The sequence below is a fragment of the Ixodes scapularis genome, unplaced genomic scaffold (genome assembly GCF_016920785.2).
Source record: "Ixodes scapularis isolate PalLabHiFi unplaced genomic scaffold, ASM1692078v2 PGA_scaffold0__279_contigs__length_252992795, whole genome shotgun sequence".
NCBI classification, from domain to species: Eukaryota; Metazoa; Arthropoda; class Arachnida; order Ixodida; family Ixodidae; genus Ixodes; species Ixodes scapularis.
The window spans coordinates 57,410,870-57,699,227 of NW_024609835.1; the positions used below are offsets into that span (position 1 = coordinate 57,410,870).

General features: G+C 44.6%; 3 protein-coding genes and 1 non-coding gene across 5 annotated transcripts; 3 read left to right on the plus strand and 1 right to left on the minus strand.

Moving 5' to 3' along the window:
• Window positions 1-19,849: 19,849 nt before the first annotated feature.
• Window positions 19,850-39,319, plus strand: LOC8051895 (guanine nucleotide-binding protein G(s) subunit alpha). 2 transcript variants are annotated; one of them, XM_042288540.1, is made up of 12 exons: window positions 19,850-20,006; window positions 24,479-24,597; window positions 28,182-28,254; window positions 28,701-28,755; window positions 28,849-28,968; window positions 30,258-30,355; window positions 30,974-31,028; window positions 31,107-31,204; window positions 35,484-35,663; window positions 37,772-37,896; window positions 38,845-38,903; window positions 38,991-39,319. In XM_042288540.1, the coding sequence occupies exons 2-12, from the start codon at window positions 24,486-24,488 to the stop codon at window positions 39,183-39,185; spliced, it is 1,170 nt and encodes a 389-aa protein (XP_042144474.1). In that variant the 5' UTR covers window positions 19,850-20,006; window positions 24,479-24,485; the 3' UTR covers window positions 39,186-39,319. The 2 variants fall into 2 exon arrangements, with proteins under 2 accessions (XP_042144474.1, XP_042144478.1); XM_042288544.1 differs by having other exon boundaries at window positions 19,860-20,036.
• On the plus strand, window positions 25,412-27,427 carry LOC8051894. The gene has a single exon (XM_029983801.4). The coding sequence runs from the start codon at window positions 25,658-25,660 to the stop codon at window positions 26,345-26,347; it is 690 nt and encodes a 229-aa protein (XP_029839661.3). The 5' UTR covers window positions 25,412-25,657; the 3' UTR covers window positions 26,348-27,427.
• A 1,479-nt stretch (window positions 39,320-40,798) lies between the features above and the next one.
• LOC121047591 (atrial natriuretic peptide receptor 1) lies at window positions 40,799-139,691 on the minus strand. Its single transcript, XM_042292002.1, has 22 exons — window positions 139,651-139,691; window positions 139,155-139,603; window positions 128,125-128,291; window positions 127,350-127,484; window positions 122,087-122,225; window positions 111,055-111,146; window positions 107,128-107,272; window positions 106,410-106,494; window positions 104,557-104,689; window positions 99,486-99,563; window positions 98,792-98,896; window positions 97,307-97,378; window positions 91,452-91,605; window positions 65,467-65,643; window positions 60,929-61,097; window positions 53,829-53,978; window positions 52,122-52,245; window positions 50,765-50,833; window positions 49,334-49,508; window positions 44,803-44,901; window positions 42,408-42,499; window positions 40,799-41,455 (listed from the first exon to the last, which is right to left on the minus strand). The coding sequence occupies exons 1-22, from the start codon at window positions 139,689-139,691 to the stop codon at window positions 41,381-41,383; spliced, it is 2,925 nt and encodes a 974-aa protein (XP_042147936.1). The 3' UTR covers window positions 40,799-41,380.
• Window positions 139,692-248,805: 109,114 nt separating this feature from the next.
• On the plus strand, window positions 248,806-248,878 carry Trnas-gga. Its single transcript has one exon. It is a non-coding gene; the product is annotated as a tRNA-Ser (tRNA).
• Window positions 248,879-288,358: the final 39,480 nt, after the last annotated feature.

Genomic DNA, 288,358 nt, shown 5'->3' on the forward strand with positions numbered 1-288,358 from the left:
TGCCGAGAAAAAAACAAGTGAAAGAGAGGCGACTACTGACTAAATCGCCTCTCGCGCCGTCAATATTGCTCTAACAAATTTTTTTTCCAGCGTAAAACTTATTTTTTGACACGCATGTCCGTTCAAAAAAAAAACATTTTTTTTAGTTTAATTTTGTCAGAAGAAAAATTATACATTGTGCATGATGATTGAAAACCTGAGACTGGGGTTTGAAAAACAGAAAATCGTGAAGTAGAAAGAAAAAGGAACAGATAACGTCTCAAAACAGAAAATCATGAAGTAGAAAGAAAAAGGGACAGACAACGTCTCAAAAGTTTGAGACGTTGTCTGTCCCTTTTTCTTTCTACTTTACGATTTTCTGTTTTTCAAACCACAGTCTCAGGTTTTCAATCATCATGTATACCTTACACCAGCTCGCCTGCCTTTTAACCGTTTTTTCATTGATTATATTGGGGCCTTTATTTCAGTGAAACAAACTTGTGAGCAAGTAAAAGAACATCAAATTTCTTGCAAGGAAGTTGGTTTTGCAGGAATGAATGCAATAGGCGCCCACACTAGCTGTTACTCTTTGTCATGACGAAATTAGGCTTAGGTTGAAGTCGGATCAAAAAGAAATTTCGTCTTTCCCTTTTCCTTTTGTCCAGGTAACGTTTTGTTTTCAAACTTTCGCATTATTCCTCGCCAAGTTGAACGCACCAAAAGCAGCCAGAACGGTAATATGTTTGTGCCATTTATATTATCATACTTGTCCACTAGTATTTGTAAATTATTGCGTCGACATGGACCGAGCAATGGAATTGACCAATTGTACAAAAAAAAATGCATTAAAATATTTTCTTTCCTATGTGCACAATTTCCATAAAGTACAAACAATCGACAAAATTCAACGATAAAGAAAGCAATACCTCTTTGTCCGGGTTTGCGCCTGAAACTATTTTTCTGTCCGGAATCATTTTGACAAAAACCGTTTTGTCCAAATACCGTGGCCACCAAATCATGGTCGACTTCTGAAGACTGCTGTATACGATGAACTATGACGTGCGCCATTGTTTCACGCGCGAACTACAGCGAACACAAACAATGGTTAGCTGAGCGTCTACATGATGCAGTCGTCTTTTGTCGGTGTTCTTGAAGTAGCTGACAGCTGTGCCTTGTGCCACAGTCGTCTGTCGACTAGCTACTGAGATGTAATTTAGTTTGATTTCGATGGGGAGGCGTACTTGAAAGTAACCTGTAAAGGCGTCTGGATCTCGGAGTTTTATGATGCAGTGTCCGGATACCCCGCTGTCTGTCAAGTCTCTCAAGGCCCTCATTAAGTAACGGAAATTCCGGATTCTTTTCGGTAAACAAGGTAAGATGATCTCTCGTCTTGCAGGCTCCCGAGATACATTTACTCTAGAGCTGCGTCGTATCGCTTGTCGCGATCTTGTGGGGGTGGACGTTTGAGGGTTTTTGTTTCGTTCGGACCAGTTCCCTTGTAAAACTGTAGGCAGTGTAAACGGATATGCCGTCATTACTGTCATTTTATCGTGACGGTGGTTGTTAGTGTAATGACATGACAACAAAGACTGGTTTAATATCTGGCATGCAATCGACGTTACAGGTTTCCTGACTTCTTGCTAATGTGGATGCAACACTTGCAAGCTGTCGTTGTTAGAAGTCGGCATGTTCTTGTACAATCAGAACACTATTATTATTTTAGCAAATGAGTGTTGATGGCATCAGTGCCTATTCGGAGGATTTCATCCTTAAAATATATTCCATATCTAGTTCTAGAAATGCGTGTTATATAAAGCGAAACCTCGCTTTTATGAACACGTATGAAAGTAATCACAAAACGAAATTGGGAGCATTTGGAACTTGAATTAGTCTTTCTCGACCGGCTAATGTCGCAGGGAAGCCAATGTCGGTGGCGTGACAAGAAGATCCTGATTGGTCGATGGGGTTATGACATCACAGTCACATGACCTAGCGCGGCAATTTCAAACATACCACAAAGCTCACGTGAAACGTGACGTCCCACGTAGAATGAAAGAGAATAAAAAACATGATATGTAATGCGAATTAAAGGTCGCCGCATGTCTTAAATGATTTCACTTTATATAGTAATTAATTTGTTTTAAAGAAACATTTGAAGAATTTTAGGCGGGATTCGAACCCACCCTTTGGCTAACGAGACAGACACGCTACTTACTATGCCATGTTCGTTGTACTTCCTGCGCAGGGGCAGGAAGAACATGTGAAGCGAATAAGAAGGCGATGCGAACAGGACCCGATAACGCTATCGCGTCCCACTCTAACCGCTCATTGACATTGAGGAGTTTTAGTAGATCGTTCTTATGACACCCGATAACGATACCCGATACTCCGCCACCGCCTCCCTTGAGCATGCATAGTATCGTTATCGGGGCTATCGGAGGTATCGGAACGATCTACTAAAACTCTCTATTAAAAACGGATCCGCGTTTGCAAAGCGGTTGCGAACGCGGTTGTATAAAGATCCAGTACAATTGCACGCACACTTGATGTCATTGGGTGCGCGTGCAGTTACTGTATCTTTATACAACCGCGTTCGCAAACGCTTTGCGAACGCGGATCCGCTTCCAGTGTGAATGAGCGGTAAAAGGCGAAACTTAAGCGCGCCCCAAGTGTTTCACAAAATATATTGGATTAGTGCAGTGATTTGTATTTTTTTATTTTATCTACTTAGGTACAATTACTTGTTGCCTTAAACGCAGCTTCTGTTTAGTTACCCGGAAACATCGAGCGTTGGAGACGGGACACGAGTCAAGCATGGAAAGGTGTGTAGTACTTTTCCGACCTACTCTATAGTAGCCTTTTCTTCCTAGAATGCGCAGAACTTATTCGGAAAAAACGAATTGCCCCACCTGCGCATGCAGCTCGGGCGCTCGGAATTTACTCGGGCAACGGGCTGTTCGCCGCCGATCTAGACGATCCAGATTTTCTTCTCTCGGCGTTCGCCGCGGCCGGCCGGGGAAAACGGCCGGGGCGGGGCACGAGTCAGTAAAAAAACGTCATGCTTTGATATCCGACTACCTCCGAATTTGCTACGTTCGAATTATTCAAACGTATTTTGTGAACACCCTATTTGCTAATGGGGTTGAACCTGAAATGAGTAGCGTCAGATCACGAACGAGTAAAGGTCGTAGGTAGGAAGGGGCTTCTGACCGTTGTGCCTCTCTTGGCACTTGAACGTACGGCGCGTGCTTTGCTCGATTTCGAAATCGACAAGCGTGTACGTGCTCAGTACTGATTTCTCCTAGCGGGCTTGAAGGCGCATGTGGCAAACAAATATAACGCCTCCGAAAAAAAGAATAAAAAAAGCCTGCTTTTTGCGCAGTAAGTAACTGAGCATGCAGACCAGAAAAATCTGATGTGAACATTTGATATGAAAATTTTGAGATTGTAGTTGATCAAGTGTGCATACGTATCACGTTCAAATAATAAAGTTAAAGCAAGGACGCAGGCGAACTTGTTTAGTATAGAGATTATTTTAACACTGGAAAGTGGGGACGAGGAGGACACCATAACACAAATCTCCACTTGTGCTTGATTGTGCTGCCCTCCTTGTCCTCACTCTCCTGGGGTAAAATAACGTCAACGTCCAAAGGCCCTATTCTTGGGATTTAATTCAAAGTGGCATTGTTAAAATCAACTATACACAAGATAGCATGAACGAAAATATCTAATGAATGCACACGGAAGCCCAGGAGACACCAGACTTCCGGGACAAGCATCGAAATTCTGGTGGCTTCACTTGCGTCAGGCTCGGAAGTGGGGCTGAGCAGAGCCGTGTATGTAGAGAGTTTGGCCATTCGTTGGGAAGTATAGGAGACAAATGAGGGGGCGCATTGGCCGAAAGCGGGCTGGGCGTGTTCCAGGGCGTCTTCAGAAATTCGAATGTGACCAACCAGAAGCCGGAAATAATACCCTGGCGGTGGTCGCGAGAAACAAACCTGATAACTGCATTAGAGTAACTCCCGATGACTGAAAATAGGGTACACGTGATGTTTCAATCACGCTCATTCAAAATGATGTTGGAAGAGTGCGACTAGCGGAACGATCGACATAATCCGTACGCCAAGCGCCGAGGGCCGGGAATCTGCCGTCCGAGTGGTCACACTCTGTCCGAGCAAAACGGCGCATTCGTTTCTTACATCTTTCTGCATGATCATGATCAAATCAACACGTGAACCCTATTTTCAACCACAAAGAGTTACTACACTTCACTCTTACGCGCTTATTAAAACCATTTACGAACATAGACCTTTGATCAGAACTGTTTCTCGATACCACCGCTAGGGGATTCTTTTGGACTTCTGGTTGGTCAAGAGAGCATGCCAAGCCCTCTTTCCGAGGCTGGTGCACGCCCTGGCTCTGCCGGCGCCTCCCATTGACCAAACTCTCTACATATACGGCTCTGGGGCTGAGCTGTGCTCAGTGTGTATTTTTCACAGCCCAGCATTTTGCAAACTAAAGGCCCGCTCACACACTTGCGGTTGTCTGCGACCGACTGAGACAAGACCGGGTTTCAAGCCTCTTTTGACTGCTTACGACCGGCTGCGTAACAATGCAGCTGGTCGTAAGCCGTCGCAAGAGGCTTAAAAATTGGTCTTGTCTTATTCGGTTGTAGTCAAACACAAATGTGTGAACGGGCCTTAGAAGCTTCTGGCTAGTGCGATCTTCAGCGTTTTTGCGTGTGGTGGGTACTTTGCTCGCGTTTCTAACTGACGAAGAAGCGTGTGTCTCTAAAGATAGCATGCTGGACTGGGATTTTGTAAATAAAAAATTGCTGTATAAGGACGTCTGTCAGCATCTGCTCACCGGCGCTAATAAAGCGTAAAAAAAAAAGACGTAACACAATTTTTAGCGTTTATCAAAACGCTAAAGGTCGTTTATCAAAACGCTAGCAATGCTTTCGTCTCGATTTTTTCGTAATTCTTGTTTTCTTAGACACTAAAGGCCCATTAAAACAAGGATGTTTGCTTATGTTTTCTTACATTACGCTATGAGTCACCGGGACATCTGTGCTGCATGTGTTGCGGGCAAAGCAACTCCTTGAATTTTCCGTGCATCATAAAGTACAGGGAGTTTCCAAGAAACGAGAACCCTGTTTTCCGGTCCAGGTAAATAACCATGCATCACAGAAAGCTCAAACTGCCTAAGAATGTGATGCTAGTGGTTGGGATGTAATGCGAAAGTTTGACAAAATGATTTTATTTTGATCAAAATATAATTGAGAAAAACAAAATATCTCTATGAGTCGACGTATACCTAAGCTAAATATTGTTAAAAAAAAACTGACCCCGTGGGAGCATGTAGTAGCTATTTTATTAAAAGAAGCACTTCTCAGCAAGAAAGACGATATTGTTTTCTTTCTTGCTGACAATATTTCTTTTATTTATTTTTACTGAAGAAGATATTACATTTGACGACACTAGGCTCATAGAGAAATTTCGTTTTTCTTAATTATCTTTTGATCCCAGGTGACATATCATATTCTCAAACATTCGTGTTCTATCCCAACCGCTAGCGTCACATTCTAACAAAGTGTTAGCTTTCCTAAAAACGGTTCTCGTTTCTCGGAAATTCCCTGTACATACGAGGTGCACGCGTGCATCGTATGAAGACGCGCTTCATACAAAGCACGGATGTCCTGGAGCATAGCCTCCTATATACTGACAAAGCCTGGCAGATCGCCACGAGAAGCGGCCGCTGAAATGGAAAAGGTGGAGCGGTAGACAACGGATGAGTTACGGGTGGGAGGAGAACTACGTGACTGGTGCCCCGCTGCGGCGAGACGCCGAAACACACTTCTCCCGAGCGAACAATTGTGTTTCGGGTCCTCGCCGCTGCAAAAGCTGTGCGCTGGCGTCCAGGTTTTTCGAGAAATGGCTCTTTGATGCTCTGTGCTACCAGATCCTCGCGCTCCAAATCTGCGACATGGCACTTTATGGCCGTGTCGTTGAAATGCCAGGTTTTGTGAGTATAGAGGAGGATATGCCTGGTGACAGTCGACGTAAGCAGATGTGAGCTCTCGTAAGGTAATTCAACGTAGGCAAACGGTACTGTATGCAACGTGTGCAACGTGAGAAAGCGTACGGGATAGGTGTTCGAGTGTGTTAGCGCACCGCAGTCCGCTGTGGGGCAGAGCGCGGCCATCCGACAGCTCACGGAGGCCTGGTGGTCGCAGCAGATATTCGACGTGACAATTGTCGTATTCGTTGTTTGTCTCCGTTTGGCGTTTGCTCGGTTGTGAGGAAGAATAAGTTCCATTCTATCTTACACCCCTGTGAAAAAGCGTGGCTTACGCGAGCGGCAAAAGCTTAGATTCAAAGCAGAAATGCCATTTCGGAGCGGTCAGTTACCTGCGTAGCATCGCTTCTATGCTTCTTTGAATTTTATTATCGTTTTGCTGCTACAGAAGAATAATTGTCTATCTCACCTTACATACCAGCATTAAGAAAACGAAGTTTGAGTATAATAATATATGCAATGTATTCCTCCCCACTTCGGTGTCAAAACTCTTTTAATTATTTTTTTCTTCAGCTGTACAGTTTTGAGGCCATAATTAATTAAATAACGAATTAATTATTCATTCTTGAGTTGAAGATGTCTACGAACAGCTAAACGGCCCTAAGCCGGAGTCACACTACTCATACATTATGCAAAAGACTGTCTGCAAACGCGAGTTACCGCAATATTCATGGTTCGAATACCGCGTGCCAAGTTTTCTCCTTGAACACGTTGCCATGCGGCATTCGAAGCAGGGGTCTCGCGGTGACACGCGTTGGAATCCGTATGCAGACTGTCTTTTGCATGATAGACCAGCAGTGTGACCACGGCTTTACGGGTGGTGCGGCATAATACATTCAAATCGAAACAAGCGATCCGAACATAGCAATAATGAAAGTACATACAATGACAACATTGAAATGGGCAGGTGCTCTATGTCATTTCCGCTACCACTACGTTTTTTTTTTTTTTAATAGTTAAAACTCATAAAGACATATTTTGCAGGTGACGTATGATTGTTGTACAAGTCCACCACTATCGTGAAAGGCGAGAAATTTGAATGTCTGGGAACATAAAAAAAAGTTCATTATATCTCAAGAAGCGAGATGACACGAATGGGTTTGTCTGTTAGCAATTCTGGGCAAGCTGCTCCACCATTGAATGGTTTGTGCAAAAATAGCAAATTCCTAATATTTTTTTTTGTGCAAATGTGATCATTTTTAATTTACCAAAGAGCCAGTTATAACTATAATAGTATTTATTACCGAGGTATCGGTCAAACAAACAACACGTCTCTGCACGCCTTCAATTCTTACTAATCTAGACAAAGTCAATCAATTCCACGCAGTTGCTCCTAATTCTAATCTCGAGTAGACGAAACAGTGATACAGTAGTTACATATTTTGGGTTTTTAAAGATTGGTGTAATTCTGGACACCATGCTAAGCATCCTCAATGATGAAGCCACACGAGCATTCGACTGTGCTTCCGTTCGAAAAGTGGAATCCCATATAATACACCGAGATATCGAATTTCAGACTTTCGTCTATTTCGCCCATGTTGAGCATATACTGTGTTTTTTGTTTTTGGTGAATAAATGTAATAAGTTTTTTTTTTTTTTAAATTTCACATAAGACAATTATTTGAACACCACATACTGACCGGTTAATTATCTTTTTGCAATTTTTAGCAATCTCGAGGGGTTTCAATTTTGGGGAATATTTTTACGTCGTCTGCGTACTACAACATCTGTGAAAATTTTATTTTACACATTATATGACCGAAAAAAAATATGTATGAAGGGGACCAAGATTTGATCCCTGAGACACCCCAGAAGAGCGACGTATGAGACAGACATATGACTCCTTGAATGCGTACAAAGTTCTCGCGCCCCGACAAATAATTTCTGAACAACCTTGTGTACCTCTCGGTTACTCTTTATTCAGACAGCTTAACTAAAAGCAATTGATGATTGACCCTATCGAAAGCTTTCGTCATATCTAAATAAATTACATCAACTTGTCCTTTGTAATCATTTGGAACGCAAATCTGCATAAACTCACAAAGATTTGTTTCTGCCAATTTACCCTTCATAATAGCATGCTGAGCAGGGTTAATTCTTTGTTAAAAAAACGATACAATCGTGTACAACCATATGAAAAACTTTCGGAACATTAGACAGCAATGAAACCGGCCCATAGCCTTTAAATACTTAGTTTTTGTTCTGGTGTCAATATATCGTTTTTTGTCTACCATTAATTAATAAAGGCAAGCTTCTCTTGACTTTTGCATTCTCAGCCAAAGCTTATAGACCAGGAAATGTTTGCATAGGCTACTTCCGTAAATCTGTCACAGCGCGCTTTGCATTCTGGGAAACTGTGGGCTAGGAGTGGAGCGCGTATGGGTTTTGCATCCCACTGATTCCCAGGACGCGTAACGTTGCATTACGCCGCGATAAGGCGGTTCGAGGTTTGGAAATAGTCTATTGATTTTATCTAGTGAGCATGCATCATATGAAAATAAACCCCAAGACTAGCAAGATAAATGGAGCAACTTTAACTACTGTCTTTATTGGAGCAATCCCATATGGAGAAATTTGGTTTCTCTGACATGTCACACAGGTCACACATTCTTCATATACTTTTTTTTTTTTTTGGTTCGACATCATTTTTTTATCTTAGAATTAAACGATCTTATTCTGCGATTAGAGAGGCGTCGCTCGGCGTTCTAAACATGGAGTATTTCTTTTTGCATGTAGTGTAAAAATACGTTGCACCTCGACACGAAACACTACCGCTCCGCTTTCATTTTTTTTTTCCGCCGTATTTTAGGTCGTTGCGAGTCCCTTGTATCTCCGCATTAGCTAGCCTCCCCCCCCCCCCCCCCCCCCCCCGGCCACAGAATAACGTATCGCTTCACACAGAATGCAAAACGGGAACAAATAGTTCTATTAACACGCACCAAGCTAGCCTCACTAAACGCTGCCTGACCGGCCTCATGGCCCCGCTGTGGCTGACAGCACCACCTCAGGCCCCTCTGGCGGAATTCGGGCACACGACAAGCAGCTCCTATGGAGAGGCCGACGCGGTCGGCACACCTCCCAGTTCGAGCGCACCCTACCCAATGATCCTGCACTTTAAGACAAAAAAAAAAAAAAAAAAGGAGGAGAAAGGTAGCAACAGCACGTTTTCCTCTCTTCTACTGTCGCGACCCCAAGCAGACACGAGATGAAGGGAGGAACAAGAGGTTGTTCTCCTTCTCCGGAAAGGCGGGAGAAAGTTCCATGAACTTCCATCCACCCACCTCACCTTCTTTCAGTCTCGTTTTTCGTGCACGTCGAGTGCGTTGTTTAATAAATGTTGTTGTTGATTGAGCTTCAGCGACAGCCCGAAGGCTGACTGTAATTCCCACTCCCAGTGAAAACGTGCAGAACATCTTGGTTGCATTGACGTTTTTGCCACAAAAGTTGTCAAACGAGCAAACGAAGCCGTTAGAACCAGCGAAGTTCCGGATCAGTGCCAGCAGCGCTACGTGCACTGTGCTAAGATGGCCGCCTCAGGATTGCCGAACGACGTGTCCACAGTTTATAATACACAGTTTGCCTACTCTAGAATAAGCCTGTGGTGATTGAAACACCTGGTGGTAACGTTGCCTGGTGGTGAGGCTATTGTCTAAATTTTATTTAATACAATTTTGAGGATATAAAATGGTTTGAAGGATACTAATTATAAACCTTTTTAAATAAGAAAAGGAAAGCATGGTTTTCTAGATTATATATTTTATCAGGTTATGGCGTCCTGCCATTTAGGACGTTGGAACTAATCACTTTTTGTCTTTATGTTTTTTCTTAAAAAAAAAACAGTCTTTATGGATTTTTTTTTTTGCGTTCGCTCATATACTGCGTCTTCGCCGTAATTTGAAAGCACAAACAGGACTTTTATCACATAGTGAACTCTTTCTTGTTACTCTGCGTTGATCTATTTACAAGGGGAGGCCCTCACTTGATCAAATAACGTTTTAGCGAACGCTGACGTTTTACCGAATGACACTTTCGCGAATAGTTGGCAGCCGCGAAGCGGCGTTTCCAGTTGGGCCAAGTGGGTTCACATTTTTGTAATAAGTCGCCGCAGACTGTCGCCGGCGAAGCGACTAAGCGCAGCGTGGGGGAAAGGGGGGGGGGGGGGGGGCTAACACGCGCCCTCGTTATTCGCTAAAACGTCGATTCGCTCAAATGTCGCTGTTCGCTAAAACGTCATTCGCTCATGTGATATAGATCCATTTACGAGAAGGGATACAGACACAGCGCACAAAGTGACACGTAAGTGGATACGAATTCGACTACCTAAAGTTCTATCCCGAATGGCACTTAGAGATGCAGTGTGCGAAGTGACACGTAAGTGGACAGAAAGATCGACTACCTAAAGTTTTATCGCGAAAGGGACATCGAAAAACGCGAAAATTTGACACGAGTAATAAATCGACGTTCAAGCAGTCCTGCTCGGTCGCGTAGTATATAATGGCAAGAGTCGGACGAAGTATACGTAGACATACTGTTGACGTAGTTACACAAATTACGAACTATTCACAATGACATCGCGAACTCTCAAAACACAATTGTAGTGCTTGCAGTGTCCTCCACTCCTAATGCAGAAAGCAAGATACCAGAGGTTTTGGGCAGCATCATGGAAAAACGTAGACGTTAATACAACTACATAGGCTATGCAACACTAGGTCTAAGCTATTGTGGCCATTTGCAAAGGATAAAAATAAAGCTAACTAAATGGTGGTTTTTTACATATAGAAGCACAAAGGAGAGTGGTAATATCACATGAAGCACATGTCAAAAATCAACGAAGGTAAGGTACCGTTAAAAGCTTGCGCAACTTTGGCAACGGAGTATCATAAAACTTGACGTAACCTTGTAAAGACAGGTTGGGTTCTTGACATTCCTTAACATGACAATGTTGAAGCTTGGGGGCCGACCTGCCCATCAAACGATTGTTACCTAACTGATTGTACACGTAAGGTTTCTCGTCCATTTGTATGTTAGACCGAAACCGACTAATAACCACACTGGGCTTGGCTACCGCCACCTGTATACATGCCTCGCACGCGACGTCATATGGCACCGTACTAGCCGCCATTGCTTCTTACCATGCAAGCATGCCAAACTGGGCATGCTGGGGCAATAACCCAGCTTGAGGCTGGGACCAGCTAAAGCTTGTTCTTTCAATAGGGATGTAACTGAACATCCAAGAAAAACACCATATCCAGCGGCGTTTTGGCTTCGCCAACTTCCTCAATGGTGCTTTCGGTCTTTGACAAATGACATCTCAACATCATCGAGGCAAGAGCACTGCGAAATGTCTGGGCGCGCGTTCTCGTATACGGCAGTTCATGGGCTGAACCGTATGGCTGTACGTTACTCATTTGCATCTTGCTGCTATATTTAAGTTACCTCGAAGAAATTCACGCCACTGCACTAAACCCTTTTACTAAGCTACGAGCATACTCCGCTCTATAAATGCCTGCGCAATCAGTTTCCCTCAGAGCATGTGGACTCTTTTAGGGGTAAGCGGTCGGCAGAAAAGGAAGCACTTGGGAAAAATGAAACGTCAGTCTGTACAGCTCGCCAGAGCCTGATAGTGATAAGCTTAGTGTTATTTTTGTGTGTGTTTCGTTTTTATTTTTGCGTGGTGTTTATTGTTTTTTAACCGGATGTCGGCTAGCCAACTCTCGGTCAATCCATATCGGAGTGCACGTATCGAACGTCCTCCGTCGTCCGGGGCCACGAGAAACAAACGGTCCGCACACCGAGACATTCGTTTGATAGCAGTACGGTGCCCAGAACGCGTCTCCGACTGGCGTGTTGGCCGCGTCGTCAAATGTAGCCCCTCGATATCCGCCTGAAAACGTCACAGAAGCGTCGGGCTTTCGCCCCGCCGCGATTGTTTGTGGTGGACACATAGAGTTGACACAGCAGCATAAGTGGGCGCGGCAGACGCTTCTTCCGCTGCACGTCGCTCTCCCAGCTTAAAGAGTCCTCGGAAGCTTCCACAGCCAGGAGCTGGGAAGCCGGGGATGCCACGACGACAGTGACACACGCGTTCACTCGTACTTCTTGCCGGAACTTCTGCTGCCAACCGTCAGGATCGCGACATCCGTCAAGATGACAAGCCGGCTCCCGCGATGTCAATAGCTGCCTTTCGTGACCACTTTTATGCATAGGACGCTAAGTATCCCAGTTGAAAACGCGGTCCAGGAAGCTAAGGGCAGATCCCTGACCCGTTCGCAATGAGTGCTATCCGCATTCCAGCTTAGCAGGACGGGCTGCGATAGCTCGCGCTGAACCTAAATAAGGATGTACAGTCGCGGATGATATGAAAACCCCCATAAGATAGGTTGTTTTAATATCATAAGTTCCAGTGCTTCTGTGTTCCATGTTGGCTTCCGGAGCGCAAAAACGAGGATTGGAAACCTGTGTGGTAACGTTTGTGGAGCCTTTAGGGCCATTACTTCAATTAGCGAGCGCGTGGCATTGAAGACCTCCAGGCTATCGAACGAAAGAAAACTGAGTTATCAATTTATCATCTAGGCTATTGTGTGCACGTGCGGCGTTTAGTGGCTGTTCAACTTTTGTGATTACTCCCTACGTGGTCGATAAAACGAATGCTGAGTCAACACGTATAGCAGTATAATGCTCGGTGAAATAAAATAAAAGTCATTGATCCCCCAAACGTCCGAAAACTGATCGCTCCACCTGCCGACTCGGTGAATTCAGCTACGCTTGATTTTGATTTTGGTCGAAGAACGCCTCTATAATCGGCGAAATGAGCATTAACTCAGCGACAGCGGGGCAAAAGTGAAGTGAGGACAAGAAGTGAATAGCTCCTGAAACCTCGACAAGGTTGAATTTTGTTCTGATAGATAACGCTGCAAGCCTTGTAAGCCACGCGCTTACCTGGTCTTTTACATGTGGTTTGCGACTGTACACAATGTGGTACTAAGCATGACATTTTACGTCCTCTCTCCTCTCAAAGCTGACTTTATTTTAGGTCGTAAAGTTTCTTATTCGTTCTACAGGCTTTCTCTAATAATTACTGAGATTGTCTATCTGACTGCTGTGCGGAAAAGTAGACGCACGGGAACTTTTTAAGGCTCTAATGATGATAGACTCATTGTTCACTCATTCGCGATTAGGGACATTCCAGTTCTTTTTCCGTCGTTAAGCAAACTTGCCGAGTTTAAAGCTGTCGCGTATTTGTCGGCGCCGGTCTCCACCATGCTCCCTTGTAATAAATTGGGCGAACACGTTCGTCTAAAGTTGTCTCGCCACACTTTTCGTTCAAGATAAAATGAGGAATCTCTCCTTCAGATCGTAATCCCAACACGCCACCAATTAGTGCTCGCTCGTAATTACCCTCCCCTTCGGCCTTTTCGCTCACACCCCGTGTATTTTGGGGCAGATGTGCGCAAGCCCGTTCCACGCGCGCGACTTGCAGGCTTAGCATATGGCTTGAACTCCGAAGCTGTTTGGAATTTGGCAATGCCTTTTTTCTTTTAATTCTGAACGTGTTTAAAGCCGCGGTCACGCTGCTTATACATCATACAAAAAAAAACGGTCTGCATACAGATTCGAATACGAGTCACCGTAAGATCCGGTCTTCGAATGCAGCATGGCAATGAGTTCAGTGAGAAAACTTGGCACGCGGCATTCGAACCACGGATATTGAGGTGACTCGTGTCTGCAGACCATCTTTTGCGTGATGTATGAGCAGTGTGACCCCGGCTTAATGGATAGGATTTTTGTGGAATCTGTGACGGAACGACACGGAAACCGCTACGAAATGTGTAACACGTACTACTCAGAACAATCTATAAATAGTAGCCGCCCCGGTGACTCCGAGGCAAAGCGCCGGCCTACGGATCTCCAGGTGGCGGGTTCGAATCCCAGCCAAGGTGCCCGCAATCCGACGGCGGCTGTAACCGAGATTTCGTCTGCACGTAAAAAGATGCCCAGGTGATAGACATGAATCCTCAGCCCACCGCTAGGGCGTGCCACATGCCCTTCGTTGGTTTGGCACGTAAAACACCCAAAATTTGACTGATTCATTGTTCAAACGAGTGGTAAGTTAACAAGAACGAAGTTCTAAACGCGCCCAAACAGGAACCAAATCAACAACCCTATGATTGTGGTCTCAACATTTAACCAGAGTGGCAATTAGTGAGTAAACGCGAAACTATCTAGCTTTGTCTCTACCACGGCGGTATGTACTGGAAGGCGAAGACCGAATGCGGGTTGCAACGTTCGGCGTTCGCTTTTGAACAGTTAATGGAAAGAAACACGAAATCCAAGACATGTCCACCAGCACACAAAAAAGGACAGAGCTTCAAATAAAATAACATGCTATAACCGAAAAAAGAAAACTGTATTGTTTATTATAAATTCCAATAATACCGCGGAAATAAATTTTGTGTATACCGGCTTAATGAGTAAGATAAAAAATATTTCTTCCTTTTTTTATTTTTTGAAGAAGAAAGTTTTACATTACTTCATAACTTTGTAATGTGTTCAGAATAGCCAATTACAACTGAAATAAAAGTCAAATTTCAGACAGAACAGACATTCTTGGCTAGCTTCCTAATTCCCCTGTCCTATCGGAGCAGGAATTAAAGTATACTGTAATCTGATAGCCCCACTAACAGACGTCTTCTAAGAGAAATAGCGCGCGTCTTTTTTAATCTGTATGGGACCGTCGCTCGATTTTCCATCTGCCGCTTGACGATATGTTGCTTCTCGATTCGTTGTTTGCGTTATCCTATAGCTGTTCTCCATATTCGCCGATACTACCTTTGGTAATGCAAGGAATCTGTGGATTGTACAGCTTTAGCTCGGAAATGTACTATGAGCATCCCCTCTACGGATAATGCCTTTTAGGCGCTACAACGTAACCTGGATAAGTACATAAATGGGAAAGTTCACGTAGGAATATGTTATCGTTGGAACAGATGAGAGTTCACCAGGCAGTGCCCTTTTAATAAGCGAGAACGCCGCTTGTCTGCGAATGCTAACAAGGCAACACATGGAGCTGAGATTTTTGTTAAAACCAAGACAGTGAAGCGAGAGTGGATTTCGAACTAATCATCTTGAAATTGAGAATAACCCCAACCGAGGGGTTCTCACTGCCATGGCTGGAGCTTCTGACAGTTTTCAAAGCAGCTAGCCTCATAGTCATGTGACGAATGAACTACCTTCAAGCGGAGGGGCAATATGGATTTGGTACGGCTCAACACTGGCATTTTATTGATTGGGATCGGCGGGAAGCAAGTGAAAGCAGTTTCTCGCAAATAGGGCCCTAAGGGTTCAATGCATTTTTTTTTTCTGGACGCTGGCATTTCTTTTTAGATTAATAAAATCCAGTAGGCATGTTTACTCAATGCATAGCAAAGCAAAACATTGCCCAGAATTAACTCGGGTGTCATGAATCGGCACAGACAAGGCTAGGTGAATCTTCATGGCCTCAATACGTAACAAACTAAACGGAGGAGCATCACGCAGAAGAGAGAAAAAACAAAATTTTTTTTCACACCGTATAAAGCATAACGTTTGACTTATTTGGCTGGGCATGTTCAATTGTCTCGGCCGTCTCCAGAAGGTTCTTACGATAAACAGATAGAAACTTCGATTCTGCTTCAACTCGAGAAAGCCATGCCAAGGAACAAGGGATTCGTTGTCAAACAACAGAACCACAAGCTACCGAAAGCCTTTGGATTATCAAGGAATAACAGGAAGCTTTCAAAGCTCAGTTTATGAAACATTCCACATAATGGACCTTTGCCCAGTTCAAACATGAGCACCAGGTTATCAGGCTAGACGGATGGGTGCAAAACAGCGACTTGGGAATGGACGAGCGCCAGCCAATGAAGGGCTGTCCAAATAGGACACTTCAAACACGCGTGAAGGGCTGTCCAAACAGGACACTTCAAGCACGCGTGAAGCGACACTTCTTCGCCATATGAAGTGCGGCGATCCGCTCTTGTCCGCCTTTTTTGCAGGGGAGAACGCTTCCCTCAGCTACGTCAGCTTGTGCCCTTCACGGAGGCCTAGAGCATGCTCACCCCGTGAGTCCCGACATCCACTCGCATGTCCTGTTAGTTCTTTTTAGTGAATCGCTCAAGTCCTCCGCTGCTGTTCAAGTCCCGCAAACGGGAAACAGAAGGATACGAGGGCGCGGCAGAACAGACGGACAGGCAACAAGCACAGCATTTGCAGGTGGCGGTGGCGTCAAGTCTGGCGAGCACCGAGGTGACAGAAAAGCAGAGGAGGCGAGGAGGCAAGCAGCGATAATTGCCTGTGCATGTCCAAACAGAAGACGGACTGCTGAAGCACGGAAGAATGCGAATCAATAGAGTGAGAGAGAGACAGAGAGGGAGTCTTTAACAATGTTGCGAGACATGTCGTGTATCGATCGAGCTTTCCCAGGAGTCGAGGAGCTAATAAATTGATAAACGATTTGCAAGTGTTTCTCTCAGAAAGCGGAGAGGGAACTTTTGACTCCTCTACTTAAAAATCAAAGTTTACGACGAGACACTTTTTTTTTTTATCATCAGCATTGTTTTTGCTGGTCCTTTGTTCCATCGCTTTCTTGAGAAAACAGCGAAAACGCAAATAACGATATCTACTTGCGCAGAGACTAGTGTAGTTTATTCAGTTTTGCTGGCAGTTTTACAACGACGGATGTTTCGACAGCGTTCCGGTGAGCTACGGCTCGAAGAGGTTTCTGCCAAACCATAAACCTAAATAGCGGACGCACGTCTAAGCGTGCTTCAAAATCTGAAGTAAAACTTCGAAGCAGACCTGCCAGCAAGGGTAACTTTTGAAAAAAAACGGAAAACGTTTTTTTTTTTTTTTTCTTTTTTTTTTTTTTAAAGAGGACTTTCCGAAGTACCGCGAACTGCTGATCGTACTCACTGATGTGGAAGCGGTAGTCAACTTAAGACCACTAACGGAAGGGACCTCCTCCATCGATGAACAGGTCTTCTGAACTTTTTTATTTACAAAAGGCTCTGTGCCGCCAGCAACGATTGAGCGTGAATGATCTATACGCCAGAAATGATCAAGAATCAAAGTGGCAATGCAGGCGAGTTGGTTCATCGTTACAAAATGGAATCAGCGCGCAAACAACGAAGACACAAGGAAGAGAAATTGACAGGACAAGCGCTGGACTTCAACTGAACGTTTATTGAAAAAGAAACTAACGAGGAAAAACAAACAAACCACCAAATCATCACCCCGTCAAAACGTGCTCAAAAAAGCTACCTCTCTCTTAAGTAAAAAAATCGATGTTTGGCTGACGCATTGGTCACCTTCCTTTCCTATCTCAAATGCTTCGAGCAGCTCGCGTGCTGTCTTATCGGCCCCTCTTCCCAAAATCGAGATGCGATCAAATATCGGCTCGCACGAGCAAGTGCTGCAGTGTAAAGGCAAGTGACCGCCCGAGGTTGATCGCAGCGAAAGCGCGTGTTCACGTGCACGGCCATTAACACATCGGCCAGTCTGGCCGATGTATACTCGACCACAGCTTAACGGGATCCTATAAACTACCCCCATCGCGCACTCGACGTACTTGTTTCTGTGCTTTACGGAACATCTATTCCTTCCCGTTCCCCTGTCCGCCACTCTGGGGCATAGCTGCAGCATCTTGCAGGGCGCCGAAAAGACAACCGGTACATCATAGCGCCCCGCAATCTTTTTTAGATTGTGGGATACCTTGTGTAAATATGGGATTACTTGCGGTCTCCTATTTGGCCGGTCTCTTGGTTGTTGGGGTCCCGTCTTTACCTTTCTTAGTAGCTTTTCTGCTACCGCCAACAGAACTGTCGTTTTTTTCAATAAACGTTCAGTTGAAGTCCAGCGCTTGTCCTGTCAATTTCTCTTCCTTGTGTCTTCGTTGTTTGCGCGCTGATTCCATTTTGTAAAATGATCAAGACTGTGGCAAATATTTAATGCTGCTGCACAAATTCTTACCAGGTGGGCGATCGAGTATCGAAACTCTACTAAACTCTTCCTGGATCTGACATCTATCAACGGGGATTTTGCCGATAAAAACAACATTTGCGTGTGTTCTATGAAGCATAACTAAGTCTGCCTCCCAGCTGTCGATGAGAAATTTATATCCACAGCAGAACAACCGCTAGCCTGAGGTCTTTAACGTGCATCATGGAGTAGTGATACATGACTGCACGCTGGTACGATGCTCACCAAGATCGAAACGAGCAAATGTGGGGTAGAACCCAGGATTCCTGGGTTCTGCAGCGCGAGCTTTCGCTTCATGTGGTCCGAGCTGTTGTGCGCTAGCCCACTGGGCCACGGTTCACCCTAGGCTTTTGCCGGTAGAGATAGTAGAGTATGCACTGCACTATTCGATTTACTATTCGACTTGAAATGGAAGTGAGGGAAGATGAGGGTGCCTGCGTCAACACAGGTCTGACTTTGTTGGGTAGGGTATTGGAAAACGGCTAAACGAGAAGACAACTTTTCACATCTCCAATCACGCACTTCTGGGTATTCACTCGACAGCTTCTACCAGACGACTGAAGAGTTTGATATATCACGTCAGATTATCGCGAGGCCCTCACTAGGCAGATTTAAATTTTGAATGCTTGACGCCGTTTGCTTGGTTGGAGGGGCGAATAGAGCAACAAAAAGACCACTCGGAGAAAACCTCCCGCTCTCAAGGTTTTAATGCTTGCTTACCACTTTTCATGTTAAGAAGAAAAAAAAAAGGAAGTATTGTTCTGCTAGTTTATGCACAGCACGAGCTAGCTCTGATAAGACTTGTTTGTCAGCAAAATAAATAATAGTTTTTTGTTTTGCTTTTGAAACGTGTACGTGTTAATGAAGTTACCAATACCAGGCTTTAAATGTGCGTACAAGTGTATTAATTCACCAAACTCGTCCCCCCCCCCCCCCCCAAAAAAAAAAAAAAAAAAAAAAAAAAAGTTGTTATGTTTTTATAGGAGCTGAAATTGCTTTTTCGCTGCGGTCACAAGAGCCGAGCAAGTCGCCGCCCGGCCCAGTCCGCCCGGCCACTCTGCAGGGGAGGCACCACGCCGGCCCTAGAAGGAACCAAACGTTCTGGATCTTATTAGGCTTTTATAAAGTTTATTCTTCCTTTCTCTCTCTCTTCAGATTATGATATGAGGAGAAAAGTAGACTCCTCTCAAAAGTCTACCTCTCTTGGATATTCTAGGAATTCTGCCCAGGGGTGGACAGAAAGGACACCGTCATGATGGTAACCCAAGAAACGCTACACATACCGCTCTACCGTCGTCTCACATATTTTTAAACTCGCATGTTCCGCGGTATCGGTCCTTCGGCCATTGTGCAGCGTGTTCAAACATCCTAACACTCGGCGCGTTATTTTTGAAGGGGGAAATCCATGATCTCTTCCCCAAAGCAAATGAATGTAACTAGCCCCAGAGAAGATTACCTAGCCTTTTTGCACGCTTTTTTCCAACTCACTCGGCGTGATATCAGCGCCACTGCCTGTTTGTGTACTCAACAAGGATGGTTTGTTCGAGCCATTAGCATTTTTCTTCTTCTTTATAGCTAGTTTTTCTTCTTGGCGCACGCAAATAACAAAACAACATAAATGAAAAAAAAAAGAAAAAGCTTTCGCTGCATTTTGATTGTGTGTTCGGAGGGAAAGAAATGAACGCAGCACCTGCTGTCCCCCCACAAAGTTGACATCGCTGATTGTTGCTCACGGAACGATATGGAATCTTTCTGTGGTCGTCTGTCTTCCCGGATGAAAGCCCGGTGTTTCTCCAGACGCGATGCGGCCTTCTATCAGCTCACAGGAAACGGACGCGCGCTTTCTTCTTGTGCGTCACTCTGCTCCGTGTCATACTTGAGGGGCCGCCCTTCCCGCATTGTCCAGAAACGAGCTGCCTCGGCTTCTTACGAAGGTGAGCCAACGGATTTGCCAACTTTGCTACGTAAGCTTGTTTCTTATGTAAGCTAAATGTAATTATTTATGTATTTGATCCATTCACCCAGATATAAAAAGAAATGAAATTGTATTACAAACACTGTCGAAGCTGGTGTAGAGTAAGTAGCTTGTGAATGTGCCATTCCTGAGAATGAATTCATGGACTCACGTATTTATTCTCCTGAATAGCGTTGTAGTAAGTTTTCATTGAGAAAGTCATCCATGCGTAGGTACTGGGCACACTCATCTTTAATAATTAACTTAGATGAACGCAATTTTGAAGCTAAACAGAAACAACTATCTGAAGCGGGGTGACACTCTTAGATATACACTTTTATGTATGAGTACTTGAAGTAAAGTTAATACAGAAGTACGAAAATAATATGCATTTTTATACGCATGGATAAAGCAATTTGTTTTTCGACTTTCGAAGCTTTGGAATGTGGACGTCTCATGCGTTTTTGTACGTTTTGAATGTTGATCATTAAATTTTTTAACGCCATTACGACGAGAAAATGCCCCGTGACTACGCAAATGAACTTAATTTGATTTTCATATATAGAAAGGTAGAAGTAAGTGTCCTGGTTTGACTTGATCTGTCAGGTAAACCCTACGTATTTGTTAGTGTTAGATGCAGTGTTCGACACGGCTAGCGCGAACACGACATCTGCGCTCTCTCAAATTTTGTTTTGGCAGTGTATGGACAATCATCGATTTCTGCAGCCTGGGTTAGTGACCCGAATGAGCACTTTCCGCTACACCAGTAGTTGTAATGATAGCCTTTCAATATAAGAAAAAAAAAGTGGCGGTTTAGGTATTTTCTTTTACTTTGATACCTTAAAACCCCCATCAGAGAGTATTACATAAGGGGTGGGGCTACAGAAGAACCGAACACGTTTTAGAAGTCTACTGGTAATAACTGTGACGCGTTCTGTACGTGACAAAATCCTAAGTAAAATTCAAAGTACCACGTAGATATTGTCGTTCACGTCAACTTAAAGAACATTTGTCGCAAAACGTATGCTTCAAGCAAACCACACCAGCCACATAATCTTAAAAGCAAAGGCGAAGTACTTCTTGAATGCAACGTTTTACTGATCTCGTCAAACATTTTTAATGACATAAACATCAGTGCAACTAAGCGTGACTGCATGAAAATAAATCACTACAACAAAGATTAGGATTCAGGTTGTGAGGAAAAGGTTCATGCTCATCTGAGCGATTTCGACAATATCTTCAAAGGGATATGTGAACAGTACATTCGAGTCAACTCGTGTACATTTTATTTTTTTAAATACCAGCAAAATGTATTTTAAGTAACGTACAAGTACAATGAGCCCCAAACGAGATGCTGCCACAGGACAACAGCGATGCGGAGCGATTGCCGGCTACTTGGCTATCCGTCTTGCCGCAGAGACAGACCAGTGGCGTCCAAGCATCTGCAAAGTGGGCGATCGTGTGAGAGCGTAACGTTTTGAGGACATTGTACCGGGTGTCAGGGCGAAATAAGAACCGTGCTTTTTGCATTGCAAAAATAAACTATGCGTCACCGAACGCTCAATCTCTACTCGAGTCTAGTGTACATATAAGTTAGGACAAAATGCCCAAGTTTCTAAACCTACCGTCATTTGAATCAAAAAGCTAAAATGCAATTTTCGTATATGTTTAATGAAAAAATGGCGATCAATGAAGCCTGGGAAAGCATGCAGATCAATAGCATTTGCCCCGAACGGGTTCTATTTCCACAGCTATAGCTGTTTTGGGCTCTTCTCACCTCTGGAAATAGCGTCCGTTGTTGGGGCTGTAGTTGACGATGCAGGGTGTCAGTGTTACAAAATCCTCAAAAATATCGCCCGCCGCACGCGGGAATAGAACGTGGGTTGCTATTAACCCGCTCTAACCTTAGGTAGGGTGCCTCAAGGTCCTTTTGTTTAGGGTGATGCCACCCTTTGTAGTACCCAATGCCGACAGCACGCGCTCACGGGGAAAATACAAAGAAATCGACGAAAACAAAATGTCGCCATAGCTCAGTCAACGCCACAAACGCGTGCAGGGCCACGCTCTCTCACGCGCTTCTGAACAAAAAATAAAAATAAACGTGTGGGACAAAATGGCGAGATGCCACCACCCTACGCAAAGCGCACATGAAGGCACCCTAACCTTAGGATGTTTGTAGTACCCAAGGCCCACTGCTCGCGCTCTTTGGAAAAAATAAAGAAGAAAATAATAGCCTATAACAAAATGCCATCGCAGCACTGTCCATGCCCAGACCTCGTTCTGAAAAAAAACAAAAAAAAAACAAAAAAAAACACGCTTTTACGCGCTTTGAGGAAAAAGAAAAGAAACAAAAGCGCTTGTTCCGAACGCTATTGTTCACGCACCCCCACAGTGTGCGAACGCGACGCCGACGCCCAACGACTTCGCCGCGACGTGGCACAGCTATCGCTGTCACTGTATTCTGGATTAAAAACAAGACTGCTCAATTTTTCATTTAAAATGACAAAAACAAAATCACTTCTAACTTTTTAATTATATATTGCTAAGTTCTAAAACTTTCGGAATGTGGTCCCAACCGCTAGTGCTGCAGGCCAGGAAAGGGTAACACACATGCACGTAAACTCTTGGAGAATTCGCTTGTTTGTGTGCTGCTTTTTCTTTGCCTCCAGTTTCGAGATGTTGGTTACTATGTTCATTTGTCTTTCTGTTCGCCGATTACTGTGTCATGTATAGCTTAAATTGACGACTTTGCGATCTCACTTTTTCAGTCAAATATTAACTGCTTTCTTGAGTATTGTAACGTGTAGTGGTAGCGTGTAGTAAAACCAAAACCAGATAAGAAGTATTAAAATATATTCGTAACTTACTACAAAGCCTTGTAGTAAGCTCGATAAAGAGGCATATGTATATTCAACCCCGGTCTTGACTCGCGCATCTCAGAATTCGAAGCTATTCAGAATCTTGCTTTATACTTCCGAATTATCAACGCGAGGCCAGTGTAACAGCAGTGAAAACCAGCTCATCATTACAAAACATTTCCCACCGAAGAAAAGCGTTCCGCTCGTGCTTGTTCACACAATATACATATAGTTAACATTAATATTTCGGGAAAAGAATACTAACATTACCCCAGTACTTCTCAGCACACATTGATCATGGCCAGAAAGTTGGTGTTTCATCCTGTAATATTAATGAAGATTAAAATTATTTACCCCTTTGAACTGGAATCACCTTCTAGCACCTGCGCGTAAAATTGTTGACAATAGCATTTTTTAAAAAAGTCGCGGTTAACCTTTGCTATGCGCCCGTATTATTGTTCTAGGTTTATTGTTGCGAGGCATATATTTATGTAACCCACTCCAGTATATAACGCCCCTGACCCAAGGGTAAATAAATGAATAAACGAGTACTATTTTTAGCAGCCAGCCCTGTAAGGGCTGGTATTTTGACGACGAGGTTCTTCGCCGCGGCTTATAATCGATTTTGTCCCAGCTTGAGCACGTTGCTTCTAACAATGTTCCGATTTTCCTCGATCTCTGCTTTTGGGAACGTCTACCCTTTGCGCTCCTTTTGTGTGATTCGCGCTTCTTGTTGAGTGACTCGCTCGCAACATTACGATTTGTTGTCATTGGACAGTGTCTTAGTTGGGCAGTCTTGATCACAGTTATGCCCATGGATATACACTGATCATTTCCAAATATTTCGGCTTTTTGCTACCTGTTCTTAGGCTACCATATATAAACGCACCGCAGTAGTTGCCGTTAACCCCCGACTTTCGCCACTCAGGATCAGTTCCGATGTTCTGACGTATCTTAGCATTCTCAACGACTGTAGATTGGACACCGTTGTGTGGTTACACTCCGTTTCACTTGAAGTCCGACATCAGCCGAAGGCACGACCCGGTGGAGCCAATCAAACAGATCTAAAAGTGCTTCGTCACGGAGCTCGTTGTGTTTCTGCACTTAAAGTGAAACTGAGTACACTGAAGCACCGTGCAACCTGCACTCGCAGAAACAAAGGGTGTATTCTTCACACCCTCTGTCCCATATAACACACCCCAAAACTTCAGTTCGACGAAGAGCGCACTGACGCCAATCTGACGGTACTAACGATCACAAGAGGCTTGATAGCCGTGTGGTAGAACTTATTGATATAGCTAATGTACGTGTTACTCACTATAAAAAAAAAAAATAATCGGGGTTTTCTTGGCCCTACCGCAAAACCTCAGGGTTCTCCTTCTGTGGTCTTTGATACGTACTTTAGCTATTTAAGAAGTTATATCGCAGCGTTATCAAGCCCCTCGTAAAATTTGGGGCCGTCTGTTCGACTAGTGCCGTCGAACTGAAGTTTTGGGGTGCATTATACGGGACAAAAGGGTGCAAGGTGGCACCCTTTTTTCTTAGAGTGTATCATCATCAGTTATCCTGATCTCATTGTTCTTGCTTTCATTAGTTTTAGGATGGGGTGCTTCAAGACCAAAAGCCCGGAGCAGAAGGTCAACGATAAACTGAACGGAGTCATTCAACAGTGGAAGAAAAGAGAAGGAGGCCTCATCAAAATTCTTCTTCTCGGTAATGTGGGCACGTGTGCGCCTTAGAACTCATCTCGTTATTTTTTCTGTTTGTTTTTGTTTGAAGAACGCTCGAAGGAGCTGCTTGTTTTCTTTAGTGTACACGTATAGACCAACTCAACTCACTGACGTCACGACACTGCGGTGGCGCTGCTGTCGGTACTGCGCTTGCACGGGCGCTTCACTCCTCCCGAGTTTCGTTTCTGCGCACGCGTGGTGCCCAGAAGTGGTGTGGGCAAAGTGGACTTGTTTTGTAAACAATTTGTGGGTGCATTGTCACCCACACATTGTATTCGCAACTTTCATGACCTATAGCGGTTCGCCCTAGTTCCTATCGAAATGGCTGCCATCCGGAGGATCGTCATAGTGCAGCGGTACAAGGTTCGGTCCGCGACGTGTAAGTAATTCTAATTTCGTAAGCAAGAACCCTTTGTTCTGATGCCGACCATCCAGGAGTTAGAGAGTGCGATTCTCACACCGCGGTACCACCGTCGCTGAAAGTTGCGAATAGAATGAAACGTTTGCCCGCTTGCCCTTAATCGCTCGTAAATATACCAATGAATGTTTTGGAATTAGGCATAGTTGCTTCCGTAATGTTATTTTTTCTCGATGTGATTAATACATTTGCGTCGGGTTATAAACTTGCTTAGCAGCAAGACCACAACAATGGCCGCTGGTGTGACGTCAGTGCAAACCGTATATTGGATGCCTCGGTTTGTCTTCAAATATCTAGTCGTCACACCAAAGTATCATGGTGGTCATCTTTCAAAGTCGGGATTTCGTTTGCCTGTAGTGTTAACGTTCTTCCCAATGCTTGAACAGGCGGACAATGCAATCGCTGCACGGTCCCGACACGCGCACACTCAACGCAGTCTGTTCAAACAGGTTGCTCGGCTGAACTCCTGAAACCACTCTCTCTGCATCCGGTTCGCAGAAAACCATTTCCGCAGTCGGGAGATTCTCGCCAGGCCATATACAACACCCGCCGCTTATCTCTGCACGAGAGCGGTATCGCGATCTTAGCGGTCTCGGAGATAGCCGCGGAGTTTTCGTGCGATTGCATGTCGTGTGCTCCCTGCAGTCGTCCCGTTCACCACCACCGATTAGGACCGAGTGTCGTCCAGTGGCGGGAGGAGTTTTGTTTACGCTCTCGCCCGATGGGTGCTCTTGCGATTTCGAGCCAGCGTTCTCCACCCAACGTTTCTCCCACCGACCACTCCAAGACAGGCGTCCCGTCGAAGCAACCGATTCCCAAGGCGCTGAGGGACTCGGTCCAGAGGTCCATCGCAGCCTCCAGTTCCGTTTTGGGCGACTGGGACATGCTGTCAGAATTCGCGGGTGATCCCAAGGAATACCAGCGACTTCGATGGAGTCGTAACAGCCTTCTGACCAGGGCGAAGCTGGCGTCGGCGGTCGGAAAGGCTCAGTTGCACTGCACGCGCTGCGAACATCAGTGGCACGACAGCTCCGTCGAGGTATTTTTTGACCTGGGCAGACTTGGAGCTCCTCGGGTGGTGCGAAAACAGTGCTTCAACTGCGGTCACCTCGTGGTGCCGTCCTTCTCGTGCATCGAGTGGGATCGACTCGCCAGCGAGGCCCTCGGCAAGTGGTCCAAGAAGGCACTCGAGGCGCATCGTCGGCAGCGCGACGGTCTGCCGGGGTCTCAGCACACGTCGGTTACTGTGTCTGACCCGATAACGAAAAACACGGTGCTTTATAGCGTGGACGTCGTGAACAACAACGCTCTTTGACGTGGCTCCTTACGCAGTCCCGACGGTCTTCAAATCTGCTGTTTTCTTAATGTGTTTTTTGGCTACTTAGTTTTCTTAGACCTACGGACCTCTTGTAGACACGAATTCAACCGGAATGAACGTCGTATTTAAACTGCCTGTTCCTGTATAGCGTCTCGTTTTTTTGTGTTTTTTTTTATATAAACAAATAATGCAGTGCAACAACTTTTTTTTTTTTTGCTTTTTTGAAATCTACGTTTCTCTAAAATTTTGGAATAACCGGCGTCTACCACTAACTTTTTTTGAAAGTATTGCCTGGACTAGCTTCGGCTGTTATTGTGTAACTTACTACATATTTATATTACTCGCGCACTAGTTTAATTTGAGTTTATTTTCATAAAGGTAATCGATTGCTTCTATAATTTTCTAGCTCTGTACATTCCGCTACTGTAACGTATGCGTACGGGATAACTCCGTTCGTTTGTTGTAGACGCCCCTCAGCAACTTTCAATGGCTCTTAGACTTGATTCGTGACATACTCACTTCTATATAAATAATTATCAGGCAATTCACTCATTCATTAATTCATCATGTTATTTTCTGATGAAGAGCCGAAGCCTTAGTAATGATGCACAGCAGATGGATAAATTAGTGGTAAAGAACGACTTAAACACAGAAAAAAATGGGTCAGAAATATGAAACCCTGCTAGACCAATGTAATTATACAACTGTTCAATGCGAGACATGGGGTTAGTTAAGTACATGTGGTACTTTAGCTTGAATATCCCATAGGTACCAGGTATTTGTTTTTCATTATGTAGATGTACCATGTGTGAATACGATAAATTAAACTCAACTCAGCGTCCAATGTTCGAGTACTTGACACATAAAAGATATACTGTTTTATGTTTTGTTTCTGGAATTGATACATTTTATGTATCTTCACTTTTGCTACTTTAAACCCTATCAAATCCTGTAAAGAAACCGATAATCAAAATACACTGTGCCATGGTTTCCATTTCGTTCTCACTGTACCTATTTAGAAAGTGATAACTTATTTGGATGTCACCAAAGTGTAAATAAATGTGTTTTCTTTTTTTATCACGCGCATCAACGAACAGTAGACTCCTTTTTCGCAGTTCTAACCGCGCTGGTATCGCATTGCCTGTTTTAACGAAGATATTTTATCAGAGTTGCCTTTGTTCTTTACTTTGCAAGCGTTGGCGTTATCTCGCGCTTAGAACGTGACCTTCTGGAAGCCATCAGCGCGGACAGTCGTAGAAACAATATTCATAAGTGTTTGTTTTTTCTTGGCGAAATACGAACCTTCTTGATTAATCACGTTGGTTTTTATTTTTTTGGTGATCAGAGCAGCTTACACAAATACCTTCTCTTATTTTTTTTCTTCAGAAATATGCGTGTAAAGGTGGATGACAGTTTTTATTTTTGCCAAATATTTTCAGGCTGAATTATAGTAGTGTCGAAAACTTAAGCCGTTTGAATTGCACGAAGAAGTTTACGAAGGGGATTTCAACCTTCACTTACGTGTTATCGCGAGCAGCGGGAACGTAAAGAACCCGCCATGTTTACTTGACTCATCTGTCACTTTTTGAAGACGCCTTGGTTCAATCTAAGTTTGGAACTCGAAGTTCAGGTTCCGGTTTTTTACTTTTTTCTCAAATCGAGAGATAAAAAGGATTGTAAAGACCGCAGTAAGAGCTAAAAGACAGATCGAGTGTTGCAGCTTACATAATGTGTGTATACTATTTCATTTATATCTTGAGTTTTAGAATTCTGCACCAAGAGTTACATTTTTCGTTGTCCAGACGTTTTTCTTTAAACGCTCAATTTACAGGAGCCGGAGAGTCTGGCAAAACCACCATTTTGAAACAAATGACTATTCTCCACAGAAACGGCTTCACCTCGGAGTAAGTGCCAATGTTTCTTTTCTTCACTGGTGTCGAATGCATGTCCTATTTCTATAGACTTCTTAGTTTAAACACCACATTATATTTTTGTTGTCTTTGGTTTGGGGCGCGAAGATAAATTTAGAATTTATAATTGAGTGAACTCAGCCTTCTTAATTTTCCGGCCAATTATTTCCGTGTTGAGCTAGCAGTGCATGTGTACCCACCTTCCACTTCTTATATATGATGATACAAAAATATTTACTTTATAAACTCTGCAATAAAAACTATTTCTACTGGCTTTGACGATTTTCTTTTTTTTTTAATCCGAGTCGGAGTGACAGAGTTTTAATTGAACAGCCATTTTAAATATATATATAAAAGGGCGTAAAAGGGTCAAGTCTTAAACGTACTGTCGAGGTTTTGACTCCAGTTTCTACGATAATAATATTTATTTATTTATTTAGAGAACGGACCGAAAAAGCGCACGAAATTCGCTGGAACCTCCTGGAAGCGATGAAGGTAACAGGGTGGCCTGTGTTTTCCTCTAACGCGTCAGCGGCACAGCGAGCGACGATAAATCACTCAGGAGTCTGTTTTTCTGTTGGATTCCAGGAACTCACCATGCACATGGCAACTCTCAATCCTCCCGTCGAGTTGGAAGATTCAGCGAATGAGGAAAGCTTCAAGTTCGTGCAAAGCCTGTACCTCTTAGCTGATTATGAGTTCCCTCAAGTGAGTGCATTAAGTCTATTATTAATACGAAAGCATTAACTGTCTCATGGAGCGAGCCGACGTCCTCAGCTTTGAAACCATGCGAAATGGCACCTTAATGAAATTACGCGCAAAGCTAGACAACGACACCTTTTACACTTCGTTCCCATTGTCTGGCGCGCGTCGACGAGGCTCCCATTGGCCGCTGCGCATCAGTTTGTGCGGTGCCATCCTGACTGTGTTATCACACTGTTTTGTTATCACTGATCACCGCGTTCGCTCGCCTCTTATCGGTTGTACGGCGCGTAGCAATATATACGGCGCATGAAATGAACCAAGGGATTCGTTCTGCTGGGAACTACGTTGCTGTCTGTTCCTTCCTCGCGCCGCAAGGCTCACGGCAGTTTGAACGATCGCTCACCCGATGGCGCTGCGTGTCCGCGAGGCAGCGGCTGCACCGTTCCACGCTCAAGGTCAGCGCGTTGTACAGCGCAGGTTAAAGAAGGGAGCGAAGAGCGGCGTGCGTGCATTTACAACTCATAACAAGCGCTTAGGTGAACCTCGAGCCTTTTAAATCTATCGGATTGCAATCGCACTGCCGTATTTGTACAGTTTCTAATTCTAGCGTACCCGTATATGTTTCTACAGCTCTGACGTGCGGCGTGGTGCTGACGCTAATAATAAAAGCACATTATCGTGGAAGTGGCCGTGAGGTCCTTCCGGTTACACGACTGGGAGACTTGTCCTGCGATTCGCCTTTTAAAACAATACAAACTTGTAAATAAAGAAAGCATGGTTACATTTGTGAAAATGTGACGTCTACACGAGTGGTAAAAAGCTTGCTAAATAAGATGGGAATGTGATTTAGTAACAATGTTTCTTATACACCGAGCTACTTGTACTGGTTTAGGAACACATTGTTGTGCGAACCTCCAGTGTGAGCGTGAAGTTTGAAAATACTCGATCGTACTTAAATCTGAGGCGTACGAGCGAAGCAGTCGTTTCCAATCGTTCTTGAATGCAGAACGCATGCATTAAATGTGAAATTGGCAAGTACACATAAAAACATAAACACAGACTTAACGTGTTGCTTTTGGCTCGCCAGCAGCGATATTGTATCAGCGGCTGTGAAGGTGTCATGATTCCACTAAGTAACACGAAAAAAAGTTTGGCTCTTTAGATTTCTTCAGCAATTTCAGTCAAGTCTACTGTTGACAACCTACTGCGAAATTGGCGCGTTAAGTGTTTTAGTAATTTAACTAACTTAAACATTTACTACAAACTGGTTTGTGTATTCTCTCGCATTTCAGTGTTTCTATTTTCACATCAAGAGGTTGTGGAGTGATGCCGGTGTTCAGGAGTGCTACAGGAGATCAAATGAGTTCTTTCTAATCGAATCCTCGAAGTAGTGAGTTTTTTTTTTGTTTTTTCTACCAATATGCTGTATAGAGTTAATTGAAGTGGATACTTAGCTTGACTATAGTTTTTTTATTAATATTTCAAAGCTAAAATAGGCTCGCTCAGTCCAGTTTCTTCTTAATTCTTTATTTTGACATGGTAGTCATACATGGCGCCTCTAAAATGTGTCGCACTGGCTATCAGGTACGAATTTAAAAACCACATTTCAATCGATTTCTACATCACACTTGCATCTAAGCGCTAATTACTACCATCTAGATCGTGATGTCTTTAACACACAAACAGATGAACTTTTACCTTAAAAAAAGAAGAAAAACAAACACAAATACTGAAACCTTGATTATCCTACTAAACCACGACATTGGCTATTAAGTGATTACGTTACACTGGAACGAGACTGTTTTCTCTTACTTTATTTGTTCTTTTTGGGGTAACTGTGGATTCGAAATTCGAATTACAAAAAGTATTTATGCTAACTTGTGAGACGCAACTTGAATCAATTACAGTGGTCGAAATAATGTCATTCGAGGAGATAACGATGCGTACTCTGGTTTAACGTAATCACGAAAATTTGCGTCGCTGATTTGAATCCTTATTTGTGTCTCAGCTTCCTCGACCAGATCGACGTAATCTCGGATGAAAGCTACATCCCAACAGAGCAGGTTCGGAAACTAATGAAGCCTTTCTAACTTTCATTGGAGAACCATGCCGGACGCTGTTTCAAGTTCTTACTCTTGCAGGACATTCTTCGCTGTCGAAGGCGCACGACGAACGTGAAGAAAGTGGAATTCGAAGCAACCATTCCTAAGAAATACGGGCATGGGATACAAGAATTCTGGTTAGTAAGGAAAAAAAAAATCGAAAAGACAACACATACAATTTTAATGCGTTAGCGTTAGAACGCTCGCTTTAAGGAAAACCCGGCGGCGTCTTTCGTTTGTCAGCGCCGGGAAGAGAGGGAAGGGAGGGGAGAAGGTGACGCGTGTGACGCTCCCATTGGTCCGGAGCGCTGACGTCAGCATGTGTCAACATCTCCCTCTCTCCCGGATGCTGACAAACTTACAGACACCGTCGGGTTTTCGTCAAAACGAGCTCTTTAGTTTTCGTCAAAGTAAGGCTCACCGCTGGCGCGGAGCCAGAGAGGAGGACGCGCCGCGGCGCGTTGGAATGCGGGTGGGCTGAATTGCCGCTCTGGCGTCGCCGGTTGTTCTTCGCTCTGGGTTTCCGTAGTAGCAGTCCGTGGGCTGTGATGTGTGTGTAGCTGAAACGATGAATGAGGTTTCCTCCACGAGTGATATGGAAGCGGCTCCTTCCACGAGTTGCATGGATGTGGTTTTTCCACGAGTGATATGGATCATTATATCTATGGGCGGCGACGCACTCTTGCAGGCAGAGTACAGAAAAGGGGTGAAAAAATTACAGGAAGATCCGTTGGTGGATTCGGAGGGAATGCGTTAGCATGACCCTTGGGAAACGCCACACACGTCACCCTTTGGAAAACGCTAACTCATACGTAACGAGGCCAAAAATAAGCATAAAAAACAGAAAAAGCAAAAGAGAAAGCCAAAACAAAAAAGTAAAGGTGTCAGCGTTAGCAATTCCCAAAGTGGGACGTGTGTGGAGCTTCCCAGGGGTCATGTTAACGTATTCTCTGAAGATCCACCAAAGGACCTTCCTCTTTATTTTTTCTGTATTTTACTTTGGACCTCCTAGTATATGATTAATTTTTCTTTAGCCGTATTCACCAGCTTCGATTATACAAGCGCAGTTTTGAAGTTAGTAACGCACCTAAGTTTCTTAAGTTGTTGGTGACACCCACTGATCTCTATGTATATTTGCTGGATCGCGTTTGACCACCTTCGCCTATGGACGGGAATGCGCCCACGGTCGGCCATCTTTTTGGTAGAGTTTTTTTTATCTCTAGCTGTCATAGTAATATGGTGGGCAGCGCTATGGCGGCAGGCTGCCATTAAAATAGCAGTGGGTCTAGTACACTGTACCGTGGGTGATATTTCGTGCTTGATTGAAGTTGTTCGACGAAGCAGATTCTTGAAACCCGGCGTGAACGGTAGCCCGATCTTTGAGGACCCGGCGAGAGCTCTACGAAAGTGCAGCACCGGGAGAAAGCAGCGCAGCTCACATCGAAAGCAGACTCTACACCGGCGTCTGCTTTCGATGTTTTTTTCGATGCGACTTTCGATGCGTGCTCTGCTGCTTTTCCGCGGTGCTGCGGTTTCGTAGAACTTTCACCGGGTCCTCCAAGATCGGGCTACCGTTCACGCTGGGTTACAAAAATGTTTCGTCGAACAATTTCAATCAAGCACGAAATATCACCCACGCTATTTTGATGGCAGCCTGCCACCACAAATCCCACAACGATGTCTGCCATGAATGGATGATAGTGGCTGCAGCAGCTGTACATTGACTAGAGGCAAGGATGGGCAAAATACATGCAAATATGTATCGAAATACAAATACAAACTACTTCGTCAAAAATATATTTAATTACAAATCTAATTACATTTCCAAAAACGCATTTAAGTACAAGATACAAATACAAGCAAATGTATTTGGTCTCCTCAAAATACTTTTCCAAATACATTCCTCAAAATTTGCGTCAGCGGCTTCAGGGCACCTGCAACGGGTTTCTGGGTGTCTCATTTTAATTTTGCATCGAACACTCGGGAGTTAGTGTGCGAGGCTTTAGTAACGTAATAGAAATATAATCACAAAAAATGTAATCCGCTTGGACGTAATAGGTGAAAAAATTAGAGAGCTTCAAGCAGCGTTTTTTGTCGATTGCATTTTGGTATAGACCAACAAAGGACCGAGACAGACAAGACGCGCAGCAGTAGCTAGATAATTTTCTAGTGTTGAAACTCGCACCAGTTATGAAAATCTGGACGACCCGCGCGTTTAGAATGTTCCAGGCAAAAATATGGACGGAAATCAGGCTGGAAAGCATCACAAGTTGTCACAGGCACTTGTTTAGCCAGTCTGCCTGTGAACGTCGATTTCGTCACTATTCTTGCCCTGGACTAGCACCGTAATCACAGTCACTAAACGCTTGTGCTTGATTGAGAGACACTGCATTCGGTGCAGAACGTAGTTTTGTTCCTGCTCTGGACAGTGACAATAAATTTGAGGGATGTATTTTTGCCCACAAAATTGTATTTAATTACAATTGTATTTGAAATACCAACGTTTCAGTATTTAAATACACACGTCAACTACATTACCCAATTTGTAATTCAATACAAATGCAAAATACACGAAGTATTTGAAATACGGATTTTAAATACTTGAATTTGAAATACTGTCCATCCCTGACTAGAGGTAATATAACTCTACCAAAAAGATGGCCGCCAGTTGCCGCATTCGCGGAGCGGGCAAACGCGATCCACCGATTGTCATCGAGATCAGTGGTGACACCTAAATGCGGCCGGTAAATTCACCTGTTACGTGATCACTTAAGTGAAGTACTTGATGCGTCAGCGGTTAAGCATGCACTAGACATGCCTTGTGACTACTGGTGATTATCTCTTGCAAAATGAACGGGACGGAACCGAAATCCCATTGTTTTTCTCATGGAAGGACGGATCGTTATCGGGACGCTTTTGTGCAAGATTTCAGCTTTTTTTCCCCTGGAAGCAGCACTTTTAACGTCGATAAGCTTTCTGCGCACAGACTTCTGATAGAAAAAAATCGTCCGACAGGCAGTACGGCGCGGGACTGGTTTATAGTCAGCTTGTTAGGAATCACAAAAATCTTGTTGGAAATCAGACGAAATCTCAAACGCAGCTGCGTTTAAGATGTTGTGTCGTCTTGTTCGTTATTTTATTTCTCCGTGCCTCACGGTTTAGATTGTAATGTTTCCAAACCCGCTCGCCTGCATGCTTTCGCTTGAAGAAAAACATATCGCGCTCGGAACAAATAATTATGTATTTACCTGCGATTAAATACTGATTATTATTGAAATCAAGACTTATTTGCATTTATAAACTTGGAAGGCATCGTAGAAAACGCCAAGTGAATTGCTATCGCAAAACTTAAAGCATAGGGACTTTGTTTGCTGCTTCCTGAAACAAGCTGAATTCGGAAAGTGGCTTCAAGGGGCTGTAGATACTGTATTCGTTTTGTTTCTTGTTTTTACGGGTTGCCGCATTACTTGAAACAGGTCTTGAGCCGTAACTTGACAAGCAGAAAAGAATAACACTGAGGCCCTAAACTCGTCAGACACAAAGTTGGTGCAGAAAGTTCACGGAGGGCGCCGATTGGACGTCGGCGATAAAAGCGCGAAGTTAACGTCGAGATAGGCCAATCGGTCCGCTCCTCCAACTTCGGCCGCAACTTTGTGTTTGATGAGTTTAAAAGTCCTGAAAGTCTACATCGCGGAGGTACCTCTGCACACCAGTGACAAGCGTGCCAAAGAGCGCCCATAGTAACTTCTCTTTCATCTTCATAAAGGAATGAATGAATGGCTCCTATTTATCTGTTTCCTTGCCTTTCTCTATGCATGTTCAGCTGATTTTATCCACCCACATGAATAAATGATGTATACCTTTGACCGCTAGTCACTGCGGGGGAGTATGGTCAAAGGCGAACCCCCGTGTGAAGCGGTTGCATATCTTCCATCTGATTAGTTCTGTCTGGTTACTCTTTGTAAAGCCCGATTCGCATGCTGCGATTTTGCTTGCGAATTCGCAGCTGCGACGTCGGTCACCGCAGCTTCCCCGAGGCTTTTTTTTTTTTTCCGCACCAATGACGTCGCAACTCCGCAATCGCAAGTCAAATCACACCATGTGAATCAGGTTTCAAGGGGCTGTTGGTAAACTGCTGGTTCTGTAAGGTCTACGAGCGTAGCCTAGTAGGCAATTTGACGAAGCACCCTCCCATCCCCGGCGATTTCCCTTTCAGCGAAAACGAAGCAAGAAACATAAACATTACAAGCCACGCCATGCGTTTCGGTAACTGACCGTGACAAAGGATGTCAGGATATACGAACACGAAAAATTGCCACACACGTGAAAACTGTTTTTTGTTGTCGTTCTTAGAGCGTGTTTTGGGGTGAGTGAAATTCTTCAAGTGTCTCTTTTTCTTTTAATATTGTTCGCCAGGATGTTTGACGTGGGCGGTCAGCGGGGTGAGCGTCGCAAGTGGTTCTCGGTGTTCGCTGGCATCGACGCGGTGCTTTTCTTGGCCGCCACCAACGGATTCGACGCTGTGCTCAGGGAGGACAGTACCGTCAACAGGCTGCAGGAAGCGCTCGATCTGTTTCGTGACGTCTGGAACAGCAAGTACGTATCCGAAAGCGTGCCTGACCTATATGACTTATATACATCGTTTCACTTTAAGTCCGATCGCAGCCAACGCCATGATCCAATGGAACCGATTGGGCAGCTCCAAAAGTGCACCGTCACGGCTCTACTTGTTTTTGTGCGTTTGCTATAACCGGCTAGAGCTGCTAGACCAATCGCGCGCAGCAAGCGCACGAAGACGACGAAAGCCATGCCGTGCCCTTTTGACGGTGCTTGATTAACTCCATCATTTTGACTGCATAGGGACGGACTTAATGTTGACTCCTGTTACGTCATTGCTATGCACGTTTGCAAGAGAAGCTTTGTGCGAGGCCCATTTGAGTGGCGCTGGCGCCTCCTAGCGTTTCCGCCATGTTCGGCTGCGTACTAGAGGCTGGTCATTGGGGTGCGCGAACGTAAACCAACCAGGAAATGCCACGACGAGTTCTGTGACGTGTGGGCGTGTGAAAGACAAGGACGTTGGCGCGGCCAAGGGCGCACGAGAGCTGGGCCCGGAAATGGTTGTTGGGCTTGCTCGAATAAACGTGCGTTATTTCTGCGTGCAGCCTGGCTTCTACTTGTTTCGGGTAATCGGTATGCACTGATCCCCAAAAAAGGCCAGCTTAACGTACACCTTGGCAGCGGATTATTTGCCCTTTTCGAACAACACTGGCTGGCGGCAAGGGGTGTGTGGAAGGAGCTCTGGCGCATTTTGATATGCAATATGAGATTTGAGATGTCTTCAAAATTTTTAGGTTTGTTACGGGCTCGGGTATTTTATTTAGTTGTTCGTGCTCTTTCTCGGTCAAATACAACACATGTATGTTTTATAAATAGCTTTTAAGAATCTCTTGACGCTCAGTGGTGTCTACTTCAGTAAGAGACGCCTGGCAATACTGTACGACAAGCAGCGAGCGTCCTGGTTGAGAGTAGGTCTCCCTCACCTCGGGGCGCGTTTCATGGTTAAGCCGGGATCTCACATGCAAAGATGTCAGGGCGTCTCTTTCCGAATGCCCGTCCTCCAGCACGCGTTCGTTGCCTGCCGCCGTGCTTTGACTGCGCGTACACGCTCGAGGCTCACGAGACGATGAAGCATTATCGAAGGGGGGGGGGGGGGGGGGGGGGAGGAGGAGGCTCGTGCTGGAGGCGGAACAGCCGAAAGACCTCCCTCCCTATGAAGCATCATTCTTGGAGGGGGGGGGGGGGGGGAGGAGGCTCGTCCTGAAAGCGGAACAGCCGAAAGATCTTGCCCGTGACCATGCGGGCAGAAACTAAACGAGAGGAGGAGACGAGAGCGCGAGGGGACATCAGAAGAACGAACTCTAACCGGAATTATTAATGGGTACACACGAAGCAATAGCTGCCTTTGTCTCCGCTGCACTCGTCTAACACGTTCGAATGCGAAATCCAAGCGCCGAACGTCGGCGTTCCGCGTTCGACGAGCTATAAAAACACTACAGTGCTTGGCTCTCACAAGAACCAATGTTTCATAGCCTTCGCTGCCGCTATCGACAACAGAGCTGGAACTCCTTGCGCCAGAGTTATCATCGAAAGAATATCCTAAATTTTCTTCTTCCTTTTCAGGAAGCTAAATTCAGCTATATTTATTTTTATATTTATCTAGTATTTTTGTCTTCCCTCAATTTCTTTGTGACCAAAGTGGTTTTCGCAGTGCGATGGGCATCATATAAATGTCGTTGCTCGTTGAAAGAACTCTGTCTGTCCCTCATCTATTTCAGTGTATCTAATTTCTATCGTGTTCTTTATTCAGCAATACTCATCTGCAAATGGTAACCCACTGAACCATCGATTTTTGTTATATGTGCGGATTAATCTTTGCGGTCTTGCATTTTGCTTCCAGCATTATCATGAACCGGACAGAGAAAATTTGTTGTATTTCTCCATAGAAAAATTCAAAAAACGCCCAGACCAAAGTGATTTTTTTTTGTCCGCGTCAAGCAGACGTTTTGAATTAGGGTTGTCCTTAAATAAAGTTCGTCAGTTTTTGAGTTCTCTATAGTATCGAAACCTCGCAATAGCTCGACAATGAACCTATTCCTTTTGAAACGCAATTCATTAAACCGACAGTTTTTTCCTTTTATTTTAAGATATCTGAGGGGGTCTGGAATGATCCTGTTCTTGAACAAGCAAGATCTACTAAAGGAGAAGGTGGAACGAGGCTCCAAGATTGAAGATCATTTTCCGGCCTACAAGTGCTTCAAAACACACAAAGGTAGGGATTTATATAAAAATAGCCACACATGCTTAAAGGGATGGTGAACCAAAATCTAGATTACACAAAACACGGCGGCGAAAGCGTGCAACGGGATGTTACAAACACCAAAACATCACTCATACAGCGATGTCTCGAACGGATGACCGTATTTTCTCAAAAAAGGGAAGCGCATTTGACAGGTTTGTTCACGTCTTGTTTCTCAGAGAAGGAGAGGGAACGGCTTCGCGTCATCTCCGCCTCACCGCCTTGAGGGCGCGAAGCGAAGAGAGGAGGAAACGAGATATCTTCACGTCACGCGCCTCGCGGCCTGGTTTGATCTCGACTTTTTTTTTTTTTTTCCAATATTCGGCCGTCGATTCAAGATATCGCCTTACGTGTAGTGTTGTGGAGATTGTAGCGTCCCGCCTACGTCTCCTGCATTTTTTTTTTAAATCCAAATTTCGGTTCATTATCCCTTTAAAGAATGGTCCAGATGACATATAAATAATTATGTGACGTTGCAAGTACATTTGGGTAGTAGCACATATTTTTATTCGGTTAGAACTTTTTCGAGCTGGATGAATGCCTTTTAAGGAGTGAGTCGGTACAATATAATTCTGAATATTAAAACATTTACAGCCCATATTGCTCGTATTGAATAAAAATAATATGAGATTAAAATCTTTTTAACCGATGCTGTTGTATTTTATATTTACTTTTTAACTGTGCAATAAGATAAAACGGTCGTGAAATAATTTTTTTAAGTTATGCATTTCTCTTGTCCTAAAATATTTCGTAGTGCCCATATTGCTCGTATTGATTAAAAACAATATAAAATAAAAATCTTCTTCACAGATATGCAGTTGTTTTTTATATTAAAATTTTTTTAACGGCGTAATGAGATAAAAAGGTAGTGAGATTGATTGCTATATTGTGCGTTTCTCCGGTCCCACAATATTTTGATAGCTGAAGAGAACAGCTCCGAGTACACGAGGGTCCGGACCTTCATACGGGAGCTTTTCTTGGTAAGTGAATTCTTGCAACTTCCAGGATCCGACATAAGTTGAAAAATCGGCATTTTGAAAATTTTATGACCGTTTTCTTTTTCTCAGAACATCACCCGTGCCGAAGTACCAAGGTCATGCAGCGACTGCGCTCACTCGGGTCTTCTGTCCAGCGAATCCATGGTGAGGGAGTGCTTCTGGCATTACACGACAGCCACAGACACGGACAACGTCCAGAATGTCTTCAACGACGTCCACAGCATGATCATTCTCTCTAATCTCTCCAAAATGGGACCAAGCTGAAGCTCGGCTGGCAACCCGCTAAACCTCGGCAACTCTAGACGTGCTCGCACGGCGTTCGCTCGCACGGCGTCCGTTAGCATCTGTACTGAATAAATTTTTTCTGTTAAATAGCAGACAGAAAAACAAATATGTGATTAAGTCGCCTTTTTCGAAGGATACCCTCTTATGCTGCCCCCCCCTCCCTCCCTCCCTCCTCCCTCCCTCCTCCCTCCCCCCCACCGTCTAAGTGTGAAGGCTGGTTCACACATTTGCGACTTCTTACGACCGCAAAGGCTAAAATCCAGTTTTAAGCCTTTGTGACTGCATACGAACGGATGCGCTGCTGAGCAGACAATCTTAAGTAGTCCCAAGGGACTTAAACGTCGATTTATAACTTCTCCAGTTGTAAGCAGTTGCGTGTGTGTGAACCAGCCTTAAGCGTATACGTGCGTTACACTTTCATCAGTGACATGATACCTGCCAAGTTGGCAGGCATATATTGTCAGCCAAATTTAGTGGGCTTTGTTGACTCTACATACAGCATTCTTTATGTATTCTACGGACAAAGATTTTGTCAGGCACGACCTCAACACGCTTGAATTTTTATATTTCTATTCTATAAAAACCAGGGCCATATCTTAATTATAAGTTCTATGCATTTTTGAAATTTTTAAAGAAAAGTATGCGACTGAAAAGAAATATTTGTGCTCGCGCTTCTTCCGGATCCTTTTTCTTCATACTTTGTTGGTAAAGATAATTCGCGCACAATCCAGGGGGAATTATACATTCGCTAAAACGTGCCTGACAGTGTGTGTGTGTATGTGTGTGGGTGAGTGTGTGAGTGTGAGTGTGAAAGAGAGTGTGAGTGTCTGTGTGTGTGTGGGAGTGTGAGTATGTGTGTGGTGCGAGTGTGTGTGTGAGAGAGCGTGTGTGCATGGCAGTCTGTATGTCCGTGTGTGCGTGTCCGTGCGTCTGTGTGCGCGCGCATGTGGGCGTAAGTACGTTCGTGCGTGTGCGTGTCCGTGTGTGCGCGCGCGGGTTTGTGTGCGCGCGTGAATTTTCGTGTGTGTAGAATGAAAAGCTAAGGTCTGGAAAAATGCCGACAAGAAAAGAAATGGTTCGGTGGGCCCGAACACTACGTCAGGGGGCTGTCGTATGTTTAATACAAATGAGGAAATTGGATTTTTGTTGAAACGAGAAACACCTTTATTTACTTTCTACACACAAAATGAAATTAATCAGCAAGTTTTTTCAGTGCGCATGTTTACAAAGTGCTGTGATAAAAAATAGCTACTTGGCCGCTTTTGACAATGTTTACTGCTAAAGTACTAGAGATAATTTTGTTCTCAATGTACCTTTTGCCAAATTACACAAACATCGGAAAGAATGCTGGGAACGTAGGTACACGCACTGCACGCGTTTGATTAATTTTTGTAAAATATTAGGAATAAATAAAAAAAAGGCTTTGATAAACGCGCGTGCAAAGTCCGATTTGCGTTTAGAATTTTGCTTTAGAGTTGCCGCTTCAGTCGCCATGACGCGTAACAGGTGTAACTACATTCCCGCACGCTCCTTAGTGCTTGGATATAGCAAAAGATCAGTTGCCTTTTCTTTACGATATTCTGAGCACCCACTCTGCGTCAGACCTTCCCCACAATGTACGCAAGCCAAATATTATAACTTTTATCGACGCGAAATTGCTAGCTTTACTAACATAAAAAAAAAAAAAATTCATTCTGACTGTAACAACCGAGATTTTATTAATTTTTTTTCTTAGAAAACCAACAGCGTGCTTTCTGAGCCTATTTGCGAATGGAATATATAGGAACGACTATCGTTTGAAACATTCGGTAAATTGTACTTCTATTGGCGTTCTCATCACCATATTTTTTTTTCGTTAAGATATACTTCTACGCGACAGAGTTTTTTTTTTTTTTTTTTTTTCTCTTTTCTTAGTACACTGCTTTACAACAGCGACTACAACAATAACTAGAGTGTCGTGGAATCTGACTAACGCGATATCACTGAGTGCGCCGTTTCGAAATGTACGACGACGTTCTGAAGCCAGTCACGTCACTTAGCCCTTTTCTTTTGTTCCCGTGCAGGGATGTATACAGGTGTTGATCGTAAGACATTTCGATGAGACGGCGTTTCTTTCAACATGACGCATGGAAACCGCGCAGTTACGAAGCCACTGTACAGGTGCAGCATCTGAATTAAGAACTTGCGTTCTTTAGTTGGTGTGGAGGGTTCTCCGACTCCAGCCAATATGTTGTCATTACCCCTTTGCCCTGAAAAGAAACGAATGAAATCACATGTCAGCTCCCTGTAGGTGAGAACGGCAACCACCTACGCCAAGAAAGAGGAGGAGGGGGGGGGGGATTATAGGGCTTACAGCATTGCACGGCCTACTTTCGGCCCGGGCCCGCTGACTCTCAGTCTTAACCGACCCGGACCCAGCCCGATGGGATGTATCTGACCAGGCCCGGCCCGGACCCGGCCGATGCGATACCTACACATGATCAGTCCCTGCCCCCCCCCCCCCCCCCCCCCCCCCCCCTCCCCAGCCCGGTGAGAGGCCAAAGCGTACCTCGTCTCTTAAATTCAAAGCTTCCCTTTGAAGGAGTGAGTGCATTTGATTCGTTTACTAATTTGCATGAAAGACGCTTTCATATCGCAGTCACGTGGTGAACATTCGAAAGGTTACGCAAATATAAGAGGCATAGCTTTTCCTTGGCAGCCAGAGGACTTTTATTCTTTTTCAAGAGTTCGAAAGACAGTCGTACTGTACCCTGTGCCCGGACTGCCCCCGTTTTCTTGCTTGCTGGCAGCTGTCCCACTATGCTGATGGAATCCCCAGGATTCTCCTTAACTTTTTGTGGGCTTTCTTAGTCCAAAACAGCTTTCTTTATTTTTAAGATTATTTTATTGGCGTCGTAGTGAGTTCACACTTCGGCTTTTTTTTGTGTGTGTCTGTCAAATGTAGACGATCAATGCGTTAGTAATTTCTTCTCAACGTTTTAGAAAGTTGCGCGAGCCCGGTTCGGGTCCGGAAACAATCCATGCTACCCAGTTTAAGCCCCGTAATAAGGCTCCACGACTCCCCCCCCCCCCCCCCCCCCCCCCCCCCCCCCCATTTTCTTTCTCTTCCTCCGAGTCATAAAGGTCCCAGCCATTCCAGCTCCCTCCCCGCCCCCTCCTCCGAAGGGAGTTCCTGGCACGCCACTGCGCTCCACTCCTTACCTTTACTTGAACTTCACCCCTTAGAGTCAGCACAAATGTTCCGAAGGTGTCGAGAAGTTCCTTCGCTTTTGGACTCACGTGTATCTTGAGAGCTGCGAGTACATGTTTGTCTTGTAAAAAACTAGGTACGAGCGCGCAGCTTACGTTTGCGCTTAGCTGCACCAGAGCTTTTACATTTTAAAGTACTGATCAAATCATTGCGTGCTTATTGTATGAATTTCACAACAACGTAGAATACTTTACGCAGAAAAAGAAGGACATCCGGCAAAACAAAATATTTTGTTACTATATTGCGGTTATTTTCGACATGTCGGCAGCCCCCCAAGTCAGCAGGGAGCAAGCTTCTGCATTTCTTATTTAGCGCTGCTTCTTACTCATTTAACGTAGCAAGAACATCTCACCATCATTGGAAGCGCCATTTACTCTAGATTTAGCCCGTAGAAGCTTTCCAAGTTTAAAAGTATCGATGACCAGAAGAACCCTATACATCCAAACAGAAAAAATCCTGAAAATTTGGTATGAGCAATCTGATTGGTTCGGACCCAAAACAGGGTTTATGATTGGTTCTGCCCGGTGACGTGATATTTTGCCATCTTCAGTAACGCCCTTTCACAGTACCTTCCGCTTCAAATCATATTCCTGCTTTGCTGCTCTTCCTTAGTATGATTTGCCTCTTAGCTCTTGCCAGTTTATCTGTCAAGAAATGCCGGCTACAGGAGTTAACTTGCCTACAAACGACAGAAACTGGTAGCTATTGCCAGAGGAACAACACAGTCTCAAACAGAAAGGTGCTGACAATGCTCCAGGTGACTTTTCCCCACGTCGGACTCATAGAAAAGAAATAAGCCTAAAGTTGAAACTTCGAATCCATTTTTCTTAGTTTCACTTTTTGGCAGGAAATGTGGTATGAGGAAATGTATCATTTGACATTTCGGAAGTGTAAATATTTCATTCACTGCCGTCCTGGACTTAAATTTCCTGAGGAACAAGTAAACATACTCGTAATCTGAAAAAGCTAAATTCTTCACGACACAAACTGAATATTTCAAAACACTAAAAATGTGTTAAAATCTTTTGCTCTTCTTGGATGTTATCGTTTTTCTCCAGAATTGCACTTTTACAATTAATTTTATGTTAACTTGCATTATGGGTGTTCTACTTCACATTACATCAAACATTTTGTGGATTGCAATTATTTTTTAAAGTACATTTCCTAATAAAGTGACTTTTTTCTGGAGATTGTTGAACATAGTATGTTGTAAAATTGACCTTCAAGACTGAAATATTAGACCTCATTAACCCTAATGGAGTTCAATTCAGCCTAAAAGTTTGAATCAATTTGAGGGAATGGTTCAAAAGTTGACCCTCCCAAGCCATATCCCCACTTAAGCAAAACCCATTTCTACCAACATATGTACTGTCCGCATCGAACTCTGAACAGTGACATTTCTTTGATGAGCTTAGCATGGGATGAGGACGATGGCCAGAAAGTCTCAGTGGCAAAAAAAAAAGAAAAAGCGCTTACTCTTTTGCCAGTGATATTGCATGACCATAGCATTGCGGTGTCGCTCGTCCTCATCACTGGCCACGCTGTATAAAGGTCTAGCGGCCCGGGCTAGCGTGACTGAAAAATAACTTTTTTAAATTTTTTATTTACGTTTACTTTTCTCTTGGAGCGCGAGCACCCCGCCACGTGCTCACACTCTGGCGTGCGCGTGAAATAGGGAGTTATTGTAGGCCGCGTTTCCCCCTCCGCTCAGCCCTCCTAAACGAAGAGGCCGCTACTGCGCCTGCGCGCCCATGTCCTTGAATGTAGAGTTCCAAGTATCGTAGCGGGTTGCGGAGAGCGTTGCGGGACGGCGAAAACAATCTACGAAGAGGAGTTCGCTTCCCGATGCCATAGTGGTCTGACGTCCCTACAAAAAGCTTCTGGTTGGCTCTCTGGAAACCTTGCAGAGCAGCTTAAGTGCAGAAATTTCTGAGGGCGTATGCTTGAAAGGATAAATACAAGAATATAATTTGGATATTCACAGGAGAGCTAGCGTAGTTTCATGGTGCCGAGTGCCTCAATACGTATAGACGCTTTGCAGCAGGTGCGCATGGGCACCGCCATAACATACCTTCAGTTCTTGTTTCCTCCCCCCTTATTCCGTTCACTTCATCATTATCACAGCAGGGCAGGTCATTGCCATTTTAGATTCTACTCTGTCCTTCTGCCCAGCGTGGGTCTTTGTGGAGACTCGTCAACGCCCATTTCAGAGGCTCGGCATCTCGGTAAGACAAGAGAAGGTCAGCAATGGCGGGTGTGACCTGGCGCGTGTGTAAAGCGTATATACGTATAATTTCACGTAATGGATACCGAGACACAATCGAACAGAAATTCGGCGGCTCTTACGTTCTCCTGTCGTCTCCATGCGTGAGGCTGTATTGACAGTGTCCCCAAAAAGACAGTATTTGGGCATCTTCAGTCCCACGACGCCAGCGACACAGGGGCCTGCGTATACACACACAATAAAAAAAAAAAAAAAAAGATACGGTGCAACATTTGCGGCTCTGGGCTGGCTTTTGGTTAGTCGTAGTCAAACTTTCGTTTGTTCACTTCGTGGTTGCGTGCAGCCCTTTGCATTATGCAGATCGTCTCCCAGCAAAATATGAACCACGCACGACGGTTCTTACGATCAAATTTCTTTCTTTATATCGTATTACAGGAAAGCTTAAACACTTCTTGGAAGAAAAAACAAAAAACAAAAAACACGAGTTAGAGGTGAATTCTAGCGTATTTTTATCCCGGGAATCTGAATATCACGTTCGACTTCCCTGAAGATGTAACTAAACGCGAGAAAACGCGAAAAACCTTCGGCCAGTAGTAACGTCGTACTAGGATCTTTGGGCGCCAAGCGCATGTCACTCATGTGAGCAGCGCGTGCAATTGCAAGCTTGCCAGGTATATTTCTCCGCACTGACACCAGTCGTGACGTCTCTTTCTGACCTTTCTTTTGAAATTAGCAAGAGTGCGTGTGCAAAGCTTTGACAGGCGCTGAAGATGCGCGAGAGCAGAAATTCCGAAAACTCCTAGTATGACGTTAAGACTTTGATGGCGCAGGCGAGCTGGTGTAGATTTACCATTTCCTTGAACCACCTAAGAACCATCTCACTCCCTTTTTAAAAGAGAGAAGGCGGTGCCAGAAAGCCCATCGGGAAAAATCGGTGTCGTGGGAAAACGGAGTAGTGTACGAGATAACGTTGGCGTGTGGATTCAAATACGTTGGGCAAACATCGAGATGTGTGAATGCTCGAATAACAGAGAATAAGAGAAACGTAAAGATCAAAGAGGCCAGTTCACGTACAGCAAAATATGTAGAAGATTGTAACAACTGCACGGCAGAGTGGTCGGGAACAGATGTCGCGTGCAGGGAGGTGAACGGTGTCAAAAGGGCAGTTAGAGACGGAAAGGGTTGATTCTAAGGCAACTGCATAAGTCAGGCATCGCTGGTTCTGGGTCTCACTTCCAAGTCCTTTTTGCGTATGTAATGTGGCTGGTTGATCTGTTTTTTTTTTTCGATTTTGAAAGTAATTTGTCTAAATAAGTTTTTTTGGTGCTTAGTAGATCTGTGTGGGTTTTTTTCCTTTTTTAAAATAAAATGTATATAGTTTTTGCAAGTAAGGGTGTTTCTCGGTCGTCTGTTCAGCACGTTCGGCCGGGGTTCAAAAAGTGGTGGGAAATTCTTTGCGTATGTCGAAGCTTGGATTGCCTGCAAATCAAGCAAGCGTGTTTGAGTGTACTTGGACGATGAAAAATCCAGGAAACAGGTCATGTCTTTCGTTAAACTTTTGACTGTGTGCGTTCTTTTTTTTATACGGTGATTGGTTGGCGACGTTTGATGTTTTGGTATATATGGACATGTTACTAAATAAACTTTCAGCTGAGTTTGAGACGACGCCTTCTGTCCGTCTGTTCCTCTCTTTTCCACTTTTGGTTCTTCTAAATTCTCCACCCAGTCTCAGGTGGTTCAAGAAAAGAGTATGACCTCATGCCCCGGGAAGGAGGGGCTTCGGCGGTACTTTTTATTTTCTGCAGCCTCCGTGCACCTAGTCGAAACACAATCTCGATATTCATGATTCTGGAGGCCGAATGAAGGCCATTGAAATGTTTTTTCTTAAATACAAAACCGCTTCCGTTTCTTTAGAGCTAGATCATGTACTCAGTATTCAATGATAGTGGTTGTTCTCTTGAGAAAGCCTCATGGCACGAGGGGGAAACATCCCTTCGCTGATTAATCCAAACTAAACCTTCCGGTTAACCGCTGTTGAATACTTCATAGGCAAATCTTGAAAAATAAAAGCTGCTTGTCATCAGAAAATATATGATATCATAGCCTTTTGAAGTTCTTCCCTAGACTTTCTTTTCATTTTAAGTGGAGACGCAGCCGACGCTACGAGCTGATGGGACCAATAAGACAGCTTTAAAGGCGCATCATCATAATTCTGTACTTGTTCAATCATCGCTGAACCAATCATAAACAGGAAAGGCCCAGTGATTGGCACTTTTGACGCTGCTTGATTGGTCCCAGTAGCTCGTAGCGTCGGCTGAGTCTGAACTTAAGCTGAAACGAGCCATAGCTGCAGCATGGTGAATCTGGTGGTTACCTGATGCGGCACTTGAGCTCAGGGACTGCCGAACACCTCCCGCGCATTTGCATGTAGCCGGCGCAACGTAGAGTCAATACACTTCCGGGCTGTTGTCAGGCAGTGTTGGCGGTAACTCGTTATAAGTAACGGCGTTATCGGTAACGCGTTGCTTTTTTTAATAACGTAAAACGTACTCGTTACTTCTTCATAACAGGACGGATAATGTACCTACGTTACTTACTTTGAGTAACTGGTAACGGAGTTACGTCACTCGTTACTTTTTCTTCCCAAACATGAACAACTTACTCTTGAATTTTTTTTTGTGTTGTTAAGCAGTTTGTTAGTAAAATTTGTTAGTTTTTCGGATTTGTTTTTAATATTTATGTGAAACCGAGAAAAAGATAAAGAAAGTATGCTCAGTTTCCGCACGAACATCATGCTTCTTGAAGTATGGGCCTTGTGCAAACCCGTAACGTCGAAACAGTGAAATGTGTTAATTTATAATAAAAAAGAACTAACGCAAAAGTAACATGCGTTACTGTTAATCGGTAGTGGTAACGCGTTTCTTTTATTTTGAAGTTACATAGGCCGGTAACGCGTTTCTTTTATTTGCAAGTAACGAGTGTCGTATCTCATTGCATTTTTCGGTAACGCCTACAACACTTCCGTCAGGCTAACGCTCCACAGAAAAAGTGCGCTGTCACGCACCTCCAGCCAAATGCCCACCGCCTCCCCCTAAGCCTGGCCCCTGTTCACGTACGATTAGAACATTCCACAAGTCAGCTAATGGTTCCAGCTTGACGTCCCGACCAGCAAGCCCTGGTTTGCCGATTCTCGATAGACCGATCTCATCAGCTACAGAGCCGTATATGTAGAGAGGTTGGTCAATGTGAGGCGCGGGCAGAACCAGGGCGTGCACCAGATTCGGAAAGAGGGCTTGGCATGCTCTCTTGACCAACCAGAAGCCGAAAAGAATCCCCTAGCGATGGTAGCGAGAAACAGTTCTGATCAAAGGTCTATGTTCGTAACTGGTTTTAATAAGCCCGTAAGAGTGAAGTGTAGTAACTCTTCGTAGTTGAAAATAGGGTGCACGTGTTGTTTGGATCATGATCATGTAGAAATATGTAAGAAACGAATGCGCCGCTCTACTCTGTTTTGCTCGGACAGAGTGTGACTGCTCGGACGGCAGATTCCCGGCCCTCGGCGCTTGGCGTACAGATTATGTCGATCGTTCCGCTAGTCGCACTCTTCCACCATCATTTTGGATGAGCGTGATTGAAACATCACGTGTACCATATTTTCAGTCATCGAGAGTTACTCTAATGCAGTTATCAGGTTTGTTTCTCGCGACCACCGCCAGGGTATTATTTCCGGCTTCTGGTTGGTCACATTCGAATTTCTGAAGACGCCCTGGTACACCCCAGCCCGATTTTGGCAAATGACGCCTCCTAATTTGTCTCCTATACTTCCCAACAAATGGCCAAACTCTCTACATATACGGCTCTGATCAGCTAGTTTGAGTACGCCAGCGCTGTCGCCATGCATCGTGGGAACTGTAGTCTTTCTGCACGCGCGACAATTACGCTGGAGGTCTGTGCGTGCAGAGCACGAGCCGGCACGAGAGGTAGGCGCCCGTGCACGAGACAGCTCGTGCCGGCTCGTGCACGGGCGCCTACCTCTTGTGAACTACAGTTATGGCGGCGTCCCGCATGCGTGGAATACCTAGTAAGATCGGTCTATTGAAACTTAACTGAATGCCATTTGGAGTCCTTTTGGCGCGAGGAAGAAGCTCCAATGCTGTTACGAGAGTGCAATTTGTGAACATGTTTACTTTTTGCTTGCACCCATATATGCGCAGACTACGGGATGTGTACCAAAACAGGCGTAGTGAGAAGACAAACGAAATTGTTTTATACAGTTTTATAGCCCGAACAAAAAAGGCGAAGTAACCAGTAATGCAAAGTGACAGATCTAGAAACATGCAGTTTTAGCGATGTCCCTATTCATTTAGCCTCAAAAGACATTTTTTTCTTATTGAATTCCAAAGAAACGAGGTATGTAGGGAGACACGCAGGGCTCCTGTCTGGGAAAAGCCGCCCTACTCAGAATACGTTTTTGTTCGTGATATTGAACAAGCAATCCGAGTCGTCGTTTCAGATTGAATTCCGCCAGACAATTGGTAAACATTCTCCAAATTCACCATGATGCACGAACATATTTATACTAAATATAAAAAAGTAAAGTGATTAGGTTCCCCGCGTCTGGGATTCGGATTTTGGAAGTTTCGAACGACTCACCAGAGTGGATGCCGATGCGCAGCTGCAGCTTGCGTTGGGGTAAGTGTCTTATCTTGAAGGACTGCAGTTGTTCGCGCAGACAGAGGGCCATGCGGGCGATCTCTCGCACGTGGTCGTTTCCGTTCCGAATGGGCAGACCCGAAGCAACCAAGTAGGCGTCGCCAATGGTCTCAACCTGGAGAACGAGTGGACATCGTTATTACTTACTACACAGGCAGCACTCGTTTGTAGTTGATCCAGAATACGAAGCTTATCATTACTATCTCCATTATTACAGACGTTTTATTGCGGAACATTTACGCGATGATATTGCATGCGTATCTGATGTAGTACACACCAGAAGCGGTATATCTCCGGTTGTGGTTTCAAAACATAAAATCTTGTATAGAGACACTTAAAAAGAAAAAAAATATATATATATATATATGAGTGATGCCCACACAGGCATTCTCTTCATAGGCGTTGAGGAAGGGGGACAATAATAAAGAAGAGGGAAAATGAACGATGTTTTAGAGAGTTCGGGAGGAGGTGACGATGATGACAATTTTGCGGCGTAGCACAAACATTCTCTAGGAATCGCGCCATGTACTCGAACCTAATGTGACAAAAAATGGCGTATACATTGTTTAAAAAAAAAAGAGAAGAAATTAACATTCTTTTGTAAATGTCACTCATTAGCTCTTCCGCGGGTTCGGTTGTCCGAGTTTTTAAAGCCACCTGGGCTCTCAGAAAGACTTTTAAGAGGACGTGAAAGCCTTCGTTGACCACAAAGCGAAAGTACCTCAGAAGAAAGTTTCTTCGGTAAAATTTCACATAGAGCGGTGTTTTTGGCATTCTAATCGCGATTAGATTTTGGAACGCGAGAAAACCAATGACTGAGTTGCAAAACAACGAAACCTCACGCTTATTGACAATCTTCTTCGCTATGAATTGACCTTATACATCATAAACAATAATATGATTTTATTTTCTTCGAAATCAATGTAATAATTAGACCATCCTTTGTAAGACCCCGCAAAAATTGTTTGGGGTGTCCCACTTATGTGTCGTTTAACAAACACATTGGAAGAATCAAATGTTCTTCAGAAGCCCTACTAAAGCTGCCGCTTCTTTTTTTTTTTTTTTTGGCAAGAAGAGTTAAATAATTGATGACCTAGTAGACTATCTGCACAATTCCTTTTCACGTAGTTAGCTTGGCCTGTATGAATAGTTGTAATTTACGGCCTACGTTGAATCAAAAATGATATAGATAAATAGTTAATGTTGTTTTATTGTTCCTGGCCAATTTAAACGGCATGAAAGCCATTGTCTCACCAGTCTTATACTGCGAGTCTTATACTACAAGAAATTCTAGCTTCGATGACGGAGATATAAGTCGCGAATCTATAACAGAACCGCCGGTCTGTAAATCGTAACCAGAACTACGCTTACCTTGTACACATCATGTTGATCGATAATGGCATCAAAGCAGGTGTAGAGGTCGTTCAGCAGCGTCACAACCTAAAATCACACACGAAAACAATTCGTCCTCACACTTTAGAAAAGAAGGCTAAAATCCTGAAACAATAGAAATTTTATTGTTTGTTTTACTCTTTTGAGGGGGGGTAGGCAACAGAAAAGTTCTTGTCGTTGCTCGTCGGCTAAATATGAAATCTGACTTAGACGGGCATGTTTTGAATTCTGCGCTCATGAATCTCCATATTCTGAAAACCTGGAGCGTCTACGTCACAAAGCTGCAATGGAGAAAGCTAAAAATATCTTTAGACATGAAATAAAATAAAGAAAAAAAATACACGCTGTGCCACTGGGCGTTACGTTGCTCAATATCACAGCACAGGCTGTTTATTAGGTTTGAACATATCTTCAGCCTCCTTATTCGCCGCGCTCCCTCCCTGGATTGCAGCGATCGACTTTCCCAAGTGTTTAGAGGGAAAGTAGATGCTTTGTATTTTTTAGAGTGCAGTATCCGGTGCAAGAGCGAAACATCAGTACGCCCTCTGCACTGCACACATACGTTAGAGAGCTGTAAAAAACACTGGAAACTGTAAGCTGGCAGCACGTGCTATGAGGGACAACTGCTATCTGGTGTTTTCTTGTTTTTTTTTAAATTATTTTATAGCATTTTTTTTTTTCAAATAACGATTTCTATTTATTCCTCAAAACTGGCAAAACATCCTTGACGGCGCGCATCAATGTGCTTGGGGTGGACAATTTAAGTGCCAGAACATTGGTGACAGGACATTTTCACGACGAGGAAGATTTCGGGAAAGCTAAGAAAAAATCATGTTTTTAAGTTTTGATGGACGTTTTGCTCCTTGATCATTGGTGACTCTGACGTAATGCAACGTAGGGTTGCGTAGAACGTAGCTCAATGAGTAAATGTATACATGTTTATGGAACTCGTGGTTTTAATTCAATTGATTATTAAATCTACACAAACGATTCCGAGATGCGGAGCTCAATCACCTGCGTCTAGAAAATCTCACTCTAACATGGAAGCTCATCGAACGTAGTTTTTCAATTCGGTAGTCGTAACGTTTTCTTTAAATCATTAATAAAAGAAAACGTCGAGATGGAATGGGAAGGGCCAGTCTTAAAATTACTAGCAACCGCGATCTATCTTTTTCATATGCTTATTATCAGTAACGTGGTGGACGGTGTCTCGAAGTTAATAATTGTATACGCATGTTGCTTAAGCTTGATATAGTTTTTAAGTGAATGAAGATGTACTTCTGTAAAACCCTTTCAATATAAAACATTAAATACATGAAATTACGTAAATTTTTACCTGCATCGGGGAGCTGTCAGCAGACAGCGACGTGAATCCAACTATATCACTGAAGAAAATCGTGACCGAATCGAAGGCTTCCGGTTGGACGTGGGCGCCTTTCTTGAGTTCATCGGCCACATACCTGCAGGGAAGAGCTCCTATACCCGCTGCACAACAGCATCTCTCTTGTTTCTCGAGCAATCTTCCAGAACGCTACTCGAAATGTTCGGCACTCAATGAACGCAAGTCAGTGTCCGGACCGCGTCTTTAGAGAGTTTTAGGGAACCGTTTTTGCACATCCGATACGGTACCATGGGCACTCCGGTACGCACTGCGCATGCGCCACCACAGAAGACTCGCGCATGCGCAGTTCGTACCGGAGGGCCCATTGTACCGTATCGGGTGTGCACAAACGAATTCCGAAAACTCTCTTTCGACTGCTGTGTTTACCGTCTCGGTTATGCGTTAAATGTGGTCCTAAAAAATGCAAAGAATCGTGCCACAGGAGACGACTTGTCATGCTGTCGGATGTCGCGACCCTGGCGGTTGACTGTAGAGTTTCTGGCAAGAAAAGCGAGCGGATGCGGGAATCCCTCTCATCGCAGCGTCCCAACTCCTGGCCATTGAAGCTCTCGTGAACTGGCTGACTGCATAGTGACCTACAGCAGAACAAACGTCTGCCACATACACCTTCGCTGTTGTGCCACCGCCAGGATCGCGGCAGGTGGTGATATGTCACGCTTATAACGTCATAAGGCGTGTATCGAAGGACTATATTTGATGACCCGGTAAACGCACAAGTCGGCGACGCATTCCAAGTACCATAACACCAGGTCTATATCAATCATAAATGGCAAGTACACACTAAAAAAAAAATAAAGAAACAAAAAACCTGCATGAATCCTTTTGTGCGTTGTACTTCATAGCCGAACAACCAATCGATGGTTGTTTGTCAATCAGTTAGACTAGTGATAAGGGTGATTGGTATCGTGCTTCAGTGGCGAGAAGGTCTCAGTTTCATAGGTGATGGACGCCGTTTGGCCTTTAAGACTGCGTGCATGGCCGCCATTGGAGCACCACCGTACCGATTATACTGTGAGTGCATATCACGCGGCATCATAATTAGAGTAAATTGACAAATTTTATTTAATTATTTAATTTATCACGACGATCTTACCATATACAGTCATGCCTCATTAAAATGAACCCCGTTAATAAGGACACCCCGTTGTATAAACACCCTTTCAAGGACAGAGTAAAAAAAGAAATGCATGCATTTTTGTTTCGTTATTATGGACAACTAAAATTATGGGCGATATTTTGGGGGGAACGGAGGTGTTCATATTAACGAAACATAATTGTATTATGTACCACTGGCCGTTAAACTCACCTGCAGAAACCTATTTTCTTAACAAATTTGTTAAGCTTTAAAAGTAACACCCTGTATAGCAATCACAATTGATGAAATATTGTGCGTATTTCTCGTCGCCATACGAAAAACGAAAGGCCACCTCTTCGAAGCCTCTCTGTCAGGATTCAGATGAAGCGCATCCAATCGATCCCTATTTTGGTACTCGGAGGAATGGGCCTTCCCGGGAGGCCTCAAATGTTGCAGCCGACATTTCGCGAATAAACAGAGCGAAGCGCTCACTGCCATTCATCTCGCGGCTCTCAGGGGGAACCTGCGAATACTCTCCAAGAGTATCAGATATTGCTCCGTCTCACTTTGGTAGTAATTGGTAGAGCAGTTCGTCCGTGCGCTTTTTCTCCTCCATAAGAGACTGAGTCTTCTCTTCGACCAAGGATTCCAGATTGTTGGCGTACTGCTCCATTCTTTGAAGAAGGTTGTCGAAGAAATTCTTGCTGGAAAGTCCCCTGATGGAAGAAACCAATGTTTCGATTACTTGGCGTGCTTCGATGAACGACACGGTGAGTCATGTGTTGTCTTTAAGAAGCATCAACAAACAAACAAACATAGACATAGGTGCGTGCGTGTGCAATGAAAGAAATGAAATCCTAATTCGGCGCGTAAAACTAATTAAATATTTAATATCATACTAACAATATTGGCACTACGGGAGGATTACTTATTTAGTTTTATATCCTAAATTGGTTTCAATTGAGAGTGACATTGTATATGTAGCCTTAAACGAGCCTTTTGTGGAAGGTATGTAAAAGGCGAAAGTGTACGTAAAATAGGAATCAAAACGAGTGAGTGAAGAAATTTTGCTCACCACAGCAACGTTGTAAGCTGAACCTTTACGTATCTTTCGTTGTGTATATCTGTTGCTTTCTACATACATATAGAGCCTTAAATTAATTAGCTAGCTCGCATAGACTAACAGTCAATTAATTCTTGTCGTTGTAGAAAAAATTAATATCGTGGTGCACTCGTTGTTTCAAAGTAAGCAGCATGACCGAAATGTGAATTTTAGAATTTGTCTGTTATCTCGTTATCTCTTAGCAGCATTGTCAATCGCCCGACCACTGGCGCTAAAGTTGACTGATTTACGCAATACATAACTAAATTATTGCTCGTTTATTCTTGCTTTTGTCTCCATGTCTTCATATTCTTCACATTTTGTTTTCAGAATGTCTCCAGCACAATCTTGCGCTGGAGACAGCATGGACACATCAGACGAAAATCTACCACTGCTATAGCTTGGCGTTTTTGTTGTTCTTGTACATACCACCTAGCTCTAGCAGCGGGACGAAGCTTAAACTACGCAGCCAGCTAGAAAAATATAAGTGTTCAAAATCGTAAATGGAATAATACACAAGTAAAGCAAAGTGGAAACGTCCGCAACTTCTTACCGTGAATGTAAACGATATTTTTGCGTTTCAATAAGTTATGGATGTTGAAAACAAATGAAAGACGTTTACAACACCCTGTAACGCCGAGTTAGAGCGCAGCTCTTGAGGAGGAGGAGGGAAGGGTACTGAGGGGAGGGTATACCCCTGCTCCCTCCTCCTCGCCTGTTCTTTCTCCCCTCCCCCTCGTTCTCCTCCCCTCCCCTCCACCTCCCCCCCCCGCGCGTTGCATCATGGGAAATGTCCCATAATGCACCGCGTGGTTATGCCGACGGCGACGCCGACGCCGCTCAAGCCGGAAACGGGCGCCTAACCGCTCATTCACACTGGAAGCAGATTTGCGTTCGCAAAGCGGTTGCAAACGCGGTTGTATAAAGATCCAGTACAATTGCACGCGCACTTGATGTAATCTAGTGCGCGTGCAATCGTACTGGATCTTTATATAACCACGTTCGGCAACCGCTTTGCGAACGAGGATCCGCTTTCAGTATGAATGAGGGGTAAGAGCTGCGCTCTAAAAAGGCATAAACAAGTAAGAAAAGTGCGTACAACCTACGGAATTTACCCATATCCACGCCCATATGTTTGCATAGCACAGCATAAATCGCTCTGTATGAAAGTTGTACGAAGCATTTCTGATGAAAGGCGTCGCTCTTGAGCGCCTGAGCTCGTTTGCTATCATCATTGCACTCAGAGGAACATATCGTTGCGATTTAAGGGGACATCCCGGCAAATGACGAGGGAGATTGAAAGAGAGGTTTGAACCTAAAAATAAACTCTCCGATGCAGCAGCATGAAGGACGTGAGCATCTAAAAGGTATACGTCCCATCGCAGTACTCCTGTTTTTCTTGTTGCTTTTTTTTTTGTTTTTGTGATGCGTTTCTTTCGTTCTTTCCTTCCGCGCACTTCACCCTGAACAGCAAACATTGGCTGTAAGAGTGTTTGGGCAAGTAAACGCGTATGGATTTTTTTAGAGGACCTCATTTGCTTTTACTTAATTTTTACTAGTTCTGCTGGACACTCTATTTGACGCCTTCTGAAATATCCCGAGCGCGGGAAGGAGAGGTGGTCAGCTCGAAAGCCGCTGCCATCGCCGAAACTTTTCCAATCCATCAGTGCCTCCGATTGAAGCGCCGGAAACCAACAACTGATGCAACACCTCGTGGCCTTTTTGTAAGTTTTTTGCTCACGCAATAAGGCCTTCCGACAGAAATGTGCAAGGACAGTGAAGAACAACTTTTTGATTAAACAAGCGCCGCAAAAATATTTCTATCGAGCTATCCATATCTGCTTCTTTACCTTTATGGAAACTTTTTTTTTTTTATAATTACAATACCGGGAATCTGATCGTCCCCGTTACTTATTGGTATGAAGAGAAATTTGAAATATAGTCAGAGTTATACCCCTGTTGCACGGGCACCCTTAACCGCGCTAAACTCGACTTTAACTCCTGTTACGCGGCACCACAGTTGCCGCACTATACTCTTGGACAGCTATTTCAGAAGTAGTGAGGAGCGCGCGTGCACTGCTTTGATGGGTGCTCAGATGCTCAAGCGCACATTCGCCCATAGCTTTGACTGCATAGCCGAATAACATTTTCAGCAAGTATTGTGCGCTAACTGTGGTTTAGCGTAACTGCAGTTAAGTGTTCCCATGTAACAAGGGTATTACTGTGGTTTAGCGTAACTGCAGTTAAGTGTTCCCATGTAACAAGGGTATTACACATCATAACGGCACGTGGTCATTTAATACAAAATAAACATAGTTATTTTTTTTTTACCTGTGCAAAATTTACGAAATCAAAGCAATAAACATTGTAGGCAGACATTAGAAATGAAAATCTTCCACAACTGTCTTGCGGTTTCAATATGCTTATCTTAAAGGGGTCATGAAGCGATATCGGGTTTGAATACTCTTGACTTAGCAGAGGCGTACTTGTTCTGTCTGGCTCAAGTATACTCGCACAGACCGCCACTGATTCAGAAGCTTTTTTGTCGTGGTGAAATTGCCAGGATAAAAGGGAACTATTTCTTTCAGTCTTGCCTTCGCAAAACTCGATGATGTAATTGTGGGATTGAAACGACCCACCTGACGACAGTCGAGCGCGGCTCATGGATTGAACACGAGAAGTGCGTGAGCACTCGACTTCGGCTCGCAAAATGCCTCGGCGGACACTCGGGTAGTGACTCGTGTCCAAGCACTGCGGTAATGAGAATAGCCAAACTCTAACAATGGCTGGAGCTCAGCACGCGTTTTCATACTTTGTAAACCCCAGCGCGTGGATATGATTAACGTTGGTGGAATAGGAGAGGCCCCAGGCCACGTGGCCGCTTGTTCTCATTCCGAGTTGACGGGATGAACTATGCTCATATTTGTCAATTTGTTTAGCGACTGTCCATTGCCTGGAAAAAGAAACTAATGCAAGTTAGTTCAGTTATAACTTTAAAAAGTCATTCTAAGTAGTATTTAGCGAAGTAAGAAAATCGTTTCATGGCTCGTTTAATATACATACATACCCAACAACATCGGCCAAACGTTTCGTGTAAAAGCTTCGCATCCCACAGAAGTTAGATTGGTATCGCATCAGTCACCCTCAAAGGGCCTGCATATTGAGGTACATATCCTTTAAAATAATTCGGGTTTTAATTATTTTTGCGTAAGTAAATGCTATGTCAGTAAAGATAAACATTAAAGGTGCCTTGAGGAGGTTTCTAAGATCACCTAAATATGGCGATGACTCGCTCCGATGGCTCTAAGCATCCTAGAAATCTCTAAATCAACACAATACGCGGTCAATTTCCCTATTAAAAAATGGCCACATCTCCACGTGGTGAATGATGTTGATTGGGGCGAAGCTCTGGTGGTGCTTGTCTGCGTAGACGCTGAGCCGCAGCATGCCGAGCCTTTCGTACGTTTTCATCCATATCAGAAAGAGAATTTGTGGTATGGAACGTGGTTATATACGCATTTGAGCATTTGACTGCAGCGCCCTCACGTCTATAAACGTTGAGCCAATGCATGCAAAGTTTAACGCGATTATATGCGCATTTGACAGCAGCGCCCTCTCCTGCATAGACATTAAGCGGTTACACTCAAGGTTTCATCCTTGACATCCCCAGCTCTTGAGTTACTACCACATCTCAGGGCCCCCTACTCGTCCCGCAGTCGTGCACTGTCAGCCAATAGCAAGTAAAGGATCCTAGCGCCTCCCAGCGGTAGAATCTTGGAGTGATATCTCGAATGCGCGCGGCTCGTTGCCCATACAGCCCGGACTACGATTTAACCCAGCGAGCGCGCGCTAGAGCTGACGGCCAAACCAATACCACTCGCGTGGAAAAAAAAAAGGAAAAATATACAGACAAACATAGTGCGCTGTTTTTTTAGACGATAATATTATTAATAATAATAATAATAATAATAATAATTAACTAGTGTTTATTATAGTGTCCAGGAATAACCAATCGGTCTTAGTGCTGGCACACTTAAAAAAACAAAAACAAAAAACACACATACATACAAACACATTCACGCGATTGCAGAAGGCGAAGGTAGTTCAAAAGTGGGAGACTAAAAGTATTAACAAGTGCGAAAGACTCTCAAATCAACAAGGGAAATCAAAAGCACAAAACGGAGAAATCACCAGGTGTGAGAGCGAAAAGAAAATACTTGGATATTGTACTGACAAACATCAATAATAATAGTCGTGTCCCGTTAATATGGACCACATTAATATGAATACCCCGCTATGGTGGACACCACTTTCGGGGACAAACTGGGAAAATACATGCATTCTTTTCTCGTTATTATGGACAACTCATATAATGGACGACTTATTTTTCGAATAAAGGAGGTGTCCATATCAACGAGACATCAGTGTAATAACGTTGATTTTCCGTTAAAACAGTGAATGACGGAGGGAGATTGGAAAGGGTCTTTTCCGTCATTGACCGCGTATCGTCATGATTAATGGATTTCTAGGATGCGTAGAGCCCGGAGAGTGATTCATCGCGAAATTTAGGCGACCTCAGAAAAAGCTCCTCAGTGCACCTTTAAGTTCTAATTGGGAACGTACTAAGCAATACCGGAAGCCACTAATCATCGGAAACCATCAATAAAAAAAAATGGAACGTTTATGCCCAAAGTGCATACAACTTCAACGCACCCGAATGGTTTTTTTCCATTTCAGTCACGCATTGCATAGCACAAGTGGTAACTTTGGCTCCCCATCACGCTTTCCGCGTGCTCCGAGACTTAAAAAAAATGACCAGTTTTATGGTAACCTATTACGCTCAGTAAGTTTGTAATTTGTACTATATGTTTATTTTTACAACGCAAAAGCTCCAATTAAGGACCGAATTATTTCAAATGCTACGCACGCCATTAAATCGGCTCCTTCGAATTGAGTTATAAAATGCACAAACTTTTTTTCCGTGTCTTCTCTAGTTCTTGCAAAAAATGTTCGGCAGATATTCAGTGAAACACTCGGTATATTGTTGAGAATCGCGTAAAGATGGAATGTTTAATAATATAAAGTGTAATTAATCTTTTATTTCTTCCGCTGGTTGTCAGGTCCCGCGTACAAGCACCCCCGTGATTTTGCGGGAACGCCTAATGTATTGTCTTTTTCATGGAGCGAATAAAAAGTATTATTATAAAACCAGATATAGGGCCAGCTTTTATTCTGAAAATATTTCCTTCGCAGCGAATGATGCTGGCAAAATATGTGTCCGAAAGCACGACTACAATTCCGAGGGGGGATCGGTGGCCGAGTGAACTAGCGCACACCAGCTCGGAACACGTGGAGCTCGAGCTCGAGCTGCAGGACCCAGGATCCTGGGCTCAATCCCCACCCCTGCCCGTTTCGATCTGGATGAGCATCATACCGGCGTGCGGCCATGTATCACTACTGCGTGGTGCACGTCGAAGACCCCAGGCTAGTGGTTATACTGCACTGGATAAATTTCTCATCTACAGCTGGAAGACTCGTCGCCCGTTGAGGCAGACCGAGTTCTAGGCTGTATAAACATACACACAACCCAATTTTTACAATTACCAGGGTTTGAGTCCAACGCAGTCACGTTTAATTCTCTGCCGAAAACTACTAAACTCTGAAGATCATGCTGCTTTTTCTTGACGAACTGACTTGTCCCAATTTCAGAGATGGCACATAGAGTCAAAACGCTGTACAGGGAAAGAAACTGAGGGAGAGAAGATGATGGCGCGCGGAGAAGTCAAAGGACCGAGCTCTGATCGGAAAAATAGGGGTTATGCTGACTGTCCGGACGCGTTCGGACGCCGAACACCAGCGTCCAGCGTTCGAATCCGAGATACTGTGCGACGCGTAGAGCAGACGATGCTCCTGTTCGATCTGATTGGAAGGCGACAGTGGGTAAAGACAAAGGCAGCTTGCCTTTGCGTCCGCACACTAGCTCTTCTAGTCAACCGTTTCGACGTGTTCTTATCTCCTACTTTCTCTGTTTGTCTCCATGTAAGACTTGATCTTAATGCGGAGAACACTATGTCTGAATTGGTTTAAAATCTCGAGCTCAGAGAGGTCATATAATCATTGAACGGAAAAGGTCCCATGCATTCCGGCCGTATCGGAACGGCGGGGCTAAGACGTAAACATCGGTGATCCCAGTGATGGTCCCGATGAGCCCACATCGCTGGCAACGCCGTAATATGCAAAAGGAAGCAGCAAAACATTACATGTGAAGTATGCGCCTAATTAATTTCAAGTTTACCTCGCAGGAAGACACCGCATCGAGCATTGTGTGAAAATAAATGTAGTTGAGAAGCACGCGAACAACAACTCACTGCGGGAAAATGACCTGTCGTCTGCTTTCTTTCTCCTTTTTTTTTTTTGGTCTCTCTCTCTCTCTCTCTCATTCTTTCTCTTGGGACTATCGATGTCAGCGCTCGGGATTTCCCGCACCCTGTTCTCGTCTTTAACTTCCCCCTCCCCCCCCCCCCCCCCTTTTTTTTTTTCCCGGGTTCGCACTTTCATGCTTACTTGGTGATCTTCTTGACTCCGTGCCTGACCTCGGGGATGGTCGGCCTGTCGTTGGGAGACTCTGACCAGCAGGTGCGCATCAGACGCAGCATCTCGGCGGGGCACTCGTCCGGCGACACCTCCGGCCGGAACGGGGGCGCCGTGCCCATCTTCACGCGGTCCAGGATCTCTGGGAATCGCAAAGCCCAAAGCGGGTTTCTATACACCAGCACGCTGTGTATGAACGAGCTCACGTTCGCCCAGTCAGGGTGCGGGCCCTGCGAACATGCGCACAAACCAGATTCGCGTGAAGCGTCTACGCATGCGCAGTACCGGAAGCAACGCAACCGCAGCGGCGTGACGTCAGAGAGTGGAATAAATACAAGTTTCCGGTGCTCATCACCCAGTCGAAGAATACCGGGTCGCTGAGACATGGCCTGCGCGTGATGTCATCGTTAGTGGACCCCCGTCCCGCCCCAGGCGGCAGGGAATCCGCTAACAATGACGTAACGAGCAGGCCTTGCCTTGCAGGCTGTATTGGTTGCGGACGATCGCGCGGCGTCTGCTATTGGCGACGTGCGCGACCGAAAGCGTCGCTGTGGTCGGCCTTTCACGATTGGCCCAAAGGCTGACTATGACGTCGGAAAGGGTATACCATCGACGGAAATTAGAAGAATGAAGGAACTTTAATTTCGACGGCGTTGGCAGTGTTCCTTCGAGAGCGCAATGATTTCAGGCTTTCACCATGCTATTTACAAACACCATCGAACTTGTTGTTCGCAAGGTAATGACGTCACAAGGGGGAACCATAGGAGGGCGCCACCAAAACATCTCGCCGCTAATTCAGCAGACGAAAGCTACCGTGCATGCTCAGTACGTGTTCCACTGCCCAGGAAACAAAGATGGCAGCGCGCGCAGGAGACGCGTTTAGTGGAAAGGCTTTTAGTCACCGATTACATTGGAAACGCAGAACGTGGTGTCCGTACCATATGTTGTTCACGCATCTTGCTCCGCGATTTGTTTTTGGGTGTTATTACGGGAATCTAATTGGTTACGGAGCGATGACTAGATGCTATATGCCGAGAAACTGGGCGAGAGGAGGTGACGTGAGCACGCGAGGACGTCAGAACGCCGAGCTCCGACTGGAGGGATTAGTTCGGTAGGCGTAAAGCTTGCTGACTTTGTCCCTACTCACCCTCTAAACGCGTCCGAACGCGAACGCTGGACGCCGGCGTTTGGCGATCGAACGTGTTCAAAGTGTGACCAGAGACAAAGGCAGCTATAGTTTTGCGTGTACCCACTAATCCTTACGTCCACGCTCTCGTCTCCTCGTCTCCCTCAGTTTCTCGCCGAATTTCGCCTTGCCTCGCGTTTCTTACGCTTCTCTCACTATAAGGGAAACTCGCGCTGCACGCCATATTTAAGGTCGCTTGTTCGCCGCATATGCTCAAAACTAGCTCTCGTAACGATTCCGATTGGGTGAACTGCACGTCGACCGCGCACAAATCTGCATTGCACCCAGTCCAGTTTGTTTTTTGCCGGTCGATAAATGGGAGCTACAGTCGCTGAAATGCCTCTTGCTTTAAGGTTCGTTCCTTAGCATTCTTATCGGCCAATGCCGTAGTCTTATTGGCTGGGGAACAATAACGAGGTGCTCGGGACATCGCCGCACCCTGCGTGCCTTAAGCTGTCAGAGACTACTCGGCGCGCAAGTTCGTCGTCTTCCTGAGCAGGAGTGGTGGGGACGTAAGAACGCCGAGCTGTGATTGACTCCGATCGGAAAGAGAGTGAATAGCTTTAAGAAAGCCAATAAGACTAAATCAAAAACAGAAAGAATAAAAATAGCGACGGACAGAACAACACCTATGTTTATTATTTCTGTTTTTATTTAATTTAACCAGCGCGCTCACGTCGAACTAAGCCAATAAGAGCTCGGAGTTCTGACGTCAGTGAAACCACTTGCGCTCCGCATTATTCTGGACACGCGCTTGGAACAACGACAAATATGGCGTCAAGGTAATGCCTTATACAAAACCCTTAGGAACAAACGGCGCCCCCCCAGAAACTGCCGCAGTACGTGAAGAAAATACGATGCTCCGACTAAGTTCACAACACCGGCAGCGCGGTTTAGTACACAAAGCGCATTCAATAGAAGAAACGTGCTGGACGCTATTGTCACTGAAAGCTTAATGAAACAGGGCGTGGCGATGTCCCGACTCCCGGGCATCGTATTATCGCTCCGCAGTTAAAGATATTTCTGCCTCAGACAATGAGAACGCAAAAATTTATCACAAAGCAAGAGGTGAAATAATAAAAAAATCCCCGAGTTTATTTAGTTGTCAAACTGAAACGTTGAACAAAATCGTCTAAAAATACTGCAAATAGTTTTGTTGTTGCCTTTTCTCGTACCCAAACTACCGTTTATGCTTGGTTTCTATCAGCTAGCTCAAAGATATTAGTCTTGTGATAGGCTATCAATAGGAGCTGTGTGCTCCTAACGACAAGAAAGCACAAAAAAAAAAACAAAAAAAAAAACGACGGGAAGTTTTAATAGAGTTAGCAGGAGTTAGTAATAGGAGTTTGTAAGGCAACCTTAAAAGCTTTATTTGAATTGCTGAAGGAGCCAGCCGTTTGTCTATTGTGCCAACTGCAATCCTTTCTTTTTGGTTTTTTTCTTCTTTTTGAAATGGTATTTATGCAATACACAATGATTCCTGGGATTGAAAAAAATATAAGGACGCCAGCCAAGCGGAGGAAAAGGGTATAATAACGCAGGCAAGGCTTCTTGCAAAAATTATGTTTTAACTTTATGGCCATCATGTTGCATTGGAAATGCGTGGAAAGCAACAACGTGAGGTTTAATAACGTTCGTAAATAATTTAAGCGAGAGCAAGTTATTATACGGGTACTTCTAATGTTCAAAAAAGCACAGCAAGAAATTTACAATGAGCGAAGACATTTCGTGGTACTTCAATCAAAACAATTAGATTTTTTAAATTTTTTGCTTGGTGAGTAACGGGTAGACTAACATTGCCTTGGAGAATAACGAAAAAACAAAATATCTGCCTGCATGCAACCTAGAGTGGTATTAATTTGCGTGTGCATAAGGGAGTCGAAGCTCAGTGAAACAAAAGAAAACTATCGTGAGAACGTGGATATTTGTAGTGGCGACGCGAAACTCCAATAAAATAGTCAATAGACACGCAATTTAATACCGAAGCGAACAAAGAAGCCAGCTAAGGCGAGACGTTTCCTAGGAGGAATGCACTCGTTTGTCATGGTAATCCTGAGCAGAGAAACTTAATCAAATTTAGGAAATCGTTGCGTAACAAAGTTGCAAAACTGTACAGAAAAAGAAGAGAAAAAAGAAAGAGAGAGAGAGGGGAAATATTAGAACTAGCCTTGGTGTCGACGCAAATCCTGAGCTTCCCATTGTCCGACGGGACAATCCCAGCGCCAGGCCTTTTGAAGTGCTTCGCTGATGAACTTCGAAACAAGATTCATAAAAAGGACGGGTATTAACACGTGTTCCACGTGTTAACATCCGTTTCTTTTATGCCTCTATAATAAAGCAAAAACAAATTTATTATTTTTTTTTTTTACAAACTCAATTGGGTCCCTTTTGGGCCTGAAGTATTGGTAAATAAATAAATAAAATATTTTTTCTTCAATATTTAGCTCTCTTTAGAACCCAGACCCGGTCTACTTTGACGCGCGCGTCGGGTATTGCTTTAGTTATCTAGAAAATTGAACTGCGTATATTTGCGACGGGTAAATTAACTTTTCAGCACAAGGCGAAAAAGCCAGAAATATACAATCTATGTCGGTGACATATTCCTTAGACACTATGTTGCTATGTATCATCGCAGTCTGAGGAACCTTGATAGCGCACCTAAACTTCTAGTATATAATGGATTGTGTAACATATGCAAAGGTAAATCGCCGGCTTTTTTTATGTATTCATTATATCTTCATTTCTTTCTTTATTTGCACAGATGCGTCCACTGGCCGGAAAATTATTTAAAAAAAAATAAAAAAAAAACTATGTAAAGATTTTTTTTTTTTTTTTTGCTTTTAGGGATATATTTTTTGTGCCGTTAGAAAAGTAGACAAGTGCGATAAGAACGCACAAATGTAAACAGGGATTAGCATTTCCACTGACCATGTGTCACGAGAAATCTCCAAGCTGAGCAGGGTTCCAAATATACTAAAAAAAATAATAAGAAAAAAGATACACGCAAGAACTGAAATGAGACCAGAAGGGGCAGATAAAGCGACCACCGCAAAAGCAAACAAACATATTAAAAACAAAAATAACGGCGTTATAAAACGTGCGGGCCGAATAGAAAGAAAGAAAAAGGAGTCCGACAAGGCAAAAAGAAAGATCATGTAATAATTCACAAAAAGGACAATAAAGCTACAGAGATAAGAGTTCCGATTGGTGTCTAGTCGCGGAAGTTCAAGAAACAAGCAATGCGGCGACCTGATTGTTCCCTGGCAAAGAAAGCGAAGCAGCCATGCTGCGAGTAGGGTGAAGAGGAAGTGGAACTTTCGGGGACCTTCGGGTTCCATGAAGCTCCGTGTGCGGCCGATGCGTTCGAGGGACTCGTATGGCCCCGAGCGGGTGATCACTTCCTGCAGGATGATGGCGAACGAGTAGATGTCTCCTTTCTGCGAGCCGTGTAGGCGGGGCTCCTTCATGCGCAGGAACTCCGGTGCCGTCCAGAACAGGGTTCCTGCGGATGCAAAGTTAAGGCTGTATTCAATGCTTAAAGGCTGGCCCACACACTTGCGACTGCTGAGCAACGGAGAAGCTAAAAAAAACACGATATTAAGCATCTTGTGACTGCTTACTACCGGCTACGTTGCTGCGTAAGCAGTAAGCAGTCACAAGAGGCTTAAAGCGCTGTTTTTATTCAAGTGTTTGGTCTGTCTAATTTAATTAACTCGCTCTTTGTTTTTTTTGTTTTTTTCTGGCTATTTGTTTAGGTGGATTACCAATTAACTTTGTCGTGTACTATCCTGCAGCTTGAAAACCGCTTGTCGCGTTCTCGCGCTTCCTCCTTTCTGCGAACAAGCAGACAGAAGCAAACGCTCTCTCAATTCCTCCTTTCCATTTCGAGAAAGGAGGAGACCCTTCTCCTTTCTTAGAAGAGTATACACCAACTTATGTTTACAAACAAACCGGAGCGCCCGGAGCGCCCCTAGCGGACGCCACCGGTGCCGCGCATGCGCGATGGGGGTATGGGCAGAAAGCTCGCCGTCGCCCATAAACAAACCATTGAAATGCGATGTTGTCGGCTCCGGTGTGAGTCTCCGCGCTCTTTTTCGCGTGGGAAGTGTTGATTCTACGTCCTCCTAACGATGTCTGACTACTTGAGCAGCGTCAGCGAAATTAACGAGGCTCGTTACACCGCAAAACTTCGCGTGAATAATCTGACATGCGGCGATTCATTCCGCGTGGACGCCGCAGAACGTACGCTAAAGCCTGATTCACGTGATGAGATTTCGCTCGCAATTTTCAGTAGCGACGTCGCTCGGACTGCAACAGCGTGAACCGTAGCTGAGATGGTCGACGTCGCTACTGAAAATCGCAAGCAGAATCTAACTAAGTGAATCAGGTATAACAAGTCCGTGATGGCCACTGGTAAAAATGATCAACATCTCCTTGTATCTACTGTCTACATCCCCCCTGCTTACCAACCTTCAAACTTAAGTCTTTTAAGGCCTGCACTTAATTCTTATCGCAAGTACCGGGCCCACGTTTGGTCTACGGGCCGGTGTCCTCTAAAAGAGCAGACGACAAGCAGAAACGTTAGAAAGAGCAGACGACAGTTCGAACGATCAGGCGACCGTTTGAACTTGAAGACGCACTAAACGTAGTCCGCAGGTGGTCCGTACAACTTGACGGCTTTACGGCGTTTATTTTGGAATCAAACAAATAAATTTGATGGCCAGTAGTATCCGTGAATTTAACCCAAAATGCTTCCCGCCCAAGCAATCGTGGTCCGACGGCGTCTGGTTTTCCCTTTTCACGGCACATATCCGCGTTCTCGGACGAACCGAGCGCATGAAAACTGACCTTCAAACCTTTCTCGACTCTCTTGGTACAGCCCCAGTCGCAGCATTTTGACGACAAGGCAGGTTTTTGTCTGGTTCCTTTCAAAACAACGCAGGAATACACGTCTCAAATGGGCACTTCCGCCCACAGCCCCAGACCGGAAGTGCGTCCGACGCGCCACCACCGCGCCGTGACGTAACAGAGATGAGTTCGTGTATAGCCTACTCCGTCGTAGGCTGCAGAAAAATCTTGGATTGAGGGTTTTAGGTCATGTTGATTTTGATAGCACCCTTTTTCTCTCTAGTTACCTGCCAACCACGGCAGCGCAAGCCGAAGCTCCGACACTTACGATGTCCCAGTTAAGGCTTATCCACACATTTGCGGTTGACGTTGGTCGACTGTGCGACAACCGCTGGCGCCATATATCGGGTAGCACTGGAATTGTTCCAACCCACGTAAATTTTACGCGTGATACTATCAGTGTAAGCTTAAAATTATTCTGACGACGTTATAAAGGACCATTTAATTTTTATAGATAGTGCGTAGATCTTATCCCGTAAATACCGCCAAACCTTCAGTCTTTGTAATGTTTCCTGCGGGTGCAATGTTACGCTGCCTTTAGGTGGAAGAGACCGGGCCGCCTCATGCAAAGAGCCACGATGTTTTGCTCCTAATCTACTCTTTCTAGCTCTCTGGCAATCATTCAAGCGAAAGTTGAAACACAGTCGTTGACGTTGCTCCAGTAAAGGCTGGTTCAGGCAGTTGCGTTTGGCTCTAAACGATTGCGCGACGACCGTTTGTGACGGCTTGCGACGAGTATAAGAGCGTAGAATGCATGGAGGTCCAACTGAAACCATGGGGGTGGGGTTCCAATTTAATGCGGACGTCTCCTACGGAGGTTGGTCGCAAGTGCGCAAGCGCGCAACGTTGCCCGGTTGCGAAGGAGGGAAGCGGGCGGAAAGGCTGAGACGCTCGCAAACGACCAACGCGTTCGTCACCTCCTCGCAGCTCGTATTGCATACGCACGGCCACTCGATAAGGACTCCCCTTTGGAGCGGCCTGCCGTATGCCTCACTCCGCCGGTGAGAGCGATAGTTCTACTTTACCCCGCTGCGCCAGCCGTGGCGCTCGTTATCGGTGAAAGATACCTTTCGGGGGAGCATATAGAGGAACTCTATTAGCGGCGAGATGTTTTGGTGGCGCCCTCCTATGGTTCCCCTTTGTGACGTCATTACCTTGCGAACAACAAGTTCGATGGTGTTTGTAAATAGCATGGTGGAAGCCTGAAATCATTGCGCTCTCAAAGCAACACTGCCAACACCGTCGAAATTAAAGTTCTTTCATTCCTCTTATTTCCGTCGATGGTATACCCTTTCCGACGTCATAGTCAGCGTTCGGGCCAATCGTGGAAGGCCGACCACAGCGACGCTCTCGGTCGCGCACGTCGCCAATACTTCGTTTCGCGTTAATATGTACTTGTTAGCCGGGCGTGCTAAAAGCGCGAGATAGTTGCTTCGAAGGAAGCCTCAGCGGCTGCATGAGCTCTCGTGCAGCGAGTGCTCCAGTCAAGGCAGTAAAGGCTAGCCGCTCGCGCTAGCACAGCGTTCGCGGTTAGTCCATGCTAAGGTAAGACGAAATATAGGGAGAGAGGAGCAGTACGCCCGGCCCGGCCCTGTGTGGCTATTTAGATTTTTTTTTTCGTGAAGCCGCAAGTCTCAATTGAAACGAGTGCCAGATTGCGTGAATGATGTGACAAATCTGTGTAGAATAAAAGCACATGATTCTTTCTGCGAAAAGCTCACTCAGCTGCAGGCTGCGCGTTAAAGCTCCATTCTGCTGGCAGTATGAGCGAATTGTCCTTTTCTTGTTCCCGTAACTGTTGCCCCGTTTCTATTACCACTGTCATATAGGAGTTATAGTTGGATATAGCTAGGCCGTATAATTTCCGGTTTGAACCAACGCTCGAGCACGCGCGAGCTGTGCTCTTTATTCATCTGTGAAGGGCAATATAAAATTGGATTCCGCGTGCATAACTTCAGCAATATAAACTTCATTGTTCACAAAAAACAGACCAAGGGAGTCATATAGTTCACAAGCGGAGTACCTTTCGTGAAGGCTTCCGCGGAAGCCTCAATATATTCTCTAGCGGGCTGTTTAGGTCACCAGCCCAGTTTGCCAAAAAAGGTCTGAGGAGTTTTCTGAAAAAGAGCTCGCAGAGCTCTTCGCTGTGGTGGGGGTCTCGGCAGTTAACACACCACATCAGCGGGCAGTCCATAAGGTGTGAAAGCACAGCGCTCGCGAGGACCTTGCACATCCGTCCACGACGACAAATCTCTGCCGACTGTAGAGCCGCCTCGACAAAGGTGCAGACGAGCTTACACAGCCAGACAGTTTCAGGTCGTGGATATCTGAGTCCTCCTTGGTCAAGACTAAACATGGACTGATATGCTCCGTCATGTGATGCATTTCCCTTAAGTTGCGCTTGCATTCAGGACACGTCACCTGCAAAGTTTAGCGGGTTCTACACATTAGCCTTCCTTGCTTTTACTGAGAAATTCTTATTGCTTTGCTAGGTTGAATGTTTCAGCTAATTACTTTGAAATTACGACAATTTCTAGAAATAAAAATGGTCACCTTTTGTTCGCAAACGAAGGCCAAGTAGCCAGCCATGTAAGTCAGCGGTGTAAACTCAAGTTCGAAAGAGACTTCCTTATACTTGATCAACTGCAGGATTTCCTATTTCACGAGTGGAGTTGGCACATTTCATCGCCGTCTGGCACTCAGAGCTAGAACGTGCATTTACATTTCCGCCAGCTTCCAAAATGCCAACACAAACCACACACGCGTGCGCAGAGAGACACTACGATGTTTTCGCAAAGCACAGCGGTGCATAGGTGGGGGAAAGCGAGTCTTGTTGCCTTCTGCAACCGCGGCAGCGCCTCGGTATCGGCGAAGCCAATAGAGAGTTTTAGTAGATCGTTCCCATGACTCCGATAACGATATCCCGATACTCCGCCACCGCCTTCATTGCGCAGGCATATATATCGTTATTGGGGCTATCGGAGGTATCGGAACGATCTACTAAAACTCTCTATTGATAGGCAGATATTTTATCTGGGTAGCGGAGCAAGAGCGCGTTGGGCGCCTTCTCTATATTCCGTTTCACCTTATGTTGTACCGCAGCGAAGGCTGGAAGCGCGAGCTCATAGTGTTGACAGCTGCCCTTACTGCACGAGAGCTTGTGCCGCCGAGATCTGCCCCAGAGCAAGGAGCTCGCGCTTACAGCCTTTCCTGCGGTATATTGGGTGAAACAGAGTATAGGTTTCAGCTTACAAGACCGCTCACTAAAGCCCCTTAATAAAAGCGTTTTTTACAAGTACCGCCAACCATTGTTGTGGAAGCGCGCGAGACACGTGCCATGAGCGGGTGCTCCGCCGCCATTCGCTTCCAAGGCCCGCTCATTTCAGTGCTGCGCCGCCATTTGCTTCCAAGGGCCGCTCGAGACATGGGCCTCGAGCACTCGCGAATTTGACGCTACTTGCAAGACAAACGCAAACACATCGAGGGGCTTTACCGCTCACCGATGTGCAGCGCCCCCACGAAAAATGGGAGAAGTTCTCCTCTCACGCGCGCTCTTTTGTTTTCGGAAAGACATCGGCAGGCCGCACCAACAGGGGGGATCGAGTGGCCGTGGCATACGCAACCCATAAACCACATGACTCCGATCGAGGATTTGGAAACTCTTTGTTTCCAAACAGGCACTACAGGAATACAGGCACTGTAGCGTTCTCTATTAGCGGCGAGGTGTTTTTGGTGGCGACCTCCCGTGGCTACCTCTCATGACGTCATTTCCTTGCGAACAACAAGTTCGATGGTGTTTGTAATTCTCATGGTGGAAGCTTGAAATCATTGCGCTCAGAAACCAACACTGCCAACACCGCCAAAATCGAAGTTCTTACATTACTCTTACTTCTGTCAATGAGAATAACGTTCCCGTCATGATGTAGAATACCCGAGACTCAGTGTAAAAGCTGGGAAACTTGGTCGAAGAAAAAAGACAAGGGAAAAGAACTTCGACCAAGTTTCCTAGCTTTTACCACAGTCTCGGGTATTCTACATCATGATCAACTTCCACCAGCTTGCCTGCGCACTCACTGTTTTTCATTGAGAAAACCTTTGCTGGCGTCATATTTAGCATTTGGCCAATCGTGGAAAGCCGACTACAGTTACGATTTCGGTCGCGCACGTCGCCAATACTCCGTTCACCCTCAAGCTGAGACTAGAAGCTCCGCCTTCAGTGCGAACTTTCTGCCCTCGCTAACACTAGTGTGAACGCGCAGGCACGCGCAACCAAAGCACTGCGGAAGCGGAGCTCGCGCTCAAGGTCCTTAAGGTGCAACCCCACCCCTGGTTAGTGTGATTCTGAACCAACAGATGGCGGTGGGATCGCCTTCCAGGCCTGTACATCAATGCGAGAAATCGTGTGTGCTGGCGCTTCGATACAGTTGGATATTCTTCTATATCCAGAATTTGACATCCCTGGTCCCTTGCTTGGTTTTCTCTGCACGAGCTTTCTTTGGAACGCGCACGGCTGCGCCAGTTCTCGTGCAAGGGGGCCAGTTGCCGCGCTCCCAGCTCATGTCTCCAGCAAATGTAGGCAGAACAAAACGCGAAAATCGTCCTGAGCCAAATGGCGAGACACATGCACAGCAAAACTACCGACGCGTTGAAAAATATAAAATTGCCTGTGCGCCGTTATCGGAGATTTCAGAGGCCAATGACACATATTACAATGCGATTAGATTTATACTGATACGAATGAAGGTGACGAGAGGACGAACAGTGAACTGAAAAATAAAGGTTTAATCACGAACTTGTTCCAAAAAAAAAAAGTAAACAAAGAGCGTCGAGGCAGCAGAAAAGCAGGCAGCGATTCGGCAGCGTAACAAAAGTGCGAGAGCGAGACTGACTCGACAATGTCGCTGGCAGCTGCTTATCCAGAGTGCGTCACGTCACCATCTCGAAAGTTCGGCAAAGAAGGTTCGAGCGTCGCGCGTTCGGAGCGAGGATGAACTGGCACTTTCGAGGGCAAGAAAACAGGGCGAAAGTTCCGTCTGGTGCAAGAGTGAACGCGAATCTTCAAGAAGTCCGTGACCGAGCGTTGCTTTCTCGGTTCTGCGGGCGGCAATATGACGGGCCGGCCCTTTCATCGTGCATGTATTTGGATCTTTGTGGATTTCCAGCAAAACGTGATGACGTCATAGTCTGGTTTCCAAAATTCTAGCTTGAGGAATTAACTACCTAAAAGAGAATACTATTTTTTTGCGCGGTCAGGTGTCTCATTTAAGTAGATGGGTGTTCACTTTGACCCAAACCACGAGGCTGGAAAACACAAAAACTGACACTCAGGTTTAGATGTTGAGTTTGGTAAACCCAAAGTAGGACTGGTGCGGGGGTCATAATAAAAAATGCCGAGGTTAAAAATAAACTCAGAGCAATAAAGAATAATTATTAATTTTAATACGAATTCGGTGATAAATGCAATGACTGACCATGCAAAGATTCTGGGTCTGTTGATAGCTTTTGCACATAGTTTAAGCAACTTGCAGGGTGTCACAAAAGAAAAAAAATACAAGGTTTCTTTTTACCGCAAGAAAAAACTAGGCATCGCCGAACGCTCATTCTCCGTCCATAGGTAGCGCTAGAGGTACAACCAGATGTCAAAGTTTCAGCCCCATACGATACCTTCTTCAATAATTATGAGTGATTTTCTGAAAAGTTCAATGGGAAAATAGCGGCCGACGGAGTTTTCGAATATATGGGGCTCTATGACACCAGAAACGAAAAACAGGCCCAAAAACGGGCTCCATTTTTCCTATTGGAATTTTCAGAAAACCACTTACAACTTTTGAATAAGGTGTCCGTTCGGGATGAAACTTTGACATCTGGTTGTGACCTAGCGATACCTTTGGGCGGAGAATGAGCGTTAGGCAATGCGTAGTTTATTTTTGCGGTAAAAAAAAACAACCCTGTAAATTGTTTTTGTGACATCCTGTGCCAGTCTTAATTTGGGGATTCATACGCGCAAGTAGTGGTGTGCAAAAATGAAAACGATGCAAGCGGGTAGGCTTTGACGTTGTATAAAATATAGTGTAAGCACGCACATGGTACGCTCATTAAGAATGAAACAGCCCTACGTTTTACACTAGCGTTGAGCGTGTCGAAAGTTAAGGGTGCATCAAAAGCTAAAGCTTGTACACATATACTGCTCAGGCCATTGTGTTTGAATACTCGTACTAATTTATTACCCTCAGATTTGGTGTAAGTTGTCTCCTGATTGCTTACAACAGAGAGAAGGAAACATTCTAACTCTGGGTTGGTTGAAAAACTCCACCTGCTGACGGCCACCAATCATCTCGGCACCGATTATGAGTATGCACTGCATGCCAACGGTCGCGTGCTTAAAACGAGTTTTTCCCACGTGATTTCATACGATCGCAATTGTTCTTGACAAACAACAATGTTTAGTCAGGCAAGCGGTCGTATGTGAAGCTTAGAATATTTTCTATTGGTTGTGGCACACGTGGCAAGTTGCATAGGTTTTTTTTTTTTTTTTTTAGAATTCGCGAAAAAGAATGCTCTTGGGTTACCTTGGTCTCTAATAATTCATGCAGCACACAAAAGAGCACGAACTGAATCGCTGTGGGAAACGAAAACAATAATGATAAACAAGCGTGTAATCACGCGAAAACTGAGGGCATTGCACATATACAGAAGGTAAGCTTTGTCTCACTAAATACATTACCAATAAAGTGTTTGGTTTTATCCTGCGAGCGAAGAGGAACATACAAGTGCGAGCATACTGTCCTGAACTGCACTTCCAGTGAACAAGCGCACCATCCAAAGCACCGAGCTCGCTTTTATAGCGTTTGGGGCGCCCAAACCTTTGAAAATACAATTATAATCAATTCTATTATTTCAATTATTTTTATTAAGTGCGCCTATGCGTTTTTTTTTTATTTTTACGTTCACGTGCCATTTTCTTAGTCATATAAAATTTTTTTTCTAGAAGTCTGACAGCTATAGTCTGTTTTATTAAAAGTAAGAGCCACATAATCAAAGATGTAGACAAAAAAAAATAAAAGTAAAAAAGAACGCGAACACATTAAAAATACGATGTAACGGCGCATTCAAAATTAGTCGTTAGTTTTTTACAAAGCAGCAATTTCGTAGGACGACGTTGTTACCCGATGAAGGTTATAAAAAGTGCAGTGCAACTGTTAGCTCGGGGTCTTTAACGTGCATTATGCAGTATATGTGATACACGATCGCACGACGGTAGGATGCAGATGGGCGACTGAACCCAGGGTCCCTGCTAAAGCCCCTTGATAAAGGTGTTTCTTACAAGTACCGCCAACCGTTATTGTGAAAACGCGCAAGACACATGGCACGAGCGGGCGCTCCGCCGCCATTTGCTTTCAAGGGCCAGTCGTTATATACCCGTGCCCACGGTGCCCGTGCCACACGGGCAACTCAAATTACATTTGCAACGAATGACATTTGAAGGATCGGACAATCAGCGCGCGACACTCCGAGCGTGGGGCGTTCCAGGCGTGACAGATCGCGAGCCGATTCGTGTAATAATATTGTTTTGTAAGTCCGAATAAACGGGGCAAGTAGGGGGACAAAAGAGGAAGAAGAGGACACAGCGCCCAGGGGATCTCAAAACGTTCTACACGTAGTGTTGCTTGTTACCCGGTACGACCGGTACAATCAGGTAAATACTACCACATGGTGTCAGAAGTGCTCCGGAAATGGAAGCTTCATCGAACTCGGAGAACGTAACGGCCCCAACAACACTGCTAGCAACGGGTTTCACGGCGCCGGCAGCCTTTGATTTCAAGCGCCCAGAAGAATGGCCAAGGTGGATCACCCGTTTTAACAGGTACCGTAGAGTTTCAAAACTCGATAAAGAAGACGAAGGATCGCAAGTAGACGCATTAATCTACTTTCTCGGTGAGGACGCGGAAGACATTTTGTCCGCCTCGGCTTTGACCGGCACCGAACAGCGACAGTTCGAAGCAGTTGCCAACTCTTCGAAAGCCACTTCGTCGGCAAGAGAAACGTTATCTACGAACGGGCCAAATTCCACCAGAGGAAACAAGAGCCGGGTGAATCTGTTGAGAGCTTCATGACTAGCCTGCATCGCCTAGTAACACATTGCGGTTACGGCGCGTTGAAAGAAGAACTCGTCCGCGATCGTTTTGTCGTTGGATTGCAAGATTCTTCGCTCTCAGAAAAACTTCAAAGCGACCCAAATCTGACACTGGAAGCTGCGTACACTCGAGCTCGACAGAAAGAAGCCGTGCATCGACAGCAAGCCGTCGTCAGAGGCGAGTCCCAAGCAGAAGACATGACGCTGGATGCCCTCCACAAAAGAATGTCAGCAAAAGAGAAAGGCGCAAAGCGGCGAGAATACACGCCGAAAAACGCTGAAAATAATGCGGCTAGAACGCAGACGTGTGGAAGATGTGGCAACAGTGCACACGAAAAGTCCAAGTGCCCCGCAGCGGGATCAATCTGTCGCAACTGCGGAAAAAAAGGTCACTGGCAACAAGTTTGCTTTAAGAAGCTTAGGAATGAGGGCAAGAGCACCCTAAAAGAGGTGACTCTACAGGACCCAAATGAAGCGCCAAACTGGATGATTGGAAGCATCCACGCAGCTGAAGGAAGTGCGTGGAAAGTCAAACTGCGAGTCAACGGAACGCCTGCTACGTTCAAGATAGACTCTGGTGCAGACGTCAGTGCCATGCCTCCAAGCACTGTCCCAAGCAAGGTGACCCTTGAGGAGACAGCTGCCAAGCTCTACGGTGCGAACAGGCAGCAACTCGAAGTGTTAGGCAAGTTTCAAGCGACAATACAACATAACAATAAGTCTATACAGCACGTGATCTACGTAGTGAACGGCCTGGAAGAGCCTCTTTTGGGAAGAAAAGCCAGCAGCGAATTGGAGCTGATCCAACTTCTGTGCACAGTATCGGGCCAAACAGCCAAGAGGTACCATGAACAATACCCTGAGTTGTTTCAAGGTCTCGGAGAAATGGCAGGAGAGTACAAAATCAAACTCTCGAAAGACGCCACGCCAGTCTCCGTCCACACATCACGGCGTGTACCCCTGGCACTGATGACGAAAGTACAAGAGCAGCTGGCAAGCATGCAGAAAGATCGAATCATAAGGAAAGTTGAAGAGCCTACACCATGGTGTTCAGCGATGGTTGTTGTGCCCAAGCCGAACGGAGAAGTACGGATCTGCGTGGATTTGACGCACCTCAACAAGAACATAGAACGCGAAAAGCTAGTTTTGCCCTCTGTCGAAGAAACACTGGGACGGTTGTCACGCACATCACTATACACAAAACTAGACGCCAAGTCCGGATTTTGGCAAATTCGGTTGGCAGAAGAGTCACAAACTATGACTACCTTTATCACACCTTTTGGCAGATTTTGTTTTCAACGATTGCCGTTTGGAATTTCTTCCGCCCCAGAGTATTTTCAACGAAGGATGAACGAGATCCTGGAAGGAATCCCAGGAGTCCTATGCCATATGGACGACATCCTAATCACTGGTGCCAACGAGAAAGAGCATGATGAGAGGCTAGAGGAAGTCCTTAAGAGGTTGAAAGCAGCAGGTGTCCGACTCAACGATAAATGCGAGTTCAAGCAAAAGTCCATAAAGTTCTTGGGACACATCGTCAGCCAGGAAGGGATCAAGCCAGACCCACAAAGGGTCACAGCCATCTCCAATATGCCAGCGCCAACGACAGTGACCGAGGTGAGACAATTCATCGGAATGGCAAACCAAGTAGGACGCTTCATCCCCCATCTTTCCGAAAAATTGAAGCCTCTGCGTGACCTTCTCAAGAAGGCAAGCGAGTGGACGTGGGACACTGCACAGAAAATAGCATTCAATGCAGTGAAGAAGGACATCCAGGAGGCAACAGCCCTAACACTGTATGATCCGCAACAAGAAATTATTGTTTTAGCAGATGCTTCGTCTTACGGCTTGGGGGCAGTGCTACTACAAAAGGACATGAACGGAAACATTCGACCAGTAGCCTTCGCTTCGAAAGGACTGAGTACCACAGAAACAAAATACGCCCAGATTGAGAAAGAAGCGTACGCCGTGACTTGGGCATGTGAACGATTCGAGAAGTTCCTGCTAGGAACGCAGTTTCACATCCAAACAGATCATCGTCCACTCGTACCTCTCCTTGGGTCCAAAGAACTGGATGCGATTCCAGCCAGAGTTCAGCGATTCAAACTGCGGCTGATGAGATTCTGCTACACAATCTCACACGTGCCTGGAAAAGAACTCTGGACGGCCGATGCCCTGTCAAGGTCACCTGTTGAACCTCCAGACAATATGGAAGAAGAAACCGAGGCTTTTGTGCAAGTCGTCCTTCAGTCAGTCCCTGCATCCCGAGAGTACCTGATCGAGGTAAAGAAGATGCAAGAGGACGACCCCGTCTGTACTAAAGTGAGGGAGTACTGTGAAAAAGGGTGGCCAACTAGCAAGCAGCAAGTGCCAATCGAGATCACCCCATATTTCCAAGAAAGACACAACCTCACGGTACAAGAAAACCTACTCGTGAGAGGCAACCGCCTTGTGATACCAAGTCAAATGAGGAAGCAAGTCTTGCACCGACTGCACGATGGCCATCAGGGTATCTCGAGATGCCGGCAACGAGCCAAAATGTCAGTTTGGTGGCCAGGACTAAGCTCTCAGATGGCTGATGTTGTCACAAACTGTCTCAGCTGCGCACACGAGCGGGTACCAAAAACACAGCCGATGATCGCGTCTGAGCTACCAGAGAGACCATGGCAACGAGTTGGGACCGATTTGTTCGAGTTGAAAGGAGCCCAATATTTGCTCGTCGTAGACTACTACTCGAGGTACGTGGAAATAACCAGACTGAGACAAACCACTTCAGAAGCAGTCATATCACATCTCAAGGCTCTATTTTCACGTCACGGAATACCTGAGGTTCTGCGGTCAGACAACGGTCCACAATTCAGCTCCAAGCCATTCGAAGGCTTCTGTAAGGATTACAAGATCGAGCACGTTACAAGCAGTCCACGTTATCCGCAAAGTAACGGGGAAGCTGAAAGAATGGTCAAGATAGCCAAAGACATCATCAAGAAGTCTGAAGATCCCGAGCTTGGATTACTGGTCTACAGAACAACACCAGGACCTTCTGGATACAGTCCGGCACAGCTTCTGATGGGAAGGCAGTTGCGAACCACACTGCCAGTATTGGCTTCTACACTCTTGCCAAGACTGCCCAACCATGAGGAGTTCCGGAAGAAGGATCGAGAAGAAAAAAATAAGCAAGCGGAAAACTACGACAAGAGACACGGAGTGTGCCGAAAACAGGAGTTAGATATCGGCAGCGAGGTATGGGTAAGAGACAGCAAAGCAACTGGAACAATTACGGGCAAGAGACCAGAACCTCGATCCTACACTATCAGGACAAGGTCAGGATATCTCCGCCGGAATACACATCACCTGGTTCCAACCAAACCCAAACCAACCGACCAAACACATCCTGAAGCAAGCACACCAGAATTCAGTGTTCCTCCTACAGAAGAAAACATCCCAAAGACCTGGTCCGGACGGACCATAAGAAAACCAAAAAGATTTGGCGAATGACTTTTGCGTGGGAAAAATAAATGTAATAATATTGTTTTGTAAGTCCGAATAAACGGGGCAAGTAGGGGGACAAAAGAGGAAGAAGAGGACACAGCGCCCAGGGGATCTCAAAACGTTCTACACGTAGTGTTGCTTGTTACCCGGTACGACCGGTACAATCAGGTAAATACTACCACAATTCGTTGATCACATGAATGTCATTCGTTGTAAATGACATCCGAGTTGCCCGTGTGGCACGCGTGCCACATGGGCAACTTGAATGTATTAGTGCTGCGTCGCCATTTGTGTCCAAGGGCCGGCCGAGACACGGGCCTCGTGCACTGGCACCTTTGAGGTTATTTGGAAGACCAACGCAAATAGATCGAGGGGATTTAGTCCCTGCACGCTCTGCAGCGGGAGCTCCGTGCTTTGAACGGAGCTCGCACTCAAGCATTTCTCCACGTGCTCTGATCTGCGGTGCCACAACACACTTGACTCGGCCAACGATCTCCCACCGCACTTGATTTATCCTGTGAGCTAGACCAAATGAGCTACACTTAGAGTATCGGCAATTTTTCCCCCGATATTGTTTGGGGCGCCGCCATGTTGGTGGTTAGTAACAAATCAAATGCAACTGCCGTCGTCATGATTCAAAAGTGCGACTTCCTCAGCAATAGTTTCGGTGTCAGGAAGCTCACGTAATATTGCTTTGCTTTGTCACCAACTGTTTAGACATTTCTGGAGGGCAGAAAAGCATTTCCTGTGATTTCAGATAAAGCTTCAGATAAATGACAACCATCATTTTAAGCATCCATATCTGTATGAAGAGTAGCTTCTTTAGTGGGTCTAGTTTAGCCCGACCGCATAAGCACAAAAAGAGAACGAACAGCTTAACTTCGCACTCTTGGCGCTGCTTCAGCGGCTTCATCAGCCCGTAGGGTTGGTTGCACTCCGAAATAAGGTAAAACAAAGCAAATATTCAGATTTTAGGGTTTCACAAAAACTTGAAAACTTTGAAGAGTACATAAAGCACAATCTCACGCATACTATTTTTCTTCACCCTACTACCCCCACAGAGATTTTCAGTCTAATAAGTGATCTTAAAAATAGTTGCTCCAGCGGTTATGATGAAATAAAAGCGGTGCCAATTAAAGCTGTTACAGATTTAATATCTGACGTAGTCTGCCACATAACCAACTTGATCTTATCTACTGGAATCTTTCCCGAAAAAATGAAAATGGCTAAAATTTCCGTTTTGCACAAAGGCGGTGCCGCTGATAGCATCAGCAAGTACAGACCAATATCAATACTCCCACTTTTTTCAAAAATAGTAGAAAAAGTTATAAATTCTAGAATAATTAATCATCTTCATAAATACCGACTAATTTCTGCGAACCAATATGGATTTCAGAGAGGTAAATCCACTGAGTCAGCTTTACTTAACATTCGAGGAAAACTTATCAGCAATATAGAAAATCAATCCTACACTATAGGCATCTTCGTAGATTTCAATAAAGCTTTTGACTCTATCAAGCATAATATTCTCTTTGATAAACTGCCACACTACGGAATTAGAGGCATTTCACTTAAACTATTGCGCAGTTATCTGACAAATCGTAGCCAGTTTGTGATAGCTAATAGTATAGAATCGGACACTGAATATATAAAATTTGGTGTTCCGCAAGGATCAATATTAGGACCTATACTATTCCTTCTTTATATCAATGACATTGTTGCTATCCCCCATACGCCAGACATAGTACTTTACGCCGATGACACGAGTGTTTTTTTTTCATCCAGGGACCTATCATCTCTTATTCCTGTCACAAACGCATGGCTCAAAAACTTATCGAAGTGGCTTGATGCGAATCAGCTGCTTCTAAATGTTAACAAAACAAAATATATTGTTTTTTCCTCAATTAACAGACCAGTTAACCTTACTACCGAAATAGTATTCCAGTCACGGTCACTAGAAAGGGTTACCGAATACAAATTCTTAGGCATACATTTTCATGAAAACCTTCGCTGGACATGTCATGTGAATTTTGTGAAGCGTGACATCGCACAGTCTATTGGCATGCTGAATAGATTTCGTGCCTTATTACCAATGTGGCTAAAACGTCAGCTCTATTTCACTACTGTTCATTCTCGACTGCACTATTGTTTACTTGTCTGGGGGGTTACATCTAAATGTAATATGACTAGTTTGTACTTAATGCAGAAAAAAAGTATACGATTTATTGAAAACCTATCAAGCCGCGATCATACATTCCAATACTTTGAAAAACATCGTATCCTGAATATTGAGGCACTGTATAATCAACGATTGTCTGAGGTTATATTCTCCCAAGTTAAAACTGACCGTGAATTATTCCTTTCTACATATACGAATACTGATACACACTACAATTTTAGAAATACAAACTTTATAAAAATCAGAACCAGAACAAATTACGGTACGCAATTACTATCTTGGCAGATTCCCAATCTTCTCAACCTCCACCCTGGCTTGATCGATATAATCGATCATAATTCAAACCTCTTGACTTTCAGAAAAAAATCAAAAACATATTTTTTACTTTCCGCATAATACTGTTGTCTTCTAAATTATGTGTACAGATGTAATTGTAGTAATGTAGTTCATATATTTTTGTTGCATGTTGCGAATTATTTATTTTTCATTGCAAGAGCGTATGTAGTGTAGTGATCTAGTTACTGTGTATTTTTTGTTTTTGTTTATGGTTAACTATAGCACTCTACCACTAGTCTGCCTGCTGCATCTGCTGCATCTGCTGCAAGTGTAGTCTGGTGCTAGGGGCCTGGTCAGGTGACTTACTGTCACCTTTTGCCTCAGCACCATGACAATCCTGTATTGTCAAAAGTTCCAATAAACAAAATAAACAAACAAGCCAAACCAACAAAAAGCACTTAACACGTCCAAATAAAAAAAAAATTATTGCGGGTTTATTTTGACTAACCGTAGATCTTTTGACGTGCAACCGAAATCTCAGATTGGCCTCCGTCAGATTGCGGGCACCTCGGCCGATATTCAAACCCGACAAATATAGATTCATAGGCCAGCGCGTTGGCTGAGAGGAACTGAGGCGTTTTCATGTCATTGCCACTTAAGAGCCACCGAGGGGGTTTTTGAAACAAAATATAGTCGAATCATTCCGACAAGCATAGTTTGATATCGTAAATGATTTATGCAAGTGATAAAGACATTAAAATTTTTCGCATACGTGGCGGAATCTGAAATGGCAGAATGCAGTTCATGGCGCCCATTTCATTTGGATCGCGTCGGGCATGTGTACCAACGCACAGTAGAACGCGCGCAAACGTAGCTGTGGTGCACCCGCAGCCTCGCGCTTGTTGTTCTCACATCTCTGGCTCGCTCACTGCGGGCATCCAGGCATCTGACACCCTGACATCTGGCGCTTTTTCTGTCTTTCACGTGGCGTTCCAAGCGGCACATGACGGAAAATGCACATCAAGCTGTTCTTGAACACGTGTCGCCATCTGTACTTTATATTAAGAAACTACAATTCGCCGTAACTGAATGGGAAAAGTTTGAGGTCTTATAACATTCTTAACGTGTAATATATCGATATGGAAGTTCTGGAAAATGTAATATCGAAGGATGCTTCATAATTTAATGTCTCGTTATTTTGATTAGTTGACGTGATTCCGTTTTTATAGCGCCATAAAATATTACAATTTTAAACTTTATTTTTTATTTTAAAATCTACATTCTCTGTACAGTTCGTTGCTTACTTTTTTATTTTATTACATCTAACCGAACACTCACGTAAAATATTGTGGACGATGGGACATTATAACTCGAGAAATAATTTTTTTCAATATTAGGGACTGTGGTTTATTAAAAGCCAAATAATTAACTAACAACTAAAAATAATCGTGATATCAAGACATTAAAGCATTGTTGAGAAACTTCTCTTTCATTTGACACTAACGTTATAATTGTCAGATACATAGAAAGAAAGTTATAAGCCGTGGGAAAAGCACCAAAACGTCATGCACGGTGGGGTTGCACCTTAAGGGTGAACTAGTGCCACTGAATAAACTGCGCTTCAGAGTAACGACACTCGCCCATCTTGTGGCTTAAAATCATGGTTGCCAGTTATCTGAAGCTTTATCCAAAATCACAGGAAACGCTTCTCCGTCCTCCACAAATGTTTAAACAGTTCACGACAAAGCAAAGCAGAGTTACATGAGCTTCCTAACATCTAATCTAATGCCGTCATAACGATCGGCAATTGCGTCTGCTCTGCACAAACACCAAGATGGCGGCGCCCACAACAATATCGGGGAACAGAGGGCCGATACTCTAACCGTAGCTCGTTTAATGGCTCTATGGTGAACGGAGTATAGTGCATTCTCGTAAGCAGTCACACAAGTGGTCGTGGAGGAGTCGATCACAGCCAGATGCAAATGTGTGAACTCGCTTTTAAGGCTTTAGGACCGAAGCCTGGCGTATATGGGCTGAAACACTGGTTGGGATGTTCCACAGGTTGATTCATACCAGATCCGGTTATTTTATCTTTTCTTTTTCTTAAACCAAATCAGTTTAAAAGAAAAATCGATATATCAGGGCTAAAAGAATCCCGCGCAGCAAATTGCGCAGGATCGCGGCGTGTCCACCAAGCGCGATTCGTCGTTGATAGCAGACGCGCAAAGGGGACGAGCGCCCTGACGATGCACTTCTGCCGCTGCTTGATTGGCACTGCCGGATCGTATGTATATATGTATGCGTTCGGAGTTAAGGTGAAACAGAGTATAGCTGGTTACTTCCGCATGAGGCCAAAGCACGCGCTAAGCGCCATAACACGGAAAAAGGCGGATATCAGAAAGCGTTTTGTTGAAAAGTGTACAAGGGGCGTTCATCAAGTTGGCATAAGCGGTACCAAAAACTTTAAACAAGGGAACAAACCAGGCATCGAGCCTAGCGCGCGTCCCTCTAGTTTCGGCACTGTATACGCATCGCATGGTATTTCCCGAGAAACTGAGGGCGCGGGGACGTCAGAACGCCAAGCTCTGGTTGGAAGGATTAGTGGGTAGACCTAAAGCTATGCGGAGCGCAAATTCGTCTGCTTCCTTTGCATGGGTTGTAGTGACGTCAGAACTTCGAACTCTGATTGGCTCTGATTAAACGATAGTGGGTGGACCTCAAGGCAGCTTGCTTTGAGATATACCCACAATCCTTCTATCAGAGCCCATCCGAGCTTGGCGTTCTGATGTCACCAAAACGCCTGCAAAATAAGCAGATGAACTTGTGCTCCGCATAGCTGCTTTCGTCTCCAACATGTATATACCCCCCTTATGTAATGCCCTAACCGGGCCCTTAAGGTGAACATAAATTAAATGAAATGCACTTGTCCAACGCGTTAGAAAGCGGATCGCCGGCGTCCGGCGTTTGGCTTTCGCATTCGAATGCGATCGACGAGTGCAGGGGAAAGAAAGGCAGCTAGCTTTAGGCTTACACACTGATCATTCGAACCAGAGCTCTCTTATCCTCATCTCGGCCATTTTCTCGGCGCTAGGGCGTCGCCACTTGGGTGTCGAAAACAAAAATGGTAACGCCCGTCGGGAAAGTCGAAGCACGTGGAGTGATTCGTTTTCTTCCATTTGGAGGGAAGCAATGTCAAGGAGATTCATTCCGAGCTCGTGGCGTTGTTGGAGGAAAACACACCTGCTTATGAGAATGTTATTAAACGCGTGAGGATTCCACTGTGTAGAAACCATTTCAAGGAAGCCGATAAAATGATTGCTAAAGTGGAGTGATTCCTGAGCTCTCAAAACGAGGAGTTCTATAACAATGGTCTCGTGCGTGCAGATTGTTCATCGCTGGCAAAGGTGCGTGACTTTATGAGGCGAATATGCAAAGAAAGACTAAACTCGTACCCGAGTTTCATTGCTGAATGTTTGGGAACCACGTGTTTCCCGCATTCCCATATAGGCTTAACTCAGGCAGGCCGTGGAGCGCCGCCATGTCGGGGCGCGTCCCGGATGCGAGGCGAGGCGGTATCACCTTGTGGACGGCTTTCCTTTGCCTTTCTGGGGTGATTTGCCTAAGGCACCCCCTTCGGGCCCTTGATATTTGGACGAGTCCGACCCTCCGGGGAGTCAACCTACATCCGACCCCCTCGGGCGCGTCCATTCCCGCAGGCTATAAAAGACGCCAAAACCAACGGCCAGGGGCGACTCTCGCCGGGGCGGCTCTGATCGACGGAGACTTCCTTTATTGTTCTGACCCTCCGTTTTTTTGTGATACTGTCAATAGCTGCAGCGCGGACTCCGATTGGTGATATTGCCAAAAGAGACAACGTCGTTATCTCGGACTTCGTTGGCCCTCGGGCATACGTGTGGCGTATTCCTCAATAAACACATCATTATCCGGACCCAAGGAACCTACTGCGTTTCTACGTGGTACCCCCAAAGAAGAAACTCGCAATCTCTATTTCTTCATGAAAGTGACACAAACTTTATGAACGTACGTCGTATTGGTCTCGAAAGCCACAAATGTAGTATGAATAATTGTTTATTTATGGTTTTACAGTTTATACGGCCTGCAAGTTCGTCTGCTCTTTGCGCACCTCTTTTGGTTAACCCCTAAACGCTGCCACGTGCTTTGGTTTCCCTCCAACCTCCACCAATTGCTAGGTTGAGGTTGGAAACCCTTAGATGCCTCGTCATTGTGCGTTCCCTACGCGTTCTCAATGTCACGAAAGACGCATTCTGGAATGTCAGGTTTACAAGACCGGCGAATACCGAGACGTCCCTTCTACTCAAGCGAAACGAAGAAATGGCAATGAGCGCCAAGTATAGCCTTTGCTAATATTTTAAACGTACTTTTTTGGCAAGGGTAACTTGTTGAAAATTTAAGACGTAAAAGCGAAACGAGGAAGATTTACAACCGAGGGAACTAGACATGGCGTCACCGCCATAGCAGGGCTTCCTCGCGGGTGGCGTCTCACTCCCATCGGCTGGTGTAAGGGACCATGTAACAATACTGCCAGCGAGTGACGTTTTCGTTGTTAGTTACCGCATTTGTCTCGGTACGTAAGCGATATGACCTACCGAGTAAAAAACGTATTCTATGTCTTACGTGAATGGTTGAGCGTGTTAGTATCTAAATTACAATAACGAAAAAGGGACAGGGAAGATCGTGCCCCTCTTTCGTATTCTTACGATTTTTCGAGGTATGACGAAAGTATACTGCTGAATTTTGATTAGAAATTGGTAAGTCAACGAGTTCGTTTATATTTTTGTGCCGTGAAGAGAAATATATGAATTTTGAAAACAAGCTGCCAAATTTTGAGATTCCACGCCATATTTGCACTTTTGAAAATCTTTATCTTCTGTTTGTAGTATTTTGCAAATTAAGGTAGACAGTTCATTGCGTAGTTTTATTTTTGGAGCTGCATGTTCAAGAAGAGCACAGCTCGAAGAGATTTTTTACAACCCAGTTAGCAAAGTATATAATATTCATTTTCAAAAGACACTGTAATATTTCGTGCCCTGATTTTAGGTGTTTAGTCTGAATAGAAATACACAGTATAGACCTTTTGCGAAATCCCCCAAGCGCCCCGGCCCGCGCGCGAGGAAATGTGGGAGAGACTGTCCCTCGCCTGGCCGCTCTGCCTTGAGATCGCATTGCCTTGTCGCTTGCCTCATCTTAATCCTGTGTGTTTCGATTCCATTACCTATTTCTATCTATTCCAGTGTATTTTTTATTGCTTCTAAGTGTTTCTATTCTCTTCTGCGCGATATTTCTTGTATATATATAGTATTTGTGTCTTTATTTTGCCTTTTCTGACGGGAGTGCTGAGGAAAACACGCCGCTTCGCGCGTCGTTCCCCGGGTGAGTACTACCGTTGCTACCGATTCCTATCGCGCTGTTAGCTGTTAATTTTGGTTTAATTTGACCCGCATCCAATCGAGAGGAGCCGTTTATGAATACGCGCGCACATGTCATAGGGGTGGACAGAGCTCTGAATCAACAATCGCGACGCGAGAGCCGAGTGCGCTGTGATTTGGCCGCCCGCACTCGCACCTTTGACTCGCAGTGTAGCGTATGCATTCGAGTGCCGCTTACTTGAGCAACATATATACAGCACGCCGCTTTGTCGCCGCGAATCATTTGTCCGAATGTTTGCGAATCTGAGGCATATGCAACGCTGCGGCGCCTGACAACTGCGCGTTGCGGCGTGAGCCCTTCACAAGCGCCGGTGGCCCAACGTCGCAGCTTGTATACGCTTGGTATGCCTGCTAAGTGGTTGTCAGTTGCAAACACCCTTCTTCAAGTGCTGACAACTGCGCGCCGCCGCGTGCATTTGTCAGGCGCCGCAGCGTTGGATATGCCGAACGGTGTTACGGCTTCGCAGGCTTCGGACAAATGATTCGCGGCGACAAAGCGGCGTGCTGTATCTTGGTCAAGTAAGCGGCACTCGAAGGCATACGTTACAGTGCGAGTAAACGGAGCGAGCGCGGGTGGCCAAATCACAGCGCACTTGGCTCTTGCGTCGCGATTGTTGATTCAGAGCTCTGCATACCCCTATGACATGTGCGCAGGTGTTCATAAACGGCTCCTCTTGACTGCACGCGGGTCAAATGGAACCAAAATGAACAGCTAACAGCGCGATAGGAACCGGTAGCAACGGTTATAAGGGGTATTCACTGGCGGCCATATCTGTGTGCGCACCTGCTGAGCTCGTGCCGACTGCGAGCTTCCCCAGTTCTTTTGCAACGTGCATTCCGCACCATCAAGATAGTCGGTCTTTGCGGCCTATTAATTTGTGCTCGCTCTGAGCATGCGCTCTAAAAATCGCCCCCAAATATGGCCCCCAATGAATACCCTCTATACACCAACTCAACTCTCCTACGTCACGCCGCGGTGGTGGCGCGCCGGACGCACTTCCGGTCTGTGGCGGTGGGCAGAAGTTGCCGTGCCAGACATGCATTCCTGTGTTCCCTTGGAAGAAACGAGACAAAAAACCTGCTTTCTCGTCAAAATGCTGCGACGGGGGTTGTATTAAGAGAGTCTGGAAAGGTTTGGAGATCAGTTTTCATGTGTTTTTGCTCCCTCCGTTCGTCCGAGAACGTGGATAGTAGCCGTGAAAAGGGCAAACCAGACGCTGTCGAACTACAATTGCGTGCGCGGGCAACACTTTGTGGTCGCCAGATGTATTTGCTTTGTTCCAACATAAACAAGAAAAAACCGCCAAGTTGTCCGAACCACCCACGGGTTCAGTGCGTCTTCAAATTCACACGGCCGCCTGATCGTTCGAACTTTCGTCTGCTCTTTCAAACGTCTGCTTTTTGTCGTCTGCTCGTTCAAACAAAAGCGGCCCGTAGACCAAACCTTGACCCGGTGATTGCAATAAGAAGTAATTGCAGACCTCAAAAGACTTAAGTAGGCTCGGTGTAAAAAGTAGATACAAGATGTTGATCATTGGTACCGGTGGTCATCACCGACTAGTTACGCTTGGTCTGTTCCCGCTTCCGATTTTCAGTATCGACGTCGATCATCACCGCTACCTTCTACACTTTTGCAACGCGAGCGACGTCGCTACCGAAAATAGCTGGAAGAATCTCATCTTGTTTTTGGCGTCCATTCTGCGGCTTTCATGCGAATGAATCGCCGCACGTCAAATTATTTACGGAAAGTTTGGCGGCGTAACGAGCCTTGATAATTTCGCTTAAGCGATTAAAGTGGTAAGACATTGCGATGAGGACGTAGAATCGACAATTCCAACGCGAAAAAGAGTAGGCAGACTCACACAGACGCCGACAACGTGACATCCGAGTGGTTTGTTGACGCGGGACGCGGTGCTTCTTGCCCGTACCCCATTACGCATGCGTTCGAACTGTCGTCTGCTCTTTCAAACTTGGCTGCTTTTTGTCGTCAGCTCGTCCAAACGACAGCGGCCCGGAAACCAAACGTTGACCCGGTAATTGCGGTAAGAACTAAGTGCAGGCCTCAAAACACTTTTGAAGGTTGGTTGGGGTAAGTAGGCTAAGTGTAAACAGATACAAGAAGATGTTTATCATTATTGTTACCAGTGGCCATCACCGACTTGTAATGCCCGATTCTACTTGCGGTTTTCAGTATCGACGTCCACCATTTCAGCTACGGTCCACGCTTTTGCAGTCCGAGCAACGTCGCGTCTGAAAACAGCGAGCAGAATCTCATCGTGGGAGTCAGGCTTTAGTGCCCATTCTGCGGCGTCCACGTGAAATGAATCGGCGCACGTCACATTATTCACGCAAAGTTTTGCCTCGTTAATTTTGCTGAAGCCGCTCAAGTAGTCAGACATTGTTAGGAGGACGTAAAATCAACAATTCCAACGCGAAAAAGAGCACGGGGACTCCTACCGACGCCGACAACAACGCAATTCAATGGTTTATTTATGGGCGACGGCGGGCTTCTTGCCCACCGTCCACCGCGCATGCGCGGCGCCGGTGGCGTCCGTTAGGGGCGCTCCGGTTTGTTTGTAAACATGAGTTGGTGTATAGACCGTTCCATTAGGGTCATAGCAGAGAGGGTAAAAGAGAAAAAAAAAATGCACTCCCCCTCTCCCCCGCCAGCCGTCCGCTCCGCCGAGTGGGCTGTAGCTAGCGTCCGGCTGGCGTGCAAACTCTGTTTAAAATCGCGTCATTTTGGAACTTTCAAGCGCAGATGCGCAGACTTTGGTATGCCAGTTATCGTGTAATACTATGCTAGATAAAAAGACTCACAGGGTCCAATTGCACTGTTACCTGCGTGCAAATAAAAAACAAAAATAGGGAAAACTGTGTCAGATTGGCCGGTCTCTTTGGCAAAAAGAAAATCCGGTTGCTGTACCTTTTTTACTATACAAAAGTTCGTACTGGTGTAGGCCTTTAGCGACCATGAGCGGAGGTCTGAAATAATAAATAAAAACGTGCTCTCCTGCCGCAATACACGCAGTAGTTGAGGGTGGTACTGCCGGCTGACTCAACTGCTATTTAAGTAACGGAAAAAAAATATGCTAGTTTATCATTTAGCAAAATAGAACAATACAGAGCTATAGGCTGATTTTGGAGTAGCCACAACTATTCTAAGAACGCGAACCACTTCACAACGGCAGCCACGAGCGAGAGTTCGGTGTTCGGTAGAGCCTGCCGATACAGCCCAAAGATGGAGAACGGCAACCTCCCGGTTTGTCGTCTGCTAGCGGAGTCGGCGGCGTGCCCTCTCTCTCGTTTTACCCCGCCGAACCCGCTGAACTTCCCGGATGTGTGGAGAGGGCGCTGCGGTCGAACAAAATGGTGCCGCCCAGAGAGTGCTAAATGGAATGGTCTATCACCCGGGAAACGACGCGCGAAGCGGAGTGTTGTCCATCGGCACTCCCGTCGAAAAAGGAAAGATATAGACACAAATACTATATATATATACAAGAAATATTGCGCGCAGAAGAGAATAGAAACACTTAGAAGCAATAAAAGATATACTTGAACAGATAAAAATAGGTAATGGAATCGAAAAACAGAGGACTAAGAGGAGGCAAGCGACAAGGCAACGCGATCTCAAGGCAGAGCGGCCAGGCGAGGGACAGTCTCTCCCACAATTCCTCGCGCGCGGGCCGGGGCGCTTGGGAAAATAGCAAATCGTCTATTAAGCACACTAATACTCAGAGATATAGCGTACCGAACGAGGACAGAGATACTGAAAATACAACGTTTTGGACGGACACCTTTTGTCAGGTGAGTAAGGCAATTGGTATTCTTGACCCCATTTCTGATAATCTTCCCATGTTCCGGGTTCATAATATGATTTAATCGATTTTATGAAATATTTGTCTATTATATATATATATATATATATATATATATATATATATATATATATATATATAACGAAACATAATTGCAAGTTTACTCAGTCGATGATGGCAGCGCTCGCGCCTCGAACACAATGTAGGTTCTGCACAAGCTCTCAATAAAGGCAAGTTATAGGGCTAACGAGACATCGCCTTGTTAGCTCAGTGGCAGCTAATAAGACCACGTCTTGGTCAAAGCCGCACGAGATTGGCTTTGGCCAAGGGTACGTTTCGGGACAATAACGGATCACGCTACAAAGGGTTTAGTGCCTAAGAGTTTGGTAATTGGGGAAAAATACTCAACGTATCGAGTAGAAATTTCATAGGTGCTCCAATCATTCACTAAACTATACCATGCGCCTTTTGGATACGTTTGATTTATTCTCGATATAGAAGGATAGAGTCGGTATCACCTCTTTATAACAGAGCGAATCTACCACACCTCCTGGTAAGCAGGAAGCAGAAACGATTGAGGTTTTTTTACAGCATAATTAATATTTAGGTATTTGTAAACAAGCGAGAGTATATAAATTAAAAAAAGTGTCGCGTATACGCATAGCAGCTATGTGAAAAAAATGATATTTCTTAAAATTGTTTTATATAGTCTTAAAAACAAAAAAAAAAGCAGTGTCGGAATGGAATAAACTTTCAGCACATTTAATGACTGCTGAAAGTTGGGAAGAATTTGTTTTTCCTTGTGGCCGACATTTCGATCAGTGGTAGCTGAATTCGCTAATTACCTGCTGTTTTCTTCTTTTTTTATTTAAACGTACCGGAATTCTATGATTGATGTGTGCATTCTGCCCGTTCTTTCTTGTGTTGTGCAACCCTGACTTCTATCTTGGTCCTTCGAAGGGCCGATGGTATTTCAAAGTAAATGAATGAATATAGGCTATCGTAGGTAGGTTTCGCGGTGCGTAGGACACGACTTACTTGGATTCTTGTCTTCCGGTTCCGGGAGTTGTGCGTGGAGATGTCGCAGTCCGTAATCGGTCAGCTTCACCACAAACCGTCCATCCACGACGCACTTTGTGCTCCTTAGTCTTCCATGGAATTGTATGCTTGACCCGTGTAAGTAATTCAGACCCTTGCAATAAAAAAAATAATGCAATATTATTTGCGAATTAATTAGCCAGGCCGGTAAAGTGCTCTGTAATCATTAGGGAGTTTTAGAATAACGTACGCAATTTTAGCGCACGCAAGCGCTAAATTTAGCGCTTGTATTAGCGCACGCGACGCGAGAGAGTTTTAGAATAGCGTTTCTCCGCCGCGACGCAAAAGCCCAAGCATCTGGCGCTTGCGACGCCACCAAGATACAGCAAAAATTTTTATTTCACACACGAAATAATGTAACTTTAGAAAAAAAAAACTATTTTTTTGGTCCAGAGTAGCATTTTAATTTGTTTAAACATGAGAACGCGACGCAAGCGGTTGACCGGTCGTGTACGCTTGCGTCGCCTCGGCAAGAGAGGTCTCGGGTACTGACCTTCGCACATCGTTCCTTCGCCGTGAAATGTTCGCGCGTCGCAAGCATCAAGTTGCCGGTGATCGCTGCCAAACCGAGTACAATGTCGTCCCGTATTGAAAATTGCAGTCGCGAGGATGCCGCCGACGTCGCACTCACGACGCCGCCATAGCAGCCGCCAACATAATCTTAGAAGCCGCCATTTTTTTTAACTGTGCTTGTCTTGGCTTTAGCCAACTTCTCATCACGAATCCTCCTTGGAGAAGCGCAAAGACTCTTTGCGTACGCACGCTATTTCCGAGAAATAGAGCGAGTTAAAATTGCGCACGCAAAGCGCAAAACCTGGTTTGCGTTCGGAGCATGCGCAGTGGCGACGACGCTATTTTTTGCGCACGCAAAGCTTTAGCGTGCGCTATTCTAAAACTCCCTATTAGCACACTAGCACGTTAACAAGCGTAGAGCGTAGCGTGTCCCAAACATCTTAATATCGTTGCGTAGTCAATAAGATTGTGGTACACTCAAAGAAATGCCTGCGCGTTTACTTTTCCGCACGACGCTCGGAGAGCCAATCATCACAACTTACGGAGGCAGCTCAGCGAATGACGATGCCAAAACATATGTTTCGACCAGAAAACGCAGTTTAAGTTGTGACATTAAGCAATGCAAAACGTCATGCTTGCAGTGCTTAAAGGGATACTACAACCAAATTTCGGCGCTCATTTTTTGGTCTATATGTGTTCAAAGGAGCAGTATCACATCGAACATACCAATATCTTGTTAAAAAAGTCTCGAAAAAGAATTTTAAAAGGAATTAAACGATTAGCAAAGAGCACCTGGTGGATGTCGCTAACGCCTCGTTTGTAATGCTCGTCTAGGAACCTTGACAGCTAGTGACGGAGGTTGTCTCGTCTCCGGCCACGACGAGAGAAGGGGGGAAGGAGGAACTCCCCTCTTCCCGAGAACCCCTTTTGTGTGTCGCAGAAGTCGCTATTGTCCCCCTAGAAGATTATAGAAGATTAACCCGTCACTCAAAATTCGTACAAAAGCAGCCGCTTCGGTGACTGGAACGACTAGGCCATCCTCTCGACGTCAGCCTCGCCGTAGCTTTGCTCGTCTTGAGACGACCTAAGTCACGATTGCGTTGGATGTCACGTGCTCTAAGCTGGGCCTTCTCCGAGCGCTCGCCAGAGTGGGCCGTTTATAACGAAAAATACGGCCACCAGGATCAAAATTCAAACGTGCGATTGTCATTTACGGATATTGTGGATCATATTCAACCTATTTTTGAACACGACGGGAATATTTCAAATTTCGTTGAAGTATCCCTTTAATGTCACAGCTGAGACTGCGTTTTCTGGTCGAAACATATGTTTCGGCATCGTCATTCGCTGAACTGCCTCCGTCAGCTGCGGTGATTGGCCCCTTTGTTTGTCGTGCGAAAAAGTAGACGCACGGGATTTTTTTTTAGAGTGTACTAGCCGATACTGATAAGAACGTGGAAAGACGAATCGCAAAGCAAGAAGTGTGCACATATTAAGTCACACGCACCTGCTTTTTAAGCAGTCAGTGAGGATACACACCGAGCTCGTTTCTGAGCACACTCTACACTCTAAAAAAAAGTCTGTGTGTCTACTTTCCCCCACGACACTCGGAGAGCCAATGACCACAACTTACGGAGGCCGCTCAGCGAATGACGATGCCGAAACATACGTTTAGATAAAAAAAAAAAAAACGCAGTCTGAGTTGTGACATTAAGCAATGCAAAACGTCAAGCATGCATTGCATGATGTCACAACTCAGACTGCGTTTTTTTGGTCTAAACTGCCTCCGTAAGTTGCGATGATTGGCTCTCCAAGTGTCGTCCGTGAAGGTAGACGCACAGACTCCTTTTTGAGTGTAGGATATCTAGAGCGTCCGCTATGCCCGCAACGCACTCGGTAGAGCCAATCGCTGCAATCTACGGATGTTGCTCGGCGAGTGACGGGCTGGTAAGACGTTTAGACGCAAAAGGCGGTCTGCGCCGTGGCACTGAGCATAATGAAACGTCGTGGTCATTGCCAACGCGCAGGCAGCTTTTTTTTTTTTATGACTAAGAGATATTATTCGGCCCGTCATTCGCCGCGCTCCTTCAGTATGTTGTAGCGATTGACTTCCCAAAGTGTTTTGCGGGGTAGCAGACGCTTCAAATTTCTTAGAGCGCATGTATGCTCGGTTCGCCCCTATGCTGAGACTGGGGTGAAAGCTACGTCTCTGTTGGACCAGTCATACGCCTCCCTTTTATCACGTGATCACGCTCCCGCCCATCCACGCGCAGACAGCCGGGTCGGGTGATGAAAGGGAAGCGACTGATTGGTCCGGCGGGCACGTTGCTCCCACCGCGATCTCAGCTTAGGTGTGATCGTAGAACGCGGAGTGCAAGTTGGTCTCCTTCTTGCGCACGGGTTGCGGTAACGTCAGAAGGCCGAGTTCTGATTAGCTCTGAGTGGAAGGCTAGTGGGTGGACCTCAATGATAGCTGCCTTGACATCTACTGGCTATCCTTCCAATCGAAGCCAATCAGGGCTAGGCGTTCTGACGTCTTAGAAACTCGTGCGCAAGAAGCAGACCAACTTGCGCTCTGCATACTGTGAAGCAGGGCCGTACCCAGAAAAAATTTCGGGGGGGGGGGGGGGGGGGGGGGGGGTTTCGGGGACAACGGCGGCCATTTTGAAAGTGTCTATACGCCTCGCAAGTGGGCTCATTTTCGTCTTCTGCGCATGAGAAAGGAAGTAGCGGTGACGTCAGAACGCCGAGCCCTGATTGGCTGATCGCGACCCCCTATCTCAGCGTCGTCTGCTCCTTTGCAACGTCGTCTGCTCATAACGTCGTCTGCGTCTGTCTCACCTTTCCTGCAGACGAAATAACTCGAGCGGCACGTTGTTTTTGTCTAACAACTAGCAGACGCGCATCAAGGAGGGAAGTCAAAGGACTCACTGGCGAGGTGTCCCGAGGCGCCGAGGTTTGTTTGCTAAGAGCCGTGAGGTGAGCGTGTCCCGCAAGTTCCCTCCCAAATACTTTTTCCCTCCTTTCGTGTGCGGCGAGACCCCTCATTCTTTAACGGCGTCGGCGGGTTAGCGCAGTTAACGTCGTCTGCTTTACGTCTGCTAGTCAAAGCGATGGCTGCTTTCCCTTTCTTGCGTCTGTCGGAGATTCACCGCTTTTTCAGCGCTTTTTCACCGGCGAGAGTCCCCGTTGCCTCGGGAAGCAAGGAGATAACAAGAGGAAGAAATTGACCTCTTAATCTAAAATTGAGGTCAGCGATCAAAGTATAATACGGGAAGGGTTCACAAGGGTCGCGCGGGCATGTTCCATTCAGCACGCCAGCCGGTCGTGGGCAAACGGTCGCCCAGTCGCGGAGAGCCTGCTAGGCCTAACTGCCGTGCTCGCTTGGTAGCGTTCGGGGGAATCGCGGCCGTTGGAGCTTTTCCCAAGTGTTTGTGGATCAAGCGTTCTTGTTCGTCGTGGTCTGTTTCAGGTACTTCTTACTTTTTTCTTGCTGCTTGAAGTCGGGACGCGTCAGAAGCGCACGTAGAAAAATAAACGTCCGTGGGTCGTCGCGACCGCGACGCTGTCGGCCATGCTGATTTGATCGTAAGAAGTGTGTCGTAGGATTTCGTCGTAACCTGCGCAAAACTTACGAAAATTTCGTTTCGTGAATACGAATTTGTTCCTAAGTTTTGTCTTACGCACATTTTTGGCGTAAGGTCGTTTCGGGCCTCTGCACTTCCGAAAATCGCAAGAAAGATAAGACAGACGCAGACGACGGTGCGAGCAGACGACGTTGCAGAGGAGCAGACGACGCTCAGATAGGGGGTCGCGATCAGCCAATCAGGGCTCGGGGTTCTGACGTCACCGCTACCCCCTGCGCAAGAAGCAGACGAACTTGCCCTCCGCATTGTCTTATTTTCGCCTATGAATCATGTGCATCGGTGGCATATAATGGAGAGTTAGAGCAAACCGGAGAACCGGTCCCGGTTTGGTACCCGGTAGCCGACCAGCGCCACTGCGCGTGCGCAGAGTTGGAGATTAAAATCGGCTGACTGCCAGTGCACCGAACAGGGCCGTACCCAGAAAAAAATTTCGGGGGAGGGGGGTCAGAACCCCCTAAACCCCCCCCCCCCCCCCCCCCCCCCCTGGTTACGGCCCTGCTGTGAAGCGTGCCACTGCACTAACGCAGCCTGCGCTACTGGCCGTTGGGACCAATCAAACAACGTCGAAAGCGCAAAGTCATGGTGCGTGTCATGTTTCTGTGGGTCTTCCATTATCGTTGAACCAATCATATGCGAGAGGCCCAATGAGCTATGTCCGTTGATGGATGCCTCCGTGCCTTTGACAGCGCTCGGACATTGATGATGAAGCGAAGTTATATAGACATTGCGTCCCTTTCTTTCGAGGTATATGTCTTCTTTTTTTTTTTGTCTTTAAAGTTTTTACCGTAACATGCAGGTAAACACAGCGAGAGCTGCTTCAGCTGGCATTGCACCACTCGTCGCCGTGTGCAGTGCTGCCGAACAGCACTTTTTTAAAGTTGTGATTTGCAGTTTAGCTGGGTTTCTATTGTTTTTAATGGGTATTTAAACTATTAACTATCGCTGTACCGGAGGAGCTCATGTCGGTTTTGCTTGTATGATTTTTTAACTTAGAAACGTCTAGACTAATCCCGGTGAAACAAACACATGAGAAAAGATGCACCCTTCCGTCCAGACTCGCATTAAAAAAAATTGGTATCTTATTACTTTTTTGTTTTAGTTAGATGCATGCAAAAAGCACAGTTTCAAGAAATTTCCTTTTTGTACCTGGTTATTAGAATATGAAATAGTAGTTAAAAAAAACTGAGTAAGATTTTTTATCTTAGTTTAAAGTCGTGTCATTTCTTTACCCCAGCTCTGAATATCTTCTCTTATCACAAGCTAAAAATGTTATTGAATGAGTTTCATTCGAGAAAAAATGCACATTTAGTGAGAAAAAACTTATTCGAAAGTGTGCTCCATTAATGACGTACCTAAGTTTCTATTAAAGAGGGGATTAGCAGTTGAAAATGAGAAGCAGGTAGCGTGCGAGCGTGATGAAGGGCGTAATAATGAAACGGAGGAAAAACACACTTAAGAGAAAAGGCGGAGGGTCCTAGTATGTGCCCGTTTCTTTTTTTATTTTTTCTAATTTGAAATATTTAGAATATCTGCGAAACTACTGAAAACTGCCGAAAATCCTACACATTTCATACAGGAGCTCCCTTTAACATAAACTAAAGATCGGTCACGAGTAATTCTAGAAGAAATTCATACCTCTACAATGTCCGTGATCATGGAACACTTGAACATCCAGTCAATATTGATGTCTTCATTTTCAAGCATGTCCTGCAAAAGGGAAGCATGTGAGTACTATAATTATTTTTTTATTATGCCACTTGTATGCTCATGTAAATATAAAACAAACCTCATTATTTCATTTATTTACAATCCCGTTTTTAACGTTTTTTTTTAATTCTCGAGTAAACGTTTTTTGAGCCGAGCTAGTAAAGTAACAACAAATCCCATGTCGAAAGAAAAAATTGTCGAATATTCAGGACTAGGCGTTTTAAGACGTGGGCAATGAACAAGGGATATGAGACAGGAAAGCATGTATACAAGGAAGTTTAATCGAACACAAACAACAAAACAAAAGACATTTGAGATAAAAAAAAAACAATTGTGGGGATAAAGTTGTTGATTTCTATGAACGTCAATGTACTATTTCAGAGTGATTCTTAGCAATGCAATTATTCACCACCATTCACCAATCAACTTTTTAAAAGGGCACTGAAGTCGATTTTGAGATCATTCTTTTGTGGTGACAACTCAATCTAGACGATCTAAGTATCCCAACAAACCAAAAATCACAATCGTATGTAGCTTACTTTCTCGATAATAGCGTGTTCAAAGATCACGATACGCCCTTTTTGAGAACAATTTTTTTTCCGAGTGAAGTGGTCGACGAAGAGCGCTTGTTGGCGAGTTGCAAGCGACGGCTTCGCCCGCGGAGATAAAGACGAGTCTTATCCGAATGTGTACCTATCAGACTCACTTCAAAACAAGTTATAATAAAACCATTCGAAATCTGCGCGTATTGTAGGGCCCTCATTGGTTTACACAATATAGTCCGCGAGAAAAAAAGAGTCCCCATGTTTTTCTCTTGCCATGAGATAAATGGGCGGTTTTTTTAATATAGGACTTGGTATATGTGGAAACTAGCACATTTTAAACAATATATGATCAAAAACGACCTTTTCCAGAAATGATTGGTGTGGGACACCAAGTCACACATAACACAAATCCTATCCACTTTGCCTATGCTCTGTTTCATACTTAGCGCGCAACGCTGTCGAAGTCACTGGCGCAAGCGTGGGGCTTGATCTCGTTGATCATTTGCACGCGTTCTCGCGCAAACAATACAATAAATGAAGCCACGCGCTCGCGCCAGTAGCTTTGACAACGTTGCACGCTAAGTACGAAACAGAGCATAGAGGCTATAGACATACTGATGGAACGAAACAAGTTGATTGGACATGAGTTTCTTGACAGGGTTTAGTTGAATGCTGTCACCAGAATAAGATGTTTGCCGTGCATAATGAAGCTCGTAGTCAATAGATCAATGAATCAATAGACGTGCGCGCTACTTTTGGCGTACATTGGAAAACCAATACCATAGTAGCTTGGTCAACAAACCTCAGAACACAAAGCACTCGTGTCTAACTAAGACACACGGAACAGTAACGTAATAGACCCACACACCCTGAGGCTTCCCCGCGGGCAGAGTTCAGTGATAATTGAAACGTTGGGGTCCTCCAGGCAGAGACCCACGAAGCGTACCAAGTTCTCGTGCGTGAGGTCGTGAACCTGGAACGTGGGTGTGGTATGAACGCGTAAATATCGACCATAAAGAAACCGGTGAATTGTAAAAATGTGACATTCCAGCCATTTGATTTTTTTTTGTTAGATGCCGCTATGGCGCAATAACAATGCAGTTTTGTTTTCAGATTTCTGAAGGACAAAAAGGAAAGGTTTGAAGAGTGCGATTTCTTGTCGAGTGTCTTATATGTTACATTGACATGCAATTAGAACGTCAGCCAGAGTCATATTTGCAAACTGTAAGCTACTGAATAATGCTTCATTGATAAAGTGACATGTCGGGGCTTTTGGACGTCCTTTATCGGGACGCTAGGTGCAGACCCATCTCTTTTACTAACTTTCAGTGAGACTCCACAAAGCTTCTTTCCCTTTTCGCGTTTTTTTTCCTTCAATTGTTTTTACTTACTTCAGTTGCGGCCGTGGAACGTAAAGGCTCCCCTTGCCCCAGGATAGATAACATAGATTCCGGCGTGGTCTTTTTATATTTATATAAAATAAAGACACAAAACAATGTTTCCCTGCATAGCCGTGGTATTTGAGGAAATAAATTTGTGCCGTGCCTCTTGTTAGCGCTCACCATTTTCATCTCCATGAGCAGTTGGCGGTTGACATGGAGTTTCTTCACGTTAAGCGGTTTGATAGCCACCCGTATGCCCTAGGGAATATTTTCACGATCGTTTTGGGTGGTACAACGACCACAAGACTTATAGAAATATATTATATTGAGTTTACCTTGACTGTTCCAAGTTGGATACCTGATATCTTCAATATCTGTAGTGTGCTGACGTTTGATGTAGATTTCAGGTATGACTGAAAAAGAAAATTCCAGCTGCAGTATATTTCATTGACCCACACATTCAATATGACAAAGAAACTCCGTACATTAAAACAAGGAACCCTCAACTCGCGTCTCGTGTCTTCGCTCTCATCGTGTGCTTATAACAGGCTGCACTTTCCAATCTAAAGAATTGAAAAACAGTGATAACCTAAGAGATAATCTGTTTAGCAAAATAAATTTTTGTTCAGAGTAAAGGTAGGGTTGACATTCGGATTGAGAAACCTAATTATGGGAAAGTTACAGTATGAGTGGTACCTGTTAGGTTTATAGTCACTATTAAATAAATTTAATTTAATTCAAAATGGTTAAGGGACCTTACTCTGACGATGTTATTAGCCTAAATAAGTAGGATGATAATTTGGAAAATCACAGATACTATAGCCTAGTAATAAAATATAGAGTATTGCCAACTTAATCATTGTTTTTTTAATCCCGTCACTGAAAGGGGATTAGTTAAAGTTTTGGATGCGAACAGACTGTTAAAATTGGGGGTTAACGACGTATCGTTATGTAATGTTTAGCTAAGTAGATGCTCAACGTTATAAATATTTTTGTTGAATGATTTCTAGAAACTGCAATAGACTATTTTAACCATTAACAGCAAAATTAAAATTGGTAAAACAAAAATAACACAACTTATGACGGACGTACTATAAAAGAAAAATGACAAATAAATAAGCTTTTTTTTATTTGAAAACCTTGCCACGTGAATACTTGTGGAATCTGGAGGCTCAGTACCCGGTACTCTCGTAGAGCTAATCCCATAAAAAAAAGGTGTCAATAGTTTTGCACAGGACGTTGGGAACATGAAATAGGTTATTCGAAAGAGGTGCTTTTGACTTTTGGTTTTCCGTAGCGCTTAATTTTGACTCCACAAGCGGAAACCGCAGGTCAGCAATCTGGAAGTAATAGTGGTTGGACTTAAATGTAAAACGTTCAGCTGCTCATATAACTCTCCGGACTAAAGCAATCCTTAGGCCGCATAACATACAAAAGGCTAAATTAAATAAGGACGCAAGAAGCCTAGAAATAAGCATGCAGGCTGGACACCAGACATAACACGACACCAAGAGCAAAAGAAGGTCCCACCAATTTACTTTACCTTCAACGATATAGTAGAATAACGACGAGGGTCGTGACGCCTATTCACAAATACCTGTTAAACAACACAAAACCTAGGCTTTCGTTCTTGTTTGACAACATAACATTCTTCATTTCTAAGGCACATGGCGTCACCGTGTCCAGCATCAAGCCTCGAACAGAATTATTTTGTAATTATTGACAAACTTATTTATAAACTTGGTATGCTTGATTTGCAGGTCAATTGGAAGTTCTGGTTGCCTTTCACATTCATTTTGGACAAAACAATACACACTTTACGTATTCACATCAAGCAAACAAGTTGCGACCATGCAGTAAGTCAGACATTCCTTGGCAAGCTCTATTAAGCATGGGATGAGGGGAGGTGCGTCCTTCTTATTTACAAGGATTCTGGGGCCTTCAAAAAGATATACGCTTTGAGGAGGGTCAAGTTAACTGCAACGAAAGGTAGAGGTACGTTCCAACGCCCGCGGGAAGTGAGGGTTACTTCGAATATTAATGGCCGAACACAATCCGGTTCAAGGATGTGCTTCAAGATTAAAGGGGCACTGACACATCAAAATCATATTTTTTTTATTATCCGAAACGATTGAAAACGATGCCGGGACATTACCCTCAAAATCTGAAATTTGGGAATTCAGTATTTTTGAAGTAAAAAAACAATTTCCAAATGACGAATTCGAAGTCCCCGCGCGATCCGCGCCGGTGCGTTGACGTCAAATATTGCGGACCCCTGAGAGTCCACTTTTTTTCACGAATCCCTGCTGTTGCCATGGCGACCCAAAGCAAGGAGGAAAGGAGCGAGCGCCGGCGTTGCGGCGGACCGGTTTTGAGCGGTGTCGCCTGTTTTCCGTGGAGGGATGCAAATCCAGGAGACGGCACCACAACGAACTCCCGATTTTTGGTATTTCAAAAAGAACGGCCGTAGTGCGTTCACAATTTCGTTAAAAAACATGTTTTAGGATTGCCGTTATTAAATGTTATAGAGATGTTGCCTACAAAGCGTCTAAATTTCCTGATTTTTGACGTCACCGATCAAAAGAAGCGAGGAGGCGAGAGGCGGGAAATTCAAACGCCAAAAATTAAAAGGCGCGCGCACGCGCGGGAACACTTTTTTTCGCGATGCGGTTTTTTTTGCGTGTCTATGACTGCAACTTGCATTGTTTTAGACAATAAAAATAAATACGACCTTTGTGGTGTCAGTGCCCCTTTAAGAAAGTCGTGGAAGCACTCTGGAGCATTCCTCTCTGGGCACAAAAAAGGACAAGTTGGCCCAAAAAACAAACACATGAGTGATCCCATTTTTGGTTGTGAAGCAGTGTGTGCATGCTACTATATTTTACGAATATTAGAACACGAATAATTATTAAACCTCATAAAACCAGAAAGTTCCCGCCTCGTTCACACCACACTGCTTGTATTCTAAGTATTACCTTTGAGTTGATTTAAGCACTGAGTCGGTGTTTTATCTTGTAGTCTTCTTCCTTCAGTGCTTTATATTTGTTTTGTTCAGTTTTCTTTGCCCTCTTTACCTTTAGTAAACATCAGTTCCCTATTTCTTCTTTCATACTTTCACAGTAAGCGTTCGAATTGCGCAAGTAATAGAGTTTCTCAGTGAACTACGCTCGGAAATCTACATTTTTATGGCCTGTACCACCAGCCGCAATGCGCCTGCTCAAAGAACTACTGGCCAGTTAATTAGCGCCCGTTACCATGCGAATAATGAGACATAAACAGTACAAACAGGGGAAGAATAGAAAAAAGGGGCGCCACAATGTTAAGTTTTTCTTTTTAGAGCGCAGCTCTTAGGCGCCCGTTTCCGGCTTGAGCGGCGTCGGCGTCGCCGTCGCCGTCGGCGTCGGCGTAACCGCGCGGTGCATTATGGGTAAATTTTCCCGAAGGAACCCGAGGTACTCCCGAGGTCCTCCCGAAGGAACCCGAGGTCCTTCGGGAGGACCTCGGGTTCCTCGGGAGGACCTCGGGTTCCTTCGGGAGGACCTCGGAAGGACCTCGGGTTCCTTCGGGAGGGCCTCGGGAGGACCTCGGGAGGACCTCGGGTTCCTTCGGGAGGACCTAGGGGGGTCACGTGACGATGACGTCATCAGTGATGATGACGATGACGATGCGGATGCCGATGACGTCATCCGTGACGTCACTGATGACGTCATCAGTGACGATGACGATGGCGATGCGGATGCCAATGACTTCATCGGCATCCGCATCGTCATCGTCATCATCACTGATGACGTCGTCGTCACGTGACCCCCCACGACCTCGGGTTCCTTCGGGAGGACCTCGGAAGCACCTCGGGTCTCTTCGGAAGGACCTCGGAAGGACCTCGGGTTTTTTCTGGAGGACCTCGGAAGGACCTCGGGTTCCTTCGGGAGGAAATAGGGGGGGGGGGGTCACGTGACCTGGGGGTCACGTGACGATGACGTCATCAGTGATGATGATGCCAATGACGTCATCAGTGACGTCATCAGTCATGATGACGATGGCGATGCGGATGCCAATGACGTAATCGGCATCCGCATCGTCATCGTCATCATCACTGATGACGTCATCGTCACGTGACCCCCCCTCAAGTCACGTGACCCCTCCCCCAAGGTCACGTGATCTCCGAGGTCACGTGACCCCCCCCCCTTCCTTCCGAAGTCAACTGATCCCTCCAGTACCCTTCCCTCCTCCTCCTCAAGAGCTGCGCTCAAATTCGGCGTTACAGGGAGTTGTAAACGGCTTTCATTTTTTTTTCTGACAACTTTTTGACGAGTGCGCATTTTTCTAGCACGTTCCTACTTCGTTTAGCGAGATTTTAACGATCCATTGAAAGGTGCTTTAGAAATAATGGAAAGTGTATTAGGTGCATTTAAAAACATCCTTACTACAGAACAATTAAAAAAAAAGAAAGCCGTTTACAACTTCCTGTAACGCCGAATTAGAGCGCAGCTCATGAGAAGGAGGAGGGAAGGGTACTGAGGGGAAGGTATATCTCTCCTCCCTCCTCCTCACGTCCTCATCCTGTCTGCTACTCCTCCCTCCGAGCGGCGTCGCCTATGAGGTCACGTGACGATGACAATAACATCATCAGTGACGTCACCCATGACGTCACTGTTGACGTTATCAACACTAGTGACGTCATCAGTGACGATGGCGAATGTCGATGACGTCACCAGGGACGTCACTGATGATGTCATCAGTGACGATGCCGATGACGTCATCGGCATTCACATCGTCATCGTCATCGCCACTGATGACGTCATCAGTGACGATGATGATGACGATGCGGATGCCGACGATGCTGATGACGTCATCAGTGACGTCACTGATGACGCCATCAGTGACGATGACGATGGCAATTCCGATGACGTCATCAGTGACGTCACTGATGACGCCATCAGTGACGATGACGATGGCAATGCCGATAACGTCACTGATGACGTCATAAGTGACGATGGCGATGCTGATGACGTCACTGATTACGTCATCAGTGACGTCACGCGTTCCATAATGCACCGCGCGTCTACGCCGACGGCGACGGCGACGCCGCTCAAGCCGGAAACGGGCGCCTAAGAGCTGCGCTCTAAAAGTACGTCAAGTAACGCATTCTTACCTCAAATTATTTTTATCTGACATAGGCTGAAACTACAAAAAGTAGGCGTGGAAAGAGGCCCCGTTCCCGCATAAAAAAACTGTCTAGGTTTTGTCTTACCTGGCTGGCAAGGCTGCTGTGTTGGCTGGGGTTGTTACCACTCCCATTGTCCAGAAGCTTCCCTGGAAGTGTGATGTCATCCCAGGATACCTTCCACCACTGCGCATTTAGCTGCGACTCATATTGAAGTTTCCTGATAAAGCGACGTGAATAATCAGTTACCAGGGCGAGTAACATTTCGACATTTGAAGTTGTTGTTTTTAGGTAAAACTAATATGGCAAACATGGTTTTATGGTACTGACAGCCAAGCTAGCGGTATTACCATCATCAAAATAAATTAGCCAATACACCAATAATTGAAAAACTAAATATTGAATCTAGAACAACAAGAGTACAGGCTGAAAAGTCAGCACAAAACAAGCCAACTCAATGTAGGCTTGTCGGCAAGCCACTAACGGATTTTAAATGACCACGGTGACGATAATAATCCCCGGAGAAGGGAAACAAGGGAGTCAAAGACCAAACAGAAATCTCCAAATCGTTATTTCTGTCCAGCTCGCTTGCACCTTTGCATTAACTGCATTACGAACATGGTGTTTGTTATGTCTTGACAGATTCGCACGTATGTTTTCTTCTGATACTGAGGGCCCAGAAAATATTTCGGTAGCACGAGATGAACTGGGGTGGGGACGGCACAGCATCCGATTTCGCCCTTACTGTTCGTGACTGGCTGGACGAACTGTTGAATCAGACGACGGGGACCACACCAATGGCCTGTCAGAAGATCTAACCTGATGCCATGCAATTTTTTTCTATGTGGGGTTGGACTAACTGCTTAGTCTACCTGACAAAACCACACCCTTCGGAAGAATAGATCCTTTTGAAAAGCTAATTAAGCAGCATTGGTGGTTGCCATATCTGGGGTAACAAAGCGTGAGATTGGACCCGAGTCTTTTCCGAACGTTGAAGGAGCACTCCTCGGTACGAACTGAGTCAAGTTCATGCTGAACCGAGTTCACGCTCAACCCAGCCCTCGTGTCCAATATATGCCTACAATCCGTGCCCAAGCAATGGCGGACCCCGGTGATCGGCGCAGCAGCTACATGATGGCGCGCACTTTTTAAAATGGTCACTTATAGCAACGTATCAGCGCTGTATTTGGGAATGTCCCCCTGGATTTCCTTACTAGCACAAACGATGACATATTGCGACGCTTAGAATGATCTGCTTAAATCGCGTGCACGTACGTGAAAATTTAGTTTCACAAAGATTCTCATAGGATGGGAACAAAATGCTTCTTAAATGAGAAACGATTTTTATTTGTAGCATAGTTGTTCAAAATCAGTTAGAGACTTCCCGCCAACTTGTAACGCGACGTTCGTCGCGAACGATTACGTCATCCAAAGGAAATTATTGTGTTATTTGTAGCATATTTTTTTATATTACTTTAATGGCGCCCTGCATAGTATATTCAGGTTTCTTATTTCTAATTGGGACCAGGTTAAAAAACATCATCCTCAACAACAACAATAAATGAATTAACGTTCGTGTTCGTGCTGACCCCGTTGCACTTATGTTCGAAGCGAGAAACACTAGATGAAACAGTTTCCATGCGTGTACATAGAGATGATAGTCGCCGTGGACAAATAAACTGCGGCCGAACGTTTCTAATATCGTGCGACACAAAGCACTGCCAAGTTAAACCCGCAATGCTCAGAGACTGCGTCCTCTGCGCAATCATGCAATAGCTTCAGCAATGCATCATTTCTCACACGGTGAAAACTAAAATGTTTGCTCATTTTGTTTTCAGCAAGCCTGCATCGGTGCTCACTTTCTGTGCTCTGTTTATGGGTTTGCAGTGGTCAGAGTCACGTGAGCGGTAGGGACACTCATTGTGGCTTAGAGGTCTTACTTGATTATGAAGAATCCGGCGATTGAAACTATTATCAAAAATCCGACTAAGGCGATTGCTGCTGTAGCGTACGGCGAAAAGGGCTCTGAAAGGAAAACAAACCCCGTGAGTCATCTCTCTTAGAACGCATGTGATGGGGTAGCATATGTAACGGAAGTTGATATGGTAGCACATGATAAGTTTTTCAATCAAATATTATTTTCCAGGGGCGACTTTTATCCCTACCAGACAAAATTTAGAAAACACGTCACTTATTCAGGAGGAGCCCCCCAGGAACTGTTATTCTGCTTTGTATAACGCAGATTTTGTTTGACTTTCATGTACGTAACAAGTAAGGTCGTTGATGGTGAACCGTTTCATCAAATATTTTTGTCTACAAATGTATGACTCAACATAGAGTGAGCAGACAGGCAAGCTGGTTTATGTTACACATTTTTGAAAACCGGAGATGACGGACGAAAATGGGGTAGTGGTATACGTGTGAACTGCGGAATCTTCCATGCACACATGGACGCTTAGACTTTAACGAGGGTAAGCCAATGCCTCTGGTACGGCTATTTGACAATCGGAGTATCTTGTTAGCCAACACCAGCCGGACAAGCGAGTCTTATGGCCTGTAACTTTTACGCTGTCTCGGTGGGGGCATTGGATACACACAGAAGCCGCACCAGAATTTGGCTGAGCCTTTCTAGATAAATGGGGTGCTCGCTAGGCTTACCTTGTAACTGACAATGGCTTGCTTCTCCTGTGAAGCCACAGTCGGGGACGTCAGGTGGTGGTGTCGTGCGTCCTCCGGGCCAGTGGATGTCACTGTTCTTTAGGTACTCAAATGTCTTGCGTAAGCCAAAGAACGTGGCGACCGGCTGTAGACAGATGTTGTTGCAAAGTCAGGCACCGTCATGGTAGTATAAATATCGAATGCAGTTACCCTTTGAGACCTTCCTCAAATGATGATTGCAAGCAACGGCATGCCGTAGCAGGCACGTAGCCAGGATTTAGATGGGGGGGGGGGGGGGGGGTGGAGTCTCGCCCATGACAAAATGCTGTATGAGGAGAAGGGGGAGAGGAGGCCCCAGCAAAATAAAAGATTTTGAGGGGGGGGGGGCGAGATCGCTTATGGTCAAGAGGTCCAACGAGTCAAAAGGTCCAACGAGTCAAGAGGTCCAATAGCCACGTGACAGCCGAGTCAAGAGGTCCAACGAGTCAAAAGGTCCAATTCGAGTCAAGAGGTCCAACGCGTCAAGAGGTCCAACAAGTCAAAAGGTCCAATTTGAGTCAAGAGGTCCAACGCGTCAAGAGGTCCATCGAGTCAAGAGGTCCAGCGCGTCAAGAGGTCCAACGCGTCAAGAAGACCATCGAGCCTTATTTTTATCATCTCTGTTTATAATGATATTGCTATTAATGGGGGGGGGGGGACTGCTTGTAACGGTTACTGACTGTTTGACCTATATGAAATATTTTGGAGAATACAAGTACTACATAGCCATTGGAGACAAGTAGACAGATACTATTGGCCACAGTGTATATGTATTTGAGTGTTAAATAATAGATAGTGCCTGACGACATATTTTGGACTTCTAGAACTTAATATCTGTGTTTCAGTCTCTCTGTTCTAGGACTTATTTATGCCACTTCTACGGAAGTGTCTCTCAAATTCCCGAGATGTAAAATACAAATGTACCTCAGCCCCCATCTGGCGTTTAGCCTTCCCTTTCATGTATCTCAGTATTTGTAATCGCAAATACTTCCTTGGGTTACTTTGTTCAGTCCCGGGGTCTCGTATCTTCTATTAAAAATATGATGCACTACTATTTTATGCTTTAGTTTTTATTCACTGAGTTCACCGAATCACTAAAGAGGTAAATAACACAACATGGGAAGAAACTCAAATATCATTGGAGGGCGTCTTTAAACGAGCCCAAATTATGCCGCTTGGCGTCCAATAGAGTGTTGCAAATGAATGCCAGCATTGTCTCCTTGAATTGTTATGACCGGTGCGAGCTATGGCGGGTTAATTTGTGCCGTTTGCTTACTCAAAAGCAGGGAGCAGCCACAAATACTTATGCTAGCGATATGTAACTCCTTCACTGCTCTTTATTTTTGAGAATGCTGTGAAATAAACCATGAAACTCAACGTTTCAGGATTATGGCATTTTTTGCACGAATTACCTAACGCTTGTCTGTCGATATGATTTATTTTTAGTTGAAATTACGCGATGTGTTAGTCGGTTGGAATTGTAAGATGGTGGGTTACTTGCTCAATCAATTTTAGAAAATTGGGTCATAGAGGTTGAAGTCGATTGAATAACAGTTCGTGTCGGAAAGCTAGTCGATCACTGAAGCCGATAGATCCCTAGTGTGTCCAGTGCTAGGCCATGGCGAATAAAAAAATTACTAACTTTGCATGCCATGCTGCGCCAGGGCAAACTGTCTCTTCAAGTTCTTCGAAGACCAAGCATTTCAAAATATCAAGGAAGCTATTTTGACGAGATGTGAACAAATTTAAATAATTATTACAACTTTTGAAAATGATGTCACAGAAATTAAGAAAAAAGAACTATGCTCAGTTATCCTGACTTCAAACGCCGTAATAGTGCTTTAGTGTGACGGCATACGTCGAAATAGCAAATAACTATGGACATATCGTTCGTATGTGACGAAAGATGTGTTCAAAATAGTTTTACAATTATTTCGAACCCGGATGTCGAAGTAGTCACTTCCTAGAAAAAAAAAAAGGCATCTCAAATTGTGAAATGTGAAGACCTTTCCGGTTACGTGTTCGATATTCGCGGAAGAGAACAACACGGGAGATGCAGATTTACGACTTTGTGGTCAGGGGTAGAAGAGAGAAGGCACACAGGTTCCCAACAAACGAATGTTGCTATAAGCTTGACAGTTTATAACAACAATTATTTCCGGTGTTTACAAATCCAGTGCCCAGCATGCGATCCCCACAGCCCAGCGCGCGAGTTTCTGTCGCTTCAGAAACCAAGCAAATCACGGGTGATACGCACGAGCACTGATTACATCACCGGCCAGAAACGATGTATCAAAACCGTGTTCGTGAGATCCCCCCTGCCGTGTGGAAGTCTTCACAGCTCAACTTTTTGCTCTTTTTCAGACATTTTTCTTCTCCGCCTTTATTGTTAGCATCTCTGTTGTCTGCTTTTTTAATGCGTGAGCATTACCTGGCCTAGTCAGCGAAAAAGCCGTCGGCAAAATCCGTCGTCAAAATCCGTGACTTGTCCAACACAATCCAACATAGTAATAAAAAAAAGCTCTGGTTACGTGATATCTTTGGTCACGTGATCTCTCTGGTCACGTGACCTATCTGGTCATGTGACCAAACAAAAAAGTCTGTGGTCACGTGACAAAAAAAAAAAACCCTGGCCACGTGACCTCCCTGGTTACGTGAGCACGAAACCACCCCCTGCCTGGTTTTCGCACTATCCGTTGCGGCAACATAACTCGGGAAAAGGTAGTGCTCGCGCATTCTCACATCGTAAGAGAAAGCTGAGGTGCCCTTATAGTTGTTCTTTTTTTCTATTTTTTGCCTGTACTTATTTCACACCCCTTGCCTGTACATATTTCACACCAAGAGATGCAACGAGCCAAGCTATCCAATATTAGTCCTCTTAACGCGTTGGACCTCTTGACACATCGAGGCACGAGTCAAGAGATCCAATATGGGTCAAGAGGTCCAACGCGTCAAGAGATCCACCGAGTCAAGAGATCCACGGAGAGTTAAGAGGTCCAACACGTCAAGAGGTCCAACGCGTCAAGAGGTCCAATATTGGACTTCTTGACTCGTTGGACCTCTTGACGCGTTGGACCTCTTGACTCGGAATCAGGCGAGATGGTCCCCTCCCCCCCCCCCCCCCCCCCCCTTCCCCCTGGGTAAGTCCCTGTGCCGTAATATTGCATCAGTGCTGAACATTTACCGGTGTTTTTTTAATTACTGCAGTTAAGAATGCCCTCAAGCAATTGAGGGTTCAGGGCAAAAAAAAAAAAAAAAAGGGAAGCGTCCAAGTTCGATTTTTTTATTTGAAGTGATAAGGAAACTGTGATTAAGTGTAAGGTTTGTGCAGCGTCTCAGTTTTATTTCTTTAGATCCTACATACAATACGTGAGCCCTATATTGTAATATTCGCTTTAGAGAACTGTTTTTATATTTAGATAGTGTTATTTTAGTCAAAACATTTCTTTCCAAAATGGCCCCCATGGAATCATAGCTCCAGAATTGAACTTCGCGCTTGTTTACGAAGCTCAAGTTTCTTGTGGATGGTCGAGCGTGCTGGTGCTTAAATTACGAAAAGAAAATAGGAACACCGAATAACACACAGACAACACTAGCCTTCAACCTGAAAAAAGAAACACGTTTACTGGCTTCACGGTTTAGTCAGTGATCCTTTTTATTGCAGTTTGAAAGCCGGTGCCATCTATATTGTCTTGTATGTCCCTCTTGCTTTTGGTAATGAAGTTCCATGCTATGTTGAAGTTTTTTTTTTCGTGAATTGCAGGACGCGATTCAATAATAAAGTTAAGCCGTCATAGGGCCATAAAATGTAACCTAAATCATATGTATCTCATGAGCCATCTAACTGTAAATATTGTTCTATCACTCAATAAAAAAGAAGAAACTTACCACCATCAGTCCAGTTTCAGGATCCAAATCGTTGAGGGTATAGTCAGCTTCTCTGTCTCCATTTTCATTAATGGTTATATCTCCAGTGAGGCCTGATAAAGAGTTACAACTCATTCACACATCTGCACTTTTTGGATAAAAAACTAAGAAAAAGCTCTATTAGAGAAAAAACACCGGCTTAGCGCAACGGTAAAAACAGAACCAACCAAAGGAATCGCACGTTTAGGTGGTTTGATCATAAATCCAGCGCTACTGTATTTTAGTGATAAGATCAAAAGTGTTTCTTTTTTTTTCTTGTTTTTTTCAGCATTATTTATAGCTTTGCTTTGATGTTTTACATATAAATTAAAGTAAAATGCGAATACAAAAACAAGGATAGCATATGATAGTCGGATATAACACAAATTAAGCGCTCCATACTTGAACACACTAAATCGTTTTGATTAACTTTTGAATCCTTGTGGCGAGATAGTTTAGAAGGCTGTTCAAAACACTCGGCATGTCCCTTTTTTTTATTAGCTTTTCAGTGCCGTGCAGAGTTCAAAATACCGGTGAAACAGTGAAACACTAATTACTACGTTGAGTGCTAAATACGAGGGGCGCTCATAAGGGTCGTGTTTTGTCATGAAATAATAGATTAAGCATTGAAGCTCGTGTGGGGGTTTATTCTTTTTCTACGTATGCGCTACCCAAAGTCACGCACTTTTGCCAGCTATGAACAACCTGCCAAGAGGCATTGTTATAGAACTAATCGTCCTGAGTGTTCAGGAATCGCTGCACTTCTGCAATCACTTGGTCGTCGTCCTTAAAATGCTTTCTACGCACGCAGTGGAGTCTTCATGCGAGGGAAGAGAAAAAAGTCACTAAGTGCGAAGTCGAGTGAATATGGGGAATGGCGCAAACTTTCCTAACCTAAAGAGGCCGCGTGCGACAACAGTGCGAGTGCCGAGTGAGACTGGGCAGTGCAATGAAGTAGACGAACGCCTCTTGTGAGCTTTCCTCTGCAGTTTGCCTTGATAGCTTTTTACAACTTTGTGAGAGGCTCACGATAATAATTGCCCGTAAACGTTAGACCTTTGTAAGTATAATCTGTCCCTGCAGTCTTAGCAATCCACGACGGCAATCCCAGAACACGCTCAGCATGAACTTTCCCGACGACGGCAGTTCTGCTATTTTTTTTTTGTGCCGGTGAGTTTACATGCTGCCACTGTTTGCTTTGTAATTTTGCCTCTGGATCATAGTGGTGAACCAAAAACTCGACCATAGTTACGAGGCGGTCAAAAAGGTTAACAAGGTTGCTCTCGCTCAGCTGCAACCTTTCCGCGGTTGCTTCATTGCGGAGTTCTTTCTGTGCGCGTGAAGTTTTCTCATATACAGGTTGTTGCGAAGAATGTTTGTGCAGTGACCCTGTGCCGAAACTAGAGGGATGCGCATTCGTGTTGGTGCCTGCTTTGTTCCCCTTTTTCAAATTTTGGTGCCGATAACACGAACTTTATGAATGGCCCTACATACGATCTTAAATTCGCGGAAACCTCTATAACTCCCGCGTATGTTCAATAATGCCGTAAGCTTTAAAAAGAAAACTGTACTACGGCTTCAGGGAAAGTAATTAAAATAAGTTATTAAATTAAAACTGTACTGCATGATAATGGGTACTCTATTATAGTTTAAGGAACATCTGCCTGATGGAATGCGAGACAAACATTTAATGATTTGAAATTAGTTTATCAATTTTATAGTGGGAATCTTATAGGTATGAAAACGAAAGTGGTCTTGTCCAAGTGATTCTGCTCAGTTGGTTAAATGAGCTCTTTAATTGCTATATTTATTTCATGCAAATAACGCATAGCCCTTAATATACCGTAGCTTCATCTAGATATGAATTTAGTATGGTAAAAAATGTCCACGTTTAGATCACTTGCCAAATGAATTGACCAATGTATAAGTAAATTTTATTAAAAGTGTATTTATGTTGGGTCCTCAAGTTATCATAGACACGTGGTTAATTTTTTTCTTCTAAACGAGCCAACAATCCAAATTGATTTCATTCAAGATATTCGTTCAACTAGAATATATTAACAATGCTTTACAAAAACTATAAATTAGTGTACTGATATATGAAAAAAAAAAAAAACATGAATTTGTACATTTATAAGAAAATAACTTAAACGCTAATCTAACCTAAATATGGCTTGGAAGTTGCAGGACTCGCGGTGAAAGAGGAAGTAAACAGGCGAGCTGGTTAATGTTACACGTATTAAAAAAAAAAAAAAAAAAAAAAAAAACGCACACGACAGACGAAGAAGGGTGCAAACACAGTACGCCTCAATTGGGACGTTTTGGGTTTCTCCCCTTCTTGGTCCGTCGTCTCCAATTTTTTCAAATACGGAAAACTCGGTGAGCTTCGTTTTGAGGCTTTTTTTCCCTGTCACCACCATTTGTATACTGTAGAAAATAAACATAATCAAAATTATTATTATTATTATTATTATTATTATTATTATTATTATTATTATTATTATTACTGTTGTTTAGTGCGATACGCTGTATTTATATAAATGTGTACCATGTACCCAAATCCTTGGCCTGAAATCTTCGATCCTGGTCATCTATCAGCAATTGAAAGAAAGAACAAATAAGTTGGTGAGGCATGTCCACTTTCTCAATATTGTTCTAGACATGCACATGTATGAATGCTCATCAACAGAAGTACGAGCATTAAATATATCACCGCAGTAGTAACCACTATCAAAGCCCATGTATGAAACACTGGGAGTAAAAACCATACATGTATCATGGTTTTTGGTTTCTCTGTGCGTACTTAAACCGTCATAGATAAAGGCCCAGATGAGATCTGCTTAATTCTTCATACCGATTACATTTCTGAGTCTGGAATAAGTAACTTACGTGTTCCGTGACAAATTGTTTATTTTTATTTTTACAAATATTCATACTTATAACTGACAGCAGTGGCACAATATTATGCAGGTCTACTTTACACGTAGTATTAAAGCAGTCATTGAGGCTGTAACTCGCCTCACCCTGTGACAGTCTTGAGTAGTAACGCGTTGCTGTAATTTCGTTACTTTTTGGTAACTTGTAACTGTAACGAGTTACTTTTTTTAAATGTAACTTGTAACTGTAGTTCTATCACTTTTTTTCTGAGGTAATGATGAAAGCAACGACGTTACTTTTGTCGTTAATTCCAGTGTTTTATGAATAATATATCACTGAACGAGGTACAATTTAGATATTCCTTGCACTTTTCAAACCGTCTATTCCGACATTTCGAGTGTCAAGTTGGCCTTGCACAAACTTGTGAATATGTTCTTGCTCACGAGTTACGACCCGAATATTGCCACGTGTAGATTTCATAAAAAAAAAATCTAGTTATCTTTACGCACGCGCATGTACTTTGTGACTAAACACTTACGTCTTAGTGTCTTAAAGCACTATCTATGTAGTGGTTTTTCTTTTTTCTGTGAAAACGCTCTTTAATCGGGTGGATCAACCGGGAAACAACAATACACGCGCAGGGCACCGCGCATGTTTCGTATTTTGATTAGCGCCCGTACTCCGCACTGCGCATGTTTCGTATTTTGATTTGCGCCACTACTCCGGCGTGGAAATTTTCAAAAACTAATTTCGAGAAGCAACTTCTGCTAAGTTACCTTAGGAAGTAAAAAGCGTACTTTTTAATTTTATGCAATAAAACTTGGTAAGGAGCGTTTTCTAGTTTTTCCTAATTTTTTTTTGTGTTATAAAAAAGTAACTGAAAAGTAACGTCGTTACTTTTTAAAAGTAACTGTAACTGTAACGAGTTACGCTTTTGTTGCGGTAACTGTAATGGTAACTTCGCTACTTTTTTCTGAAAGTAATTATAACTGTAACGAATTACTTTTTAAAAGTAACTTACCCAGGTCTGCCCTATGATGAGCAGACTAAGTCCCTGCCTCGCTACAAGGTCCAATCACAAACTAGTTATGAACCCCGTTGGTATATTGTCCAGACATGCGTATCAGAGCTTCAGACTGGCACGAAAGTCTGACCAGTATTCCATATGGTTTTCTCACCGGTAACTGTAGCTTTGGCTGTAGTGTTTTATACGGTGAGACGGAGCCAGCGGATGAGAGGCCGAAATAAAGTTCCGGTCAAGTATTCTCTCTCGCTGAGCCTGACGTCACAAAAGCACAGCCCCAAAATATTTGGACACTAAGCTGACGTTTTAAGCTGAGGCTGCAACCATCGCGTAAAGCAGGAAAGCACGAGGTCGCTGCTTGGAGGCGTTCTTCCGTAGAACGAGTGCTCGCGCTAGAAATACACGTCTCGAAGCCTGGAGTAGTAGTAGTAGTAGTAGTATGCGTTTTGGGGAGGAGGATTGGGAAGCCGACCCCCCTCCCCAAAACGCATAACTTTCTCACGCTTGTAGCTTTTACCGCAGTGTTAGTTGAAAGGGGCCCATGAGATTCTTTTCCATCTTCTCAACTCAAAAGCGAAATGTGAAATCACGCGGTCATGACGTGCTTGGATACCGGTACGATGACTCCTTAATGACTCCAAGCTTCCAGCAGTTCTTTTAGGCAGACCCTGGAACTTGTCATTAGCAAGCGATGATAAGTGCCGTCACAGTACTCGTTGGCCACGAATGCGAAATCAAATATTCGTCTAAGGATTGATTGTTGATGAGCGAATGAGTGATGAGCGTCCAAGTGACGTAGAGCTCTGGTCCAATGCGTGAGCTGGGGTAGGCTGACGTGCTAGGTGTACCGCGGATGTATCACAGTGAAAAGTCAGAAAGCGTTCGAAGGAAAGGAGGCACGAAATAGTCCGCTATATTTTCGAATTCTCGTACCTAAAAGAGGTTTTTTGACTACCTAACCTTTTCCTTTTGGCCCACTAAACAATATGCGATTAGTAAGATTGAAATCTAAAATACTTTATCCCAGCCAAAAATTCATTTCATGACTTTTTTAAGGGTGAACGGAGTATATGAGCGTGCAAGTGTTTTAGTATACCGATCTCGCAATTCGTGTCACGTGTGTTTAACGCCGGCATAACCACCGTTGGCATAAACAACGCTGGGCATAACAAACTTCGACATGACCAACATTAGGTATAACTGTAGTCCACAGGAGGCAGGTGCGAGTGCACTGCACAACTCGTGCTCTGCTTGCGCAGACCCAGAGCCGTATATTGGGAGAGTTTGGCCAGTGGGTATGGCGACGAAGGCGCCGGAGAGGAGAAAAGTAAATGAAAGGGAGGAAACCGCCGAAGGAGCGAGAGAGAAAGAAGGGAGCAGAGAGGAGACGACCGCCATTTTTTAGCAACGCTGTCGGAGACTGGTCGGAGAAGAGCACTGCTGAGGCTACGCGTCGTCTGCTACGGGCCAACTTCTTTTTCGCCTGAATAAAAAGTTTGTGGCCATACGCCGAAAAATCTTCATTTATTAACTTTTTAACCCACCGAGGAATAACAGAATGTCATTTTCTTGCCAGAGCCAGCGATATAAAAGGCAATAATCGAGATTTAGATGCCGATCCCACGCATTCCGCCGGGAGAATGATCGAAGATGGCGGCCCTCCCCACTCAGGTGGGAGCAGCCGGGAGTTCACGCGGATGCGCTCATGCCTCTCGCTCTACACCGCGTGCTGATTGGCTCACTTGGGAGGAGAGCGTTACGGCGGCGAGATCATAGACTGACCAAACTCTCCCCATATACGGCTCTGCGCAGACCCACAGCGGGGTTGTCACGCACGCAGAAAGGCTAGTTTCCATGATGCATGGTGACAACGTGCAAAACTGTCTGATGAGATCGGTCTATAGCAGACTTCTGCGTAACTAGCTAAAACTAACTGATCACTTGTAATGAATTACACTTTATTGCAACTTCTTAATGATTCAATTCCATTTCTTCTGGGGTAACGTTGGCTGTAATTTAATTACTATTTTTTACAAGCAATCAATAATATGTTTTCGATAGAGATATAATGGTTAAACTGAAACTCTTTACGTAAAAAAAAAAAATTCGCTATGCCTGTCCGTGCGTCACTCGTCTATGTTGCACCAACGTTGGACACTTCTTTTATACCGGAAGAACTAAAGAACGATGAGATACCAGAAGGATTAGAATGTCAACGCGCTCAGTGAAGTTTTGACTCTCGAGCTGGTACTTTGTTTCCTCTATACGGGTTGTTACGATTCGGAGTTGCTGCAGCATAGACGGCTGCATTCTGCACTGACCACCTCTAGGGTTTAGAAGGCCCCCCCCCCCCCCCCCCCCGGCCCCCTCCTTCCCCGTTCCATCTCGAAAGAGTTCCCCAGCGCGTGCTTGTATAGATCGTACTAACTAGAACAGAAGTTTATCTTATCTACAATTTTTTTTAAGTTAAAAAAGTAAGGTGAAACGTAGTCAATTACTTTTCTGGTAATTTTTAATTACTTTTGTGATGCAGTGATTGATTACTCTAACTAGTTACATTTTTAAATAAAGTAAATGTAATTGTAATCGGTTACTTTTTTCAGTAACGTGTAGAAAACTTTTCTGTAGACGATTCCAAGGAGGCAACGCTTTTACGTTAGATTTAAATTTTTCCAGAATCGCCACTAACGTTTTTGTCTTCCCAAATATTTGTTGTCGCCATGTTGACAACCCTTTCGTATGTAATGATCACATATGTCAGATTGCTATCTCAAGAAGTCTGGCATTGACAAACATTCTAGTCGAGGAATCACGAACATTTTCAATGGTGGATAAAAGCAAAACACGAGTGGCCATCATTTTTTTTTAACTGCCGCGCAAATTACATCTAGGTTGAATGCTATTCTTGGGAACTCATCGACTTCGTTTTCCACTGCGAGGTTTCTAGTTTCATAATTCAAGCGTGGTCCTACGGACAGAAGTGACGAACCACGTTCAAGCGACCACGCAAGAAATTGTGGAAAAAATGCATGGCTTGGTTTTGGAAGACCGCTGGATACCGGGAAACTGTGGAAGCAGTGGGCATCTATTCTTAACGTTTTCCTCATATTTTACAGAATGAATTTGGATTAAAGAAACTTTCTGCAAAATGGGTGCAGCACTTGCTCAATCCGGCGCCAAAACGCATACGAGCCCGGACGTCAGCCAACAGTTTGCAAATGTTTCAGGCAGATCCAACGGATTTCAAGTGACGATTTGTAACTATGCACGAGTACTGTGTCCACCATTACACGACAGCAACAAAAAGTCAATCTAAACAATGAGCTGGGCTTTGTGAATTGGCTCTGAAAAAGGCAAAGACCATTCAGTCGGCTGGCAAAGTGATGGCATCAGTTTTTTGGTATAGAAAAGGAATGTTTCTCATTGATTATATCGAAATCAAAGAAATATTAGCGCCCAATATTACATAACACTTCTGGACAAGCTGAAGCAAGTAATTCAAGAAAAACGTCCGGGAATGGTCAAGAAACAGGTGCTGTTTTACCACGACAATGCACCCGCCCATTCAAGTGCAGTCGCTCAGCAAAAACTGGCAGAATGGAAGTTTAAAATTATTCAGCATCCACCCTATTCCCACGAAGTTTGGCTACATAGGTCTTACATCTATATTCCCGAACAAAACCTTCCTGGCTGGAAATAAATTTATGTCGAATGGAGAGGTGATGGAGGTTGTGATCAGTTATTTTGGGGATCTCGAAGAAAGTCACTTTCAGGAGGGAAACTAAAAGCTGGAGAAACGCTGGACGAAGTGTGCCGACATTTGGGGGAAAGTTATGTAAAAAAAAGAGTAAATTGAATTAGATTTATATTATTTTTATTTTCATTCCAGAACCATTTCAATCTACCCTCCAACAACTCACTTTAAAAATTGCCATTGGAGCCTGCTTTGAAAAAGTGGCTCCGTTCCGTACTCGAGCACCGAACTAGACGCGATCGCAACGCCGCCATTTCTCATGAAGCGGCCACTTCGGAAACTGCACGGCTGCACGTACCGCTCCAATCGAGTCGCGCAAGTGTATTTGGCGCCATTTCGCAGTGCCATCTCGCAGCAGCTATAAAAAACAACTTTCATGTTTTGAATCGCCGTTAAAGGGTGGCGTTTTAATAGTATCAAGTTCAGTCTCGGTGAACGCGAGCGGTCCGGGTTTCAAGAGTGAATTTTACAACTGCGTGTTCTAGTAACGTTGCAAGCACGTCATGTGGCCGCCGCCACGTCTCTACACGCGCGGGCAAACACATGCACTTGCAAGCCTGTCAAGGCCACGTTCACGCGCAAGCTTCGCGTGCTGGTGCCCAGGGCACCAATCGAACGTTAAGCTTGCAATTGTGTTTTGGAAAGAGTCAAGGCCTGTTCACACATGCGGCGGAGCACTACAATCATAGCGCGGACCTCCCGCCAAGCGCGTGCTGACGGGAGCGTTCACCAGCCTTGTATCGCACCGTCAAAACTGTTGCTCATAGCAGACGATAATTAGCTGACGACAAGTGATCAGCGCTACATCAGCGCTTCGCTATATGTGAGAACCGGCTTTTAAAGGGACCATGAAACGATTTTAAAATGGAATTTCATCCACCGCCCGTCGTAAGAGGTTTGAAAAGGAAATCAAAACACAAAAATTGGGAGCCAAAAAACTTTTTTCGACACAGAAGTTTTAAAAGAAAAGCGGACTCATTTATATCCTTTTTCCTTCGAAAGCCCTCTGGCTTTTCACTGCGATGCATCCGCGATGCCAAAGCACGTCAGCCGAATCCACGTCGCCTATTGGATAAGAGCCTACCTTACCAGCACCGCGATCATAAACAATAAATAGCCGGCGAATGTTCATTAAAAGTTTGGTTAAAGAATATTCTTATCTACATTTTGTAGCACAGTTAGCGATGTGACGGAAATTGCCGAATTTTATAATGTCCAGAGCCATGCGCCATCTATCGTGTGGTAAACGAAGCAAGAGAAAGATCAGACTGCGATTACGCGGTCGCGGTTCCTGCTATCTTAAGAAAAACATGGCGTCGGTGGTGATCGTCGACATGGTTGGCGTGATGGAAGCTCAAGCTATCCTTGACTGAATTCCCGTCGTGTGTCGCGATGATAACCCAGCACGTCTTAGGAGGGAAGATCGATACTCGTGCGGCAATGTTGTGGCGGCACCCGCAAGACAGCAGAAAAGCTCGTGCAGTCGTGTTTGTTTACTTAGATTACAGTGGTGCTTTCTTGGCATTTATGTCCGCGAACATCGCCCGGATTTCTTATTTTGCGCGTTCCGTGCGTGTGCTCATGTTCAACGTATTACTGGTGCGTACTGGATTTAATGGCGTGTTTAAAGGATGCGAATTTTGACGCGATTTCATTACCCGAGAAAAGTCATTAGTGTTAGCATTCCTGAACTCCCGCAACGTCTATGTGATCACGAAATCAATTTCTGCGTTGCTATATCGCTGCTAAGATAACATCGTCTTTTTCAATCGTCGAGAAGGCCTGTGGCGAGATTTGTACTATCGGTAAAGTATTGATGTTAAAGTCGTGATCGTTCAAGAGTGTATACTGCATCTTTTTAATTTCTTTTCCATCTACTCTGTCCTGCGAGTCTACCCCTATGTCCATTTTCTGCTACGTCAATCAGTGGCAGCGCGCCCCCTTCTTTTTAGAGGCACCACGTAAACAGCTTACGGCAGCGTAGAAGCGTCCGCCGTGCTGACGACCTGCTGCGCTTGTTGCAGTGGCTGCAAGAGTGTGTAGGCGCGGCGCAGAGCTGTTGTTCCAGTTGCTCCGGTCACGACGGACACAGTCGTAGCCAACGCGCTCGTTGCAAATGCCCGAATTACAGTTTGTGCAGTCTGAAGCTTAAAAATAAATGGCTGCAAATTTACCTCTTGCCACTTGAGGAATCACGTCAAAACACTTGGTGCAGGATCATCGGTTTAGAGACCCCAGGCCTAAGGTCATCCGTGTATGCTCGGAACATTCCGTAGATTGAATTACCGCTTTTTGTCGTTCGATTCCGATGAGGAACTGGAGTCTCCGTCGGAAGACTCGACGCACCTTCCAAAAGGCGTACCGGCGTGTGGGACCATACCCATGCTGTCATTGTGGCGCAACGTATCTTATTGAATTTCGCTTAGCTGCGATGTGTCCCTGGCTATCGCTGTGATCAGAGGCGCCGATTCAGAAAATATGTCGGTGGCATCGACGTCATCAGCGCTGTGTCATATTTTTTGAAGAGAGAGGTGATGTGAAGAAGGGTTCCCTTTCCTTCCTCCTTTTTTCCACTCTATATAAAGGGTTCTGACCTTAATAATGGTTTAGCTGTGTTTGAGACGTTCTACTTTTCTTCCTTGTCGTCGTCTGCCAATACCTCAGTCTCGGGGTTTTCACGAAAATGCTGTAAAACCCTGCGGTAAAACCGGCACACCTTCAGCTCTCCGCTAATGCCCCCATTCTCGTACGTTCCGGTACCAAAGTACGTCACGACCATCAAAATTATGCCGCGGCATTTTTTGCGGTGAGTTGGAGAGAAAAAAAAGCTCGATATTTCATTATTTTTCGTGTAGAAGTTAATAAACCGAAACGAAAACGGATGCATGTTCGGCGTTTAGTGAACATTGAAGGTTTAATGTAAAAGTTATTTGGGAAAAAGTACAAAGGTCATTTCATGGCCCCTTTAAGGCTTGTTCACACACGCTGACTTTTCGCTAAGCGGGTGCTGACTGGAGCGTTCACCAGATTTGTATCGCACCGTCAAAACTATTGCTCATGGCAGACGATAAGTAGCTGACGACACTTGAACAGCGCTGTATCAGCACTTCACTGCATGTGGGAACCGGCCTTTAGAATCCAGTAAATATTTTTTTTTCCTTTTATGCAGCTATTTTTCATTTTACAGTAGAAGAAAACGACAGTCATACGTCATCACTGTGTCTTTGCATATAACGTCTCTTTAACCCGATGCCGCTTTTGCACATTTTATTTTTCTCGCGAAAGGTACGAACTTGCTTACTACTCGCTCACCTACAGACGTTACAAAGTAGAGTCGTCTACGGAGAGATCAGTCTTACCATTTTTGAAGGTCATGTTCCAAAGTCTTCGCGCTAGACCCCTCCCATCGGTGGGGTCGGCGCCATCAGCGAGTGTTTCATTCAGAGACCAGGCGTACATAAGAACGCTGTCGTAGAAAGCAGCTACCACGGGATTTACCTGAAGGAGACAGGATTGATTCACGGAGTTACCTTGATTGCTGCATTGCTGTTTAGAATTCCTACACCGAGTCCAATAATTAAAAAATAACGAGCAGATCTCAAGGTGAAATCTAAATCTCCTTAAAATAGAAGCACGCATCACGCAAAGTCAATCAATCAATCAATGAATCAATAAAATCATTTCGATAGGTTCCACTAATGGAGAAATTAGGATGTAAAGCATCCACTATGTAACTGAAGGTGCCCTGAGGAGGTTTCTGAGATCGCCTATATATGGCGATAACTCACTCTGCTGGCTCAAAGCATCCTAGAAGTCTCTAAATAATGAGAATACGCGGTCGCTTTTCCTATTAAAAATATTCAACCTTTTCACTCTGGTGAAGAAGGAAGACCAGCGGAGCTGCACGATGGAAAGTAATGGCAGGCCGCAAGTCGGCAAGCCAGAGTGGAAAGGCTGCCGCCATATATGAGCGACGGCGGCAACCAAATACTTGGCTTGCCGCCGTCGCTTATAGATGGCGGTCGCTGTCCAGGGTTTCGTGTCATCATTTGTTTGCTGACGGACATGACACTGTGGAAACTATCCCTTAACAGCTCCGCTGTAAAAAGCAATCAAGGATCGCAACATGCCAAATTTGGTCTCCGGCGATGGGAGGAGCATATTCCGAGACCAGGACCACTGTCAGTCCATAATAGCCGATTCACACGACGGACCAAATCGCGATTTTCGTCCGCGGACCGTGTACCACGTGACCGGCACGTCACCGATTCCTGCGATCCGCGCCTCCTCCGCGGAGGCGCGGACTGATAAAGTCGAGCGCCTTTTTCACTCGCGGACGTTTGGCGGCAGACTGACTTGGAAAGCATTTAGTCTGGCAACGGTACATGGTTTTCTTGGTATTTTGCTTCTGGTCGTTCAAAACAAAAATGGCGCGTCGTTGCGTTTTGTGCGTTTGTTGGTTCATTTTGTCGTACGATTCTTGGTTCCACGCGTGAGAGAAACGCCAGAAACTTTGTCCGGCTGACGCGACGCAGGTTCCGGTGCTCCTCCGGGTCCGTGTCAAGAAGCTCCCGTCAAAACTCGTCTAGCACGCCGCGATAATTCCTGCACGTCCAATCAGGATTTCACCGAGCAAGCCCTCTCTTGTGGATGTGGTGTTCTTCAGTGTTGTGCACGAGCGCGGAGCGCGTGAAGGCATCTCCAAACGCCCCTCCGTGAGCCCAGAAGTTCGTCGCGTCTACGCCGAAGCTTTCTCGGGCAGGATCATGCCTGTGTCACTGTCATGCTTTGGGTTAGTAAAGTTAGTGGCGCTTCGCGCGAAGCCTGTCCCGGTGTTTTGTTCTCGATCTGTACGTAGCAGCGGCGTACGATTCTTTATCGCGGTAGCAACCGTCGATTTCTCTCTTGGACAACGGTGCTACTGTGCGATGTGGGAGTTTCGCGGCACTGTGGGGTGCGAACAGGTTCGGTCCGTCCTCACTGGCGTCTGCTCGTCGTCTCCCTCGTGTGGATGCGCTTGGGAGACGGACGAACCGCGGATGTGTCGTCACGTGAGCAATCCGTCCGCGGATCAGTCCGTCGTGTGAATCGGCTATAATGGGGTATCCACATGAAGGAGAAATCCGCTACTTTCCTCCGCGGAGCGCGCATCACGTGAGACATACGTCATCCCTTTTTGACGCCTCGCGGCGCCGTTCTCCTTCGTGGCGGAGGCGCGGAGGCTTCGTGCTGTCAGCACGAAAGCTCCCCAGGTGCACGCGGCGGAGCCGGGGACGGAGTTTCCCGGGTTGTTGACGTCACGACATCCGTCCGCAGAGTTCTCCTTCGTGTGGATACCCCTTAACAAGCGAAGGATCCTCGCGCCACCGACCAGTGGGACCGCGGAGTGATATCTCGAATGCGCGCGGCTCGTTGCCCCGGACTTCGATTCAACCCAGCGAGCGCGCGCTCGAGCGCTAACGAACAAACGCATCATACACGTAAAAAGAAAAAAAAAAAAAAAAAAAACCCTTTTAGTGTGTTGTTTTTGAGACTATTGTCGCAGTATTATGCTCCCTCTCCGCAAAAAAAATGGGCATTATTATGGTCTTACTTGCCTCTATCATCTAACGTATACACACATTTTGTCATTACAGCGTTTGCAATCTCAACGAAATGTCGCGTTTTCACTATCACATGCCGTCCTGGCTGCCGGCCCAATGTTCCCGCCTTCGCCGTATATAATTTCGATTTTTGATTGCTTTTACAGGGCTGCTCTTAGGCGTCCTTTTCGTCGTTTCAACGTAACCGCCCCGCTAAATTTAGCGCAAAATTGAATTGGTGTTGAAGTCAAGTGGCGTCAGTTTTCCCGCTAAATATGGCGGAGAAACTGAATTTGTTTATGGGGGACGTGACATAATGCCATCTGACGTCATTTTCCCCACTAAATTTAGCGGGGAAACTGAATTGGTGTTGAGTTCACGTGACGTCATTTTCCCCGCTAAATTTAGCAGTAAAACTTAACACGCTAAATTGAGCGGGGAAAGCGACGTCACGTGACCTCAACAGCAATTCAGTTTCCCCACTCAACTTAGCGGGGAAAATGACGTCACATGACTTCGTGCCACGTCACCCATGAACAAGTTCAGCGGGAGGAGGAGGGAAGGAGGACGGGAGAGGGTACGAAAAGGAGGAGGGCCTCCTTTCCGTACCCTTCCCTCTTCCTCCCCAAGAGCTGCGCTCCATTTGCGCATTACAGGGATTTGTAAACGTCTTCCATTTTTTAGAGCGCAGCTCTTAGGCGCTCGTTCCCGTGTTTCGCGGCGTCGCCGCCGGCGTGACCGCGCGCGTTGCATTATGGGACGTAACACGGCTATACACCAATTCAATTCCCTGCTAAATTTAGCAAAGAAACTGAATTGATGAATAGGTCCGTGACCTCCCATAATGAAACACTGCGCATTCAGTTTCCCCGCTTGATTTAGCGGTGAAACGTATGTCACATTACTTAAAAGACCCCTAAAAAGTAAAAAAAAAATGTTTTCTTTTTTTTTAAAGTCTGAAGAGGGACACGCGTGTCAAGAAATTAATTTTAAGCGAAAACAATTTTTTTAGAGCAATAATGGCGAGAAGATCGAACAATCACGCCTCTAACAATACGCTTCAGCTGTAGGGACAACAAACCGTATTTTCTTGTTTGTTTTTGGTCCGAGGAATTGAAGATGACGACTCGAAGGTCGCTGCTCGGGCGACCAAAGCACTGCCAGCGCGAAGCGCTTGTGCTCAGACCGTGCTAGGCGCGGTTCGATTGCTTTGTCATACTGTGTTAGTAAACACCGGGCAATGGGTACAACAAGCTCTATAAAGCGCCCCTTATGGCTCGATCTCCTGCCCAAATGACGGCGCGAGATTTATTTTAAATTGTGCACCGAAAGTTCATGGCGTCACGGAGTTGTGTATACACTCTTTCCACCTCAATGAGATAGTCATACGCTCCCTTCACCTAAGCGTGATGGCCAAGCCTATCCACCTCTCCTCCACTCGCCTGAAATGCCAATAGAGAGAAAACAAGAGGAAAGGAGGTGACTACCGACTAATGGCGAATTCGGGTGGTCAATCGCCGGCGAGCCCTTGCCGGTGAAACCGGCGACCAAAAACGCGCGTGCGGCGCACCATGTGACCCTCTCCACCCGAATACAAAACGCCGGCAACTGGCGTTTTTATTTGCCTGGGTCCCGCGTGAGCTTTGTTAACGTCTTCTCGATGAGTCTTTGGTACGATGAGCACGCTGTATGCGCAAACAATATAAATTACGGCTCTTTGAGATGCGGCTTCAGAAAAGTTTTCAGAATGTTAACATTACCACAGTCTGTACAGCTGACAGGATCTTAAATTATAAAATTAATGAAAGGGCAGATAAATAAATCAGTGTGGTGCTTTCCGCGCGCGCGTCAATTTTCAATAATTTTTGTTTGGATTTCCGAGGAACTGTTGCCATTTTACAAGGATCCCAAGGAGGCTTGCCAGCGTCGCTTTCCATATTCTGTTTATTATAATTAGCTTTTTTTGGAATCCTCCGTATTCTCATTACGCCCACCCTCCTTAAAATCGTAATGCGTATTCAAGTATCGGACTGCATCGTTATACATACATTTTTTCAGCAGTGTAATAAAGTGTTATTACACAGTTGTAAAACAAAGTAATATATGCTACCATGATGGAGCCCGTGTCTGAGAGCAGACTGACCTTGCGCAGGCTGGACAAACTCTTGCAAAATGTTGGCTTTCATTAAAACGTAAGTTATCTTTATCTTCATTGTTTTCGCTATCTTGTCTCAGAGCACAAATGGCTGTCTGTCTTAATGGCTTCGTTTGCCACTCGAGCACGCTATTTACCGCTTTCAGCGGGAATTGTTTTGTTTAGTACCCTTAGCCGATTCGGATGTGACGATACCGGATACAGTCTGTCCGACACACTGCCCGATCTTTTGAAGCTCGGGCAAAAATTGTGCCGGTAAATTGCCAACACACGCTTGAGAAGCGCCACCCGAACAGCTTGCACCCGCCCGCCTTTGACCATGCGAACGCCCTTGCCGGGAGATGACCTCCCGAATGTGCAATGAATCGCGCCTTGCGCGGTCAAGATTTAAGAAGTTTGTTTTCGCGTAAATTTTAATTTCGAGACACGCGTGTCCCAACAAAACTGTTTAAAAAAGAAAAAAAAATTTTTTCAGTGTTCCTTTAACGTAAATTCAGTCTCCCCGCTAAATTTAGCGGGGAATTGAATTGGTGTTGAGGTCACGTGACGTCAATCTGCCCGTTAAATCTAGTGGAGAAACTGAATTACGCTTAGGTGTACGCTAACATCTATGCCGCTCACTAACACGAATGGTTAATAGAAGTTTGCTCAAAACGCAACTGTTTGTGGAAAATTGAACTTTCGACCAAGGGACGAGTAAAGATTTCCTGAAGTTGTATGAAGATTTTCATGGGGGTTTAAATGCTAACAAATAGCAAATAAGATATTTTGTTTTGGGACGTCACGATACAGCACCTACCAGGCAGTGTTTTTTTTTTTTTTTCAAATATGATTTATACAAAAATGACTACATGTGCAAAAAATATATCAAGAAAATTTGCTCACATCGTAGTCGTATATGGTCATACCGTAGTTGTCTTTAGCAGACTTGATAAGTAAGGCGACAAAATTCCTATAGGCGTCTGTGGTTGGAACTCGAACCCGAATTACCATTAGAGATTGATACATCACTTTAGCGATCTGAAAGAAAACAAAACAACACAATTATGTTCTTGCGTATGGGTGTTCATCGTGTAGCCGCTGCGGTCTGCTGAAGCAGAGCCGCTCAGCACGTTGAAATTAATCATAACGTCAAAATATTATTCACATAACTACAGTCAGTGACAATTGAAGAAACTCGTGGCATGGCTCTTGTATGTTGACATAACTTGCTTCTTGATCTGTCCTTCGGGTTTATTATTGGTTCAAGCTCCAATCTCAATTTGTTGTCGAGGGTTCGATCAAGCAAGCAGCCAATTAATTAATCGCTCAACAAAATAATTATTTAACTAGTTATTGTATTGCGCATGCGCGTTGCGAAGTTTAGTGCGCACCAGTATTAATTAAATGAAAGCAGGTCACAAATTCTGTGTAATAGATCTAATCAAATAATTTCGGTTGTCTACAACCATTTAGCGAAAATTTAGGCGTGTATAAAGAAAGAGTACTAATTGTAAAAATACTCGCGATTTAACACTCGAAGTATTTCTTCCGTAGCGAAGGTATTACCAAAAAGCAAACCAAAGCTATTACGTCTGTAACTGAATAGGCTATGACTCAGAATAGCCTTTAGCTTCGCGTTGACAATACCCCCAGTACCAAGGAAGCATGCGTCACTTACCCTGTTCATTTTGTCGTTAGGCTTGTACCAAGATAACCCGCTTGACTCGCTCTGACTGTCTATGAGGTTTACGTTGAGAAAAACAAACTCTCCATTAGACATGCCGAGTCCGTGGGCAAGGATCAAGATCCGTCGGAGGACTTCGCCAGTGCACAGGATAACGAAGACTGCGACCAAAAAGATACCCGCATCACGGGCCGCTCACACAGGTTGGTAGCTTTAGTCGCGGGAAGGGTGAGAACGGCAGTGTGTCTCTTTCGGATTCCCGACCACGCTCCAAGTTTACGAGACGCGGAAGCGTTTCCTACAATTCAGTGATGTGATTGCTGCTCCAATTGCGCCAAACTGCGCCAAGGGACTAACCCTGATACATCCTGCAACATTTTGTCAAAATATGCGTAATCTGCGCCAAGCCTGCGCCAAAGGACCAATTTCGGTCGCCTTTCAAAACCGAAACTCAACTGACACCCGTAATTGCGCATGATTGAGCTAGGTGGCACAACCGGCCGCCCGACACAAAGTACCCTGCATGAATCGTCCATCCGGTCTTGCATAATTTTTCTCGCCGTCTCTCGTTTCGCGCTTTCGTCGTCTCATGGGTCTCGTCTCGCGTCTTTTTCAAAATTTTGCAACGATAGATGCAAGCGTGCGCGGGAATTCCAACGCTAGCGTGCCGGGTATCAGCCATGACGTCATGCTGTGCAACGAAACCACGTTTTTGCGTGGCGGAAGTTACTTTGTGAGCTGAAACACTCGCTCCTGAAAGCAACGGCCGTGGGAAAACTATATTTCGTCCCTATACCTACCAGTCACCGTGGTCGCATGACGTCGGATGTTGCCGTCCCCAAGTCGCTGCAGATATGGCGCCTTCTACAGGGTGTCACAAAAGAAAATTTACACGGTCTTTTTTGCCGCAAAAATAAACTAGGCATCGCCGAATGCCCATTCTCCGCCCAAAGGAAGAGCTAGAGGTCACAACCAGATGCCAAAGTTTCAGCCCGATCCGATAACTTAATCAAAAGTTATAAGTGATTTTCTGAAAACTTCAATGGGAAAAGGGAGCCCATTTTTGCCCGTTTTCTGTTTCTGGTGCCATAAAGCCCCATATGTTTCAAAACTCCATCGGCCGCCATTTTCCCATTGGAATTTTCAGAAAATCACTTATAACTTTTGATTAAGTTATCGGATCGGGCTGAAACTTTGGCACCTGGTTGTGACCTTTAGTGCTACCTTTGGGCGGAGAATGAGCGTTCGGCGATGCCTAGTTTATTTTTGTGGTAAAAAAGACCGTGTAAATTTTCTTTTGTGACACCCTGTATATTGAAACGTAAGGACCGCCGCAAGGTCATAAACAATCCTGTTCTTTAAATCATACGCTACGACAACAATTCCTCTTTAACACAAAGACTGCTGCGCCGAATAGAGTGACCACCCGTCCCGCGACTCGCAGGACTGTCCCGCATCGGGGGCTCGTGTCCCGCGTCCTGCGAGAAATTCTAAAATCTTCAAAATGTCCTGCATATTACATTGTCGTAAAATTCATTCCGCAACTCATGGTACTGCTGAAAAACGGGGCACGGGGAAGCGCGGAGGTCGCTGATAATTGTGTGTGTCAAAATGGTACGCCATTTTCTATCCAAGCATTGCGGGAAGTGACCGTCTTTCTTGCAGGAGAACAGACGCGCATGTGCCGTTGTGCGCGTGCCGTTGTGCGCGTTCGCGTGCGCAAAATATTGTAAGGAAAATGGCTCGCTAAAACTCTAAATATAGCATCTTGTAATTATTTTCTAATTGCTGTGTTAATGCAAAAGGGTTGCTGCCGATTTTTTTGTTTTGTTTTCTTTTTAGTGAAGACAGTTACACTTACACTTGCGCAGGTCGGAAAAGAACGTAATGTTAAAATTTTGGGAAGGACCATGTTGATAAAAGTAAGCGTTGAGAGGAAACAATAACTGAAAAAAAATTTTACTGTTTCTTAGTTTCATTTGATGCACTGAGTGCTGGTACATTCGTTATTCATCTCTTCAACTTCGACACCTTTAATAGCATGTTTGGCATTTAAAATATATATCATTAGGAATGGAAGCTATTTGAGCTTAATTGCCGCAATGCAGTCAGCAGGTGCACAAACACTACAGGATAATAAATCTGTTAATAAAGCCTCGGTTCGTTGTGTGCGTGTTAAAAAATTTCCTCTCCCCCCCTTTTTGCACCGCCTGTCCAGCATTTCGCTAGCAGGAAGGTGGTCAGCCTATAGTACCGAAGTATTGATTGCCTAGGTTTCTCTCGGTGGGCTTCTTTTCGAGAGGGACCCCGGTACGTAAAAAATCTGCCGCGAAAAAAAGTTGGGGAAGAGAAGTGAGCTAAAGCAAAGAAGCCAATGTCTGCACGCTGAACCCGCACAGCGCGCTTGTTTGTCTCGAGTTCAGTCGTTGAACAAAGCGCTCCAAGAACTTTTTGACCCCGGCTCGCGATGACTTCCATCGTTGCGCTCAGGTTCTTTTTGTTGTGTGTGTGTGTGTGTGTGTGTGTGTGTGTGTGTGTGTGTGTGTGCGTGTGTGTGTGTTCAGCTTGTACCTTGCCTACCGACCTGGCAAGCACGTGCCGCTGGACTGTTTTTGTTGTATGCTGGACAGTTACATTTTGCATTCAATTTGAGGAACCAGTTGGCCACAAAGCGGAGTGGCATGGTTTCGGTTTCGATCAAACAGACGTCTCCGCTCGCGCAACGAAGCACGTGCAACTGCAAGCTGCCGAAGTTGCCCTCACGTGCATGCGAACATGATTGACGAACATCTGGCACGTCGGGAACCAGTAAAACGGTGGCAAGCGGTTTTTCGGAGTTGCTCTGCAGCGCCTATAGCACTGTACACTTGTGGGATGTCTGAATGTCGCTTCGGAGACATTGATAGTGAACATTCATTACCTGCCGAAGGCAAAGCGAGCTCACTCTAAAAAAAAAGGGTATCACCTTACACCCTTTTGTCCCATATAATACACCCCGAAACTTCATTTCGACGTACAGCGCCCTATAGTCGAACAGACGGCACCAAATTTTACCAGGGGCTTGATAACGGTGCGATTTAACTTATTAAATTGCTAAAGTACGTATTAAAGACCACTGAAAGAAAATACGGAGCTTTTGCAGTACGGCCAAGAAAACTCCGATAATATTTTTTGTATTCAATAATACGTACATCAGCTATCTTAACAAGTTGTACAACACGGCTATCAAGCCCCTCGTAAACTTTGGGGCCGCCTGTTCGATTATGGGGCGCTGTACGTCGACTTGAAGTTTTGGGGTGTATTATATGGGACAAGGGGTGTAATAATACACCTTTTTTTTCTGAGAGTGAGGCTTCCAGCAGCCTTGCAGAAAGTTTCGTAAAGCAAAAAGAAAAGCACCCGCTAGTCGTAATGCACCTTTCCTGTATACAGTTTTGCATAGCACTTCAATATTTACGTGTTTCATCAGTCGGAGACTGGTTCAATTTATTATATTATATAACTAGTCAACCTAATGCTGTGATGTTTACTACTAAGCTGGTCATGTTCAAATAAATTTTAATATGTGCAGTTTGGTTCTTATCTCTGTATAGCGGGTTTATATACATGTAAATTTAACTGAAGCATTGCAAAATGGGTCATGTCATCGGCATTCAGTTACATGTTGAAAGACTCCCAGGTGGTCTAACTTGACCATAATTTGTTTATTGTGGCGAGCAAAGTGCCCTTATTTGTGCAACAGTTAAAACGAATATTTTTATTTTTTCTAAGAATATCTGCTCCAATAACCACTTCTGCTGCTCTGAAGCACTGTTTCGGCTGCTCCAAAAGTCACGTTTACCGCTCCAAAACACTGTTTTGGCGGCTCTAAAGGCAACATTTGCTGCTCCAAAAGCGGCTTAGGCAAATCACATCACAGTAAAGTATATACGTAACTCGCGCTGGGGGAGGCGGAATGGTACACCCTTTTCAAAACCCCGTCAAGCAACATTGACGAGGGCCATTCATACCTGCACCGGCCGATATGGTTGTCTCTTTATACTTATGCTAGGTTGCGCAAGCTACCGCCCGTTTCCAAGGGTATAGCCATGAACACCCATTCATCCATCCATTGGGCGCGAAGCGCGCGATTGGATTCGAGTCCTGCCCGACCGCTGACGTAGCACACGTTTTCGTTTCGAGCTGTGTGGAATTGGTGCCGAACGCTCACACAGCCTATATCGTGTCCAATGCATGCTCAGATTAAGTGCCCAAGCAATGGCGGGCTCGGAGAACCTTCGTAGCAGCTATATACTAGACGGCGCACATTTTTGAAAACGGTACATTGAAGGACGTTCGTGCCGTTCCGGTCCCGTCACAAATTACGGCGTTTTACTCGCCGCGGTGAGCGCTTTTGACATCGTTTGCCGTTCTCTCGAAGCGGGTCTTCCCTTACCTTTTTTTTTCAGTTACATCTTAGCCGCGAGTATTTTATTTTTTTTCACTCTCATCTCTTTACGTTATATCTTGACATGGTACGGCGTCTGCTCTAGAGGAGAACGGGTCTAGTTGCTTAACATAGAGGTACCGGGACGCGGGTCACAGCGTGCGATTATGAAGATTCGCAAAGACTAAAAATCCCAATAAAAAATAAAGGAAAAAAAGCCCGTTTTTATTGCTGCTTTAAAACGGTAGGCAGCACACCACAGCAACACTTCAACTTGGTCTACCAACCAGGTAATAAGTAAGCCTGTCGGGTTGCCTACTTATTCGCGTGCTGTGCCTTACAGAAGGAGCAGGCACACCAGGTTCGTCAACGTCATGACTATTGAAATGGTTCTCAGGCTCCGAGTCCGAGTCATCTGAATCCGTGGATGCTGCCGGCTCACCGTGCTCCACCGGCGACCTTCGTTCAGCATCAAATCCATTTTGGGATCTTGGCCTCAGGTGATCAGAGTGTATAAAACGAATCCTACTGAAGACTCGCACCAAGTATGTAAGAGCACTGATTTTCTTCGTCACCTTTCCTCTTGCCCATCCCGTTTCCTCCCCTCTCACGTTTCGCACCCACACATTGTCTCCGACATTGAACTCCCTCGGCCCTGCCTGTTGGGTGTCAACGCTCTTCTTGGCTTCATTTTGCTTTTCTCGGCGAAAAGAAGCAGAACCGGGTTTCAACAAGGCAAGACGTGTCCGTGGCAAGCGCCCAAGAAAGAGCTCTGCCGGCGTCTTCCCAGTTAGCACGTGGGGAGTTGTTCTGTACTGGAACAAAAAGTTTGACAGCTTCAGCTGCATGCTCCTCTTTCCACCCCGCTCCCTCTCCTCCAGCACCTGCTTCAGAAGGGACTTCTTCACCGTCTGAACTGCGCGTTCGGCAAGCCCATTGGATGCCGGGTCGTAAGGAGGAGTTGTCGTGTGCAAGATTCCATTTTCACGCATGAAGGATCTGAATTCTTCAGACACCAGCTGTGGTTCATTGTCTGTGACCACTTCTTCTGGCAACCCGAATTGCGAGAATATCATCTGCAGCTTTTCGATGGTGCGTCAAGAGGTCGTAGACGACATTAGAATGGCTTCCAGCCATTTTGAGTGGTCATCAACTAGGATCAGTATGTTCGATTGATCTTTCTGTGCGAAATCTAAGTGCACGCGTTCGAAAATCCTAGTAGCCAATGGCCAATGTTGGACCGGAGCACCGGGGGAGTTGTTCTGCGTTGCTTGACAGACGTCGCATGTTCGCACCAGATTCTCAATGGCAGCGTCTAATCCATTCCACCAGACATGCTGTCTCGCCAGCATCTTCATTTTAGATGCTCCTGGGTGCCCTTCGTGTAGAAGACGGATCATGACGTCATGCAATGCTTTTGGGATGACCACTTTCGTGCCCCATACCAAGCAATCCTGGTCGGTAGACAACGCTTCTCTCCTCTGGAAATAGGGAATTAAGTCCGGGTCGTCTACTTTCTTAGGCCATCCTCGTTTCGTGAGTTCGATGATCCGAGGTAGTAGGGGATCCTTTTTAGTCTCTTCCTGCACTATCCAGCTTGTGATCGGTACATGATCCAGCGGCGAAAAGTAGTTAACCTGGTCACAGTCTTCTGTTTTCGCGGGAAGGGGGAGCCTTGAAAGGGCGTCGGCGTGACTAATGCTGGTACCCTTCGCAAAAACGATCACAAAGTCGTACTCAGCTAACAGAAGTCTCCACCTCTGAATACGTGCAGTTGCCATACCGATTGACTTCTGCCCTTGCTTCAAAAGTGTGGCGAGAGGGTAGTGGTCAGTGACCAATGTGAATCTTCTACCGAAAAGGTACTTGCGAAACTTCTTGACAGCGAATACGATGGCAAGCGCTTCCTTTTCTACTTGCGAGTAGTTTTGTTCGGCCGTCGTCAATGTCCTTGAAGCGTACTCAACCGGTCTGTAAACTCCCTTGCTCACTTCATGAGCCAAGACTGCCCCTACACCATAATTAGAAGCATCGCAGGTCAACCTAACAGGCTTACTTGGACAGTACAAGGTCAAGGCATCAGCACTACATAGAAGCTCTTTAGCTTTCCTCACACACTCATCACATCCCTTTGACCACAACCATTCAGTCCCTTTTTCTAGCAAGTCATACAGAGGCCGCAGCAATGCTGCCAAGTCTGGCAGAAACTTGGCGTAGAAGTTGAACATTCCTAGAAAACTGCGGAGCTCATGTACATTTCTAGGAGGCAGAGCGCTTTTGACCGCTTCCACCTTGTCGGGGCAAGGCCGGAGCCCGTGTTTGTCAAGCATATACCCAAGGTACTTCACTTCGCCCACAAAAAACTTGCTCTTTTCTAGGTTCAAGCTAACACAATGCTTGGCAAGTCGTTCTAGCACGCGTTTCACATTGTCGAAACATTCATCATGGTTCCTGCGTCCAATCAACATATCGTCAATGTAACATGCAACTTTCGGCAACCCAAGCAAAATCTTATCCATGGTAGCCTGAAAAATAGCTGGAGCGCTCGACACGCCGTACGGCAACCGCAAAAACTCGAAAAGACCGAGATGAGTGTTTACTGTCAGCGCTTTGCTTGCGTTGCTATCAAGTTTCAGTTGCAAATACGCAGCGCGCAGGTCAAGAACCGTGAACACGCGGCATTCCGTGAACGTTGCGAACAACTCGTCCACCATTGGCAAGGGGTAGTGTTCCGTGCGCAAGTTCGGATTTACTGAGACATTGTAATCGCCACAGCTACGAATCTTTCCGCCGGGCTTCGGAACAATGACTAGCGGAGTTGCCCAGTCACTGGTCTTCACAGGAGATAAGATACCATCGTCAATCATTCTCCTCAACTCGCAATCAACAGCGTCCCTAAATGCAAAGGGAACGGTACGATGCTTGCAGAACTCTGGCTGAGCATTATCCTTGAAAACAAGGCTTGCCGTGAATCCTGTTATTGCTCTGGATTCTTTCTTAAACACCGACGGAAACAACACTTTCAATGTTTCAAGAGATTTCTCTTCTGCTGTAACTGCGAAAACTGACCTCCAGTCCAGCTTTACTTGCTGCAGCCAGTTTCTACCAAGCAGGGTTGGTAGCCGCACATTGCTGTTTCTCACCACCACTAAAGGCAGCACATGTTTCCCATGACCGCTAGCTACCTCGACGTCGGATACACCGACAACGTAAACGTTTTCCCCGGTGTACGTACGCAAGCTAAGCTCACACCGTTTTAGCCCTCCTCGAGGTAGAATCTTTCGATACGCCTCTTCTGGGATAAGGGTAACCGCAGAGCCCGTGTCAACCTCCAACTCTACCTCGTGACCTGCTATTTCCAACGTAGTCGTAACCGGTGGCACCCCCGCGACTACGTTACAACGCACAACGCACACGTCTCCGGGACCCACATTAGGCCGGCTGTTTGGCTTACCCCTGGTCTGTTCTCCTCTGCACATTCTTTTGATGTGTCCTTCTTTTCCGCACTTGAAGCACTTCGCTTTACAAGGTTCATGCGCAGAAGAACCACATCGAGAGCAGACAGTTCCTGGCTGTCACTGCTGTTCCTGGTCTTGCCTGTCCCACAACCGATGCACATCGGTGGTATCCGGACCGCTCTGTGTCTGCAGCTCTTTACTCTGCTCTGTAGCCAGTTCCCTTGCCAGTGCCACCTTGTAGACGTCCCCGAATTTCGAACTGCCATCCATCTCGAGAAGCGGTCGCTGAATCTCGGCATCGAGGCAACCAGCGACGAACCGGTCTCCAAGAGCAGTGTCGAGGAATTTACCAAAGTCACAAGTCATGGCCAGCTTCTTGAGGGAAATCACAAAGTCTGCCAGACTTTCGCCGTCCTCCTGGTACCTCCGGTGGAATTTCGTCCGCTCCGCTATGGTAGACTTGGCCGGCGAGAAGTGGTTCTTGAGTACAGATGTCAATTCTGACAAGCTCTTGGAAATCGGAAGCGCGGGCACCAGCAATTCTTTAAGAGTGCGATATGCATTTGTCCCGAGGAAGTTCAAAAACGTTGCCGCCGCATCCTCTGGTTTCACAGCATTCACTTGCACAAAAATCTGGAAGCGTTCTAGGTAGTCGTCGAACGCTTCCTCGTCCGGGCGGAACTCGTGGAACTTCGGCATGCTGTTTGTTCATCCCATCCTCGTCTCCAGTTGTTATAACTTCGTCTCGGTGGCCGTCGACCGAGATCCAGACAACAGACACCCGGCTTCGATCGCACCCGCGTTCCAACTGTCACGGGGCGTTTATTTGTAAGGCAAAGAAGAAAAAGACAAAACACGCGACGCCCTCCTAGCGGAGGTAAATCGTTCAGTCAATACACTGTACGAGGTTTTTCTTTTTCGTTTTTAGATCGTTTACTGTTACACGACGTAAAACATTTTACGAATAATGGAGTATATTAATGTTCATTTATGTACGATAGAAACGTCTTTGCGAGCGAATATATCAGGCGTTTTTCAACGTACACTGTGTATAATATTGTTTTCCTCTTTGACTAGGCACTAAGTCTAGTGCCTAGTCAAAGACTAGTCAAACTAGTGCCTAGTTTGACTAGGCACTAAGTCACTAAGACTAGGCATTATGACCGGGTGCGTACTATAGCCCGGACACTACGGTAAAAAAAAAAAAAAAGCCACGCTGCGGGCAGTTTTTTTTGTTTTTTTTCAATTTCGCAATAATATTTCTTCTCATAAACGTGACGCTAAGACTGGGTTTAATGACAGACAACGTAGTACAGAATTCGACACTGTCAGCGCAATTAAACAAATGCCAAATTTTTTCGTTTTTTAATTAATTTTTTCAGAATTAAAAGGTTTTTAAAATAAGTCTACAGGTAGAAACTGATGGAAAGGAGGAGAATGCCGAGCGCTGATTGGAGTAATTAGTGGGTAAAGGCAAAGCTAGCTGCCTTTGTCTCTACTCATTGTTCAGGACAAGTTCGAACGCGAACGCCCAACACCCAATGACTGCGTTTGGCGTTTCAGCGCGTTCGAAGAGTGAGCAGAGACAAAGAGCTAGCTTTGCCTCTACCCACTAATCACTCCAATCAGCGCTCGACATTCTCCTCCGCTCCCTCAGTTTTTACCCGTATAGTCTCCAACAGCTTAAAAAACATAAGTCGTGGCGATCCTCGAGCAACGTATTATTCATCCGCTGCCAATGAGGTCTTTGAATTAGCCGGTAAGAACGCCGAAACACCTATCACAAAGCAAGAAACGTGAACATAATCAACTACTCTCCGCGTTCGTTAAGCTGTCGGTGCAGTGAACTGGCCGGGCTGTCGGGCCCAAAGCGAAGCGGTAAAAGAGGGTGCCCGCCAATAGCCTTTCCAAGAAAAATGCTAAAAAGCGCCGATGTTGTGTACGCGCTAGCAGTCTAAATGCCACACGTGGCATTTATTGTGCCGTGCATATCTACGCCAAATAGCTTTATGCGAGAAACCCCCGTCTCAAAACCCGCGAAAATCCAACGTGAAATTATTATTATTTTTTTTTTTGGGTGAACATTTTGTAAAGAGGTTTGTAAAGTGAATTTTAAGATTGTCTTTTAATGATGTTCATTCAATAGAAGAAAAAAAGCCACGCATAATTTTAGGTTTTTGATGGTGAAGGGTGCGCATAGATATAGTTTAGGCAGTTTGGGACATAAAAAGGTGATCACGATTGAATCTCTCTAGTGCCTTTTGAAAACGAAGCAGTCAAGCTCTGTTGCATCTTTATAGCGTGATTTATATTCATATATACATTGTTTTCTGTCGAAAAGCTTAGCAGATACTTTCTAATACAAACCAGATGAAGGCTGTTAAAAAAAAAAAGAGAGAAAAGCTAATTTTCCATAAGAAACAAGGCATATGTATTATATTAATCGACTTCGGAGCCCCTCATTGAAAATGCATTGATTCCAGTAGCAGAATCTTAGCGTAAGCACACCAAACACTAAACTTGAAAATTAGCCCGACGCACATAGATCCCTTTCATTTGGACCCACACCTCCTATCCAAACATTGCAGCGGGCATTCTATTTTCTCCGAAGACTCCGCAAACTAATGGGCCCCCGCTCAAACGCCGCCTAATCCAACTAAGCCCAGCAGGGACACGACAAGCCGGACCCTCGGATCTGCGAGCTTCCGCGTTCGACCGGGCTCCAGTGGCGCCTTTAACATTCGCGAGTTAGACCGACCGTGTTTGCACATACCGCCTTCACAAAGTTTGCTCCGCCTGTCACGCGGACGGTCGTCCGCTTTCCGAACTTCTTTCTAATAAGCGACCGGGAACATTCCCCGAGAAATCGACTGTAAAGTGAGAGCTGCTGGGAATCTCTTTCCAACGCCCTGTCGCCAGCCGATACCACATAGAAGGCGAGACGCTTTTCTTTCACCAAATTTATTTTTTGTTTCTTTTAATATATTTTCAAGTTTAATTCTTAATGTCAGCGTTTAAACATCATGATTTATAGAAGACAAGGCTTAAATATTTCTCTCCCAAATGCCATCACTCTCGGATCCACTTCAACCTGCCGTTCCCATCCAACCAATTACTGAGACGAGCCGAACCTCACTCACCCCTCGCCCTGTCTCGAGCCGTTCGGAGTCGCCTGAGAATCACTTCTGGAGAATCGAATTGCTTGATGTAGTAGCGCTCTGCGAACAGCTCGTACTGGGAGGTGCTCTTGATCTCCTGGTCGATGCTCTTCAGGGTCAGCATGTCCTGAAGGCTGCTCTCGTCCGCAATGATGGCCACGTGGTGCCAGTCGAACTCCCGCAAAACGGAGACCAAAAACGAGCTAATACGGTCCAACGAGAAGCTGAGTCGTGTGAGCGTCGAGTAGATGTTCTTCCTATTGAAGCTGTCGTCGAGGCCGCCCGCTGTGTAGGCCGCCACGTTCCAGAAGGCCGCCATGCGGCCCACGTGGTCCAGGGCGGCGCTGCAGCCGGGGCCCACAAAGGCGGTCGCGCCCTGCTGGTAGTACACTTCGGCTGCCAGGGCACCTGCGCGGTGCTCCAAGCATGTTCTGCGGTGATTTTGGAGAGAAGGGTTAAAGCCCCTTCACACACTTGCGTTTGCTTAGGACTACAGTGCAGAGATGGCAGTAATGACATTACTGTAATGAAATTACAGTAATTAAGTTACTTTTTGTTGTAATGAGTAATGTAATTAATTACTCCTCTAGGCTGGTATTCAGTAATGTAATGAATTACTTTCAGGCAGTGATTTCGACAAAAATTGCTCATTAGTTTTGAAATTACTTTAGTCCCAAATTAGAAAGTTAAAAATTTAGAAAAAAAAGAAAAAAAATTAATTTGCATGCTGAAATATTGTGAGACAGAGAAAATAAGCAACGGCCACCTGAATTGCAAAGCCTCGTACGAAGAACTAAACAGACGCACAAAAGCGGGCTGGAAAGGCAAAATAGAAAGCTTACATGTGGACATCGCTGGAAGGCCACGGCTTAGGAACTCCAGGCAAGACATACTCACGGCGTCACGTTATCATGACGATACTGTTCTTCGTTCTTCCCTAAGCTGACAGTACGGTGGAAGCAGCGAGCTAACCAGAACCAATGAAACACCCCCCTTTCGTCATCTGACCCGTCCCTTCCTCTGCGCGTGGGTATGAACGAGAGCAAGGTTACGTGGCGAAAGATAAACGTGTTCCAACGAGCACGCAGCTTCCACCGTACTGTCAGCTTAAGGATGAACGGCTTATAGGCTAGAAGGTGAGGGGCACATTACCCAGTGAGGTCAACACATTTTCAAACCTGAGAGGACAGTACAAGCAGATCCCCTGCTTTCTTGTTCTCTCGTCAGGCAAGGTCAAACCGCAAGCTTCAACCATTATGAACAACGAGCGACCGGAATTAATAGTTAATTAAAAATGTCTTATCAGGATCCCAAAACGTTTCGTGCGTCTTCGAGCAAAGCAGGTGCCGCTCGTGCTATGCCTCGCTGCCATCCCTTGGGAAGTGTTTTCGGGAATAAGCCTACAAGCTAATATCGCCACCCGTTTCTTGGGAGAGTACACAATTTAGGAATCTCACGTCATTACTTTCCTCAACTAGCGAAACTTCTGCTTAGCACTTAAGTTCCTTTGTGTGACGATGCGCAAAGAATTGGGTTCTTCGGGTGTTTGGGAACAGTACTTTTTGAGAGGAATGACCGAAAATACGTCAACTAGTGCGCTTGGGACGATAGGATTATACTGCGTCCGAGGCGGAAGGAAAACGTTTGATGTGACGACTGCTTGCAAGAACAAGCTACCATGTCTCCACTTAACAGACTGACACGGATTATAACTTCGTCTAAATAAAAAAAAAACGGAAATATGTCACCCTTTTAGTAAAGACCTTCACCTTTGAATGAACAGCGAAACCGGTGAGTCGGCTGTCTTTCAGTGACATCTAAAAAAGGTATTCGCCATATTTAACTCTTATGTCATGTGCGCCAGCAAAACGACTGCTCAGTATGGTTCACTTTGAGGCGCATAAGGCTGTTGCGGTGTAAACAGGAAGGTCTAAGTTTTGGTACATATAGGGCAAATGAGATGAGCACGAATTACTGCCTCAAGGTACTTAAAAGTAATGTCAAAGTAATTTCATTACTTTTGGAAAGTAATTGTTATGTAATGTCATTACCTTTAGTCTGCGGTAATTTGTAATGTAATTTAATTACATTTTGTAGTTTTCAGAAAAGTAATTAGCAATGTAATTCATTGACTTTTAAAAAGTAATGTTGACATCTCTGCTTCAGTGGTCGGTGGTACTTTAGGCTCACGCAGCCGCCTCGACTGCTTTGCGCTGCGTTGCGTCGTGCAGCACAGCGACTCCTTATTGGCTCGTCCTAAATGTCGCCATAGCAACAACTCGACGCAAGCAGGCTCAACGCAGTCAAACGCAACCGTATGAATGAGTCTTTAGAAACGAGTTTTTGTGATCTCTGACGAGGAGAGAACAGAGTGGCACGCTCCTGGAACTGCATTTAACTAGAGTGAAGGCTTTGCTCTATTTGCGAGATCAAATGTACACAGTATTTTCTTTTTTTTTTAAAAAGTGGTTGTTTATAACATTGATAAAGGTTTTGCAAAAAGAAACCAAATGATGCGCAAAAAAAAAAAAAAAAAAGACGCAAGCAGATATACGAAAACTGCAAGTGTTCCAGGGCTACCCGATAGATGCCACCATTGTGTTCTCTTGTCCAGAGCCGTATATGTAGAGAGTTGTGTCATTCGTTGGGAAGTATAGGAGACAAATGAGGAGGCGCCATTGGCCGAAAGCGGGCTGGGCGTGTTCCAGGGCGTCTTCGGAAATTCAAATGTGACCAACCAGAAGCCGGAAATAATACCCTGGTGGTGGTCGCAAGAAACAAACCTGATAATTGCATCAGAGTAACTCTCGATGACTGAAAATATGGTATACGTGCTGTTTCAAACACGCTCATTCAAAATGATGGTGGAAGAGTGCGACTAGCGGAACGATCGACATAATCCGTACGCCAAGCGCCGAGAGTCTGCCGTCCGAGCGGTCACACTCTATCCGAGCAAAACAGAGTTGAGCGGCGCATTCGTTTCTTACATCTTTCTGCATGATCATGATCTAAACAACACGTGCACCCTATTTTCAACCACAAAGAGTTACTAGCTGTCGCGCTGTTTTGTCGTTTTTTTTCATTAAATAAATGACGATGCTCAATTTTAATTTGCGATAGCTAAGGACACTTAGATGACATAGATTCATAGAGTTATTATAATGTACTCTAGAGGTTCAAACGGCCTAGTGAGCTGTGGCGATTTGAAGCAGCCAGCAACCAGTCGAAAATTGACTTCCTGCAATGCATTTCTATGAGAAAAAGTGAGTGCATTTTCGCCCTGCGCTCCATTATAAGAGCAAATATTGCGAATAATTTGTACGTACAAGGTAGCTTTGAACATATTTCTCAGTCAGGCAGATGAAATAATTGGTTAGTTACAAACGGCTTCGCAAATGTATTTATGTGCACTGTCGGACACTGTTCGCATGAACAAAACGTTGGCGCTTTTCAGCATGGGAGATATACGTGCCCAACGAAAGAGGGAGGTCTAGAAAGCCGAGATAGCAGGCAAAAACTACACAGTAACACTGGACAACTAACTCCCTGTGCATGCACGATCAGCATAAATGAAAGGTCATGTATACAATCCGATTTTTAATAAGTACTGCTGTATTTTTTTACTCTGAGCGAAGACGTTGCTTATACGTTCAAAACATCGCCCGCACGCTCGAAATATTTGAGAACAAGTGCGCGATAAAAGCTGCCCGGCATAGAAAATAAAAAAAAAATAAACATCTTTCATAGGCAACGTACTTTATCCTTTACGTTTTGAATGATTTTAACTGCTCGTAAAGATGGAAGACGAGGTCATTTTCATATAGTTACGGGACTGGTTTATTAGCAATATATAAGCACCACCGGAATGCTGGCGAACCTTGAACACGCTCTAAATGCCTTTCGATTGTCATTTTGTTTAGAGTCCTCATTTGTTTTTACAGACCTGCTGTGGAACACAGATTTGGTCCTGAAATGAAGCGAAGTAAAACATCGTTCATGGACAGCCAAAATTATTTGGGTGCGCAAGACTTCAAGATATGAACACATCTATAATTTATAAAAATTATTTTACGAGAATAAAGCAGCATCACAAAAATAGATTTTTTTATGATCTCCCTTCTCTCCCTTCTCTTCACCTAGCATTATCGCCGTAATTATCTCCGTATTTTATGGTGCTCCTGCCGAAATTACCCCCCACCCACACCGTATCAAATGGCTCGTGATTGTTCACAAATATAGGGAATATGACAATAGAAGTAAAATAGAAGTCAAAGTTGAAACCCCTGAAGATGTAGATTATAATCAATATGCTTTAATAGAGTATGACCCTCTCGAATATGGTTACTTGTTCCTCTATAACTAATTATATTTTTCTCGGAAGTGTTCACATTCACATACGTATATCGGTGAGCAGATGACTATCTTCACCTGAACCATTGAACGACCCACCGTATTCCTATGACATGGTGTGGACCTGATTTGAAACTCCTTGTATTAGCGCATTGCAAAAAACCAAAACCATTAAATTTTTATTATTTTCACTAAATTTAGACTGCAACCATTGCGAGGGTTTAATGTCTACTCAGTGCCTTTGTAGTAGAGCTTAGCAATGATTTAATTTGCACTTATTTTTCTCGAAGCTTCTTTATCCACTCACGGCAAGCATTTCTCTTCGTCCCACCTTGCCACCAAGCGTAATCAAAGTGAAGCTCTGTTTAGAGACTTCGTTGTTCTGTTCGTTTTTTTATTGTTCCTACGGCTCAGGGTTACCAAGGATGTCATCCACCAGCTCACCTGCGTTTTTTTTATCCTTTTTTTGGTAATCAAAGTGTTTATCTTTAAGTCACTAGCGGAAAATCACAGTAAAATAGGACAACGAAGAATCCAATTAGATTTAATACTTAAGCTGGTAATTACGTTTTCCAAAGTGACAGTGCCACACCTACAAACAACCTTCCCATCGGTTTTGCTTTTTCTTTTTCAAATTGTGTCATTGTCGTCCGCTGGGGCTTTAGGATGTTTCCCCCAAAGAAGCGCACTCAATTAAACTTGATTTACGCTTTCCTTTGATTGATACATAAGACTGGTGGTAGAGCAAATAATGGCTAGAAATGTTTAAACAAAATTTAGGTGGCTCACGCTTTGCATTTTGCTCGGCTCTATGTTTCTCAAAATGTTGAATAGGTGATGTCGTGTACTGCTGTGTTTCCAGCTTATCATAGCAATACTTCTTTTTGAGTGAGGCTTCGGCCCTGCTTGCCTATCGCTGCCGGTAAAAGTGATTCCCGAGTTTTTTACGTCTTGCTCTTTTAGATTACATGAATTTTTTTTTTTGTAAGCCAACTGTGCTCATCTAAGGCCCACAAGCATAATTCCTTTTTTACGGAATCACTACAAACGTCTGATCTTGCGCGTCACGCAAAATTGTTTTATTAAGTAAAACTTAAAAGGCGTTTCTACAAAAAAAAAAAAAAGAACGCTCTTTTGGGAGTGGGAATTTCGATAGGGTCGTATTTACGGCAGTAGTATCACCAATTTGTTGAATTTAATTATCTATATCTTGATATGTTCACATGCTCGCGTAGGGGTTAGTACGTGAGCCAGTGGAATATGGCGTCATTCGAACGATTTGGTTAACCCGGGGGAGAGTGGGCTAGAATGATTAAAAAATATTTCACTGACATATGTTCTGTGTTAAAAGTAAACTAAAGAACTAAAGAAGTTATTGAAAAAGAAAACGAAATAAGCTAGTTAGATGTGCATTTTTGAGTATTTCTATCTTGTGAACTTGAATATCACTAGCCTTTGATCCGAATGTATCAATAGAGGCGAGAAAAAAAAAATTACCAGTTGGGTGTGACGTCATTTCCAGAGGTTACAGCTGCTTTGCGCGAGCCGCTTGGGAGGGTACGCGTACAGTGCTTTTGACTGCTCGGGCCACACCGCCTAGAAGACAAGGCCGTAGTGCTGAAAGTTTTGCGCCACCAGCGAAGGCCAACGCTGGACACGGATTGGAAACGAGAGCTGGGTCAGCGCTCGGCTTCGAGTCAAGTTTGAGCCGAACATTGACGCAATCGTCGTGTCCAATCTGTGCCAAGCGTTGGCCTTCGCTGGTGAAGCCATTTCTATCAGCACTACTTTGTTATCTAGGAGGTGTTGGCTCGGGTAAGGCTTGCGGAAAGCGTGGAAATGTTGAGATATCTCCAGAATGCGACATCAATCCCTCCTCACACTGAACGCGACTGGAGGGCGGGACTTCTATTTTGAAAGCGCTGCTGCGGCGACTTGGCGCGTCAATCTGAAATATAATTTTGATATTCGTAATTCTGAAGGCCAAATAAGAATGATTTAAGTGTGTTTTTTTTTCAGACACAGAAACGTTACAGTGTCATTTATATAAAACTAAGGTAGACGTCGGCTGAGAGTCGTTCCCCGTCAGTTTCTTCAAAATGCAATTAACCTATGAAATGATAAGTAGGTCTTTCAAAATGTACATTCTCTAACAGCTTCGATATCTCATATACATTAAGCGATAAATGTGGATTTAGAAGAGCGTTCATATTGAACAGTCTGCTCACGAACAAAAGAAGCAGGTATGAAATATACCTACAGAGAAAAAAAGGAGTTACTTGAACCACTTTAAATTAATTACTAACGAGATAAAGTTTCCCTAATTAAATGTGAAGCAACTCTGACACTTCAATATTTAAGACTCATTTTTCATCACTGGCGTTTAAACGAGATTTACGGGCAAAACATTTCAAATGCAAGATTTATCTATTTTTTTTCATCGATTACGTCATAGGAGTCGGCTAAAAGCGCTGCGTTGAAACGCAGTACCAATCTGCGATTGTTATGGTGACACTGAGATTTTAAACTCTCATCAGGGCGACTACAATTCCGTAAACTACGGATGCTTCTTGAGGATAACAAGCACGTTATAAGCTCGTATTCAGTCAGTTTGGACACTGGTCACCATATTATTTCGATGTTATTGCTACCGACGACTACGCTTATCGTCTTATTCCGTGGGTTCTTTAGGTATCATTCGAAAGTGTTGAACCAAACTTACTAAGCATCTTTTTTTGCACAGTCATTCCGAAATACCGCAAAGTAAAGCATGCATGGCATACCTGGAGCTGTTTCGTACGACGAGGTCGAACTTGATGTGCGGGTAAGCGTTCGACACACCCTCGACGGCCAATCTGATGGCAGAAATAACAACGTTGCCGTCAAACGACAAATCCGAGCTCTTTAAAAAAATGCTGACTATGGTGGCATTGAACGTCTGGTCGATGGGAGACACCCGCGAAATCAAACAGGCGCTAATCAACGTCCATGCAATCACTCCGCAGAGCATGGTCAGCTCTGGCAGAGCGTGCCAAACACTGTGCCGACTGTGCAGAACTACGGGTCCGGTAGCAGTTTCCCCACGGATCGCGCCGGTGTCCGTCGCGTGATGAGGCGATCCAAGGCCGGACACTCGTGCCTTTTGGCGTGACCAGTGTCCTTCTGATGATCCTCGGGGTGCCGGTGCGGGGGTGACCAGTGGGTCACGCCGTCTTCACGGGAAGTGCTGGGGGAGCGTGACATTGGACACGGTATAGAAAGGCGCACGTGGGAGCACTTTGGAGTTTACACCCGTAACTGCTTGAGACGCGCCTTGTGTTTTCTTGGAGGTAGGATCGGGGTCATAGTCGTTCGTGTTTTGGAAAGCCGCGTCACGTGAACAGAGTGAAGAGCGATGACTTCCATTCAATAATTGACGTTTGAAATGGGATTGCGCGCTATTTCGGTTTCCAGCGCCGCGCAGGTCGTAAACCGCAATCTGGAACAGCTTGGCATGGCGTGACCGGGTGGAGGTCTCATTGAGAACTTTTAAAAAGTTTAACTTTCTTTATCTAGGCCACACCTGTTGCATATCGTTTCACAATATGTAATTTTGTGTTGCAATTTGGTGCAACATCGTTTTGAATTGCAATCTTGTGTTGCAAGTTGTGTTACAACCCATTGCATATTGTTCCACAATATGCAATATGCAACCCATTGCATATTGTTCCAGGATATGCAATGGGTTACAATTTGTGTCAATCAAACATTAATAGTCCTAGAGGAGTTACACAGTGCAGTGCTGTTAGCTCTAGCGGCTGATTAACAACACGCATTAACAAAAGCTTGTTGTTAATCAGCGTGTTTGTATTTACCATAATTATATCGTCAAACGCCAGTGTTTGCTAAAAGGTTTATCTTTGACCTGTCAAAAACCACTGCCGTCTCTAAGGGCTGATTAAATTATGCAACATCGTTCTCTTGTTTCCCTTAGACATTCCCTCTTTATTTGTTTGCCGCACCCATACACTAGTCCCAGCTTGACATGTGGTATACAAATTCGCTTTTACAAAGGGCGTTCATGAAGTTCGTATTACAGTTCGTATTGCGGACTCAGCAATGAAACTCTGGTAGGAGTTTAGTCTTTCTCTACGTATTCACCTCCCAAAGTCACACACTTTTGCCAGCGGTGGACAAGCTGTCGGAGGCCACTGTTATAGAACTCGCCTTGAGTGTTCACAAATCGTTCAACCTCACTTCGTCGTGTTCCTAGAAATGCTTTCCACGACCTGGAATCTTCATGCGAGGAAAGAGGAAGAAGTCACTAGGTGCGAGGTCGGGTGAATATGGGAGATGAAGCAAAATTTCGGAACTTAAAGAGGCCACGTGTGACAACGTCGCCTGCGCTGAGTGAGACGGAGCATTCTCATGAAGCAGACGGACGCTTTTCGTGAGCTTCGCCCTGCGCTTTGATTTGATAGCTTCTCGCAACTTCGTCAGGAGCTCACGATAATAGTTTCCTGTGATCGCTTGACCTTTCTGAGCTTAATCTGTTAAGAGAACACCACGGCAGTCCCAAAACACGCTCAACATGACCTTTCCCGAAGTCTTGGCCTTTCTTGGTGCTGGCGAGTTCACATGCTGCCACTGTTTGCTTTGTGATTTTGACTCTGATTCTTAGTGGTAAACCCAACAATCATCCATATTGATGAGGCGGTCGTAAAAGTTATCAGGGTCGCCTTCGCTCAGCTGCAACATTCCCGCGGTCGCTTCCTTCCGGAGGTCTTTTTTGGGTCAGCAGCCGTGGACCCCAGCGCGCAAAAACCTTCGTTATATGCAGTTGTTGTGAAGAATATTGCGCACTGATCCCAAACTAACCTGCTGCGCTATCTCCTCGATAGTTATCCGCCGGTCAGCGAGGACTAGGGCCTCCACTTGCGCTGCAATTTGAGGTTCATCAATGAGTGACGGTCGGCCACTCCGTCCTTCGCGCCGTCCAGGCTTGTTTGACCGCACTGGACGCATCTGCGCCATTTAACCACGGTGTCATAAACTGGGGCATTGTCCCCAAACACCGCCACCAGCTCGGAATAAATCTTCTTTCAAATGGAGAAGGCGGATCACTGCATGTGCTTTGACTTCGCCGACGTGCGGTGCCATTTTTGTTTCAACGCCCTAGCGGCGTTCCGCGATACAATAGCGCGAAATGTTTATACTGTGCCGAAACTAGAGGGACGCGCGCTCGTGTTCGTTCTCCTTTTTTCAATTTTTGGTGCCGATAATGCGGACTTTATGAACGCCCCTCGTATATGTTGTCGCTTAAAACTGTTTCTCTTCGTCCTATCACAATATAGGAAGTATTCACTGGCGGTCATAGCTCTGCGCGCGACTGCTGAGCGCGTGCTGATGGCGAGCTTCCACGGTTTTTTTGTAACGTGCATTCCGCACCCTCAAGATTGCCGGTCTTAGCAGCCTATTAATGCGGGCTCTTTCTGAGCATGCGCTCTAAACAGCACCCACAAATATGGCATCCGGTGAATACTCCTTATACCTTGCTATTTCGTTATCGTTTTTACGTTTCTCGAATTCGTTCGACATGTAAAAGGAGGCTCACCCCCACACCCCGTAATTATATCTCGTTTGCGTAGCTACCTACGTTACACCATTCACGATAGCCTAAGAATTCCAAAAATATATTATTGACCATAAAGTTTGAATGCCTTAAAGAGCAGTCACTATTTTGACGCCTGCGGTGCTCGCAAACCACAAAACGGTATAGTTTAAGGGAGCTGGTTACTTTAGACAACAAGACAGGCACTCTAGAATGAAAGTTGCCTGATATATTGTCAAACGGCATACACAACGTGTTCACAGCACATTCCGGAGATTTGTACTTAAAAATTAATTTCCAGGCGCAGATTCAGATCGACGACTTTACAGCGCTACACATGTTATCAGTTGAGTATAACATCTCGTATCCACGGCGTAAATAATATACTAATTGCGTGATATCACAAAAACTACAAACGATCGGGCAGTGTTGCAACCTCTTGGTGCTAGTGACTGCCGTACTCACTGGCATCGCATACTTACATTGGGGCATTATCAGAGACGCACGTGATATTCAAACTGCCTAAAAAAAGTTGCTTTAAGTAATGAAACATACTATGTTATATTAAAAAAAAAATGTTACTTTGTTATTTTAGTGATGCTCTTTTGAATAACAAACATTATTTTATAAAAACAAAATTTGCCGAGTAATGGGGAATATAAACTAAGCGTTGTTCTGAGTGACGAAAGAAGGACTTCTCTATACTAGTGACTCGTGTAAGATAAACTGTTGATACATAGAAAAAAAAAACACGTGTTATTTTGATACTGCATAACCTCTAACCTAATGAATTTATCTTTGTGTACATATCAAACGCAGTCACTGGCGTGATTTCATTATCGCCACGTTCATACCCATGTTCGAGTGACGTGTGCAGCGATTAGTGTCTTTACGTTTCTATAGGAAATTTTAGTATAAACAAAGGTAACGTTTAGCTGACTTAAATGTACCCCTGATTTTCGGGAAACGTAAACACAATTTTCCTCACACATGTCACTCGAATCATCCCCCTGCTGTTTTTAATTAAAGACACAGAAGAATCACTCGAGTACAACTACAAGGGCTTCAGTTTCGAAAAATCTCCGACTCCAGTCGAAAAGGTGAGGCCGGACGCGATAGTTGGGGTGCATTAATCGCCCGAGAGAGTATGCGTATATTTCCGTTAATTGAGGCGTTCAAGCAGCTCAAGTAGTTGCGGAAGTGGTGGCAGCAAAAAAGAAAACAAAAAACAAAAGCCAAACTTTCGAAAGTTGGCATTCGTGCCCTGCAGCGATTAGCTCGGTAGACATAAAGCCAGCTTTTGCCAGGCTAACAGCCACATATAAAACAAGAACAACAAGAAAAAGAAATTGCAGTTGAAATTGCAGCTTCTCACGAAACTTGGTTTCTGAGCTCCTGTCTCAGAAGCACGAACAGGGGCCAGCAGCTCAGTCACGGTGTTCGTTCCAACATGTATTCTTTTCAGCAATGCGAGCGTACTCTCGCCCTCTTCCTCGGCACTGGAGAAGAGCACACCAAGAGCGTCGTGGTTTGTATTTCTTTCTTAGAAATATTATTGTCTTGAGCTGCGATGTATAAAAAAGAAAAGAAAAAGAAAACATAAACGACACAAATAAATGATACGTTCAAATTAAAGGAAGATGCATTGTTGGATCCTTAGGGAAGGCATTAGCATGACCCTTCGCAAACACAACATGAGTCCCCCTTTAGGAAATGCTAAAGCTGTCCCCTTCACTTTTCTGTTCTGGTTTTCTCATTTGATTGCTCCATTGTTTGTTGCCTCGTTTTGGCTTCGTTACGGGGATCATTGTTAGCGTTATTCAAATGGGGACGTATGTGGCGTTTCCCAAGGGTCATGCTCACGCATTTTCTAAAGATCCACCAATGGATATCCTTTTTTTTCCCGGCTTCTGTTGCACGCAAACCCGCGTCGGCTTGCCGCTTCTTGCGCCATATTTCGGCCAGCCGCGGGCTAGGCGTTGCTTTCGCTCCTCTGTCTCGTTCGCCCGCCTTGGACGCTGGGCAGGGGCATCCGCTGCCTGACGCTTCTGCAAGTTCAGACTTGCGCAGCATCCGCGCTTGCATTGGCTTCCGCCCCATGACGTCACTTCCCTCTCGCCTTTGTCCTTCACTGATTTTCTCTTCTCTACGCGGCGCGCTTCCCTTTCCACTGTCTTGTCCACAGACGGACGCGCCTTCAGCTTTTCCGTTATGTTGTATACAAATGCCAGCACATTAATATTATATTTCATACTCGCGGAAAAAAAAAACACATGGAATGCGACTGGAACTTGACGGATGATGAGCATCATTAATTCGACATGCATTAGACATAGGTAGCTAGAAGTTTGATCTGGTGGAAGTACTGAAGTATTTATTCTTGTTTCTTTCGCTCATATTTCTGCATTCGTCCAGTGAACATTAATGCGTTGGGTGCAACAAGCAGTGCTAAAGTGCTGCTTCTGATTTTTTTTAGGCGTTTGATGTACTAAGTTAGAAACTACTAATACGGCACCAAAAGCGTAGATATTTCTTGGTACCTTGTATACGTGATGTGACGCCAAACATGAAGCACCCATAGTACTCAGCTCGATATGTATTGAGAGCAAAGACTTTCATGGCCTCAAATACAGTTGTTCTTGAACGAGAAGTTAGCACAAGAACGAAAGTCGGGTAATTCAACATTCAAATGTTTAAAGAGTCACAAAAAAAAAGAGCTTCAAATCAGTCAATCTAATTTTATTCGTCTTTACATGTGGCGGGGTCAAACGCACGTACAAAAGGAGCACTACCGCTATGAACTACCTTCCATCCTTTCTCTTAAAATTTATGGATTAACATTCTACAAAGTCCAGATACTCTAAAAAAAAAAAAAAAAGAACGAATGGAAAACTTAAACAATTTGTCCACTTGTTCACAATAAGACCGCCCCTTTGTTATTTTATATTTTTTTCCTCCGGGTCATTTTGCGGGGCGCAATTAGAAGCTGTCTAAGGAGCTCGTGTTTCAAATCGGCTAAAGCGTAATCCGGTCGCACAAGAAAAAAAAAAAAAAGAAGCATGCGAGGTTTTTGTCTCGCGAATTGCAGTCTCTTCAATTCACGTCGGATCTTTCAATTCCGCCCACTTCAACACACAATAAGGGCTGTCGCACGCAAAAGGACGTCTAATAAGGCAGATGATTGCTAACCTGAATTTGCGTTCACCGTTCCCTAAGAAAATTGCTGAGTTTTTTGCTTATTCTGCGAATGTTTTTTTTTGCTTATAGGGAAAAGCACGCTTTAAGAAATGCCTGCGCGTCTACTTGCCCGCAAAACACTCGAGGAGCCAATCCCTGCGATCTACGAAATCAGCTCAGCGAATGATGAGGCGGAACATCCGCTTAGACCTCAAAATGAAGTCTGCGCTGTGGCATTACGCAATGCAAAACGTCATACTTGCACTGCGTAATGCCACAGCATAGACTTCATTTTTAATTCTAAACGGATGCTCCGCCTCGTCATTCGCTAAGCTGATTTCGCAGATGGTAGAGATTTGCTCTTTGTCTGTTTTGCGGGTAAGTAGGCGCGCAGCCATTTCTTAGAATGTAGCCAATAAAATCCCGTACATCATTAAGGTATTTTAACGGATATATAAAAGCTTTTTTAACGGAACCCTCTACACCCAGAAATGTGTGCGTCCGCCAGCCTGTCCGTCCGTGCAGTTTTCCCGCAAAATGTAGTGGAATAAATTGACGTCACGTGACCTAAACACCCAATTGAGTTCCCCTATTATAAATTTAGCGTGGAAATTTACAAACAATAGTTTCGTCTCCACTCTCGAACCGACTGTTTAATCCCTTGGAAAAAGTTTACACGATTCTTCCGTATACTATATACAGTATTCCATGCTTTATAAGACTTAATAAATAAAGAACGTCGCCAATTGTTTTTCACTTGAAAAAAAAAAATGCTGAAACGATGCCTTATTTTCAGTCGAGAAACACGAAAGGGATTAGTCGATTTGTGTTTTCACGGGGAAATCCAACACAGCTGCGAAACTATTCTGAACGTGCCAAAACAAGTGACCCTAATCAAAATATTTGTTCTAAATCTCACCACTGTAAAGAAGAAAAAAAAAACGCGCACGCATGACAGTTTGTTTTGAAATTTCATTAAACGCGACTGAACGCTGCCACGAAGACAATTAGATACAAATCAGGCGGTGGAACTTGAAGCACGATTATTTGATTCTAAAATAGTCAAAATAAACTGAGCATAACGACCTTATGGAATATTTGTTTTTCTTTCTGCATAGTGTGTGCAGTGTTTATTTCGCAACATCACAACACTCACCTGCATGACTGAGGTAGTAGATAAGCTCGTCTACGTGACTCCGAGGCGATGGAGCAGCCCAAGATTTTCCGCGCTGCTGTTTTAAAATAAATCAGACGGAAACATAGGCAGGGTCTACTCAAAGGGATCGCAACCAAGGTCCTGATTATTCATTGCTCTACTCATTTAGTACTACACATCTTTTACTGGCATTTAACAACCTTTCCTAGCCAAGCCCTTTGAGGTGTCTAATATCCTTCAACTTTCTGTTGCCAAACGATATTTTCAACTTAGGAAGAAATCAGTTGTACTGAGTTTTACAATCGCAGAACACAAATTTGTGAAAATAAAAATAGGCCTTATCCCTGAGTTAATAATATTAATATTAATATTTATTGCAATCCAGAAGAGCCACGGTGTTGCAGAACCATCAAGTGGCTCATAACGTGTACGCCATCGGCAACGTTTCGAATGTGAAATGGCAGCTTCTACACATTTCTGCAGAACTAACAGAAAACACTTAGATCTCTGCTAGATGATTGACCTCAATTGAAGCGCCTTTATTGCTTGAGCTCATGTCACATTTTGACAGCATGATGATGCACTCATCGTGCTTTTCTGATCTGATCTTCCTGCATAATCTCTAGAGACATTCATGCTACTTGAAAATGCCTCAGCTATATCCTAAAACTGTAATATGACCGGACAAAAACCTTCTTTATATATTTATATATTCTTTACACTCGCAATGGCGCACGTCAGAAAATGTGCAATACTTACTAAGTAGTACACTAATTAATTAAAATGATCAATTAACTTTTTATTCAGAGAAAATAGACATATGGTTCCAATTAGAAACTCCCTGAGCATCATCAAAAACCACTAAATGAGTAATTTTCAGAAAGACTTCGAGCGCGCGAGAAGCGTAGTAGTGCGCTAAAGTTACCACTCGTACTTTACTACTTTAGTACTTTAGTACACTATATCTACTTCAGTAGAGATGTTTGTGTCGCAAGTATATTTTCCAAGACTTCTTTTTCTTCTCGTGACAATTTCAAACTAAGAAAAAAAAAAACGAAGCTTGTTGAGATTTTCAACGAACTGTTGAAAACCCGTCGTTTTCGACGGGTTTTACAAAGAAAACGTACGCGTTACTGTAAATACTATTGACTCCCCGATGTTTTTCTCCAGCCTCTTTTTAATCTTCGCGTGTGATTTTATAAGTCAATTCGTTTCAAATACTACAAAATGTTATTAAAAAATGCCAAACGCAAAAAGAAATTCCAGAATGTTTATTGAATGGATATACAAATCCAACCATAGTTTTATCAGGTTCGAATATAAAAGCATGGAATTATACCAGTTTTAATTTCAGAATGCCATTAGTTAACAGCAATCTATCGACAATAATATTTCACTAAAACACAAATCTATATTATCTTAAGACTTAGACGGTTCTCAGTTACCCTTAATTATTTTCGAAGAATTGCTACTTTACATTAATACAAAAGAAAAAGAAGTAACTACGCCTAAACGACGCAAGACAGATGGAGATGAGGTACGCCTAAGTTTATCTCGCCCTCCAAAAAAAAAAAAATTCAAAACTTGTTTTTACACATTTTAATACCAAGAAAGAATATTCTAACAACCCAGAACATTCACAAGATATGGCTGAAGAAAGCCTCAGTGTTTTGAATTATTCTTCTTACACTCTTTCTCAAAATGAGACTTCAGTTGTTACTAAAGGTTTGAAGTTTTGCCATCCTCGTACTAATAATGATGATTTTAAATTACACAGAGGTATAAATGAATTTGCACGACAGTTACACTGTACGGTTTGTCACGAAAGGCCTTTAATCAAATGAAAATATCATCTGGACACCTCCCTTAGATTAACAAAACGATAATGTCGTAAAATACATACAAGCGGTCCAAAGAGATGTTTTATCCGCGTATAAAAACAGAGACCTCCAACAAACAATCTGACAAGCAAAATCACACAATGCCTAAAATAACTTGCAGATAACAGAGCCATTATAATTGCTCAAGCAGATAAAGGAGGTGGCATATGTATAGTTAATACAGTTGATTACATTGGCGAAGCAGATAGCCAACTCAATGATATTAAATATTATAGAAAGCTGGATAGTGCTCCCACACGTAATTTCGAAGAGACATTTAGGAAAGAAAATATAACGTAAACTAGAAAATAACCAAGTAGACAAGGATCTTTCTAAATATCTCGTACAAGAAAATTATAGACCCGAGCATTTTTATATGTTAATGAAAGTACACAAGCCAAATCATCCAGGTAGACCCAGTATTTCTGAAATAGGAAGAAACACAGAACACATTTCAGAGCCTGTTGACGAACAGATTAAAAGTACTGCAGCTAACCTCGCGTCGTACTTGAAAGATTCTTTCCATTTTCTAAATTTAATTAATGATGTGCTAATAGATCTTATTTCATAGCATGACTAATCACAATGTACGTGGTCACGTTATGCAAAAATGTACCTCATGATGAAGGAATACAAACTGTTCTAGATAGCGTTGATGACACTGAACTATCCGCGCTTCAGCCGTCGGAGGGCAGAACAGCTGGCGCCAAGATGCGCTCGGATAATAATCCGAAACCAAAGTACGCGTCAGAATTGACGGGTTTTTCAAAACATGGCCAAATTCGAGACATGTTTTATACTTCTCTAAAAAGGGTTGATATAGGGGTTATTGATGATGCCCAGTAAGTTTCTAATTGAAACTATCGCCTTCGAATGAACAAATAAAAAAGTTACTTTCTTAAAAACTAAAAAGAAACTAATATTTTCTAAACGTAACTTTTTTTTCTAAATGGGCTCTTGGGCAAACACCAACAATCGTTTTTTCTGTGCGATGTGTAGTTTTCGCAGGAGCAATATGCCTGCGTTTTCTGAAACACCCTCTCTCTCTCTATAAATATATATATGTCGAGTTCCACGCATGTCAACTAGAAACAAAATATATCTAAATAGGTGAAGAAGTTTCGCAAGCTCCTTCGCAAGTAAATGCCTTTAGGCGTAAATTCCCTATTCAGTTGTCATGTGGCACAAAGTGAACAGTTTTAACTCAGATAACATTAAGGCCCGTCCACACACTTGCGACTCTTAAGTACCCTGTGCATTAAAACCTCAACTCTTTTACGGCGCCACACTGGCGCCACCTATCGCAGTTGTGGAACATTTGGCAGTTCCTTATGTGTATATATTTCGCGCGTTTATTTTTTCTTTCTTGTCGTGACAAGCTTTTGGCAATGTTACAATCGACCATTTCTTATAGGTGGTAGGTACATTTGATCTCGCGACTACCGTAAAACTTTCGCTTTAGTGAAATGCAGTTCCAGGTTCACCCCAAGAGGTAGCGCCAGCGTGTCAGCGTGTTTAAGGCAAGCAGTCCTAAGGAGTCGTAAGTGTGTGAATGGGCTATAGGTTTCCTATTGGACGCCGTGAAAGAGGAGTATAAGGCTCTCTGTGTATTTTTTGTTAGTGTAGATCAAGAAGTCTGAATATATACACATATTTGCTAAGAGAGAAAAAAATTAAAAAAGAAGAAGGAGGAAGAATAGAGAAACTGTAACTGTGGTACGAAGACAAGTTACTTACATAATCTGTTACCCTCAAGATAATCAGCCCATAGTTTACATTTTGTTCTGAGAAAACACACGAAGCTATCTTGTAGTTTCCATTTTTATAACTTTGACTCGCTCTTTCATGTATGCGGTGTTCGTTAGCACGAATTACAGACTCTATTACGTTCATTGATATGCAATGTCAAAATTAAACGGCGCAGCGGTCCTGATAATATGAAACTTTCATCAAATTATTGAGCTGAGCGGAATTCGCGCGTTGTATTTTTTTAGAAACGATGCAATGACTCAGTGGATGTTAAATTTTAGCTGTCGCAAGAAAATAAGTAAAAAAAAAAAAAAGTTTTTTTTCTACCCCCCTTTTTCTAAGCCTCTTTCTCGCATACTTACGAACAACATCGCGGGGCATCGGGGCGTGTACTTTGACAAAGTCATCCATTGAACAATGGGAAGGCCGTTCATTCCAACTGTTCCTCATCGATGTTTTGCCCAAATCATATAGATGCAATAAATGGCCACAGAAAGTGATAGTTTGTATTTTACTTTCACAGGGCTGAACCCTAGATAAGAGAGAATAAAACATTTGCTTTTCGCGAATCAGGTTGCAGCCGTTTTGAACTTGTTCGAAGCGCCTTTCTGAAACCTTGACTAATACGGATCACTATATCGGCAGGATCTTAGCTTTGTTCGCTATCGTTTAAAAATGAGGATCAAAATATTCGATCTTTCACCTTTTCATTTATAAATATTGAGGTTCGAGATGCGCCGTGCGGTTATTTAACTTTTAACTAAAACCCGAATGTAAATTAAATAAATGAGGAAGAGATACCGGCCCTCAAACCGAACGTACTTGATTGAAATTTACGAGGGTACCCGACCAGATATGAATATTTTTCGCGGCGCCAAAACAAAACAACATACGGCTGTCGGACAGAGTAAGCCACTTTGCTCTGCACCCGGTCTTGAAATTTCAACTTCCATAAAACGTATGTACCGCTTCGCGAAAAAACAAAAAAATAGAAAAAAAATTGCTTGATTTTTATTTTTTAATATTGCTTCTTTAAAATACGTCGCTATAGTTGTGATTGTGTGCATGCCTTGTCGAAAAGTTCCCATTATTTTGTTTTTTCTTATTTTTTCTTTTATTTACGAATTTTTATGTAGGTACCTCGTCCGAACAGCTGGTGTGTCTGTTGCGCTCTGCACATTTCTTCGTCTCCAGCGATAGTAAAATGGAGGGCTCCCGTTATGAACTATATATTCCGAAAGTTTGACATGTGGTGCCTACTTCTTGCGCATGTCGCGGTGTATGTAACTCACCACTATATCCTTCAATACTCGCCAGCCGATACATAAACGTGCATACATGCATGCAAAAAAAAAGCAGTATGGCGATACTGGTTTACGCCGCCAGACGGTAGAGTTAACTAGTACAGTGCGACTGCTAGTTTTTGATCTTCAACATTCGTCACATATTTATAAAATGTGCGATGCATGTTGTAACAACCGCATGTTTGTACATTGGTAATTCCTGTTCGAAACGGGCTGGTGTGTTCTGCTGCGCACGCTGATCTGTACGGAACAATAAGCAACGAAAGTAGCGCGCACGAGGCGAATAATAAAGTGTACCTTAATGAAACCCTTGAGTTTATCTTGCCTAGGAATCTACTTGGTTTTGGAAGTGGTGAATGCCGCCGGAAGGGAATTTTCCGTTGGGAAAGAGATGAACTCATCAAGCGACCGTGACACAAAGCGGAAATATGCCAGGTGAACAAGTCTAGGCATTTCACATGCCTGAAATTTTTTTAACTTTGCTACCTTTTTGGGGAGCGTTGGTGTTAAAGGGCAACTGCACCAACAAAGTCGACCCCATAGAAATGGTTGATATTGCTTTAGGGGTCAAAATACGGTCGTACACAAGATTTCACATCGAACCGACGCCGCATTCCCGATTAAAACCAAAATTAAAAATGTGTTACAAACTAAGTTAACGGCCCGACAACGGGTGAGCAACGCTGGCACCGGGTGAGCGAGTGAAGCAACACTGGGCAATGACGTAGGTTTCGTCCTATGCTCTAACGGACGCCGCGGACGCTTCGTTTCCCGCGGCATTCTGCGATTCTGCTGACGGCAAGAGGTGCTTACAGCAAGTCGAGAACTGGGATAGTTGGTAGCTACGAGGAATAAAAACACAGCACAAAACAGGCCTTGGCTCTCAACTAAAAAAAAAAATGAAAGCAAACCAAAGAACACGCAACCACGCTAGACCGATTACATAATGTAAATCATACGCGAAAATTAAACCGATCATAATTTCCATTTTTAATAGCATGCTGAACACGGTAAGTGGCACGCTGCGTTCACGTAAGCTTCCACCACGCAATCAGAAGTGTTATAACCAGAGATCGCGAGTGATAAGCTAAACAAATTCCGCTGTGCGCTGCGCTATCGTCTGAACAGGCCAGCTATTATCGTCATGCTTTTTTGGTCGTGGTCTATACAATTTATTTTTTCGCCAGAGCTGGGAACGAAGATGAACGGTGCATGAAACTCGAGCCGACCGCGCTGTACACGTTTGCAAGCAGGGCATCTAGACGCCACTCATGGTGGCAATCCGTGCAATCGCAAGCCTGGCAAAGTTGCCTTCACCAGCATAATGCACGGGCTTGCACGCATGGGGCGCCTGCCAGGACGACATATTTGCAATTGTCTATACATTGAGTGTAGTATTTGAAATTCCGGAACAGCTACGAAGAGGTCTTGAAGTACGAGAAACGCGCATGATATCAAACAATCGCCGCTCGATCGCAGGGGCCTCCCGGACTGGGGATCAATTTTATTCTGTTTTGTCATTACTAAAGTATTCTCTCTCTCTCTCTCGATCGCAAGTCGCGGCAGCTCTAACTAGCGTGCAAATGCAGGCACCTTAGTTTTAACAGCTTAGACCGCTTGTGGATTCCACCTGTCCATCTGCCTCCCATTTTTTTTTCTCTTTGTTCCCGAGCAAGAAACAAATACAGTCACGCTGCGCCGGCACTGATCGCGTCATATTCATATCAGTCGAATTCGATTTTCGACTGGTATATTTATAAATACACACTAAAATGTTCAACATATGGTGCACATTTACAAAGTGCAGCGGTAAAAAGAAACTGTGCAACTTATCTTCTGTTTTGAAACTCCACGTGTGACTGAGCCGGCCGCGTCGGTGAGTCGGCCCAGGAGCGCGGGACGAGATCTACGTCATGCCGTCGACGCGCCACAGATTATCAGTGTTGCCAAGTTGGTTGAGCCGATAGTTTCGGTTTCGCCGTGCCACCGGAACGAAACTTGGATACTCGATATCTACAAAACTATACACACAACCCAAAAACAAATTATATCTCCTCATCCAGGGTCGCCGACTTCGACTAAACGGACCATAACCCAAGAATCGTAAAAATACAGTGGAGTTGTTCTTTAAGTATTGCAAGCCAAAGCGTTCTATTGTGAAGGAGTGGTACAACTTTCACGAACGTACCCAAGGACGCCAAGAGCCCATCGACGAGTTCATAGTGAAGTTGGAAGGATTGGCAACGAAATTCGCGCTTGGTGCATTTTTGAGCGAAGCACTGCGGGGCCAGCTCGTCGCGGGTGTTGGAGATAGCTCCGGCGACAAGCCGTTCACGACAGCCGGACGTGGACGCCACCAGGCAACGAAGCCACCAGCCTCGACTGGAGACAACGGGGAAACGGAAACAAACACCTGCCAAGGACAGACCAGTGGCGGATCTAAGGGGCGGGGCGACGGGGGCGGCCGCCCCCCCCCCCCTCCCCCCCAAACAAAGTCGACCCCCCTCCCTCCCCCCTTCTCGGAGGGCAATTTGACATGGGTGGACCCCCCTTGCACACACAAAAAAAGGGAAAATAGTATCCTTAAACCCCCCCCCCCCCCCCAAGACGGAGTTCTGGATCCGCCCCTGGGACAGACAGCCGTCGTTCTCCAGATGTGGTCGCCAGCATCAACCTCTGGACTGCCGGCCTCTTAAGGCAAGGTGCTTTAACTGTTCGAAGTTGGGACACTTAGAGTCGATGTGCAGAACTATACGAAGCCATTTCACAGAGGAACGAGTGTCTAGTGTTGACCTGTACGTACTTGAAATAAAACATTGTCCACCGTACGTTGTTCAGATTGAGGTGAATGGAAAATTGATTCCGACGGAAACAGATAGAGGTTCTGCCGTGTCTATTATTCCAGAAAGAGTTGGTGGGTCATTTCAGTGGAATGAAGTATGGACCAGTGAATTTTCGTTTACGAATGTATAACGGTACAACCGCCCCAGTAAATGGCAGGTTCATGGTCACCGTGAAGCACGAAGGAGCTTGTTTCAGTTTGCCAACCTTGCTTGGGCGGGACTGAATGAAACACCTTCGCTTAAACTGGTCGCAGATACTAAGAGTGGACTCAGTAACTTCTAAACAGTAATTGCTTCTAGACCAGTTCAATGACGTATTTCATAGGCCTTTTGGCACAAGCAGAAGTTTCCGTGGGTCCATTGCCCTGAAAGCAGAAGCGCGACCACTGCTCTACAAAGCCCGAGTGGTACCGTACGCTCTAAAAGACAAAATAGAAAAGGCGTGGCGAATCTCGAAAAGAAGATGTAGTGCATTCTGTACAAAAAAGCGAATGGGCAAAAGGGCAGCGAACGGTGGTGCCAAAGAGCGAGGGCACCGCAGTGAGGTTATGTGGGGACTATCATGTGGCCCTGAGTCCATGCATTGCGGTGGCACACTATCCGTTACGATTGCTGAGGTTATGTGGGGGCTATCATGTGACCTTGAGTTCATGCATTACGGTGGCACTCTATGCGTTACCATTGCCTGAAGATGTATTCGCGTCACTGGAGTGAGGCACAAGCTTCACCGTGCTCGATTTGTCGAAAGCGTTGGAGCTCGAAAGGGAGGCAAAATCACAAGAATGACAATCAACCCCCATCTAGGTCTTTTTTGTTTCACACGTCTGCCATTTGTGGTTGGTAGTGCACAAGCAATTTTAGAGTGCAGCTCTGAGGCGCCCGTTTCCGGCTTGAGCGGCGTCGCCGTCACCGTCGGCGTCGCCGTCACCTTCGGCGTAATCGCGCTAAGACGATGACGATGAGGATGACATCATCGTGATGACGTCACCCTCATCGTCATCGTCACTGATGACGTCACGCGTGACGTCACTGGTGACCTCATTAGTGACGATGACGATGACAATAGCGATGACGCTATATTCCCCGCTAAAATTAGCTGAAAAAATTTCCTCGCTACATCAAGTGGAAAAAATTTCTCAGCTAATTTTTGCGGAAAAAATTTCCCCGCTAAATCTAGCGGAAAAAATTCCCCGCTAAGTTAGGGGAAAAAATTACCCCGCTAAACTTGCGCCAAGTTTACACGCGATGCTCTCACCAAAGATGTGTATTTTCTGCGACTTGCGTTAAGCACACGTCGATCGACGCCCATGTTAGTAGTGGGGGACTTTCCACCTTCTCCCCTCAGTACCCTTCCCTCCTCCTCCTCAAGAGCTGCGCTCTAATTCGGCGTTACAGGGGATTGTAAACGTCTGTCATTTTTTTCAGTCGGTTATGAATCAGGAATTAAAAAAAAGTGAAAGCCGTTTACAACTTCCTGTAACGCCGAATTGGAGCGCAGCTCTTGAGGAGGAGGAGTGGAGGGTATATTCCTCCTCCTCCCTCGTGATCATGCCTGCTAGTCCTCCTCGCCTCCCGCTCCCACTCCCTCTCCTTTACCACCTCCTCGCCCTTCAAGCTCCTCCCCCCCCTCGCCTCCGGCTCCTCGTCTCTCCTCCCCCCTCCTCCACCTTCGCACTGCTTTCCTCCTTGCCGCTCAAGCCGGACAATGAGGGGAGGAGGTGGAGAAGGAGGGGGAGGAGGGGGAGGAGGAAGAGGGGGAGGAGGAGGAGGGGAGGGGAGAAGGGGGAGGAGGAGGAGGGGAGGAGGAGGGGGAGAAGGAGAGGGAGGAGGAGGAGAGGGAGGGGCGCGGTTACGCCGACGCCGACGCCGACGCCGACGGCGACGGCGACGGCGACGGCGACGCCGCTCAGGCTGGAAACGGGCCCCTAAGAGCTGCGCTCTAAAAAGATGGAAGGCACAGTGTGCTACCTTGATGACGTCCTAACTGCCGGAAGGACGGAGGGGGAGTATCTTAGATGCACGGAGCAGGTGCTAAAGAGACTCCGTCAGCAGGTACACGAGCAAATGTTGCCAAGTGCCAGTTTTTTCAAGGCCATGTTAGATATCTGGGTCACGAAACAGATTAAGCAAGCATTCATCCTACCAAAAAAGTGAAAGCCGTTTACAAATCCCTGTAACGCCGAATTGGAGCGCAGCTCTTGAGGAGGAGGAGTGAAGGGTACTGAGGGGAGGGTAGACCCCTCCCCCTTCTCCTCCTCCTCCCCTCATTCTTTAATATGCTCCGGGGGGGGGGTGTCACGTGACTTCGGGGAGGGGGTCACGTGACCTCGGGGAGGCGTGACCTGGGGGTGACCTCAAGGCCACGTGACCCCAAAGGTGACCCCCACGTGACCTTGGGGTCACGTGACCTCAGAGGGGTCACGTGACCTGGGGGTCACGTGGGGTCACGTGACCTTGAGATGACCTTGGAAGGGGTCACGTGACCTTGGGGGTCACGTGACCTCGGGGGTCACGTGACCTTGGGGAGGCGACCACGTGACCTCGGGGGTCACGTGACAGAGGGGTCACGTGACTTGGGGGTCACGTGACCTTCAAAGGGTCACGTGGGGTCATCTTGGGGTCACGTGACCTTGAGATGACCTTGGAAGGGGTCACGTGACCTCGAGGGGTCACGTGACCTTCAGGGGGTCACGTGGGGTCACGTGACCTTGAGATGACCTTGGGAGGGGTCACGTGACCTTGGGGGTCACGTGACCTTGGGATGACCTTGGTTACGCCGACGCCGACGCCGACGGCGACGCCGCTCAAGCCGGGAACGGGCCCCTAAGAGCTGCGCTCTAAAAAAAAAGTCGTGGCTATTTTGAGAGCACTCAAACCCACGTCAGTCACAAAGCTGAGAACCATTCTGGGATTGGTGAGCTTTTACGCCAAATTCTTGTCGGGCACAGCAACAATCCTCGAACCAATGTAGAGGCTACTACGCAAGGCAGCAAAGTGGGAATGAACAGAAGAGTGCGAAAACAGCTTCCTTCAATGCAAACGGCTTGCGGTGATGAGTCAGTGCTAGGGCTGTATGATAGCAGTAAGCCACTGCGCCTGACGTGCGATGCGTCCGCGTACGGCTTCGGTGCGGTCACACACAACTAAAAACCAAGACGAGCGGCCAATAGCGTTCGCCTCACGCACACTTACCGCCGCAGACCGAAACTACGCACAAGTGGAGCGCGAAGCAGTGACCATAATTTTCGGCGTTAAACGGTACAAGTATTTATTCGCGCGGCAGTTTGAGAAAGTGACTGATCACCAGGCTTTGACAGAGCTGTTTGGCCCAAAAAGGCATTCTAGTCAAGTGGCGGTAGCCAGGATACAGCGTTGCTAAAATTTGTTGACTGCATATCAAAATACCATCCGGTAAAACAAAGGCCAGCGTGTGGGGCACGCTGATGGCTTGACGAGATTGCCTTTGGAAGCGACTGTCAGGGAGGTGAAAAGAAATCAATTTGCTGAAAATTGATTTGTTTTTACTGTTAGCAGAATTTTTGTTGAAGGGCACGGGAGGTGGCTCAGGAGACGGGAAAAGATTAAATTCCAAGAGCGGTGGTGGACATGATTCGGCGCGGCTGGCCGAACGAAACGGAGGAGAATTTCCAGCCATACTTCAGCCGTCGTCACGAGCTTTCTATCGAGCAAGGCTGTTTGTTGCGGTACACTCGAGCCGTAATTCCACAGCTTCTAAGGCCAAGCTTCCTTTCCCGAATGCACGAGTGGCATCCAGGTATTAGCAAAAATTAAGATACTTGCTCATAATATGATTTGGTGGCCGCAACTTGACGCAGATTAAGAAAACAATAGGAGTTGTGAGGTGTGCCAAAGCGTGTGAAGTGCAGCGCAGCCTGTACCACTTCTGCCGAGAAGAATAGAGGGCGACCCCTGTGATAGAGTTAATTTAGATATTGCGGAATTTAAAGGAAAGGCCTTGTTTCTGATAATGGATACATTTTACAAGTGGCTAGAGGTGAAACTTTACAACACCAATACTGCCTTAGTCTCGATGGAAGCCGAAAGAGGTGTATTTCTATTTTCCACATACTGCCTACCCAGGGTTGTCGTAACAGATAATGGGCCGCAGTTTAGATCGCACGAGTTCGAGAAATATTTGAGTGAAAATGGGGTGAGGCGTCTGTTTACGAAGTGGAAGACGAAAAGTTGGGGCGCAAGCGCACATTGCAGCACCGGATTGACAAGCTTTTATTTACCTATTGAACGAAACCCGACTCATTCACTGAAAAAGCACCAAGCGAATTTTTCCTCTGTCGAAGAATTCGTGCAAGACTGTCCATAGTTAAACAATGCGCGGTGACAGCATGAGAAGATGAAATAGAACGGAACATGCCCATGGTGGATGAGAAGAGGGAAAGAGGTCACGAGTTTTAAGGGATCAAGAAGTGTATGTAAAAACCGTGTGAAACGAAAAGGTGAATCAGTGGTCGGGAAAAGTTCTGAAAAGGGTGTCAACCGTTACATTCTTGGTGCTCACAGGTAGGGTCGTTCGGTTTTGTTACGCGGATCACCTCCAATGTAAAGGAGATGAGCAAAGGGCCCCCTGGTCTAATATGTCACTGCGTGACGAGGAGACAAATCAAGAAGAAATAAGTGATGATCAACCGAGAGAAGGGACAGTAGAGGAACTCAGTGCACCTCGCCAGCAAGTACGACCAGTAGGCCCTCGTCGATCCACGAGACCCAAACGAAAGCCTGAGATATTGCTACAACTGATAAATCTGTGGTCCTGTGTAACATGTGGTCGCGAAATAAGGGGAGAGATGTCTTGTATTTGTAGCCCAGTAGGGGGCTACGCGTGGTTGATGCTAGTGTGATAACACTGCGCATTGATTATAGATAACACCCTGGGAGGGCTTGTCTTGTTTCTTTCCTGTTGTAGCGGCCAAGCATCAGTATTACATTGGTCTCTGACCAAACCTGGGTCCCGTGTATAACAGTAACAACAACAATCGTAATACTATTATTATTATTAAGAAATTGTTTTGTGGTAGAGTTAAAAAAACAGCCATAAAAACCTTCTTGTTAGAACACTGAAAAAGGTAGAAACCAAAGCACTGATTCAACACATTAGGACACTGAACAGTTTCGCCCTCAAAGAGTGTTACCATCATGAACAAGACTCCACAGTACATATCCATCAACAGAGTATAAGCATTACTATCAAAAACAAGATTATACGGACTATGACTACGTAATTGGACTAACATAGTCATTTGTTGTTTAGATGCACGTGTCAAAGATGTAGAAGTTATACCAGCATATTTCGGCAAGCACGCTAAAAGTTGGATTCGCGTAAGCCCGCTATAGACCGTTCCATTAGAGTCCTAGCAGAGAGGGTAAAAGAGAAAAAAATGCACTCCCCTTCTCACCCCGCATGTCGTCCGCTCCGCCGAGTAGGCTCTGTTTAAAATCGCGTCATTTTGGAACTTTCAAGCGCAGATGCGCAGATTTTGGTATGCCAGTTATCGTGTAATACTATGCTAGAAAAAAAGACTCACAGGGTCCAATTGCGCTGTTACCTGTGTGCAAATAAAAAACAAAAATAGGGAAAACTGTGTCAGAGTGGCCGGTCTCTTTGGCGAAAAGAAAATCCGGTTTCTGTACTTTTTTTACTATACAAAAGTTCGTACTGGTGTAGGCCTTTAGCGCCCATGAGTGGATGTCTGAAATAATAAATAAAAACGTGCTCTCCTGCCGCAATACACGCAGTAGTTAAGGGTAGTACTGCCGGCTGACTCAACTGCTATTTTAGTAGCGGAAAAAAGATATGTCAGTTGATCATTTACCAAAGTAGAACAACAGAGGGCTCTAGGCTGATTTTGGAGTAGCCACAACTATTCTAAGAGCGCGAACCACTTCATAACGGCAGCCACGAGCGAGAGTTCGATGTTCGGTAGAGCCCGCCGATACAGCCCAAAGATGGAGAACGGCAACCTCCCGGTTTGTCGTCTGCTAGCGGAGTCGGGCGCGTGCCCTCTCTCTCGTTTCACCCCGCCGAGCCCGCTGAACTTCCCGGATGTGTGGAGAGGGCGCTGCGGTCAAACAAAATGGTGCCGCCCAGAGAGCGCTAAATGGAATGGTCTATACACGCTAAAAGTGCACCTTTTGAGGCTGACTGTCACGAATCGCGGGGTTTTCTTGTAAGCTTTGTGTAAGAACTCTCGGGCACACCAGCAGTGCAAGATGCATGGTGTCAACTTTCGGCCGTGCCCGCTCCCATGCGGATGTTTATGAAACCGGGCGAAAGAACCCTCTCCCCAGGCGAGAGAGGACATGGGAGCGCTGGATGGTGTCTCCATTCTTCGAAAGTCGAAGCCGACCGGGAGCATTGGTTTGTTGTATTTGTTATTTTAATTTTCCTTGTTTGACTAAAGGCAGTGCTCACAACCAGGCATCTCGAATTGCGTTCACCGCCGCGCAGACGGGCAAAGTCTCTCGCAGATTGCTTCTCGGCACTGTACTTTTGTATTTTTAGTTGCTTTGCTAAAACGAAGAGCGGTGATTGGCGCTAAGAAGCTCATTGCTGATTGGCCAGATTACAAGCCTTGAAAATGCTGCTAGTCTCAATATAAAGACGTAGACTGGCGGGAAAAAGGGTGGTTCGTCTCTGGGGTTAGGAGTGCCCGGAGTTGGCTGGGACTCCGCTCGTCATTGACTTGTTTTTGAGTCGCGGTTGTATTTTCTGTACGTAGGGCTGTGACCCTAGTTTGCCTGCGGGCCTGAGTTTATTTTAGCCTTCGGGCGTGTTTGCACTGTGGTGCGTGTGCGTGCGCGTGTAATGCGTCGGGTCGTCCCTGCAAGCAGCGTGAAGATTCCGGACTCCGCGACGACTCCTCTTTATCGACCAGGGACTCCTAGACAGGCTTCGGCAGCATCTAGACTACAGGTAAGACTTATTTTATGTTGCGATTGGCTCGGGCAAACGTGTCCGATCAATTTTAAGTTTGTCTTATCGAGGGTTTTCGGGAATGTTTTTAGCGTTACTAACCGGGATGTTAGTGCATGTACTACCGAGGGTTTTTGAATAGTTCGCTAAGTGATTTCTAGGTTGTTCCTACTTCTACTTTGTCGCCGCGCGTCACCGACTGCTTGGTGTTAAGTCTTATTAAATTTGTGGTTTGTTTTTGACCATCTACGTGTCGTCGCCTCCTTACCTGACATTGCACCGGGCGGGGACCTATCGCCTGCCATCGGTCCAACCTAGCACTTGTATTCCTTTTTTTAAGTAATTTTTGTTGGCCTCGGAGTGGGCTATTATTTTCATTTATTGAAGATTTTCCCCACTTCCGTGACACTGACTTATCAAAGTAAAAGAGAAACGAAACTCTTACACTAACTGCAGCCCAAGTAGCTGCAATGAAGGTGACTCTCACTAAATGGTTGGAACACTTTATCAACTTGGAGGACATAATAGCACTTCACGACAGGGATGAAGAGTAGGAACGAGACAACACAATGCGCATTGTGTTTTCTCGTTCCTACTCTTCGTCCCTGCTGTGAAGCGCTATTATGTTTTCCAAGTTCCAGTACCAACTCGCCCAAGAATCCGCATCACTCAACTTTATAAACGGCAGTAAAAGAGATTCGGCGCCGTTGGTTCCAAGTGGTGCCTTGGGTTGTGTAAACATTTGGGTACTTAAATATTTTTCTCAGCTTAGTCGAGAAAGATAGTCATCACATTCTAATCACATCAAATTCTACTATGGTATTTAAAATATCCATCTTCCCAATTAGAATTCGCGATAACTTTTATTGGAGGCACTTTAAAATCTGGGCACCAAACAGTCATGGTTTCGAACCATAAACCTCATTCAAAATTAGAAATACCACTTCGGTGTATCGAATGAATCTTGAGAGAGACATGCAATTCTGCATGGATTACGATGCCTACTTTGAGGCAAAGTTTTAGGGAAGGCATATTTATTATATTGCACTTAAGTTTTAAACGCGGTTGGAATCGATCGGCATTTTTCACTAGCTAAGAGGACCTGTCAAGACGAACCAAGAAAACAGACATCTTTATTTAAAGAATCCCAACGGTTTCCAGGCCCGGCTCACTTCGTCTTTATTCGCAGCTCTGCAGCAGTCTGTCGGGTCGTCTCCTGTCAGGGGAAAAAAAAAAAAAAAAAAGCACGTTCTTTTTTTTTTTTTTGTTTGTTTCACTTTGTTTGTTTCACCCATAAGAAATGAAAACAAAAACAAGCCGCAATTTTCCTTTCCTTTCGTATGAAATATGTCACGAGATACTGCTCACCCCTCAGAAAGATTTGAAACCTGAAGCTTTCCTTCTTTAAAACAAGTTTTGACAATGATATAGCTTTCTTAGGTTTGTTTTTTTCACTTGAAAGGCATTAGAATAAAGGAAGTTGTACTTTGGTCATTCAAATAATATGATGCTCGTATAGGCCTGAATGGACGCAGAACTAAGTCGAACATCTTTTTTCGGATTTGTTTGGGTAGTACACAAAAAGGTTGCCGAGACATCTGGCCTGTTTGGCGGATGGGGAATTATTTTGGACGTTGCGGCAGTTATTTTGTACTTATTAGTTCGCATCGTTTTTGTTTTTCTAGCGTATTTTTGTTTTTAATTATTTATGCTTATCTTTTTAAGCAGAACACACGGGTGCAAGCACACAGACAAAAGGTTTGGAGGTTTATTCTTTAAAAAAGAAAGGAAATACTTAAAGCACGAGGCAAGAGCGAATACGTGTCCTTGAAACCCACTTCGTCTTTGCTTGCTCAGGTTTCCTTTCCTATTCGTCCACCGCCTTGTAAACATAAACACATTGATGTAGCTCTAGTTCATATACGCATATTCCAGATAGTCAATACAAACAAAACCACAGATATTATCTGTTTACAAGAAGCTCTACGCTAAAAACGTCGGCGTGTACACCCTTTCACTCCGTCCTTGCAGCGCCATTTCTTTCCCGCGCGGCTCGTTTGCTTTCATCGCCGCTTGCGAGACACCGGCCCCGCTCATCTTGGGGTTCCCTCCTCTTGTGCCGCGTCACGGACCGTCACGGTTCCGTGCCCGGGCTCACATCTCCGTCTTCGAGCCGTCCAACCGCTCTTCCGACGGGCCAAGTTTCTAAAGAAAGTCTTCGGCACTTTCTGAGGAGCTGGGCGATCGTTCTGCTGCCTGCCACCCGCGCCTTTCATTGCTGCCTTTGTGGCTTGTTCGCGGCGCTTTGCGCAAGCCATACTCTTCTTCTTTGGCATGCACGGTTCGGGTCATAAGGAGCCTTCGAAGCCCTACTTTAATGGGTCATTCGTGGAAAAAGAAAGCGAAAGAAAAAGGGGAGAAAATTGAGCAAAGGGAGTTGCGCGTGAGGCTTGTTTTATCCAGTATGTCGAAACGATCGGTGTGGGTTTCGCTTCATCGCTTTTGTTGTTTTGCTCTGACTAAATTTCTAAACACGAGAAAAAAAAATAAAGAAAAAAGAGGGCAGCGACCTTTATCTATAAAGTCGTCTAATGCATATTAGAAGATATTAAATTGTTTTTTTTTTCTTTTCTTCACAGAAACAAGAAACGAGCTACCATACGTTTAAAGGAAAAGAAGACATTTTGCCCGCGTGAACAAGATTGTGCTTTCAAAATAATAAAGTTGATAGTCAACGCCTTGTCCTGTGAGTTCTCACCTCTTTCTCCTTGTATTTTCGCACTGTTTCTTCATAATTAGATTGTCGTTCCGGGGTGAAAAACCTTTATTTTTACCGATTTCACAGCTAAATGTAGCGGGGAAACTGAAGGTGTTTTGGTCGAGTAACATCAGATCGCGTGACGTCAAAGTTTGCGCTATATTTAAATGGGACACTAGGTTTATGTTGAATCCTCGTATCTCCAGATCACGTGATTTCAAATTTCCCGCTATGTTTAGCGTGGAAAGTGAATTGAATTGGTGCGTACACAGTGTATTATGAGTTACGCCCCCCCCCCCCCCCAAAAAAAAAAAAAAAAAAAAAAAAAACGAAATACGTTACTTGTTACTTGCATATAAAACGAAGGCGTTACCGCTGCCGATAAAAAGTAACGCACCTTATTTCGCGTTACTTTTTTTAATGATAAATGAACACATTTGATTGTTGTGACGTTACAGGCATGCATATGCGCCAGATTTCAAGAAACATTTTGTATATCCAGAAATCAAACATAATTACCATATCTTTTTTACGGTTCCACCTAAATACTCACAAACAAAACGAAAAACGCAAAGAAAAACGAAACAAATTAGACGCTTTGGTGCCCAGAAATATGAAAAAAGAATCGAGTGCAGTTGTTCAGAAGTCTTGGGAAGAACATGCAACGAGTAACGTAACTACGTTTCCCGTTACTCCAAATAAGTAGCGTAATACCTTTGGCGTTACTGTTTTGAAAATGTAACGAGCTGTAACGTTACCAAACAAAGTAACGCGTCACCGGTCACGCCGTTACAAAGTAACGCGTTACCGTCAACAGTGTGTGTAGGTCATGTTGTGTCAATTTTCCCGCTAAGTTTAGTGGGGAAACTTAATTGGTACATAAATCACGTGACATGAGGTCAGATGACAACAACTGACATCACGTGACCTAAACTCCAATTTAGTTTCCCCGCTAAATTTAGTGGGAATTGCACCGACGGACAGACAAAGTTTTGAGATTGGGGGTTCCTTTAGAAAGTATTTCACGCCTTAAAAAAATATTTTACTTAGAATAAGAGTTGTTAATTGCAAAGAAATTAAACCCCGCAGTAATGAGACTCTAATATATAAATGTTTTCGTGTTTGTCGCAGGGAATTTTCAAGATAATTCAAATAGCGCGATTACTTTTGAGCTGGCGACGTGTGTTTCGATCAACGTCAACGGCATCTGGTTAAAAATAAGCCAGTCAGCATAAGAACAAAGGTAAGCTAAAAAAAAAAACTATCCCGGAAGTACATGCTCACAACTTTGCTTTGATCTTACTAACACCGCGCTGCTTTTTTTTTTTAGAACATTGTTGGTTACTCAGACCCGTTCGACTATGCTGGTACCGCAAACTACCCACACTTGTTGGTCACATAAACGTACCCTTGTTTGAATAAAAAAAATACACATTCGAGCTATTAAAATCGCAATTGTTCTTAATTTTGTTACGGTGAAGAAAATATAGCAAAGATACCGTTTTCCCGTTCAAGTGTCAGACCTTATAAGACTGGTTTCTATCATTTTAACACTTGTACTTCTTATAGAGCTAATAACACAAGCACAAAGACACAAATTCAGACTGAACGTCCTCAAGAAAGGAGAAACTGTTCGGTGAATGTCCCGATAAAACATGATGTAGACATTTCGTGAAATATATAGGTGGACATAAAAGTATCTGGACAAAAAAAGAAAATGCACAGACCGTTCTTTTGCTTCGGTTTAATGCTGACCGTTCCTACCGATTGCTGACGCGACGGCTGCGAATATGACCTGCGTATGTACGTAGTTTCTCAGCTACTCGTGTTGCGAGTAATCTCTCGTGGCCCGGCCGTTTTGGCGCAAACAGCCCATCAAGATTTTTTTTTTTTTCGTTTTGTTTTTGAGCGACAATCGATGCGAGCGACGCCCGTAAGAAGACCACGGAGAAGACCCCATGAATCATGGCTGCCGACGAAGAAACTCAGAGGGCCGAGGTGTCCGAAGCGCGAACGAGCGGCCTCGGATTAAATGGAGTCCGCGAAGCGAGGCGTCGTTAGGGATTTCCTGCCGCTACTCCATCACACGGACGTGCTTCATCAGTGGCGGAAATACCTTATCGTCGGCTGTTAGCAATTAATGTGATGACACTTTGCTCTGCTCCGTTCGTCGGAGAATATACCTTTAACGTGCATGTGAAAGTGCGAGCTCATGCCGGCCTCCGAGATTGATCGAGCGGAGTAGAGTGTCACGCAAACGCTTAACTCCGCCCCACGGTCTGAGGTGCAAGGGAGATTCACACCACTAATCCTTCGTTTCCAAACTACGTTGTTTCGCAAAATAGATACTTTAGGGATCATGCTGTCAAACTTTATTCACTTAAAAGAGAGATATCTGTTGTTCACTGCCGTCAGCCGTTGCTGTGGCCGATATATTTGACAGGGATACGAGACTGTAATAACCACGACGAAGCACGACGATCCAAACCAGAAGAACCTTTATGGCGCACACTCGTTCTGAGAGCTTACAAAAAAGGTAATGTCTCATGCGCGAGAGGAACGCGGCCCATGTCACGAGCTTGATGTTGTGGGAACCATTGGGTTCCCTCTATCCCTATCTAGGCCTAGCTTCAAGCAGGCCGTGGGAGTCGTCGTCACCAATGGCGTCGGCCTCCCGGATACAAGGAACCACGAGGCCGAATTCGGGCCGGTTCTCCCTTGCCCTTTTGGGTGAACGCGCCATCGGCACACCCTTGGGAGTGATTATGGACGCGTCCCGTTCGAGTGACCTTCTACCGGCCTCCCCGGGCGCGTCTATTTCCCGCAGGCTACATAAGCCGGCCACCCACCTGTGGCCGGGGCTCTTGGTTAGGGGGGGCTACGCTCGACGGAGCATTCATCGTTATTTTCCTGCTCCCCCTTTTCCGTGATCCTGCCAGTTCCGGCAGCGCGGACCCTTCTCCTGGTGATCCTGTCAATTAAGACAGCGCCAACCTCATTTCTCTTTTGTTCCGCCTACGGGCGCAAAGCGTGTGGCGTAAGGCCAATAAACACGTTTCTACGGTATCCCTGTGTTTGGTGTGGTCTCCCGTCCACCGGAGCCTAGCGGCAACCAACGGACGGACCCGGCCGTAGCCGCCCTAGCAGCGGACTGCGGAGTGGGTTTTGCCTCACAGCGATCAGCAAGGTAAGTCGAAACCCACCTTTTGCAACCGACGAGTTACGGAGTGGGTATTTGCCTCACTGAGGACTTTGGGGTAAACTAGAAACCCACAATGTCAAAGCACCTCGCGCTACTAGCTCAGCGCTTGGTTCTCGCGCTACAACAATCTTCCCCCCTTAATGCGCGACCTGCTGATAACTTTCTAAAATCTGAATGTTTGAACCAGTCGGGTAGATGACGCACACGCGCACTTCGTCGTAACTCAACGTCCGGCTGGTCTTGACTTTCAGTTGACGGTGACGATCCTGCAGGCGGCGTCGCATCAGGCGGAGACGTCACCGAATCAGTCCTCGAAGGCGTTGCACATGTCCCGATATCGGACATCGGTTCGTTGTCTAGGTCATGTGTTCTCGTCGTCACAGGTGGCTGCTCATGCTGTTGAGTCGGGTCCGATTGATCGTGTCGCCGAAGCAAGGATGAAGCTTCATCGGGTCGTGTCGAAGAATGGCGCAAGTGGTCAGCGTGCACAAATCGCGTTTGACCGGCCGCATGCACGATATATGTCACCGGACTCACAATTTGTGTCACTTCACCGTCCTCCCAGGAAACGTTCTCACCTCGCACACATTTTACCCACACTCTTTCCCCCAAATCAAATGCGCGGTCTCTGCCCCTGTGCTTGTCGCATTGCTGTTTCATGCTCAGCTGTTTTTCAGTCATGTCTTTTACAAAGTCGGGCTTGAGGAAAGACAACTTCACTCTTGGTTGGCGTTTCAAAAAGAGTCCAGCTGGAGCCTTTCCAGTCACCGAATGAGGGGTGTTTCTATAGCTCATCAAGAAGCTGTCTAGCCCTTCTTGCACTGATTCTTTTTTCTCCGACTCAGCGTGAGAAAGCACTTGCTTTAGCAGTGCCCGCTTTGTTGTCTGCACAAGACGTTCGGCAGCCCCATTTGAAATTGGGTGGTAGGGCGGCGTCTTTGTATGTGTAATGTTATTTTTTGTCAAGAAACGTTCCAGATCCTGAGATACAAACTGTGGCCCGTTATCACTCACAATTTCTTCGGGGAAACCGAAGGCAGAAAAGGCACTGCGAAGTTTGGTGATTGTTTGAGTTGCAGTGGTAGTGCTCATCAACCAAACTTCAACCCATTTGGAATACGCGTCTACTAAGACAAGAAAGTTATGTGGACCCTTTGCCGCGAAATCAATATGGACCCTCTGCCAACACCTCGAAGGGTATGGCCAAGGGTGCAGTGGTGTAGGCTGCGCCGCCGCCTGTACGACCTGACACACCTTGCATTGCTTCACGTACTCTTCGACAGCTTTGTCTAATCCAGGCCACCAAATAAAGCTTCTAGCTAACATCTTCATTCGGCTGGTGCCGGGGTGGTCCTCATGAAGCAACGTCAGAACTGGTGGTCTCAAGCTCTCGGGTACGACAACCCGCGATCCCCAAGTGAGACAGCTCTGCTCAATGGAAAGTTCGAGACATCGGACATGGTACGGTTGTAGTTCCTCTGCGACGTCTCCTGGCCAGCCAGATCTGGTGTACTCTAGAACTTTGCAAAGTGTGGCATCTCGTGCCGTGGCTTTTGCCACATCTCGGGCTGTCAGTCAGCTGCCTCTTCTCTGGACGTCGAACAGACAGGTAGCCTAGACAAGGCATCAGCCACTTCTGTTTCAGTGCCCTTACGGTATTTAAGAGTGTAGTGGTACGCTGACATAATCAAGGACCACCTTTGCATCCTAGCAGCTGCTAGGGAAGGAGTTGCTTTGTTTTGCCCCAAAATCCCTAGAAGTGGCTGATGGTCCGTGTACAAAACGAACTGTCGACCAAACAAAAACTTGTGGAATTTCTTTAGGCCGAATATAAGAGCGAGAGCCTCCCTTTCTCCCTGCGCGTAATTCTTTCCAGCAGGTGTCAGTGTTCGCGAAGCGAATGCAATCGGACGCTCCTCGCCATTGGGCAGCACGTGGAAAATGACAGCTCCAACGCCGTACGATAACGCATCACACTGCAAACCCAGTGGCTTGCGAACGTCATAATATGTGAACGCGGGGCTGTTGATCAGCAGGTGCTTTGTGGCGTCGAACGCATCGCTGCACTGCTTGGTCCAAACCCATCTTTCGCCCTTCCTCAGTAACCGGTACAATGGCTGTGCCACTGACGCCACATTTTTCAAGAATTTACCGCAATAGTTTAACAATCCTAGGTAGGCTTTTAGCTCTGTGATATTTGTGGGCTCTGGCGCCTGGATGATTGCCTTCACCTTTTCTTCTGTTGGGTAGATACCCTCTGAGCTCAGTTTGTGTCCGAGATACGACACCGAGTTTTGGAAGTACTTACACTTTTCTTGCTTGAGAGTAATGTTGTGGTCGTTCAATCGTTCCAAGACGCGCTCAAGTGTACGTTGGCAATCGTCTGTGTCTCGACCTGTGACAATTACGTCGTCAAGTAGCAACCTACATTGCTTAGTCCCATTAACACCTTATCCATTAAGGACTGGAACATAGCTGGGGCGCTGGCGATACCAAAGGGAAGTCTATTGTACTGATAGAGTACCTTATGGGTGTTCACCGTCAGGATGGGTTTGGAATCTGGGCTTAGCAACACTTGCTGGTATGCCGAGGATAAATCCAGCACGCAAAACACCTTGCCATCACAAACCGCAGTGAACAGCTCCTCTGGCAGTGGAAGCGGATAGTGGTCAACTTTCAGTACTGGATTAACTGTGACCTTGAAGTCACCACACAGCCTCAGTTTGTTACCTTCTTTTTTTGGCACCACTACCAGCGGAGTTGCCCAGTCACTTTGACTCACTGGCTGGATTATGCCTTGCGTTTCGAGCTCAGACAACTGCTTTTCAACCGCGTCACGTAACGCGAAAGGTACTGGCCTGGCTTTACAAAACACAGGTGAGCAGCCAGCTTGCAAGACTATTTTTGCTTCGAAGTCTTTGATAGCTCCAAGCGTAGAAGAAAAAAACGCGCGGGAACTTGCTGCGTAGTTTAGCTACCCTGTCTTCTGCGCTTAAGCTGAAAATAGAATTCCAGTTCAGCTGCAACTTGTCTAACCAGCTCCGTCCTAGAAGCACAGGAAGCTTCCGTTCACACTCCCGAACTACGATAAGGGGCAACTTAGCAGATTGCCCTTCATAGCATGCAGTAACGTCACACTGTCCTAAGACCTGCATTCTCTGTCCCGTGTAAGTTTTTAACACGAGTGGCGTTGACTCACATTTAACGTGTGAAAACTTGGACTTGTACACGCTTTCCGGCATTACGGTGACAGCGGCCCCCGTGTCGACCTGCACCGGCAAGTCCTGTCCTTCGACGTTCACCGTCACCATGCAGCCTTTCTTTATCGTCGAATCCGCTGTGCAGTTGTGCAAAATGTACTCGTCCTCCTCCGATGAGTCAGATACTAGATATGTCGTCAGTGGTTCTTGGTTTACTCGACACATCTTCTGAAGATGGCCCACTTTTGAGCATCGCTTACGGGTGTAGGTCTTGTACCAGCAACTATCTGACGCATGTGCCTTGCCACAGCGCTCACATTTTTGTTTTGTGTCCTTTCGGCACGTCGACCTCCTTGTCTTGGGTTTCGACCTCACTTCCGTTTTAACGGTGTTGACAGAGGTGTTCACAGCATCGCTTCGGCTCCCCACTTGTAAGGCAGCGCTTTGCTTGGCGGCCAACTCCTTGTCACGAGCGATCTTGAAGGCGCCTTCAAACGTTAAGTCATCCGCCGCAAACAGAGCTCTTTGAGTTTCCTCACACTTGATACCTGTCACTAATCTGTCACGCAGCGCATCCTGAAGTAATACTCCAAAATTACACTTTCGAGCGAGGTGTTTCAACTCGACAATGGAGTCCTCCACACTCTCGTGGTCTAATTGGATCCGGCGGTTGAATTTGCACCTCTCGGCTATGACTGAAGTCTTCGGGCTGTAGTGGTTCTTTAAAGGAGTCTTGACTTCTTCGTACGTCTTCTGCCCTGGAAGTGCGGGAACTACCAATTTCTTCAGGACTTCGTATGCTTCTGCCCCAATTAGTGTTAAAAACACCGCTAGTTTTTTTGCAGCACCTATTTCGTTTGCGCTGACAAACAATTCAAAGCGTTCCAGGTAAGATTCAAAGTCCTGGATCTTTGGGTCGTACTCGTCGAGTCTGCCTAGTCGCGACATGACTTTAATAGGCACAAGAAACGTCCAAGCAGGTACTTATCTTGTCGCTGCTTTTCCCGACGTGCGTTCGAATTCCACTGCTGACGCCTGGGGTGCTATGTTGCGCTTTTTGGACTCCCAGGAGACTAGGAAGAGGGAAGTGACGTCAACGACACAGCAAACGCAGATTGGATGTTGACAGAAGAAAACGAAATCAACACCCAATCTGCGTTCGCTGTGTCGTTGACGTCACTTCCCTCTCCCTTGTCTCCTGGGAGTGCAAAAAGCGCAACATAGCCCCCCTGGTCCCCGGCCGCCTTCTCTGAATGTTGACGGCTTCCCATTTCTTGCTGTCGCTTTCCTTACGCGACGCTTGGCAGACCAGTGCAGGCGAAACCGACCCTCGCCGCCAATGTAATAACCACGACGAAGCACGACGATCCAAACCAGAAGAACCTTTATGGCGCACACTCGTTCTGAGAGCTTACAAAAAAGGTAATGTCTCATGCGCGAGAGGAACGCGGCCCATGTCACGAGCTTGATGTCAAAGCACCTCGCGCTACTAGCTCAGCGCTTGGTTCTCGCGCTACAACAGAGACAAAATGGCGGTGCCAGTGAAATAGTGCACGAGTCTTCATTTTCGTAACTGTTATTTACACTACGAGTTTTTGGCATACATAAAATGAAAGACTAAACGCGATGTTCATACATACGTGTATAACGAAGGACCATGGATTGTTGTTGTCTCGTCCCCATTGTATTTTATTTTGCGTTTATATTGTTTTTGTCAGTGGCAGAGTGCTGATGCGTGGGAGTCCTCAGTGTAAGCATCACTCTTTTCGTAGAGAAGCGAGCTTCTCCGTAGCAAGTCAATTTACACCAATAAAAATTAATTTTCTTTTATTTTTTGCTTTCTCAAATGGACAGATGCATAAAGATTACAATTGAAAACGAGCGTGTTGGTTAATAGATACAAAACTTGAAAGTATAAAACAGAGAGGACGAGGACGAGAACAGGACATCTTTCAGTTGGTTAATAGATACAAAACTTGAAAGTATAAAACAGAGAGGACGAGGACGAGAACAGGACATCTTTGTCCTGTTCTCGTCCTCGTCCTCTCTGTTTTATACTTTCAAGTTTTGTAGCATAAAGATGTGTACACCACACTGCACTTTCGTCTCATTCTTCCTGTCATTAATTTAAGCGTTTTCAAAGTCCTAGAAAATATAGTAAAATATCAAATCAAATCAGATAGTAAGATGAGAAAGCTTACACTGGTTATAACATTCAAACTACGATAACTGTTTTCTTATTATCTAAATAAATTTCATTTAGCACACTATAGCTTTTCTTGCTGTTCCACCCCTGTGCTCATAACATAATCATAAGAAAAAAGCTAACGCTCAAAGCATTCACTCAGCACCTGCATTTGATAAGCAGCAAGCAAACAGCGCGTAAATCGACATGCAGTGATGCGATATGTTTTTGCGTCGAAAATATAAAGAGTGCGGTTTAACACGGGGGGGGGGGGGGGGGGGGGGGTCTTGAAAAACCCGGAATACTGGAGACATGGTTAAAAGACTGTAGTAGAGCCCCCCCTCCCATCTTTGTTGGTGCATAATACTAAAAACCCAGCTGAACTTAGGAAAATAGAATATATAGTGGTATTCCTGTCTTTTTCTCCCTATATATTATATTTTCCTAAGGTCAGCTGGGTTTTTAGTACGTGGTTAAAGTCTGGATAGAACACAGAAAAGCTAACTGTAAGTCGCACGACCTTTGTCATAAAAAATAGTTTCCCGAAATTTCTCAAAAACTAATTACGAGTGCATATTTGTTCTACCTAAATCGCAAATAGACTTTAGTGCAGTAAATGCCCTCTTTTCTTTTTCATAAAAAAGCAAAGGAAAAGTTTCGGGTGTCCCAAATTTTTTTATGGTTTTGTATTCATATTTTACGTACATGTTTTCCGGTCTGAAACCGAACCGCAGCAAATGACTCCTTCCTTCGTAAACCTTAGCTACGCGGTTACTATATTCACTTTTCCTTTTTACTCACATATTTTTCTGAGCTGTGTTCTCGGACTAGAGAGTGCTATTTCACCGGAGCAAAACGATACTAAATATGAGACGTGCAAACTTTCCTCGCGTTCACTGCTCACCACTATACAAAAAAAAAAAAAAAAAACACGAAAAAAACGTTATGTTTTAGGTTACTTACACGACACAATACAGCTCCCATGTGGATGACAGACACTGTGCAACATATACGACGTCTTGGACAAAGGGCATAGATTTCACAAGCACGAAGGAAACCCGACGCCAGGCAGTCTTTTTTCGAAGCCCTATACTTTGTTTCAGCTTAGGTCTGAGCGCGACTGACGTTATGAGCCGAAGGACCAATCAAAGAGTGAAAGAGGCACAACGTCATAGCGTGCTCTCTGTAGTTGATAGGACCAGCCGGTATTCGCCGTCTCTTTGTGCGTGCTCCTCCGCCGGCTAGTCCTATCAAGCGCAGAGAGCACGCCATGACGTTGCGCTTTTTGCGCTGTTTGATTGGCCGTTCGGCTCATAACATAGGCCGCGCTCGGACCTAAGCTGAAACAAAGTGCAAACGTGACTTTTAACCTCATTTTTTTATTGTCCATGTTGCCTTGATGTTGTTTCCCAACTCAAAAATCAAACATGTCCTAAAAAGTAGTTTAAACAAAAAAAAAATTATTATGTAAATTTTCATCAACTAAAAAAAAAAAAAAAAGTAGAGGACACCTTTGCTGATTTACACTCTAAAAAAAAGTCTGTGCGTCTACTTTCCCGCACAACACTCGGAGAACCAATCAGCGCAACGTAAGGAGGCAGCTCAGCAAGTGACGATGCCGAAACATATGTTTAGACCAAAAAACGCTGACTGAGTTGTGACATTAAGCAATGCAAGCGTGACGTTTTGCATTGCTTAATGTCACAACTCAGACTGCGTTTTTTGGTCTAATCATATGTTTCTGCATCGTCATTCGCTGAGCTGCCTCCGTAAGTTGCGCTGATGGGCTTTCCGAGTGTTGTGCGGGAAAGCAGACGCACAGACTTTTTTTAGAATGTACGTCACTGGTCCCGAATTTGAACTCATCTCGGCATTGGCATCTGAGGTCATCGTCGAATCTTCAACAAACACCAAAACAGTTTCAATATTCTACGCTGCGCATTTTTTTATATTTTGTTTCAACAGTAACTAAGTTTTTAAGTGAAAACATATTTTTCCCCATAAATTCTGGCCGAAACATTTATGTTGTGATTTAGTTAATTTTTAGGTTAACTATCTAAACATTCGACAATATTATTGAAATTTTGTAATAATTTTCTAATGCTGGAACTCGTAAATATACAGTCACTGATAGTGAACATGCGCGGGTTCGCCACATTTGCTCTTCTGCCAGCGCATGGGGTCTCGCTTTGGTAGCGCGAAGAACGCAGTTGGGTGTCCATTATGCACATACATAATACAACCGAATCAGCGTAAAAGCCAGACCAAGCGCACAAGAAATGTGCCCGGAAAGGACCAGCCTAAGTGCGAGGGCACTGCCTATCGTTGTAAGGTCAGGGGAAAAAAATGAACTATTTTATTTAGCGATGCGTTCATAGTTCATTTTATCTGACATCAGTAAGTTATTTTGCCAAAACTATAATCTTGAAATTGAGATCTCGAGTCTTACGTGTATTTGCTTAGTACCTACACTTATTAAAATCCAGATAGTGTACAAAAACAAACACTTTATCTTCACTCTATATAGAGGGAAGACCCACACAAAAGAAACAACTTACTCCTTTTAACATGAACGCAGTTCAGTGTCGAATTTTGTTCAATGCCTCGCACTTTATTTGTTACTCGCACGGTGCACATTTTAATGTCATGGGACTCACGGCACACGATAAATATGGCAAAAAAACAAATAACATCGCTACGTCATGCTGAGCTTTACGTTGACCATTGTCTGAGATCATTTTTTTTTCTCAACGTAAGGTGCAAAAATTACACCTTGACTCCTTAAAGAAAGCCGAGCCTGCGCCCTTACTCGTTAAAAAAGAAAAACAAAAGCAGTTGAGAACTGAAGGGTCAAAAGAACGAATTTCCTATTGTATTCAAATAACTTCTCAGCCCTAATTCACCGAGGAATGTCCTGTATTTGCAAGTTCCTGTTACGGCGTCGCCGCCCTGGTGGCCAATTTCGGAAACACAAAAAGGGGGATTTGCTATGTTTGCATGGGCTCGTAACGTGGGTGACAGATGCTCAGGAACACCGCCAAAAGTAATACTACGCTGCCATAGCCCCACTAACGCAATCAAGACGTCGAAGAAAGCGCAGCCAGCGTCCGCTCATCAGCGAATCCGCCGCGCAACGCTGCTCTTTCGGTCCACTGGCATGGGTCTACAAAAAACCTTCGATCCTGCTCGACGCTGAAAACGTATCTTCACAACCTGCATGTGCTCGGTGGTAGGATGACTCTTCTGGAGCTGCCACCGGACGTGACAGCGACCGTGAAGGTGTCGATGTGATCAGCGTCGCTGCTCCCCACTGGCCTGGCTAGCACCAGCCCTATAACGAACTCTCTGAAGGAAGACGGATGGCCAGCAAGTGCTATAGATTTTGAAGATCTGTTCTCACAAGAATAGGAGAGTCAAATGTCGATTTATTTATCAAAAAATGTAGGTATATACACTGCGCCCTATGGAGACTTAATCGCGGTTTTAGTGCGTGCGCGTAGCGACTCTGCTCCTTCGCCTTCGCCCGCAAGCTTGGCATGGTTACCTTTGCAGCCGGCTTGTTTCTTAGGAGGAAATTCGCAATTTACGATGCTGTTTTATTAGTTTTTTTTTTTATGGTGTATAAGGAGTGCATGAACGTCTTGGTCGAAGTGGTCAGTGAGAGATTGCTGCTGCGTCTTGACTTCGCTCGATACCTCTAACGACTTGGAATAATGCTGCTTAACCACAAAAAAAAAAAAAAGTTATGGTTCTGGGGTTGTCTCCTCAATATTCTTGGACCTGTGTAAAAGGATTTCATACGGTTGCGATGTTTGGACGCGTACTGCCGTGCGTAATGCGAAAAATGGTCGTGGTAGCCAGTAAAATGCATGCGAATGATTCGAACCTTCTGTTGAGCTATTCGTCTTTGCAGGATGGCAATGCAGGGACCGATGCAGGTATCTCCGAGAGGGGGGTCAGAGTATCATAAGTTTGAGGACCCCCCCCCCCCCCCCACACACACACACAAACACACACACGTTTACCCTCTGAATCCGCCACTGGTAGCGACCCAATTTGAGTCCACCGTATAGCCCTATATATGTGCGCGTAAACATAATTTTAGGTCATGTTCAATGCCTTACTGTGAACCTAGCTACCTCGACTTTTTCGTTCGTTTCTTCTCTTATCCGTTGACTCCGGACGTTTTTGTCACTTACTTAAAAAGAGCTTTGGTAAAGATTCGTTCGCCCGTCTTGCAAGATGTCTTCGTCTTTAAATGCACCGTTTGTTGCTCAATGCTCACAACATAAAATAAAATGCGTTTAACGCAGCGGTGCCTCGTTTAAGAGGCAGTTTTAGAATAGCGTGCGCAAAGAATAGCGTCCTTACCACTGCGCATGCGCCGAACGCTAACTGCGGTTTGCGCTTTGTGTGCGCTATTTTAGCGTGCGCTATTTTTTGGAAATTGCGTGCGTACGCAAAAATACGGCGCTGCTCCAAGAAGGATTTGTGATAAGTAAGCCAAAACTTGGCCAGAACAAGCACAGTTAAAAAAGCAAAACAAAATATTTTGAGCCATTCCACTCTGTGAAGGTGGAGGACCAGCGAAGCTGTTTTAGCACACGACACAGACGTGAAACAGAATTTTGAACAAAGGTACGAAAGCATTTATTGTCTTGATCGGTGGTCATCGTAATGGAAGGTACGCACATACATGTCGAAGACTATCACCACCCCGAGGAACCTGAGGAAACTAGACACGCGAGACGGGATCGCCACCCGGCGGAACGAAAAAAAAAAAAAAAAAACTATCGCAAGCAAGCGCTTGGAGCGACGACAGAGAGAGGGCAGTGAGAGCCCTCGCTGCGTTTTTGTTGACGCACACAAAAAATCCACGGAAGCTTAGCCATAAACAGCTTCGCTATAAAAAATGACGTCTCCCAGGGCCGTGGCTGCGGCCGCGGCGTGAGCGCGCGACGTCGGCGTCATCCTCGCGACTGCGATTTTTAACACAGGACGACATTGCACTAGGTTTTGAAGACCCAGTATGGCGGGAAACGATGGCTGGCAACTTGGTGCTTGCGACGCGCCAACATTGTCGGCGAAGGCCAGTACACGAGAGCTTTCTTGCCGATGCGACGCAAGCGGACACGACCGGTCGACCGCTCCCGTCGCATTCTCATGATTGAGCATATCTAAAATGTTACTCTGGCTAAAAAAAAAAAAAAAAAAACTTTATTTTTTTATGTTGCATCATTTCGCCTGAAACAAAATTTGTGACGGACGGTATTTTGTTGTCGTTGCAAGCGCGTGATGCTTGGGCTTCTGCGTCACGGCAGAAAAACGCTATTCTCAAACACTATTGCGTAGCGTGCGCTAACACAATTGCGTTAAAGTTAGCGTTAGCGTACAGTGAAATTAAGTACGTTATTTTAAAACTCCCTAATGTCTATGATACCGGCGTACTGCTGAATAGCGGCGTGTCAATGTGGTCGCGGTGCCTAACTGTTCACGCTTGCGTTGCACGACCAGAGAGCCGGTGGGTATTCTCGAATGTGCTGATCGCATCACCCTTTGTGTAAGAAGATAGATCAATTTTTCTGAATCACAATGCCCACAGCGAAACGATCTTCCTTTCGACCCGTCGATGCCGATTGTTTTCATCCTTGCTTTGAGTGACCTGCACCAACAAAATGCAGTCATATATTTGATTAGCTCCCAGTGCGGCTTAAAAAGTTATATAATAAAATTTCGAAGTCTATCGCAGACTGTTTTAGGTCGCACCGTATCTTATGACGCTGAATTACGATGTCCACTGCGAACTTATCCTTCTCTCGACCGGTATCTCTAATGTCCGCAGCACCCCCCCCTATTTTCGCTGGAACGTACAATTCCGCAGGTTCAAAGTTTCAGAACTAGGTTCATGTTAATTAAGCAATTAAACTTTCACGAGACTACCCAGTAAGTTTTAGTAATTCCAAATTCCAAGTTTATGTTTATCATAAAAAAAAAATCTAGAGTTGCACTTGAGAAAGATGTAGATCATTCATACCTCTACCAATGCTCGTTCTTCTACTTTATCCGCAGAGCTCTCGGAGAGCCAACAACTTAGAAGATAAAGGCCGCACAAACATTTCAATCTTAAAAGGAGTTCTGTGACTTGATACCGGGCACTTGGTATCCCATCCTGTTTCACATGCCACGCTGAGTGGCAGATTGCATAAATTAAAATATAACGTATGAAGGTTTGTTATTGATCCTGATAGGTGTTTTGCGGTATCTGTTTACGTTTATAAGTGACATGGCTGGCTGATATGGATAGACCGCTATATAGACACCATTTTCGAGACAGAATTGTTATATATATATATATATATATATATATATATTATTTATTTATTTTATTTGAATATTAATACCGGCCTACTTTTGTGGGCCAAGGCATGTAGTACATATGTGACATATAAAACAGCACAGCTCTAGTTATACGTGGCTTCAAAGAACATGGTTGAGAAAAAGTAAAAGGCATATAGTACAAACGATTCCTAATAAACAGAGGTAACACTACAGGCAAATGGTTAGTCAAATGGATTTAAAACTCCATCTAAGGCGCTGACAAACGAGTCGAAGGTGGCACTGCCTGTAATGTTGTGAGGCAGGCCATTCCAGTCTCGGAGAGTTCTCGGAAAGAAAGAGTAGTTAAAAATGTATTTTCTTCATTGAAACTCTCGAAGAAGATTGTCATGTTTCTGCCGTATAACTCGACTGAGATTGCTGAGATTGTACTCCAGATAGTCTTCAAACTTCATTCCAATCTTATCGTGTATTAATTTATACAAAAAATTCAGACGCTTCAGTTTTCTGCGGGTCGATAACTGGGTTAATCCGAATGACGCATAAAGGGATGACACAGACGTATGCATGCCGTATGCATTATATATAAATATATAAATATATAATGCATGCATATAAATATATAATGCAAATATATACATACACATATTACTATCGAGAAGATGCCGATCACCATGTTTGAGTTCGTAGCTTTCAGCTGAATGAACATTTTTTGTATATTTATGCAGGTACCAGGTCTCGTACTTGCAGCTCGAAAAAATAATTGATTACAATTACAATTACTTTCGGTTCAAAAGTATTCAATTAGATTACTTGATTACTTAAGAAGAAAAGTAATTGGCCTTCACTTGAAAAGTAACCGACAAATATTCCTGCCGGTTTGAAAACAATTCGTCCAGTTAATTTTTTTTAAAAATTAGAATCATTAGAATCGCTGAATTATGAATTACAGTTATCTTCTTAATTCACCCATTTTGGCACATCATTCTTGTGTCGGAGACTTGGTTCGCGGATTTCATGCTAGGGAACTTGTAGAAGCAAAAGGCGTCATTAAAAAGGGGAAGGAGAAATAGTAACTGTTACAAGTAATTTTTGTACTTCCAAAAAGTAGTCAAATTATATCTCATGATTACTTCCTAACCAATGTTGTAAAAGTTACTTCGAAAATGTACCTAAGATAAGTTACAGCTCCTCATACGGAAAGGTACCTAGGTACTCGCTTAAAAGTGTACCCAGGTGCAGGTACAGTTACTTCAAAAATACTTCCTTTATTTATTTTCCCAAAATTTTTCAAACTTTATTGGAAGTAAAGCTTTTTATACTAAGGATACGCACCAAAACGAGTTAATTATTAATTGGTGTCAATTCGAGGAATAAGGGAAACTGCATTCACATGAGCATTCCAGGACACGTTATCTTTTTTTGGTTTTGGTTTGAGATGAAGGAAGCCGGTTGCTATTTGCTCTAAACAAAGTTCCGAAGCGATTTGATAAATTGGTGTCACAAGAACGGCATCGCTAATCCACTGTTCGCTCAAATGAACAACGCCTTTCGTTAAAGTGTCGTTCGATGAAACATCATGGGCGGGGCTTCGTTCGCTAAAACGTCGTTCGATCAAGTCAGTGCCTCCCACGTGGTACCCATCTCAACGTTAATCACGGCACATGGTAGCGTGTTAATACTTCAAAATTTATAATTTCTACCATTTTGAAAAAGTGCATAAAAAATGAAAGCCATTTACAACTCTCTGTAACGCCGAATCAGAGCGCAGCTTTTGAGGAGGAGGAGGGAAGGCCACTGAGGGTCACGTGTTCTGGGGGGAGGGGTCACGTGACCTGGGGGTAATGTGACCTGGGGGCACGTGACCTCGAGGGAGGTCATGTAACCTCGGGGGGGGGGGGGGGGGGAGTCACGTGACCCCCCTCCCCGAGGTCATCGAAGGTACCCGAGGTCCTCCCGAGGTCCTCCCGAAGGAACCCGAGGTCCTCCCGAGGTCCTCCGGAAGGAACCCGAGGTTTTCCCGAGGTCCTCCCGAAGGAACCCGAGGTTCTCCTGAGGTCCTCCCGAAGGAACCCGGGCTCCTGAGGTCCTCCCGAAGGAACCCGGGCTCCTGAGGTCCTCCCGAAGGAACCCGGGCTCCTGAGGTCCTCCCGAAGGAACCCGGGCTCCTCCAGAGGTCCTCCCGAAGGAACCCGAGGTCCTCCGAGGTCCTCCCGAAGGAACCCGAGGTCCTTCGGGAGGACCTCGGTTTCCTTCGAAAAAATTTACTCATAATGCACCGCGCGGTTACGCCGACGGCGACGGCGACGCCGATGCCGATGCCGCTCAAGCCGGAAACGAGCGCCTAAAAGCTGCGCTCTAAAAAGTACCTGCAAGAATTAACATCACTTAGTTACAAGTTACTGGAAAATGTACCTAAGATACCGACACAGAAAGCGAGAAATTTGTACCTCAGATACAACAAAATACCCGGATACCGATTTCCAATGACATGTACCTAGGTACTATAGAACCCTGTTCCTAACAAATGTATTCAAATTATTAGAAAATTACTGCAAAAAGTAATTGATTACAAGTAATTTGATCCATTGTCATGAGTCTCGTGCAAGTCTGGCAGGTATTTGTGTGAACTGTAAGAGACCAGTGCCTCGTCAGGTTCCTTAGCATTTGCAAATAGCACCTTCTAAAACCCAGTCCAAAAAGCAAACAAAAACACATCGTCAATTATATGTCGAGACGTATTTTATGCTTCAGAATTTGCTGAGATTCCCGCGTCGCATTGAATAGGAACTGGTGGTCTGCGGCGAAGTGCAAGCGCGGGCAGTCTGTTATCTAGTCACCCAGAGGTGAAGAAACGCGGGGCGTGACTTATTATCTTAATTCCCGCTTTCGGCTTCGTGATTCGTTTTTCCGCCTTCTTATCGGCTACTGCCTCCACCTCATTAGCTGCGGAGTGATGAGATGCAATGGGCTTGACACGCCCCGCCTTCCTTGATCTGTCATTGACCATAGTCTGCTGCAACATAAGGACCGCAGGAGAGGTTCCGCTCCCGAATTTCAAAAGAAAAATTGCGTTATTATATCACTCAAAACAAATTATTATTATTTTTTTTTTTTTTTTGCCGGGCGACACGAAAATGTAAAAAATGGCATCCGTCAACGTGTTCCTTTTTTTTTTTTTAAATAAAAGCGTTTTAGAGCGCAGCTTTTAGGCGCCCGTTTCCGGCTTGAGCGGCGTCGGCGTCGCCGTCGCTGTCGCCGTTGGCGTAAGAGGGGAGGAGGGAGGAGGAGGGAAAAGAGAAGAGGAGGAGGAGGAGGAAAGGAGGAAGGGGGAGGAGGGAGGAGGAAAGGAGGGGAGGAACTTGAAGGATGAGGGGAGGAGGTGAAGGTGGACAAGGGGGGGACGAGGAGGAGGGCGAAGAGGAGGAAGAGGAGGGAAAAGGGGAGGAGGATGAGAAGGTAAGGAGGAGGGAGGAGGTGTATACCGTCCCCCCAGTACCCTTCCCTCCTCTTCCTCCTCAAGAGCTGCGCTCTATTTTGGCGTTACAGGGTGTTGTAAACGTCTTTTTTTTTTACATTGGACGGAGCGATGCTTTTGCGGGCAGAGATTTTCTTGCGCTAACAAAACCAGGGTAGACGAATATAATCATATGAAATTCAAAAGTTATTAGTAAAAGAAAAAAAAACGACCGATCAAATGTAACACACATTTTAGTTAATACATTGCTTGAAAGAAAGTCATCCTACTCTTAAAATAATCCTAGCTTCTTCAAGTAGATTAAACGATATCGGAGGGTTTTCTTCTTTTTTCATTTGAGTAGACGACTATTGCATCATTGTGCGGCGGGGTGATGTAGCTGTTTTGCTGACTTTTTGGAACAGGCGATGGGCGGTATGATTGCGCGGATTTGGCGGTACGCCCTGTCTCTGTTGAAGGAGACTAAGCGCGTGCATGGCGATAGCAAAGTTGGAAGCTTTCAATAAAGTTTAGTTGCCAGTTAGCGTTTGTCCTGTGTGCTCCTTCGTCTTTTTGTCCCGTCTCTTTTGCGCTATTTTTAATATGAATGCATCACGACTATATTATGTTTTGTTGTCAGCAAATATTCAACCACCCCAAGAAGGCGACTCCGGTTTTCTATTTGGAAGACCCATCTGTCTACTGGAAAGTTTTCAGCGCGTGTTTTCCAACCGGCTTCCAGAGCTTCGTGGTTTGACCGGCAGACACCGAATATATGATCCGCTCTTTCATACCGGCGAGCGAGCCTGCCTAGAAAGATTTGTGCTCTAGCCACTACGTGTCAGCTATTCCGCAAAATTTGCCAGTAAAACCGCTCCACGTCAGAAACGAAGATTTATTTATTTGTAGAATAATCATAGGGATGACAAGTTGTGTATTATTAAGATTGTAAAGATACAAGAGCCGGTGGACAAATGGACACCGGTTCATGCTTATAAGCACATACCGGCTCATGATGTCCTTTCCTGTAATACGTATATGATCACAAAAAAATATTCGCACGCTCTCATACCGAGGTTGCTCTTTGATGGTTTTCGTTCACAATCAGTCAGTTTTATATCTGAGGGCTTTGTAAACGATCAAACCTGGGCGAGCATTCACTTGAAAGAAAGCGCCCATCAAACGAGAGCTCGCGTAATAGAAACACGTGCCCCAACAAACCTTTCACCCCGAAAAATTCAGGGAATTGAATTATAAACTACCGAATATAGCAAACCAATGTTCTCATATATAGTTTAATCAAAGTAATAACATTATATTCGAAAATAGCGTTTGAGATGTACGTAATAGACTAATACATGTTTCGTTTTTTTATTAAATGTACATTTATTATTAAAATCATAGCTATATTTTATTTTGTTGTCTCTTACACGTGTTCCTTTTACCCGAATTGTGTTTGTGATATTATTCCGAAAGTTTCTGGTAAGTTTGCTTTGTTAACCCAAGTAAAACTTTAAAGACCTCATAAGAACCTAGGTAACCCATCCCTTAGGGGAGTCGTAAAGTTTCATACCATGTCAAGTTTTCAAATATGTGCTAAGAACTGGGGCATGAAGGAAACCAAACTGTGGTGTACACCATTTCAAATAATAAAGCCAAACTCAAAGGTGTGGTGCAACGATATTCAATTGGAATGTTTTTCACTTTACACGAGCTTACTGGCACTAGTAGGACTCAAGGATACTCGTATGCAACGCCGCTGGCCAAGAAACTCCTCTGTTGCGGTGTAATTTCAAGGACAAAAGCGAGCACTTTCTTTCAATCTTTCCTTTGCAAAAGTTGGTGATGTAGCTGGGGGGATGCAGTATCCCCGAGCGATGCTATTTGAATGCGGCTCATAGATTAAACCCGAGCATTGCGTGACCACTCGATTTGGGCTCGCGATAATCAATAACTCGAGAAAACTTGGGATAGTGGCCCGTAACCAATCGCTGCAATGACGACAATAGCCGAACCATAACAATGTCAGAAACTCAGCGCATGTCCTGTGCCTTGCCAACCCCAGCGCTTGGCTTTGATCAACGTTGGCGGCCTATAATCGGCTCCAGATCACGTGGCCTATTGTTCTGGCTGCGGGTTGAGGGGGTGAACGCTGCTCGTTTTTCTTAATTTTTTTCTGCGACTCCGATTGCGTGTGGTGAAAAACGAAGAGGTGTTTTACAGGTCATTAATGCGTCAGGGATCCGTTCTAAGCGGTATTTGCGCAAAGTATAAAAGTCGTTACATCGCTCTTTTCAAACAGAAACAAGAATAGGACGCTATGCATTAACTAAGAACATCTCAACTTCCGGAAAAACCGTTTTTCGGCACAAATTCGTGAGCTGGATCTCCAGCTTTCTGCAAAGGAGCGCGTGGGCCTAGGTAAGCTTGAGTGAAAGCTCCTCTTATGCCCGACTTCTACCTGAAAACGCAGCGGTGGTGGTGAGGCCTTCGATCGAGTGCAAACTGCGTTCCGCGGGGATTCGAATGCTGCTTAATCTGGTTCGGCTGCGGTGCCTACAATGATCCGGGATTACATTTTTCCTTGGTCAGCTCTTTTTCCTACTAGTTTGAAAGTTCTGGTGAAAAGTGTGCTGAATAGAGTATTATTCTTGCTTCGGAAAATAATTCTTCCTTCGGAAAATGCGTACGAACTGCTTCCTTCGGAAGCAGTTCGTACGCATTTTACGGTGTATGGCGTTTTGCTTTATGCCTGTGAGATCTTTATAGAGAAGAATGCATATACCATGTCATACGGTTCCTTTGTACGTCATTTTAGACATATTTAGGTCGTAAGGACGCAATTTCTTTTTTTTATTTAATACGGAAGTATGATTTATACAATAATATGGTTTTCCATACGTTTAGAATCATTTGTCTGTTCTAACGCCCATCATTAACTTTATCTCATTTTTAACATTTCAAATCTGGGACAGAAGCGGCGATCGAATGCAGACTCTGCAATGTTGCGGTCAGCCTTAGCTGGATAAAACTTGACCATCAACTCTGCTCAGCGTCAGGGCAGAAGCGCCGTGTCGATGCGATTTCTAACAACAGAGTGTCGCCAAACAAAGAAATGTGTCTGTCAACATGGGGGACAGTTCTATAGGACAATAACCCCGGAAACAGTTGCCCCCACGTCCGCGAGCAGATTTGGTCTATCTTATTTTAGTTGCACGTTATACTATATATGGAAGCTGCCTAGAAATTTTCGCCCATTTTTTGTGCTTTTTGGGTGTTTTAATTAGAATTTCAAGGTTCACCCATTATATCGAATTTTAATTTTCGTTCGTCTTTTTATTCCTATGAACGGTTTACAAATTTAATCCTAAGATTTTTCAATATTTTCTTATACACCAGCTTACACAATACATATATATTTTACCCTACCTAAAGAGTTTGATCAGAATATTGCAAACTAGGAGGGCTTTACTGATTCATATAAGTTCGCCTGGCTTAGTGCTAAAAAGAAAAAAAAAGTAACTGTGGGAAAAAAGAAAAGATATTGCAACAAATTTGTATCTCTCCGCAGTTTATTTTTATAACGAAGCAATTTCCACGGCCTGTGTTACGACAACAATATTGGTTCTACAAATATGTTATTTTTATAATGATTGTTATCGGTGATCGCGATTTTATTTTTGTCTTCATACAGCCGGTTATATTTTGATATCGCTAGAAGGCTCGACGAGATTTACGGTATATCAACAAATGGCGGCCGACCGTGGGTTAGACCTGGAATAACAAATACAAGCGAACGGAAATTACGCGCAACAGGGTACAAAACAAACACTCCAGGTGCCGCCGATAATTGTGTAGCGCCAGTCTCGGGTGGAAGATTTATTGCCAGCCTTCGCTCCAATCCGTGTACACTGCCCGACGCCGTTAGCGCGAACCGGGACTTCGGCACTTTTTTGTGCTCCGCTTAGGGACAGCATTATTGGTGGGCAATGTAGTCTGCCCTTTGGGTTTAATGCCCCGAATGTGCACTTTCCACTACGCCATATAGCCACTAACAAGTAAAAACAAACGGAAAAAAGAAACGCAGGGAATCGGCGGGTTAGATGCATCTGATTGTCAACCCGACGAAGAAATAACGAAGAAACTTCTTGAACATAATAAGCCACATCTTGCGATTCTTAAGTTGTCAGTGACTAAATAGAAAGAGAAGAAAAACAGATATCACTTGCTTGCGCTCAGAGTGTTGACCAGCGTACGCACATGTTACATGTTTAGTAGCCTAGCTACTCGGGATTCTCGTTCTCAGTCCTCTGCCCCGCCTTCTTTGCGTGGGTGGCGAAATAAAGCTGCGGCTATTCGTGTTGGTGTCGGCTGCATCTGTGTCATCCGGCCAGAAATAGCTCGGCACTGGGACTGCATAAGACGGCCTGAGCACGCAACTTGTTCGGTTGCAAGAGTGACCATTAATAGCCCAGTCAAGGACAAACTATGGAACTCATCCATTGGCATAGGCTGAATACAGTGATGTCTCATTAGTATAGACACCTCGGTTCCCCTAAAAACGCATCCATAATGTGAGTTGCCCATAATAACGAGACCAAAATGCACGTATTTACCTAGCTCGTCCCCTAAAATGTTGTCTGTATATCGGGATATCCATATTAACGAAGTCTGTATTATTGAGATATGACTGTGCCTGATTTACTGAACAAGCGTCCCGTCGTCTGTGAAAATATTCGATGTTGTACCCCTTGCATTACCTAAGCCTATTATAACTCTTTTATTCCCAGAACATCTTCAGAGTGGAATCGCCTTCCCGCGCGATTAGTTAACATACCGTCCTTTAACTTGTTTAGAAGTGCGGTGACTTCTTATTTATGTTGATATTTTTTTTGTTTGCCTTGCTCTATAATTTGCAAACTTGCGTGCTTACGCACTTTTTTTTACATTTTTAGTACTTGGCTTCTAGTGTTTGTATATTTCTTGTATTCCAAACTTGTCTTGTACTACCCTCCGTAATGCATCAGGGCCTGGTACTGAAATAAATAAATAAAGTACACCTTTTATTATTATGTCCCATTGAATTAATGCTTTAATGTGTTATTCTCTCTCTCTCTCTCTCTGCTTTATGTTATGAATACACCCTACGCAATATTTATTGTATATTCCTGTATAATTGTTTTCGAGTAACCTCCAAACAAGATATGTCGTTGCGCGTTCGGCACAGGTTGTCGTTGTTCTGCCTATTTTTTTACTAAATTTCTTTTATGTGTGTTTGTGTGTGTGTGTGTGTGCGCGTGTGTGTGTCTGTGTTTTAATGTTTCGTCGTTGCGGCTTGCGAAGCAATCAACTCGTGTAACGAGCTCTCGTCAGGCAGAGCAAATCCGCCTCTGCCGTGCTACCCTAGACCTCCTGTCTGAATGAGACAAACGAATTCCTAATGGCCACTAGGCAACCACGTTTTATGGTATAACGCCCCTTCCCCCTTCCACTACCTATTTTCAGCATGTTCAAGCCCTCGCAGGTATTGGGATATAATAATTAGCGAAATCGAAACGTCCGCATTCTTGCTGTTTTTTATTACGTCGATAAAAAATAAATATATCGAGATGTAATTGTACGTTTGTTTGGCGAAACGTCGAGATATTAGTAGTCAAAAGTTCAGGAATGTAGTGAAATATCTCAAGTTGGCAACACCTTGAAGGCGAGCAATATCACGGAATACCGATGTGGCACATGCCTGATAATAAAGGCACGTGCTGCTCTGCAACCCTGTAAAGTCTGTGAGTTCAAGCTCGTACTGTGAGTGTTCGCATAGGGCGAGTCTTACTGTAGCATACCGAGGCATTCGTAGCGATATAGTTATGTAGCCTCAGTAAGACGCCGATGCGGTTTAGTCAAGCGGTTGCGCCTGGCCAGGCAGCAACTGCTTGACCAGGATGCCTAAGTTTTTTGTCGAATTGTCACATGTTAGTAATTTTGTTTACCCTGGTTTCAAAATGACCACCTCGTGCATTTTTTCGCTGCCTGGCCTAAGGGCATGTTTTGCGCTATATCTCGAATGTTTGGAACGTTATATCATTGTTTGTGCTTCAATTAGTATGTGTTCGACAGCGCAGGATGTCGCCTACTTTTGCTCCTCGGCAGGGATATCGAAACGAACCCTGGGCCAACGTCTGAAGCTCCCCAAAAGCTGCTTAATAAAGTCTTGGATGTTATTCAGACACTACATCAAAGACTTTATTTAGCAGCTTGAACTTCCCAAAGGATAATGAGCTGGACTGCTTATATATAAACAAGCCAGGTCATTATTCTTTGAGAAGTTCAAGAATTCCCTACCGAAAAATCCGGTATAGCTTTTCGCTATCCGGATTGTGGAACCAAAAATCTATCTGGATTCTATCTGGAATTCAGGTTTTCAGAATTTATTCCTTTGTCTGCTATCTGGATTTCGGGTTTCCAGAAACAAATTTCCGGTTCCATAATCCGGATAGCGAAAAGTTATACCGGATTTTTCGGTAGGGTTAACAATAAAACAGGGTGCCTCCGAATCATCACAAACTGCACTCACAACAGGTGTTACTTTGGTGAGGGGGTTTTACGTGCCAAACCAACCGCGGGCATCTGGATGTTATTTTGGTGAAAAATGAGCTTTTAACGATGAAAACGGTTGGCGTTACGAACAGCACGGTGTCTGCGCCACAGATAACTTCAGCTGTTTTCGCTCAGGGCGCGTTGTGATGACGCAAAAAGCAGAGCGCACCGGTCAAATTCCTTTTTTTTTGTTTGTTTCCGATGCAAACAAAAAAATTTGGATGCATTGCAATCAGAAAAAAAGCTGTTATAGATGTGTGTTTCGGAAGACTAGGGATTGCACTTTCATCACTCAAAAAAGCACATCGCCTCGGTAGGTATGGTCAGCAAAAAACATCGGCCAATAATTGTAAAACTTTTTGTACAAAGATAAAGAGATGGTACTTTTTAACGCCTGCAAGTTTAGAGGTACACACTTTTCTGTATGTGAAGGCTTTATACCCTCCATGCGTCTCTCTCGGCGGAAGCTACTAGAATATTTAAAACTTCAACAACTGCCTTTCAAGCCGCGTTTTGATAAGCTACTTATGAGGGAAATGTTACATCTATGTAACTAGCACAGACTATGTGAGTGAGATAAGCTACTCTGAGCCAAATAGGAGTTCGACTGAACATGGCAGCGGAACTTCGAACCAAGCGTCAGCTTTTTTGAGCTCACGTAGTCTTACCGCCGCAATATTCAGTCGAGCTTCAGGTCTATCATAACGTTCAGAGGGGAGTGGCAGGTCCAGTGCTGTTGCAGGCCTGGATAATATTTATGTTATTTTTACTAACATTAGGACCGTATTGCATAAACACGACGATTCATCGTCAGCGGTGAGTTCATTATAGGGAACTCACTGCTGACGATGAATCGTCGCGTTTATGCATTACGCTCCTAATCATCGCGTTTATGCGTTACGCGTTTATGCGTTACGCGTTTATGCATTACGCATTGAACGTAGAGGAGCCGTTGCATCAGGAAAGAAAAGAGGTGTGTATACACACCTCTTTTTTTCCTGATGCAGCGACTCCTCCACTTTCAATGCCCCCCCCCCCCCCCCCCCCTAACGATTCAGACACTCCCCCTATTTCAATTCCCGGGGAAACCCCTGATTGTCAGTTGTCGACTCGTTTGGCGCGGATATTGTCGCTCACACCGAGAGCTGACTGTCATGTAAAATATGCAATAGTGAATAAGGGTGGCGATGTGGGTTAGTTGGTTCATACAGACGAAGAGACATGCAGGGCACAGTAAATGAGGACTAAAGGAAGTGCAAACAGGACAAGCGCTGACCCTCAACTGAACTCTAATTACACGAAACCAAAACAAAGAAAACAGCAACCCCGCCCACGTCACATGATACATTCACCACGTGTCCAAACAAAACAAACAATCTTGTTACTACTTAAGCCCAGTGACGTTTGGCTCACGCAGTTAGCGCCTGCTTTGATAATTGCATGCGCCTCTAAAATTTCTCGGTTCACTCGGTCCCTTCCATAGCCAATGATACCAGTCCTACTGAAGATAGGTTTGCACCCACAAAAATGACAATGCAATGGCAGATGCCCCCCTACAACTACCACCACTGATCGCAACGACAAGTCATGCTCCCACCGTCTGTGGTTAACACATCTGCCCGTCTGACCGACGTAGACTTTTCCACACGTTAGTGGAATCGTGTACAAAATCCCACCTAGCAAACAGCATATTAATTTTCATGCTTCACCGAGCAAGCGGGGCCTTCGACCTTCTTGTCGCCAATTCTCGCGCATAGTTGAGCAAGCTTACACGGAGCGGAAAACACCAATGGCGCATCGTACCTCAAGGCAACTTTTTTCAAGTTGTGTGAACTTTTATGGAGATACTATATTACGAGCGGTCTCTTATTTGGCCTTTCCCTCTGGGGACGGGGTTCCCCCTTGATTTTCTTTAACAAACCCTCCGCAACGCTCAATAAAACCAAAGTTGGGAAACTTGCCACTGTCAGTCTCTCAACCTGCCGGGCAAAACTATCGTTAACCACATTATGACATGACTTTTCGAGTGCAGCTTGTAGTCAAGACGAGGCAATGCTTCTCTTGACCAGCTTGGAGTGCGGTGAATCATATGGAAAAAGACCCTTATTTAGGTGTGGGTGATAAGACCAGCAAACGTGTTTAGCGATGAATTTTAATCACAAATTAAAAAAAAAAATTGCAGGTAAGCCCCGTTCTGAAGTTCGTGAGTGTAGGTGAGCCCCTCCGAATGATGTGTGAAAACTACTAAAACAGACCTCACGACATCTGCCTCACATATGCACTCCAACCTAATAAAAAAAAAAAAAATCATCCACGTAACGAAACACTTTTCAAACACGCTCAGCATCCAGTTTATCAGATATGGCCCTATCGCATTTGGCTGAAAAAATATCACAAAGCACAGGCGCCACAGACGAACGAATACAAATTCCATTTTTCTGAACGTAAAGCTTACCGTTAAATAGGATAAACGTTGACTCCTAATAAAACTTGAGCAGCTCTAAAAACCCATCAGTACACACACCGCTAGCGTTCTGGAAGCCCATCTCGCCATTTCTTTCAGTACATTCACGTACAGAGACAAACAGAGCGCTATGAGGGTTGGAATAAAAAAGATCCTCAGCATCTATGGAAAAGCCCCCCACACCTGTGACTGCAACAGTATACTAAGATAATCTATGCCACACTGCGAATTGCGCACCAAAAAAGGATCAAAGGCCTTTAACCGACTTAAGCGCTCTTGCAGGAATCGACTCACCTTTCTCTGCCACGCCCCCTTCTCTGTAACGATAGTCCGCAGGCGTGAATTCACTTTATGTGTCTTAACAAAAAAGAATACATCGAGATCACCTTTCGTGGTCTTTCTCATTTCTTTTTCCAGCTTGGACAGTCGTAATTCTTTGCACAACTTGGCTGCAGCACATTTGACCCTCTCTGGCTTAAAATTGGTAATCTCGAAGTTCCTCTTCATCGCATCGTCAGCCTTAGTGTTCAGTAGGTTCCGGGGTAGCAGGGGTCTTCAGTAGATTCCGGTGTAGCTGTAGGGGGGCTTCTGCCATTGCAATGTCATGGATGTGGGCTTCCGAACTTTAGATAGTGTGGGTTGGTCTCCACTTAATATAAATAAATAAATATATATATATATATATATATATATATATATATATATATCAGGGGAAAAGTGTGGTGAGCTGGGTTTAATTGCTTGAAAACATGTGGAACATAACAGCGCACAAAAGACAAGGACAAAGGAAAGGAACACACAAAACACAAAAGCATTTTTTTTATCAGACCTTTAAATTATTTTAGGAGTGTGTTATCGCCCTTCCACTGCAAGCGCCTCTTTTGTTAGAAAGATTCACGATGTGATTAACAAAGTCACTATCCGCTTTCCAAGTGCACCATTAATGTTGTTAGGCTATTTTTAAGTGTCCTACCATAGCTTGGTCATTGGTAGGTACTTCCGGCAGTCGTCTCTCTTCCGAGTGCTGGGAGTTTGTCAATATATGTCTAGATTTTAGTTTTTCGAAAATTGTTACGAAGCCTTCACATAATGCGGCATCAACCGCTTCTTTTTTAGACCTCATATTAACAACATTACCCGGTATTTTCTCTTCAATTACTCATATGCCTGGTCTTAGTGGCCATTCTTTATTCCATTTTGTATTAAATATCTGTAAATGTTATAAATAAAAAATACAACTATGGCAGAGCCGACTGATGCACTAAAACACGAAATGTGCTTTTTAGATGAATACATGCATGACTCTGATGAGTGGTCAGTTGAACATAGTTGGTGCGTATTTAGAAAAAAAGGTTGCGTCCCTTATGAGTGCTCATGCGCGCCTTCATACAATATCATCCTCACTTCAATCGCTTTGGAATAACGTTACCTTGAAAAATACGTCAAATAAAAATAAAAAAAAAAACTGATGTTTCATGTTGCTAAGTGGTCGGAGGACGATCAACGCCGGACGGCACACTGTCTTGCTGCCGACTTGTAGAAAAAATTAGTCGAAGAGTCGAAAGCTACTTTTTCAATCTTACATTACCATCCATGTTCATAAATAATCCCCGTCAACGTTGGAAAGTGATTATTCCCACTACCAGTGCCGATGTCACGCTTAGGGGTAGTGACGGAGTGGATGTACATGGTGACCTGTGCCCTTCTATATTGAATGATATTTGTGATTTTTTTTTTCAACGCCCATCAGCTCCAGCTACTCAATTCTTGAAGGTTGTGATTTTCTCTTAATGTTTCCAGTGAATTGTGGATTGTGAAGGTGTTAGGAAATTATAGGAAACCTTAAATTATCAACTACAGCAGGCATCGATAATATCAATGCGAAGTTTTTGAAGAATACTAAAGTTTATTCCAACATCATCTTATACAAGCTATTTACCCATTCACTTCAACAACATCTACTACAAAGAGACTGGAAGGTGGGGCAGTAGATTCCTATGCACAAAGCCGGTGATAAACATAATCCCTCAAATTTTCGCCCTATTCCCTTAACTAGCATTCCTCGCAAAATCCTCGAGCATTTAATTTATTACAATCATTTTAACATTTCGGATTTAAACTCATTTTTCACCTATGCATAGCACGGCTTCCATAAATTCTATTCATGCGAAACCTAACTTATAACTTTCACTCATGACCTTCTCGTCACTCTGGACCAGGGTTCCATAACTGTCTGCATATTTCCAGATTTTTCTAAAGCTTTCGACAAGGTTCCTCACGTGATTCTCGTTTATAACCTTCCTAACCTAAACATAGATTATAATGTGCTCGCTTGGATAAATTTGTTAACGCCGCACCGAATTGGTTCAGCTTAACGGAACCGGTTCATTACCCTCGCACGTTAGCTCCGGTGTACCACACGGTCCCGTACTCGGCCCATTCTTATTGTTTATTTATATTAATGACCTTCCTGCACGTATCTCCTTTTTTTATGAGCCAGTATGCTGATGATTGTGTTATTTATACACTCTTAGCGATTCGGGCATCTCCGTCCTTGGAACTGATATTAATAATGTCACTCATTGGTGTGCCGATTGACTCAAACATTTCTAAATGCAGACCTATGAGAGTGTCCCGTCAAAATAGCACCTGTCCTTTCTAATACATCAATTATTCAACATTGCTTTCTGCTTCCTCCTTTAAATATCTTGGTGTTCATCTAGCAAAATACCTTTCCTGGTATATACGTGTTGAATATGCACCGAACGGCGCTAATGAATTACTAGGCTATCATCTCAAACGAAACGCTTTGCTACCTCCTATGCCTCTAAAGCCTCTTTCATACAAAACTTTAGTTCGCTCTCAACTGGAATATGCAGCAGGTTTCTATCTGGGACGCCGGTATCATCCTTGAATCTGCTGTATGATTCCGCAGCAAGCGTCAATTATTTGAATTTCAAATACTTCCCAGTAACCTTCAATAACATGCAGTCATTTTTGTTTGAGTGTTAGTTTTCGGAAATTCAGAAATATCTAAATATTGCACATCAAATCTATGTCGCTCTGCATGTTTCAGTTCAGCTTTCGAAGTTCTTATGACAATATTGTTCTTTTTTAAAGCTACCCGAAACACACTCTACCCTGGTGCATAAGGTAATAAACTGCAGCACTGATAAAAAAGAAACCAATTAGTTAAGAAAGGTTTGAATGTAGACGCACTGTGAAGCATAACAGAATGAAAAATAAATCAACGATTTTCAGCGCGCACCCAATTGGTTATCGAGAAAATTGCTATACACCAACTCAACTCTCCTACGTCACACCGCGGTGGTGGCGCGCCGGACGCACTTCCGGTCTGGGGCGGTGGGCAGAAGTCGCCGTGCCAGACATGCATTCCTGTGTTCCTTCGGAAGATACGAGACAAAAAACCTGCCTTCTCGTCAAAATGCTGCGACGGGGGCTGTACCAAGAGAGTCTGGAAAGGTTTGAAGATCAGTTTTCATGTGTTTTTGCCCCCTCCGTTCGTCCGAGAACGTGGATAGTAGCTGTGAAAAGGGCAAACCAGACGCTGTCGAACTACGATTGCGTGTGCGAGCAACACTTTGTGGTCGCCAAATGTATTTGCTTTGCTCCAACATGAACGAGAGAAAACCGCCAAGTTGTCCGGACCACCCACGGGCTCAGTGCGTCTTCAAATTCACACGGCCGCCTGATCGTTCGAACTTTCGTCTGCTCTTTCAAACTTGTCTGCTTTTTGTCGTCTGCTCGTTCAAACAAAAGCGGCCCGTAGACCAAACTTTGACGCGGTGATTGCAATAAGAAGTAATTGCAGGCCTGAAAAGACTTAAGTAGGCTCGGTGTAAACAGTAGATACAAGATGTTGATCATTGGTACCGGTGGCCATCACCGACTTGTTACGCTTGGTCTGTTCCCGCTTCCGATTTTCAGTATCGACGTCGATCATCGCCGCTACATTCTACACTTTTGCAGCACGAGCGACGTCGTGACCGAAAATAGCTAGAAGAATATCATCATGGTTTTGGTGTCCATTCTGCGGCGTTCATGCGAATGAATCGCCGCACGTCAAATTATTTACAAAAAGTTTAGCGGCGTAACGAGCCTTGATAATTTCGCTCAGGCGATTAAAGTGGTAAGACATTGCGATGACGACGTAGACTCGACAATTCCAACGCGAAAAAGAGTATGCAGACTCACACAGACGCCGACAACGTGACATTCGAATGGTTTGTTGACGCGGGACGCGGTGCTTCTTGCCCGTACTCCATTGCGCATGCGTTCGAACTGTCGTCTGCTTTTTCAAACTTGGCTGCTTTTTGTCGTCAGCTCGTTCAAACGACAGCGGCCCGTAAACAAAACGTTGACCCGGTAATTGCGATGAGGACTAATTGCAGGCCTCAAAACACTTTTGAAGGTTGGTTTGGGTAAGTAGGCTAAGTGTAAACAGATACAAGAAGATGTTGATCATTGTTACCAGTGGCCATCACCGACTTGTAATGCCCGATTCTACTTGCGGTTTTCAGTATCGACGTCCACCATCTTAGCTACGGTCCACACTTTTGCAGTCCGAGCGACGTCGCGACTGAAAATAGCGAGCAGAATCTCATCGTGGGAGTCAGGCTTTAGCGCCCATTCTGCGGCGTCCACGTGAAATAAATCGCCGCACGACACATTATTCACGCAAAGTATTGCCTCGTTAGTTTTGCTGAAGCCGCTCAAGTAGTCAGACATTGTTAGCAAGACGTAAAATCAACGATTCCAACGCGAAAAAGAGCACGGGGACTCCCACCGACGCCGGCAACAACGCAATTCAATGGTTTGTTTATGGGCGACGGCGGGTTTCTTGCCCACCATCCACCGCGCATGCGCGGCGCCGGTGGCGTCCGCTAGGGGCGCTCCGGCTTGTTTGTAAACATGAGTTGGTGTATACTCGGGATCGATTTTTTTTTGTATTTTCGCGTAGGGGAGGAGAGCGCTCGCGCAACTTTAATCAGCGCTCCAAACGGGAGAGGGCACGCATGTCCGTACCTTTGACTGCATTGCTAAAAAACGTTGTCCCCGAGAATATCTTTGGAGTTTCTAGAAAGTTCTTAGCTCTCATCACTACAGCAGCCAAACGTTTACACCGTTAAAAATAAATAATTTCGCTACTGTGACAGTAGAAGAGACTCGATGTGGTCTTACGTTGGCTTGAAGATGACTCCTCCACCCTTTTCTCAAAATTCCTTCGTTGAAATCCTGTGTTTAACTATGAAGAAGCGTCGTGTAACAAGATGGAAGCAATATCCGTGTCAATCTGAATGCGAGGGCCGTAGGAGTATCCGAATTAAATCATAGAGGCTCGGAAATATTTAATAGCTTACCGTTTAATATATATTATGTGCATTTTCTTTTCTGAGCATAGCGGTTTTAGGTCGGTGAAGATAAACGACCGATTCCTCCAAAAACGCAAATAACAGACATTCCTATAGTTCCCTGAAAGCACGCGGGGAGGCGAGTACGTACCTGAACAATGCAATGGACACATAACGCCACAATGAAAAAGACGCGTGCACATCAAAACACTTCCTGTTGTGGTGCTCTATAGAAGGGATTGTGTAACGATCGCTCGTTTTGCGCAACGGGCGAGAATAGTCCCGTGATTCAGACTATTATCTCTAAGTCATCAGCAGCGCCGCAAGTGTCCCGAGCTGCTCTCGCTCTTTCTTCCTCAATTGTACATTGTCACGTGCTTAGTAGCACTGCATGATGGCGCTGCTAACAACTCGCAGAAGGCACTCATTTCTGCACGCTGAACCCTACCCGCGGATCCGCTGGCATCCGCAGCATCCGCTGCAGATGCCAGAGCAAACCGCAGCCTTGCATGGCACTAAATAAATACGTTTTCCCAGCTCGAAATTGGGACCCCTCTCGTGTGCGCGGTTCTCACACTTTTCCTATTAACTTATTATGCCCATACTTCGGTAGTACGTCGCGCACTTCAGTGTCGGTGTCAGTAAACTACAGCGATTGCCTATGTTACGCGTTTAGCTACGCCGGTTAGACCAGATACATTGTTATTTTCTGAAAGAGCGGAACTTGTGATAGCGATTGCGTTCCCGTCGCCGGTGAAGTTCTCAGCTTACGATACAGCCCATTGAATTTTTATTTGCCACGATAAACTGCAAAAGCCGACTGGTACAGGTGCTGCGCACAGCGGATGCGAGTGCGCATCCATCAGAGTTTTTTTTTTTTTTTTTATCGTACAGGGACTGAGAGCGATGTGTGAAGCTACATCAATGGAACAATCCAATGACGCGTAGTTTAAGCCCTCGAAGACATACCGCTTACTCTAAGGTGAGTTAGTGTTGTTCTTATTAGGGTGGTACCATTCTTTGTAGTAGCCAACACCGACCGCAGGCGAGAAGAAAAGTAAGAAACACGAAGAAATTGCCAGAAAACAGCGTACCGCCGTAGTACAACTCAAAGCGAAAAGCTCGAGCCGGGAGGCGCTCTTTTATGAGCCTCATGGAAAATAGAAAAAGCACCACCCCACAAAAAGGCCCGGTGTACTCCAAGAAAAATAAAGGTCTCCGAGTTCACTTTCCAGCAGAGCATGAATCACGGTAAACAGCAGAAGCATCCCAGCAAATGACGCAATTTAAAATAGGCTAAACAAAAAAAACGAAAAAAAAAAAAAAAACGCCATGAGCGCAGAGACAATGAGTGTGACGTTTCACTTTCTCGTCCTCGTTGTTTAGCGCCCACCGCATTATTTAGTTCTAATCGTATTATCAACTTATCAGCTTTGCCGTCCGCTGAGATTCCTCTATTGCTCGCCGCGATTTGCCGTCTACCTGAGGCCCTAATCTGGACACTCGGCGAAAAAGTCGGCAAGAAATTCGGCGGCCGCGATTGGCCGATGTCGCACTCGACCTTGGCGCATGCCAATCACGGCCGCCGTATTTCTCGCCGACTTTTTCGCCAAGTGTTGAGATTAGGGCCCCTGTTCTGCCCGAAAGCGAACTCAATCTTTTTAGGGAGAGAGTGAGACAGACGCGTACACAATATTTGCTCCATTCAATACTTCAAATGCAACGCGAAGATGCGCCCTCGTCAACGCAGACGTAAGCAAGGAGCGCGCCACGTCGGCGCGGTTCAGGCGCGTCCGCTCGCGGCGCTGGTCTCCACCTCCGCGCGCCTGAGCCGTGGTCCGGGCCGCGTGTTCTCACTGCGAGAGCGAGCGAGCGCTAGCTCGGAGCTCGACCGACCCGGCGATGAACCGGCGAGAGAGTGGTGGCCGTCTTGCGCGGCCCGATCGCTGGAGGTCCTACGCGGCCTCGCGTGGGCTCCGATGTCTCGCACTGGGCGTCCGTAGCCGTTGCACGTCGCTGGACGCTAGGACCGCCGGCGAGGACGTGGACGTGGACGCTGGGACTACCACGTCCCGGTCTTGAGCGCGGGGAATGACGGACCTTTGGGTGGCCACGTCCTCGGAGATTCGCCTGCTCAGGCTGCTGCTTCTCGCGCTGGTGCTGGGTGAGTGAAAGGACTCCAGATCTCTCGGATGTTGTGGACTCCGCGTGTCTTTGCGTTGAACGTTTCCGGCTGACTCTATGAACAGATGATCGACGGGCGTGTATGGGCCGATATTAACTTTGTAGTGTTCCAAAAACAAACGGGCGAAAAGAAAGAAATAATAACCAGGGAGGACGGGAAGATTATAGTTGGTCAAACATTCCTGGTTGACAGTTCGGTTTGTAGAATCCGAACTGTTTACTGTAGATTTTACAATGGTGAAAAGTAGATTCTACAACTGTGATATGTGTAATCTACAATTCTCAGTTCTGGGAATTGTAGAAGCGAAGAGAAAAATAACAGAGAACAAATGCAGCACGCGAGAAAGGTCAAAACACGCATGCACATCACCAGTCACAAAACTTGCTCTAGGTTTTACTCGGTCATCTATAAGGGCTACTAACAGAAACCCTCGCAGGCTGATTTCATATTAAGAGATACGTATGCACATATAAAAAGGTAAAAAAAATAAAATAATAGGGGCATTTATTTTCTTTCTTGTCCCAAAAGCTTTTGCGAAAGGAGGCGATAAACGCGCTTAATAAGTAAATGGGTAGCACTAATGCCCCATGAATAAAAAGGGTAGCGACACCTTCTTAATCCTCCTCTGAGGTGCCAACTTTTTACTTTATGTTTTGCTTTTTTTTTTTTTTTTTTACGCCCGCGCGTCGACTGTTGCGCCGCCTGGATCGGCCCAAGATAGCATACGGTCTTCCTATACTTGAGTCAAAGCACAGTCAAAGGTTGAAAGACAAGCAAATAAACACACAAAGGCTAAAAGCGCACTGTCACGTTCTACCAGCCTCGAAGGATGTGCTCAAAAAAAGACGATGAAAGCCGTGACGTTGCACAGTTGGCGTTATTTGATTGGCGACATGAGCTTATAGCATGCCCTGCACTCCGATAGCATTTCTCCCTCCTCGTCCCTCATGTAAACTCTTATTGTTACATTTTGATCTTTCGCACTCGCGCGTCGACGGTAGCGCCGCCTGGATCGGCCCAAGATATATGTGGCATTCTTCAAAGGATGTCACTACTTTCTCGTATAAAGGGGCTTTAGATAGCACTGCAGATATTGTTTTTTTTTTTTTTTTTTTTTCTTTTCGCACAAAGATATTTTGTGCGGGGATGGTGTGATTTTGCAGTCACTGACTGTGCAGTGCGATACCAGTCTCTTTGTATCGTACCGTCGAAGATACGTAATTGATTTTGTTTACTAAATGCCAAATTTTGATTCATATTCCAGAGCAGTGCTAGATACGTGTATCAAAATCAAAAATTAGCTATCCTTGTAGACACTAAAATCCTTCGGCCGTCCATTTACGTGGTCACGGTGCAGTGTCATATGACTTAGCGTAAAACTATCAACTGAAAGAGCAAGCCATCTTTAGAATACAGTATGTCACTCAAAGGAAGAGAAGCTTAATCGCTTGATGCCACTTTCTATAGCGCAATTCAGCGAAGGGTAATCTAACAAGACACAACTTGAAGAGTTTTTGTATGAAAAGTCGCTTAAAAGTAACATTAGATTTTGGTGCATCGATAAAGACTATTAGCTGAGAATCACACCTACTGGGAAACAAATATTGTTTACAGGCGTCTTGTAGGACAGCCGTTCAATAATATGAAAGAAGAATAAGGAAGTTGGCTTTGATCGCATGCCTCTATTGAGGTGGATAAAAGACCCCGCTTACAATTTTTTACTTGGCAACACGCACGAGGGCCAACAAAGCAGCAGACCTGTGGCTAAAACGTAACATACTTAATAACTCCCCCCCTCCCCCCCCCCCAAAAAAAAAAAATTAACACACAAGCACGCACGAAAAAAAAAAAAAAAGATTGTTATTTGGTGCTTTTTCAGTTAACTCACATAGCGGTTTATGACCCCGTATTGTGTTTAGCGTAACGGGACAAAGAGTGTTAAGGCTTCCCTACAGCTTTCTAAACAAGTCGGGCTGAGGCAGCTGAGGAGTACATAAAATTATCCCCCGAGAAAAAAAAAATTGCTCTTTTTATTTCTTCTTGTTGTTTGTCTCTTACTTATTTTGTATGCTTATTGTGAATCCTGACTCTTTAATAAGGGGTGCTTCCTCGAAGCGGGGACTTTACAGTTGGAAATGATAAATATATCCAAACACCCATAGGGTCACTGCCAGCTCAAAAAAAGCACAGGGCATGGTGTCTTCAGGGATACGTATTGTGGCTCCTCAGAAAGTCAAGTTGTGGCATTCGCCGATAAGAGCTCTGTAGGACCAATCACGAGGCAATGAGCGTGAGCATAATAGGCCAGGCTCTGCGTGTTTTAAGCTCTCAGTGACCATGGTGGCAGAGTTGGAAAAGAGTTTGGACGCAAGTGACGCAGCAACAAAGCGTTTCTCGTATCCTACACTCTAAGAAATCCCTGCACGTCTACTTACCCGCAAAACACTCAAAGAGCCAATCATTGCGATGTAGAAAATCATCTCAGCGAATGATGGGGCAGAACATCCGTTTAGGCCTAAAAACCTAAAAAATGAAGACTGCGCTTTGGCATTACGCAATGCAAAGCTTCATGTTTGCATCGTGTAATGCAACAGCGCAGACTAAATTTTAAGGTCTAAACAGATGTTCCGCCTCATAATTCGCTGAGCTAATTTCCTAGATCGCAATGATTAGCTCTCTGAGTGTTTTGGGGGTAAGCAGACGCGCAGGCGAATCTTGGGGTATAGGGCCCTAATCGGGGACAATTGGCGAAAAAGTCGGCGAGAAATCCGGCGGTTTTGATTGGCCGCTCCAAGGTCAAGTGCGGCGTTAGCCAATCACGGCCGCTAGATTTCTCGGCCGACTTTACGCCAAGTGTGCTATCACTCTAAAAAAAGTCTGTGCGTCTACTTTCACGCACACCACTCGGAGAGCCGATCGCCGCAGCTTACGGAGGCAGCTCAGCGAATGACGATGCCGAAACATATGTTTAGACCAAAAAACGCAGACTGAGTTGTGACACTAAGCAATGCAAGCTTGACGTTTTGCATTGCTTAATGTCACAACTCAGACTGCGTTTTTTGATCTAAACATATGTTTCGGCATTGTCATTCGCTGAGCTGCCTCCGTAAGTTGCGGTGATTGGCTCTCCGAGGGTTGTGCGTGAAAGTAGACGCACAGACGTTTTTTAGAGTGTAGGCCTCTAAACTCGTAATACACAAAGTTGTGGCCGAAGTTGCCGGAGCGCACCAATTGGCCTATCACGACGATGACTTCGCGCTTTCTGCGCCGACGTCCAATCGGAGCGTTCCGTGAACTTTCGGCTCCAACTTTATGTTTCACAAGTTTAGGGCCCCAGATTTGGGCCTCTACACTCTAAAAAAAAGTCTGTGCGTCTATTTTCACGCACAACACTCGGAGAACCAATCAGCGCAACTTGCGGAGGCAGCTCAGTGAATGACGACGCCGAAAGATCTGCTTAGACCAAAAAACGCAGACTGAGTTGTGACAAGCAATGCAAGCGTGACGTTTTGCATTGCTTAAGGTCACAACTCAGACTGCGTTTCTTGGCCTAAACATATGTACAGCGGATGCACGGGCTTTTTTTAGAGTGTAGCATGTATGGGGGGGGGGGGGGGGGGGGGGCGAAATAGCGGTTCGGATCTGATAGCACTGCATCATTCGGGGCCTTTACGGTGCTTGGGAAACTGACGACATCGTTTTGGAAATGTGAAGCTAAGAATTACGCTGCGCTATTCGATTCGAACCGCTGTTCGCCCGCCCCTAGTCACATTGGCGGCGAGACTAAAGTCCCTTGGTACTTCTTTTACAAGTAACGGCAACCAATGCAAATGCACATTCCACTGGAACAAAATCGCGGCGTTCAGTTCAAACTTCTGCTGCGCTCCGCCATTCGCTTCCTAAAACCTGCACCGTCATGCAGCCGGCGCTTCAAAGAATGTCGCTACTCGTTGGAAGCTCTGATCTAGGGACTTTAGGCAAGATGTTTGGAGGCGCCCTCTAACGGTTCCTTCTCCACACGGCTTTAATACTTGCGAACAAGTTCGATACGGTCTTTGAAATGATAGGGAGTGGAAGCTTGAAACCATTGCACTCTGACACCAAGGGCCCTAAACTCGTCAAACATAAAGTTGAAGCAAAAGGTTCGCGAAAAGCGTCAATTAGACGTCGGCAAAAAAAAAAAAAAAAAAAGAAAGCGCGAAGTCATTGTCGTGATAGGCCAATTGATGCGCTCCGTCAACTTCCGCCCCAACTTTGTATTTTACGAGTTTAGAGGCCCAACACTGGTAACGCCGTCAAGATTGAAATTCTTACAATACTCTTATTTTCATCGATGAGAAATCCTTTGCTGACGTCATAGTCAGAATTCGGCCAATCGTGGCAGGCCGACCATTGCGTCGCTTTCGAGTGTTCACGTCACCAATAGGCTCAATAGCGCATAGCCAGTGCAATCATAAACTTCCCTAGAACTGTTTTTTGTCCGGTGAAAGGCGTATGTTTTTTCATGCACGTGCAGCGATTATGCGCCAGCCCTGAAGTATTTGTGTTGTGAGATGCCTAGGATTGGACAGTATTGCTGCGACTATTCGTGTGCGCGATGGTCGCCATACCGACATTCCAGCAGGTGAACTAAGGCGATATATATATATATATATATATATATATATATATATATATATATATATATATATATATATATATATATATATATACAGGGTGCTTCAGAGAACGCAGGCCAAATCGGTCCTGCGAAAACTACTCATCGCAACGAAAAAAGGCTTGTGGTGTTTTCGTCCTGGGCCAGCGGCCCAAATAGGAAAATTATTAAAGTCCGGGGTAATCAAGTTGTTAATTATTTTTGCGTAATTAATTTTTTTAATATTGTGTTTAAGGGCATGGTTTAAATTAGAAAAGTGCTCAGCATCATCGAAAAACACTAGATAAACAAATTGCAGAACGATAAAAGGCACGCGAGGTATTTTACGGATTTCTGAAAAACCGCACAAAATCGACGGGTTTTTTAAAGGGGCGATGCAACGAGTTTGGTATTTTGCGCAAATAGCGCTTAGAGCGGATCCCTGACGTTCATGACCTGTGAAATAACCATTCGTTTTTCACCACACGCAATTGAAGTCCCAGAAAAAATTAAAGAAAAACGAGCGCCGTTCACCCCCTCAACTCGCAGCCAGAACAAGCGGCCACGTGATCTGGAGCCGATTATATGCCGCCAATGTTGATCATAGCCACGCGCTGGGGTTGGCAAGGCACAGGACACGCGCTGCGTTCCATGCATTGTTATGGTTCGGCTGTTGTCGTCATTGCAGCGATTGGACACAGGACACCACCCGAATGCTTCTCGAGCTATAGATTATCACGAGCCCAAATCGAGTGCCGACGCAATGCTCGGGTCCAATCTATGAGCCACATTCAAATATCGTCACTCGGCGGTACTGCTACCGCCCAGCTACGTCATCGGGTTTTGTGAAGGAGAGATTGAATGAAAATGACCGCTTTTGTCCTTGAAATTACACCACAACAAAGGCGTTTCTTGGCCAGTGGCGTTGCGTGTAAATATCCTTGAGTCCCACTAGTGCCAGTAAACTCGTCTAAAGTGAAAAACATTCCAATTGAATATCGTTGCACCGCCCCTTTAAGTTTCGGTTTGCTATCGGAGCGCATCTCAGCCCCGACGGCACCGCGCCCCGTGGAGAGATAGTGCAACCAGCCTCTGCTGCGCTGTCAAATATATATATATATATATCAGTGTGTCGAACCGAAAAAAATACGGGTTCGGTTACGGTTCAGGTTCAGGTAAATTTATTTTGTTCCGGTTCAGTTCCGGTTCAATTAATTCGATCCGCGAACCGGTTCGCGAACCGGTTTGAGGCGCTGAACCGGTTCGCGGATCGGTTCGGAAATTATAAATGACAAATTGCAACATCAAAATAAATTACAAATAAAACATCTGAAATCAGCACATACGAAACGGGATACATCGTAGTGTAAGGCTCAGGGATTTCTACCAGGAATGGTTTCTTTATGTGCACTCAAAGGTTACCTCACCGACGTTTACGCATTCGGACTTCATCTAATTGGGTCCGACGCAGTAGCTGTAAAATTCGCGACCTCCTTACAAACCCACTTACAAGTAGAACTCGCTAACTATCCCGCCACCTCGGCGTGGAAGCGATTGAAGGAACAGTGGGGAGAAAATACAGCTTTCTTTAATTGAACTAGCCTTCGGTAACTCAAATTAGACCCTTAAAGAAGTTTTCATTAAACAAGATACGGAATATGAAAAACACTTCACCGAACGCAACGCCAGAAGGACGAAATAGGATAAATATTAAAATAGAAGAGTTCGCTGTCTCACAAATATGTTAGCTTCTAAAGGGGTACTCACACGAGGGAGAAATCCCGGGGATTTCTCCCCGGCACGAGCATCCCACGACGAAAACGTCAGGCTTTTCGATGTACAAAAGCCTCGCGTTTTCATCTCGTGATACGCGCGTGTCGGGGAGAAATCCCCGGGATTTCTCCCTCGTGCGAATACGCCTTAAGGGCCTACACGAAATCGGATGCATTATTATCAAACTCCACAGCCTTTTCTTTTCTCATTCCGATGGAAGCAAGCTTGAAGAACTCGCGCGTTCTAGAAACGTGTTATGAAATGAGCACACAGCAGCATTTAGGATTTACGAGATTGTAGGAAAATGAAATCCCGTGACGCGATTTTTTTTTTGCCCAGCCTTCTAATTCTCTTTCTTCCGTGCAAGCCACGACCAGCGCAATAGTGGTTCCTATGTCAAGATTCATGGATGCAGCGTTTGTCAAGATTCATGGATGCAGCGTTTGTATTCCTAAGACTGAGTGGAGAAGAAAAATATGTAAGCGAGGTGTGTGTCAGCTGACGGCACTTAAAAAACAAATGGCATTGATAGCACATTCATTGTCAACAGCGTGTGGCCGAACCGTTTTGACATGAGCCGGTAACCGTTATTTTTTTCCGGTTCAGTTCCGGTTCGGGTTCATCGCGATAACAATATAACGGTTCGGGTTCGGGTTCAGTTCCGGAAAAAATACCAGTTCGGTTCCGGTTTTCGGTTCGGTTCGGTTCCGGTTCGACACCCTGATATATATATATATATAAACCGAGCAGGTCACTCATTCGAAGTGGACGCCCTCAGGTATGTTTTCAACAATCGTAGTGAAGGAAACGAGGTCTCGGCCTCCGCCGTTGTTACGGGCAGAGTCACTAGAATCTTGAGGAGACGATGAACATTTGGGAATAGGGCCTCTGGACAAAGGGCGACCGCCTGTAGCGCACACGTGACGAGAGTTTCACGTTGCCCCCTCTTGCATTTGGCAGCCCATATGAGCAGCCCACATTGGAGTTCAGGAAATGAAACTAGGCCTGAATGGAGCTCCAGAAACTCTTCAGCGCCGAGATCTGCCCCGCTTCTCAAGATGTTTGCAGGCAGAAGCGACGAAAGTAATTGCAACGTATGCCGGTGCTTTTTAAATCTCCCATCTAACATTGTGATCAGGTAATCCATGAAAGAAAGGAACACGGAACGCTTGAAATGCTCTTCCGTGCTTCCAGCGGGAATGTTAGTGCAGTGACATTGCCGACTTGTTACTCGCGGCATCTAAATTTCGACTTCAGCTGTCTGGACCATTTTAATGGCGGCTTGGAATATTGCCAAGTGTTTGTGCATAAACGCTTGCTCTAATTTTGCATTTGTTTGTGTGTGTTGCTGTTGAATTTATTATGACAGTATATCTATCTTTTTGTTTTGTCTGGTAATGCAGTGCCATTGCTACCTCAAAAATCGGAGAGAGTTGTGTGCTGTGAGGAAGCTTTTAAAGTTGATGGCCGCAACTACTACGAGAGTAGAACAGTGAGACACCATGCCCGTATTCTTGTAAATAAAGCCTGCTCTGTTTTGAAAAATGACAATGCAGCTTTAACAGTTTTATCTTAACAGCGCCTCCCTAATCTTTGCGCGAGCGTCCGTACCGCCGAGTTCACCCTGCTTCGTCATTTGGGGGAGGGGGGGGGGGGGGGTAATAATGCCGGTGAACCTCTTCCGAAATAAAATCCTGGCTACGCCACTGTTTTTTTTTATGTTTTTGAAAATTCTTATACATAGAATATTTACTACAATTATTGTGCATAGATTCAACAAAGACCGCTAAATTTAGCGGACAGTGGCCACGTGGCTGATGTCGGTCGCTTGTTATGCTATCTTTTTCCAGATAAACAATCAAACCTAACATAAACAACAACCGAGAGTAAATATTTTTGTAAAACACTTATCGTCTACATTGAACTGTGGAAGTTTATTTATTCGTTCTTAGTCACGGGTTGTGCAAATAAGACGGCACATTGTCGAAAAGTGTTCTTACGGGAAAAGGGGGAGAGGGGGGAGGGGGCAGTAGTTACCCTTTTAATCGCAAGGCCTGTAGTGCTCTATTGTCATCTACCAGAGGCCAGCAACGAGCACAGACTGGGCACGAGTGCCAGTATTACTCTGGCTTTTGTGTTCTGTGCACCACTCCGGCCTCTGACAGATGACGAAGGAAACTCGGCCCCACAGATTGGTAATCGACGTGGTGTTGTGTAGTTCACGTTTGGCTAACTACAGGGCGCGGCCGTAAGGACCAACACATTTGGCATGCCTCGCAAAATTCGATTTCGAAACGTACAGACCCGAATTTGGGCACGCGAACGTAATTAACTTCTTTAATATTGTGTTTAAGGGCATGGTTTAAATTAGAAAATTGCTCAGCATCATCGAAAGTTTCGCAAGAAGCTATTATTATGAAATAGTGAAATATTTAAAAGTAAGCAAAATCGGAGACCGTGTTTTCTCTATGTGTTAATTCAGCCTGTTTGTCGTTAGCACACTGGTTTATAAGTTCACTCCCAAGTAACTTGCTAAAAAAAACGCGAAAAATTAACAGGAAACGCTGGCAATGCGCAACAAAATCACGAAAATTAATACATTTAACAGAATGTGACCTGGGAGCCAGCTCACAATTGTAGACGACGAGCATTCGGTATAGTGCATAGGATATGCACGGCCGCCTGTTTTTGCTCTATTTTTTAATATTTCACCACCTTTTACTTAAATCCAAAAAAAAAAAAAAAAGCCTATAACGTTTGGGAAACTACTATCGCGTACCCGAACTCAGGTATGTACGTTTTGAATTCGAATTGTGCAAGGCGTGCCAAATGTGTTAGTCCTTACCGCCGTATCCTGCACATTGTGACGTTTCCTTTTTTTTTCTCTTTTTTTTACGTTAGGGCTAATATTGTTGTCGGAGTGGCCAAAGATTCCCGGGGATAACATTGTTCTCGAATAACCAAGCTTTTGCAACGGCATATCGCGTGAGAGGCGCGGCTTTTCCGGTTGGGGATTAGGCTGGCAATAACCCGAAGTCTTCAATAGCGGGATCGCAGGTGCAATATGCCGTCAGGTGCGGTCTCCTGAAAAAAAAAAAAAGGGGGGGGGGGGGGGGGGAGGGGGGCATAGCGAGGTGAGCGTTGTTGAAGCTTTTAATCCGGACCACTCCAGTGTGACCGAATTGATCGATCGTCGGTTGGAAGCGAGATCTCGGAAGTTCCCATCTGTTGGCGTAGATGCCGGTACAGAAATGGCAAATATGGCTGCATTGACAGTTGCAAAAAATAAGGCCATTTAATATAGCCATATATATAATATTGCTATATTCGCGACTCCAGCGAAACGGACGCCACCAAGCGGGAAAACAGGGAACCAGCCCGACCAGGTCGCTCCGCGCCCCTCCGCGTCTCTGATGGCTTTCGCGAACACGTGTTGTCGGCGCATGGGCGAACAGTGTAAATTGACGAAGGTCTGAAAATTTAAGTTTGTCCGAGTGTTCATTAGTGTGGAGAAGCCTCAGTAGATTGTTTCCTTCCATCACGTGCTTGACAGCCCCTTTACTCCACAACACTCGGTCGCCTGCTTTCGATTTCTTGGATGAGGAGGAATTACGGAAAAACGTTTTGATTTCTTGTCTGTCTCGAATCACATTCAAAGTGACGACTGCTTGGTAACTGATAAGTGGTTTCTTTATAAGGGTGTAGAACAATAGACTGAGGACGACAAACGAGGCATTTCACTGGGAGAACACCAATGTTGCAGTCAAGTGAATGGGAAGTTTCGATAGCTGCTTTTCTTGAGTTAGATTGTGTTCGGTTAGCTTCAAGTTTGAACCACCGACGCCGGTCGGTGCGTTGGCTATTCATTTTAGCTGCTTTTACCCGAAAAAGCCTCTGGACCACACTAAAGGAGTTGGGCTAATTTCGCAATTACTTGATTCAGGAAAACGTGCTCGCTGTAATTGATGAATGAGGGAAATTATCTGATTTCAAATGTGGGGGACGAGTCTCGCAACGTTAGAAGCTGTCACGGCATTTTGATCTATCGCGCCTCCAATATTTATATTATACCCCCGTCGAAGCCAGCAGCAATATATGTGTACAATGCTCAGGTTGACCGGCCACAAAAAAAAAAACAAAAAAAAAAACACTCATTTTCTTCGTTCAGGATTCGAGGCAAAGTTCAATGCAGAGAGGTTCTGCGTGAATCTTCGATGAAGACTCTCTTCAGTTTGTCTCCGTGCTGCCGGCTAGAACTATTCGGCTAAGTTTAAGTAGTATCTCTCTGTCAAATATACTTTTATTCAGCAGTTCGCCTAGAATAGCTTGTCAACTAAGCTCATATTTCAACCCGAAGAACATACTAATATCGCTTTAGTGGGACCATATTACATAATATAATACATAACCCACTCGTCAAAATGACTTCTCGATAGCTACTAAAACCTGAATTGAAATACGAGTATCAGCTGCTTAGTGGGGCTCCGGCGGGTCAACATGGTCCTAGGCTCAAGAGGCGCATACTTAATTTTCGTAATTTTCCTGCAGCCTGTGTTATTGACCGAGCAGACGACTGGAGCTGCGTCTTAAACGCGGATACGCACAAAAGCTCGATTTCGCGGACAGACAAGTCGCATGGTTGAAACATACGAGTTGGCTGAAAATTATTCTAGGTCGAACAATTCTGTAGTCATCGCCGCTTTTTTTTTAGATGATCAAAACTAATCAGTATATTACCGTCTCTCCGGAGCCCACAGTTTCGGTTTTGAACGAAATCTCCGAAACAAAAGTTTTGACATGAAAAGAACAAAACACGCTGGAAAAACGAAACTTTGCTCCGCAAGTTTATGTGCACCGGCTATAATCACCCGTCTGAGCTCAAATACCTACAAAAGTGGCCATTAAACAAAAGGCAATCTGTTAAATCGAATGCACCACCTGTTCATGCGGCCCGGCCGAGCCGACGCGACCTGGACTCAGCCGCCTTGTTTGTTTGGTGGTGGCGCCCCCTATAGGTCGTTGGAGTCGCGAATATGACCTTACTTACACGATTCTTGACATGGCCATATGAGACATGTTTGTACGGGCACGGTCTCATTTCTTGTTTCATGATTGTTGCCTCCTTGGCACTTTTTAAATACTGTAATTGTTTGCGATCGGTGTGGTCATGGTTGGGTTTGTTTCCTGCTACAACATTCAAACAGCGAGTGTAACGTCATTGCTGCTATTCGCGACTCCAACTAACTATAGGTGGCGCCACTCGTTTTCCAAAATGGCGGTTATAGTGAGGGTCGGAGATTCGTTCCGCTGCTGAGCCCGTCTAGTGTTCTGGATTCACTGAGCGACAGGAATTATTTTTAGTAATACGAGGAAGCTAGGGCGTTATGAGCGCAGGGTGACCTCTTTATCCTGAAAACAAAAACGATGTTTAGCGTAATATTTACTCCAGGAGGCACTTTTTAATTCTGGAGCGAAACCTAAACTAACCTCTTTTTTGGATTTAATTTCTCAAAATAGGTTTTTATTTTAAATTTTTTCAGTGTCTCACGCCGTAATTATTTAGTTAAAGAAGTTGTTCGCGGAAACTTTATTTTGTGACATACATGTTCGATTCAGGTACCTCAAATTATTTTGGATATTTCAGTGTCCCTTTAAGGACAGCGTCTTTCATACACCTTAGAGGTAACATAAAATATTTTAGTAATAAAAACATCGGTGCTGATATTTTGCGTTCGCTCGCTCAGATTATTTTCATGTGAAATTATGAACTGCGGGCCTTTTAATGGGTTTTGGATATTTAAATGATTAATTGCTTTAACATTACTCCTAGCTCAAGAAAAACACAGTAAATCCAATTTTTACAATATGTCCAGAAAAAAAAAATTATTAATCGCTGCTCTCACTACAACAACCTAGAGACGGAATCCGAGTCAGACAGCTGAAGTGTGTGTGTGTGTGTCTTTTATAGCAACGCGTGACGCATATTACTTTATATTACATCCAGTGTTTGACTCTCTGTCTATCTTGATAATGATGTCAGAGTTTTTTTATGGTAAAACGAAAACAAAATTATACCTTTCTGGAAAGACTATTTTGGTTAAATGACGTATTTTTGTGATCGTGGCGTTAATTGGGGCATACATTGCTGTGATTTTTATTATTAATAATAATATATTTCAAACTTTAATATAATTAGTTGCTTATGATCTAATTTAAAACGCTCGAACAAGTATGACAATCAAAAGTGTGCTAACTATCATCACTGGTGCCAAATGCAGCATTTTTAATTGCCAAGTTATAAGATAAAAATAGTCTAAAATCAAGCAAAACCTTCCCGCTAATTTGAGAAATCCATTAAAATAGCCTTATTTGTGGGTGAATCATATTTTGCTATCAAAGTCGCGACTTCTGATAATCGGCAAGAGTCATAAAATCGCCGCCAAAATCTTTCCAGCCCAAATTCCCCAAAATAGAAAAAATAAAAAAATAAGAATCACAAAGATCTATTTTTTAATTACTAATCTTTTTATGACGTTCAGTTACTTTCATTTTTACGCGCCGTCGTTTTGCCCATCTCAGCCTTCCCAGTTCGAAGGAGCGCCTACCTGCTTGCACGTCTGCTCGCTGCAGCACATTGCGTTGTTGGAAGCCGGTGAAAGAGTTGTGAGTTTTAGTATTGCGAATACGAGCGAACGCTAGCGCTGTGTGTTTGCGTTAGCGCGTGCGCGGAGCCCAAAATTGCGGTCTTGGATTGGCGCATGGCGATGAGGCGCACGCACAACGTGGGGCACGCAACTCTAACGAAAACGAACAGCGCTTTCGTTTGCTTCTATGCGCAATACTAAAACTCTCTAGTAAGGTACAATCCCATACCGGCTGCAGCAATACGTTGGTGCAGTGGAGAGTGCCGTTTGCATTCGGAAATGACATTTCGCGAGCCATGATCGCGTGCAGTTTTGCCGTGCCCGCTGAACAGGGGAATCGGGGGACCCTCACTACAGCACTTCCCCTTTCTGCCGCGGGAGGGCGAGCAACTAGCTGGAGACGCGAATACTCCGCGACAACTTTTCTTGGCGATGCAGTAGAAGGTACAGGCATGCGTTCCTTCAACTATGCTGAGCGCTGAATAAAGCTGTGCGCGGGCTCTCCTCCTGTCCCCGGGAATGCCAACAAAGGTGGTCGCGGAGTGTAGTTAACAAGGAACTTAAGAGACAGGTCTTTGCGTTCATTTAGTTTTGTTTAATGAAATTCACTTCCATGATTTGCATGGGTACAAAAATAGAATAGCTACATATTGTCTATTTTTATCAAATAAATGATAAAGAGAGCATGTAGATTTAAAAGAAAACTGTATGTAGTAATTTGGGGGTCATCAGCCCCTCCTCCACTCATTCTTTTTATAAAATAAGATCAGTATATTAAAGTGACGTTTTTTTTTTGTTTTTTTTGGCAACTTCCAATTTATAGGATATTTTATAGGTTCCTTCTATAACTACAAAATTTATTACATTAATAAAGCAGGTTATTGTTAAAAGATAAATATGTTTTGAGTAACGGACGATTTATCCAATTATTCGCACTTTGGTTGCGCTTTCTCAATATTTTGTTTTATAGTATATTTTTAGCAATTGCCGCTTCACTCCCGACCTAAAATATAAACAAAATCATAAACCGCATTGCAAGTCGTGTATGCTGATTAAAAGAAATATTCTATTGAGAGAAATATTTGGCTGACACAAAGTTTTACCAAAAAACAGCCATCACATCATATTCAAGCCAACTCGATTTTCTTACGAGCATTTAGTGCTGCAATATTTTAATACGCAAGAAGAAAAAAACTGATTATTATATATCACGTCTGGTAATCGGTTACAAAGGATTGCTGTGGTGCATCTAAATTCATCTTTGCGGCAGCGAACTGCCTCACCACAAAGAACTGCGCGACCAAAAATAGATTCGCAGCGGAGAACATAGACTCATGTGGCTCACATCCGGAGACATTACTCACGCCAACTCGATCGAACCATAACGCAAAAGCAGAAGCAAGGAAAGGACGCTTCGAGAGTCCTAATAAATGCTTCCCGTTAAACGAGCGCCTAGTGGGATTCAGGGAGCCAAAGCACGAAAGGGTAGGAGAGTGAAAGAAGACGTTTTTGCTGCAAACACTATAAACAACAACGAAATATATGTATTTATAGTGCGACACAAGTTAAATTAGGGTGGATTTGAAGATAATAAGTTATGCTGGTGATTGTGCTGTTTGATTAAAAAATGCCCGACGCACGCCGATTCTAAAAAAAGAAAAATACTTTCTTGAAAAGCTTTAGGTGAGTGACTTTTATCATAAGAAAAATAGACTCTTGAGCACACCAAGAAATTCATAAGGGGCATGTCTTCTTAAGCAAGATAGAACAAACAAAAAATCTCCCACGAGCGACATGCACACGAACCCGGGGGCCCGTTAATATGTGCCACGATAATATATTATCCTGACCTATGGTTGGAAGTTTCAGGGAGGCACCTGTCCCTTGACAAATGTCCCGTTAATGGGAAAATTCGCCAAGTGAAGATTAGGGGGACGGGGGGGGGGGGGGGGGGGGGATACCATGTGATCTGGGGGCATTACAGTTATGTTATAATCATTTTTATTAAAACGAATAGGCTACAATGTATAACGTTCGTTTCTCGCAGTGCGCGAACCTGCAGCAAACAGCTAGATTAGGTCGTGCCCTCCACGTGGATATTTCAGTTGGTTGAAATAATCCTATTCTTTCTTTTACTTTTTGTGCGTGTGTGTGTGGGAAGGGGTAGTGTAACAAACTGAGTGGCGCTATCTATTGGGGAGCCCCAGCATACTTGTGGTTCACGTATATTTCCTAATGTTTCCCTCATCAATCTTTTATCATAAGAGTGAATTAAGTCTGACAGTGCTAGAAGCGGCCATTTCCAGAAGACAGCGTGTATATGTGACTTCGCAAATACAGCGAAACCTGCCGTCTAGATCAAAACCGGAAGTGCTTCATTCATTCATTCATTAATTCATTTATTTCATCTTAAAGGTCCAGTTAAGGCATTACATAAGAGAAGGAACTTTAATACCATAAAAAAAACGCACTAATGGAGAATAAAACAAAGAAAGAAAAAATAAGTGTAGTAAAAGTTATACAAAATATAAAACAGCAAAATAGCACTCATATAAGATGGGTTTGAAGAGCATTTAGGAGCGCAGTAGAGTGGTTAATGGTGACTATAGATGATGGCAAGTGGTTCCATTCGGAAGTGGCGAGAGCAAGAAAGGATTCATTAAAAGCATTGTCTTTTCCAGTTGATGAGACATTTCAATAATATTGAGTCCTGGTTTAGTAGAAATTTCGTTGATGTTACGTGGCGCGTTGACGTGAAACTTTGTTATTTTTATTTTTATTTTGCGTCGCGCGGTGAATCGCTACGTGTGTTCTACGGACCTAGACGCGAACACTGCGTAGGCATGTAGCACACACCTTGAAGCCAGTCAAATCAGGTCACTGTCCGGGTGCAACAACTTAAGAACCTCACGGCCAGCCCCCGAAAAAAATAACAGGTCTCGCATAAACCACAACCGATCACACACAGAGCAGCTAGCACCAAACACGTTCTCGCGGACGCGCTGCCAAACTCCTTGGTCGCACAAGCATGTCCATTCTTCGCTCAGTAACGTTCCTTTTATACGCGCCGCTTTACGTTCTCGCACAGCATGATCTTGACGTCAAAGGCGTTCCATTTTAACACACAGAGTGAGAACGTCGGCGCCTACACATAGACAAGGTTTCTCTCACAGGCGCGTTACGCCGTCAAGCAGCCGCTGTTTGCTCCGGCGTATGCTTCGGCCGCCCCATTCTTGCACGCAAAGGCTAAAGGCCCATACGCACATTCGCATTTGAGCGCGGCGCGTTTCGTAGCGGCAAGCAGACGCGTTGCGTTGCGGCAAGCGGACGCGTTGCGTTGCGGCAAGCGGACGCGTTGCGTTGCGAAGAAAGCTTGCGCCAAACTTGTACGCACAGTTGTGTTGACACGCAGTCAACCGCAGTCAAGAGCCAATAAGAACGAGCTATCGTCACTAGCGGCTCACCAATAGTAAGCATAATCCAAGGCAACATGGCGGCGCACAGCGACAGCGTCGTAGTGTTCGATCTTGGGACAATGTCGCCGGCTTCCCCGACGTTTTGTCAATCTTGAATTATCGCAGCCTTGGAAAATAGGGAGTTTTAGCAGGTCGTTTCCACACGAACGGTTCGCCCTCGAACGCATCCGCGACGCCACTGCGCATGCGCGCGCGAGTCGTTCGGGGAGTCGGGAGGCCCTTCTCGTTCGTTTCTCCCACTCCGGCCGCTGGAGTCGTCACCGCAACGCACTCAGCACCGTTCACGACTCGGGTAAATAAAAGATGGCGGTCGGTTCGGCGACCGCCTTCGCCGACCCAGCCGAGCGTTAGGCTTAGGACAGCGGGAGGCGATTTGTCGCGTTTGAGAGGTTGAACCAAATCATTTCGAGGACTGCTCACAATGGTAAGCGATCGTAAATGCTGTACACTGAGCATGCTAGTAAATCTTTGCGATCTGCGGACAGACTAGCTGCCGTGGCCACCGCGAGCAGACGAAATGATTTGGTTCGACGGCACACAACGTGAACGATCGTAGAAAGTTGAAGATGACGGAGACACACCACATACCTTTACGGTCGTTTACACTTTTTACTCTATCTAGCTTCGCAGTTCTTGAAATTCCGACCAGCGAATGTTACGTCGGCCGTCTTGTTTACATCAGTCGTACGCCGGAAACACGAACCGCCACTGCCGCCACTACGGTGCCCGCCACCGTCGCCACTGATTTACACGTTGCTTAATGTTTCACATGCTTACTAGAAGATGGCGCCACCATTAAGCATGATCATCATCATCGTCTACACGGTCGCGCCACTTTCACGATTCGCTAAAGTATGTCAAATTTGACGTACGGTTTCACGGAACGGACCAGCTGTACCGTTCGTGATTTCGGAACCGTGTGCTTGAAAACCGACTCGCTAAAACTCCCTAATAGTCCCCACCGTTCCCCCAAACGAAAAAGCAAGCACTGCGATCGGCGAACCTGACACGTCTCGCCGAGTCGGCCGGGTGGGGCAAGCGAACACGTCACCCGCCTCCGAGCACAGCGTACATGCTTCAATATTCCTACTTTTGTGCCTTTCTCCCATTGAATTGTGTGTAAAGCCTGATGTCAAGCAATGGCCGCCGCTGGCGACACCGACGGGCTCCCGATCCGCGATCCCGCCTACTAAAATAGAGATCAGTGTTCGGATATTCTCGCCGAGTCGGCCGATAGCGCGAGCGGACACGTCACTCTCCTCTCCTCTGTCGGCTTCTGATTGGTCGAACGCACCGCAACGCTTCGGAAAGTTGAGCGAGTCTCTACTCGCTTGCGTCGCGCTACCGAGCGATGCGGGAAGGCGCGCGTCACTCCGCAAGTGACCGCGCCTGGCCGCAACGACTCCTCAACGCACTCAAACGTGTTCAAACGCAAATGTGCGTATGGACCTTTAGAGTGCGGAGGGAACGGGCGACCGAAGGCGAGGGGGAACAGGTGGCGAGGAGGGCCATCATATCACGCCCAGGGCAATCGAGATTCTCCGAACGCGCGGCGCCTCAACCGGCTCAACCGTTGCTCAACCGCGACTATTATCAGCGAAAGAGCGACGGTATCACTGCTGTACCAACACCACCTAGATAAGCAGAAGGCCTCCGCACCGTCATCACAGTCAGATAGATCGAGGCCTGAGGTTGGACACGAGTGCTGCGTCAGTGTTCGGCCGGGACTCGTATTCAATCAGCGCGTCGAAGGTCGGACTCGGGCCCAATAGCCGAGCCGAGGAGGCGATGCGGGGGCTTTTGGCTGTACCGGCTGTACTCACCCTCTCCCGGTGCCAAAGCCACCTGCGATAAACGCGCGCATGTTTCGTTTTCGTAAATACGACATTCGCACAGTACAGCAAACCCAGTAGAGCTGACGTTGCACAACAAGGTAGCAAAAACCACTGAAATTAACTAACTTGAAAACTAAGCTACACACACAGAGAAACATCATGCTCTCACAAATAAATTAAACATTTTTTGGGTACTTCAAGGGTCAAAACCCTGCTTGGAAATGCCCAAGAAACCGATATTACAAGATACTCTCAAAGCGATGCTTTCGGGAAGGACTTCTGAGATATATAGAGGGTTCCACTAGGAAGAGAGGAGAGAGAAAAATGCCCTCCCCCTCTCAGGTCGGTTCTTTCTTTAAAAATTAGAGAGCGTTGTTCCCTTTCTGTAAATAAATAGGGCCAAGATCCTTGCCAGGGTTAGTGGCGGGCGGCGACGCAGACGACCAAGACGAGTCGCGGGGCGCTTTTGGCGCGCGTATTGATAGATGGCGTCGGGAGCAGCGTCGGAAGGTGCAGCCGACCAGCGGAAAAAAGCAGATGACACGCAGACGAAATCCGTTGGCAGCGAAAGCGCCGTCGTTATGCAAACACGATCTTTTTACCCTACGTTTTGCTTTTATTGTTCACCTTTATTTTTTAACCAAGGGTACATTACACAACTAATATGTTCATTTTAATAAACCATGGTGGTCGCGAGCAGTCTCGATAAGGAGGTAGCGCCATCTGTCAATAGGGGCGCCAAACTCGCAGGCAACTCGACTTGATCGTGCGTCGCCACCCGTCGTTGACCCTGGCAAGTTTCTGGGCCCTATTTTGTACAGAAAGGGAGGTACGCTTTCTAATTTTACGAGAAAAACCCGTCCCGTGAAATACACCCTTGACGAAAAGTTTAGACTGCCACGTCCAGGCGTCGATTTTGATGGTCCAATTTAGATCGGGCCTGGTGACGTGGGACATCCTATATATCAACAGCAACTGTAGTACATTTCAAAAGTAGTTCAAGTGGGGCAAGAAGCTAATTGAAGCGCAAACACAAACTAAAAACGCAACGTCATGAAGCATTCTTGGCGCTCGATTGAATCAGTTAAAAGTACTACACTCATACAAAAAAAACACGTGATTTAGCACTTTTTAAGAGGCTTGACTGGCTTCATTGGCTCATAGCATTGTTATTTACCGCACGGACTTAGGATAAAATGGAGTATCGAAGCGCGCGCCTGCGTGGCCCCCCCACATCATTACACGCCTGGCTCATTTGAAGGTCTAAATGAGTTTAAATAAAATACTACGCCGCCACTCGGTTTATTTGTATCTGGCTTTTCCTTGCTTTGCTCTTTTGGTAGTTCAGTATTATGTTTGTTTTCGTCCCCTACAATCATAACCTGTCTACGGTCAATGAATCCTTCTTGTGCTCGTGCTCTGCTGGAACGGCGTGCCTCGTTGAGGACGGAGGCACAGTTTCGCGAAGAATGAGTTTCGGAGAGCCACTGCTGGCTGCGCGTTTAGTCGAACAGAAGGCAAATAAAACCCGCAGGTAAGAAGCAGAGCGACCGCGTCGTCCTCTTTCTTCGCGTCCATTCGCATCTCTAGAAAGGCAGGATTAGTCAGGGCAGGTGAACTTTTCTTACGCGCTTGCTTCGTCTAACGCTAATTCGGCACGGCGATGCAACAAAAACAAAAGTGTATCTACTCTGAGAGAGGCTGACACGGAGACTTAAGGTTCGACTGACTTTCTTTTCGCTCACAAGTATTTGCTGCGATCGCCTTCAAGATAATCAGCGGGACCCAATGTAACAGAACGTTTACCAAACTCGACGTGACCTAAATGAATTAATTTCCACAGTCTAATCAGGAGCCCACTGGCAACATAAGTAAATCAACGCCGTATGACTCGAGTTAACAGTTGCCAAAGCCGCTGCAGTCAATCTCGTCTTTTTTTTCCTGCTGTTGCCGAGCGTCCGTTGCCAGACACCGGCTGGACAGACCTAGGTTTAATTATGCATTCTACATCGGGGCCACGACGCGCCAGGAGCATGTGACCCGTTGACTGAGGCTAAACTTGGTCTCTGCAATCCCCAGGGAGTTACCCGAGGCTGCAGATGGTGGTAACGCTACGTCTACATAATTGCTGACCAAGGAAGCTAACTTGGGTGATACAGTTAGTATAGTTGCACTTTTTTACTTCGATGGCAGATGGCAAGAGTAGGCAAAGAAATTAATTAACTTTGCATGCTCAGACCATATCTATGACTTTGGTGGTGTAAAGGATCCACTGTATGGGACTACATGTTTACCAACGATCGAATCATAAGCCTATTTATAGACCGGCACGCTGTTTACAAACAAGCCCGCGTTTGCCCACACCAGGTGTGGGCACTGCGCGTGCGCAGAAGCCAGATTCGCGTGAAGTTAAACTTCTGCGCATGCGCCGTGCCGTCGACAGCGTGACGTCAGGGCCGCGTGTTGGTCTATAAGCTCATGCCTGTAAAGAATGTGAAGAATATCAGCTTGGTGAACTCCAAATTTCTTCTTCTTTCATCGATAGCAGTGCTCAGTGCTCAGGAGCCACAATCCGGTAACGCAAAGTAGAAGCACGACGACCCAGTGAATTCGCCCATTCATCCGACATTTGAGATGTTAGAGGTAGTTAATCACAACATAAATCGTGATTTGATTTAAATCGTGTTTGATTTAAATAAAACCTTTCCCGCAAAAATATTCCCGAAAATGCGTCTTATAATTTATTTGTCTATAATTTGTCGATTTCTATATGGACTTGTTTTGTATTTAAATCAAAGACTAATCAAGTAAGAAAGGCTTATACTGGCTAAACGCTACCAAAAAGTGGTGCTTTTTTCCGCAAATAAGAACACTGAGCTTCATTTCTACCCTTGACTTTATTTGCCAGTTACGGAATACCCTACTGCAAGCAAATTAGAAGGCGAAAGAAAAAGAAAATCTATTTTTCTGACAAACAAGCCCAAAATCAAGCTGTCTTTATTTTAGCATGGCGGTATTTACATTAGTAAAATGTGGTTTATTAATCTGTATAGAATCTTAAATTTACAGTAATTATTTCTTTCAATTTGTTTTCCACGATCGGAAGGATTGATCAATCAATCGACCTTGTTTAAACATATGTCTAAACATAAAGAATTACTTTTTTCTATGTACAGTGATTTAAATCATATTAATCTGATTAAAAATTTTTTAAAATTTGGCTTACTTAAATTTTTATAAATCATTATTTTTATATACAGTTAGTGTGTGTGGCGGTTGCCGCAGTGTGATCTGTTGAATCGGTTAAAAATGAAGACACGATGCTTGGCAAAAGAAGCAAACTGGGGATCGTTTATCATTACACAAACCTGAGACGGTACCCTGTTGCGGTTAAGAAAAACAGAACAAACACCTCCCACAAGCTCTTCACTCTTTCCACTTTAGCAGAAATAACGCTGCAGGGAAGAGTCCCTCCACGCGTCCTTTCTCCGTCCCTCCGTGTTCTCTGCTAAAGTGGAAAGAGTGGAAAGCATTGCAAAAAACCTTGTACTCTTTTTTTTTTCTATTTTTTTAGGCGATTGAAGAAGAGTTTAGTTTACTTTCACATATCTGTGCTGTGGCTCGGAGCGCTGATAGTCAACACTACCGAAGCACAACGTTATCAGGATGGGCAGAGTGGTTTACTCATGACCGCATCAAAACTTCAGGAACCTAGCAATCAAAGCATAAAGCTTTAGTCGTTTTGGGACCCTGGGGGCATGACGCAGGCCAGTGGTAACAAGTACTGTCCGAGAAGGTCGATAAAAAGGAGTGACGTGGAGCATGCGCCGTTGGGTTAAACATGGAAAGTCAGGGAAACCAGGCCAAGGCTGTTATTAGTATGTTTATTTACTTGGTCTCCATACTAGTTGCTTTCTAATTGTTTTTTTTTTTTTATAGAGGCTGCTTCTTTCTCTTGTGGTCCGGGCATTCGGCAAGTTTCAGAGTTGAGAAGAAAACCGTTACAAGCAATATGTTAACTGTAATTCATTACCTCCTCGAGTATTTTTATATTTGAAAACCGCAAGTAGAATCGGGCATTACAAGTCGGTGATGGCCACTGGTAACAATGATCAACAACTTCTTGTATCTGTTTACACTTAGCCGACTTACCCAGAACCAACCTTCAAAAGTATTTTGAGGCCTGAATTTAGTTCTTATCGCAATTACCGGGTCAACGTTTGGTTTATGGGCCGCTGTCGTTTGAACGAGCTGAAGACAAAAAGCAGCCAAGTTTCAAAGAGCAGACGACAGTTCGAACGCATGCGCAATGGAGTACGGGCAAGAAGCACCGCGTCCCGCGTCAACAAACCATTCGAATGTCACGTTGTCGGCGTCTGTGTGAGTCTGCATACTCTTTTTTGCGTTGGAGTTGTCGATTCTACGTCCTCATCGCAATGTCTTACCACTTTAATCACCTGAGCTAAATTATCAAGGCTCGTTACGCCGCTAAACTTTCCGTAAATAATTTGACGTGCGGCGATTCATTCCCATGAACGCTGCAGAATAGACGTCAAAACCATGATGAGATTCTTGTAGCTATTTTCGGTCGCGACGTCGCTCGTGCTGCAAAAGTGTAGAAGGTATAGCGGCGATGATCGACGTCGATACTGAAAATCGGAAGCGGGAACAGACCAAGCGTAACATGTCGGTGATCGCCACCGGTACCAATAATTGACATCTTGTATCTACTGTTTACACGGAGCCTACTTAAGTCTTTTGAGGCCTGCAATTACTTCTTATTGCAATCACCGGGTCAAAGTTTGGTCTACGGGCCGCTTTTGTTTGAGCGAGCAGACGACAAAAAGCAGACAACTTTGAAAGAGCAGACGAAAGTTCGCACGATCAGGCGGCCGTGTGAATTTGAAGACGCACAAACCCGTGGGTGGTCCGGACAACTTGGGGGCTTTCTCTAGTTCATGTTGGAACAAAGCAAATACATCTGGCGACCACAAAGTGTGGCCCGCACACGCAATCGTAGTTCGACAGCGTCTGGTTCGCCCTTTTCACGGCTACTATCCACGTTCTCGGACAAACGGAGGGGGCGAAAACACATGAAAACTAATCTTCAAACCTTTCCAGACTCTCTTGGCAATGCCCCCATCGTAGCATTTTGACGAGAAGGCAGGTTTGATGTCTCGTTTCTTCCAAAGGAACACAGGAATGCATGTCTGGCACGGCGACTTCTGCCCACCGCCCCAGACCGGAAGTGCGTCCGGCGCGCCACCACCGCGGCGTGACGTAGGAGAGTTGAGTTCGTGAATAAGCCATCGGCTCCAGGTCAATGCCGTGTGAGTTTCATGTGACAATTTGAGAGAGGTGCAGCGACACGCAGGGCATGCCGTCAAGTGACACGTTCGCAGCGCTGGATTGGCCCGGACGACCCTCAGCGTCCGCTGAGGTTCGTCGCAAAGTGAAACGGAGTGTATCGCCGGTGAAGGTCTTGGTGTGCAGCTCCGGAGAGGCAGCACTAGACACAGCTTTGGTGCTGCCTATTCTGAAAGTTATTCCTAGTAATTCCGAAACTGTGCCTGCTCGTCGACTCGGGACTATTTAATAACAAGTATCACTCCAAGAATATCTTGAAGGCAGGATTGTTTATACACTTCACATGAGTTGCGTATCTCAATCTGCATTTTCATCTTGGAAAAGCACATACGCAGCACTGCAGGCCTTTCCGAAAACCACTGTAATGAGTGTGACCTCCACAACTGAAGAAATGCGCCATCTCTACGCATTTTCTCTACCTTTATAGCCTTTTCCAAACTAGGACGCCTGTCCGGTTCCGTTACCACTGTTCATGCATTCGATGCGTGATTTGCTCGCTTTCCGAAGCGACGAACATGCGCGTGCTGGGCTGAGGAATTTCCGATACTGGGTTGATGAATGGGATGCTGAATGAAGACTTCGAAAAGTTCTAGATACAGAGCCGGCTCCAGAAGGAGACACCCTTTCCAAGCGTATGCGTTTACGCCATTATAAGACCTGCTTGCTGCGCGCATCCAGGCCCAAGAAATCGCTTGGTCCTGAGCTGATTAAACGGACATCTTTCTCCACCCTGAGGACATCAGGGCACACTGGCGCGGTGTCAAAACATACGTGTTAATAGAGTCCGTGCGCGTGCACATGCTGACGTTTTCTGTTTTTTGACTGCAACGACATCCTCCTAGCTTCAGGCGCGAGCTTCTTTGGGGTCATCGTAACTGCCATCTTTCCGTTTGTATAAGTGCATCCCACGATCACCTCAGTGTTACGCCAAGGCGCAGTCCTTCGTAGTATGGGCCGCTGGCCTTCCTGCGGGATCTGAGCTGTGGGAGTTGGAATAAATATTATTATTACCACTGGCGTTGACATGCAAGCGGGAATCGGAACACGTCGGCTCCTCACGGTATGACGACGTGAGTCGACTGATCAAGTGGATCCGACTTCTGGTAGTTTTTTTTTATTTTTTTTATAATATACTCATTATCAAGACTAAACAAAAAAGAACCGCTCATATGAACTTATTGAAAAGGGTATAAAGGAATATTTAGAGGGCGGGTGGTAACATTATGGTCAAAGCGTTGCTACAACTAACATCCGCCAAAATGGATAATATACAACTTTTTTTTTTATTTGGGTGTACACTTCAAATTCTCATTCACTCTTTCTGGGCCGGTATCACGAATAACTTTTTTGAGAATCCCATTAAGATGATTGAGCATAGTTTTAAAAAAAAAGGAGAATTGTCCCTGACAAGATTGTGCTTCGACGCCTTTTAGAAAGCCCATGTACCCAGAATGAAGGAAAGAGTCAATATCGCCAAACATGCACTATATAGTTACATCATCAGAGGAAACCTGAAATAATCTAAGGTTTGATTTTAAAAGCTCCCAAAAAGCTTAATGAAAAACTGTCTTTTTTGATGTTATCATATTTAACGTCCGTTTGTGGTAATCGCATACAAAATAAGGCATTTCGTACATTAAAGGAGCTGTTCAACAGTTTCAGTGCTTTGCTTAAATAATTTGGGAGTTGGTGTCTCGACCTTTCTGAAGTAAAGAACAAAAAAAAAACCGCTTTTGCCTGCATGTTCTAGTTTTTATTTTAAAAATGGCCAAAAATTGAGGTTTTCGGCACCCCTCAACTCTTTCACCATCTTCCGAGTCACGTGCGCTATGACGTCAATGGGGGTCGGCGGGGTCCCGGTGACGCTCTTTCTCTAGAGCCATCACAGAGCAGCGAGAACTCATCCGCTCGCGACCGCGTGACCACGTGCTGGCGGGCGCCGCCCCAACAATATGGTGAAAGGAGGAAAGCCTTATCCGGGTCCGGCCATCTCTGTGCGGCTCTGTCCCCCTTTCCCTCTGGCGTCTGGCGACTGTTCGAGGTAGCAGATAGAGCTGACAGTTTTGTGGACCAAGGAAGGATTACGCCACTGAAACTCCGTATAATAAAAGTATTGTCGACGATACCAGGTTTTTGACGCGTTTATATTTATGTTTGAACGACAAGATTTATAGAAAAGCTACGTTTTATCGAACAGGTATCCGCACAACTTGCCATCTTTCTACAAGATCCCCATTGACGTAATGCAGCTTGGTTCTCATGGCCGCTGCTCGCGGCTTTCTTTCAACGTTAAAATTGTTGCACAGCTCTTTTTATATGTCACACGAAAGTAGCACATTTTCTACGATCCAGCAAAAGATTGGGGATCAGTTGAAGTTTAAATGAGCGGTTTATTTTAACTTTCAACACAAACTCAGTTGCAGGCCTCGAACAGAATCATATTTCAACCATCTCGACCGGTATTTTCGCCCGTCATCTGATGATGCGTCGGCACTTTTAACTTGGAGCCGCCAAAGAGCCTGAATATAAATTCACCACGCCTTTTATTTCTGTAATATTCAACTCCCGTAAGAAGCAATGTTTTATTTTTGAAATCCTTATGACTCTCGTAAGCACGTTGCATATTTACAGAAACATGCTTGCAATACCATGATTTCGTTTTATTGTTTTACTTTATCAAGGTTTGCTACTTATCTGCAATAAGAGACTGTATCCCTTATAGCACATTATCACAGGGTCTTCTCATTCCACCTGGCAGCACCCCGTTCTTACGGTCATCGTGTGAGCGCTCTGAATCAACAACATCTGGAAGTAATTGAAGCATAACTGTACTGTTTGATATGGATGATATTAGCGCATTCCCTTTTGGTAAAATTGAGGGTTCATGTGGTTGTTCCCACTTTGTTTTCGTCCGCACATAGAAGATATCATTGCAATTCTTTAACCAACCAGGATAAGGTATGTTAAATCCGGAAGATATACCACATTTTTGACATAAGTATTTTTTTTGCCTAGATATATTTATTGATTTTTCTTTCTGTATTTTTAACAATGTTGGCGGTAACGCGTTTCTATAAGTAACGGCGTTACATGCAACGCGTTACTTTTTTCGGTAACAGTGTACACGTTACGTTTTCAAAACAGTAACGCATAACGTACCTACGTTATATATTTCGAATAACGGGTAACGTAATTATGTTAAGTTTTTGCACGAACACGATGATTTTTGAAATAGGGCGCTTATGGATATCTGTACCGTCAAAACAGTGAAACGTTTAACTCACAAATAACAGAAAGTACCGCGAAAGTAACAAGTGTTACTTTTTATCTGTAACGATAACGCCTTCATTTTATTTTGATGTAACGTAGGTCAGTTACAGGTTACTTTTATCTACAATTAACGAGTAATGTATTTCTTTACCTTATTTCGGTAGCGCCAACAGTTTTTATCCCCTGTTTGTTGTATTTGATTTAGCATTCATTCGCCGTACTTCTGAATTACGTTTCTGTTTTTAATTATTATAACCTTAATGTATAATCGGAAATAGTTATAAAAATAGAAAGTAAACGAATTTTACTAACATTGGATTCAATCTTGATTAAGCTGAGCCAAAAAAAAAGAAGCAAGCACTTTTAAGAAATCGAAACAAGCTTACCCTGCGTTGAATTGGTAATCCGGAACTTCAAAGGCTCCGAATAATCAATTTTATAGTTGATTCTGATATTGATTATTCGGAATTTGGGGAATATTTGATTTCGCTTCTCATACATAAGCGATATCCGGAGACTGGGGTAGCACAATATTGTGACATTGAAGGAAGGCCTCAAGGACCAGCTTCAATTTGAATGAAACTTTGAGTGTTGTCGTCTTTTGAAGAGCATGTAGAAAACAAAAATGTAGTAACCCTTGGGACATGTGCTACAGCGGAACAAGATATTCATAAACAAATAATATCACTTCGTTCCTTGTCATGGAACCTAGCGAACACACGATGACCGATTGTTTGTCTTGTTTCCCTCCAACGACTAAAACACTATCATGGAAGCCAGCATAAAATATGGCACCCCCTGAGGTTCAAAACTTTAGGGTCCCCGTTAGCCTGTGTACGTATATTGGGGAAAAAAACTGATGTTGCGTGTGTTTAGCTGTGTGCGTGCACATAATAAGCAGGGTTGTAAAGTAGCTATGTACAAGTAACCGGAAATCGGTGTCTATAGGTACTTTCGTTGTACCTGAGGGGCATTTTTTTTCTTAGTACCGGTATCTGTATCTTAGGTACATTTTCCAGGAATTTGTAAGTAAGTGAAGTTACTTTTTACAAGTACTTGTCTATTAACTTCGTTAAAATAGTAGAAACCATAAATCTAAAAGTGTTAACACACTACCATGTGCCATGAATAACGTTGAGTTTGGGTACGACCTGGGAGGCACTAACTTGATCGAACGACGTTTTAGCGAACGAATCCCCGGCCATGATGTTTCATCAAACGACACTGAGCGCATGGCGGTATTCATTTGAGCGAACAGTGTATATTAGCGATGCCGTTCAAGCGACACCAATTTATCGAATCGCTTCGGAGCTCCATCTAGGGAAAACAGCGACCTGCTTCCTTCATCTCAAACCGGAACTGAGAAAGATAACGTGTCCTGAAATGCTCATGTGAATGCCGTTTTCCTAATTTCTCGTATAGACACCTATAGAGCATATTTATCGAACCCGTTTTTGTGTGCATCCTTAGTATAAAAAGCTTTACTTCCAATATATTCCGACTAATTTGTGGAAAATAAATAAAGTATCTTTGAAGTAACTGTACCTGTGCATAGGTACATTTTTAAACGAGTACCTAGGTACGTACCTAGGTATCTTTCCGTATGAGTAACTGTAATTGTATCTTAGGTGCATTTTAAAGTAACTTTTACAACCTTGGTAATAAGTTACTACTAACTCATAAAGTGACCCACTTACAAATAGAAAGGTGAATCTAAAATCACCGAGATCACAGCACATGAACAACCCATTTCGACTTTTCGAATTTGTTACGGATCTTCACTTCAATACTCATCTTACTGCTCAGACTGATATCATATTTATTGACTTCGCTAAAGTATTCGATACTGTTCCTCATCATCGCCTTCTTCTTAAACTTTCGCGTCTACAAATCGATCCTTTCGTCATAAACTGGACTTCTTTCTTTCTTGAAAACAGAAAACAAATAGTCAAAATTAACCAATCATCATCGCGTCCGTCCACTGTCGCATCCGGGGTTTCCCAGGGCAGTGTTCTCGGTCCTCTGTTGTTTTTAATATACATAAATGACCTTCCTTCTTCCATTAACTCCACAATTAGGCTCTTCGCTGACGACTGTGTGATTTACCGAAAAATTATTACTAATAACGATTCAACTCTACTCCAAGACAATTTAAATACTCTATCTTCCTGGTGCTCTATGTGGCAGATGAACATAAACGCTCGCAAATGTAAACAAATGTCCATCACTAAGTCTTCCACAGTAACACAATCACAATATTTATTGTTATCACAACACCTGGAACATGTAACATCATATAAGTACTTGGGAATACATTTAACAAACACTATCATGGAACGACCACATTGAATACATTAGAAGCGGTTCCCTGAAAATGCTTGGCTTCTTGCGACGAACATTATATCTTGCCCCACCTAAAACAAAATTACTCGCATACAAGACAATAATCCTTCCTAAATTAGAGTATGCATGCACCATTTGGAACCCTCACCAAACTTATCTTCTTCAAAGACTGGAATCTGTCCAAAACAAAGCAGTAAGATTTATATGCAACAACTACTCACCGGAAACTAGTGTCTCGGCCTTGAAAACTAGCAATAATCTCTCTCCTCTTGGACTGAGACGTAAAATAACTCGGCTTTGTTTTTTTCATTGCATATATTACAGTGATTCGCCTTTCAAATCAGTTTATTGCCGCCCTGCCAGTTTTACATCGCCAAGACTAGATCATTGTCGGAAAGTAGAACCATTCTTGAGTCGCACAAACACTTTCCATTTCTCCCCCTTATTACTTTGTATCAGAGACTGGAATGCATTATCTGATCATATTGCTACTGACAGCAATCCCATTTCATTTCGAGATCAGTGTTCACTATTGTATAATTATTCACCTTGATTATGTTTCTGTATATTAGCTTTTGTGCTTTGTTCGTGCTTTATTCTTAATTTATTTCGATTTGTTCGACGACATTGGGTGCATCCGCGATCACATTTCACGTTTCCGTGTTTTGCTATTCTGTTTCTCTTTTTTTTTTTAAACCTTTGTTATTTGTTTTTGAATCTCCCCTCATGTAATGCGTCCGTCGGACGCCCTTGAGGTGAATAAAATGAAATGAAATGAAATGAAATTTGTAAGATAGTTATACCTGGTGTCTTCTGGACAGCTGGAAATGTAACTGAAAGAGAAAAAAAAGAACCCCGGAATTAAGATAAAATAACTTGGAAGTGGGAAGTTTTACCGACCGGGCTTCGAGCTTCGGGCTCAGTAGCTTTGAATTTTATTCTGATAAACTTCGGTTCACTCAGGCATGCGAAATATTGGTTAGGTAACCGGTTCTTCCAAGCGCGAACCTGTTCAAACTGGTTTACTACTAAGGATTCGTGTTTACTGTATATACCTAAAAAAAAAGGGAAATGACTTTTGAGTAGTTTTTTTACTGTTATAACAGTTAGTGAGAAATTTGGCGGCTTTCACGCCTTCGACCGCGTCCATATCGACGCGGGCCATTTCCGGCACTCCGCCAAAAGATTCCACATTGACATCCCTCCGCTGACGTCACGTCGCTCAACACGACCCTGACGTCACAGTGTAGCGTGACGTCACACCATCACGTGACATTGTCATGTCAAGTCACGTCACACAGTGACACCACGTGAATTAATTACCTCAGGTGAGACACGTCATGTCATGACGAACACGCGACAATGTGACGTCACGTGCCATTTAGACGTCACGTGACACCATTGCTGCAAGTAGGAACGCAAACATGAGACTGCCGATATCGGAAACAATAAAAGCAAAGCGTTTTTCGCTAAACTATGCAAAAAAGGTTCTCGGGCGATAAAACGAATGAAACTAGGTGGGTGTTAAGCCGGCAAAACCACGGGCGTGAAATTAGGTGCAGCTAAGCGCTTGAAACTTGAGTGCGCGATATTGGGGGTATTCTTCAGTGACCAAGGGGTGGTTCTGGTTTGTGTCTAATAACATTGCATAAGACGTTCAGGGAACCACGCCAGCGAGAGGGAACTCTTAATGCATACACATGCAGTTTCCACGTTCACTGGATTTCAAACTTGGGCGCGCGATTTTCGATGTGTTCTTTAGTTGCCACAAGGCAGTCCTATGTACTCTGTTCACCCTTTAAACTGGGATTAGAAGCTGCGCCTTCAGTGCGAGTATTCGGCCCTTGCTAAACCAAGTGTGAGCACGCAAGCACGCGCAACCAAAGCAATGTGCAAGCCAGCGAGCTCCTGCTGAAGCTTTTAATCTCCGCTTAAAGGGATACTGAAGCGAAACTTGAAATACACCTATTATGGTCAGAAATAGGTTCAATATGATCAATGATATTCATAAATCATAATCGCGCGTTTGTATTTTGAACGGATGGCTATATTTTTCACCCTGATGGGCCAAATTGGGCGCGCGCTCAAAAATCGGCCATCGGAGAGCGCGATGCGTCTTGGGATATTGGGCGCATTCGTGACGTCACTTGTGCCGGTCGGAAAAGGCTACGGCGTGAATGTTGTGGTTACGAGCGTTGCCACTTGGTGGCGCGTCGACGATTTACGACCTGTGACAACGTGGCCGTTTGAGATGTGCAAGGGCTGCACGCACGCTGCACCACGGGACCACGGCAAGTCGGCAACCACGGCAGCACTGACAAAACCAGCTCTGAGGCCGGATTCTCAAAGCGAATTCATGACGAAAAAAGTGCGCACGACAAATTTGAGAGAAAACCCGTGCTCTCGAAACGAAATTGTCGTAACCTTTGCGCAGGTTACGACAGAATCCTACGACAGCTCTGAAGCTGTCTTACGCACTTTTTACGATCAAATCAACAAGGCCGACAGCGTCGCTCAGTTACTTGGTATCGGCCACCAACGGACATTTATTTTTCTTCGTGCTCTTCTCGTGCGTCCCGACTTCAACCAGCAAGAAAAAAGGAAGGAGTACTTAAAACAGACCACGACGATCAAGAACGCAGGATCCACAAACACACGAGAAGAACTACAACAGCCACGATTCTGCCGACCGAGCGAGCTCGGCAGGTTATAGTAGGCCTAGCAGCAACATCGACTCGGCGCACCGTTGCTCCGGCGGTCCTTGGCCAAGACCGCCTGTCCATGACCGGCTGGCCTGCTGAATGGAATATGCCCGCGCGACCCTTGTGGACCCTTACCGGATGAGTAGTTTGATCCCTGAACTAAATTTCAGAGGTCAATATTTTTCCCTTGTCATCTCCATCTCCTTGTTTTCCGAGACAGCGGTGACGAACGCTGTCGTCGAAAAGGAACTCTCATTGATTCTATCTCCTTGTTTTGTGTGATATAGAGCTCAAATAAACGCCATACGGATTACCTTGGCAACTCGGTATGTACACTCTGTTATTAGTATGCCATTTTTATTCTGACTCGACGCTACGTCAGTGTCGAGCTATAGCAGTTCGTGGGAGCTACGCGATGTCGGTCTAACCTTTCTTTGCCGAGTGTCATGTCAGTATCGAGTTGCAATCGTAAAATATCGGTCCAGAAGCGCTTACCGAAACGCGGTCTAACAGAGCGAATCCAGCACTTCGATCAAACGCGCGTGTCCGCTCCGAGTGTGAACAGGTATTTGGCATTTGCGTGGCTCTTGCTGACACCCTCGTAGTTCAAACATATCCTTTTTAACGTCGGCTTGCAGCTCGCGTCCCGCAGCAACTAATACCGGCCGTGCCAGAAGCATGCTCGGGCCGTGTCGTGCAAAGAGCCGCAACGAGAACGAGCTCACTGTGGCCAACTACGCTTTGGCTTTCTCCGCCAAGGCTTTGCGAACGCGTTCAGGCCTAGGCGAATTCTGCCGGCACGCCGTATTGCCGCAGAATGGCGCTGCTATTTTTGCACAAGTGATGTCACGAGAACTTCCCCCCATCCACCAGATGAGAATTTGAAATCGTTTAATTATGTTTAAGATTAGTTCTCCTGTGTTTTACAGCGCAATATTTATATTTCCGAGGTGGTGCCTGTCCCTAGCCCATATTTATGCAACAAGATCGGCGCTAAAATTTCGTTTCACTACCCCTTTAAGGGTGAACGGAGTATAGTGTGTGTACAATAAAATTGTTCAACAGGTCCACGAAATGCTCTCTACTTGATAGACCTTCCTTTGTTTCAAAACGCTATGAAATTTTGGTCCGGTGTTTTACTCGGTTTAATACAAAACGCCTATGCGGACACTATGGTGCGCGCTCGCACATTTACCATTCATTTTGTTCTGCTACGAAATGACACCTTAGCGGCTCCGACGTTGCACATCAGCTGTCCCTGTATTTCACCTTACGGGTAGCGTAAGTGCTTACAAGTTTTTTTTTCTTTACTTTTTAATCGGATAGAAAAGATAAAGCTGCTTTTCGACAAGAAATGCCGAAACTTCACGGAAATAAATATTGGCCTACAGCTTTATTTCAGGTTGTTGATTGCCGGCTGCATTCCGACCCTCCACACTGAACTGTCTGCAGGCAGTTTGTTTCTTTGGGAACCACAGCACTTGCTTCCTTCTTCTTCTCTTCCCCGGACCGGGACGTTTTTTTAAATATTTGGATTACGCGTATGCTCTCAGGCTCTAAGAAATACAAACAGCGTGTCCCGCTATCTTTTTTTAGATTATTCATACATTTATTTGTATGAATACAATAATTTATGAGCCGCTGGCGCTGTGGCCAAAACAGACGCAGCTCACACCTCTTCAGTCAGTCAAATGTCGAACCGTTTTCCAGTGAGCCGGAAACCGCAACTTGAGTCTGTGGGTTGCTTCCGGTTCAGATTTAATATGAATTGTTCGGTTTCGATTTTAATATTGTTCCAATTCAACCCCCCCCCCCTCCCCCCCCCCCCCCCAAAAAAAAAAAAAGAAGAAATAATAAAAAGAACAGCTTTGACTTGTTTTTTACTTTCGATTAGGCTCAGCACTATTGTTCAATTCACCATTCCAATATTTACAAGTCCTCAGCACAGCGTGTGATCTTTTCAGACTACCACGCGCCTGTTCTTCGCTTTGAAAAGCGAGCTAATCACGCGTCATACGCACGAAAGCTGAAAAGGGAACCAACCAGGAGCCATTTTTTCAGAAAGGTCTAATAGCGCCGAGATGTTTCGGTGGCGCCCTCTTATGGTTTCCATCCGTGACGTCACGACTGGGATTTGCCTCACCGTGACGTCACCAGTTGTTATCCTGGCTACTTACCATCAGGTGCGACGACGAGTTCGGTGGTCTGTTTAAAAAGCACAGTGGAAGCTAGGAGCCATCGCAATCCAAAACTAACACCGTCAAAGTTGACAATCTGACAATGCTCATATGCCCATGGTTTGGCCAATCGTGGAAAGCTGACCGCAGCGACGCTTTTGGTCACGCACATCGCAAATACTCCATCTCACAAATGTCTGCAGTAAAGTCAAGGGTATAGGCGCGTGAGTCTAGCTCAGCAGAACGCTTTTGTTTGTACGAAAACTTGTGTATAGGAGTCACTTTCCAAAGCCACGCGCTCGTACCCATTCTTTTGCTTGTACTACAGATGTCTAAAGCCAGGAGAGCGGGCGCGAGCTAGCCCGCTCTTCTGGATTTGAGACGTGCATTTCTAGCGCGAGTGCTCGTTGAAGACGAACGTTTCAAAGCAGCGCTCGAGTTCTCGTGCTCGTGGCATTGGCTCATTGGCTCAACTGAACTGAGTATAGTATACTGTTCCCAGTAACCTATTATTCACATACTTGTTCCATGGAGAGGCGGTGCCGTTCAGACACCTCTCTGATCTTCAATCGGGTCCTTAACCTACCCGCAAAGCACCCGGGAGAGTCAATCGCTGAAATCTACGGAGAGACATCGGCCAATTACGAGGTTCGAAATATGCCTAGATCTTCAGGAACAGCCTGCGCTGTAACACCGAGCCTGACGTAAAGTCAGGGTCACACAACTCATACATTATAAAAAAAAAAGCAGTCTGCAATCACGAGTCATTGCAATATCCTTGATTCGAATGCCGCGTGCCAAGATTCTGCTCGAACTCATTGATATGCGGCATTCGAAGCACCCATCTCGCGGTAACTCGTGTTCGAATTTGCATGGAGACTGTCCTTTGTAGGATGTATAAGCAGTGTGACCCACGCTTAAGGACTTGAAACCTCGTAGATTGCAGCGATTGACTCTTCGAAGGGCTTTGCGAGAAAGTAGACGGAACAGATTTTTCAAAGTGTACGCGGCCGACTGTTTGCCCTTCCCGTTTGCTTTGTGATAGCATAGGATAATTATTTATTCCCTAAATGCTCCTCTTGTTTTAGGACATTTCATGGAGAACCGGCGGTAGCCATTTTAGCACTCCGGGAATTAAAAAAAAAAAAAGTTAGTTGCTTTTGTGTTAACACAACAATTGTTAAATATAATATCTTGTCGCTCACTTTCTCTCACGAATTTTGATATCTTTTCAACTTGATAGGCAGGACATTTTGTTTCGATGGCAAGGATGTGAAGTGATTAATAGCAACAATTCAAGTTTTAACTACGGTTGGACTATTCTGGTATTTATGCGCAAACTTTTCGAAAATAGCTTTAAGAAATTACGCGACAAAAGTATTAACCAAGTAATCTGTAGCAGCACACCTGACCTGATTATCATAAACTACTGTCATCTATGCTTTATTTAGGTAAATGCATAGAAGAACAAAACATTACTGGACTGAAAGTTTACCTTCAGATTTTTCCGTGGCTTCATAATTCCGGTACAAAATCTGCTCAATCACCGAACCGGGCAAGATGCTTTGTACGACACTTGTTCGTGTTGATTGTCGACGCTATCACATCGCGACCTCATCGGTTCTGTTATCGACGCTGTGATGTTATTTACGCAATGTGACAGGGTTGTCGTGAACGAAGTAAAAAACAAGCAAGTCGCCCGACTGTTGTTGTTTTGTGTCCCCGAATGATTTTTCAAAATGACAAGGCCCTACGAGAACTGATGAATTACCTCGTTGATACGTGTGGAAGAGAGAGACTCATTAATAAATCGCCTGAAGATAAATCGTATCGTTTTAATTGCTCAAGAGTATCTCTACTAATGACGAGATCAAGTTGTTACCAGGGCGAGCTCAACACGCGTCCAATGCACAAACCCATGCAACGGTAGCGGATATTAGTGAGAGATGTGTCCCGACTGCCAGTTCATTTGGACAATTAGTTTCACAAATGAAAGACAACATTGACAAGATACTTGCGGGAAGGAGCATAGCTTCGCTTTTTCTGCGGTGGGTAATTTTCGCGGGCTCATACTCAGCCAGAAAACTTTCCAAACAACGTTCCAATAAAGCAAAATATACGGAAAGTTCAAAGGCGTTTCAGGTCTGTCTTATTCCGGGCACAAATTGGCCGAGAAATATGACCGTTACGCAAAACGGCGGTGAGGATCGGAGCTATACTCTCGATTTCGCCTAGCTTCGCTTAGAGCACGGAGAAAACTACGGGTACGAGATGAACAGTTTCACATTCACTGTTTCATTCCTCTATATCCCATCTAACCTTAGCATGGACTAACTGTGAATGCTGTGAAAGTGTGAGCGGCTAGACTTGATTGCCTTGACTGGAGCACTCGCTGCAAGAGCGCTCGTGCAGCCGCCGAGGCTTCACCCAAAGAAAGTAGCCAGCGCTTTTAAGATGCGCGGCGAGCAATAATTCATGCTATCGTGATACGAAGTATAGCGGTGGATACTCTTCCCCGTCTCCTTGATAAATAGTGTGGATGGTTTGGCTGCACAAGAGAATACAACCAACGAATAATCAAAAGCATGTCACTATGGAGCATAAGTGGAAATTACCTTATTTAACCTGCATGTCATGAGCGGTGCCTCTGCCACACAGTATTTTGACTCAACTTGATGACTTCTATGTAAGAAATAAGTTTATCTAGCCACCAGCACTGCGGCAGTCCTGTACAGAAATGTCACTATGGTAATGCCAAAAATTAGGCAAATAACGCCATCTGTGGTAACATATATATTTGTTTAATATCAATTCAATTTAAGTTTTGACCGTTTGGTTTCACGGCTTTTCGAGGGCGAGCGAAAAAGTATCCTTGGTTCGCTTAAGATTCGTTGCAAGGAATGCATCCACACTAATTCTCTATTTGGCACGGAGACAGGTGTGTGAAGCAAAGTTCCTCTACTACAACTCCACCCTTTGCAACTTTTTGAAGTCAGATCCATTAAAATGTTCGAGACCCTTTTTGCCTTAAGGTTTTCAGATTATCATGCTTAGTGTAGAAGGCGATATCATCTGTAACTGTTTTATAAAGGCATCGTGCTTCGCTCACTATTTTGTTTTTGTTTTCACTGAGGGTAATGGTACTTGTCATGTTGCTCCGCTAGTTGACGAGCAATGCATTTATGACATTGAGGGCATCTTTCCCTTATTACTAAACCTTGATAGCAAAAGGTCGCGGTGGTCTTATGGCATCCCCAACACATTCCTGAAAAGGCACGCATGATGAATGGTGTTCAAGGTTTCTTTTTCTTATTTTCACCAGGTCGTTATAGAGACTGTTGTTCAAGTTCAGTGGAAGGTCGCAAAATTCATTCGTGGATAACAAATCGGGGGATCCCTTTCCACTAGACTACTATAGGCTCGTATTTTTACTATCGTCATGAACTAAGATTCTGGAAAATATTGTGCTCAAGCGCATATCTGTTTTTCTTGAAGCCAACAAAAGATTTCTGTCACGGCCGACGTGGGTTTTGGCGTGGGTTTTCCAATACTACCACACTGATCGAAACCACTCATGCCATTACTAAAGTTTTGGACCGACAGGGAAAGTCATCATTGTATTTGTCAACTGCTCAGAAGCGTTGCATCGCGTTTCTCATCCAAATCTATCGTTAAAACTCGCACATATCTTAAATAATCGAAACATCACGTCTTGGCTTGAAGATTACTTGGCTTCTCGCAATTTTGTTTCGTTTCACTGGGCAGTGCTTGTTTTTTTTTTAGCTGGTGCTTTGTCAGATAACCCCCAAGGCTTTCTCTTGGGACAGCTGTTATTTCTTATGTTTATCAATGATGTTCAGGATGTTGTAGGTGTATATATGATATTTTATGCTGATAATCGTTTTTCTTTTAGAAAGAAAAGTAAAAATATTAAACGTTAACAGTTACTTAACTTTTCGCCAGAAAGAATGTCCAAGTGGTTTTCAACTTGCCCCTTTATATACGAAAATGTGCACAAATCACTTTTTCCAAAAAGAAAAAAAAACATTCCCCACTTAGTTTCCAGTGCCATGTTAATAACAACCCTCTACAAATTGTTTCTACGTACAAATATCTTGGAATGCAATTTTATTCATATCTAAAATGAAACGTACACATCGATTCCACTGTTCGGTAAACTCACGCTAAACGTTTTTATCTGAAACGCAATGTTAGGCTTTCTTCGTTTGATAAAAAAGTCACTCCTTGCAAACCCTTCGTTTCACCTGTTCTTGGATATGCCTCCCAGGTAAGGGACTCTGATGCGGCTGTAGATATTCACAAATTAGAAAGAGTGCAGAGGTACGCATTGCGATTCATTTACAACAAATTCAAAATAAACGAATCTAGGTGTGACGTCACTACACGAGAAAGTACGAGAAAGAGTTCCTATCCTCAAAAAGCCATAAAGGGAGGCTTATGTTTTTACACACTGCTGAACTGCGATTTTAACGTTGATCGTTCAAGATATTTAACGGCACGACTCGTCCGTGGCATTAGGATCTTGAAACTTGCACAGTAAAGCGTTGGTTCCGTTTCTTTGTCGTACTGACTCCCCCCCCCCCCCCCCTTTTAAATATACTCTATTCCCACAAACAATCGAAGAACTGAACAATGTTTGAGAAGTACAGGTGAACTCGTCATCAGTAGTAGTATTTTTAAAAACATTGAAAGGCTGTCAGTGAAAATTTTAGTGTTTTGTTTTGCTGTCTGTTGAATTTCTATATTATCATTGCGTATTGACTACATCTTATATTTCCTTTGCCGTGTAAGCTAGTGTACAGCAAAATGCAGAAATCCCTTCTGCTAGAACTTTCAAAAGCAGGTTAGCAGTATTTGTAAATAAAACAAATAATAAAGTACAATGAATTCAAACAGATTTATTTAAACAAAAGCCGTAAAAAGTAGATTTGTGCGGTCTGAACGGGTGAGCGGCGTATACGGCTCGGAGGACACAATAGAGAGGAATAATTCTCACCATCAGTCAAATGTTTAACTCAAAACTTTTAACTAACGTTTTCATTAATGAAAATAAACACATGATTACAATTAGATACTCGCTGAGCGTAATCTAGGATCATTAAATCAGTCAGTTTTAGAAGACTTTGAAGACGCTTTCTACTCGTGCAACAGGCCTAACTTGGCGATCCGAAAACGCGGATAACCGTACAATTATTTTCACTAACTAAAAAGGTAATGAAGGAGTTTTAGTAAATTGTGTGGCATATCGGAACGATTTTTCCCCTATGTAATGTCCCCCTTGCCGCATAATTCATCTGAAAAGAGAGCATTACTCAAACTTTTTCCGTATTTTTGTTTTCGAATATCTTTGTTCAAAATAAAATTAAACACTCTGTATGTAAAATGGCAGATTAAAACTTACTTTCCCTAGAAGTTACGTCACGAGCAAACCATGTAATGGTTCTGGGTGCTAAAATCACAGACTAGAAAGCTCGAACTTCATTTCGGCAGGCAAGCACAGCACGCACCAAACGGTAGCGACCAGAAGCCACTTTTGGAAAAGATTTTGATTAAATTTTATTTTTACGTGATAAAAAAATTCAATCTTTTTAGAATGTCGATATCCGGTTACAACGAAATGAAATCGGCATACTGCGAGTCTTCTTAAAAGCCACGATATAACTTTCTCTCCATGAATCGAATCCGTTGAAAGGGAAGCGGTTTCCCCGAGGTCGAATTCTGGTGTACTGCTTCATGTTGGTTCAGTCCCGGGAAGTTAAAAAAAAAAATAGTAAAAAAACCGCTGAACGTTTTTAACTCAATTTATTAGTTTTTTTTTTTTTTTTTTTTTCCTCAAATTTGAAGCGTAAAAAAATCTCTTACCAGGACGGCTTTTTCCACATTTCGATGAGAATAAGTACAAATCTACAGAAGGCTAACCAATGTCTGTGCGGTGATGGTTATCTTGACTCTGCCATATTTCGATGCCTATTATATGTTAGCTGAAGAGCTGACCCGAGCGAAACTCTGAGTAGCTAATATTATCGATTGTCGTTAGGACCAAAAACTGTCGCCACGAATATAGACTTCTTTACCTACTTTCGGTTGCCCTCTAACGGTGTGAATCACCGTTCACAAAAAAGTTTAACACAAAAAAAAAAAAAAAAACATTTTGTAAAAAAAAAAAAAAGTTTCGGTTTTTTTTTTTTTGTTGCCATGTTCTTTGTTTTGATTTTCTAAAACCTGCAGATGAGAGTCTAGTCAGCACTGCGAAGGTAATAGCTACTCTTATTCAGGGACTTGGGACTTCGATAGCTACCGTACTTCGTTTCACCTTAAATACAGACGCAGCCCATGCTACGCTAATGGGACCGAACAAGCATAGTCAAAAGCGCAAGTCACTAAAGCTTTTTTTGTTTATCATTGGTTCAGCGATGTTAGAACGCGTACAGAAACACAACACCATCATGGTGCACTCTTGACGCAGTCAGATTGGTCTCATCAGCTCGTAGCGTCGGCTCCGTCTGGACTTCAACGAAGTAGAGAGACACAATGCCCACAATTTATTTAGGAGCTTCGTACTTTTTTGTCTTTGTTACCACGAGTCAGATGCCAGATTCCCGAAACTTTCTTGCGATAAAAAGTTAGTATATTTATCTTAAGACAAAGTTACGAACTTTTGAGTGTTCCCGAAGCAAAATGCTTGTAAGTTTTGCGTAAGTTACGGATTTCGTCGTAACTTACGTAAAATTTACAAACATTTTGCTTTGGGGAACACTCAAAAGTTTTTAACTTTGTCGTAAGGCATATTTACGAACTTTTTGTCGCAAGATAGTTTCGGGAATCTGGCCTCTGATTTCTCGCAAGAAAGCATAAACCAGTCGACAAAAGTCATTCGGATGGCTTAAAATATCAACACCGTTTAAATTGTGATAGTGCAGGCAATGTGATACCCCTGTCACACAGGCATTTCATATGACATTTATATCGAAGGAAGTTCAAGAATCAGCGAACAAGTCTTGCAAAGTGCGACGACGCACAGTCGATATTGCGAGCTGAATCATCAGCCAAAACAGAACTTGGCTGTGCCATTTAACCTGTTTCTCTGACAATAGAATTACATTAGTTTTGCGTAACGTATTTATAAGTACGCCACCTGAACCTCGTGTTGTGCATTTATTGCGGATCCGGAGAAAATCATGGTTAACGCATGCCAGTCGGGTACGTGTGTGTAATCTATCAGGGATTCTTCAGTTGTTTTTGTGTGTATCAGTTACGTTTGTTAAAAAAGTAAGGTTATCCGGCTATGCGTAAAGTTTTCTATTTGTGAGGTTTTGAAGTTTTATTTATTCACGCATGATTCTTCTTTTTATTTTTATACTAAAGCAGAGTCATTCTGGTTGCAAAGTGTGTTCTGAACTACCCCCTCCATTGTGTATTACGTAAGTTTTGTGTGCGGCCAGATTTGAGATGAATTCTACCGCTAAGAAGTCGATATCAACCTTAGAGGTAATTCTTTATGGTGAGTGCCGGTATGTAGTAAAAAGTTGAATTTTGAAGCTCGTCAAACTCCGCACAAAACGTTAGCGGAACTTGGATAGTTCAATCGCGGAACTCATGCTCATTAAAGCGCTAACGACAGCATTATATTAACGCTGTTTTGTAATGCTTCAACAAACAGGTAAGATGCGCACCGTTTTTGATCTCAGATTGTCTTCAATTACTAAACGGCAATTTCTTTTTTTTTTCAGTACTCATTAATATAATTTTGATTAAAACAATTTTTTTAAAGACTTACCGACGACGTATTGCTCGAGTATTTAAAAATTTAGAAATCAGGTTGATTATATTTGCGCGTAATAGATCACAACCGCCATTGAAATGTACATGGTACGAGCTAGAACAAGGTGGATGCAAATCTAAAGATTTCCATTAACAGTTCTCAACGCTGAGGTAAATTAACAAATCTGATGTATGACAATACCTCAGATATACATGCTAAAATGAAAATGAACTATTCAATGTGGGGCAATGAACTATCCTTGCCTTAAAGCACATTTAATTTAATTCTTAAATTTCTCGTCGCACGAAGTAATGATCTAAAACAAAGTTGGACGGCGGAGTTTTACCTTACCGAAATATTGGCAGTTCTGATTTTAATATGGCGACGTTCGGCGGTCAGGAAAATCCGAGTATGAGTGCTCGGAGTGCTCGGTGCGGTGGCGTTAAAGCATCCTGCTTGTTTCTTTTTCCGTGGAACGAAGAGCGTGCCGTCACATGCCGCTTCGTTAAGTCGCGGCCACTGTATCTGGCGTCATGTGCTCCAGTTCCCAATCAGCAATCTGACGCGGACGGAAACGCGACTCGCAGCGGCGGCTGCGAGCCGATAAGACCATGACACGATGCCCAGAAAAAGCAGCAGCTCGGCAAGGCCACAAGACGAGAACGGGAAAGCTCCCTGCACAGCCACACGCTGGTTGGATGGTGCCTTTAGTAAACGTATGGCGCTCTTTGCGTACCAAACGTTTACTTCTCCCGCTCGCCGCACATATGCATCAATTGAATTATCATCCTTACTATAAAAATGCAGGCCGTTCCCCTTGCTGGTGTTAGACTGGTAGCAGCCGACAAAACCCCGTTTGCTTTGCTGACGTCTAACTCCTGGTTAGCTCAGTTGGTAGAGCGCTCCACTGGAAATGGAGAGGTTCTTGGTTCGATACCAGGACCGGGCGGGTTTTTTCGGTCGTGCACCAGTCACTTAACTGTATTTGGATGATTTGTGTTTGTCCTTTGTCCCCCTTGTCGGGGATTATCATCGTCATATATTTTTATGCATATTTTTACTTCTTCTAGAGTTGATAATGGAACCTTTTCAAGACACGACCAAGCAACATAGGTGGTTGCCATTTCTTGGACACGAAGCTTGTGATAGGATTCGAGACCTGGCCGAACGCAGACGAAGCGCTCGTGTCTAATACATGATAAGAGTGCGTGCCCAAGTAATGAAAAACACGTATAATTCGCGGAGCATCTAGTAGAGGGCGCGCTCTTTTGAAAGGCGGTCATTCTGTACTTGGAGCAACATGACTCCTTTCCCGCCATAAGGACTTATTTACACAAATACGCGCAGTTAAACTAAATCCTTATTAGGTAGTTACTAAACTCTTCTCGAAATACTGAAAGGGGGTTATTTTTTTTAATATTATTTAGTTCGCGTACGGCTCATTACTTTCTAACGAGGGCCGTGTACCTCAATTCTTTTAGCTTTCTTTACCTTAGCACTATTCCGATCTGGTAATAGATAGCCCTTCTTATCTAAGTTTCTTAAGGATTTCCAAGATATAATAATTTGAGTGAAAGGAAAAAGTTCATGGATAATGCGGAAATGTTCATTTGATAATTCCAAGAACAAACGTCTAATATTTTTTTTTATTCTACAGCCTTTTCTAAGTACGGTCAACAAATCGTGTCATAATTAATATGTTATTATTGAGAGTGGGTCCATTCAGGGCAGGGTGCTTTTTAATAAAATGTAATACAAATAATCGCCATGGTCCAGCGTGGAATGACCATGATGGTGGTCCTAGCAAAGGCCGTCAAAGCTTCCGGTCACTATTATTTCTTCAATTGATTTGATTTTGAGGCTCCCTAAAGGAAAACCGGAGACTGAGATTATACGAAAAGAGTGGGCGTCTTTTTTTTTTTTTTTGTCTACATACTGAGTTCTTGTCTTTTGGAGCTTGCGGTTCTGTGAATACTCAGACGAAAATCACAATAAGCAAAAAAGAAATCTAATAAAATTGGCGTTTAAAAAAATAATACATATACAACTAAGCTTCGGAGAGTATAGTTCGTCTCACTAATTCTTCTACAGGCCCGCTTTCCACCACACTGGTAGTATCGACGGTCACTGTTTAACAGGTTTGTTCTGCGGTAGCATCAAAATTGTCAATCCCGTGCTCGCAGACTGAACTACTACCATGCTTGGTCACATCTGTTACAACTAAATTTTGCGCATTATTTTCTGAATATCACTTACAGGATATGGAGTTTTTTGTTCAGTTTTTATTCAAAACGTAACTATTCGCATAAACTGAAGTCTTTTACAAAAAAAAAATAAAAACTGAAGGATATTTTTTTTTTTTTTGCATGAGCATTTTTTTTTTTTGAGGAGACATACAACCAACTTTCTAATTTGAAGCTTTAGTTATGATTATAACAAGATTGTCTTTAAAGATACTGGTCTTTGAGCAGTCGAGGTAACTGCTGGTATCTCATTTAAATAGGGGGGAAAGAAGAAAACGTAAACCGTTCTCAAAACGTCTTCTCGTTCCTGGTCAAATTAAACGAGGACATTGGTGAGCATGTTAGCAAAACCAAAATGGCTCCCCGTTAGCAGCTTACTCCCATGCTGTTATTTCGATTACTATTCAAACAGCACCAACAAAAAATAAAAAAAGGAAACAAAAATCCGGCAGGATGTATTAGCGATTTTTGCCCCTGCATCAGGGACAACATGTTCTATTATAAATGAAAGGTTGTGTTATGAAGGCACTTAGCGCACATCATTACTTCAAATATTCCCAGATGGTATCCACCCACATTATCCTTAAGTATTGATAAAGGGCATACGGAATACCTAGTCAAAATGTGCGCTCAGACTACTGCACACAAGGGAGACGTATATGCTGATGTATGTTTATTTTAGGAAAATGAATAGCCTAGTATTTCGAATCCCGTCATATGCGAGGTTCTGCCATATTTACTGGAGTAGATGCAAAAGTAATAATAGAAAAAGTCGATATGGGTTCCTGTTGGTGTGTTGTTTTTAACTTCTGGTAAACTCAACCCCTCTGTTCATCATTCATACTCGAAACCACTCTCACTGGGCATTAAGCCGAAGTTGTCCCATGTGTGCGATCCCAGTAAACTACTAACTAGTAAAAACTTCTAGAAATGACTTGAAATGGAGCATCCTGAAACCTCAGAGTGACAACCGACGTTTTGCTAAGAAGCAGCTTCTTCAGAGCTGAACTGTTAGCGCAACGTCGACTAATTCATTTTCAAATATGTACGCCATATTATATTGTGCATGCAATATCCTATAAATCAACACAACAGCAACGGCAATTTAAAGCTGGTATGGTGATCCAAGGAAACATGGTATACTGCTTTATATACCGTTCTATATTCAATCTCAAAACTTTTAAGCAATACCTGGGAAGCATGGCCGCTAACACGTGAATTTATTATGTGCATTCTCTGCGGTATAGTTCTCCGAGAAATTAACGTTATTATGCCGAGCTATGCTCTCGCATATGCGTCTTTTGTGGCGCAGCAGAGAAGTCGTGAAATTAAGTAATATAGTGTGTAATTTCAAGACTCAGCTACTAGTATGACTAAAAACAACGCTACAGGTCTCTGGAACACACCGAATTTGTGATTCTTCGTGATGCTAATGTCTGCGTGTGGTGTCTCTTATCTAGAGTCGAGGAAATAATGGAGGAGAGAAGATGCTTGCGCAGTAAGCTCGCTCTACATAAATGTACCAAAATGAAGAAGAGAACATTACATAAGCATCAAGGGGGGTAGGGGGGGGGGGCAGGTATCCTCATTGAAATTGCTGCACTTTAAGTCTGATCACCATCAATTTATTTCTTAAGTAGGGGAGGGGCGATGACGTAGATTTTTTAGGATGGTGACAAATGTATGTTCACGTCACTCGATTGCTATTTTTATTAAAACTTGTGCTCTACTTTTTTTTCTGTTTCCTGGATTTTATTTGTGTTCCATTAGTCACTGATACTGGGTAGGAAGCTGCACAATTTAGCGGTGATGTAAGTTGAACCTCAAGATGTCAGCGGTGCTTCATTTCACGGAGGAAGTCTGTTATAGAAGGAAAAAGTCAGAGGAACACTTTTTCTTCCTTTGCTTCGACACTTTCTTTTTTGCAGAGAAATATGTCCAATTCGTAGCTTTTCACCGAGTCTCGAACCACTCAATTAAGAACTGCACACTATGCTTAAGTCACCGGAATATCATCCCGTGAATTTGTCTATCGAAAGCCACGATCATCTTCAGAATGACAGAATATAAGTACGCTGCAATAACAACAAAAGTGTAAATACAGCGACATTTTTTTAACTGCTCGAATAAAATCGGTAAGAAAATTATTTCTATTTATTTTACGTTACACTGACATATTTCAAATAAAAAATTAACCGACGAAGTTTGGCACTCGATAATGTATTTTCGGTGTATATGCCTGCTTGGCGAGCTGCTTCAGAAACTCATTGGCTATATTTGCTCGAACGGGCTAATTAGGTTATCAGAGTCCTCTTATCGCAAGGCCAAAAATCGATTTAGCAACAAAAAATGCACTCAAAAGAGTGGTACCCTACAGAAGGCACGGTGAGTACAAAGGGCCTGTATTAAGGACCTTATACTTGAACCGACGAAAGAGCTAACACTTGATTTAAGTTTTATTTTCTAGTTAAAGTTCTAGGTTCCAAACACATTTGTGAAATGTTTCCGATCAAACGGCCGAGCCTAAGCCGGGTATGTAGTTCTAAGTCTACCCGCAAAATTATTTACATAGAAGTTCATAGTCCGGTCAATTTCGCAGCCACTCTCTTTACAACTCTACGTTAATTTTTATTGTTCGTGCCAAAATTAATTGGATTGTTCCCTCTTCACCTAGCGAGAGTTGCCGAGCGATATTTGCTAGTGCCTTTTAATTATTCTACGAACTGGAAATACTGAAAGGGTGGGGGGGGGGGGGGGGGGGGGAGGCGGATATCTTTAAAAATATTATTTAGCTCCCGTAAAGCTCATTACATTCTAAAGCGGGCCGCGTATCTCAATTCTTTTAGCTTCCTTTACCTTAGCACGTTTCCAATCTGGTGATGGATGGCCCTTTTATCGAAATCCCTTAGGACTTTCCAAGATGTAATAATTTAAGTGAAAGGAAAGAGTTAATGCATAATGCAGAAATGTTAACTTAGTAATTTCAAACAACAAACGTCCAGTATTTTTTATACCAAAACTTTTTCTTAGTAGAGTCAACAAATCGTGCCGTAATTAATATGTTATTAATGAGAGCGGGTTCATTCAGGGCAGGATGCTTTTTAATAAAAAGAATACAAACAATTGCCAAGGTTCAGCGTTAAATGGCCATGATGGTGTTCCTAGCAAAGGCCGTCAAAGCTTCCGATAACTATTATTTCTTCAATTGATTTGATTTTGAGTCTCCATAAAGGCAAACCGGAGGCTGAGATCATACGGAAAGAGTGGGGCCTTTTTTGTCTACATAGTGCGTTCTTGTCCTTCGGCGCTTGGGGTGCTACGAATACTCAAACAAAAGTACGAAATAGCAACAAAAAATAAATCAAATAAAATCGGCGTTTAGAAAATATAATAATTATACAGTTAACCTCCCGAGAGTATAGTTTGCCTGATTATTTTTTCTACAGGCACAATTTCTACCACACATGGTAGTTTCGACGGTTACAGTTTAACAGGTTTGTTCCGTGGTAGAATCAAAATTGTCATTCCCGTGCTCCCAGGATGGACCAGTACCATGTTTGGTCACATCTGTTACAATTAAATTTTGCGCATTATTTTCTGAATACCACTTGCAGGATATATAGTTTTTTTTTTCAGTTATTATCCGAAACGTAACTGGCTATCTAATCATATGTTCGCATAAAGTGAAACCTTTTACAAAAAAAAAGTGAAAACTAATAACTGGTTTCTTTTTTCTATTTGCATGAGCTTCTTTTCGAAGAGACATACCGCAACTTTCTAACTTTGAAGCTTTACTTAGGATTCTAACAAGATTGCATTTAAAGATGCTGGTCGCTAGACAGTCGAATTAACTGCTTCTATCTCGTTTAAATAGGGGCGCAAAAAGAAAACGTAAACCGATCTCAAAACGTCTTCTCGTTCCTGGTCAAATTAAACGGGGACATTGGTGAGCACGTTAGCAAAACCAAAACAGCTCCACGTTAGCAGCCTACTTTATGTTGATATTTCAATCTCTAGTAACGAACTGCACAAAAAAAAAAAAAAAAAACGGCAGGATGTACTAGCGGTAGTGCCCCCTGCATCAGGGGCAACATGTTCTCTTATTAATGAAAGGTTGTGTCATGAAGGCACTTAGCGAACTTCATTACTTCAAATATTCCCAGAAGGAAGCCACCCACATCAGTATTGATAAAGGACATAACGGAATACCTAGTCAGAATGTACGCTCAGACTATTGCACGCAAGGGGCACGTATGTGCTTATCTATGTTTATTCTAGGAAAATGAATAGGCGAGTATTTCGAATCTCGTCATATGTGATGTTCTGCCATGTTTACTAGAGTTGATGCAAAGGTAATAATGAAAGAAATCGATATGGGTTTTTGTTGGTGTGTTGTTTCTAATTTCTGGTGAACTCAACCCCTCTGTTCATCATTCATAACTCGAAACCACTCTCACTGTGCATTAAGTCGAAGTTGTCAGATGTATGCAATCTTAGTAAATTTCTAAATAGTAAAAACTGGTAGAAATAACTTGAAAATAAACATCCTGAATCCTCAGAGTGACAACGGACTTTTTTTCTTAAGAGACAACTTCTTCAGAGCTGAACTGTTAGCGCAATTCGACTGGTTCATTTCTAAACAGGTACGCCATATTATATTATGTATGCATTATCCTATAAATTAACACAACAGCAACAGCAATTTAAAGCTGGTATAGTGATCTAAGGCAACATGGTATACTGCCTTTTATACCGTACTATATTCAATCTCAAGAGTTCAAAGCAATATCTGGAAAGTACGGCCGCTAATACGTGAATTTATTATGTGCATTGTCTGCTGGTATAGTTCTCGAGAAATTAACGCTATTATGCCGAGGCATACTCTTGCATCTGTGCCTTTTGTAGCGCAGGAGAGAAGTCATGAAATTAAGTAATATAGTGCCCAATTTCAAGACTCAGCTACTAGTATGACTAAAAAAACAACGCTGCAGGTCTGACGAGCACACAAGGTTTGTGATTCTTCGTGATGCTAATGTGTGCTTGTGGTGCCTCTAATCTAGAGCCCTTGAATGTCAGCGCGAGGAAATAATAGAAAAGAGAAGATGATTGCGCAGTAGGCTCGATCTGCATAAATGTACCAAATTGACAAAGAGAAAATTACACAAGCATCAACTGGGGCAGGTATCTTCGTTGAAATGGCTGCACTTTAAGTCTGATCACCATCGATTTATTTTTTAAGTAAGGGAGAGACGATGGCGTAGATTTCTTAGGATGGTGAAAAACGCATGTTCAAGTCACTCGATTCCTATCGTTATTAAAACTTGTGCTCTACTTTTTTTTCTGTTCACTGAATTTTATTGTTTTGTTCCATTTGTCACTGACACTGGGTAGGGAGCTGCGCATTTTGGCGGTGATGTAAGTCGAAGCTGAAGATGTCAGCGGTCGAAGCTGAAGATGTCAACGGTGCTTCATTTCACGGAGAAAGTCTATTATAGAAGGAAAAAGTCAGAGAAACACTTTTCCTTCCTTTGCTTCGACAGCCTTCTTTTTGCAGAGAAATATGTTGGATTCGGAGCTCTTCGAAGCGTCTCGGAACACTCAATTAAGAACTGCACACCATGCTTCATGTAACCTGAATATCATCCTGTGAAATAGTCTATCGAGAGCCACGATGGCCTTCACAATGACACAATTTAAGTACACTGCAATAACAACAAAAACAAAGCGTAAATACAGCGAATTTTTTAACAGTTCAAATAAAATCGGTGAACACATTATCTCTAGTTTTTTTTTTTTTTGCGTTAAATTGACATACTTAAGATTAAAAAAAGAATAGCCGACGAAGTTTCGCACTCGATAATGTATCTTCGGTGTATATGTCGGCTTGACAAGCTGCTTCAGAAACGCATTGGCTATTTCGCTAGCACAGGCTGATTAGGTTATTAAAGTTCTCTTTATCGCCAAGCCAAAAATCGAGATAGCAACAACAACAAAAATACACTTTAAGGAATCGTATCCTTACTGAAGGCACGGTGAGTACTGTAGAGATTTGGCTGTTTTCCTCCGCACTGAGCCTCGGGTCTTGACATTCCAGCCATTCGGACTTCGTCGTTGGCCCGGCAGAAGACTCACTGCCTCCGAGATGCGTCATGCCTGGGGGGAGCTTCGATGGCCTCGCTTACCAGAACATCCGGCTGCGCCACTCCCCTGAGCCAACTGGCGTCACACGACTGGCCTCTCAGAACAAAGGGGCCAAGGCTTGAAAAGGGGACGCGGGACAGAGAGGAGGCTTTCTCAGGAGGCGGACACGAAGGAGCGTGCAGCGTTGACAGGAGAGGAAGACGCTGGCGCGGGAGTCGGCAGGGAGACGGACGCTGGCGCGAGGCAGTGCGGGTGCTACGTCGAGCGGCGCACTCAACGAACGGACTGGACAGCGACTCTGGACGACGACGTCCCCATGACGCGGTTTGGACGACCATTGCTGGGACATGGAGCACGTGTAGTGGCAGCGTACTTCCCCAAGGCCTCGCTGTTGACCGTTCCCCAATCGCGAAACCCCCCAGGCAATAAGTGAGTGAATAAAACCTTTTGCCGAGAGCGAGGCATTGTCGTGTCATGTTCCTCCAGGGACAGTTTTTAGAGGAATGGAAGTTAGAAGCCCGCATAAACTGGCGCCGCAAGTGGTGCCTAATTTTTGATCAGGCTGGCATTCCGATTGCTAACTTGTTTCCGGTTGAATTGGGGCACTGTTTTGCACTCTTTTTGGAGGTCATCTTCGTTGCGTGCGGGAACGCCGCACGAAGTTTCGTTGCGGGCACGCCGCACAAAGGTCCTAAGATGATCGTCTGCCCGACAAGGAGGCGCGGAACTGGACCGTTGCCTTTAGGGATTAACAGTTTGTCCCAGCCTGTCAGGAATTTACTTATCCCCTTTACGAGAAGCGCCTTGAGTAGTCACTGTTCAGGGCATCGTTGGATACTAGCAGGTTGATCCTGCTGTGCAAGCGCGCTGTGTGCGTCGACATTACCGCACCCCTCAAGGCCTGTAGCGTCGGGCATCACCCCACCTACGCCTCCGGCTATTCACGTCTGCTGGGAAAGATGCCAGCTTACGGTTTGGGAGTTTGATGCGCCTAACCGTTTTTGCTCGCGTATTGATGTATAATTCTTTGGACCGCTTGTTAATGATCGGACGCGTTCGAGAGGCATCGCACTGGGCGGTGAACGCTCCCATTGCGGATGGCGGTTGCACGGACTGTGTTTGGAAATTATTCCCGTGTTGAATTTTGTCCAGGAGGAGCATAGCGTCTCGGTTTGACCGCATGCTAGCTCCCAGTTGGCCTTGCCTAAAGCTCGAAACACATGTACGACGAAACCGTCCTATCCGACGTCCGACCAGGTAATACGACGGTCGGAGGCGAGGGTTTTCAACGCTCTCCGATCCCATGAAAACCCTCGCCCCCAAGGTCATTCCGGCAGTCCGCACGTCGGACCTGAAGGTTTCGTCGTACATGTGTTTCGCGCTTAAAGGCCCACGTACGCTTCGCGGTGTCCACTTTTGCCAATCTCCCCCTTTTCTACATCCTCCCCACTTTTTACATTGCCCCAACTTGGCTTCCCTCGCAGCTTAGGAGAAGGGAGCGCTAAAAGATTATCTTCCCTGCAGAAAGCCGAGGTCGGTCCGTCGGCCTTTAAGCTGTCAGCGCAGTTTTGAGCTTGGTATGCCCTCTTGTAGTTCAGGCCAAGATCGCTTTGAACGAGTACCTTGTTGCCAGAGGCTATACTTAGGGGCTAAGTCCCCAAACCCTACCGGATACGCGATGTCTGGTGCGTCGACATCGGAATCCCGAAAACCACCGAGTTTCCGCTTTCACTTTGTCAGTGTCAGTGTGCAATGCTCTGTGAAGTCCAGTCTGACGCGATGGGGATGAACCGTGCGTTTCTGGTTGTAGACTCGTGAGGTTGATCCCGTTTAATTGTGCGCACATTTGGTTGCGACCCTCACACCGCCATATCGAGGGTTGAGCCTCGCGGCGGAAGTCACTCTTCGATTTCGTTTCCTCCTTCTCCGCAGGAGCGGCGTCAAGCGCGCGCTTTGCGCTGCCGCCGGAAACAGTACCGGTTCTCAGCCGTGTTTGCGTTCGCGTTGGGACGCGAGGGCGCAGAGAGCGTAATTGGTCGTGCAGAGCCCTGGATTAGAGTGAAAATATAGATTTAGGGGAGAAAGTACAGCTAGGGGGGAAAGAGCTGTGATCGTGCAGTGGAAAGCTGCACGAGCGGAGTGGCTGTCTTGCGATGATGTGATGAGTTATTCATAGTTTTATCCTGTACAGCTGCGCGGGAGGCCCGGGAAAACGTACGGCTCACGTCGGCGGGTGTTTGGGAAGCCTAGGAATCTGACAGAGGCATGGCCGTCGGCGGCTTGTAACTGGGTCAGCCCGTCGCTGTACGAACTGCAGCCTTTGCATGAATGGGTAGCGGGTGTTGGAATGCGGCAGTAAATACGGTAGACACTTCGACACTGTTGAAACTGTTTATGCAGAGTAAATATAGTTTATTAACTCGTCTATTTTTAAGACCGGCCGGTTATATTATTTGGCATTTCGGTGTCGCGCTCGTTGCGCGGAAGTTGAAAGGTGCGCGTGTGGGATACTTACATTGTTCGATCCCTGCTGTCTTTACAGTAGCAAGAAGTATTTTCAGTTATGCGGCGTGTTGACTTGGTTTGGGGGCGAGCTTTGTGCGTACAATACTGCGTTTGTATAAGGGCACGTTGCTCGAATCGTGAACGTCAAAGAGTCGAGAGACCCGCTGATGATGTACGTTCATTGCTCGATCCCGACCGATCTTCGCATCAGGAAGAAGACTTTTTAGTTATGCGGTGTCGGTGTTTGGCCGGAGGGAACTCGAACGCGTGTCGATGTGCTTGTCGCGGTTGTCGAGCCCGTGCGGGGTTCGGTGTGGACCACCGTTACGCGCCGGTCGCTCCTGTTGGGAGGTCACCTCTGAGAAGTGAGGCGGTAACGTCTGGTGGAATGGCCAGGCGTTACGGACATAGCCGTGTAAGGAGGCTGTCCGATGAGACCTGCTGTTCGCACGATCTAGATACTGTTTCCTTTGTACTGGTAGTAGTGGCTGGTACCACGGAACAACAGCCTCTCAGTAAGGTAATTATCCCTTCTGATGATAACGTGCTGCGTAGCTTGGAAGTACCGTGTTTGTAGCTCGGCTGTCGCGAGCGTCGAGTGCATCAGTGCCCCTCTTGGGTAATTGCTACTGTTGGCAGAGTGTTTCTTTTCCGTAGCTATTTCGAGTCGCACCTCGCAAATGGGGCTGGATTTGTGGTCGTTTCTCTCTTACGGGAGGTTGTTGTTAGTTTTTGAGGTTTTGTGCGTTCTTTGAGGGTGAGGTGGAGAATAATATTGTTGTCAGAGGTATGCGGTTCTGACGCTGGTAGATTGTTTATGTTTCAAAAGAATGCAGTTGAGTTTTATAGGAGAAAACATTCTATAGTGGGCGTGTGTATGTACGATTTGAGTATACAGTGAGTGCTCATACTTTTTTCTTGAGAAAAGCTTTTCCTCTTAGGTACCCCTTGAACGTGTAGTGTGACGTTCTTGATGATTGCCTGCCTGTTAGTATTGAAATTAAGAGTTTTGTTTTTTTATTTCGTGGAATGGTCCAACGATCGAAAGATTTTGGTTTCGTCACGCTGTCTCATATAGTGTGCCGGTATTCGTTTTTGCGCGATTCTCTGTCTGGAATATTAGGGACGGAAGCAAACTTTAAGAACCGACGTGTTCTGTGTGCCTGAGTGCCCGAGGGCGTGTTGTGAGCTATGAAGCTCCGGACCAGTTTGTGGGCCGTGCTCCGCCGGTCGCGAGCTTCACAGTGATTGAACATTCAACCGCTGACCTGCCTGGCATGATGCCACCACCATTATCATCGAGAGTGCTCGTCATCATCGGTGAGACTCAGCTGAACGAGTTCCCTGCCGGAGGTCTCTAAGGGCCACGCAACCTCGGGTCCCCCGGAGTCCGAGCCTTGAGAGGTCGGAGGTGTAAAGATCTGGCTGCCCTCCTTTGCTCTGAGCATCTTGGCTTGACATTCCAGTCATTTGGACTTCGTCGTTGGCCCGGCAGACGCTTAACGGACTCAATAGGGAGTTTTCGTAGACCGCACTACCCCCTCCGCTAAGCGTTCCGCAACGAAGAAGTCGCTACTGCGCCTGCGCGCCGATAGCCTTGACTGTGGAGTTCCCGCTATCGTAGCGGATTGCGGAGGGCCCTGCAGGACGGCGAAAACGTTCTACGAAAACTCCCTATTACTTCCGAGATGCGTTATGCCTCGGGGGAGCTTCAATGGCCTCGCATACCAGAACATCCGGCTGCGCCACTCCCCTAAGCCAACTGACGTTACGCAACTGGCCTCTCCGAACAAAGGGGCCAAGGCTTAAAAAGGGGACGCGGGACAGAGAGGAGGCTTTCTCAGGAGGCGGACACGAAGGAGCGTGCAGCGGTGACAGGAGAGGAAGAAGCTGGCGGCGGGAGTCGGCAGGGAGACGGACGCTGGCGCGGGGCAGTGCGGGCGCTACGTCGAGCGGCGGACTCGACGAACGGACCGGGCGGCGAGCCTGGACGATGTCGTCCCCGTGACGCGGTGTGGACGACCACCGCTGGGACATGGAGCAGCTGCAGTGGCAGCGTACTTCCCCAATGCCTCGCTGTTGACCGTTCTTCGATCCCGAAACCAAACACCTTTGCCGAGAGCGAGGTATTACCGTGTCATGTTCATCCGGGGACAGGGTCTGAGGGAATCGGAGTTATAGAAGCCCGCGGTAAAAATGGTCTGTATTAAGCAGACTTGTGCACGTTACTGAAAAATAGTAAGGAATTACATTTACAATTACTCAAGGCAAAAATGTAATTTATTACAATTACCTTCTATAAAAGTAAGTGGACGTTACCATAAAAAGTAATTCGTTACTTTCGTGGCGTTACTTTCAACAATATTGTCTTCACTTAAGAAACGAAGGGAAGAGGGTTATTCAATTTGTTATTGCTGCCACCTGTTCCATTTGCGCACAGGCGGCGGCGGAGTATCGGGTATCGTTAATGGACTCGTCGAACCGATCGACTGCAATTCTCCCTTCTCGAAATCGCAAAGCTGTAGAAGTCATCATATATCTAGCCAAAACTAGAATAAGAATTGATTTATGTCCGTATTACTATACCGGCATATATTGCCAGACAATAGCAAAACATAGTTGTAACAGTAAGGTGATAACTAAATTGTAAATAAGGTTTGGCTCAATATTCTGCTTGCTTTGGTTCTGAACAGGTCGAGCCTCTGTTGAAACGTTGGTGAATGAAAAAAAAAAAGTTTCCAGTAAATAAATATAAGTAATCGAAAAAGGAACACTCATAACAACAATTTATTAGAATTTCGGTTAAAAAAATGAAATGTAAACGCACGTTTGCCGTGTGTACCTTTCTTGGTGCCATTCAAAAGCGCACGGAGCACGAACCGACTGCAGTTTACTCCGGTGTTCTCCAGATAGACGTTCGCAGAGGCTTGGGGCCAACACATCCATCGTGCCATTACGTCCATCGAGCAAATACGTCCAATTCCGTGCCCTTACATCCATCGTGCCCGTACATCCATAGTGCCAGCATATCCATCGTGCCTTTACATCCACTTTTGGCCAGTTCATCCAACGTGCCATTACATCCATCATGCCGTTACATCCATCGTGCCATTATGTCCACCGCGCCATCACATCCATCGAGCAACCTCGTCCAAAAGCGTGTCATTATATCCATCGTGCCGTTACATCCATCGTCCCATCAAATTCATCGAGAAGCTTCGTCCAAAAACGTGCCATTCCATCCACCAATCGCGCAGGCTTATTTCTTCGTTTAACTATGCTCTATAATAGTTCAGATTATTTTGGAGAGTTATACGCTATATTGAATGTACAAAAGCGAGTAAAAGGACCCTTTGTGCGTCATGCACTTTCTGCGGCTCTCCGCGTCTCCAAAGTCAAGCGCGCAGCGTCAGCTCGTTGTTTGTTATTTCCACAGTGATCAAATTTTAGTTAGTGATTTTTTCTCCTTTAAGATTAACTAAATATAAATTTTAGTGTAGAATTAGGACGGTACAGAGAATCGCTCCTTTTATTTCGCTTTGAAAAACAAAAATCTGAATGTGTTATAGAATTTAATTGTGATATACTGACGTTCTGGGGCTTACCGTTTGTTCCCCGTGGGCCCCGAACCAGTGCGAAGATCAAGTCGTCCGCTTTTTGCGCAGAGGTTGTGGTGACGTCAGAAAACGCCGAGCTCTGATTGGCTCTGAATGACGGATAGTGTGTAGACCTCAAAGCAAGCTGCCTTGAGTTCTACCCACTATCCTTCAATCAGAACCAATCAGAGCTCGGCCTTCTGACGTCACCAAAACCGCTGAAAAAGTAGCAGGCGAATTTTCTTTCCACATAAGAATGTGAATAACCCAAGAAGCCCAATGGCGGCCATCTTGAATTCTATGGATGCGTTAGCACGATGGATGTAATGGCACCCTAAGAGTTGGGACAGGAAGCATGAGCAATTACGTCCATCGAGCAACTACATCGAACGAGCAACTACATCCATCGAGCAGCTACATCCATACACATGTCAACACATCCAACGAGCTAGTTCATCCACCGTGCCATTACATCCATCGATGGATGTAATGGCTCGGTGGATGTGCTGGCTCGATGGATGTGTTAACACGTAATCGTCCGCAGATGCCACTGGCAGCGAAGGGCTGCCCGCGCTATCTCCCCACTCTCGAGTTTCACTCTGTCCCCAAGCACAGAATATCAAGTCTACGTAAAGATGCGTCCTGCTGCGGGAAAAACAGGAAGAAGAAAGGAAGATTATTACCATTTTCAAAGTGCTCGCAAAAAGCTGACTCACAAAAAGGGTGACTGAGATGCAGATAACCTGGCTGCAATTCACAAATAAAGTGGGCCAAGTCTAGAAGTTAGACTCCAAAAAAGTAAGTAGCTTTTAAAACAGGGTAAAATGAGGTGAAAGAAACAGAAAAAAATACATCCTATTTTCGAGAAGATGATTAGTGTGCAGCAACGAACGATGATGCCTGTGGCAATAGCACCTTCACATTTATCACATCTCTTTAGTGTATTTTAGGGTAGACGGAGCGTTGTCTGGTGTTGTGACATAATGAAAATGGTCGTAGTCATTACAAACGAGAAAGACATTGTTAATTCTTGTCTGTGCACTTACCGTCTGGAGCTTCTCGAAGAGGTACACAATCACTGCGCGCCCTCCTCTCCCCGTTTTCGATCACAACAAGAAAAAGGACTAAAAAAAGCGGATATAACTTTCCGCCTCCCCCCTCCCCCCTTTTTTTTTCTTTTTTTGTAGAAATGTTGATTTGGGTTTTTTTACATTGTTGTTAGGGTCTAAAAAACATAGATTTAGGGGCTTGGTGTTGTAAACAAAAAGGGTTTGCGGAACTGAAGGGTGCCAAGCCTCCCTTTGCGCGTGAGAGTGTCACTGAGCTCGACTTTATCAAAATAAAAACAACCCTTCCTTTAGAAAGGGGGGGGGGGGGGGGGGGGGGAGTTGGTCCTAAAAAAAGTAACGGATTTCAAGAAATCCGTTACGTCAAAAATGTGAGGGAATTACTTTAAAATTACTCTAGAAAATATGTAATTATTCCGTTACAAAATGACTGATAAATGTAAGGGATTACAAGTAATTTCGTTACTTGTAACGGATTACGTGCAAGTCTGGTATTAAGGACCTATATACTTGAACCGACGAAAGAGCGAACGCTTGCTTTAGGCCTTATTTTTTAGTTAAAGTTCTAGGTACCCAACAAATTTGTGAAATGTTTCCAGTCAAACGTAGGAGTCTAACCCGGGTATGTAGTTCCAAGTCTACTCGTATAATTATATACGTAGAAGTTCATAGTCCGATCAATTTCGCCGCCACTCCCTTTTAAACTCTCCGTTATTAGTTTTTTCCGTACCAAAACTAATTGGATTGATCCCTCTTCACCTCGCGAGAGCTGCCGAGCACTATTTGCGAGAGCCTTTTAATTATTCCACGATTGCAAACGATCCAGAGATGGGTCGGAGTGGGAAGGAAAAAGAGAGAAAGAGAGAGAGAGACAAAAAAAAAAATGAAAGTGGATAGGCGAGAAAGAGGAACGAGCTCGGCAAAAAATAACCATCACTATCCTCTATCGCTCCGCCCAGTGAAACGTTGAAAAAAATTATTTAAAAGTCTTTTTCAGTGTCCGTGATTTGAATTCGAGGGTGTTTCACGCGAGGGCCATTGCGGAAATTCGTGCTTTCCGGCGCTTGTGGTATGCGGTGGACATATGTGGCAGTTCGGTTGTGAACTCTCTCGACTGCTCTCCTGGGGACTGGCAGGCGTTTATCCGTAGAAAAAGCGTCGGGTAGTTCGACGCTATGATTTGCGCCGTATTCATAATCCACCATGAAAAAAAAAAGTTAATTGAAAGACGCGCACAAAAGAACTACCATAGAAGGCAAGCAGTTCAGATTGTTGAGATCCGAGTCCCTTTTTCATCTTTACCGTAATTGTTTCCTCCGACCCGATTTTAAAAAAAGAAATGCTAATTTTCTTGGAATTCGTTCCTTTTACTCGTACCTGATGTCACAGCATTAAGCATCTGTTTTTCAAATCTTTTTTTTTTATCTTTCCTTAAAAAGTGCGGAGCTTTTTTTTTTTTTTTTTTTTTTTCGAAGGGTAGCTTTTTTACTTGACCCCGCGCTGATGTGTTTCTGTGTTCGTTAACCGCGCACTAAGTATACACGAGAAACGAGTAAAGAAACAGGTTAGACTGTTTAATATTGTCCTACTTAAGCACCGAGAAGAAACGAAAATGTAGAAACGATAGTCACATATATCGCCCCTCCTCCGCGAACACTGTTTCCGTACGTAGTTGGGATCGGACACTGCGTTATGTGAGTTCAACTTTTTATACCTTGCATGGTTTCCGTATTTAGACCTTGCGTCGTTTCCGGAATCTTCATACCTTGCATTGTTTCCGGATGAAACCAGTAAACTGCGTTATCCGTCTCAACGATAGCATGGTAATTAAAATGTGAACCAATCAATTAGTGAAATTTTATAATGCATTAATCACCTAATTGGTGTACTGGCGGGGCTGATAAAATTGTCTAAGTATTGCGAATTTATAAACATAATACAAATGAATGATCGGGATTCTTAAATTTCTAACGATGTAGAAATAGTACATTTTAAAGGTGTAATTTTGCTTCGTTCATTGTATTATTTGACAATTTTTGCTACGAGGTGATAAAACATGCGGAGGGACGGACAAAAATAATTGTATATGCCTTTTTACTGACGTCCATTTGCAAGTTATAGTAAGTGCCACTTATTCATGTAAAGGGCGTGAGATACTTGTTACTTGAGAAATATTTCTGACTCATATGTAAGACAGTGGAGAAAATAAAAGCAACGCGGCACTTTGCTGATTTTTTATCATCCTTACCTTACGCAGTAGCAACATCGAGCTCGCAAGAGATGTAAATGTATATCCTCCATAAACGTTTATAGAACCTGCATACTAGGAAAGAATACGGAGGTAAACTTGTCTGTCTGTGAGACGAGTAGTGGCGCACTAAAGTTACCACTCGTGGAGCAGGTACAAGGCTGGGGCTAGATAAGAGGAGGAAAAATCGCGCGGGCGCCTTACCGCAACCGCTAGCCTTGTACCTGCTCCACGAGTGGTAACTTTAGTGCGCTACTACTCGTCTCGCGCGCTCAAAGTCTTTCTGAAAATCACTGATTTAGTAGTTTTCGATAACGCTCAGCAACTTTCTAATTAGAACCATACGTCTATTTCCCCTAATTAAAAAGTTAATTAACAAGTTTTAATTAATTATCTGGCTAATTAGTAGGTCTTTGGCAATTCCTGACGTCAGCCGTGGCTGGTAGTTTGTTCCCGAAGAGAGTTTCTTCTTTTTTCAATCGCCCTAATTTTTAGAATTTTTGCAAGTCTTCGCAAAAACACCCGGTATATATACAGGGTGTCACAAAAAATTTACAGGGTTCTTATTTTTTGACCGCAAAAATAAACTAAGCATCACCGAACGCTCATTATCCGCCCAAAAGTAGCGCGAGAGGTCACAGCCAGATGCCAAAGTTTCAGCCCGATCCGATATCTTGTTCAAACGTTATAAGTGATTTTCTAAAAATTTCAATGAGAAAATGGAGCCCATTTTTGCCCGTTTTCAATTCCTGGTGCCATGTATTCGAAAACTTCATCGGCCGCCATTTTCCCCAGTGACATTTTCAGAAAATCACTTATAGCTTTTGAAAAAGGTATCGGAAAACGGAGCCAAATAATGAAACTTATAAGTAGTCTTTCTTGCCAAGAACTATATCAGAGTGGAACAACGTCCACAAAGAAATAGTATTAAGTGATACCCCAGCTTCTTTCGAAACATGCGTATCTAAATTCCTTTCCCTCTGACAGTGCAGAATTTTGATTATATGTTTTTAATACTTGAATGGATTGGGACTTCCGTGACTCAGCTCATGTATTCTTGTCTTTTTTCATTTGCTTTTGCTCGATGTTGTTTTGCGCGCTCAGCAGCGTACGCTCTTGTAAATTTTAGTAGTGAGAAGATATTATACTTCAAAACGTTGGTTTTGCTGTGTATTCAGCGTGATTTACCAAAATAGTGTACTCTTGTCTTTCGTGAGTTGTAGTCTTCAAAAATGTGCCTTCATATGTATTACCTAGTATTCTATTTTGTGTACTGTTGCACTCCTGTAACAGCCCCAACGGGCTAACCGTATGGATAAATAAATAAAATAAATAAACGCGTCAAGGACGCTCGGTCTTAGGATGGGGTCCAATTGCTGAGTTGGCGCCATCCGACTGTGACGACGTTCCGTGAAGGAAAAGTGGGGCCTTCGGAGGCCTCCATTAGTCTAGATGGTGTCAACGCGACCCACCCAGAAAATTTAGATCTTCACACTAACTCGTTCTATTGGATTAGCCTCACATATAAAGCGGTTTTGAGCTTATAAAAGAGGGGCATGATATTCATGAACCCTGTCCTGCTAGGTCTTCGCGGGGTCTTCGGCTAACTGGACAAGCGCCTCGAATATACGTGGACACAAAAAAGAAGGGACAGGACCAAGCGCTGGGTCCTGTCTCTTCTTTCTCGTGCTTACGAATTTTCGGACGATTTTCCAGTTAAAATTGCACCAACTAGCCCACTTAGCCGTTTTTAAATAGTTCATTTTGGCACCGGGTCCTTAGTGGTGATCTTTTTATATTTGTCTTACGCCTTCACCATTCTGGTAAATATTTGGCGAGGCATATTAAAGCCACTGCTTTCGTACGTAGTCGTCCAGAAAAAAAAAGACAAACCGTATCTACGGCGCATCCTTAATCATTCAGGGTAGGGGTCTCGAAACTGCGGCCCGCCGCCCAGATTCAGCCCGCGGCTGGCTGCGGTCCTTCCAACGAAGCCCGGCCCGCGCGCCGCTTCCAGCAGACCCGCTGCTACCGGCGCAAAAAGTGCCCGTAAAGAAACAGCGCAGCGACGCGCTTCAAGTGGGCAAACGAAGATGCCAGAAACAATTAGAGAGACTGCATCGTAAGGGATTCCGAGTCAAGAGGTCCAACGCGTCAAGAGGTCCAACGAGTCAAGAGGTCCACTATTGGACCTCTTGACGCGTTGGACCTCCTGACGCGTTGGACCTCTTGACTCGCCGTGGATCTCTTGACTCTTTGGACCTCTTGACGCGTTGGACCTCTTGACCCATATTGGATCTCTTGACTCGTGCCTCGATGTGTCAAGAGGTCCAACGCGTCAAGAGGTCCAATATTGGATAGCTTGACTCGTTGCATCTCTTGGTGTGAAATATGTACAGGCAAAGAGTGTGAAATAAGTACAGGCAAAAAATGAGAAAAAAAAATTATGAGGGCACCTATAAGCTTTCTCTTACGATGTGAGAATGCGCGAGCACTAGCTTTTCCCGAGTTGTGCTACCACAACGGATAGCGCGCTAGTTGTGCGATCAAGAGGGCCTAGGTTCGAAAGCAGGCAAGGAATGGTTTCGTACTCACGTAACCAGGGAGGTCACGTGACCAGAGATATCTTTTTTTTGTCAAAGTGACCACATACCTTTCTTTTTTCTTTTTTTTGTCCCATGACCAGATAAGTCAAGTGACCAGAGAAATCACGTGACCAGGGAGATCACGTGACCAAAGATATCACGCAACCAGAGTTTTTTTATGTTGAATTGTGTTGGACAAGTCACGGATTTTGACGACGGATTTTACCGACGGCTTTTTCGCTGACTGAGCCAGGTAATGCTCACGCATTAAAAAATAAGACAACAGAGATGCTGACAATAAAGGCGGAGAAGAAAAATGTCAGAAAAAGAGGAAAAAATTGAGCTGTGAAGACTTCCACACGGCAGGGGGGATCTCACGAACACGGCTTTGATGAATCGTTTCTGGCCGGTGATTTAATCAGTGCTCGTGCGTATAACCCGTGATTTGCTTGGTTTCTAAAGCGACAGATACGCGCGCGCTGGGCTGTGGGGATCGCATGATGGGCACTGGATTTGCAAACACCAGAAATCATTGTTGTTATAAACTGTCAAGCTTATAGCAACATTTGTTTGTCGGGGACCTGTGTGACTTCGCTCTTCTACCCCTGACCACAAAGTCGTAAATCTGCATCTCCCGTGTTGCTCTCCTCCTCGAATATCGGACACGCAACCGGAAAGGTCTTAACATTTCACAATTTGAGAAGCCTTTTTTTTTTTTTAAGAAGTGACTATTTCGATATCCGGGTTTGAAACAATTTTAACACCATTTGGAACACATCTCCCGTCACATACGAAAGATATGTCCATAGTTCTTTGCTATTTCGACGTCTACCATCACAATAAAGCACTATTACGGCGTTTGACGTAAGGATAAATGAACATAGTTTTTTTTTTCTTAATTTCTGTGTCATTTTTAAAAGTTGTGGTAATTAAAATAATTTATTCACGTCCCGTCAGAATGGATTTATTGATATTTTGAAGTCCTTGGTCTTCGGGGGGCTTGAAGAGACAGTTCGGCCAGGGGCAGATGGGCGTGTAAAGTTACTCATTTTTTTTCGTTCACCGTTACCTCTTTTAACTATTGCACTGGACACACTAGATCTATCGGCTTCAAAGATCGACGTGCTTTCCGACGCGAAGAATTCTTCAATCGACTTAATTCAGTCTTTATAATCCAATTTTGTAAAAATTATTGAGCAACTAACCCACCATCTTACAATTCCAACCGACTAACACATCGCGTAATTTTAACTAAAATAAATTATACTGACAGACAAGTGTTCGGTAATTCGTGTCAACAATGCTTAATCATGAAACGTTCAGTTTCATAATTTATTTCACAGCATTCTCAAAAATAAAGAGCAGTAAGGGAGTTACATATAGCTAGCATAAATATTTGTGGCTGCTCCGTGCTTTTGAGTAAGCCAACGGCCCAAATTAACCCGCTATTGCTTGCACCGGTCACAGCGTTTCGAGAAGACAATGCTCGCATTCATTTGCAACACTCTATTGGACGCCAAGTGGCATAGTCTGGGCTTGTTTAAAGACGCCCTCCAATGATATTTGAGCTTCTTGCTATGTTGTGTTATTTACCTGTTTGGTGATTCGGTGAACTCAGTGAATAAAAACTAAAGCATAAAATAGTAGTGCATAATATTTTTAATACAACTTACGACAACCCGGGACTGGACAAAGTTACCCGAGGAAGTATTTGCGGTTACAAATACTGAGATACATGAAAGGGAAGGCTAAACGCGAGATGCTGAGGTACATTTGTAGTTTATATCTCGGGAATTTAGGAGGCACTTCCGTAGAACTGGCATAACTGAGTCCTAGAACTGGGAGACTGGAACACAGATATTATGTTCTACAAGTCTAAAATATGTCACAGGACACTATCCATTATTTAACACTGAAATACATAAACCTTGTGGCAAATAGTATGTCTACTTGTCTCCATTGGCTATGTAGTAACTGTATTGTCCAAAATAATTGAAATAGTTCAAACGGTCAGAAACCGTTACGAGCAGTCATTAATAGCAATATCATTATAAACAGAGAAGATAAAAATAAGGCTCGATGGACCTCTTGACGCGTTGGACCTCTTGACGCGTTGGACCTCTTGACGCGTTGGACCTCTTGACTCGATGAACCTCTTGACGCGTTGGACCTCTTGACACAAATTGGACCTTTTGACTCGATGGACCTCTTGACGCGTTGGACCTCTTGACTCAAATTGGACCTTTTGACTCGTTGGACCTCTTGACTCGGCTGTCACGTGGTTATTGGACCTCTTGACTCGTTGGACCTTTTGACTCGTTGGACCTCTTGACCATAAGCGATCGTAAGGCGGGCCCTCTCGTCACTGAACATTGTCATCACCAGCCCCCATTTTTAGTCACCTACTTCATCACTTTGTAACTATGTTAAACTCCCCGTACGTTCTCGTGTATGTATTAGTGTCGTGTGTCATAACTATTGCATATACGTAATGCTAAACGCGTGACGTCACTTGTTGCTTCTCGCCTTGATTACGGAGGCAGGGAGGGAGAGAGATGGAGGGGGAGGGGGGGGGGGTAAACACGCGTCAATGTATCACGCGCTAGCTTTTAGTGGCTTGCACAGTTAATTACGCATTTAGTAAAAATAAAGAATACCGTATTTCCCATAATAATAATAACTTTATTCACCATGTCACATATGATGGGAGCTGGAGAATAAAGCTGACAAAGCAGCTTGACGGGTCTCCAGCCCCCTCAACAGACACACAGCAAGGGCCAAGTTTCGTACAAAGCAAGAAAAAGGTAACAGCAAAATAAACGGGAACAACCACAAAACGCTATTGTGATAAAACAAAAAGAAGATGACTAACAGGTCATCAACAACACATGAAATCAATAGTGAAAAAAATATGTTCATGAAAATTTCGTCTTAAAACAAGACAAACGATAACCAACAACAAATTTATATCAAAAGTAGATAGTCACGTACCTCACGCGGGCTAGAATATATTATACCAGCATTCGAATTTCTGAAAATGTTTAGTAATGTTGGAAGTGTTCTTCTAATCATGTGAATACCGTAATATGTCCGCGATGCATCAACCATCCAGAAATCTGAGTGGCGAGTAGAATGTGTAAGTGTTCGTTTTCTAAGGAATGTCAAGCCTAGCAGGAAGCTATTTCTCACAGGATATTCTTGTTTATACTTCATGAGAAACCTGTATTCGTATTTTTATAGTACCCCTTTTAGTACCCTGTGTTTTCCAAAAATTTGGTCCGTGTGAAAAAGATAAGGCACCTCACACACGCGTCTTAACGCTCTCCTTTGTAGTAAGAATATTCTAGGTAAATTTGTTTTTGTAAAGGTACCCCATACCAAATGACAATATTTCAAGTGAGATGCAAATATTATGTTATACAGAAGTAGTTTAACACTTATAGAAGAATTAGACGGTGACGATGTATCAGACCTATTATACAAGCAAGTTTTGAACAACGTAATCTAAGTGCGCTGTCCAAGACATGTGATTTGTAAACAACAGGCCTAAAGTCTTGAACGTGTTGACCATTCCAATGGGAGACGAGTATAGGACGGTGTCGCTCGAAAGGGTAATGTTCCTGTTTTTGGGACTAAGAAGCATAGCTTTAGTTTTGTCTTTATTTATTATTAAATTATTTTATCGTTGATGTAGTCCAAGCCTCAAGCCTTCTCAAGATATCGTTTGCTACGTGTACAATATCGCCGCAATTCCGAGCCTATATAGAACTACTGGTATCATCAGGGTAAATGATAAATTTAGCTTGTGGTGCAATATTAACTGTGTCGTTTATGTATATATTAAAAAGAGACGGACCAAGCATACTTTTTTGAGATACTCTAAATTTTATAGATTTTAGATTAGAGGCGTGGCCCCCGATATGAACATATTGACGCCTGTTTTCTAGATATCACTTAATAAGTAGTGCCGCATGGCCTCTAATACCGTGAATATAAAGTTTCTGAAGTAGCAAATCGTGGGTAATAAAGTCGAATGCCTTAATAAAATCTATAAATATACCTAACACTGCAGTTTTTATTTTCGAAATTATGAAAAATAAATTAGTTTTGGTCCAAAAACCTACAGTTCCGTGGAACGTCTCTTTCTAAACCCGAACTGGGATTCTGTAAGAATGTTATGTTTTTTCTATAAATGTGGTGAGACGGCTACCGATTTTTTCCCCTAAACATTTCGAAAAGATTGGAAGGAGAAACACAGACCTATAATTACTTATGTTATTTCTGTTACCTTTTTCTTATAAAGTACTTTCGCTATTTGCATTTTCGAAGGGAATGTGGCTGTTTCTAGGCTAAGATAAAAATGCGTCCAAGACACTGGCTAACGGGGTCCAAAACGTATACTATTGGCCTAATTTGTATATCATTAGCGTCGCAGCTACCACTAACGGTTTCGTTACGAAATACTGCTATTCCCTTGTTTTCAGTTACAGGATTTAGTTAGTTTCCCCAACTTTTCGCTGTGCATAGCCGCAAGCAGCGGTCTTATCTAAGGCTCCTACTAAATTTACAAAAAAAGACGTTAAAACGTTTGCAAGAGAGCCACCAGTAAGTGTCACGTTGTTATGAATTATAAACTCAATATTATTTTGCGTTTCATCCCAGTGCAACACTGTATTAAGTTTTCGCCACAGCAGGTCAGTACGATATGGTGTCGCATTGAAATAATTGTGGTACTAAAAAGCTCTTCATTTCTTCAATTTCTGGTTCAAGTTATTTCTGAACTCCTTGAAAATTTTAAGCTTATCTGGGTATTTCGTTTTAGTAAAAATGTGCATATAGCTTATTTTTTATTTGTATTTTTGCAGTTAGTTCACCTGTTATCCAGGGTTTACGAGCTCGCCTACAGCATCGTACAGATTTACAAGGAAAATGACGTCTATAAATGGTCTTGAAAATATCTAGGAATATCTCGCGCGCCTCATTCGCGTCCGTTTTATTGAGTATATCAGACCAGCTTTCATTGCGCGAGGTATCTTTGAAGCTATCTAGGCGGTCAAGAGTTATTTTTTGAATCAGAGTACGTTTTTTTAGTATCTTTGTATCTGCAGGAGTTTTTGTCTATACAAATAAATATCGCAAGATGGTCACTGATGTCGCAGGCCAAAACCCCTGATATTACCTATTGTACCTCAAAGTTGGTAACAAACAAGTCGATTAGTGTTTTGGACGCGGTGGTGACTTGTGTTGGTTGATGGATGACATTTGTCCATCCATTAACTTGTAAGAGTGTGGCAATCTGCTTTTCTGAATTGATATAATTTAGCATGTCAACATTAAAATCACCTCCCCAAATCATGTTATACTTCCTTTCTTTAATAAATGCAAAGAAGTCATCCCAAAACTACAAAATGTTGAGATATTTCCATCGGGGGTCGATAGAAAGCAGATATGATATTCTGACTTGTTAGTATTGAAAGCACTTCGTAATCAGTAATCGAACGTCCGTAATTTGTCTAAAAATCGTAACCCACATTTTCTTTTATTAGCATAGAAACACCGCCGCCACGCTGAGTTGGTCGCTTTACGCAATGGCAGTTATATTCGGGTAGTTTGAAACCATCGCTATCGCGTTTATGCCAGGTTTCGGATAACCTTATTAAGACAAAAGGGACGTCGAGTACGCGAAATAACAAATCTAAGTCAGCGGATTTATTTTTGGCGGATCTAGTATTCAAATGAAAACATTTAAATGAGGTGGCACATTTTGTGCCCAAACAATTCCTCAGTTCACGTGGTAATAAAATGTCAGAAGTTGACATTTCAAATGTAATAACCAAAAGCAAAACTCTACACTAGAACATGGCGAATAAATCTACGAATCTTCTGACGGTAACCGATGTTCCTCACAACGATTGCTCGCACACCGTCCTTCTCACAGACAAGAATTCCATCTTGTTTGTGCCATACGTATACTTATAGCGTTTTGCACTGGCCCAGTTTTTTGCTGCGCGGTGCAGGACTCGATTCTGTCTGTTCATGTTTCCTTGGATAAAGATTAGCTCCCGGTATTTATTTAGTTCTTTCGTTTCTTCAAGCCACTGGTCGCGAGTTTAGAATGGATTGTCAAAACGGGGCTGTTAAAACCTATGGCATAGCTCTGTAATAAAAAACCAAAAAAACCTATGACATAGTTCTGTGGTAACGCATCTGCGCGTCTGCTTCACAAACAGCACACCCAGGGAAGAATCCGAAAGATAGAGGTTGTACTTGTTTTTTCTTTGTCAAGCATTTGTATTGACAACGTATTTTCCTTACCTATCGCCGTAAAAAAATAAAATACGCCGCCAAAACGTGCCAGGACAATAGAGAGCAAAATTCTACCGCTCAATGTACTCAATGTCGTAAGTCCCTCGCGTCGTGCGTATAGCCATTTCCGGTCGAGGTGCACGACGTCGTACATATTGTAAGCCTTAGTTTTATCATTTGCATTAGTGTTTTGCACTGCGCGAATGTGTCAAAGTTCCCATACGCTTTAATTTACTCCTGGTGAGTTTTCTTGGTCACATTTGTGTCATAATTAGCAAATATTACCTTTAGAATGAAAGTATCCGTATTAATTTACCTTGGGGCTCTTTTAACACCTACTTTCACAATTAATTTTTCTGTTTAAATGGTTATCTAGGTTTATTTCTTCTTTTTTTTTTTTGTTACTTTTTGTTACTCCGGACCACGAGACCGCGACAAATCCCTTGTCCGGCCCCTTAGCCAAAACGTCTGGAGATGGCTGATCTAAGGTAAAGAACGCCAACTAAAGGTGGGACCGTTCATGGAAGGCAAGGTTATTTTTGTGCACCTTTAATTTATGAAGCAACGTTTCTTGTTGTTTTTTTTTTTTTTTTTTTTTTTTTGTCTTCATTTTGCCTCAGTTAATATCTCGTGGGTGAGTCATACTCCATAAATCCTTTTGAAAAGGAGACTGAATAAACCAGACACAACTTCTGTTTGAAGAGCCCCGTGTTCCAGGTGCTTTTGTAAATCTTTTCTTTTACTACTGAGCAATGAAAATATGATTACATAATGAAAAGTATAAAGTTACAAGTGACTCAAGGCTTTTTTTCTCTGTCTTAATGCGGTTTTTACGAAGCAAGTAGCGACCCACTTATAGTGATGCGCCATATTTATCTGGTGCACGTGTCCTTGCGTGCCCGGTAGGTTTTCGTCGATTCGGCCAACTCGTCGAAAGTCAACTCGTCGAAGGCCGATTTGTCGAACAGGCCAATTCGTGATAGGGCAATTCGTCGAAGGGCAGCTTGTCGAAGGGTGATTCGACGAATGGGTTCAATGACGGTCCGAGGCAAAAAATCGTGGTTTCTTTGCTATCTTACAGCCTAAATATTTACCGTATTTTCTGGACTATAGTTCGCACCCGGTGTATTGACCGCAGGGGCAAATTTGAGGTCAAAAATAAAAGTATTTGCTTGGATAGTCCGCACCCGGTTCGTAGTTCGCACCTGGTAGTTAGTCGACGCGAAAATCTTCTCATACACGGCACACCTTGACAGATGTCTGCTTTCTTAGCTCACAAAGAAGCCTATAGACCGACACACGGCTCTGACGTCACGCCTCTGCGGTGGCGCTGTTGTCGCCACGGCGCCTGCGCAGAAGCCTCACCTCGCACGAATCTGGTTTCTGCGCTCGAGCAGTGCCTGGTGTGGTCAAAAGCTGGCTTGTTTGTAACCAGCGTGTCGATCTATAATATACGTAAATCATCATTAACATCCTCTTTCATTCACAAAATCCGTCTCGTCTCGTCATAATGTACGATACTGAAAAACGAAAATTCGGTGTAGTCCGTACGCCGTAGATAGTCCGCACAGCCTACAATTTCAACTTTTTAAAAATGTATAGTTCGGGGACTATAGCCCGGAAAATCTGGTATTTGTGTTTGGACGATTGACAGCGCCCTTGTTAGGTTACAAGACTGAACAAAAAATCCCACGAGTGCAAAGACAGGAGGGAACCTTGAGAGAAGTTGAGAAATGTTTCATCTGGGGGAAAAATGTTTCATCCTTTTGTTCCTTTTATTTAATACTATGTTTCTGTAATGAGTCGCCGCAGACTGTTGCCAACGAAACGCGTCTTGAACGGGTAGACAGGTGGGTTGACATTTTTGTAATCAGCTGCCGCAAACCGTCCGTTCACGGAGCTTCGCCGGCAAACGGTCGCCGGCGAAGCTCCGTGAACGGATGGGCGCGGGGTAGTTTAACATGCGCCCCAGTGATGTTAAAGTTGAAGCTTGAGCGAGTTGGTACGACATAGTTACAAAAGCAAATTGTTGTGTGCATGTTTATATAGCCGGAAGTTAGTCTGCCTCAGTGGGCGTCTGGTGTCTCAGCTGTAGATGAGCAATTTAGCCAGTGCAGTACAACCGCTAACCTGTGGTCTTTAACATGCACCACGCAGTAGTGATACACGACCGAATGCCGGTGCGATGCTCATCCCGATCAAAACGGGCTGGGGTAGGGATTGAACCCAGGATCCCTGGGTTTTGCTGCGCGAGATTTCGCTTTACGTACCAGACTTAGGAACTAATCCGTGACAAGTAACTGATTACTTGTAATCCGTTACTCTTTCAAGAAATTTTGAAATTGCCAGGTTACTTTTTTCGGAAGTAATTCGTAATGCGATTTTGTTACGAAATATTGGTAACAGATTACTTTAATTACTCGTTACTTTTTAAAAATATGAGCATAATACTGGAGCAATACGAGCAGAACATTCAGCAGCATAAGGAGAACAAGTTCAACAAAATAGAAAACATCAGTAAAGGGAGAACAACCGAAGAGAAGACACGATTTTTCGTATGACCGGTCACTAAGAACCACTAGAAAAACGGGCAAGGCATGTAAAAATATTCGAAATACAAAGATCAAGTAAGACAACGCCGAGTAGGCTCTCGGTCGCCTTTCATTGTGTTTTTCTTCTTCTCCCGGGCAGGAGAAAGCTCTTCGTGCTTATTTGTTTTTGTCTTTTACACCGTTTCACCCTTTCCAACTTCTTCGACGTCTCCCGCCACCTGCACAGACATCAAACGCGGGTCCGTACCCCCTCGATTCGCGGGTTCACAACTCGCATAACAGACGATGTAGCCTCGCGCGAGGAGGTCGAAATTCTTTTTGTCTTTGGTGTGCGCTAGTTTATTCTAGCACGCTCTTGAGGCATGGCTGAAAAGCGCCCGGGGCGAGGCTAAAAGCATAATGCCGGGAGCATTCTGGTCGAGTCCACTCCTCACTTTACAGTCAACTGTCAACATAAAGGAGCGAGGAAGGGGGGGGGGGGGGCGGGTTAGGCCTCCTAAGGAGTGCTGATAGAGGGACGCGTAACAGTGTTGTGATCCTTTATTGTTTTGTGAAACCGATAGCCACTACTTCTCTCGCTCTCTATGCCCTCCCCTCCCCTGGCCTCCACGAATACTGGTATGAAAGTGGGAACCGATCGATCAATCAATCAATCAATCAATCTTTATTTGCATAAAAGAGTAGAACACAGGAAGCGTGCGCGGCTGGCAGAAAGGTTACAAACCCGTACGCTGAGGCGCCTGCTAGCCAACTTTCCGTGAGGTAATAAGTAGACACTAAACAAACCACGACACACAACAGTTTGACGTTTTAGACGCAGTCAAAAAAATAATACAGGAAGGACAAAATGTGGCCACTGGGCTCGCAAATTATGGGTGGCCAGCACACCCGCGCAGAGTGCGCAGCGCCACACAGTGCAACGCAACCGAGGTAAAAATCGCACCGGTCCACCGGACAGATCCCAACCGGAACGAACTGGAGCCGGCCTTAGCCGGGACCTGCCCAACAAACCAGTCAGACCCCCTCCTGGGGGCCCAGCACACCCGACACAAATGCGCAAACGAGCCCAAAGGTCCTGATCGAGCCACTCCAGGGAGTACGGAGCGCGCGCGACACGCTCCGACTGAAGTCACGGAGCTCGTCACCAGACCCAGGCGAGGGTGGGCACACATGTCCCGGCAAAGACAAGTATGCACCCACTGCTGAAGGGAAAAGGGAGGCCTCATGTCGCCTAGTGCGAGCAAAGACAGGGAGAGTGAGGCCGATTCGACTGGAGACGCGCGTCACTGTGGCTAAGTATGAACCAGAGACGGGCCACAGGCGACAGCGAGGAGGCGGACTCGCGACACTGTGCGGCGATGACTCAGTCGGTACCAGCCAATCGACCGAAGAAGCGCCTCATAGTCTATAGACTGATCACGACTGACCAGCATACGAGTCGCAAAGCGCGAAACCCCTTCAAGCCTCTCCATGTTTTGCACTTGGTGGGGGCTCCAGATAGAGGAGCAGTATTCTATTTGAGGAAGCACTAGGGCACTGTACAGAGTCTTCACGGTATCCCGTCTAAAATGTCGTGAGAATCTGGACACGAAGCCCAGTAAACTGCGAGCCTTACCAACGACCCTAGCCACATGGTGACTAAAATCGAGAGTTGGCGTGAAGGAGACGCCTAGGATATTGGCCAGCTGTACGGGTGGGAACTGCAAACCCTCCATAGGAATAATGTGGAGAATCAACGTTCCTGGTGGAGCTAAACCGCATTACAGCGCACTTGCTATGGGAAACTGAGATGGTTATTTGTGGACCACAGAGCCACCCTGTCCAGGTGAGCCTGCAGAATGGCAACGTTGGCAGCAGAGCGAACCCCTATAGCCAATGTAGTACCATCAGCATACTGGACCGTAAGGACCCTATCTGATTGGAGAATATCCCGGACAAACAGATTGAAAAGGGTTGGACCTAACACCGATCCTTGAGGAACTCCCGAAGAAGCTTTGAAAGTGTAAGACACCAAGCCCCGGTACGCTACCCGAAAACTGCGACCAGTAAGGAAGGCAGCAACCCAGTGCAGTAGACCGCCGCCCACCCCACAGTCGAACAGCTTCCTGATGAGACAGGCGTGATCCAGGGTGTCAAAGGCGTTGCGAAAGTCTAACCGGACAACGTCGGTGGGAACAAGACCTTGTACGTTGTTGCTTATGCAATGGGAAATGGTGGCCAGGGCAGTTTCACAAGAGCGTGAGTGACGGAACTCGTGCTCCGTCGAATTCAAAAGCTGGAGACGATTCAGGTGAGAGAGTAGGTGCTTGTTGGCCATGCGTTCCAGGGTACGACACAGAATCGAAGTCACAGATACTGGACGGTAGCTGGCTAGATCACTGTGTGACGTACCCTTTCCCTTGAAAACCGGAGTGACCAGTGCCTGCTGCCAGCTATCTGGGAGGACTGAGTGGTCCAGAAGAGGCTAAAAATTGGTGAAAAGGGACGGAAGAACGTAAAATTGGATCATTCTAAAAAGGATTGGAGGGATGCCGTCAGTCCCAGCTGAGGAAGATGGTTTAATACAGCGAAGGGCCTTCCCAGGTCACAGGATGTAAGAGAAATAGAAGAGAGAACATCAGGGTTGGGAAGCAAATCAACCCCGACGCCATGGGCAACCCCGACGCCATGGCCACAGGGGCAGAGGAGAAAAACGAAGCAAACTGGCTGCCAAACAGATTGGTGATCTCTCCAGGGAGGGCGACGGTCTTGCCATTTGATGTAAAAGATGAGCCATGTGGAGTAGTTTGATGCTGACTGACGTAAAACCAAAGGCTTTCGGTTCCTTGCGTGCACGTAGAGTGGTAGACTTTGCGAATGCAACCTCTGCAGCATGCATATCAGCCTTAAGGAAACGCTGAAGTGCCTTAGCCCGTGCGAGTGTCTCGGAACACTGCAGACGGGCAGCGCGCTTGAAAAGAGCCCGCTTCTGACGAGCGACACGAATGTGATCCTTAGTGATCCAAGGGGCCCAAGCGCGCCCCCTTTGGCTAGAAACGCAGGGCGCACACTCCAACTGAATTGCATTTACCAAATCACACCAGAAGTCCATGTTAGCTAAACAGTCGTCGCCCATGGTAGTTAATTATGTATCATGGGGCAATGTGAGCAAGCTTGGCCATGTGATCAAGATCTGTCCGGTGGAACTTCCATATGGAACGAGCGAAGTGAACTCTGCGTGGCAGAACCAGAGCGTAAATGAAATAACTCAATGGCCAAGTGGTCACTCCCGCAGAGACCAGAGTACACATCGCACGAAAGACTTTGGGATGGGTGAGACTCAAACAGAAGGTCGAGAAAACTGGAGTTCGTGGTGTAAGTGGGAGAGCGGCATATCTTGGGAAAGCCCCGATATTGACACCAGGCCCAGTAAAACGTCGTCGGCTGCGTCGGAGGGGATGGGAGCATCAGAGCTCCACCAGTCGATGTGGCTATTAAAGTCTCCAAACAGAAACACCTCCCGATAGGACTTTGTAAGCGCCTTCGTCATGGAAGCATCGAGGAGCTCGTAGGCAGCCACCCGGGTGGACGGCGGACAGTAGGCACAGGCGTATGATCGATCGATAACCCACAACAGCCACTTTTTCACTGACTGGTCGAGTTTTCGGCCATGGAGTGCCCGTCGTCTCCATGTCCATCTCTTAATGAGTTGTTCAAAATTCCGGGAATTAAGGAGAACGGAAACCTAGAGTTTCAGCGCATACTTTGCTTACTAAAAACAAAAAAAAACACATCGTCGTCAGCAAGAACAACAAACTTTAATCCACGGAAGCACATCGAAATAAGCTGGGACATCTGCATTCTGCATTGGCTATAGATTGTAACGTTCGAACAAAGTTTTTCTTTTCTTGCGAATTACAGGCGAAACACCCGAGTCAAAAGGGGGCTTTCGTAGATCACTTCCTTAGCTCCGATTCTGGAAGCGGAGGTAGACGCTGCTACTTAGCATGTGCACCGCTAGCTTTGCCTGCTCAATTCCAGGGATCGTTTCCGGATGCCGTAAGCTAGCGGGATGGCGGGTGTGGTTGCAGTTTTTAGTTCCTTGTCAGCTTACAGGTAAACGGAGTGCATCTACAATCTTTCTCTTAAATACAATATTTCATTTTTACAAGGACTACCATAATACGGTCGTATCAGAAATGAAAAGTTGTGTTGCTGAACATTTTTGAAAATTTTCAAAATTGTTTCTATTGTTTTCTGGATAAGTGTACGGAAAAATTAACGTGAAAGTAATTTGTAACGTAACGAGCAGAGTAATCCGTTACTTTTCAGCAAAAGTAATTTTTAACGGTAATTCATTACATGCGAGGCTCGGTAATTTGCAATTGTGATCCATTGCATTTTTCAAGCAACGAGCACAAGTCTGCTACGTGCGACATACTTCAGAATATGAAAACAGCGCAAAAAATGATGGACCGAATGAAGGAAGACACAGACAGACCACTGAGTCGCAATTAAATTTTATTGAACGCAACGGTGTAATACGTATCCGATTCATGGATTTAATTTTAACTATGTGTCTGAACCATGTATATTGGGCTTACGAACCTCTGCCCGTCAAGCCTCTTCTGCCCCTTGAGTCCGCGCATTCTAAAATTGTAAAACGAGCAATCGCAAAGACCTGCTACACACATGCTTTGCGAAGGTCTTGTTTTCACAAAGGTCAAGCTAGCTTCGATAAGCAAACTGAACGCCTCACTGTCGCCGGAGTCCCATCACATGTGTTGACAGCTGTCGCTGAGTCTCAAAAACTTTGCCTGTGACGAGCGATATCCCTTCCAGCAGTGCACAAAGACGGGAAAGAAGTTTGCTGTCATTCCGTATATGCACGGCGTGGCCCATAAGTTCAAACGTATTGCAGGCCGACGTGACGTGAACGTGTTGTTTTCCGCTCTTGACAAGCTTTCGCGATTCTGTAGCGCCGTTAATCCCTCTGATAGAGAGACGAGGGCCTGCACTACGAAGCATCGTAATCGTTACGCCACATGCGCCGAGGAAGTTCATTCCCTCCCTCTGTTTTGCGGCAGGCGTTCTGTTGACCAGAAAAGTCGCTGTCTTATCAACATATTCCTTTCAATGCCTCTCAGACGATTTCTGGCCACCTTGGCATACATTGCCGCGACTGCGGATGCCACCCTCAGTTTCAAATTTGTGATATCGTAAAACGTCACCGGGACCTGCTGCCACCCATGATTCTTGAGGCATTAGAAATACAACAGATTAGGCGCTGTGTGTGTCAGCAGTCCCTCGGTTAATTGCCTTGTAAACAAAGGAGATACATTTTCTGGCTTCTTGATTCGCTTGGCTTTAAAGTATGTCATTCTGTGGCATTTTAGAGACGGTATTTTATTTTTTTGCGTGACTGTTCTGTGTTTTAGGCCAATTCACTTCCTTTTTTGTTCTCGACTGTGCTTGCATATATTGCACTGTTGCGTTCAATAAAACTTAGTTGCGAGACAGCGCTCTGTCTGTGACTTCCTTTATCCGGTCCGTAGTTGCTTGCGCTGTTTCTATTTCCTGAAGTATGCCCAAGTGACACGGGTGACGTAGTGATCGCCCCCTAGTACGCCATGAAAGCGACAAGTTCTTATTTTTGACAAGAAAGAGCACGCTGGAGGTCACTTACAGTGCGGCGACTTTACGGATTACTATAGTGCAGTACTTGCTTTAAAGTTTAACGACAAAATTATAAATTTTAGCTTTGAAATAGCGGTGACCAGCTGGCCCCTTCGACGAGTTTTCCTTCGATGAGTTGCCCTATGACGAATTGGCCTATTCGACGAATGGGTAACCGACGAGTTGGCCGTCGACGAGTTGGCCTAGACCCAGGTTTTCTACGGCAAGTATATATATGTTCCCGCACGTAACCCACACTTTCGAAAACTGAATCTTTCAAGGGGTACTACTATTATAACTTATTACTAAATCATACACAGCACTCACAAAATTTGTAAACCTTCCTTTCTTCCACAAATAAAACGTTTGTAACCAGAACTTTTTTGTCGTTGTTAAAGGAACGAACGTGACAGTATCATGTGGGTAGTAAACTAGCGTACTTACGTAGTGTTAGTAAAATCAAAACTAGTGTTTTTGAACACTCAGATATTGTCTAAAAAAACTTTGTTTCGTAAACAACACAATAAGTAATTCCGTGTAATAATAAATTTAACGTTTACAAATCCAGTATTTCTGAGATATTTCCCTAATGTCACCGCCCAAAACATTTCCTCGCCTCCAATTCTCCCTAGTTTTTAGCGGCCATCAGAGAAATGTGGCTGGGTCCTGGGGGCTCAACTTGGTCGCCCAAAATGCGCGCGTCGGCTGCACGCCTGGCTTAATGCCGGTATCCCTACCATTTAGGCTGAGCATCCGCTTTCTGTCCAATTAACCGCAGCCTACGGGCCAGTCTCCGACCCGTCTACCTCGGAACGGCTTAGGCAAACAGCTTTGCGGCCCCTCGAACGAATGGGCTGCTGCGGGGTCACCGCCGCGTCCCGACCGGAGGATCATAGTTTCCGGCACAGGTTCGCGTGAAAGATAAAGAAATGAGCGAGTCGGTCGATTTGCTCAGCGCCGTAGGGTTTCAGATGGGATGCCGACGACTGGCGGTCCCCTGTGGAGCGAGACATTATGATATAACCGTCTATGCTGGATGCATCGACGCCTCCGTCTCGCTATACGAATGTCTATAGACCATCTCGACTCTCTGACGTCACGCCACAACGGTGGCGCTGCTGTCGGCACTGTGCATGCGCAGACACCTCGTCTCAGGCGAATCTGGTTTCTATTGGCACGCGGAGTGCCTACACACACGCGGCTTGGTTGTAAGCAGTGTGTTCGTCGATAGTTAAGTTGATAATGGCGGGGAGGAGCTTACGTTTCAGCCCTTGGTGCGAGCTTTCAACCCTCGACAACGGATTACTGTGTAATGAGTTGTCGAAGGTAGAAAAGCCGCTCGGAAGACGAGCAACACGGTATTACTACAAGCTGGAAATACATTGTTACTCGCCTTCCGCGACATCTGAAACGCAGAATCGAAATTTCAAAACTTTTTTAGAAGAACTTCACGAGCTCGAAAAACAATGTCTGCATAATACCAACTAAATCTTCGTTGAATGCTTCTGAATAGCGTCCTTCGACATAAGTAAAATAGCAATTGAAAAACAGCCTTCTCATTCCTTGTTAAAAGAGTTTCTGGATTCATGCCTTGCTACGGAGCCGTATTGGACAAAATACTGGAAAAAAGTATTCAAGTTGAACTACTAAATGCCTCCTTCATAAAGTATTTAAAATACTACTCAAGTTACATTCACTGGAAAGTATCTTAAGTAGAGTACAAATACTAAGAAATGTAATTAAATTATCTTTGAAGATAGTTCCGCATTGCGTAATTTGTATCGACGTCAGTGACAATGACAATTATACAGTTGCGCAAATCTGGTTTACCAGAATGGTTTACTAGCACGCAACAATACAAAACGAAAAAAAAGTATCGCAGGGCTGTTCTATGCAGTTCCACTATAAGGAGCAGGATATTGTCACGAATGACAAACGATGAGGCGGCAATTAACTGAAGAAACTAAACATATAATGGGGCCAACTTGTGCCCAAAACAATATAGAAAGGCTAGCGACGCAGGCGTAGATGTCGGCGAAACAGTAGGATCAAGCGATGGGGCGAGGCTGACTCCAGACCGTTACTCGGAGCGCCTTTTGTACCTGCTTGGGTTTCTGGAAAATTTAGCGTAAAAGGTTTGGCGCGTAGAACATTCCCAACTCGATCAGACGACAAGGTTGTACGAGAATATCAAGTTAAAAGCATAAATAAAACAGGAGTCCGCTCCCTGGAATCGAACCCTGAGCCTCCGCGCAAGAGCCAACATTTCTGGGACAATGGGGAGGAGACCAAACCGTGGCGCCCCAAGTGGTTAACTTTAGAACTACGCGGATGAGGACAACGAATACAATGACTCACCATTCGGCTGACATTACCGAACGCGGCGTCAGCATTCAGCTGGAGCTCGTGTTCTTCGTGAGGGGGAGGAGGGTCTCTTTTGTTACCACTCCAGCCTGCCTGAACAATGCAGCATGCACGGTGCCTAGCTTAGCACAAAAGCCCTCAAGCTCGCACCCTCTGACTACTACTTTCGGGAGAGATCCGGCACTTATCGTCACTTTGTTTACTATTAGTATTTTTGCATTACAGTGTGCCCCGCGCTCTATTAAAAAAGATGACATGAACATGCCAACAAGGCCTGTGGCATGTGCACAGTCCTTGTGTTGGATAAACACCGAGGTGTGGGGGTGACAAACGGGTCAGAGCGCTTCGCCAATAGTGACATCGCTAAATATCACGTCCTGCGGCGCACCTTAGACGCATCGTTTAACTACAATCCACATTTCCTATCTGGAGAGTTCACTATAAACGAACTTAGGATAAGGATATGAGTGAATGGATAACAAAGAGAACCCACATAATAGCCACGGCAGTGGTTGAACTTTCTTCAAGTAGGTTGCGTTCAGAAAGGCACTCAACGTTGGGGGACGCTTTGTTGGCCTTTTGAGAGGTCATCCTGCTTCTAGTTCGTTTCCTGTTCTGTTCTCTTCTTATCAATCAGACAGTGTTCGGGAGAGCAATAATTGACGGACTGACGACAAAAAGCAAATAAACAAAAGAAAACCTTGACGTCTTGCCGTAGCGGGGTCAAATATACAAAAAGCAAAACAAAAATGTTTTTCTTTGTGTGTGTCCACTTCTCATTTTCTTATATCTGTCATTTGCTTGACATCCAATTCTGCATTGTTGTCGTACGTCGTCATCCGGTCTGCGTTGCGCCTCAATGTGGCATCTTTACTTCCGTAAAACCACCCCTTCTTTTAGGATTATTTTGGGGGAAACTTCAGAAAACAAAAGGCTCCTTTGGGAAGGTGAGGGGAAAGCCTTCGTTATACAAACTTTGGGCTGAAATATGAGTCACAATTGGAAAAAAAGCTATGTTTTTACGAACTCAATCGAAGTCACCGTAGCTACTCGGAGCTAGCAACATGATTTGGTTGCTCGAAAGAATGTTCACGTTTGCTCGTGCCACGCCCAGACCACTTCATACCGAAAAACTCGGAAAATGGCGGATTGTCAAAACTCTATTTAAGATAATGAGTACAAGACACTCAGAAATGTAATTAAAATAGAGTATTAAATACTCTCAATCAAAAGTATTTGCACGATACCAAGATACTTTAAAAAGTATTTTAAATACAGAAGTGTAGAATATTTGAGATGGGCACAAGTCTGCTACGGAGGCATATGCTTAATTGTAAACGGGTACCAAAACGACCGCTCTACATTGATTTACAAATCGCTTTACTTCATATTGTAATCCGCAGGCAACTGTTTTTTTCATGGAGACGCTTAAATAAACACGCCGTGCGCCAAATGCACCTGACGCTTTTCATTAAGATAGCTACGCCTTCCCTTAATATGCATGTGTATCGTTCTCGCCGTATCTACCCCAGTCCAGCATCTCTCTTTAAAATATCAGGACAAAAGCGACATATTTGTAATCATCCTCTTTCTCAAAGCAAATAAATAAAAGCAACTTACCTAAAAATTTCAGACGTTATGAGCTATCAATATCCGTATATACCTTCTGCCCTTCAATTATGCGGCGACACAACCGAACTGTCCAATCATTTTCGTCTGGCCTTCGTCGAAAGGAAGGCTTCATCAAAGCTTCAGCTTTCATTGAGCGATGAAAGAGTGTGTACAGTACCTTCCCAGAACTGGTAACAATAGTATGTGCTCCGGAGAGGCCCGACAAAAACGGAAACCTCAATTAAATGTGTCCGATAACCAAACGTGCCCTACCACCTTTGAATGGAAGCTGATATCGAGGCAGAGTCAAATTGTGGAAGCCGAGACCATCGCGCATGAGACGGAATTGTAAGGAGTGGCAAGAAAACCTGATTGTATGGTCACTGACAAACAAAGGAACGCAGATATCAAGCATCTTATAATTATGATTCAATATTGGGCGAGATTTCGGCGGCACGAGTAACGCGGGAGAACGAATTGCGAATCAAAAAGCGCGAAGAAAATAAATAAATCACGCCCCAGCGCTTTTCAGGCCCTCAGAGACCATAAACCGCGTGCAAGTTCATCTGCTTCTTGCGCACCTCGTGCGTTCATTTAGCTCCCAAGCACGCCCTCGTGCTTTCGTTTCCCCCTGGCCTCAGCAATAGCCTTCATTATACTCACAAAGCCTGGCAGTTCGATGACGGACCCATAGAGTGCCCGGTCGCAGATTTGGAGCGCGAGGATCCTTTAGCACAGAGCATCAAAGAGCCATTTCTTGGGAAACCTGGACATCAGCGCACAGCTTTTGCAGCGGCGAGGACCCGAAACACACTTGTTTGCTCGGGAGAAGTGTGTTTCAGCCTCTCGCCGCAGCGGGGCGCCAGTCACATGACTCTCCTCTCATCCGTTGTCTGCCGCTCCACTTTTTTTCATTTCGGCGGCCGCTTCTCGTGGCGATCTGCCAGGCTTTGTCAGTATATAAGAGGCTATGCCTCAACCAACGACGGTGCGCGCTTGACAGTCTCGTCATAACGCGTTCCTTGCGCGTTACCTATGTTGACACTTGATTGGCGTGCTCCTCTTTGTGTGCCGACGCGACAAAAGCGCATTTTAAAACACATGGTCGCCGTATGGCTACATGGAACACGTTGGCTGCTTATGTAGTGACGCGGAAGACACAGACTACCTCGCGTGTTGTCGGAAAACAACGTTACAAAATAATAGCTGGACTTCCACGTCACAGCGGCCGTCGTTCTGATGGTCACACGAAAACAAAAATATAACGAGATAATTTGATGGTCTTATAATTTTGTTTTTTCGGAAGTTCTCTCTTTGTTGTTTGTCTTGAAAAAAAATCTTGTATCGAATTTTAAAAAGTAAGACATCCTAGTTTTGGGGGCTCCTTACCCTACTGGACAGGTAATCAATTTTTTTAAATGAAAAACATCTGAAATTATTTTTGATGTGTCTCGGAAGTTAGCGCTGGCACTGGGCCTAAGCAACATCCCTGCGGGAAAAACATATTTGTGCACCCTGCTACCGTCAATGCGACTGTAAATAAAACACCGTCAACA

What these genes read in the sequence shown, in the direction of transcription:
- LOC8051895 (XM_042288540.1), top strand. Translation starts at nt 24,486, where the DNA reads ATGGGGTGCTTCAAGACCAAAAGCCCGGAGCAGAAGGTCAACGATAAA. An exon ending in CTGATTATGAGTTCCCTCAA is followed by an intron (nt 28,969 to 30,257) that starts GTGAGTGCATTA and finishes CTCGCATTTCAG; the next exon opens with TGTTTCTATTTTCACATCAA. An exon ending in GTGCTTCAAAACACACAAAG is followed by an intron (nt 37,897 to 38,844) that starts GTAGGGATTTAT and finishes ATATTTTGATAG; the next exon opens with CTGAAGAGAACAGCTCCGAG.
- LOC8051894 (XM_029983801.4), top strand. Translation starts at nt 25,658, where the DNA reads ATGTCGTGTGCTCCCTGCAGTCGTCCCGTTCACCACCACCGATTAGGA.
- LOC121047591 (XM_042292002.1), bottom strand. Translation starts at nt 139,691, where the DNA reads ATGTCATTACTGCCATCTCTGCACTGTAGTCCTAAGCAAAC. An exon ending in TGACCATATACGACTACGAT is followed by an intron (nt 122,226 to 127,349) that starts GTGAGCAAATTT and finishes TGTCTCCTTCAG; the next exon opens with GTAAATCCCGTGGTAGCTGC. An exon ending in GCCGGATTCTTCATAATCAA is followed by an intron (nt 104,690 to 106,409) that starts GTAAGACCTCTA and finishes TCGCTTTATCAG; the next exon opens with GAAACTTCAATATGAGTCGC.